Source organism: Balaenoptera musculus, chromosome 12, assembly GCF_009873245.2.
Source record: "Balaenoptera musculus isolate JJ_BM4_2016_0621 chromosome 12, mBalMus1.pri.v3, whole genome shotgun sequence".
In the NCBI taxonomy this organism is placed as follows: Eukaryota; Metazoa; Chordata; class Mammalia; order Artiodactyla; family Balaenopteridae; genus Balaenoptera; species Balaenoptera musculus.
Genome location: NC_045796.1, coordinates 18,538,491 through 18,794,511, shown reverse-complemented (window position 1 = coordinate 18,794,511; position 256,021 = coordinate 18,538,491). Strand labels below are relative to the sequence as shown.

The following is a 256,021-nucleotide window of genomic DNA, read 5'->3' as shown; positions in this document are numbered from 1 at the left end:
AATTGTAAGGAAACATCAAAGAAACCCAAACTGAAGGATATTCTGCAAAGTTATTGGCTTTACTTTTCAAAAACATTAAGATCATGAAAGAAAAAGTAAGGCTGAGGAACTGTTTTGGATTAAAGGAAATGAAAGAAACATGACAATTAACACAACGTGTGATCCTGGATTGTATCCTGGACAAGAAAAAAAGCTATATATTATTCAAACAAGTTGTGAAATTTGAACAAAAACTATGAATTAGATATAACATTGTACGAATGTTACATTTCCTGACTTTGATAGAGGTACTTTGGTTATGTAAGAGACAGTCCTTAGGAAACACATATTAAAGTATTTGTGCATTAAAAGAAGATAGAGAGAGAGGGAAAGAACAAATGCTAAAGTAAATGGGGCAAAATGTTCAGAATTGTTGAATCTGGGTAGAGGATATAATACAGTTCTTTGTAATAGTTTTTGTAACTTTTATGTAAGTAAGGAATTATCTCAAAATTAGAAGCTAAAAAGATAAACTTCTGAATCTGACCCAAATAATTAGCAATAGGTCGTTTCCCGAATCTGGTAAATACTTCCAATGCAATCTAGGAGGTTCAATCTGCTATGTACAAAGAAAAAAATGGAAAAGTGTATAAAGTCTTTGGTTTACATTACCCCTGTTTTTCAATATGCCTTATTAAAACATAACTTGTACCCGGGAAATCATATCGTCATCCAGCAATCATCAGGTAGTCAGCTTTCAACAATGGAATTTCAAAAACTAAGAAAAATATAAAACTAGATCTAAAAGACTATGTTTTAGGATACTAAGTGTGATCTCAGATAATCTAAAAATATGCCATAGGTGTCACATTTGGGCATTTTCATCTTTAGGATGTATCTGCCAGAGCTAACACTGAATGCTAAAAAGAGAATTCTCAGCAGAGTGCTCTAGCCTCAGAGTTATAATTCAACTTCACTAGTCACTAGATGAATTTTAAAAGATACCACTTATATATTTAGTATATTTATATTCCTAACAAGAACCCTATAAATAAAATACTATTATCCCAATTTTACAAATAAACTAAAGCAAAGAGATGTTGAGTAATTTTCCGAAGTTCACACAGCCTGTAAGAACTTGAGCTGGGACTCGAACCCCATAGTGCCACCAAAGATAGTGCCTTTTCTCCTTTCTCGTCTCTACTGCTACGTGACTGACATAAAGACTCTAACACACATATTCTAAGAGAGACTTTGCTCAGGTGTGGTAAGTAGAAGAAATTCTATATAGAGTCAGTGTAGCTATCCTCTCACCGAGGAGTGTCCAAAAATGTTATTCATACTGGCAAAAATACATATGAAACAACCTAAATGTCCAATAAAAGAAATTGGTCAAATGAATCGAGGTAGATAACATTTTCAGAGAATGCTAATGATCATAAGAAAACAAATGCCATAAAATGATCATTAAAAAAGAGAAGAATACAAAATTATTTAGACAGTATGATTCATGTATATATACCTATAGAATAGATTTAGTTTATATATATGTGTGTATATACACATACATAGGAAAAAGGCTAGAAGGAAAGAAATGTTTATCACTGAGTATTGCAGGTTACTTAGGTTTACATTTGTGTACCTTATCTTTATTTTCAAAGCTTTTGAATAGTAGTCTCCATCATTTTTATAATTTAAAAAAGCCAATAAACAGCACTAAAAAGATTCAATGTAGCTTTTGAAAAGATAAGAAGAAAAATAATAGACAAGTAAACCTAAGAAAGCTGGGAGACTGGGTCTACATTCATCAAACAGGTCAGGAAGTGACATGAGAGAGTCCCAACCAGTTGTAGGTTCTGTGAGGAAGAGATCTGGTGAGTCACTGACCAAAAGAGCTAGTAAACAGTATGGGAGAATTGTCAGTCTCACAAATACCCTCACATAGGTTTCCAATGATGACACTGGTGCCATATTCTAAGTAAGGGATAGCAAAAAAAGTCAAGAAAAGTGTAGTGTATCTAGTGTTTATAAAAACATTCGAGAAAAAAATCAAAAGTAATAAGTCTTTGAATTCAAAAATTAAAAAGAAATGAAAATAGAGCACTGAAACTATTCTGTACAATACTATAATGATGGATATGTGGCATTTTGCATTTGTCAAAACCCATAGAATGTACAACATCAAGAGTTAACCTTTAATGTAAATTATGGACTCCGGGGCATAATGATGTGTCAATATAAGTTCATCAATTGTGACAAATGTACCACTCTCATGTTGATAATGGAAGAAGCTGTGTATGTGTGGAGACAGAGAATATACGGCAACTCTCTGCACTTTCCACTTAATTGTACTGTGAACCTAAAGCTAGTCTAAAAAATAAAGTTTCTTAAGTAAAAACTAAAATGAAAAAGAAATAAAAATGGAATTTTGTTATAAAATCTAACACAATTCTCTAATCATTCCAACTTTAAGCTATGAAATCACTGAAGGAGATTTAATTGGATTGATTTAATTTAGATTGATTTAATCCAGTTGGATTTAATTGAATTAAAATTTAATATGTGCCTCTATATTTTGTGCCTACATTCCCTAAGAAGTAGAATTATTTTTTAGGTGAGTGTGCATATGTGTGAGCATGTATGTGGATTCATAGATGATAGAACTAGCTACTAGAGAGAAAAACAATTAAAGGCAAATTCTTGCCCTTTAAGAGAGTGGGTAGTCTAGCGGAGAGGCAGACATGCAGTCAGCGCCACCTCTGCTGACATACATGCCGTGTACTGCATGTACTCCAGGGGGTCATCCACATAGCTGACGAGGAAATGACTGTTATAACTTGGAATTGCTTGGCGGTCCTATAAAAAGTTACAGGACAAAAAGAAGGGTGGGCCATGGGGGCCTACATGACTAGGCACCCAGTTTCTTGGGGGCAGTGATGGAGGCTTCATAGGCCAGGTGACGTAGAACTTGAGACTAATAGGATGAAAAGATGGACTGCACGTTCCAAGCATGAGCAAAAGCAGAACTGGGGAAGAGAAGATAGTGTTCCATGCTTCTGAAAAGTAAAATGCAAGATGAGTAGTGACAAAAGATATACTGGAGAATTAGGCAGGGACCAGAGGGTGAGGACACAGAAACTGAAAATTTTATACTGAAGGCAGGGATTGAAGAGACATGAGGAGATTTGAACAAGGACATGACAAGATTAGATTTTCATTCTAGAAAAATAATCTTTGGGCAGCAAGGAGGTGTTCCATACTAAAGACAGGAAGCCAGTGAACTCAATACTGCAATAATCTAAGGGAAAATAATGAGGATCTAAACTGGGGTGAGTGGTGCAATGGGGAGGAGAGGAGGAAAGAGACCAAGAGCTACTGAGAAGGTAGAATCCTAGTGTCTTCATACATGCAAATGACACAAATGAAACTGAGTATACACACAGTGAGTATTTAAAAACATCCAGTTAAGAAAAAACAAATAAACCACTAGCTATCTTGCTATATTAGTACCAAAAAACACGTTTTTTATTATTAATAATATCACTGAATGAAGCTCTCTGGTAGGCATTCCGTAAAAATCATTTAAACACTGTCCATCATCCAAGAGATTCTAGAGAACAAAACTTCAAATATAAAAATGGCACACAGAAACTCAGCTTTAAAGTGATTGAACATGAACAAATACATGAATATCAAAGTGTGTAGTTTGAGGAATGGGGAGCTCAGAGATCTGTACTTGGAGGCACAATAAAATATAGAGAAACAGCCACCTCCCTTTCAAACTACTAGGACATTGAGGACACAAAACTTTAGCTGTGTGTAGAATGATGAGTTTGGACTTCTGGGAATAGGAAAAGTTTCCACATAAAAGAAACAGCCTAGAATGGTTTGTAGGAAGGGGTGGGATAATCTGATAAAAGGAGAACTGTGTCAGTCTTCTTGGGGAGAGCTAATCTGTTGGATCTCTGAGGTAGAGAGTAGGGAATCATGGTTGCAACTTTCAACGGGGAGTCGTTTTGATTAATATTACTGATATAATGCCCGCACTTACCACTTAATAATAGTAATTGCTAAATTGAACTATGTAAGTTATGAGTACATATAAAATTCACCCCATATTGTGGCTTATTAGATAGAAGTAAACTTCGAATTACATCATAGTTTTCTTATGCATTCTTTCCAGGGTTAATTTGAGTGTCGTTACTTCTATTGCTATAGGTTTCCAGTTTTCAAGTATAATGACAATGTGCTTAAAAGTGCATATTTTAGCAATTAAAAATACATTTCTATTTTAGGTGAGAGAAATAAGCTGCATGACAAGAGGAACACTTGAACAACAAGGAAATCATTGTCATCCAAATATCCTTAGGGATTAAAAAATAAAAAGAAACTGAAAAGAATTCAGAACATGTTCAGTACTACAATATTTCTGCCACAAAATATTGGTATGATAAGCATGTTTATAATTGCAACCAAACAACCTTCACCACTGGTAACTATAGGGGTAGAACAGCTTTTGCAAACTATAGCTTGTAAACAGAAATTTACCAGGCTAGAATTCTTTTATTCCTTATAAACATTAATGATAATATTTATTTTAAAAAAACACCCAAATAAAGGCAGTGATTTATCTTTTTAAATTTACAAGTCAGAAAGACAACACACGGGGCTTCCCTGGTGGCTCAGTGGTTAAGAATCCGCCTGCCAATGCAGGGCACGTGGGTTCGAGCCCTGGTCCGGGAAGATCCCACATGCCGCGGAGCAACTAAGCCTGTGCACCACAACTACTGAGCCCGCGTGCTGCAACTACTGAACCCCGCGCGCCTAGAGCCCGTGCTCCGCAACAAGAGAAGCCACTGCAATGAGAAGCCCGTGCACCGCAACGAAGAGTAGCCCCTGCTCACTGCAACTAGAGAAAGCCCGCGTGTAGCAACGAAGACCCAATGCACCAAAAAATAAATAAATAAGTAAATTTATTAAAAAAAAAAAAAAAAGACAACACGCAATTGTCATTTCGAATTGAATACATTTTTAAATCTTCATCAATCTGATCTGAGAGGGATTCACTTCTCACTCCACTGTATGCTAAATAATGATAACAATAATAGCAATAACAAAACAATTTCTACTGAGCATGTACTATGTGTAAGGCATTGTTCTAAATGTGTTCCATGTGCTGAGTAATCTAAACCCCAAAATCCCTGTGAGGAAGTACCTTATATGATGGGAAAAGTTAGCACTATCTACAGTTTTAGGCCCTGAAACATTTTCATAAAGATTAGTTAATGTTTTCTGAGTATTAACAGGGAACAGGACACAGTATAAAAATTTCAACTCCTGAATTAAGATACTCAAAAAGAAATTTAAGGACGTACTATAGGAAAGTCATAGTAATTGGACTTTAAAGAAGATTTTTAATGAGGAGAAGAAAATTTGGCAGATGACGAATGTGGAAATTTTAGAGCTGAGTCAGATTTGGCCTAGAAGAATTCACAAGAAAAAGGATATTGAAAGGAATGGAGAAAATGTGGTAGAGGATAGGGACTCATCTTTAAAATAAAGCCAAAGCATAATCCTGGTTCTGTTGTTGTGTTTTTTTGTTTTGGGGGGTTATTTGTCATTTTATAACTTGAGCTATTCACAAAGGCAGTGTGGGTAGAAAAAAGGGTTCATAGACAGAGGGTCCAAAAAACTGAGTTTTCACCTTTACTCTGTCATTTATTACATTTATGGCTGTGTGACATTTTACAAGTAATTCTTCTCTGAGCTTTATTTCCTCACTCCTAAAATAGGGGCAATGATAGGTAAGTATTGTTGTGAATATTAAATAGATAATATCCTTTTAAAAGTGTAAAATGCTATACAAATGAAGGATATCATCTGCATTCATTTCAGGTTCAGTCACTGAACATTATTCTTCCTTTTCTTGATGTTTTTTCTTGTTGGCATAACAAAGTATCTTGGCATCAGCTTAGAATTCAACTATGCTAAGCTTTTGAAATTCTTAAGTAGAAAGGCAGTTCAATGACAGAAAGGGAAAGTGTTTCTGAGCCTGGAGCAGGACTAAATTCCTGAGCCCGCACTTCAACAACCCCTATTCTCAGGTTCACAAGCCCCAAGTTAATAGAATTGTTCAGCCAACCCAGTCCATTGCTCATCAGGGAATCTATCCTTTGTGGACAGCTCCGGGCACGGGATAAGCCTGATCTTGGAATCAGACACAACGGAACAGTAGATAGTACAAATGACCAACCGAACAAGTCTATATTGTGGTAAGAGACAGTCTATTTTCTGATCACAGTATATATATCTTGGAGAAGTTTAGGTTAACGGAAGGTTACTGCATATATCGTAGGTCTAACCCTCTTCCTCACCACCCTGTCCTGATGAACTCAGCTGGAACAGTGTCGGGAGGTTTGGTGTTGCACAACAGTGAGTAGGGGAAGCAGAGGCGGCCAGTCTGTGCCTCAGAGTTACAGTGGTGGTGGCTGGAATCAGTGGAAAAATATCATACTTTGTGCCCAAGGGAGTGCCATTATCCCAGAGCCAGAGGTAATGGCAGAAAATCATGTAATGTATCCATTGGGGCAGAACAAAAGCCTGAGCCAAGATCTGGAGTAAAACAGGACAGAGGAACTGAGCCAATGAGGCGGGAAACCAGCCTAACAGAATTTTGATTTGCTGTGCTGACATTCAGTGTAGATTCACTAAAGGAAGGTACAATTCAAGAGTGTATAACTAGAGTGAGTATAATAGATACATGTATATTTATTATTTTTGTTGTTTTCATTTGGTTTTTGTTTTTTTTCTAACATTTTGAATAAGTACCTCCATACATAAAACATTTCAAGACATAATTAATGATGGATTATTGATTACGGGGACACCAGCATCAGGCACCATCACAGCAACATCACTCTGACCACCAGCTGTGATGCTGAACCTTAGGATTGTTACAGTCTTTTGAGTTTTCTAGTTGTTTGGATTGTGAGCAATCAAGAGTCTATGCAACATTTTCCAAATTACTGATTTAGAAAATTCATTAATCACAAAAAGTAAATAAAAATCAGTGCCAACAAAGGAAAATCACAAAGGCAGAGATAGTAAAATATTAGGAGGAATGGCATTTATTCCAGTACTTGGGTAGAAAATCAACTAAAAACTTGGACAAGTGAATTGAAGTGAAATACAATGAAAACCTGGGAAAAAGATAACTGACTCCTGGAGAATGGTTAATTAAACCTGGGAGGAAAGACAAAGTCAAGGTGAATTAACAGAATATTTGCTATAGATGCTGCTTAAAGCTTTGATTTCGAATCTTGAAATTTTCACTGATGAGGTATAATATACCCCTAAATTCTAATCATCTCCACAGGTTATAAATGAATATAAAAACTTGATGAAATGTTTTAAAACAACACATAAAGTGATAGTTTTTAAAAATGGAACAGGAGACAGAAATTGAAATGTGGAGAAAAAAAAATAATGCTCATTTGTCACAAATTCTGAAATTTATACCTACTATTCCTTTCCTTAGGTAAAGGTCAAGGGGGATAGTAAAGACCTAGAGAGGTGGATGGCTTAAATTCTTCAGGGAAGCATAGGTTCAGATGTGTTATGTGGAGGAGCTGGGGTCTCATATAAAAGCTACTGCACTGTGCAATGTCATCTAACATTGATAATGTATGTCAGAGGGTCTTGGTCTCTTAACAAAAAGGAGTGTGGGATGTTATGTGATCTTATGTTGCTGACAGCAGCCCTTGCCTTACCTTGAATCCATGACTTTAGATAATCTGGATGTCAACATGTTTTCCCCTAAAGGGAGAAAAAAAAAAACTGTGTGACACTTTTCAGAGTATGTAGGAGAAAACCAAGGTGAATGTGGGTAACTAACTCTTGGGACTTTTATGATAATATTTTAAAATAAAACTGATGACTTCTTTCTAGAGTTTATAAAAACGTATGTCAAAATAATAATAATAGTAATAATAATAATAATACAAGGATGTTGAATATAATGAAATATGGTAGGATAAGAAAAATGAGGTATTAATCAACATGATTTTTCTCTCACTCATTGTCTGCCCCTCTAACCACCGTCCTGCTTTTAGGCTCAGAGAGGTGGGTTCCTGTTTGGTCCATTGGGAGGTTGTGAAAAATTTGCTGGCAATCAAACAAGACATCTTAATTTTTAAACTTAAATTTTAAAAAGAAAGATTTAAGAGGCAGACAAAAGTGATGAGGGGAAGAAAAAGGAATTCTGTCTGTCCTTTCTGCCCTCCCCATACAGACATGAGAAGGGTAGGAAGGAAGGGTTGAAGAGTTAGGTGTAAGCCTGGGGAACCCTACTCCTCCCATATCCTCAGATGGAGTGCAGAGTTGGGGAAGGGCACCACACAAACATAACCATCTTCTCAAGTATCTTCTTTCTCCCTTCACTCCCTTTAAGTTTGATGATCCACAAGTGGAGAACCTGTGCCTTCTTGAATCTGAGCAGAACCCTGCAGGGCCCCTCCAAGTACAAAGGTCCCTCCGTGTCCCCTACCTCTTGTTTGTAGAAAAGCTGAGGTCTCCCAGGCTTCCCCTGAGTCACAAAAGAGCAGGCTCAAGCAGTTAATGATTAGGACAATACAGTCACAGAATCTTAAATTCCTGTCTGATGCACATTCCTGAGTTGTCTTACAGATACTATAACTGCCACCAGAGGGAAAAAGCTAACTGCATGATGACCAGACTATAGCTATGACAGAAGCTGCTCCCTCCTGAGCAGTACTGAATCTATGGCTAGCACAATTCCAAGAACTGGCTTCAAGAGAATGGGATTAACACTGTTGTTCATAATAATCTGTATCTTTGTGGGCATCAAAATAACCGTGGCTTGTTCTGCCCATATACGTAAGCGGGCAACGAAAACTGTCAGCAGATTGACATGTATACACTGATGTGTATAAAATTGATGACTAATAAGAACCTGCAGTATAAAAAAAAAAAAAAAACTGTCAGCAAAGAGATGCTGCAGACCCACGTCGACATCTTCCACTCTAAGAATATGGTGTCCTATGTCAGCATGAAGAAGTTACAGAAGATGGACCTTCACCCCTAATCCCATAGAAATGGAATCATGTCTGACAGTGGGGATTTATAAACAGCTCTTTGCAGGAAGCAGCTCTTTGCAGGAAGCAGCTCTTTGCAGGAGGCCCTTTGCCTTGTCACTTTAGTAAAGCTATATCTTAACTAATTTTTTAAAAAATTAATTAATTTATTTATTGATATTTTAACTGCTTTGGGTCTTCGTTGCTGCACGCAGCCTTTCTCTAGTTGAGGCGAGCGGGGGCTACTCTTCGTTGTGGCTTCTCAGTGCGGTGGCTTCTCTTGTTGCAGAGCATGGGCTCTAGGCACGCGGGCTTCAGTAGTTGTGGCTCACGGGCTCTAGAGCGCAGGCTCAGTAGTTGTGGTGCACGGGCTTAGGTGCTCCACTCATGTGGGATCTTCCTGGACCAGGGATCAAACCCATGTCCCCTGCATTGGCAGGCAGGTTCTTAACCACTGCGCCACCAGGGAAGTCCCTATCTTACCTAACTTTTACATGAGATGCCCCCAGGCTTAACTAACCTCTGGCCCAAGCACACCTTTCAAATATTTTGCCCACACAATGCCTCGCATAACCTGTTGATCCTTTTCTTAGATTAAAGAAGTAGAAATGAAGAATAAGTGATTAACAGATCTTTTCCCCAGCTTCCCCTTCAGTAATCTGGAGAGCAGACTGTGTGAACAAGATAGAATCTAAAGAAAGATCACAAGAAGTCAACAAGTTTGCACACAATGGGAGATGGTGAGAATCTGACCCCCTACCTTAATGATTTACTAAGATTATTTCCCTTTTCCCTTTAAAAACTTTCATGGCTGAGCAGAATCTTCAGAGTTGGTTCTGGGACATGAGTCTGCCTTCTCCCCAGGTTGCTGGCCTCCTGAATAAAGCAATCTTTTCCTTTTCCAACCAACACTTGCTTCTCGAGTATTGGCTTTCGAACGGCAAGCAGCTGAACCTGAGTTCAATAACATTCTGTTCTAGATGAGGTCCAGGGAAACTGCAAGCTCCCCAGAAAAGAAAGCACCCACCCCCATCTGGTTGGTGAAGCCAGTAAAGTACAAAGATAGCAGGACAGTAGGCATGAGAAGGCTGAAGAAAGGTCCCCTGGTTTGAGTCTCACAACTGGACAAAGGGAGGTCATATTAGATGGATATGGCATGGGCACTCCCCCCTAGAAATCTGTTGAGTCCATGGCTACATCTCAGCAGACTGTCATCTGCAGGGAGTAGAGTTGGCCTCCTAGGACCATCTCTTTGCCCTTTGAAGGACTGTGATTTATTTCCTGTGCTGAAGACCTGGCAAGTCAAACCAAGGCTGAGAAGTTGACACTTCTCTTTCTCCACCAGGGCAGCATTGAGAGAGGGGGACAAAAAAGCAAACACCTTGGAATGACTGAGTTTACAAGCTTATGGTTGAAAAAGCCCTTAGTTTACCTGATGTGACAAGACTAATTTTCTACATCAGGTTCAAAAAAATGGAGGGTGGGCTTCAAGTCAGGAAATAATTTTAGCATTTGAAGATGAAGAAAGTTTCACTTTCTTGTACACTGTGAACTTTGTGCCTGCTGCTATAATAATCATGTTTTAAATAAGCTCTTTTGGGGATCTCTGTCCCTTTCCCAAATATCCTCCTGGATAATTATTTGGCTGCCACCAAAGCAGCAATCTGAGTTGTATGGCAGCCAAGAAAATCTCAGATCCTACGAGTGCTAATTGGACATGACAATTCGTGCTCAGAGGCATCAGGCAAAATGGGCTTCACTCTGCCAGGATTGTTTTGGCTTCCATTTCTCAGTTAGCCTCAATCTCTCATTCAAAGTTTTCTGACCCCTGAAGCTACTTTCCCAGCGAATAGCACCCAATTCTCCACCCAGGTATAAGAAATGCTCATTCCACTGGATCTGGAGAGGCCAAGGCTTTCTATGGGAGAACATGAGGGTTTGCAGCTGGGTAGAGTTTTGTGCTTCTCTGAAACTTGATCACTTTAGAATTAATAAGAGCAAGTATGAGAATTAATTCACAAGGAACAAGAAGTCATAAACATTAGACGATAATATTCTGGCATATGATCTTTCTATTTAAAAAATCCTATAAATATAAATCACAGCTTGTAAATCAAATTACTGAGAAACAAATGGGTCAGTGGTATAACTCTAGATTTAATTGATTAAAATTTGAAAACTTTTAGTTCTTAAATTACAAAATGGAGGCCCAAATAATCACCTCTGCCAGATCTCTGTAGTAGATGTTTAGGTAAAGAAGGAATGTTTGGGAAAAAAGGAAATTAGAATGAATCTTCAAACAACTCTTGAAGATTTCAATTTTTTTCCTCTATATACAAAGTTTGAAACAGAGAAAATGACCTAAAGAGGACACTACTTTGGTCATTTAGAACTCTGAATAAGTCAAAGTTCTTTGATTTGAAGCATACTTATATTTTTCCTAAAAGAGATTAGTATGTAATGTACTAACAAACAAAACTTACATTCCTATTACCTTTTTTTTGTTTGTTTTGGCTTGTTGGTATTTACTGTTTGATTTGATCTCTATAGCATGTCTTATCTTTTCCCCATTTCACAAAGGGACATTTATAACCTGAGGGGTTAAGTGACATGCTAAAGGGTTATTTGGCTTATACTAGAAACCAGAAGGAACTCCTGCCTTCTGGCCCAGAGCCCATTGATTCATTCTATCTCAGTCAACTGTTCTATGCCCCAGGGGCACAGCAGAGATGAAAATAAAGTCCCTTACAAATAAATGGATAGTGTGTCAGGTAATGGGCTTTGCTCTGCCAGGATTGTTTTGGCTTCCATTTTTGGGTTAGCCCCACTCCCTCATTCCAAATTCTATGACCCCTAAAGCTACCTTTCAGGTGAATAGCACCCCAATTCTCCACTCAGGTGTAAGAAACACTCATTCCATTATATCTGGAGACGCCAAGGCTTTCTGTGGGAGAAGATGAGGGCTTACAGCTAGATAGAGTTTTGTGCTACTCTAAAACATGATCACTTTAGAATTAATAAGAGAAAATATTAGAATTAATTCACAAGGAACTAGAAGTCCCTTACAAAAAGGTGGAAAAATAAAACAGGTTAAGGGGGTCTGGAGTGCAGGTGGGAAGTATCGGTGTGTGTGTGTGTGTGTGTGTGTGTGTGTGTGTGTGTGTGTTTGGGAGGGAGGGAGGGGGTAAAATGTGGAAACGGATCACACAAATATCTGGGGAAAGAGAAATATTGGCCAGAGGTCAGAGGTTGGCTAAATTCAGCCCACCACCTGTCTATGTAAATAAAGTTTTATTGAAACACAGCCATGCTCCAATGTTAATTGTCTATGGCAGCTTTTGTGCTATATTGGCAGTGTTGAGTCATTGTGACTTAAGCTGTATGTGACCCATAGAACTGAAAATATTTACTCTCTGGCCCATTAAAGAAAACATTTGCTGACTCCTGGTTTATGCAAAAGGAACAACAAACGCAAAGCCCTAAGGCACAAGTGCGCCTGCTGTGTTCAAGGAATAGCAAGACAGCAAGTGTGGCTAAGGTGAGTGAACCAGTGGAGCATGAGAGGAGATAAGGACGAAGAGAGTGGGGACAGGACCCTGCAGGGCCTTTACAGGCCACTGTATAGAACTTTGACCTTTACTCAGAGTGAGATAGGAAACCACTGGAGGAGGCTGAGTACAGAACAGACATAATCAGACATATTTTAAATTGATCACTCTTTTTAGAATAGATGAGAGGGGGTTAGTTTGGGATATACTGTAATAATCCAGATGAAAAATTATTCAGGCCTGGGCTAAAACATGAAGGTGGAAGTTGTGAGAATTTGTCAAATTCTTAATATACGAATATCTTGTACAGACAGTGCCGATGCGATTTCCTGGTAAACCTGAAATAGAGATATGTGTGGTGTGTGGTGTGTGGGTGTGTGTGTGTGTGTGTGTGTGTGTGGCGGGGGAGGCTTGGGAAGTGGGTGGTCCCAGTTCACTTTTGTGGGCCTGCACATCTGGGAGGATAGTGACCATGAACAGACGAAAGGAAGATTGTTGGGGGTGTAAGGTATAGCTTGTGGTTGGAAGTGAAGAATTCAGCTTGGACAGTAAAATTGTAGATGCCTTTTGGATATCCAAGTGTAGATATCAAAGAGGCATATATGAATCACAACCAGAGTTCAGGGGAAAGGTTTGAAACAGGCATACAAATTTGGGAGTCATCAACGTTTAGATAACATTGAAGTCACAAGAACAGAATAAGATCACCTAGAGAGTTAGCTACAGATGTCACAGAGAATGACTTGAATAGCTACCATTTAATTTCAATGTATGTGACAGGTTTTGAGCTAGGAACTTTATACTTTTTGTCTCTCATCTTACAACCCTCTACTTGGGTTGTATTTTACACATGAGGAGATGAACACTTAAGTGACTAGTCTGACACTACCTAGTTAGTGACAGAATCCAGGTATGCCTGCCTCAGTGGTAGAGCCCTCTCTGCTCTGCCAGGACATAAGGAATAGAAATACAAGAGTGAGCATCAGCTCTGCGTATCTGAATAGTTAAAGAAGCAGTAGAGCTTCCCAAGTAGGTTACCCATTAACACGACATTATCACCAGATGGGTACCTCTGCTCTAAGTTTCAACTGTAGTGAGACGCTTCTTTAAGGAAACCACTAGGCTGGTGAACCGTGATAATGCTATCATGGAACTTCCTTCTCAATTTCCTGAACTTAACAAACTCTCTCATCATGAATAAGCAGAACATTTCTCATTTAAGAGCAGATTAAGAAGTGGACACTGCAGAGGAATTTATGCATCGATGTCATGCACTGTATTGTAGGCAAACTACAGGTTACTAAGGTTAGATGCTGTTACAGGACGCTGGACAAATCTTTGATTAAGTCAGAGGAAACAAACCTCATGACTGAAAACTGACTATGAATCATTTGAAACAGCACAGAGACAGAGAAGATTACTAGCAATAGATGTGAGCCAAGATGTTACTAAAATCCTTATAGTGTTGCTTTCATCCTCACAAAGTAAACGTTTCTTGGTTGCCTGATAATCTCAAACTTGATCTTGTTTCCACTGGCCTCTCAAAAGTGCAGTCACTCAAACTGCTAACAAAAATGTGGAGCAAAGAAAAGCCTCTTATCCTCCTTCCCTGTCTTCCTACAGGCCTGGGTTGAAAGTAGTCATCACTTATTTTATGCCTACAAAAATCAAAAGAGGCTCACCTCTCCATGTTGAAGGGTGAATAGGAACTAACCTGTGTGCATAAGTGAGAACTTCCACTTACCCAGTAAAGGGGCCACACCTTGGGGTTACACCCTAGTTATAGTTATGAGGAAACCAAGGAAGGGAAGTTGTGTTTGGGGCCTGCTGAACAAGATTAAGTCTTGGTGGAAATATTTAGGTCATGGTGGTCTGGATGAAACGTAGTAGGAGTAGTTGGAGGTTTTGGATGAATAATAGAGAATTGAGTGATTCCAGTGTCTTTCCTCCTCCACCTTCATGTTTCCCAACCCCAGGTGCTGCTTCCATGGTAGCCCATCCTCTGCAGCAAGGTACCATGACAATGAGTACACACCCAAAGGGAGAGCGTTATTAGTATGGAGACTTTGAAATGATATAGGGTAATAATCCTCAGGAGAATCAAAAGATGCATTTGGCATTGATGCTTGTCGCTCCTTTTAGGGATTTTGCTTATCACTGTATTGCCATCTTACTGAGTGCCACAAGCAAGTTGTGTCGTGTCTGTATTTCCCAGAACACCCAGCAAAGTAGCTGTCACCCAGTGGGCACAGAGCAAATGTTTGCGGAATGGAATACTAATCATCACCCTGCTGGCAGATACACATAAGCACCAGGATTCAGATTCCTGATCCCCTGTTTTTGAAACTGTACTAGTATAGCACACTTCTGTTTCACTCTTACTTTATAGACTTTAGACATTTTGTGTCCCCAACATCATGATTATTATCTCTCTGGATGTATTTATGGCCCAGGATAGAACTAAACCACTCAAGTGTACCTAGTCACATTTCTTGTCTCTTCCCTGTGAAGAGTATTCTTTGTTTGTGCTTCTGGGCTATTCACTCTCTTTTTTTTTTTCCTGATTAACTGAGAATATTAGCTGAGTGTCAGAGAGAAGAGAATAGAGGCTGCTACACAAGAAAGTATATAGAGAAGAAAATGTCAAGAGGTGTGAGGAGGGAGAATTCAGAGATAGTGAGTAAGTTATCCAGCAAAGGCTGGGCTTTCTAAGGAGAGAGGGATCTGGGGTATTGGAAAAACTGCCATGAGGTGGGGAAGAGTTGGGGGGGGCGGTTATAAATAGGTGAAGAGAATTCTGGGGCAGTCGTCCTAAGTATTTCATCATCCTTCAAATGTTATCTTAAGAAATCATTCAAGAAAGATTTAAATTGTTCCCCAAGGCTTTGGGAGCTAGGGGTGTGTGTGTGTGTGTGTGTGTGTGTGTGTGTGTGTGTGTGTGAGAGAGAGAGAGAGAGAGAGAGAGTTATTGTGCTGAGAATTAAAAGGCTCAGTTTTATTTGGGGTACAGTTAATATCTTGTGTACTGACTTTAGTAGCAGTTTGGTTTACTCACATGTTAGTAGGTTATTTAACAGAGATTTTTCATTAAAAATTGCATGCCTGAAGGAACTTAGTTTGTGTCATTGGTCATAGAACCAGGAACAGGACAGTGGCCACTGGAGGTAGAATTGTGACTACAGGTGTGTGAAAATAGAATAACAGGGTAATATAAAAGAGCAGATGACCAGGAGGCCAGAGGTTACCTAAAAGTTGAACTTGTTTGACCCAGAGTTGAGGGAAGCAGTTACTACAACTACAGATTTGTAGACACATGGTTGTTGGACTAAGTGTGTGGTGTTTATTAAAAACACAGTCAAGGAGTCCATTCTGAGTTTAAAGCTAGATACCTGGTCCTATTTTGAGGAACTCCATCTCTTGTACTGAGAGTATGCTTACCCACCTTCTATATACATCCTCCCACACTTAGTAAGTATCCCTTGCATATTTTCATTGTTGGTATTATTCTCTTGGCTCTTGATGGGTCCTTGGAGAGAGGCTTGCTCCCACTCTCCTTATGTTAAGGTTTCTGCTTTGATTCCTTTTGATTTCTCAGGTCTTTAGGATTAACCAGAGAGAAAGGAGAGTTGGCATCTAAGAGTTCTACAGCCAGATGGCTGAGACATGTGACACAGCTGTGTCTAGCCTCAGCGCCAGAGACGGAAGGCCCTGTCCTATCAGCCAACCACAACTGACACCATCTCACTGGGCTGCCATGTCAAGTGATTCTCTCTGAGGGAAAGAGGGTTCAGTTTTCTGTTAGCATGCTTGCACTTGATTATTGACCTGTGTGCTGAGCAGTGTTTAATTTTTTTTTTTTAAAGTGTGGCCTGGCAATTCCCTCGGAATCACACTTGGTGTGCTTGACCTGCCCTAAGGAATACTTTTCAGAAGTATTATCATATACAATTTATTCTCTTTTGTGTGTGTATGGTGGGCGGGGCACATTTGGAGACAGGGGACAGGTGGGGTGGAGAAGAAGGGAGCACTGGGGTTGGGGGTAGAACAAAATATTAACTTTAACTGCTTTTCAAAGCTTATTCAGTTTCCACAGTATATTAAATGTATATTATACTGTGTATATTCAATATTATACACAGTATAATTAAATTTGTACTTCATTAATTGCATAAAGTACAAACTTTGTCATTAGCTCTTCAGTCCACAAATCAAATATAAGAAGTTATTTACAACAAGATTTAAATCCTAAAATAAGATACTGAAATTAAAAACTCTGGGAGCGTTATTCCTCACCTCAAATATGGTCCCCGTTGTAGGAATATTGTTCCCACTGTAGAAAGAGAATTTGAAATATTTGAGAATTTACTGAGGGAATCCTGATTGCCCAGTTTCTAAGTTTTAAGAATCTGACAGTATTTTTCACTTATATTACTGAATGCCTCATATTTTATGCTTAAATGCTCACTTGGTTCAATTTGTTTTGTTTTGCACTTCTGGAATTTTCTCTTCCCTTTAATTTACTGACTTTTGTCTAGGCATTTTTGTATTTAGTGTAATGATACTCTTACAAATAATATTAAATAGTGATACAGGTAATCTATGGAATAATGAAGGCTCATTAATATCTGCCTAATCAATCTTTCTAAAAGGCTAGAGCTTGACAAAGAAGATCACAACGTAGTGGATCCTGTTTGTTCCCAGACAAGGCTTGTTTATTTAGCTGATGATATTTGTCGAGTTCACTCAGGTACGAATGGTAACTGGAGATTATCCAGGAGTCATAAATGTGGAAATTACATTGTAACGCCACTCTTCTAAATGCTCAGGCCAAAAATGGGGGCATCATCCTTGCCTCTTCTCTTTCTCTGATACCCACCGTCCTGTCAGCAAATCCTCTTGGCTCTACCATTAAAATATAATCCAGAGTCTGACCCTTTCTCACCACATACCATTCCACTCTAAGCCACCATTTCCTTGCTGGATGACTGCAGTAGCCTCTTAACTGTAGGGAGAATTGTGAGTATAAGGTAAAAATGACAGTGAAAGAAGGCTACAATATCTCTACATTCCTTTACATTTTGGGCAGGTCGTGGCTAAGTTTCTGGCAGAATATTTGATTTCAAGAACAAGAAACCTATTCAAACTCATTTACACAAAGAAGGAAAGAAAGTGTTGCCAGATTTCACAAGGAATAAAGACTGGGAACTGGAAAGTCAGGAATGGAGACTTTTCTCTCTACCTCACTAGACTCCCTTCTCTGTGTGTAGTTTGTGTGTCTGCTCTGTTCTCCTGGGTTCCATAGACATCTGCGCACTCTCAGCTTTAATCCCAGCCCTGCATGACTTTCTAGTTGAAACTAATTAGCATCTTTATGACTCAATGCCAGATTCCCAGAAGAAGATGATCTCCTGGGTTGGCTTATTTCAGGTGTTTGCCTTTGATCCAATCAGTTTAGACCAAGACATATGGTCACCAGATCAAAACACAGTTGCCCAGTTCCAGCATTTCAGCAGGGCCTAGGGGACCCATTCAGAAAACGGGTCATGAACTAGGCAAACTAACTAATTAACATCTCTACTGCAATTTACGGATAATTTAAATTCAATATTCTGCTAAATGCTGTAGTGAATCAATTATTGTCATGCATACATCCTTTGGGACTCAATAAATGAAAATTAAGTTGATATAAATGAATGCTAGCAGGTGAGGTACAGTTGGTCTACCTTCCAGAAAGTTTTTGCCAATAACATAATTTCTTTTTAAAATATTTATTTTTAGTTGCTACTTTATTCCCTCAGTCAGCATCCAGCTGCCCCTGTGAGACCAATAACAGAGCCTTTGTTAGCCTGGTAGCCTTTAAACAAAATAATGAAGACTGGCAGATTGTTATGGGAATGTTATGAATTCTTAGTCTTTGGCCTTTCATACCAAGTAATTTAGTGAGCTGCCTTTTTGTGTGTCAAATTTTTTTTGCATTTTAATTTTCATTGTATTAACTGACTATTGTTTAGAGCTGTCCTGACTCAGCTAAATGTAATACAGCTATTTATAACTTGTCAGTGGTATATATTATTATGCCATCATCTCCTGGTCCATTCTTTAAAATGCTCAGGCCAAAAATGGGGGCATCATCCTTGCCTCTTCTCTTTCTCTGATACCCACCGTCCTGTCAGCAAATCCTCTTGGCTCTACCATTAAAATATAATCCAGAGTCTGACCCTTTCTCACCACATACCATTCCACTCTAAGCCACCATTTCCTTGCTGGATGACTGCAGTAGCCTCTTAACTGTAGGGAGAATTGTGAGTATAAGGTAAAAATGACAGTGAAAGAAGGCTACAATATCAGGTAAGAAAGCAGGTAAGAAAGAATTCCATTTGAGAGAATGTCACTTACCCAAAGGCAGAAATCTATTAAATTGTTTGGAATCAGCACACTGATTCACTCATGAAAACAAAATAAAAATAAATAAATAAAATTTTGTTGAGAGATTACTATGGGTAAATACTATGGGTATGCTATGTGCTAAATTTAAAAGGAATAATACAAATTATTGAATTTTTAGTCATTTTATTTTAGACTTTAAATTCCTCATTAATTTTAATTCTAAATTAAAATCCTAATTTAAAAATCAATTGATCAATTGAAACTGACTTACAAGAAATATCATGAGTTTGAGGATCCATTATTTTATCTTTGCCATCATAAAGGTAGATATTTGGGAGCAACTGTTTTTTTTTTTACCTAACAGAATTCTGGATATGTCTCTGAGCTAGGAGAAGATAGACGGCAAGTTCACAAAGCTAACCTACAGTAGCAGATACGCTCCATATTCATCCTGAAGTCTACGTTTCCTCTATGAACCAAAGTTTTGGGAATACCACGATGAGTTCATAATCTGATGAGAGGGATGAGGTAGGAAAATCAAAACAAAATCCCACAAGTCAAAAAGGCGGGACTGGCTTAAATTGGTGATCTGAAGTTCCTTTCACCCCAAGGACCCTGATAGTAGTTTTTCCATTCTACTATGTGTAACTAATGTAATGCAAACTTTAAATTTTTCCCCTAGTTTATCCTCCAAAACCCTAGGAAGCAGGTAGTATTAATCTTATTTTTCACATGAGGAATCTGACCCTTAGGAACAGTAAGGAATTTGCCCGAGGTTGCCCACATTACCACAGTCTGGATTGAAATCCATGTCTGGCAGACAACAAAGCCTAGGATTTTTCCACTCTACCACAAGGCCTTTCAGCAAGAAACTGTCCCTTCTCCAAAGGGTTTCATAATCCAATGATGACAAATCATCCAACAGATTTATTTTCAAACTAGATGAAAAGGTGGATCATAAACTTCTGCGGGGAAGTGACCTCTCTGTTTTGCAATGTACCCCTATGGAGGCATTTGTATTTTTAAAAAGCTCCCCAGGTAATTCTGATCACCTCCCAGCTGCCTCTTCTCCCTCCTCTTCACCTGGTCGACCCCTCCTCACCTGGACTGAACTATGGTGAATTCACCATCGCCGGGCCTTTTCCGGACAATTAATTTACCCTCTTCTTTCCTCTTGCGTGATGCCATCAATAAGCTCATCATATCGTTTCACAATTACTGATTCACATGAGGTTCGCCCCCTTTTGACTAGGGAGCTTGTTCAAAGTAAGAGTTGCATTCTGCGTCTTCAGTACGCAGCACAATATCTCACACTCAACAAAATGTGTTTCAGAGGACTAAACTGGTAAACAACAATCTCAGAGCCACTTGGAAATAGCCTGAGAAAAATCTTCAAATCTGGTTTATCGCTCGTTACACCTAGTGAATTAACTGAGTAATTCAGTAAATATTAAAACACAAAACAATTTTGTAGGTCCCAAGCGTAAGCCACCGTCCTTCGATGCGGAAGCTCCACACAGAACTACGTTTGCCGAAATCCCTGAGGCCCAGTCGTGGTTGTTTTGCTGATGGTTCTTGAAAGCCTGTCACATCAACCAATACTGTGACGAGAATTTCCCTGCGCAGGGCAGTAGGCGGCCAATCACAAAGTAGAGGGCGGGCACTTCTGATTTGGCTTCAGAAAACCCCCAGTAGCTCAGAACCGTCAGGGGTAAGGAGTTAGTAGCCTAGGAGAGTGTCCTTCCTCTCCACCCGCTCCCCACGAATTAGAGTTAGTCTTTATGCGCTTCCATACTTCTTTACGTTTTCCTTAGTTTCTACATCCTTCCTAATCAAGTACCTCTGCTTCCCATCCACCTTTCCTTGTTGAACTCACTCTCGGGAAAGGGTACCCGCATCATTAATCTCTCCTCCTTTTCAAACTTGAGCCAGACATTTGTCTCTAAGCATCCAAGTGGGATTGTGACAGTGAAGCAGTGGAAAGGTTTGAGCGAAAACTTCATTCTTCCCTCCTTTCCCCTTGCAAGAGTGGAGAAGCTACTGGGGATTACTTAGTGGATAATCAGCATTACCGGGCGGATTGAAGGTCTGAGTGTCCGCGCTGTGTTTACTTCCACCCTCGCTCCCGCTCCCATCTCCACCCACGGTAGCGTGCGGACTGAATCCAAGGCTGGCGTGTCACTGGTCGGGGCTAACACCCAGCCCTGGAGCCGTTTCCCTTTGGCATCCTCTTCCCATTCTAGCAGCTACCTGCCATTGGCCATGCTTTCATCCTACCAACAGTAACAGCTACAGGAAAGAATTCATTTTTCCCCTTCTAGGTTCATCTCCTTTCCTGGTACCTTTCTAAGTCTGTCATCCCCTTGCCACAGACATAACAGTTGTCTAGACGCTGTTTTTCAAAATCCAAATCCAAATCAATCCAAAACAAAGCCCATCAGTAAAGCAACAACAATATTGCAGCCAGCAGCCGGGAGTGTGTGCCTCATTAAAGGGTGAGAATATAAACCCCCGCTTTAATGACCGATTTTGAAATAAAGGATTCCTGCTGCTTGTTAGTCATCAACATTTTTACTCTCCCAGCTGCAGGAAAAGCAGCTGCATCCTCTGGCAAGGCGATTGAGATGGGAGAAATTTAGCCACGGTCTGGGATTTTCGCAGAGGATAATTTAAGCCCCAGCTCCACTCCGGTGGCGGAGGAGGGGGTGGGTACGAGCGGTGCGCATGCTCAGCAGCCCAGCTCCGCCGAGGCCCAGCTGCCGCCACCGCCAGCGCCGCGGCCGGGGCTGTAACCGCGGCTGCCGCTGCTCCTCTGAGCGGGCGTTGGTGCCGTGTGCCGAGGCGCCCTGTCAGGCGAGAGGGAGCGGCCGGGCGGGAGCGCGGGCGGCGGCGGAGCCTGAGGAGGGCAGCAGGGGCTCTGAAGGAGCGAGGGCGGGCTGAGCCAGCCTCGGAGAAGCGAGGCGGAGAGCGCGGGGACCCACCCCGGGCGCCCTGCGTGCGACGGCCGGCGGGCAGCGGCGCTGAGCGGCAGGGAGGCCGAGCGGCGGCGGCGGCGGACGGAGAGCCGGCGACCCCCGGGAGGAGGAGAAGCAGGAGCGGGAGGAAGCGCCGAGGAACTGCGGGGCCCGAGTGGGCGGCGGGGCCGCGGGCCATGGACTCGGCGGCGGCGAGGGCGAGCCGGGGCGGCGGCGCGGCGCAGAGTCAGCCCGCCGCCAGGTGAGGCTGGGCGGAGCGGGCTCGGGGCGCCGCCGCCACTGCTGTGCCGCCGGGCCGCGGAGCGAGTCGGCGGCGGCGGCGGCGGCTGAAGCGGCGCCACAGCAGCCGCGGCGAGCAGCGGCGGCCTCGGAGGAAGAGGGGTCGCCGCCCGGGGTTCTGGCGGCCGCGGCTCTCGTCGCAGTATATCCTGTTCGGATTATCTTTTGCTTCTCCCCAGCTACCTCCTTCCCCTCACACTCACACTCTGTCCCACTCCTCCGCGTCCTCGGTCGAAGCTGCCCTCGGCCCGGGCTGGTTCCCCCCCGCCTGGGGACGCCCCTTACCTCCCCTCCCGGGCTGCGGGGGACCCCGCCGAGACCATGAGGAAATTCAACATCAGGAAGGTGCTGGACGGCCTGACCGCCGGCTCGTCTTCGGCCTCGCAGCAGCAGCAGCTGCAGCAGCAGCACCCGCCTGGGAACCGGGAGCCCGAGATCCAGGAAACGCTCCAGTCCGAGCACTTTCAGCTGTGCAAGGTGAACGGAGCGCGCAGCCCGGCGCAAATTGGGGTCGTTTAAAGGGGCAACTCAGGCTTTACACCCGAGTCGAGGGATAGAGCGCCAATAATAATCATACGTCGAATAATGGTCTCGCTCCTCTAGCAGACTTTGCTTGGTGGGCTATTTTGGAGATTGACATCATCTTACTCCTTTTCGTTGATTTTCACGTGCAGCAATCATTTCAAGGTTGCTTCTAATATATTATACTGACCTTTAATTCGTATGCTTAATCTTATGGCTTTTATATTCAAGCATTTTAATACATAATTCACTGACTTCCAAGTTTCCTTTGGGAACAGTGTCTAATGAATATTGTTTATCAAAAAGCCAAACGTGTTCAACTAGATATTTGCTCATCACTTTTCCCTTAAAATGTGGTAGGAGGCTTAAAATATGAAATCATAGGGTCTTTCTATCATTGTGTTTGGTGAAAAAGTTAGAGCTGTGATTTTTGCCTATTAATGGCACGACAGTTGCCATAGCGGTCTGTAATTCAGAAAGAATGATGCAGCGAATTAATTCACCAGCTGCTCAATGAGAAATACAAACTTGTGTTGGTATTAATACCAGGCATTCATAAGTCAGAGTTTCTTAAAAGTGTGTACATACTTTTTTGCCTCAGTGTCCCAAAATTATTAAGGATTTAATAGCAAAATGCAAAATATATATGCTGTGTTTATTTTCATTCTGTTATAGTTGCAAAACGATGAGATAGATGTTTGCTAATTGCTTTACTGAATCCTTAATTAAAGTAATTATGACAGCATTTCCTTAGAAGTACTTGTATTTAGCATCCAAATAAAGTAATGATGAAGTTATCACACTTGAAAAAAAGCATGAATTGCATTTTTAAATGAATATACAGAATTTTTGACCACTGCAAACTTCAGTAATTTGTTCTCAGACATAATAGAATATTAAATTTTTTTTCTAAAGACTACCACTATGATGGAAAAGCAGAAATTAAGATGTAACACTGGGATAGTTTTTTTGTTTGTTTGTTTGTTTTTGGTTTCAGATTCTATGTGCATAGGTTTTTGTTTGATGTAGACTTCATAGTTTTTTTTTTTAATAGCAGTGCCTGTATATGTGTTTTGCATCAATTATGATTGCTTCTAGGTCTAATGCCTCTATTGACTTTTCTGTTTTAAAACTTTGCTTTCTGCCTTGGTTGCTGTGATGTCACTTGCCCATCCCTAGACTGTTCGCCATGGATTTCCCTATCAACCCTCAGCCCTGGCCTTTGATCCCGTACAGAAGATCCTGGCAGTGGGAACTCAGACTGGTGCTTTAAGGCTGTATCCTTTCATTTAATTTAATTTTATTTTTTAACTTTTACTGTATTCTCCCCAGTCCTTCTGTATTGCTGATTAGTTGCTTTTCCTGTTTAATGCCGAAGAAATGGTATGATCAGGTATTATGTGAAATCGTGTGGTTGTGTCTTTCCCCGTGATTATAGTTGCATGCAGGTTGTATGTTGCTCAGCTCAATTTATAGTAGCTAAACACATATCCACATAGAGTTCTAAAGTTTTGCTATAATAATTACTGTCTTTGCAGGGAAGTAGAAGTTTCTAAGAGGAAATATATCTGCTTATACTAGTGGTCTATTGAACGGACTATGTTGAGGGTGAGGTTTAAAGACAATAGCACAAGGCACATTTTATTTGCTTTTTTAAAAATATTGTGCATGGTAGATGTTGAAATTATGACTGTTTATTATTCTAATGAATTAGAGGTTGAATTTGAATTTGTTTCTGACTTGTCCATCTAGAAAAATCATTAGAAAACAAATACAAGTTTTATATAAATAGTTATGAAGTATTGCTATTTCTAGAAGTTTTAGAGCATTTTCTTAGTATAATGCAGATGGAGAAGTGTACTGTCTTGATATGTTTTCCCTTTCATGGTCTACGTTTGTTATGTATATGTAAATACTGTTAGGTTAGCTGTACTCTTAAGTATTAGTATAGAGAATTATTTTTTTTGGTTATGCATGAACTATAATTGTTTTGTCATAGCATTTTTTTCCAAATACCTACTCATTCTTCAAGATAATTTTTTCAGTCTGAACAATGGAGAATACTTCACAATTCCTCTCAAACTATTTAACTTGAAATAAAATTGTGTTTACTTTTACTATGATATTTACCCATATTAACCTAAATGCACTTATTTTTAAACTTAAACATAAGATTTTAAAAAGAAAATGCTTTGTTCATCCATCATTAGGATATCTGCTTCCTACATATTATTGAAGTAACATGTTGGTAATAAATAGAAAAAAAACACTAGATGATAAGAAACACGGAGGAGCAGGAAACTTTACTCCCCACGTGTTAGATTTATCTGGCTCCTGAGAAGGAGGAGGGGAGCCTGCATTTGAGTTAAACATGTGTCTTACCCTTTTTTATAATCTTTTAAAATCTTCATTTCAAAGTAGTGCTATATGTGGTATCAGGATATTTTATTTGTGATCAGTGTGCTATGTTCAAAATGCTTATAAAAGTTTTCACTGAATTGTGTTACTAAGTGAAGTCTGTCATTCATAGTAAATACCAATAGTGCACTCATACCTGTAAAAATGGTAAAATCTGACCAGGCTAGATCTGAATCTGTGAATTTCTAAGACAGTATATCTAAATAGTTCTTACCCAAATATCTAGATAGTTGACACTAAAATATTTTGTACTTCAATTGTATAGATATTTTTATTCCGGTATCCAGTGATCAATACCTTCTAGTTTAGGGCTCCTGTTTTAGTCTTGTGAAGATGGGAATAAAATTAATTTCAGTAATGTGGGTACTAAGTGTTCAGCAAAACCCCGTGTAGTGACGTAGTGTGGTATTGGATCCAGATGGACTGTTTAGAATGAAAAACAAATTTTTTTGTTCGCAGCAAAAGAGTATCACCTCTGGACTAAAAGGGAAAAAAAAAAAAAGTTGAATTAAATCAGTTATTTTTGATTATTTTGGTTTTCTTTTAAGTGGGTTCAATTTTTACTGTTTTCCCAGTTGAGACCCAGTGTGGTCTCAGTTTTCTTACGGTACATAACTTTTTTCTTTTAACAGCCAGTCTGCTCCTTTTATAGCTTAATATAATCATGAGTACTGCAAGCAATGCTGATTTTATAAAATCAAATATTTTTCTTAAACAAGACTTTTTACCCCTACTGCATTTGAGGAATTAGCAAATTACACAAAGGGAGAAGTTAAAATGTTAAGGCCTAATGCTAACTGTCAAATGAAAGCAAGGATCAAGTGTATAAAATCATCACTTATATGTCTTTTGCTTTTATACATTTTTTATAGTTAAATACTGTATGAAAAGTGAATCTGTAATTTACAGTTACACTCTAAATTTTTTTTAGAACCTCTCTTACTGTATTTACAGTGAAGTTAGGAAAGCAGTTTACCGAATATATTTTTACTTTACCTTTTTTACGAGATTTATATGAACATTCCAGAGTGATAAATTGTTTTGCCTACCAGTAATACCACTAGTCATTCCTTCTGTTAGGTTTAAGTGGGAGATAAGCTTATGAGCTTTCTTATGGCTTTGATTTGTAGAAAATCTAAAGTAAAATAGAAATCTTTTTTTATTTTAAAGTAAAATAAATATCTTTTTATTTATCTAAAATAAAAAGACTAAGATCTGTTTATTTTTATATAATTTCCACATATGTGGCTTAAAATTTGTTAATTTTTCTGTTCTTTTTTTTTTTTTTAAAGTACTGTTCAAACTACTCTTTTTTTTTTTTTTTTTTTTTATTTATTTATGGCTGTGCTGGTCTTCATTTCTGTGTGAGGGCTTTCTCTAGTTGTGGCAACGGGCCTCTCGCTATGGCGGCCTCTCTTGTTGCAGAGCACAGGCTCCAGACGCGCAGGCTCAGTAATTGTGGCTCACGGGCCCAGTTGCTCCGTGGCATGTGGGATCTTCCCAGGCCAGGGCTCGAACGCGTGTCCCCTGCATTAGCAGGCAGATTCTCAACCACTGCGCCACCAGGGAAGCCCCTGTTCTTTGTTTTGAAAGCTAGACAACTGTAGTTTATTTCAAAGCTCCATATTGGTTTAATGTGCAGACTTATTGTAAGTCTCTTCTCTTGCCCTAGTTCTTTTATATTTTTCACTGTTGCATTTGGCTTCTTATAGTCCATCTCTTCATTTTCTGCTCATATTAGACTCTTGTAGTCTGTAATACATTTGTTCTAAAAGATGTCTTCAGAGCAGAAACAGACTTGTAAATAAAGTCTTCTTTCATGTAACTGTGGAGCAGAGTAGGAGGTTTTCAAAAGTGGGACTGGGTTATTAGAATGTGAATTGCATGCCTAATTTAACTAATAGAATGTCTTCCTAAATGTTGGAGGACTATACTAAGTTATCTATTTTGAGGTTAGAAAAAAAATGATGAAGAATTTACATCTGATATCTAATGTTTGTAGACAAGAATTGTGAAAATCTGAATCCTTAAACAGTATCTAACAAATGATGAAGGAAGATAAATTTAATGTATTTGCTGCATTTAACGTATAGCAAATGGCTGATGTCATTATAAACATGCTTTATGTTCAACCTTTTTGGCTTCTGGAGTGAATATGAGGTTGGAATGAACTTACTGATGGGAAGCAGGAAAGCATAATTTTATATGCCAAGTTGTACAGTAATGATTTAATTATCTTAATTCTCCTCCTTTTGACATGTAGGAATAGGTACAGTTTGGTTCTTCTGAGTAATCTAAGCATCAGAACTATTGAGATAAAGTAATCATCTATCCCCATATAGAATAAGTAAAAGGGAGAAAAAAGGTTCTAACTGAAGAATGAAGACATTTCTAGTAATTCTGCTGTTGTCCTTATCTGGACTCCTGGTTTACTAGTATAATTTCGAATTGCTTCATAGTCTGTTGTAACTGTGGGCTACCCTGATCTTATTTTTAAGGTATTTTTGTCTAAACACAGCAAGGTTGTTTTATGTATGAGTGATTCAAGGACTATGCCAAAAAATGGACTTTCAAATTTACTTAATTTTTGTAAAAAATTGAGTTTTTAAGTATCAAAATTATCAAAGGATCTCATTTATTGTCTTCGTGACTTGTGGAAAATATAGTAGGCAGTCTCTGCTTTGATAAGGCATGGGCTTGTCTTATTATTTTTTTTTTTTTTGATGGTGAACTTTGACATTTATTTAATCCATTGCTTTAGAATGAGAGTCTAGTTCTTGGTGAAATTAATCCAGACTTTCAAACACTTCTGTTTGTTTGTTTGTTTATTTTTATTTATGGCTGTGTTGGGTCTTCGTTTCTGTGCGAGGGCTTTCTCTAGTTGCGGCAAGCGGGGCCACTCTTCATCGCGATGCGCGGGCCTCTCACTGTCACGGCCTCTCTTGTTGCGGAGCACAGGCTCCAGACGCGCAGGCTCAGTAGTTGTGGCTCACGGGCCTAGTTGCTCCGCGGCATGTGGGATCTTCCCAGACCAGGGCTCGAACCCGTGTGCCCTGAATTGGCAGGCAGATTCTCAACCGCTGCGCCACCAGGGAAGCCCCATGGGCTTGTCTTTTAAATTGCAGTGTAATTTTGCTGAATGCAGGCTTACAAAATGATTTCTGTACATTGGAGTTCATTTAACAAGCACTTGTTAAGTGTTAACATTCAATTATGAATTGTGGCCTTATTTCTTGTTCGTGTCTTGCCACTAAAGAATTATGTGTCCTTGAGTTAGTTTTTTCTTACTTTTAAAATGAAGGTGCTGTATTAGATGATTTCTTCGAGAAACAACTTTGTGATTCTAAGTAGCTATATGTTATTCTAGGTGAGTATGCAAAAGAAATGAAAATATGATTCTTATGTTCAAGGACTAGAACTAGATAAACATAATTGAAATAAGAGTTATTTAGTGTCTACTGACATAACACAAAGTCAAATTACAGGGAAGTTGATTGCGTTTAATGACACTTCTGCACATTAGTAGATGAGGCTTGAGAGTGGCAGGGAAGGAGGAGTCGGAAAATTATTCTAGGCTACCTGTGGGCAAAAGTAGAGAAAAGGGATCATGGTAGTTTAGAGGAATACTAGAGACTGCTTGGAATTGTGATCCTAATTGAGTTGGAGGGAGAAATAAGGAACCAGTAGGTGGAAAAACCTCGAGTGTTAGCCTGAGTTATCTGGGTGTTATTCAGTAAGGAATCATTGTAGCTATATAAGGAGATATGCTCTCAGGAAGACCTTGTGATTTTTAGGATGATTAATAGTGCAGTGGTGTCATGGATGAAAAGAATAGAACCAAGGGAACCTTAATATGTAACTAAATCCATATGGGTAGTAAAGTGGATCCAAAGCAGGGGTAGTAGAATGGGAACTGGAGAAGGACTTGATGACTTCTTTGTATCAAATCTTAGAGGGAGGAACTAAAGGTAATGATAAAGTTTTCGAATACAGCACTGAGGCAATTACAAGAAAGAAATGGAAAACTTGGTAAAGAGGGTGGCAGAGTAATGTGGAGTTTGGAATTATGTAATCTTTTACTTTTATCCTATTGCCATTTCGAGAAGGTAGCCTAGACTGATTCTAGCTTGAGAATTTGATACGCTTTTACATTTGATTTCCTTTGATTTGGTCCTCGGTGATTTCCTGGATTTTGTTATTGAATCGAAATAATTTAAAGTCACTGTTAGCTGTTTGGCTTTGTCTATTTATCCTTGGTCAGTGTCTCTCAGTAGTGCTAGTATTTGGGGCTGGATAATTCTGTGGGTTTGTCCAGCACATTGCAGGCTATTTAATATCCCTGGCTTCCACTTATTAAATGCCAGGGTTACCTCTGCTGTTAGTGTGGTAACCCACATGCCCTCACACACTTCCAGGTGCTCCTGGTTGAGAACCACTACACTTTGTCCTAGTTCTTCACCAGTTAAGTAGGAATAATAACCCAACTAGCTCGTGAAGTGAGCGTCAGGATTAAATGCAATAATGTGTATGTTTTTAGGACCATGCAAGGACTGTTTTGGTGACTATTCAATATGATATTATTATAAATATGAGAGTTTTTCTATGGTTTTAATGTTCAGTTCTTTCATTCATTTATTTCAGCAAATACTTGCTGAGAAGCAGCTAGCTGCCAGGTTCTGTGTAGGAAGGCCTTAATTTCATTATTTTTGTAGCTGATGTAGTCAGTCTTCAAAGGAAAAGGTCTTAAAGTACTGTTTTTGTCTTCTTTAAAAATGGTTGTGTTCTTTTCAACCACAAGTTTCCAGGATTGCTATTTAGATGTGATAAGATAATACGTGAAAGTTTGTTTCACATAGTAGGTGATAAATGATTGTGAAAGTTTGTTTCACATAGTAGGTGATAAATGATTGTTTAATGGCTTTGTACTATAAGATAGGTAGAATTGCAATGTTTGACTTGCTGCTTATTAATTTTATTTTATTGTAATTAACAAAACTGGAAAAAAGATTTGGAAATAGATTTTTGTTCAAAGTAGTTAAAAGTGAAACAGTTCAGCTAGAATTCAGCCAAATTTTTGTTACTCTTCTACCCCGCCATCCTTTTTGTTCATAGAAGAATTCTAGTCATTTGAAATTCTAGCCGTAGAGGAGAAACAAGGACTTCGAAGTACTTTTACTTCTCAACTCTTAGCTCCTCACTGAAGAGGACTTTGTATAAAAGGAAGAATGAGTACTGTGTCAGCTATAGGTTGTGATTCTCAGTGTGGATTACTGCAGCAAGGAGAATAGGCGCATTTACTTTAGAAACTACCAGAAAAGGTGTCTGCCTGGAAGCAGTTATTTTGCAATGAATTTCCTGTGGAGGGAAACAAGGTATGATAGAATCTGAATGGGATTGAAAAGGGATATGTTAATTACTGGGGAATCAAGTCTGTGCTTGGTAAACCTTTTTCCTTTAAGTAAGTTTGGTTTTTATTTCTGCTAGGTATTCTCTTTGTTTTCCATTTGTTTTTTAGTATAACTTGCTTTTAAAAATATAACTTGACTTTGCCATCCTGACAGAAAAAGGTAAAGGAATGTTGGAAGAATTACCTTATTAAAAGCTTGTGTTCTAGTCTTCAGACTAATTTTGGATAAGCCAACTAAAGTCTCTAGGCATTAGTTTCCTTTTCTGTAAAATGAGGAAATTGGGATCTGTGATTTCTAAGAGTCCTTCCAGCTCTAGGATCTTGAATTTTTTTCTGTGGAGGATTTGGGAATGCTCTGGACCATCTCTGTCTAGAGTTGTCTTCTGATTGGTTGTTCTGAGTATCTGTTAAAGAGGGTGAAGTGTTGGACTCAATCCCATTGTGGGTCCCTTTACTTTGTACCCATTGCCTGCATTCGTAATAAGTCAGCAGATGCACAGTTGTAAACTTTTGTTTACAAAAGGGAGCAGGAAAAAGCATGTGAGATACACTTTTTTCCTTGATGAAACAGCAGCTCACATTGAATACTAGGATGGTGGGTTGTTGCTTTTCCTTTGTTTAATCGGTATGGCCTTGTTAATGACATAGGAAACTTGGGCCATTTTTAAATATTATTAACAAAGTTTACTTTCCTTTATTGGGTGTTAATGGTCAGGATGTAAATTAAAATGAGATTGCTTAAAAATAATACTGGGTTCCTAATCATATGATTTTATTAATTTTTATGTAAGAAATTTAATAGAGACTAATTTCATTGACTTGCTAGCATGTAATTTGAGTAATTGTATAGTAAGTTGGAAAAGTAATAACTAGCAATGTACATGTAAATAAGTGGACTATAGGGGTGATTATCACTAAATAAAAGATAAGCTTTGGGTGTCTCTTTTTGACTTTAACTTCATGCATTGGAAGTGACACCTTATTTACAAGAAGGAAATTTATAATCAGAGTGTCAGCATTGTGACTGATAATGCTTAAATGAGAATATCCTGTCCTGATTTGGTGCATTATCATCATCGGAAGGTGTATTCAGTATCTTGGGATTGCAGATTAATGAAATGTCTTTGGTTTGAACTAAACAGATGTCTGTTCAAGAATATAGCAGAATGACAAAGAGAAAAGGATGTTTTACTATATACTACCTTTTATATTTGAATGCCTTTTATTAAACATAATATAGTACTATAAAACTTCCTAGGAAGCAAAACAAAGTGACTGTTGACTTGATTTTTGTAAAATAAACTAAGAGTTCATAAACTATAATCATAAAAGACTACCAAAAGGTATTTGATACATCTCCCTTCCCTTAGTCACATGTGATGTAAATCATTCTAAGGAGAAAATATCAATAGTACCTTTGGATTTAATTACTCAAACTTCTTCCTATGAAGATGTTCAGGCTTCTACATAATAGGTCTTGTACTTTAATTTAAACCTATTTCTAATATTTATTTGCAACACCAAAGAAGAGAGACAAGTTAGTTGTCTTCCGTATATTATTACAAATTTTAACATTTTTGAAAAATTTAAGTAACAGTCATCTACTTGCAGATTTAGCAATCCCAGTTGCTTTAATCTCTCATTCTTTTGTATTTCATTTTAAAGAAATTTTGGATACTAGCTCTGTTTTATGTGTAACTTTTGTTTTTATTTTTGGGCTTGGGTGGAAGGAGGGGAAGGGGAAAGAATCGTTGACAGTTTATTCCTTACTACTCAGTGTTCCACAATGGGCCATGTGTTTAGTGATTCCTTAAGTCTAGAACAGCGGTCCCCAACCTTTTTGGCACCAGGGACCGGTTTCATGGAAGACAGTTTTTCCACGGATGGGGGAGGGGGGATGGTTCGGGCGGTAATGCGAGTGATGGGGAGCAGTGGGGAGCTGCAGATGAAGCTTCGCTGGCTCGCCTGCCGCTCACCTCCTGCCGTGCGGCCTGGTTCCTAACAGGACCCCTAATGTGTTGGGGGCCCCTGGTCTAGAATGCATTTTTCCCTGTTAAAGTAATCCTTTAAAGCCCAGTGCCTTTCTCTTTGTGATGTGTTTTTGGTTTTAATTCCATCCCTTTTTCCACCCATGTAGCAATCTTTTTCTTAATTCAGCGTTTAAAATCTAAATTTCTACATTACCATCCTTTATACATAATATCACATAGTCATTAAATGGCTAAAATTAGTCCTTTTGGAAATTATAGCTATAATATTGAGGTATTTTTATTTTAAAATAAACTGTCAGAAATGTTACAGCATATGAGAAGATGCAGTAGAATCCAAAGCAGTGCAAATCAGAATCAAGCAGTATCCTCTGCCTTATAAAGAGGCCAGAAATTGGACAGTGGTCAATATACAATTATAAAATCAAAACAGAAAGAACATACAGATTCTTAAATGATTAGCTTAATATCTTCTCTACTAAAGATCATATAAAAGATGAGTGTGTGTGTGCATACAAATGAAGTAATGAAGGTCTAAATCTGTAATTCAGGAATCTGCAAACTTTCTGTAAAGTGCTAGATAGTAAATATTTTGGCTGTCTCTGACCCAGCTACTCAACGCTGCCAATGTAGCACAAAAGCAGACATAGACAATATGTGAAGGAAGGAGTGTAGATATTTCAATATAACTTTATTTATAAAATCAGGCAGTGGACTGGATTCAGCCCACAAGCTGAAGTTTGCCATCCCTGCTTTAGTTTATTAGGCTTCCTTGCTTTTAAATTGGAGAGGAATGCTCAGGAAGGAATTACTACTGACATTTTTATAGTTAAGTTTCATAAATTACACTTGCATATCAGTTTAATCTTTTAGTCATAAATAGAAAACTATTTTAAAGAATCAGTGATATATGGTACTACTATATACCAAGTTAAATTATTTTCATAAGTATTTTTTGATCCTATGAAAGATGCATTATTTTTCTGGTGAATTATAATTAGTATGATAAGATGACTTATCAGGCATTGTTTGGGGACAGTTCAGTGTTCAGTTCTATTATTGAAGTATTCAGCTTGTTTGAGCCATTTACTTCCTAATTTTAATTTAAAATATATTGGCATTTGTAGCTTTTTCCTAATATTTTCATTAATATTATATAGAGCTATATAGAAACATTTAGATACTTTTAAAAATAAAAATGAATGTAAACACTTTATTAAAATATTGTGATTTCTTAGATGTCTGCAAATTTTGATTAAAAATAAATCATTTACACTGTGGGAGAAAATAACCTGAAAAAATGTATTAACAACAATAACAAAAAAAACTCATAAAGCTCTTAGAAGCAAATTTAGGTGCATGGTTACCTTCTTTAGGAGTCAGATATGTTGCATGTCCCTTCTTGGAATGAACATACATGGGACAAATTGAAAACATTATATCCGCCATGAATAATTTTTATAGTTGCTCACTGTTTACATCGTTTTTCATTAGCAGTAAATATTAATTTTATTCAGTAAATAAGACTAATTTCTACTTAGTTTCATTTCTCCAACTGGTGTTAATCCTTTTGGAAGTTGTTATATAAGACAAATGAAATGATGACGTGCTGAGCATATTTCTTTATATTTACTGGTGCTATGATTTAAAAATGAGCATTGATCTAGAGTAACATTCCCTTAAACTGGGAGTGAATACAAAGGTTTTTAACTAAAAACAATAGCTAATACTTTTGGTTTTAGTACAGTCTTCGTTTGGAAATTAGGGTTTGCTAAACACATGATGTTAATTGCAAAATAATTTAGACTTAGAAATTATATGGTAATTATTGTTAAATAATGTTTTGTTTTATGGTTTTTGGTTGTGTTTCCGTTTCAATAAGGGCTGTCTGGAACTTCTGAAGCTTTTCCTGGTGAGGTTGTCTGTAGAAGAGTGATTAATCCTACCCTTTCTTGAAAGTACATAATCTTTTCTTGTAATAGCAGCACCTCTGCTTTTTCACAGCAGTACTCTGCCAAAAGTGACTATAAATCTAGTGGCATCAACTATTGCAGTACTTTCTGCCAAATTGCTTTCCTTTTGTGTATTTTTTCCTTTTTGTCTTTTGAAAGGGAGGAAAAGTATTGAAACAGATTTTCCATCTATTCTGTCTTTGTACTGTATTTTTCCTAATGTGTTTTATTCTTCTTTTAAAATTCACTTGGCCATACTTAAGAACTTAGCCATTAAGCATCTGAGAATGGATGCTGGGATAAAAGATTGTTATATGATATGTGAGAATGTATGTTCCTTTCTGTTTCTTTAACCCAGGCCATGATTATTTATGACTATATTTCATAGATGACTGAGCAAATGGTTCATTTGAAAGTATATTTATGTATCAAAAGCCATTCTGAAGAATTGCCTGTGATAATAAATATAATTCATTTTGACCCCTTTAGAGACAGTCCTAACTCCAAAGCAGTAAATAATAAGGATGAATATTTTTGAACCACTCTATTCAAAAATAATAAAAAATTCTTATTCAAAACAATAGTGGAAGATGTAACTAGAGGCCTATTTCAACCCAGTTAATGCTATAATTATATTTTAGTCTAGATGCTGCAATTACTTTGTTTTGATGTTTCACTCACATGAAAAGAAAGCAGTTGACTGACAGTTTTTCAAATACCATTTGACATTTACTGTAAAATATTACAATTGTGTTGGATTAAGGAAGTTTTAAATGTTGACCTATGCATCTTTCATGGTTAATTTTAGCATTTCGTTAAATTTTTACTGTAGAAATAGTGCATGTTGTAGTTTTGCTTAAATAGCAGACTAGCAGGATGTTAGAATTGTGAGTGAGCAGTAACAATTATGTCCACTCTTATAATCATCAGAATGTGGCTAGCTTCATTTCTTAACATATTAATTTTTTGGCAGACTTTACTTTTTAGAGCAGTTTTGGCCTCACAGCAAAATTGAGCAGTAAGTACAGAGATTTCCCATATAACCCTGTTCCCACTTGGCACAGACTCCCCCATTATTAGCATCCCCCACTAGAGTGGTACATTTGTTACAGTTGATGAACCTATATTAACACATCATCACCCAAAGTCCATAGTTTATGTTAGGGTTCATTCTTGGTGTTGTACGTACTGTGGGTTTTGACAAATGTATAATGACATGTATCCACCATTATATTATCATATAGAACAGTTTCACTGCCCTAAAAATTTTCTGTGCTCTACCTTTTCATCCCTCCCTTTCCCCTACCTCTTGGTAACCAGTGATCCTTTGACTGTCTCCATAATTTTGCCCTTTTCAGAATGTTACATATTTGGAATCATATAGTAAGTAGCCTTTTCGGATTGTCTTCCACTTAGTAATATGCATTTAAGTTTCCTATGTTTTTTCATAGTTGATAGCTCATTTCTTTTTAGTGCTATATAATAGTCCATTGTCTGATGTACCACAGTTTGTTTATCCATTCACCTACTGAAGGACATCTTTAGTTGCTTCCAAGTTTGGGCAATTTTGAAAAAGTGGCTCTACATATCCACGCACAGGTTTGTGTGGATATAAATTTTCATTTCCTTTGGGTGAATACCAAGGAGTGTGACTACTAGATTGTATGAGTATGTTTAGTTTTGTAAGAAACTGCCAGACTGTCTTCCAAAGACAGCTGTACCATGTTGTATTCCCACCAACAATGAACAAGAGCGCTTTTGCTCCACACCATCGTCATCATTTGGTGTTGTCAGTTCTGGATTTTGGCTCTTCAATAGGTTTGTAGTGGTATCTCCTTATTCCAATATGCATTTCCCCAATGACATATGTGGGGCATCTTTTCATATGCTTATTTGCCATCTGTATATCTTCTTTGGTGAGGTGTCTGTTAAGGTCTTTGGCTCATGTTTAATTGGGTTGTTTGTTTTCTTGTTGTTGAATTTTAAGAGTTCTCTGTGTATTTTGGATAATGGTACTTTATCAGATGTGTCTTTTGCAAATATGTTCTTCAGGTCTGTGGTTTATCTTGTCATTCTCTTGATACTGCATTTCACAGAGCAGAAGATTTTAATCAAGTCCAGTTTACCATTTTTTTCTTTCATGGATGGTGCCTTTGGTGTTGTATCTAAAAAGTCATTGCCATACACAAGGTCATCTAGGTTTTCTCCTATGTTATAGGAATTTTATAGTTTGGAGTTTTACATTTAGGTCTGCCATCCATTTTGAGTTAATTTTTGTGAAGGATGTAAGGTCTGTGTCTAGATTCATTTTTGGTGGTAAGGGGAGGGGAAGCGTTATTAGGTCGTAGTCTTTTAGTGAGCCTGTGCTTCTGGACTGTGAACTACACAGGTGCTCCTCAATTCCCCTCTCCTCCCACTTCCCTCAGAGGAGTTAGGATGGCTAGAGTGGGTTGAAGTTGGATATTTCCCTTCCTTCAGGTCAGTTAGGCTCTGATAAGCCCCCAGCAGTTTAGGCTCTCGTTAGTTTCTCCAGAGGGCAGACCTTGTTATGAACAGAAGGCTCCAGTGTATTTAAAAATGGTTGCTTTTCCCTTTCCCCCTCCTGGAAGTACGAGGGGATTTTTCTCAGATAGTCACTGTGAGAACCTGGTAGAGCCCATGGAGGTAAAACTCACTAATGTATGGGGATCCCTCCCATGACTGGGTCCTCCTGGAGTTTCTAACAGACTTGTCTACTTTAGGCCTCCAGCAGTTCATCAAGTACAGTTTAGGTTTTCCTGCCCCAGCACTGATTTCTGCAGAGGTGTCTGCTGGTTGGTTTGTTTCAGTAAGTTGTGATTTTCTGTATTGGCCTATCTGTGTCTGCAATTTTAGGGGCAGCCATTTGCCCTGTGACCTCACTTGTCTTATGAACCTAAGAAGAGTTGTTGATTTTTAGTTTGAACAGCTTTTTATTTATTGTTAGGACAGAATGACAACTTCCAAATTTCTTATGTGCTGGACGAGAAATAGGAAGTCTGTATTAATTTTTATAGGTGAAAAACACATGATCTTCAAAAAGAGGTTTTTAAATTGATGTTTGTCAAGCAGATGAAACTATACAGTTAGGGGGACTGTACTATGAAAGTGAAAATAATTGCTATTTGACAAAGGCTTTGTATTGCAAATACATTCATAGGTCATAAAATACAAAATGAGATGTTCTTCACTATCTTAAACTTTGGTAAAGACTTAAGTTCTTGTTTTGAGCATATTCCTATCAAGTTGATTAGAACTAGTTCAGATGGAAGTAGCAAATTTTTAGAAGTTTGGAAAGTAAGACCTGTGATGAGATATTAAGGGGATTCATGATAATTTTTCAGACTTTCTTTCTTCAAACAGAATAATTTAATTATTCATATATATATACAATATGTGTGTATGTATATCAATATATGAATTTTGTGGAAGATAATGCTTAGTTATACTTTTGCCCACAAGGTTTTGCAATTGTTCTGAACCATGGCTATATACATTAGAATGAATTGTGGAGCTGAAAAAAAACCCAAAACAATGCCCAAACATGTGTTTGGATTTCTTCTCTAGATATTCTGATTCAGTCAGTCTGGCATGGGGTTTGACATCTGTAATTTTTTTTTTATCTTAAATGTCCATGGATGCTTATAATGTAGAGCCAGAATTGAGAAGTACTGGTTAAATGTTTGGTAGGCAGGGTAGTAGTATTCTTAGTGAGGCAAATGGTAGATAAGAATCATGTTCAGTACAGTGTGTGTGGAAAGGATGTCATTTTAAAGCAATCATAACATCTTGAGACTTGTGGTATCACCAACCATAAGGAAATAAGCTGACACTTTGCTCTGTCATTGCCTTTGGAGACAGGGCTATGAAGCTGTACAAAATATTTATGAAGATGGAAAGGAACTGGAATTCCAGGTTTGAATTATTCCTCTTTCTAGCAGTGTATCACTGGACATGAGAACCAGCAATAAAAAAAAAGACCGTGGAGTCTAATTATGAGGTTGAAAAGTCTAGTCTCAAACTTGCAGGTGATCCTCACACTGATGAGACGGAGGAGGCAGGTGAAGCAGTTCACGGAAGAGAACTCTGCAGCACGCGTAGGTTGTCTTAGTTATCGCAGATCAGTATATGTATTTCCATTTTTTCTCTGGTTATCTGCTACTTTTAGAAATTTTATTTTTTTGAATAGGTTGTATTATCTTGACCAGGATAAATGTATGATGTACTGCCCCTTTTATTTGTTGCCCCCCATTTATTCCTCAAAACAGTATAGAATAACAAAGAAATGAAAGCTTTCACGTGCTAATTGATTTGTTGTTTATGTTCAGGGTAAATGGTAGAGTTGGTCTGATGCTAAAGTTCACCCTCTTTTCGTTTTAAGGATGCTTTCATCAATATTCTTTGACCACACTATGGTGGTATTTAGATTTTAACTTCATTATTGAAAAATAATCACATTATGGTTCAAGACTCAGGCCATTAAAAATAAAAATCATCCACTGACCTTTTATTCACAGAAAAGTAAGCCAATTCACAGTAGACACCTTGAAGGCTTACTAGAATACTTAAAGAGTTATGAATTACCCTGTTTGCTAAAAGTCTAAGAATGTACTGAAAGAAGTGGTAACAGAAGTTAGTGGAAATCTTCAGGCTTTCTGATGGATTAAAATTATGCTCTTGGGTTTAGTATTTTTACTGTGGCAGGAAGGAACAATTTACCCTTAAGAGTCTTTCTTGGTTTGTTAGCAGAATATCTGCTCAAAGAAAGTTATTTCACAGAATATTACATAATTAAACATGGGATAATTTATTAGTCACTTATGAGTTCATGAAAAATACAGCTTTCCATATTCTTATTTTTAAACTTTGCAGGATATAAGTGTATCTTCAGAAACTGCACAGGATATCAAAGTTCTCCAGTTCTTTTCCATTTTATAGGTACTCCAATCTTCTCTTTCTAGGTTGGAAAATTGAAAATGTCACTTCTGTAGATGTTGGAATAATGCCAATACTTTCTTTGCCTTTTTCCTTGGTGACAGGAATTGATGAACAGATTCTCTGAGAAGGTACATAATCTTAAAAATCTTAACAGTTTCCTAAGTATATACCACTCTTGATATTACCACATTCTTCATAAAAGTAGAGGTTGTCAAATATGTGTATAATCAGTGGTAGTGACAGCAGTGAAACTTGCCTAGGAGTTGTACTTTCAGAACTTATCACTGGCTGGGGTCCCATTGCCTGCTTCTTTTACTATTTTTTATTCTACTAGTCACAGGTGATGCCTGTTGAAGGCAACAAGGACGTACCAACAGTATTCAATATGATTATATAAAAAGGAAGGAGGAAAACAAAAGAACAGCATGGACATAGAATACTGTAAGACAGGCTAAAGCCCAAATGAACTGACGATCGTGAAAGTAATTGGAAAGTGTTTTTTCTTTTCAAGCTAAATTCTTGTCTACAAAATGAACACCATTTGGGAGTATCTGTGCACCTATCTGCTCTCTTGCTTTTATATTTCTATTGCTAGAGTTTAAAACTTTTGAGGATAGGGACTATGATTCATATCCCCAAAGCATATTGAAGTTCTCAATTAAGAGAAATGAGTGGGTTAAGCAGACATGGTTAAAGAATATTCTGTTGCTTGCTCTCTTTACCTTTTAAGAGCTACAAGATGGGAAATGTGGAGACAAAGTAGAGTCTTTAGTATAAGAGGCTCTGCTTTGTTTCTTCTTTAATTTGCGTTATTATTGCTATCCAAATGGTAATTTTTTTCCTGATAGGCTATAGGGTCTTAAGTGTTTGTGCGATAATATTTTACAGTGGTATATTTAGGTATGGATCTTATTTCATTTATCATTCTGGGTACTTCCATCTGAAGACACTTTTTTTTTTTTTTTTAGAAGCTAAGTATAATACATTTTTGTCCTGTTACTTCTTTGATAACATTTTTTTTTCTCTTACTCGATGTTACCTTTCCTAAAAGTCTTTTATAGTACATTTTTTTTCTTATATTTTCCAAGTTTTTTTTTATCTTTTGGCTGTACATTTTTTTTTTTAGCAGGTTCTTAAAACAAAGTTATAGCAGACATATATGTTCAGCTTACTATCTTGAACCAAAGCATCTTTTCCCTACTTTTTAATACATTGTTTTTTATATTGGAATTTCCTGAAAATTTTTTATCTGTATATTTTAAGGATTAATGTGTATTTTACACTATTAGATGGAACATAAAAGATCATGATTTATAAAGGAAAAGACATATTTTTCTTGGGATTTTACTTACGTGTTTCTAAAACCATACTATTTCTTTATATGATTGAAGTTTTCATTTATTTAAGAGAACACTGCATTTTCATTGTTTCTTATCTGTTGAATAATTCCTGTGTTCAAATCTTGAATGAAATTAAAATGTTTAAAAATTGGGTGCAGGACAGAAAGAAAGAAGATTAATTGCAAAAATGTTTAACTCTAGTCTTATTTTGCCCTCTTACTATGCTGCATTTCATTTAGATTGCTAAATAGTTATATTCATTTGTTGCTTATAAAAGATATTTTTAAATCTCAGATAAAAGGGATTTTTAAATTATATTTAAGAATATAATGTTTTAACTTGTTTCATTAGTAACTACAATCATTTTTGCTTTAAATTCAGTCTTTTATTTTTGGCTATTTGTTTTCATTCATTCAAGCTGATTCTTTTTTAAGATACGTTTTATTGAAATATTTGAATATACCATAAACTTCACCCTTTTAAAGTGTACAGTTCAGTGCTTTTCATTATATCAGAGTTATGCAATCATCAGCACTTTTTAATTTCAGAACATTTTCATTACCACAGTAAGAAACCTTATACCTATTAGCAATCCGTCCCCATCACCCTCTCTACCCAATCCTTCACAACCACATATCTACTTTCTTTTTCTATAGATTTTATTTAGGACATTTCATATAAATGCATTCATATAATGTGTAGTCTTTTATGATTGGCTTCTTTTACTTAGCGTGATATTTTCAAGGTTTATCCATATTGTAGTGTGTATTATCTCTTTTCATGGCTGAATATTCCACTGTATAAGTCTACTACGTACTGTTTATCCAGTGATCAGTTGATGGACATTTGGATTTTCCTCTTTTTTGGCTATTATGAGTAATGCTGCTGTGGACATTTGTGTAGAAGTTTTGTGTATGTATGTTTTCGTTTCTCTTGTTTTTATCCATAGCAGTGGAATTGCTGAGTCATATGTTAACTCTGTGTATATAATAGAGGAATTACCACTCTATTTTCCAAAGTGGCTGCACCATTTTACATTCCTCCCAGCAATAATTGAGGGTTCTAATTTCTCCACATCCTCACCAAACCTTGTTGTTGTCTTTATTACAGCCATACAAGAGGGTGTGAAGTGATAGTTCATTATGGTTTTGATTTGCATTTCCCTAATGACTAATGATGTTGAGCATCTTTTCATAAATATTTTGGCTATTTGCATATCTTTTGAGAAATGTCTATTCATTTTTCTTTCCCCATTTTTAAATTGGGTGGTCTTTTTGTTCAGTTGTTAAAGCTCTTTATATATTCTGGATATTAAATCCTTACAAGATATGATTCACAAATATTTTCTCCCATTCCGTGGATTGTCTTTTCACTTTCTTGATGGTGTCCTTTGAGGCACAAATGCTTTTAATTTTGATGAAGTCCAATTTATCTTTTTTTTTTCTTTGTGGCTTGTGCTTTTGTTCTTATATCTAAGAAACCATGACTTTATCTGAGGTCACAATGATTAACTCGTATGTTTTCCTCTAAGAATCTTATAGTTTTAGCTCTTACAGTTAGATCTCTGTTCCATTTTGAGCTAGCATTTGTATATAGTGTGAGATAGGGATCCAAATTCATTCTTTTTCATGTGGATATCCATTTGTCCCAGTACCATTTGTTGAAAAGACTATTCTTTCTCCATTAAAGTGTCTTGACATCCTTGTCAAAGTCAATTGATCATAAATATTTGTTTCTGGACTCTTAGATCATTCCACTGATCTATATATCTACCCTTATGCTAATACCACACTGTCTTGATTACTATAACATTGTAGTAAGTTTTGAAATTGGAATTGTGAGTCTTCCAACTTTGTTCTTTGTCAAGATTATTTTGCTGCTCTGGGTTCCTTGCATTTCCATGTGAATTTTAGGATCAGCTTGTCAGTTTCTGCAAACAGCTGGGATTCTGATATTGTGTTAATTTTGTAGGTCAGTTTGAATATTGCCATCTTCACAATTATTATGTCTTCTGTTTCATGAGTATGAGATGTCTTTCCATTTACTTAGATCTTGTTTCAACAATGTTTTGTAGTTTTCAGTGCACAAGTCTTGCACTTCTTTGGATAAATTTATTCCGAAGTATTTTATTCTTTGTGACATTCTTATAAATGGAATTATTTTCTTAATTCCACTTCAGATTGTTTATTGCCAGTGTGTAGAAGTACAGTTGATTTTTGTATATTGATCTTATGTTGTGCAACCTTGCTGATCTCACTTATTCATTCTAATAGTTTTTTTTTGAAATTTTTAGTTTATTCTAAATTTTAAGATTTTGAATTTTCCATCTACGAGATCGTGTAGTGATAGTTTTACTTTATTTCTTCCTTTCCAACATGGATGCTTTGTATTTCTTTTTCTTGCCTGTTTTCCCTGGCTAGAACGTCCTGTATAAGGTTGAGTAGAAATGGTAGAAGTGGACATCCTGTCTTTTTCCTGAGCTTAGCACAAAAGCATCCAGTCTTTCAGCATTAGTATAATGATGTTAACTGTGGGTTTTCCATATATGGCCTTTGTCAAGTTGAGGAAGTTCCTTTCTCCTTGAGTGCTTTATCATGAAAGGGCATTGGATTTTGTCAAAGGCTTTTTCTATTGGTATGATCATGTGGTTTTTATCCTTTACTCTGCTAATACAGTGTTTTGATTCTGTTTTTTGAAGACAGGGTTGTTTACTCATTTTAGTATCTTATTTAACTTTACTAGGAACTGTTCCTCTCACATGGCTATAGTCTCTAAAATGTTCGTTGGCTCATCATTTTACACATGATGATATTTGTAAGGAGACTATTCTGATTCTAGTTGAAATTTTGAGATACAGAACTCCAGCTTTTTGCTTATTCTGCTTGTCCATAGTGCTTCATTATTAAAATAGGTGTTTATTACCATGAACAAACATGAAAAATGAACCTAGAAAAAATTTTTTGATTGGTTTATTGTTTATGCCTAATTGGTTTTATGGTGTTTACTTTCTACTAAAAGTTACATTTGGTCTAGTTTTATTGTTTTAGACAAGTCTGACTTTAGTGATACTGATTTTAAGTATTTCCTCATTGTTAATTCTCCAGTTTTAAAATGACTTAAAATAAGTCAGGAAGTGACATTTACATGTGAAAATTGGCTGTTTGAGCAGTGAGGTTTGATTTGTGTGTGTGTCTGCCTATCTGTGTATGTTCTGGTGTTAGACTGTTTGGGTTCAAACCCCAGCATCCTTACTGACTAGCTGTATGGCTTTGGCTAATCTATTTAACCTCGTTGTACATAGTTTCCTAATTTATAAAAACAGAGCTTATAATAGAGGGTACTCCTTGTGAGGTAATACATGTACAGTGCTTGACACATTAAGTTCAACAAATCTTAACTAGTACGATGATGATGATATACTTAAAAGCCTCCAAATTCCTCTTTTCTCTCTCCCTTTCCAACCAAATATATACATATATATAATAAGCATTTAGACAATTGGATGAATGCTTATTTTGATTTTTAATTTGTGGTACAGTATTATAAAATAAAAGATTTTACTGGATCTAGTCTTTGTTTCTGCTTATCTGTCATTACATATGTCTTCCTGATTATTCTTCATTAACTGGTAGGTTCATTATGTTATTTTTTTCCTTAAATATTTCTTTTTCCCCTATTGCTTGGCATTACTAAGTATTAACAGTTTTATTAAGAAATGCAAGACATTTGGTCCTGTCTAAAACACTCATAAGACATTTGGTCCATGCCAAAAGTTTCTTTAAATTTAGTCCTATCCAAAATGTCCATGAGCATATTTGGTCTATGCAAAATGGTTTTGGACAGGACCCAATATCAAGAACCTTTTGGTGTGGACCAAATGTCTTACAGTTGTTTTAGACAGGACTGAATGTCTGCTCACCCTGAGGATCATGTCTGAACTCAAAGATCATGTCTGTAGTCAATGACTCTGCTCCCAACCAAACAGCCTTGCCTTCTGCAGCTCCTCTTCAGGAGTTCTGATGGTGCTTATCTGGACAAAAACCATGAGTGTAGCTGTGCAGGAAGTATCTGGCCTGTGTCATGGGTCAGATAAATTGCTGGCTTACTCCGGAAACAAAGATGACTGGTAGGGTTAGGTAGATATCAAAGCTCTTGATAGGTGAGCAGTAGAAAAATTGAGACTAAAGGTATCTAAGATAGGAAGATTGCAACATTTTTAAAAGAATACATTGGAGTTCAGAATTAGAAAGTAAGATAAATTGACACCAAGAAATACTCAGTGTAGCCTATAATTTGGATTTGCCTTACAGTGGATTCATGTGTATATAAAAGGGCAGATGTCAGGTTAATAAGTGAATATTTCTACATATAAAAAATATCTTTGCAGATTGTTTATATGTAATCTTTCCTTTTGGTTTTTCTTCATTTTAATTTCAGATGCTTTGTTTTCTCGTGTAGTTTTGAACATAGCCACAACAAATGTGAATTTTCCAAGAAGACCTTTGTTATAGTGAGTGACCATTTTTTAATAAAACTGTTAATACTTAGTAATGCCAAATATTAGGAGAACTGTATATGCAATAATCATTATAGGTAGGAAAGGATATGAATATTTGCATCTATGACATGGTCTTTTGTGATCTAATATATTGAGTTGACATTCTTACATTACCATTTGTTCATTGTACGATAACTTTAATTCTTGTTAAAGTAGTGAATACATTGTGTTAAATAATGATAATAGCCACCATCTGGTTAGTCTACAGTTTTAATTCTCACCACCATTCTGCAAGCTAGACTAGATAGCATTTTAAATTTATTTTTATTTATTTATGGCTGTGTTGGGTCTTCGCTTCTGTACGAGGACTTTCTCCAGTTGCGGTGCGCGGGCCTCTCACCATCGCGGCCTCTCCTGTTGCAGAGCACAGGCTCCAGACGCGCAGGCTCAGTAGTTGTGGCTCACGGGCCTAGTTGCTCCGCGGCACGTGGGATCCTCCCAGACCAGGGCTCGAACCCGTGTCCCCTGCATTGGCAGGCAGATTCTCAACCACTGCGCCACCAGGGAAGCCCTAGATAGCATTTTATAGAGAAATTTGAGAAGTGTAGTAATTCTTCGCAGATCCCAGCAACTAATTATGGAGCTGGCATTGTCTTGAAAGTAGGTGTCTTAATTCTCGCTGTGCCTCAGATGTTCCTGTGGCACCTAAACGATAACAATGGACACAACAACAACAACAAAATACCCACTCAAGCTTCTTCTCCGGCAATTTGGGTTTAGTAAATCTGCAGTAGAGCCAGAATTCTGATACCACCGGAATTGAGAACTACTTGCTCTGAAACTTCTGTTCTTTCCACACTAATATCTCTTGATTATATATAAGCAATATCCATTACCTAAAATTTAATTTTAAACTTTCTGTTATTATGAAGTAATTTGTTATAAAATTTTTCCCCATAGGGCTTTTTTAGTGTTAGGACCCTTCAGGGTCGGCTGCAGCAAAGTACTACCCTTTCCAAAGGAAAAGGGAAATAAGTCAGTAGTCACCTTGGAAAAAAAAAAAAAAGCACTTCTCTGAGCCTCAGAATTATCATCTGTGAAATATGGCTAACAAACTTTTCTTTATTTATTTTTGTCCGTGTGCAACGCGGCTTGTGAGATCTCAGTTCCCCGACCAGGGATTGAATCCAGGCCCCAGCAGAGAAAGCCCAGAATCCTAACCCCTAGGCCACCAGGGAACTCCTGGGATAACAAACTTCTAAAGTTACTGTGAGTATTTAAGACACGGTGGCTAAAACTTAGTAGATACTCAGTAAGTGGTTCTTATTTTTAAGAAAATATATTTATCATCTTAGCTAGAAGTAAAATGACTATAAATACTAATGTCATAAAAAGCACAGTTTTGTCTAGAATAGCGTCACACACAGAGTAAGAGTAAAACCTTTCTTGATCTCCATGTAACTGACTTCCTGGATTTACAGACACTTTTTCTTTTTAATCTGTTTAGTTTTTCATATTTTATTTACTTATTTGGTTGCACCGGGTCTTAGTTGAGGCAGGCGGGCTCCTTAGTTGCAGCATGCATATGGGATCTAGTTCCCTGACCAGGGATCGAACCCAGGCTCCCTGCATTGGGAGCTCAGAGTCTTAACCACTGTGTCACCAGGGAGGTCCCTACAGACACTTTTCATTCTCTGTGAATAAATATTGATAGATGCTCACAGCATACTGAAGTTTTAAGACCAGTAGGCTATTTTCCAGGAGGCCCAAATTAGTAAAGGTGTTTGCATATTCTTTACTTACCATGAATCTGTTTTGTGTATTCACAAATCTGTTTGTGCCTTTTATATTTGATATTATAATCAAGTAATTCACTTTAATAATATATAACAATAATGATGAAATGTGAATGCAAATAGTGTTTTTAAAAATATAAAAATCCAAAATAGATACTTTGGAAAGACTTCATGAAGGTTAATCAGTTAAAATTTCCTTTCTGATGCTATATGGATGAGAAAGCAGTAGGTGACTGGAAAAGAAATAATAAGACTCTGTGCGAATGTTGCACTTAGTTTGCATTTCCAGTATCTTTAAAATGCCATTTAAAAAATTAAACTGCAAATCTTATACCCGGGTAGTTACAGCTATGTTTTATTTGAGAAAAACAATTCTGAACCCTAAGTAATAGATCCACACTTAAAGAAAATAATCTTTGGTGACTATCACAAGATTAGCAGAATTGTATATGTTTTATGAAAAAATAGGTAAGTAGAATTTTTAATCCTCTACAGTAGCTTATATTTTTAATTAACTTAGTTAATCCTGATCTGGTCAGATAAGAGAAATTTTACTCCATTTATATAAGGTGGGAATATAGAATATGCTAATTGGTGCCAGAAAGAATTTTAACTGGAAAGATTAGAATTACTTAGAAATTAGTAATTTCTTAGGCTTACTTAGAAATTAGTAATTTCTTAGACTTACTTAGAAATTAGAAATACTGGCTAAAAGGTGAAGGTCTCTGCTGTCATCTGACAAAAGAAATGGATGAACAGAAATGTAGACCTATCTTTGGCCTATCAGAGTGTGACGTGGCACTACCAAGTGCCAATAGTAGCAATTTCAAATTTAGTTTCATGTACTTGCATTTGGGCAATTGATGTAGCAAAAATCCTACTACTGATATTAATAATAGTAATAAAAACTTTGAAGTATTTAAAGAGTAGGGTACTATAGGCTAAACATGTTCAATTAGTCTACTAGTTTATAAAATAATAGAAGAGTTAATTGCTAGTAATAAAATAAAAGCCATTGAAAATAAATATCACCTAGAAAGACTTCTAGAAATCAGAGGGAAAAATACATATATAGAAAATAGGAATTTAACCTTTTGGTACAATTATTTTTAATTAAGAAGAACCATAGGGCATGTACTAATAGAATATAGAAATAGTCTATTCATTTGAATGTGACTTTGTATAAAAAGGGCTATAATTTTATTAAATCCCATCAAATTTTATTTTTAGATTTAACTTTTTATTTTCAATTAATATTAACTAATGAAAATATTAGTGTAGCAGTGTGTTAAAATGGCTAACTTATCTCAAGTTTATGAAGGTAAAAAGCGTATAACAATACCTGGCATGTAGTAAGTTCTGTAAGTGTTTGGGGTTTTTTGTTTTTGTTTTTTTACTCAGCATAACTTACCAATTAAGAGTATAGACTCTGGAGCTAGAATGCTTATTCAAATTCAATTTCTGCTATACTTTCTAGTTGTATGACTTGGGACAAGTTAATTTCTCTGTGCTTCAGTTTCTTATCTGTTTATATGGGGAAAATTACATATTCTTCATGGTTGTGAGGATTAAATGAATTAATATATATGACAAGTTTACTATAATGCTTAACACAGAAAATGCTGTGCGTTTCCTGTTATATGCAGATTAATGGATATTTACATATTAATCTGTGTTCAAGCGTATTGTAAGAGATAGATACATTCATTGGTGATATAACCTGCCACAATTACAAACATAGTTATGTAGTTCTTCATTATATTTTTAGCTTACACTATTTAAAAATGACAGTACAGGAATGAAAGATGCCAGTAAGAAGATTGTACCTAAAAGCAATATTCTAAAATGACATTTGTTTACTTTTCAGGTTTGTTTCTTGACTTCAGCAAAATTGGAAGTACTACAGATCAACTCCCCTTTCTCTTCTTTACTTTAAGGGAAAGAAAAAGACTTGGGCCAGAGTAAAATATGTAGCTTGGTTCTGTATATTGCTGTTTTTAATTGTTTTTTTCTAGAAGGGACAGTTGTCTTATTTCTGTTAGACCTGAAATCTCTGAAAATTCTGATTATCAACAGGAACTAGCTGATTAGATTGCTGTGTAATCACCTAACTCTAAATCTCAACCTTAGTAAATAGCCTGTATTAGGTCATTGAAATATTTGAGTCTATTATATAACTTATCAATTGCTATAAAAAAGCTCACACATAACCATAAACTCCTTAATGAAATTAATGACAGCTTTGGTCGCCCAGGAGTAGAATGTTATTGCCAACATGACAGTGGAGCTGCAGTAATCCAGCTCCAGTTCCTGATTAATGAGGTTAGTGAATTGCTTTAATCTCACCTGCTTATGTATGAAATAGGGCCATATCCCATCTTTCAGAATTCTTGCATGCAATTATATTTAAATATTTGAGCAAAAATGAATTTCTTGTAGGTCAGAGCTAATAGTAATTCACTTTAAGGCATCATCACAGACAGTTACATAAATAATGTAAGATGTTTCTCAAAACAGTGCTGAAAATAGAATGGCATAAGGTAGATCTTTTTGGTACAGTGTGCTGCATTTAAATTTTATTTCAAGAATATTGAAAGTTATGTAACATATAAAAGTCTACATTAAAGTTTTTTCAAAGATTGACCTTATTGTAAATAACAAATTGTATTTCTCCAGTGGGTTGTTTTGAAATACATCCAGGAAACCAAAATCCATTAGAAACTGGTTATTGTCCAAAGTTCTTGTTGTGTCACTTATTGGTTGAAGTAATTGATGCCTTTCTTTCTGGTAGAGTGTAAAGTTTGGAAGGAGCTAGAGATACATCATTTTATTAGCAAAGTAAACAATGTGTTTGCAGGTTTTAAAAAAGTATGAGCAGCTCTGACAGTAGATGTTTACTGCAAGTAGTGACAGGCAGGAGAAGCTAGAAGGAAAAAAGCTAGAAGGAAAAGCTAGAAGCTAGAAAAGCTAGAAGAAAAATTACTCTAGAAAAGATTCTGCTATACTTAGATGTGAGGATAGTTTGTGGTCATTCTTTTTGCCCCTAAGTCCTTGAGTTTCATGGAATAAATTTCTAGATGTATATGAGAGAAAAAAAAATACTCGATACTTTCAGATTTTGATAAATCTTTTCTTCATATCAGAGGATTTAAGAGAGGCAGTATTGATGTAAAGCGTTAAAGAGGGTAATATAAAAATTTTAGTAAAACTATGATCCAAATGATATGCAATCGTGTAGGTTTTTCAGGGTCAGAGGAAGTGTTTAAAAACTTCAGTATTCTGTGTAGGGCTGAATAATAGGCATTGTAAAATGTTAAACTACACACATAAAAATATCACAGTGTAGAAAGTTGTTGAATCCATATGTGAGATTATTTTTCCTTTTTTAAAAAAAAAAATTTTATTATGAAATAATTAGACTGGCAGTTAGCTTAAGAATAGAGAGGTCCTATGTACCCTTCCCTCATTTCCCCCAATAGTAACATTTTATGTAACAATAGTAAAATATTAAACCAGGAGAAAGACATCAATACAATACTCTTAACTAGACTACAGACCTTATTTACATTTCACCACCAGTTTCTACATGCACTCATTCTGTGTGTGTGTGTGTATCGTTTCATGCACTTTTATTCCCTACATACATTTCGTGTAATGACCAGCAGGAACAAGATTACAGATCAGTCCCATCACCATGAAGGAATGCCCTCAGGCTACCCCTTTATAATTAATTGCACCCCCTCCTGCTCTCAGTCCCTAATCCCTGGCAACCACTATCCTATTCTCCATCTTTATACTTGTGTTGAGATTTTTTTTTTTAAGCAGTATGAGCCAATGTAAATAACACATGGCAAACAGATTACTTATACGCCTAAATTTTAGAAATCTTAACTAGTTGATGCTCTCATTATTCATAACACAAGCTGCTTTTCTATAGAATTTATAAAGTTCTTTGATATGACTGTTATTTTACATGCTTAAATGTTACATTCTTAAGTACTTAAAAATGACAGTTTTAAAAAATGCTTAGCAGAATATGAATATTTACATGGTGATGGCTATGGGAATCTGACAATTGGGAGTAGCTATTTGCTTTCAGTTTTGGAAAACCACATGTAGGTAAGTGAGCCACCATAGGCGGTCAGCTGTGATTGCCATTTTGGCTCCACATCTTCTCTTCTTCCTTGAAATACAAAGATGGGGCAAACATCTTGAGAAAGAAGATGACCTGGTCTGAAACTGGTGGAAGTAAGAATGAAAAGTACAAATCTTTTATACCCTGAATCCTTTTAGTTTCTCTGCTTCAAAGTGATAGAGATAAGAGGATGCTTTCTAGTGAAAGGAAGAGTATGTGGGCTTCCTGTATTTCTGTTTTCCAATAGTCATGTTGTAGCAATAGGAGTTACACAGTAGAGTAGCCCTCATAGAATTTCAAATTGGAAAGGACTTGGAGAGATCATTTAATGTAAATCTTGTCTTCAGAGCTATTTTAGTTCTCTTAGATAAATGAGAAACTCTCCTATTTTAAAAGTGGGAAATTTTAAGATTTCTCATAATAACGTAAAGGACTGGAATTGCAAATCTTTTTTGAAATTAAAGTTCTTCGTGTTGCATCTTTTGTCTTATTCTCTCAGTGTAGATGAGGAGTATCTTCCTCTTTTGAGGAAAAACATTCATATGTCTTAATAAATCAGCCTTAGCCTATAGATTCTTAATCCTATTCACACATCAGAATCACCTCTGGAGATTTTTAAAAATACACCTGCAATGGTCCTTGATCTGAAATTTCTGATTTGTCAGGTCTGGGGTGAGACTGAGCCCCTTGCATGATTCTCACATACTGCCAAAAGTTTTCTTCTCCAGACTTAATAGTATTTAATAGTATCAGCTGTTTTAACTTTCTAAATTAGTCAGATTTTTCAGCCCTTTGGCCATTGAAATTATACAGTGCTGAATGCTATTTTTGTTTTCCATATCATTCTAGTAGTAGAATTATGATACAAGCAGAGTACATTCATAAGGATTTGTCTTAAGCCAAATAAAATGGGAAGGTTACTTCATATCATATAGTCAAGGAAGGATGAACTATAGGGACCAAGTAACTTATAGTCTGACTTCTAATTTTACATAGCTAGTTATCAACTATAACTATATCCAACTAGATCCTAGTACACTTTTAGTTTATAAGGTATTAAATTATACTTTAAATTGTTGAAGTTGAAACAATTTTTATACATACGTATACACATAATACACTCTTTTACATCTGCTGTTTAGAATTTGGGTGAGGCAAATGTTTCTCAGAACTAAATCTATTGGCAGAGAGTTTTGAAGTTTGGGAAGATTTTTTTGGTAGCTCTTTAGTAGCATTAATGTTTGTAAATGTATTCTATATAAAATATATTACACTTTATTTTTAAGGGAGCTCTTGTGAGTGCCTTGGCTGATGACACCTTACATTTATGGAATTTACGTCAAAAGAGACCTGCAATACTACATTCACTTAAATTTTGCAGAGAAAGGTAAGAATTTTCTCAGTTATTTTATATATATATATGTTATTTGCTATTCTTTTTTGAAATTTTCCTTTGAATTTTATTCTTTAATTTCATTTTTTTGTGATGGATTTTATGCACAATCTAAAAACTAATTCAAAAACTTCAAAGCATATACAATAAAAAGCAAGTTTCCTTCCTTTCCAGACCCATCTTCCTCTCCAGAGGTACCCACATAAATTTCTTTTGTGTCCTTCTAGAAATACTTACAGTCTGTATACATAAGCAAAAATCTCTCCGTATAGCTATTTTATTTGCATAAAAGAGAAGGCATTACATATTCTTTCTGTAACTTGTGTTCACTTAGCAATATATCTGATAGGTCGTTTCATATTGGTATATTTAAATCTTCTTTAGTCATTTTCATAACTGCATGATATTTCATTGTCTCGAAGTGCCGTATTTTATTCAGTCAGTCTTCATCAATTGACTGGACATTTGATATATCCAGGACTGGATTTGATATAAATGGACACATATCATTTTCAGTCTGCTGTTCATTATGCTCTGTGATGTTACATATATTTCTTTGTCCACTTACGCAAGTATATCTGTAAGATAAATTTGTAGACGTGGAACGACTTGGTCAAAGAAATCTCTCACATGACCTGAGTTTTGTGCTTTGATTGGAAAGGCCATTTTCACTCCAATTTTATTAAACGTTCTCCCATATTTTTTTATAGTGCTCTTATAGCTGCATTTTTATGCTTAAACTTTGATTCATGTGGAACTTATTTTGGCATGAACTATGAGTAAGGAATATAGTCCCCCCTCCCCCATTGCTTATGAGATATATTTTTGGTGTGTGTTTGTGTGTTAAGGTTAAGAAATCTGGGTCTAGCTAGTATCTAAATGCAGTGGAGTTAGTGTCAGGCCATGCTGTGGGAAGGCAGGCATTAGACTGCCCAATCCATGTCCAAGGATGAGGCCATGTCCCTGTTTTGATAAATATCAATCCATTCAGGTTGTATAAACTGATCAGTCTGTTTGTGAGCCTGGGCTTCTGCCCACAGTGGCTTTCCAAAGTAGGCAAGCTGAAGAGGCTGCTGGGAATATAGCAATCCAGACTTTTCTAGCCAATACCAGGGCATGTCTACATTGTATGCCAGGCCAGAGCTGACAGGGGGTCAGTAGCAAAGTTTGCTATTGGGCTACATCTTGTCTGGCAAGATAAATCATCTAAGTGGCTTGGAATCATGGTTCTACTTCTAGGAGAAGTAGAAGGAGGGGTTAATGGAAGGAGGGAGGGATGAGGTAGGGGAGGAAAAGCAAGCAAAAAGTCAAGGTTCATTCTTTTCTGCCTGATGGGAGTAGGGCTATCTCAACTTGCTGGGCAGAGTTTCTTTGTCTGTTTGCCAGTGGGATCTCAAGGGGAGCCCTCCATCAGCCTCGAATGCCATAGGGCTGGTGGAAATAGTGGTGGGCATCTTAGTCCCAGTACATATCTTCTTGCCGTCAGTCTCATACTGGAAATAGAAGTGTAGATCTAGCAGAGTTGTTGTCAACCTGGTGCATTTTTACCCGCCAGAGGGCATTTGACAATGTCTGGAGACATTTTTTTATACAGTTGGGAGTTGGGGGTGGGCGAGCAGTGCTAATGGCATCTAGTAGATAAAACCAGGGCTACTGTCAAATATATTACAAATCGCAAGACAGCCTCCCATCCCATAACAAAGAATTATCTGGTCCAAAATATCAATAGTGTCAAAGTTAAGAAAACCTGTGCTCTAGCACATCAAAGTGGTGTCATTTGATCGGTGTAGTGCTGTAGAAGTTCTCTTAAACCACCATCCACTGAAGAGTTTCTTCCAGGATGTAGAATTCTAGTAGAAGAATATTTCTGATAACTCATTCTCCAGTGGCATGCCCATATTCCTCATTGAGACACAGGAATGTGGCAATATGTGGTCCAAGTTCACAAACATACACTGCAGGTTATCATGGTAATCTTCAGGAAGGATCAAACCTCAAGGAGTTCCAGAGTGGCCAGAGTCCCATGATTGTCTGGTACATAGTAAGTCTCCTCTATAGTACCCCTAAGGATGGTCTCCAAGAAATTCTGATTAATGTGGATAAGGAACAGTAAGCTAGTCTCTAAGGTACCTGTAGGCACATATCTTGACAAACAGAAGGCACCTTTGTGTGAAATACAAAAAAGTAGCCCTTCTTGGTGGATGCAGCTTCAGAGTCCATCACTCCCCTCCTTGGTTGGGTGCTGTTATGCAGGGCACAGCCTGTACAATTGTATGAGGTGACCCTAAAAGTTACAGATGAAATGAACTGATGGAGTTCCCAGTTTTGAGTTCTGTAATACTCTTTACCCACCTCACCAGCAGAAGCTAGTTGATTCTGTTCAAAGTTGAGCTTCTCCTCGGCCTTTATTAGGACAACAAGAAACAAGAAACTGTAGCATGAGTAACTTGGTCCTTGAATATCTTCTTTGGATGAAATCCTCTAGGATGGCTGCAAACTTGTATGGCAGCTTTTGTACTTGCATGCTAAGAAATGGGCCTGATGCCTCATGCGTGAACCTTGTTATATTCTCTCAAGACTAAAGTTCAGATTTCCTCAAATGGCAAGAAGGAGAGAGGTGGCATTTGGGAGGAGCCTACTTTTCCTCAGCACCTGGTTACAAGTTGGGAGGGGAAGGCATAGTAGAGGCTTTCCGCCAGCTCTAGCAACCTGCCTATGGTGGCAAGGCTTATTCTGCCCCTCACCCTGAACTCTCTGTCATTCATGACTTTTCGTAATGCCCTGTAACCAATACTCTGATGGAAGCCTTCTGTTGGAGCAGCTGCCCCAGGCAGGGGAGGGATAGAAGCCTGTCACTTCCTGCCCATCCTTCCATCTCTCTCATTTGTAGAAATCCATTCTTTTCTTTACACAACTGCCTTGCATTCAGTTTTTATATCTGTATCAGTATAGTCTGGTGTTATGCTATGGTAACAAAATACTGAAAATCTGAAAGACTTAAAAGAGCAACAGTTTATTTTTACTTATGCTATATATTCTTTGTGGATTTGCTGGAACCCTCTTCCTTTTCATTATCAGTTTTATTTCAGAATCCTGGCTGAGGAACAGCCAGTCTTTACAATATTACCAGTCACTGTAGTGGAGAGAAAAAGAATATGGTGAAGCATGTTTCGGCTCTTAAAGCTTCTGCCTGAAAGTGATACTATCTCTTCCACTCTCATTTCTTGGCCCAGAGCAAGTCACATGGCCATCCCTAGTTTTACTCATCTAACCAAGAAGAAAAAGAGCTAGAATATTTATGAATACTTGTAATAACTACCACACGGCTTATTTTTATTGTTGACATTGAAGTACAGTAAGCAATAGCCTAGTTAGTTTTCCCCTCATTCCACAATGGATTTGGGCTAACTTAATAGTTAAGTTACTCTATTTCATTTTTATGCTATTTGCATTTTTATTTCTGAAACTAGGAAAGGGAGGAGAAATATGAAAATTTTATAAACCAGTTTTATTACATTCTGAACAACTGTTAAATAATTCAAAGTTTTAATTTTAATATTGTCTTATTTTAATAACTAGTTAAATTCTCTTATTTTAGTAGAAATTCACATAAATAGAAATTGTAATGATTTAAACTGTATTTTTTCATAATGTAGATTTTTTCTGGTTTTAAAAAAATTGTGCTATAATATACATAACATAAAGTTTACCCTCTTAACCATTTTTAAGTGCACAGTTCAGTAGTGTTCACACTGTTATGCAACCATGTAATGTGGATATTTTGACAGAATTTCACTTTTATGGTTTTTAAGAAAAAAATATAGAAATTGGAGTCTCAAGTCTTGGTTTAACTACATGAATTTAGACGTTAACTTCACTGCTTTGTGTGTTGGTTTTGGTAGAAACTGTGCATTTGACAAGTAAAATTCTATCTGGCAGTTGCCTTATCAGAATATGTTCCATTTAGCTTCTATGTTTTTTTTTTTTCCCTTTAAAGGAAGTTTAATTGGAGGAAGTTGTGGGTTTATAAGCAGCTACAACTGTCAGCTAGTATTTCTTCATCACCTTGAATTAGCATGACCAATATTCTTATCCATGTTAAATTTTTGCATAACAGTTTTTAAATAAGAATAAACTATATATCTGGGCTTTCCTGTTTAGGACTTACTATTCCCTAAGTGAAATTTCAGAGGATAGAATCTTTTCTCCATAAATATATTAGACACCTGAATTGCTGAGTCTGTATATTGAAACCAATACATTTCTTTTAAAGGTATGTTTTCTTTTATTCTAACACTCTGATTTCCAGTTTATTTACTCTGATTTAAGCTTTTTCATTTGATGATAGATACATCTATTGTTTTAGGGAATAAAATAAGCATGCATGCATTCTAAACTAATGGTTAGGAAAATACAGTATTATATGGATTAATAATCCATTAATAATCAAAATTTCATCTTAACAATTATCAATGGAGCATCAATGTCCAAAGTCCTCTAAAGAGGGAAAAAAAAAAACTGAAAAAAGGAGTAATCCATTCAGATAACAACACAGCAGTTGGGAGAGCTGGTGCCTATAAGGTACTTCAGGAACTGACTGCTGCTGTAGCATCAGATTTTCTTAGTAGCATAAATAAAGTAATGTAGAAACAAAAACTAATTTGTCCCATTATATTCTTATTATGATACTACCTAAATACTGTGTTTTGCATATTTATGAGGCTTACAATTTGCTTAGTCTGCACAAGAACAGGGCATAGCTGTAAAAGAGAATTTAGCTAGATATCGACCCTCAAAAAGTCTACACAGTATGGAGATTCCTTAAAAAACTAAAAATAGAACTACCATATGACCCAGCAATCCCACTACTGGGCATATACCCTGAGAAAACCATAATTCAAAAAGAGTCATGCACCACAATATTCATTGCAGCTCTATTTACAATAGTCAGGACATGGAAGCAACCTAAGTGTCCATCATCGGATGAATGGATAAAGAAGATGTGGCACATATATACAATGGAATATTACTCAGCCATAAAAAGAAACGAAATTGAGTTATTTGTAGTGAGGTGGATGGACCCTAGAGTCTGTCATACAGAGTGAAGTAAGTCAGAAAGAGAAAAACAAATACAGTATGCTAACACATATATATGGAATCTAAGGAAAAAAAAAAAGGTCATGAAGAACCTAGGGGCAAGACGGGAATAAAGACACAAACCTACTAGTGAATGGACTTGAGGATATAGGGAGGGGGAAGGGTAAGATGTGACAAAGTGAGAGAGTGGCATGGACATATATACACTACCAAACGTAAAATAGATAGCTAGTGGGAAGCAACCGCATAGCACAGGGAGATCAGCTCGGTGCTCTGTGACCACCTAGAGGGGTGGGATAGGGAGTGTGGGAGGGAGGGAGATGCAAGAGGGAAAAGATATGGGAACATATGTATATGTATAACTGATTCACTTTGTTATAAAGCAGAAACTAACACACCATTGTAAAGCAATTATACTCCAATAAAGATGTTAAAAAAAAAAGTCTACACAGGTCTTCCAAAGATTTTAAATTAACGTATTTAACAAGAAAAAAATCATAATCTTGGAACAGATTCTACACCTGGAATTACAGTTTTTGTGGTAATGGCAAAATATTTTTCTTTGAAAGCAGGTTAATGAAAAGTATACAAGCATTAGAAATGAGAACGATTTGGTGAGAGGAAATTCAGGACTGGAACAAAGGAATGGAATGATATCCAGGCTTGTTAGGAAGGCAGGCAGAGGGGTCTACTACTCCAGACTAATTCTAATCCACAAGAAGAGTTGCTTGTTGATATGGAAATGATGAGTCACCTTGGGAATTTTAAGTGTAGAGAACCACATACTGAGACAAAATTTAAAAAGGAAACAAACATTCTCAGGGTTCAGAAAAAAAAAATGTTTTGATTTGATGACCTTGAGACTGTGAAAGTCAGGAAATGTTGGATAACTTCCTAGAGTAAATTAATAACTAAGAAATCCTGACAAGGGAATTAGAGACAGTCAAAGAGACTGGCCTAGTTGCACAAGGGCTTTATAATGTACTCAGGTATAAAAAGATATGGAAGGAGGAGATACCAGTAACAAGTACCTAAAGATGTAGAAATCACTTTGGAATTGGGCAGTGAGTAGAGGAAACATGATAGAGAAGCCTAAATTGTTTTGACAGGCTGTTTGCAGGACTCTGGACTTGGCGACTGCTGCCAGAGAGCTCAGAAGGAAGAGAGGAACATGATTTTGGAAATTGGAGGAAGTTCCTTGTTATATAGTGGCAAGGAAGCTTAAAAGAAGTGTCTCTCACACAATGTATAAGTGTTAACTTGTATATTTAGCTGAGGAGATTTCCAAGGAAAGGCTTGGAGGTGTGATCTGACTTTTTCTTGCTGCTTTATAGTAAAATGCAAGAGGAGAGAAATAAATTGATGGAAGAATCGTTAAATGAACCAGGACTTGATGATTTGGGAAATTCTTACCCTGATCTATATGGCAAAAGGGAGATTGCTTCTGAAAGTGTGGCATAGGGAAAAACATGAGGGTGTGGCTGAACAACTTTTCACTAAAAATCTTCTATAGACCAAAAGGTCAAAGTATTTAATCACATAAAGGGCTCTTTTAAGAGATTGAGAATGCCCTACAGATCTTCTCAACCAAATAGCCTGTAGGAAGTTTGAGTATCATCCCTCAGGCCTGTCAGCAGCAGGCTAGATAGAGAAGGTGTTATCTCCAAAAGATTTGTGGGTGTGACTTTTGCTAATGCAGAAGACCCAGTGAAATGTGTTCAAGACCCACGAGTTTCTTGAGAAAGTTGTACAGCAGAAACATTGCCAGCTGGGACTTAAAGAAACAGAGTACAATGTGAAAGGAGGCTGCATCCGGAATCAGGCCCATATAAGTACTCAGCTGTAAACAGTTGCTGTCTTTCATGAAAAAGGATGATTAGGAGGGCAGAAATGAGAGCCACAGAGGCTTATTCCAGGCCTTGAAGCTAATTAAGACAAATCCAACATTTGCCCACCTGGATTTCAAAACTGTTATGGAGTCCTTTTTACCTTCCACTTTTTTTCATTTTGAACAGGAATTACTACAATTGTTATCCTACGCCTGTCCAACCATTGAATGCTTGGAGTGTTGGGGGCAGATAATCTCTCTTCAGATAATCTCTCTTCAGTTTCATAGGTCCACGGATGGAGTGGAATTTTGCCCAAGATCTATCTATACTGAATGGTAACACTCAGGACCCTCATCTGCAACAAATTTAGATGATGAGATTTGGAATTTTTGAGCTGATATTTTCAGATTTGGGACTTGAATTAATGTTGTGATTGGTTGAGACTTTGGGAATATTGAGATGGGTGAATGGAGGGATTGAATCTTTGGAGGGTAAAGGGAAGACTATTAGAGGCAGAATCCTAAGATGGTCCCCAAGATTCCTACCCCCTGGTAACCACACATCTTCTCCTAAGTATTCAGTTCTAATCAAGGTACTGCTGTGGAGGGATTTTGCAGATGTAATTGAGATCCCAAATCAGTTGACCTTCACAGAGGGAATGTATCTAATTGGTTTTAGACTTGGATTATCTGACTTAAAATGGCAGCAAGTACATGGAATTGCCCTGCTTGGTTTGGCTTATCTGGAATTCAGTTTGGTTTAAGTGTCTCCCAAAGTATCAATATATGGGTAACTTGGGTAAGATATGGGCACTCTAATGAACATCTAACTAATATTAGGAAGAAGTGGACTGAAGAGTGCATGGTAGGTAGATAAACAACCAATGCCCACTGTACTTTTCACTGCCTTCAAAGTGAAGTTGAAACTTAAATATTTAGCATTCCCTAAAAGATCTTGCAAGATCTGTGACTCTTCTTTTTAATCACCATAATTTTATTTCACTATATTTCTCCCTTTTTTTAATTTTAAACATCTTTATTGAAGTATAATTGCTTTACAATGGTGTGTTAGTTTCTGCTTTATAACAAAGTAAATCAGTTATACATATACATATGTTCCCATATCTCTTCCCTCTTGCATCTCCCACCCTCCCCATCCCGCCCCTCTAGATGGTCACAGAGCACCGAGCTGATCTCCCTGTGCTATGCGGCTGCTTCCCACTAGCTATCTGTTTTACATTTGGTAGTGTATATATGTCCATGACACTCTCTCACCCTGTCACATCTCACCCCTCCCCCTCCCCATATCCTCAAGTCCGTTCTCTAGTAGGTCTGTGTCTTTATTCCCGTCTTGCCACTAGGTTCTTCATGGTCTTTTCTTTTTTTTTTTTTTCCTTAGATTCCATATATATGTGTTAGCATACTGTATTTGTTTATCTCTTTCTGACTTACTTCACTCTGTATGACAGACTCTAGGTCCATCCACCTCACTACAAATAACTCAATTTCGTTTCTTTTTATGGCTGAGTAATATTCCATTGTATATATGTGCCACATCTTCTTTATCCATTCATCCGATGATGGACACTTAGGTTGCTTCCATGTCCTGGCTATTGTAAATAGAGCTGCAATGAACATTTTGGTACATGACTCTTTTTGAACTATGGTTTTCTCAGGGTATATGCCCAGTAGTGTATTTCTCCCTCTCTTTATGATTATAATCCAGCCCTGACTTTTCAGTTTTTTAATGAACTATCCTCTCTCCTGCTTATTTGTATGAGCTGATCTCCCTGCTCAAAAGACACTTAGGATTCTCTTTCCATGGCTAGCTAATGCCTGTTCATCTTTAAAGTCTTGTCATTTCCTTTATAGGTTTTTCTGTAAGTTCCCGAGACTAGGTTTTGTATTACCCCATAGTATGGTGTTCTTTCCCTAAAATAGCACATACCATTCTTACTCTTATTGCCTTGGTTTCTTGATTATCTTCTCGATTAGTAAATAAATTGAAAGTATTTTCCTTATTTTATTCTTGGCAGCAGTCTCAATGCCTGACATCTAGTAAATGCTCAAAAAAAATGTTTGATTGGTACCACATTGCCATTGCAGAAACAGAGGGGAATCTCTTTTTTCTAGAAGGCATGATCCTCCACAGACTGTGTTAATTACCTGGGAGATGGGTTCTAAGAGGGAGAGTCTTCAAACAGAAAAAACAACAAGAGTGTTTGCTCCAAGCTAACTTTATATATAATCTTTATTCCTCTCACTAATCCAGAACTGGCTAGGTTGTTTGATTACCCTTGGAGTGCTATTTGGTCTTTGGCTCATAGCAGAGCTTTTAAATTTTTTCTTTTTTTGTAAAAAGAGTGAGATGGGAGAATAGAGCTTTGGGCAGTGTATTTCTTTTTCCGAAACCAGCATGCCTGTGAGGTACAGCAGACTTGCATCTGTCATAATTTGGCAGGGTTTTCAAAATGAAAGTGAAAATTTTATTTTTCATTTTCCTGCCTTACCGTATTAGCAAGAATTTCCAGAACAGTGTTCAATGATATTGTTGATAGCAAGTATCTTTTCCTTTGTAATAATTTTAATAATACTGCTTCTAGGGTTTTACTGTTAAGCATAATATAGGATGTAGATTTAAGATAGAATTTTTCCCCCTACGAGTTGGTGGTCAATTATGGAAGTTAAATTTTAATTGAATGCTTTTATAACATCTTTTTAGATTATCATGTGATTTTTCACTTCCCTTTTCCATATTGATTTAATCTATGACATTAATAGATTTCCTAACACTAAGCATTCTTGTATGCCTGTGAAATTTTTTGAATAAAGTTGAAAATTATTTTACATTGTTAAATATGATTGTCAGTATATTCTTCAGGGTTTTTACTTCTGTTCGTGAGATTGACAATAACAGGAAAAAGTTATATTCCAATTTTGGTATCAGGGCATCCTTCCCTCATATTAAAGAATTGAGTAACCTTTCTGTCTGTCTTTCTTTCCTCCCTCCCTTCCTTCCTGTTCTAGGTCAGAGAAATTAATAGAGGGATTATCTATTTTCTGAATATTTTCAGAGTATGCTTAAACTTTTTAGGGCTAGAAATTTTTTTGTACATACTTTAAATATGTTCAGTTTCATTTATGGTTATTGATCCTTTTTGTTTTCCTCTTTCTTGAATAAATTTCATGATTCAGAGTATGATGAATTTCATGAAGATGAGAAGGCTTGTATCCCACTGTATTCTTGTGTACTTAAATTTACTTTTGTATTTTCTATATTCCCTTTCTCACTTTGTGTTAACATATTTCTAACATGATTTATCAGAAGTTGTTCTATTTCACTGTCTTCCAAATGAAGTAGTTTGTGGATTTATTAAGTTTATTCTTACCTCTTATTGATATCTAATTTGTTGATTTTTATCTATCCTTCTCTTTAGTCTAACTTAAAGTTAAAATTTATTTATTGTAATTTGCTTAAAAATAAAAATACTTTAGGGCAATGGGATGAATATGATAGAGACAGTGATAAGATAAAGGCAGAGGATGGAGATTTCAGCCCAAGAATTGTAGGGATCTTTTGGGTGGAGAAGACAGGAGAAAACAGAACAATGGGGAGAGAAGTAGTGATCAGAGGCATAAGTGAAGAAAGTTTTGTGGAGCTAAAATATCTTTAGGTTGAAAGGTCTAACTTCGGACATAACCAATAGAACTAGAAATACCTTTTTGAGCTATATTCTAACATTGTCAGCTATGGAAGAACTCAAAAAATATAACATTTATCTGACAATAAGCCCCCCGCAATACTCATTCTTTCAGACTTTGTTAGGAAGCTGTAAAGTTAGATGTGTCTTAGAAGTGTAAGAGTAACTGCTAAGATAGAAAATATATAATATTAAAACCATTAGAGAAGGAAATGAAGAAAATAAATAAGGGTCAGGAAAAGAGATAAAATGATAGAAAGAAAAAGGATGTTTAAATAAGGTTAAAAACTTAGTTCAACTATATCAATAATGAAAATCATTGTAAATATACTAAAATCATCTACTGAGATTTTGAGATTGGATTAAAAAACAACAAAATACATCTATTAAACTGTTTATAAAAGATAAACATAAAGCATAATTATACAAAGTTTGAAAGTAAATGGAAGGAAAAGGGAAAAAAAGCACAGATCATGCAACAAAGGTTACAGTGTTCCTAGAAATAACACTAGCAAAAATGTAAACGATCTGTGTGGAGAAAATACTAAAACTTTATTGAAGGAATAAAAGAAGATTTAAACAAATGGAGAGCTTCAAAGGAAGGAATACTCAAGTTTTAAAATGTCACTCCTCTCCAAATCTATAAATTCAGTAGTATTTTAATCTAAATTTTAACACCATTGTTCATTGGACTTAAGCTGATCTAAAATTCATTTGGAAATAAGCTGATCTAAAATTCATTTGGAAGAAAGAAAGGCTCAGAGCAACCAGGACAGTTTTGAAAAAGAAAGATGATGGGGCTTATTTTATTAAATATCAAAAATTATTATAAAGGTATAGAAATTAAAATGGTACAGTAATTAAAGAGAAAGAGAAATGAATGAAAACACAGTAAATGGACTCCAGAAACATGTATATGCAGAGAGAGAGATCACACACACTTGATATATGACAGAGGTGGCATTACAAACAAAAAAGGATGCAATAAACAAAAGATGCTGTGACAACTCTTATCTAAATAGGGAAAAGTGGTCCCTACCTCATAAGTAAAATAAATTGCAAGCCAGTTAAAAACTTAAATGGGAAATGAACACAGAAAAATTAAAACTTGAAAGAAAGTGACACAGGGAATATCTGTAAGACCTGAGCAAGGTGCACTTAACTAGCATACAAAAAAACCCACATGCTAAAAAGGAAAGGATTAAAAGTTCTGTACAACAAACACACTTACCATAAAGTTTTAAAAGACAAACCCCATCCACCAGGTGCTGATGCATAAGAACACAAGATTCAGAATAATTTGTACAGTACTCTTTTTAAAAACAATGACTCCCTCCCCACCCCAAATTCATGTTGTCTTATGTGTATTTAATGAACACGGAGAAAAAATATGGAAGAATATGTTGTTCCAGGCTGTTAATATGACTTATGGAAAGAGTCAATTTTAAAGGAGACAAACATAATAAAAACTAATAAAAAAATGACTGAGATAGTAAGTTTGTGTAAATATACAAATAGGGTAATATTTATGTGTGTGTGTATATATATATACACAGAGAGAGAGAAACTTCTTTAATAATCAAGCAATAGACTGGAAGATATATAGAGTATACCTATCCAAACAGTAAAGAGCAATCTAATATAGAAATGGAAAAAAAGTACAGTTAACAGTTGCTGATGAGTACCAGATTGCTTTTGTTTATCATAGCATGTGTTGTATAAAAATACTCTCGTCTTCATTCCTCAAGATAACATCATTAAAAACAGAACTTTAAGAAACCCCCCACACAACAAGGAACAGTTTGTTTGTTTGTTTTCCAGATGTTATTTATTATTTCTGTAGTTGACATATACTGTTTTCCTATTTGATATTTACTGTTTTACTTACTGATACTCAGTTTTTTTGATAGCCATTGATGATGTTGCAGTAAGGTCTCATTTCACAAGGAAGGTTAATACCATGATTTATTTGGCATATTTCCAAAAGTTCTTAAATGTTTTGTAAAAATTGGGATGTAATTGATAAAGCATATAGTAAATCAATACAAATGTAAAATGACCTTCGAAAATCTCTGAAGCTTATTTTTTGAAATATTTATTACATTGTACTGCTGTGTTATAGATGTGATGAAGATTTTTCTAAAGTAGCTGTGACAGTTTATCAGAAAAGATATGTGGGACTACAAATAAAAAGGAAATCCTTTGAACAGATTTATAAATTGCTGTCAGCTGACTGCTGTTTTAATATATTTCCATGTTCATTAATGCAAACTTAAATTTTCATCTAATAACAGTATAAGGTACAGTTAATTTAAGAAAAGTATCTAGTATTTGCTTTTTTATTTTCTTTTGCATTAATTCACTTGATAAACATTGATTAAGATTCTGGTTCATGCAAATACTGTCATCAATTCCGGAAAGACATGGAAGTTATAATTGTCTCAGGGAGATGAAATGACTAATTACAATGCAATGGAAAACGTGATATAATATAAATGTAGTGAAATTTTCTTAAGAAATTTTAAAGATTAACCAGAAAAAGGACATGTCACCATGTTTGGGGAATTTTAGATAAAGCATTACAAAGGAGCCCATATGAACAGATTTATAGAGTTAGCCAATTTCCTACACTGACGAAGGGGAAAGGGAATTTCCATTATGTTCAGATGTACTAAGTCATAAAGCAGTCTCACTCTTGTTAGACATTGTTAGGTGTCTAACAATGATAGGATAATTTTGGAAGCAAGGACAAGGTCTACTTCTTGAAAAGCGTTTTATGCAATTATAAGAAAGGTATTCTTAACCTTTTTCCAACTTTAAATCATTAAATGAATAACATTGTCTGAACAAGATACATTGTAAGTGGGTATTTTTTTGGTTACTATAAACTATCATAGATAAGTAGCAGATAAGGTACATTTCTTTGCTGTATTAGTCAGGGTTCAATGCAGGAACAGAAAGCACTGTAGATATTTTTAGCATAAAGGGATTTAATTCAAGGATATAGCTGTTTATAAAATGTTTGGAAGTGTGCTAGAACTACTGAGTTTTAGAACTTAATATTCCTGCCATACAACTGCGTCTCACCATGTGCATCTAAGGAGTAGATCTGGGAATGCTGTATCTGGTCCCCACTCCTATCTCTTAGTGACTCTTACCTCTCAGGTTTTCATGAACATTCTTGTCAGCAGAAACATCAGCAGGAAGATGGTCTCTGCCTCACTTCTGCTTATAAATCTTAAGCACATTCAGTTAATCTCATCTAGAATTCCAGTTGTAAGAGTGTCTGGTAAATGTAGGTTTTAGCTTTCTAGCATCTGCAGTACAAGAAGGCATGTAGGAGGATGTGGGAGAGGCTGCTGAATATCAGTTGACCAAATCCAGCACACTTTACATCTATAACCCCCTCTCTCAGACATTTATACCACAGTGTGTCACTAAATATTGCTTCAGAAGCATTATGGTAGAAGGTAGGAAGCCATTAGAGTTTCAAGTAAGATAATGGTGTGTGTGACCTCTCTTGGCTCTGAAAGATAACTCTTAGGGCAGCTTGGAATTGATTTAACAATCAGTGATAATGGTTTAAATTAGGGCCAGGCCATGAGGATAGAGAAAGGAATAAGTCAAAAATATCTGATTGGACATGGAGAATGGACTTGAGGACAAGGGGAGGGGGGAAGGGTAAGCTGGGACGAAGTGAGAGAGTAGCACTGACATATATACACTACCAAATGTAAAACAGCTAGTGGGAAGCAGCCACATAGCACAGGGAGATCAGCTCGATGCTTTGTGACCACCTAGAGGGGTGGGATAGGGAGGGTGGGAGGGAGGGAGACGCAAGAGGGATGGGATATGGAGATATATGTATACATATAGCTGATTCACTTTTTTGTACAGCAGAAACTAACACAACATTGTAAAGCAATTATACTCCAATAAAGATGTTTAAAAAATAAAAAGAATATCTGATTGTTAATTAACGTAATAAATCCTCACAAATTTTTATAGTTCATTTGTCCATTTAACAAATATTTATTGAGTACTTATTAGGTGCAAGATAGTGTGATTTTGCTGAGACTATAAAAGTGATGACATATTTCCTGTCATGTCAGGCTGATCAAATGGTGGTATAGGCATGTAGAAGAGCTTATTGGTTCATATTTCTTTCTGTGGATTAAACTGTAAAGTTGTAATCATCTGTGTATTATGCCCTTGCTTATGGGTGATTAATTTCAACATAGGAGGCTGTGCATGTTCTTTTGCTAAAGAAAATTGGTAATAGTAAATCTTCCTAATATGGAGCTTGTTGACTACATAGTATTTGAAAAACTGCTGCTAAGGATAGTGAATAGGATATACGTATCACTCCCTAAAACTTAGCATGTTATACTATTTTTTTAAGTCCTTCAAGCAAGTATAAAAATTATTGTGTTCCTAGTAACGCTTTGAGTAGGATAAGTATATCTGTGTCTAAGTCCAGTATAGGGATTCAGAATGCAGCTCCATTTAGTGACACACTGAGGGAATGCAACTTTATCATCTGTGTATTTCTGATATATTGGTTTCAATCACCTCCTTTTTTTGGCTTAACTTGTCTATTTTAAAGTACCTTGTCAGTCCAATTTAATATGCCATTCTTTCCTTTGTTTTTTTTTTTTTTTAATTATTTATTTATTTATGGCTGTGTTGGGTCTTCGTTTTCTGTGCGAGGGCTTTCTCTAATTGCGGCAAGTGGGGGCCACTCTTCATCGCGGTGCGTGGGCCTCTCCCGTTACCGAGCCCAGGCTCCAGACGCGCAGGCTCAGCAACTGTGGCTCACGGGCCCAGTCGCTCCGCGGCATGTGGGATCCCCCCAGACCAGGGCCCGAACCCGTGTCCCCTGCATTGGCAGGCAGACTCCCAACCACTGCGCCACCAGGGAAGCCCTAATATGCCATTTTTATAATATATAACCTTATTAGTGTTCACTGAGTTTTAATGTTTTCCATGTGATCTCAACTATATGTATTATAAATTATTTTGGGTATAACCTTTTGCCTTAATAATGTCAGCACATAAGCTTAAATTAACTTGGTCTCCTGGTATCAGTAAAAACTGAAGTCACTGTCATTTATTATGATCTTTATCACATTAAAATAAAAATTAATCTTTATAATAAAAGTGCGTGAAAAACAATAGTCATGAATTTGGTTTTTTGTTTGTTTTTGTTTTTTAAAAATTTATTTATTTATATATTTATTTTTGGCTGCATTGGGTCTTCGTTGCTGCACACAGGCTTTCTCTAGTTGTGGTGAGCAGGGGCTACTCTTCATTGCGGTGTGTGGGCTTCTTACTGCGGTAGCTTCTCTTGTTGCGGAGCACGGGCTCTAGGCACACGGGCTTCAGTAGTTGCGGCTCACGGGCTTAGTCGCTCCGCGGCATGTGGGATCTCCCCAGACCAGGGATCGAAGCCGTGTCCCCTGCATTGGCAGGCGGATTCTTAACCACTGCGCCACCAGGGAAGTCCATGAATTTGTTTTTAATCTAAGGTAATGTTTTAGCTTCATGATACATGCACTTGCATTCCTAAAAAGTTTTCCTGCGGTCTTTTTAACCTAATTCTAGAACTATAAGAATTTGTTTTCCTGTATATTTTTATAGCTTGTCTTCATTTTCAACTAAAAATTTTGGTTGAGTGGATTATATTATGTAATAGATCAAGTATCTATTGCTGCATATCAAAACATCCCAAAATTTAAGAGACTAAAATAGCAGTTATTTTGTTTGCTTACAAGTCTGTGGATCAGCAACTTGAGTTGGGCTCAGCAGGAATGGTCTTCCCCTGTAGTCGCCTATGTACCGTGCTCATCTGGTTGCTCAGGTGGCTTGGATGATCTAGCTTGCCTTACTCACATGTCTGGTGGTTGTTGCCGTGTATGGGCTGGGCCAGTGTCTCCAAAATGTTATTCTGGGCTTCATCACATGGCATCTGGGTTCCAAAAGCGTAAGGAAGAGAGAATCCCCAATGTGCAAGTGAGTGCTTTTCAGATTTCTGGTTGTGGCACAACAGCTAATGTTCCATTGCCCAATGCAAGTCACATGGTCAGTCTTAGCCTAAGTGGAGGGGAGGACTATACAAGGGAGAGGATACAGGGAGGGAGATGAGATGTTTTGGGGCCATCACTGTAGTATTTTGCCATATGTGATATTTGGTTCACTGTTGAAACTTTCTATTTATTTTCAGTATTTTTCACATCTTTTGATCTGAACTCCTTATGAAATGGCTATTCAGTGCCATTTGTTTCATGACTACTTTTACTGAAAAATATTAGATTTCTATCATGGATCACTTTCTTAGATTCATTAAATAACAACAAATCTCTCTCTCTGTATATGTATATGTGTACATATCAGACATGTACATAATATATGTATATAGTTTTTAATATGTGTATATAGTTTTAAGTATGCTAATATATGTTATTCCTTTTAAATAATCAATTAATATAATAGTTTCATCAATTTAATTATTACATAAAAGCTTACTTAGTTATATATTCTTTTAATTTTCAACAGAGGAGGCTAAGATTCTTATTTTGTAAACAAGGAAATAAGGTCATGTTTATCTAACAAATTGAAAGGACACTCTTAATTATAATAAGTAAAGTCTAGTTTGTGTTAACCACCAGTTTTATGTTTTGGTAACTGACTGATTAAATTGCCCCAAATTTAGAATCTTGCAGTTCTTGGTAGGGCATGTTGATTGACTTGCTTTCTTTAGTAATATGTTTTGGGGGACCACATTTTTTATTGGACTTTCCCTAAATCACTGGCATGGTATTATTTTATTTGATTGCAACATGGAATTTTATTTTTCTCACTATTCCTAATCCAACCTGTTCATTACCCATTAAAATTTGCTAGTTAATAAATTGTCAAGTTAATTGTGATAAAAAACTATTTGACTTTCCCCCTTCTCAGTTGACTCAAATAATGATGGTAATAATGGAACAGAGTAATTTTTAAATTTGGTGGCGCATTGTACAAATATACTCCTATGATTCGTATTTTTTTTTTGAAGTGTACAAGACTCATTCTAGGGACAGTATTAAAGTCTTCGTGTCAGATCTGTAAGTAAACAGTTTAAGTTCCTCCTTAAAATGTTAAATATCAAATAGGATAAAGATTAAAACATAAAGTTGCTTAAAATTTCCCAGCAATGTAAGTTGGTTTTATAGTTGACTGGGGGAAAAAATCTTACTATGGCAGCTTATATTGAAAAAGTGAGCCTAGGGAAAAGTTCTGGATTTTTTTCTGAACAGTAAAGAATTTATTCTTCATTTCTTTAAATATTTGAGAAACAGCTGCAGTATGGTATTGCTGTGCTAGGAACAGAAAATATTGTATGATATATCCAAAACGTCTGCCCTTAAGGAGATAAGTTCAAACTTTGTAAACACATTATTTAAATAATTTTGTTAGTATTAAAGTCAAAGATGGATCATGTAATTGTATTAAGCCAGTAACTACTGTTTTTTGAAGAATAATGGGAAATTGCAAAATAGCAGAACAGATCAGGAAGTTGGATATTTCTGATTTTTTTAAATCAAACTGTCATTATTTTGACTTATTTATTTTGAAATTATTTTTGAATTTTCAGAATATTTGAGCTATATTCATGTTTTAGTTTAAGGCACATTTCAAATGAAATATTTGGGTTTTGTTTGTTTGTTTGTTTTAATATTTATTTATTTATTTGGTTGCTCTGGGTCTTAGTTGTGTCAGGCAGGCTCCTTAGTTGCGGCTTGCCAGCTCCTTAGTTGTGGCATTCGAACTCTTAGTTGCGGCATGTGTATGGGATCTAGTTCCCTGACCAGGGATCGAACCCGTGTCCCTTGCATTGGAAGGCGGATTCTTAACCACTGGCCCACCAGGGAAGTACCAGAAATAGTTGTTTTTATGATATTTATTGCATTGTTCATTTTGTATCTGGCATGCTATTATTGTACCTTATTTTCTTCATGTCATTAAAATTTCCCTTATAACTTCTAATTGGTAGAGTATCACTTAGTTTTTTATAATAATTAGCTAACATTTATTGAGCACTTACCTGTGTCAGGCCCCATTTTAAGCATCTACCATGCTTGTCTTATTTGATCCTCAGGTGAACAGTGAGGTAGATGTGCTTTACCACTTAGAAACTGAGGCTCTGAGAGACTGAATGGTTTACTGAAGGCCACATGCTAGTGAGTGACAGAGCTCAAATTAAATCCAGGCAGTTTAACTCCAGAGCTTGTGCCTATGTATTAATCAGAGTCACAATCTTATTTTTCATAATTCCTAAAGCCACAAATCTCTGAAAACAAAAAATTTTTAAATAGCTTAATTTAGGTATAATTGACATATAATAAACTGCACATATTTAAAGTAATAAGCCATTTGATAAGTTTTGACACATATATACACTCATGAAACTGTCACCACAATCAAGATAATGAACCTACCCATCACCCCAAAATGTTTCCTTGTGGTAATCCCTCCCCTCTTCTGTTACTGGCCTCTACCCTCACAATCCAGGCAACCATTGATTTGCTTTCTGTTACAATAGCTTAGTTTGCATTTTCTATTGCATATAAATTGTATGTGAAACGATAAAATATGTCTTTTTTGTCTGGCTTTTGCTCATCTTAAGGATTTTGAGATTCATTGGTGTTGCATGTATGCATGTTGTATGTTGTATGCATGTTCTTGTTTACTACTGAATAATATTCTAAGTATATAACACAACTTTTTCATCCATTTACCTGGTGAAGGACATTTGGGTTATTTCCAGTTTGGGTCTGTTGCAAAGCTGCTGTGAACATTTGTGTACAGGTCTTGTGTAGACATATGCTTTCCTTCTTTTGGGTAAATACCTAGGAATGGGATGGGTGGATCATATGGTAGGTGTAACTTTTTAAGAAACCTCCAGTGACTATAGGTAATAACACTGTGTTATGTATTTGAACTTTGCTAAGAGAGTAGATCTTAAATGTCCTCTTCACAGGAAGAAAAAAATTCTTACTATACCTGTGGCTATGGATGTTGACTTGACTTATTGTGGTGATCATTATGTAATACATACATATATTGAATTATGTTGTACGACTGAAACTAAAGTTATAGGACAATTATATCTCAAGTAAAAGAAACTGCCAAAAATTATACCTCAGAAATAATCAGTGTGTTTACAAGGTGCTACCACCATATCAGGTAATATATAAATACTTATTATGTACCTTTGTAAAATGTGGAAAATTCTGAATTCTGAAACCTATGTGGCCCTAAAGTTTTCATAAAGGTACTGTGGACTTACTGCCTTGTGAAGTAATAAGGTACTATAAGATGTTTTTTTGATTCAGTAGTCATTTCTTTGCTTTGTTAAATTTACATAAATCCTTTGGAAAGATGACATGCTATCATATAAAACACTCAACAAAAAATATAGATGATGAACCTTAAGTAATTATCTAAATGAACACAAGCTCTAGGAAATAGTGTGATCATGAGTTGCATGTATTTATTTGAAGTGTTTTCATCTTGAAAATTCTCTGTAATGAAATTATGTTAATGGGAATAGCAAATGTTCTGTATGCTGTATCTTGCCTAATGACTACTGTCAGCTTGAGAGTTCAGTGATTATCATCACTGTGTATTACTGAAAGGGCTATTCCATTAAAATTTTAAATAGTATATTTTGAGAGACACAACAGGTAGTCTGAAAAAAATGAGCATTATATGGTTTCATAACATACTATCTTTATTTATTTGTTTTTACTAAAAATAAGTTCTACAAAAAGGACAAGGTATTTTCCATTCTTAACCTTGTTATCAACTGAGCTTATATAGAAAATGTTAGAAATTGTTGGAATGATTATAAAGTTTAATACATGCATGTAAATTATTATAATGTGTCAATGAAGGACTTTTATATCATCAGGACTTAGAAGGACAGTTTTGAGTATATTCCAATATCATTGTCTAAGCCTAAGTACAGAGGATCTTAGCCCTTCCAAAGGCTTACAAGTTAGTGAGGAAGGTAGACTCTCTTACAAGGCAAGCCTGATAGAGATACAAAAGTGTTGGGATATCAATTTGAATGAAGGTGGTATTTTAACTGAATCTTGAACAGAAGAATATGAGCAGGAGGAGCATTTTGCGTAGAAGGAATAGTAAGCACAGGTACCGAGATGGGTTAGTGTGTTTAATAACTTCTGAGAAATACAGTAGTATCGAGGGGTGATGTGTTGGACTCACTTTGTGGCTTTAAATGTTAAATTTGTCATATGTCTGAAGTAACACAGTGGATGACATAGCCAGATTTGAAACACATACTAATGTCAAAACTCATCTTCTTTCTATCAGGTTATGCTGTCTATTTACTGTAAGGACTTATATTTGACAGTAAAGTTGAATTAGCATAATTGTATATTAACTACAGTGAGTTGATAAATCTGATGGTTGTTATCTTTTTTGCTTTTGCTGAATTGTATATGTCATTATTAACCCTCTAATACAGTTAATAAAGTTTACCAAATATTTTTCTGATTTCCTTTTTGGATATATTTTCTCTTGCAGGGTTACGTTTTGCCATCTGCCTTTCCAGAGTAAGTGGCTCTATGTGGGCACTGAACGAGGTAATATACATATTGTCAATGTGGAGTCCTTCACACTCTCAGGCTACGTCATTATGTGGAACAAAGCTATTGAACTGTGAGTTTGAGCAAATATTCCATATCTGAAACTATCAGTACCATATATGATAATATTATGTAATAGCTAATTAGTAAATATAGAATTAAATTTTTAATATTAAATACAGATTTATTAGCCTTTTGCAAGTATTGCCCCATTGGCAGTTTGAAAATTTAAATGCTTTACATATATCTATATAGATACATATATGTATTATATATAAATATGTTCACATATGTATAAGCTATAGCACAAGTTTAATAAAACCATTATTCTTATTAGGTGAAAAGCATTCCAGATTTTTTTCTGTTCATTTATCATCTAATTATTTTTCTTTCAAATGCTTGGTCATGCCCCACTAAATTGATTTCATGACCCACTAACGAGTTGCCACCAATGTTTAGAAAACTCTGATCTAAACCACTACTTGCTATGTTTTAGTAATCACCAAATATAATGTAAATGTTTATAGTGTAACATTGCAGAATTAATTTGACAGTTAATTTTCCTTAGTTTTGATATGGTAATGATTGCTTTTATTTAACAGTAATGACAACAAAAACTGGGTTGTGCTATGGGGCCCTAAGGATCTTTAGTGCTAACTTTTCACTGTCTTAGAATCTTATCTCTTTCTCTAATTTTTTTCTTATATTATTTAGACATAAAAATCAGAATTTAAGGATATTGGCAAGGTTCATTTTCAACATTTCTTCTTGTTTTTAAACAAATAGTTCCGTATTGTTGCATTCCACAGAATTTGACATAAGGATGAATTTGTGGCGTATCTCCTAAGTAATGTGTTGTTGCAGCTGTAATGGTGTATTAAGTTTGGTTTTCCTTCCTTTATCGGAACATTTTTATTTCTCAGTCCATTGGTACAAGGTTTTCTAGGTCTGTTCTTTGAGTTGATCACAGCATATAGCGGGGAGGCCTGGTGCAGTTGTCTTTGTGGTTTCACAAGTGGCTCTCAATGAAGTGGACTGGTCTCTCAACTCTTAGAGTTTATGAATGGGTTATTTCTGCTTATTTCTACTCTGTAGGCATCAGTTCAGCTACATTCTTATCTGTATGACTTCTTTTTTCTCTGAGCAAATATTGGTGGCATTATTTTGTTGATTTTTTTAAAAGCCATAATGGAATTTTTCTTATTTTTGGTATGAACTGTGGAACTAGATGAGATGCCCCAACTGGAGGCTAGAATTGAGTAAAATAAAGATAGCAATATTTTAGATGCTGCTTTATTTTAAAATATTAACTTTGAGAATTCTACCATGAGAATAAATTTTCTGTGCTAAAATACAAAATTGAAGATTCTTTCCTATACAGAAAGTGTACATAATTTTAAATTTTGCTGACTTATATCAATGTGAGAGTCACTATTTTTCCTGATTCCTCTTTTGATCCATATTGAGAACTGTACATCTGTTACTGATCACTTGCTGAAATGTTTTCAACCTTTGTAAATATATCTTTGTTTTCCATTCATTATTCTTATTGTAATGAATATGTAATTGTATTGCAATTTTTAACTGAGAAAAAACATCTTAACTTTTTTTCTTTTAGGTCATCTAAATCTCACCCAGGACCTATCGTCCATATAAGTGATAATCCAATGGATGAAGGAAAGGTAGTTTTTTAAAATATATATGTTTATTACTTAAATGCATGAATTTTGTATTTTTTAAATATGCATACTATTCCAGAACTACACTTACTCTGCAAAGTTGAGACTGATAACAAAGGTTGTATGTCATATATACTTAATTGCTTATTTATGCATTATGAAGAACAAGTGAAAATTAAAATATTTACATTTTAAAGAAGAACTCTAAAACAAGTAAAATTTAATAAGTACAGTTAAAGGTTGTTAACTTGTTTTTGGCTTATTTAGAATAATTCCCCTTATTTTCTGATAATCCTGACAAAAACCATTTTCTTTTGGTTTTGAATTCTTTTTTACACTAGTTAAACAATTTTTATAGCACTTATCACATAACACCTTATGTTAGAGTTGTCTCTGTATCTCTCTCCCCTAAATTTTTCTCCATAAATAGCTCAGATCAATAGAGATTTTTTTTTTAATAATATTTAATTTTTTTATACTTGAAACCAGTTTCATGCAGTCATTACCTAGCTATTGTTAATTTACGTTCATTAGTACACTGAAAAATAATAAAATTTCCTTTTCCATGAATCTGTTACTTCCTAATTCAAACCAATCTCTCAGTAGTTCTATTTAATGATATTTTTTCTACTTATAAAATTTCATGAAAATTAGTCTGCATCAATACTAGAAAGTTAATCACTATCAGAAATCAGTGAAATGAAAGTTCTGGATTTTGTGAAGTTTATTCAGGTTTTTCCTTTTCTCAGTTAGTGAGAGTGGTGGAGCCTATATGTTGTGTTAACACTGTTCTGTTAACACTGGGAAAACAAAAGAATAGCGGTACTGTTTAGAGCCAGCTTATATCATACAATTGTATGGTTTGAGAGAAACTACATGAAGCAAGTTACAGTAACCTATATCTTCACTTTACTTACTTATTTTTGGTATAAGATAATTGTCTAAAAGCCAGTCTTTGGGTGGGAGAGCTGGTGGAAGAATTGAAAACTTCCCTTTCTTCTACGTTGTATCAGTCAGTAAATCATTTCAGTCCTTCCATTGCAGTGTCTTTTCTATTCAGTCTCTTTACGACCACTGCAGTTCAAGGCATTCCAACCCATTCTTTTTTTTTTTTTCCAACCCATTCTTGAGTCATTTCCAGATCAATCTTCCTAGAGTGCCATTTTAATCTTATTGCTCTCCTGTTCAAAAGCTTTCAGTGGTTCTGCAGTATCTAACAAACAAAACAATGTTTCCTTAAAACATAGCCCTAGGTTTCATTATCTTTGAGAACATCTTTAGCTGAATGCTATGCTGAAGCAAATAGTTACTGTTGCCCAAATGTGAGCTGCTCTTTACTACCTCCATGCCTTACTTATATAAGTCCCTCTGTTTGGAATTCTTTCCCACTGTTCTTTCTCTGCTGAATTCCTACTCACATCTTGAGACTCAGATTAAACACATATCTTTCATGATACCTTTCCTGATAATCCTAACATAAAATGCTTTCTCTCACTTCCAAATTTATTAGCACCTTAGTTGTGCAATTTTCTATTTATAAGTACCACATCCTTCAGTTAGTTCTTCTATTTTTTAATATTTAGGAGATTGTAGGGATTAAAGTTTAACTTGTTGGCACAGATTTCTAACATTCTTAGGAAGATACAGCTGGCTAGAGGGGTTAAAGTTTACTTTAACCCTCTTATGTTATTAAGATCTGGATGGGTAAAATTATTTTTTTAAAGTTACATAGCTACTAAGTGGCAGATCTAAGGCTAGAGCTTAAGTTACCTGTGTCCTGAGCAATCCAGTATTGTTTATACTATATAGCAATTCTTAAATTTTATATTTTTCCATCTCTTTGCTTATTCCTTAAGTTCCTCTCTTACTGCCCCCATCAGAAAATGCCATATACATGTCCAAGATATTTAGAAGGAATAGAAAAAGGTAAAGGAAACAAATACCAGTTTTGTTTTTTTTTTCCAGAAAGAGTATGTATTTCAGATTGCCGAAGAAAGAAGAGTTTATGTTAGGAAAATTAAGTGTACTTCCTACCAAGGTGGGAAAATCTATTTTGTTAGTTTCAATGACTGGGTCTTCCAAATGTCCCCGTAGTCTGAAATCCACTAAGTTGCGATTTAGTTAAAGTTACTGGGTCTGCCCCCAAATTTGTTCATATCTCCAGATTACTTGAACAATTATTGGCTAGCTACCAATCATTCATGTTTTTTGTTTTTTTTTAAAATTTGTTTATTTATTTGGTTGCGCTGGGTCAGCAGGCGGGCTCCTTAGTTGTGGCATGCAAACTCTTAGTTGCGGCATGTGTGTGGGATCTAGTTCCCTGACCAGGGATCGAACCCAGGCCCCCTGCACTGGGAGCGTGGAGTCTTAACCACTGGGCCACCAGGGAAGTCCCTTTTCATGTATTTATTAAACAAATATTTATTTAATAGCTACTATGCATTAGGCAGTATATTAGATATTAGAGACATATAGATGAAAATGCATTTACTAGTGTAGGAGAAGAAGCATCTCCATCTGTCCAGAGGAACTGAGTAGGCTTACCCAAGGAAACAACACTAAATGCTTAAAAGTGAATAAAAGTGAATTAAAAAGGGAGAAGGTTTCAAGCAGGGGGAATACTGAGATTTGGAAAATGCCAGTGCAGGAGGTGGTAAACAGTAGACGGTTTGTGAGGCAAGAACATGCATTTCATTCCGGAACTTATTCATTCACAAAAAATGTATTAAGTACCTACAACATATCAGGCTCTCTGTCTTATGTTAGAGGTATAGTAGTAAACAAGGTAAAACCAGTTCTTGCTTAAATAGAACAGTGTTACAGTTTGCAAGAGAATTCAGATAAGGAAAAAGACATTATTTTATTGTCTAGTGACCCTTCAGGTTAAAAAATGTATAGGTTGCTGTTGGAGCACATAGGAAGGACATTGACTTACATTTGGTAGGTCAAGGAAGACTTTCAGGAAGAAGTGATAGCTAAAATGACATGAAGGATTAGTAGGATTAGTCAAGCAAAAAGGATGACATTCGAATGGAGTGGCCCAGTTAGGATGACAGCATGGGCAAAGGCGTAAAGGTAGGAGAGAGCATGACCTGAAAGATATACTGGAATGTATTGGGTAAGAGGGATGTGGAAAAGGCTGAAGCTGGGGAGGTGAGCAGAGGCCAGACCATGATGTATCTTGTAGGTCAGATTATTCAGTTTGGACTTGATCTAAAAATAATGGTAAGGCATTAAAAAGTTTTAAACAAAAAGCTTACATTACATGATCAGATTTGCATTTTAGAACTATCACCCTAGCTACAATATGGAATGGGTTAAAAAAAGGGCCAAGACTGGAGAGTCAGAGAGACCAGAGACTAGAGAAGGGATTTTTGTATCTTGAACCAAGAGAGAGGTATTGGAGGTGGAGGAAAGTAAATTAGAGAGATATTTAGAGTGTACTTTTTAAATTACTTGATGATTTTACCTGGTAAGGGAGAGACTAGAGTTAAGGATGACTCCAAGGTTTTTGCCTGAGCGACTTAATGAATATTAAAAAAAAAAGAATGCTGAGAGAGACACTGCAATAGGGAATACCAGAAAAGGAGGGTAGGGAAGAAAATAATGAATTCGCTTTTGGACACATTTATTTTGAGGTTCTTGTGGAATAAATATGTGAACATGTGGCCACTGGAATTATAAGTCTGAATCTCATGAGAGAGGTCTAGGCTAGATATAATTTGGAACTAATCAATATAGAGATGTAAAGAGTAAATGTATAAGTAAACGAGATGTATAGAGTAAGATGTATAGAGTAAATGAGATTGCCTGATAATGTGTTAAATTAGAAAAGTCTGTAAACTTTAAAGCACATGAAAATGTTAATTTTTATTAGTAACTTATATTAATTAATGAAAGTATACCCTCTGGACTTCAAAATGGTACTGTTTTCATTTTCAATAATCAGTTGTATGATATATGTTGAATCCCTAATGATCAAAGGCATATAAATATGCAATGCAGTATTCCCATATGTCATCCATGTGATTAGTAATTAGCAGTGCAGATGTTTAATTACATTTTAATTTCATACCTGAAGCATATGAATGATAATAATTATCTTTATCATCAGCAAATAAATGTTTCATATGATTTATGTCATTCCTAGGTAATGTGGCATTTTCTTTTATTACAGCTTTTGATTGGCTTTGAATCTGGAACAGTAGTGTTATGGGACCTCAAATCAAAGAAAGCAGACTACAGATACACCTACGATGAGGTAGTAACATTATTTTTGCTAATCAAAAGCTGTTGTCATTTCTCTAGCTCTGAACGGCTTCTCTAAGAACTTAATTAGTGATTTTTTTAGGCAAACTTTTTAATTGCAATAACGCACAGTTTTTGTATATATATGAAATAATATATTAAAATAGGTCAAAAGATAGAAAAAAAAATCTCTGCAACTCCTGTCATTTGGCCATCCAGTTCCCTTACCTCACATCCCAATGTTAGTTTCTCATGTATTCTTCCAGAGATATTTTCTGCATTTACAAACAAATTAATAAAAGTATGCTATTTTTAAATTTTATACAAGTGATAGTATACTGTAAATATTTATAGTTTGCTTGCTTTAGGATCCATATAAAGACTGTGATTGATTGATTTTTTTTTAAAAAAAAAGATGTCTTTTTTTGCCCTCAGATTTCCTATAAATTGGATGGTTTACTGAAGCATGATCATATTTAGTTTAATTTTTTGCATTTTTAGCAAGACCATTTCATAGATGATGCTGATGTTCTTCTACCAGGTTGAATATTAGTGTCTGTTTGTGATATTAGCAGCCAGTGATGTTCAAGGCCTAGATCTATTAGTGCGTAGTTGTTGCAAAATAGGGAAGTTCTAATTTTATAATTCCTTCTCTATCTGTTATCTGGGACACTTCAGTAAAGAGAAACTTCTTGTCTACTCTTTTGGTTATATAGTAGGACAGTTCAGATAGGAAAGGCAGGATAAATGCTTGATTCTTTCTTTTTATTTCAGTATTTACTCTAAAGGGGTTGTTCTCTAGTAATCTTAATGATGGGTAATTTGTTCTTGTTTTCTGTTTCACTATGTACTCAAAGATTTAAACATATTTCATATGCTTTAGTACACTGAAGTTATTATCCTTATTGATTTTCAAATTGTCCTTTCTTTGGTCAGTGAATCTCTTCCAGTTGTTTCCCGAGTCCTCTGGTGATAATACTCTTGGATAGCTTCCTTGCCATCTGTTATAACAAAGTATACCTATTAATCTTGTATATTTCTGTCCCAAATTTAGAATATCTTTTTCCATGAAACTGGCTTCTTTCAGTGTGAAATGGTATCTGGTGACCATAATTTGGGTACCAGGAGTGTTCACAATTTCCAATTTAGTGAATAGATCTAGGAAATGTGTAAGTGGTTTTGTTTGTTTGTTTTTGAGAAATATGTCATGTGTTTATATTGAAGCTTTCAGTTACTCAAGCAGACTACCCTGAGCAACTGTAGCAATACTTGGAATACTTCGTAAATGTCTTCGTATTATCTTTGTAAGCTTGACTAAAAGAATTTCCTTTGCTTTCATAGCTGTATACTTTTTGTATTTAAAGCTTTTTAGTTAGTAAGTATTCTGTGGTTCACCAATCAAGATCTTGAAGTTATTTTAAAAGCATATTTTTAATAAAGAGTTCTTGTCATTTCTCTGGAAGCTTTGGCCTGTAGAGCTGTTTCCTATGTCAAAATGAAAGCACATTTTAAAAATTGACTTTTTTTTGTTTTGCTTTTGTCATTTAAATAGTTATCTTGGCTTTAGCCACTATGGAGTCACAGGGAATTTACCATCTCACCTTAAATACACTGGAAAAATACATGAAAGAACAGTTTTTAGAAATTAGCAGGTAGTGTAGAACAGGGATTCCTTAGAGAGGGGAAACAAGGTGAGCCCTTCAATTGCCTTAGCTTATGGCCTGGAGAGATCTTCCAGGTCTCAGCCCATGAAAGGGAAAGGGGGGAACCTAGGTTAATAAGCCCAGCAGTCTCCCTGAGTTGAGGAGACAGAGTTGGGAAATTGGGGAAGGTATCCATAGCTTATAAGACAAGGTAACAGAGAGTAGAGAACTGCCTAGAGATAGTTTTAAAAGTTCGCAAGGAGCCCTTCACCCTGCGTCTTCAGCTGAATACTGATTACTGCATGGGTGTGAGGCTTGGAAAAGATCCACTGGAAAGGAGTAGGTAGAACAATTCTCATAGCACACAGAGGACTGAGAGTAGTTCACATTCCCAGCAGAATGGAGAAAGCTTGTAGTGGACAGGGTATCAGGAAGAGTACTCAGAAAGGTACTGCCTCAGTAGTGGGGCCAAACTAGCCCTGCATTACAGGCTGGCTCAGCTAGCCTAACAGAGCTTAAAAGCAAGCCTTAAAAAGTCTAAGCTGTTTCCAAGCAGTATTTTTAACTGCATCCCAGAAAAAAAGGCTCAAAAATCTTTAAAAGTGTATAACAACCCATCATAAATTTCACAATGATTAGCATCCAGATAAAAATCTATGAGGCATGCAAAGAAGCAGGAAATATAATGCAAAAGGAGAATAAAATGCAGTCAATAGAAACAGACTCAGAAATGATACTGATGGTGTAATTAGTAGACCAGGATACTAAAACAAATATTAAACAGACTCCATATGCTCTAAAAGGTAAATGAAAGCACGAAAATGTTGAGGAAAGACATGCAAGACTTCAGAAACACAAGTGTAATTTCTAGAGATGAAAAATGTCTAAGATGAAAATTTTCTCTGGATGGGTTTACCAGAAGATTTGATATTGCAGAAGAAAAGCTTGATTAACTTGAAGACACATAGCAGTAGAAATTACTCAATATGAAAGATGAGCAAAGAATGAGCAGAACATCAGTGAACTGTGGTACAACTTCAAGAAGACTAATATATGTGTAGTAGGAGTCTCAGAAGGGAGCATGTGGACAGAAAACATATTTGAAGAACTAATGACCCAAAGTTTCCCAAATTTGATGACGACTTTAAACCCTATAAACTTCTAGAATATACAGATATCTTAGAAGTTCAATGAACTCAAAGCAGAAGAAACATGAAGAAAACTACACAAAAGCACGTCATATTTCAGTTGCTTAAAAGTAGAACCTAGTGATACAGAAAATCTTAAAAGCAACCAGAGGGTGGGGAGGTGGAGGACAATTAAATACATTAAATACCGAAGAGCAGAGATTAAAATGATAGCAGATGGTTTCCTTAGAAACAACGCAAGCCAGAACACAGTTGAATAATACCTTTACAGTTCTGAAAGAAAAAAATTGTCAACCTAGAATTATATCCAGCAAAAATATCTTTTCAAAAACAAAGGTAAAATAAACACTTTTACACACATAAAAACTCAAAGAATTCATCATTTGCAGATTTTCACTACAAGACATGTTAAAAGAAGTCCTTCATGCAGAAGGTAAATGATATCAGATGGAAATTTGGATCTACTCAAAGGAATGAAGGATACCACAATGGCAGATATGTAGGTAGATATAAAAGCCTTTTTTTTTAAGGGATAATTAATGATTCAAACCAAACGTAATAAAAATGCATTGTAGGGTTTATGACATACATAGAACTAAAATACAGATAATAACAACACAAAGGTCAGGAGACCGAATATTGTTGGTTAATAAGGAATAATCGGGTTATTTTACTGTACCTAAAGTGATGTAATATTACTTGAAAGTGGATTCTGATAAGGTAAAGACATATATTGCAAATTCTAAAGGGAACATCAAAGCAACAACAACAATAACCCAAATAAGTAAGCCAAAAAGGAAATAAAATGAATTAAAAATTTTTTTCAATCCAAAGGAAGGCAGAAGTAAAGGAAAAAGGAAGCAAAGAATAGATGGGAGAAACAGGAAAAAAAAATAGCAAGATGATAGATTTAAATGCAACTGTATCAACAATCATATTAAATGTAAATGGCTTGAATACCCCAGTTAAAAGGCAGAGATAGTCAAATTGGATTAAAAAGCAAGATCCATCTATATGCTGTCTGTAAGAAACCCACTTTAAATATAAAGACACAGATGTTTTAGGAAACAGTAATGTTAGCACTAATGAAAAGACAGCTGAAATGGCTGTATCAGCATTCGCAAAGTAGGTATCAGAGCACTCCACTTAACTACAAAATACACATTCTTTTCAAATACACACAGAACATTCATCAAGACAGACCATATTTTGCACCATAAAATCAGTTTTTTTAAATTTTTAAAGATTGAAATCATAAAAAATGTTCTCTCACTCTAATGGAATTAAATTAGAAATCAATAATAAAAAGGTAGGTGAAAAATCTATGAATATTTGAAAGTAAGCAGTATAACTTTTAAATGACGCATGGGTCAAAGAAGAAATAAAAGGGAAATGAGGAAGTATTTTGAACTGAAAAAAATATAAAAATATGACACTGAGTCTATGAAATGCTGCTAAAGCATTCACTATAGCATTAAATGCTTGTATTAGGAAGCAAGAAAAGTCTCAAATCAATGGCCTCAGCTTCCTCCACAAGAAACAAGAAGAGCACGTTAAATCCAGAGTAAGCTGAAGAATTGAAATAATAAAGAACAAAAATTAATGAAATAAATAACAGGAAAAAATTAAATCTGTATTTTATGAAGATCAGTAAAATTGATAAACAGCCAGAGGTATAAGAAAAAAGAGAAAAAGACACAAATTACCCATACCAGGTAAGAGAAAGGGGATATCACTTTAATTTCTACAAGAATACAAAGAGAGCATTAAGGATATATGTACAGCTTAAATTCAGCAACTTAGAAGAAATGGACAAATTCCTTCAGCGACAGCAAATTCCTTGAAAGTACCAAAGCTCACTCTAGAAGAAATAGTTAACCTGAGTGACTCTATATTTACTACAGAAATTGAATTTTTAATGTATATATTTCCCTCAAAGAAAATTCCAGGCTTAGAAGGCTCACTGGTGAATTTTAGCAAATAATGCCCATTATACCCAAATACTTCCCAAAAATATAAGAGGAGGACACACTTCCCAACTCATCCTGTGAAAACAGCATTATCTTCATACTAACCAGACAAAGAAATTACAAGAAAACTACAGACTAATGAACAGAGATGCAAAATCATAAAACTTAGTAAATATTAATACACAGTTGATCCTTGAACAGTGCTGGTTAGGGGCACCAACCTGCCACCAGGTTGAAACTCCACATATACCTTAGAGTCAGCCCTCCATATACTCCATTCCTCCATATCCATGGTTCCACAAGCGTGGATTCAACCAACCACATATTTTGCAGCATTGTAATATTTACTATTAAAAGCCTGCATGTAAGTGGACCTGCACGATTCAAACCCGTGTTGTTCAACGGTCAACTACACAGTATACATATATTTACACTATACTTACTATACTTACATAGTATATACATTACTGTAGCATAAAGTTTACTATATATAAATTTATTATTGATATTTATATGTTTACATATATATATACTTGGGTAGCACATATGTAGTATTACAGGTAATGGTATTAGACTATTAGGAAAAAAGAAGTCTTTTATCAAGTTGTATTTGTACTTTAAACATTGCAGAAATAATGGAAAAAGTTGTGCATGTTTGTTGCATTTAAAAGTTCACATTTGGTTATTTCTTTTTGTAGGGTATTTTCTGTTACTTGTTTCTCTCTGTTATCCAAAAAATTATGAGCTATTGGTCTTTGTAATTAGCTAGTATTTATTTTTGGAATGCTTAATAATTTAATATCTTAAAAATAAAAAGTACTTTTAAACAAGGATGTATATTGTTTTCTTTAGCAAAGTAGAAATATTAGTTCTCTCTATGTAATATATACTTATGTATATGTTACACATTTTTATATATGATAAGATTAGAATGTTTTTATTTATAAGTTCCAGATAACACTAAACCTCTCTTGTATTTCTTTTATCACTTTTAAAAAAATATATTTAAATAGCTTTGTGTATAGCTTCTTAACACTACTTATAGTTTACAGAAATAATTTCATCTATTAAGGCGACTAAGAAATTGCTTATTTTAATTTTTTTTAACAAATAAATAAATTTATTTATTTATTTATGGCTGTCTTGGGTCTTCATTGCTATGTGCGGGCTTTCTCTAGTTGCAGTGAGCAGGGGCTATTCTTTGTTGCAGTGCGCGGGCTTCTCATTGCAGTGGCTTCTCTTGTTGCGGAGCACAGGCTCTAGGTGTGCAGGCTTCAGTAGTTGTGGCATGCAGGCTCAGTAGTTGTGGCTCACAGGCTCTAGAGCGCAGGCTCAGTAGTTGTGGTGCATGGGCTTAGTTGCTCCGCAGCGTGTGGGATCTTCCCGGACCAGGGATTGAACTCATGTCCCCTGCATTGACAGGTGGATTCTTAACCACTGCACCATCAGGGAAGTCCCAGAAATTGCTTATTCTAACATTGAGTTTATGGAATGTCATGTGTATATTTTGGAATAAGTTTATTACTGTTTTAAGATTTTATATAGAATTTTGTTAGAGATACTTTGACCCTAAAACATTGTATTAAATATTGGCATTTAAAAATACAACTGAGGGACTTCCCTGGTGGCATGGTGGTTAAGAATCTGCCTGCCAATGCAGGGGACACGGGTTCGAGCCCTGGTCTGGGAAGATCCCACATGCCACGGAGCAACTAAGCCCGTGTGCCACAACTACTGAGCCTGAGCTCTAGAGCCTGTGAGCCACAATTACTGAGCCCCACGTGCCACAGCTACTGAAGCCCTTGTGCCTATAGCCCATGCTCCACAACAAAGAGAAGCCATCACAATGAGAAGCCCATGCACCACAATGAAGAGTAGCCCCCTGTTGCCGCAACTAGAGAGAAAGCCCATGTGCAGCAACAATGACCCAACCCAGCCAAAAATAAAAATAAATAAATAAATAAAAATACAGCTGATTGTCTATCATCATTTAAATTTTAAAATGTGATCCATAAACATTAAATTATTTTATTTAACTTAAATTTATAAGCATATGAGGAACCCAAATAAATGGACATTGAATGATGATACTAAATGATGACTTTGTATGTAAGGGAAACTCTTAACTTCCAGTTACATGGTTTTTGTGCTGCACTCGGCAGTTCAAGACATTCTAGTAGGATAGCTTCTAGAGTCTGTTGACCATTAAGAACAAGAATTGTATCAACTTGAATAGAAAAGAAGTAATTTAAAGAGAACGTAGGAGAGTGATTTTTAAAATTTTTTACAGACAAAATTTAAATAATATCAGAACAAAAAATTGAAAGGTAACAAACTTTGGTCATATAAAAATATTTTTCATGAACATTGGGGTGCATGTATCTTTTCGAATTAATGTTTTTGTTTTTTTCCGATATATACCCAGGAGTGGAATTGCTGGATCATATGGTAACTCTGTTTTTAGGTTTTTGAGAAACCTCCATACTGTTTTTCACAGTGGCTGCACCAATTTACATTCCCACCGACAGTGTATGAAGGTTCCCTTTTCTCCACATCCTCGCCAACATTTGTTATTTGTGTTCTGTTGATGATAGCCATTCTGACCGGTGTGAGGTGATATCTCATTGTAGTTTTGATTTGCGTTTCCTTGATGATTAACGACGTTGAGCATCTTTTCATGTGCCTGTTGGCCATCTCCATTTCCTCTATGGAAGAATGTCTATTCAGTTCTGCCCATTTTTTAATTGGGTTGTTTGTTTCTTTGATGTTGAGTTGTATGAGCTGTTTAAATATGTGGGATATTAATCCCTTACCAGTCATATCATTTGCAGATATTTTTCTCACATTCAGTAGGTTGTCTTTTCATTTTGTCGATGGTTTCCTTTGCTGTGGAAAAACCTTAAGTTGAATTAGGTCCCATTTGTGTATTTTTGCTTTTATTTCCTTTACTTTAGGAGACGGATCCAAACAAAATATTGCTGCAGTTCATGTCGAAGAGTATTATGATTATGTTTTCCTCGAGGAGTTTTATAGTATCCAGTCTTTCATTTAGATCTTTAATCCATTTTGAATTTATTTTTGTATATGGTGTTAGAGAATGTTCTAATTTCATTCTTTTATTGGGTTGGCCAAACCATACATGTAGCTGTCCAGTTTTCCCAGCATCACTTACTGAAGAGACTGTCTTTTCTCCATTGTACATTCTTGCCTCCTTTTTCATAGATTAATCGACCATAAGTGCATGGATTTATTTCTAGGCTCTCTATCCAGTTTCATTGAGCTATGTGTCTGTTTTGTGCCAGTACCATACTGTTTTGATGACTGTAGCTTTGTAGGATAGTCTGAAGTCAGGGAGTCTGATTCCTCCAGCTCTGTTCTTCTTTCTCAAGATCATTTTGGCTGTTCAAGGTCTTCTGTGTTTCCATATAAATTTTAAAATTATTTGTTCTAGTTCTATGAAAAATGCCATTGGTATTTTGATAGGGATTGCATTGAATCTGTAGATTGCCTTGTGTAGTATGGTCATTTTAACAATATTGATTCCTCCAGTTCAAGAACACAGTATATCTTTTTATTTGTTTGTGTCATCTTCAATTTCTTTCATCAGCATCTTATAGTTTTCATAATACAGATGTTTTGCCTCCTTAGGTAGGTTTATTCCTAGGTATTTTATTCTTTTTGATATAATGGTAAATGGGATTGTTTCCTTAAAAGATACATGCACCCCAATGTTCATAGCAATTGCCAAGATATGGAAGCAACCAAAGTGCCCATCAACAAATAAATGGATAAAGAAAATATGGTGTATATATACAATGGAATACTACTCAGCCATAAAAAAGAATGGAATTTTGTCATTTGCAGCAACATGGATAGACTTTGAGGACATTATGCTAAGTGAAATGAGTCAGACAGAGAAAGACAAATACTGTATGATATCACTTATATGTGGCATCTAAAAGATACAGCAAACTAGTGAATATAACAAATAAGAAGCAGACTCACAGATAATAGAGAACAAACTACTGGTTACCAGTGGGGAGGTGGGGGAGGGGCAATCTAGGGATCAGGGAGTGGGAGGCATAAACTGTTGGGTGTAAGATAGGCTGAAGGATGTATTGCATAACGTTGTACAACACAGGGAATATAGCCAATATTTTGTAATAACTGTGAATGGAAAGTAACCTTTAAAAATTTTATAAAAATTTTAAATTTTTTAAATAAATAAATAAATTTTAAATAAATTTAAAAGTTTAAAACTTAAAAAATATTTTTCAGATAGTTTTTAAGTGGCTCAGACATATAAAATAAATTTCAGATTTTAAAAGTCACCTTAATAATTACTGTGAGAAATGGGTAACCCGTCTTAAAGCTCACTCTGAGATATTTTTAATTGACCTTAATTCCAAATGTACATTTTTGTCTAAAAATTCTAAAATTTTAGTTAATTTCTAAAATTTGTTCTCATCTGTCAATGCAACTAGTTTTTCCAATGGAATATTGATTATAATTGCTTGGTAATTTATGTTTAGTTTTTGTTTATTCTAAGAAACTGTAAGAATACATTTTGTTTTCCTGAACTTGTCAGTAATACATATATCACTATCATATTATCCTTATGCTCACTTAAGGAGTAAATAAAGTAAAAAACATTAAAATAGTGTCAGAACCAAATTAAATCTCATAATGACAGGAGGACTAAGTTATGGAAATTTAACATTATTGACGTTAGGTTGGGAAATAAGAAAAAGTTTAAAATGAAAAATTAATTATGAATAACTTGGTGTTTAAATAAAATTTTGATTTTAAAAATGGAATTCTTTACCCCTCTTCTATAGGCTATCCACTCTGTTGCTTGGCATCATGAAGGAAAACAATTTATTTGCAGTCATTCAGATGGCACTTTGACTATATGGAATGTGAGATCCCCTGCTAAGCCTGTACAGACGATAACTCCACATGGTAAGAATGTATCCCTTTTAAATACTACCTAAATTGTGATGGACAGTAAACTGTTTTGAGTTTGCATTTGGATTTGTTTGTTTGTTTTTGATGATACGGATGGGTTTTCTTTCATTTTGAATTTTAAATATTTATACATATAGAAATAATTTGTAACAACCAGGTAAATAAAATCTCAAATAACTATATTTGCGGTTGAAATTGCAAATATGAGCTTTGAGAAAATGAAGTTACGTAATCTTCTGAGTATTCTTTTCTCCAGTAGTCCAAAAAGTAGATAATTTTGTGAGTGATATAGGACTTACTTTAAACTGTTGTCATCTTAAAGTTATCAGTTGCAAGTTGCTAATGTATATATAATATGTACTGAAACACTTGGAACTCTAAGAAGGTGATTTTATACATTAAAGTATTGTTTTCAGAGTCCCCAAAATGACCCCAAGTTTGATTCGCTAGGAAGACTCATAGGACTCAGCAAAAGGATGCAAAGCCAAATCAGCACAGGGAAAAGGCACATGGGGTGAAGTCTGGAGGAAGCCAGGTTCAAGCTTCCAACAGTCTTCTCCCAGTGGAGTCACGCAGGACGTGCTTAATTCCTCTAGCAATGAGTTATTACCACATGTGTGACACGTTATCTACCAGCGAAGCTCACCTGAGCCCAGAAGTCCATAGTTTGTATTGATGTCAGTCCGCAGGTACCCTCTGCTTTAGCATGTATCAAAATTTTAGATGCTCAGAAGGAAAGCAGAGATTGGTCATAAACCATATTGTTTGTATAGTTAATATAGCATAGTGTGCCACCCTTATCAGTCTTGGAATGGTGGAAGCTGTCTTGAAAGGCAAGTTACCAGTTGCCAACCAAGAGAGCTAATCTTGCAAGCTGACCTTTCTAGGGATAGCGGTCTCAAGCCTGCTTTGTTAACTTTTTTCTGTACAAGTAATATATACAGAACCTCCATGAAGGTTTTATTAGGGTGCTTATGAACACATTATGAAGACCTTGTTTGAATTTTGGATGAGGCCTAGGAATTTGTATTTCTTTATTAATCTGCATTCTCCCAATTCTACCCTAAGAGATTCTTAACCAGCAAATTTAGGGAAATAAAAGGAACTGTTTTTTAAATTGGTAGCATACTAAAAGAGTACTTTTGTAGTTATTGCTAATGTTTCATCGTTTGCTTTAAAATATGAATGCCCACTTTTTTTAAAAAAATTGGTACATTCTGAATTATTACAATGTAGAAAATAAACAATCAAATTAAAAACTTATCTTTCTGTAGCAATATGCATTTTTAGACTTGTTTGTTTTCCGGTAAAAATAACAATTCTTTTAGCCACATATTGTAATATATTTTACCACTGCTTTTTGGTAGCAGTCATCTTCTGGAAAAGCACTTATTTTAAATTTGCTACAGGTCTATTTATGTGTGCCTCCAGGATAGCCCTTTTGATAGTAGGTTCCAGTTTTCCCTAATGTATGTTTGTTCTTCCTTCTGTTAGTGCCTAAGTCCCTAATCTTTGTGGTACTCCTGAGTATTCCCATACATTTTAGCATCTCCCAACCCCACTGGAACCTAGGAATTCAGAAAACCAAAACAGTAGATGAGTAGTTTCAAGACCTTTAATTTCAAATCCAGAAGGAAATAAAAATAATATTGAAGATGGTAGAAATATGTAATATTGGTTTTAAAGTTTTAAGTTTATCTAAGTTTTTATCTTTTTTTGTAAGTCTAGTACAAAGAGGTTTTTTTCTTTCAGACCATTTGAGAGTAAGTTTTCAACATATTGCCCAATCATCCCGAAATATTTCAGTATTTGTTTCTTACAAAGACATTCTCTTATATCACCAAGTTTTGCCATTTATCAAAAGGGTCTATATGCAGGATAGATTTAGTTGTCATGTTTCTTTAGTCTCATTCAAACTGGAACTGTTCTTGAGCCTTTTCTTGACTTTCCTAACTGATAAATTTTGAACATTACAAGTCAGTTATTTTATAGAATGTGTCTCCATTTGGTTTTGTCTGATGTTTTTTCATGTTTAGATTCATGTTGTACATTTTCAGCAGGAATATCCCAAAAGGATTGATGTGTTCTTTTTGCAGCCTCAGGTGGAGCTTATGTTTGATTTGTCCTAGTGATGTCTCATACTCTGATCCCTTGATTAAGCTTCTGTCTACTAGGTCTCTCCATTATAACGTTATTTTTTCCTTTTGAAATTAATAAGTGTTTTTGATTTGTTCTTGTAATCAGTAAGTGTTTTGATTTGAAGGAAATATTTGAGACTCTGTAAACATACCGTTCCTCATCAAATTTTTACCCTCTGGTTTTAGTATCTGTTGTTGTTTCTTGGATGGATTACTTATTGGTTACCAAATGGTGATTTTCTATTTAATCTTGATACTTTTTTTATACTAAAAACTTAAGACCTTGAGAGCAGACTTTTAGAAGTAGCATAAATAGATTTCTACAGGGTTTGTAATATCTTAGCAAAAAATGGTAACTAGTTAAAATTACTTTTTTCAAACAAGACAAAGAATATTTGATATAATAAGTTTTTTTCAAAATTAGAATCCAAACAAAATGTAAAAGTACATTTTTTGCTGTGGCAGATGTTAGGAAGTTGGATGGCATTTGTTGGCACAGTATAGCAGCCTAAAAATGTAGATCATCAGAAGTACTGTTTCTTTATAAAATATGAATTATTTTCAGCAACAGTCATGTGGTAGATACCTGCCAAAGTTAAATTTATGCTGATAGTTGAGTTCAGTGGCAAAACTAAGTGCATTTTTATACATTAAAGCACAAAAATGTGTTTTTCATACAGTAACAAGGTATCACATATTCCATATATACATATACCATATTTGTGGTGTGCAATTTTTGGTATACTAAATATCTGCTTTGATGGATTGAAATTTAGGGCTTTTTTTCATTACTATCTTGTGTTGTGGTCTCTTGCTCTTACTTTCTAACAGTTACGGTAAATCTTGGGTTTTTTTCATATCTAAACCATGTAAGGTAGTGGTTAAGTATATCTTATTCTTAAAAAAAATTAATAAGCGTTACCTTGATAATTTTTTTTTTAATTTTTATTTATTTATTTATTTATGGCTGTGTTGGGTCTTCGTTTCTGTGCGAGGGCTTTCTCCAGTTGCGGCAAGTGGGGGCCACTCTTCATCGCGGTGCGCGGGCCTCTCAGTGTCGCGGCCTCTCTTGTTGCGGAGCACAGGCTCCAGACGCGCAGGCTCAGTAGTTGTGGCTCATGGGCCTAGTTGCTCCGCGGTATGTGGGATCTTCCCAGACCAGGGCGCGAACCCTGCATTGGCAGGCGGATTCTCAACCACTGCGCCACCAGGGAAGCCCTACCTTGATAATTGATTGGAACTGACTGTACTTTTATTTATTCATTCAACAAATATTGGTTCTACTATGTGATAGGCACCATTCTACACCTTGGAACAAATAAGCAAAATGTAAGTGAAAGTACCTGGAAACTGACATGCTATATACATATGTGATTATAGTAAATATAAACTTGGATATCTTATTTACTTGGTAGGATAGGACCAAAAGATTTTTAGATTAGTGTTCCCCAAAATGTATTTCACGATGCTAATTTTTCCTGTGTTAATGAGTTATTTGGTGAAAAGGTATGTTATGATCAAAGAAGTTTTAGAAATGCTGAATTAAAATTGAACATTTTCTTCACTACAAGACTTCTTAATCTTTAACGTACACTATGAATTTCTAAGAGGGAAGGTACGTATACACATGTATACATACATTTATACGATTGACCCTTGAAAAGCACAGGGTGTTGAGGTGCTCACCGCTGCCTAGCAGAAAATCTTCATATGACCTAAAGTCAGCCCTTGGTGTCTGTGGTTCTACATCTGTAGTAGTCTAGTATTTACTACTGAAAAAAATTTGCACATAAGTGGGCCCATGCAGCTCAAACACATGTTGTTCAAGGATCAACTGTATATTTATTATTTATGTTGGTTTATATGTTAATTTATTTTATGTAGCTTTTCCCAAACTTATTTGACTTTAGCATCTTTTGTTCACAGAACATCTTGTGGTTGTCTAGGGTTCTGTGGAATACACTTTGAGAAATGACGGCCTGGTGCTTGAATTATAATTTAATTATAAGACAGTTCCCCAGATTTGGTAGCTATGTTCAGTTTACCCTCTGGTGGCATCATTCATTGCTAAAGCTGTTTGATAGTGGACTCTTATTCTGTGGGGCATAGCAGTTATCTAGATAATGATGATAAAATGGCCAAGAAAGGAGAATAATTTGAATTCATTTAAGGTAATTTTCTGATATAAAGTTGTATAATTTTATGCATATCAAGATGGTTGATAGTCATATTTTTTCAGAAAGTCTCTATTTGGGTGTCTGAAATTACTCAACAGATGATTTTTGACCAAAACAAACAAAAAGTGATATCTCCCTTTAATCTAGTTTTTATGAATATCAAAGAACATTTCCCTGGCAGTCAGACAATCTGGAATGTAATTCTAGCTCTGCTGTCTGTGAAATACTTTGTAGAGATAATTACTGTTTTCTGGGACTTCGTTTAATCGTATGTAAAGTGAAAGGATTGAACAAGGTGATTTTTAAGGTGTAAAGTTTTATGATTGTGTGGAAATTAAGCAGGATTTGTACCATCTATTGACACTGCAAAGTCATTTCATCTTGGTGGGCTGTAAATTCTGTATGTCTGTATGGTAAGCCTAGTGGGTAAGCTCTACTTCCCTCTCTCTCTCTTTTGGCTTGTTTCTCTCCTATGGCAGATAGGCTTTCATTTTTTAGGAGGGAAGAACTTTGGTAGTCCTGGCATGGCTCAGGTACTTACCCTGAAGCAGTCATCATGGTTAAGTGATTTGCTGACCCAGGGCCCCAGAGGATCTCCCATGTAACCCTGGGTATGTGCGTGTGATGTGTTGCAGAGTGAGATTTTTCTGCTTTTGTCATGTTCACCAAAGTCAGATTATTCTCAGAGGAAATGGAGATGGTAGATAGTCAAAATCAATAGGTATCCATTATAGGAAATGACATTTTAAGATTTAGTTCGTGGAGCTTATTCATCAGTACAATCAATCCATTTATCAAAGAATAACCCAGGATTAGAGAACTTCTGTTCTGTTAAGCGTTGCTGAAGGAAAGATAAATTCAAAGTTCACATAAGTAAAGGTAACTTAATGTAATATTTTAAGGATGTGACATATTAAAAATTTCTATTAATCTACTTTTAAGATTTACCTGAAGCATAAAACATTCAATAAGTAACAAATCCATACAGCAGTTCTTTAATGTAGTCCATTACAGAGTTTTCCCTAGTTCTTATATTTGGGTGTTATAAGATAGCGAAGAGCAGAGCAAGGTTATTTTAGTCAGAAGGTGCAAAGACATAATCAAAAGCAGGGTATTCTTGGAAAACTGCTAATAGTTTAATATGACCAATGTTTAAAATTCCTTTGGGCGAGTAGCAGGAAACTAAGACAGAACTGCATACAGAGGCAAAAATATACATTGTAGTATGCTAAAGAGTTTGGACTTCATGATGGAGACCTAGGAAATGATGTTATAGTGAGAAATATAAAATTTATATTTGGAAATACTGCTTTGATGGTTTTGCATCAGATGATCTGGGAGCAGAAGAGGGAGGTCAATTAGGAAGCTGTTGTCAACAGTAAATAATGAAGATGTCAATTGTGACTGCTAATGAGAAGAAATGGACATACATAATAAAATTCTGGAATTAGAATCAATAGGACTTTGTTGATTGTGGCTGGGTAATTTTGGGGGATGGGAAGCAGGGCATAGTAAGAGACAAGAAGAAATCACATGTTACATGGAGGTTTATGTGATTTATTAAGTTGAGTTTTATATTTAACCAGATCTTTTCAATGATTTATCAAAGTAGTTCACAGGTAGTTGAAAGAGTAAGCACAAACTTTTCTACTGAGGTGGCATAGCAGTTAAGAAGTAAAATGACACTTAGTGGTGAAATCCAGTGATGCTCTAAATGTTTAGTTATATGTGCTTTATAAAATCTTAGCTAGTGCCTTATTACTTGATTTGATTTAGAAAATGGTTAGTCTAGGATTACAGATGAATAAACCTTTCAGGAACATAAGCAATAATCAGTGGCATAATTTTAAAAACCTGAGTTGAAAAAAAGATCAGAGTATGCAAATCAGAAGGACTCACTAATTTCCAAGCAAGATTCATGAAAAATCACTATAAAAACTAACATTTTTAATTTATAGAGATAATGAAACTACTCTCTTAGCATCCTTGCATGGGGTGGACAAAAAGTTTATTTATAAAGAAGTAAAAATCAGACCGGCTTTAAACTTTAAGTTTAAATGCTGGACACAGTAGAGCAATACCAAAAGACTATTGAGCAAGACAAAAGTTAAGAATTTTGTACCTGGCCAGGTTTTATGTATCTGGTCTTCTTCAGAGCAAACATTTAAATTCCTGACTGAAAGGTCATACATCTCTGAACAGATTGAAATAGAGGTTGAAATTCTTACTTTGTTCCTTGTACAGCATGAGGGACTAGCTTTCAGATTTAAGCCTCCTTTTTTCCATACCTTTCTGATTTCCCCAATTCTCTCTCCCACCTCAAGAAACCAGTCTTCTCCCCTGGCAGTCCTTTCCTGTCCCTTGATCTGGTGTTCTACTTAACTCTATCACTAGTGACTTGTTGGTTCTTGTAAGTTAGGATGTCAGAGGTTCAAGATTCCGTTGCGTCATCATTTTCTGCATAAAGAGGTGAAGAGATGTTTCCCTGGGATCTAAAGGCAGAATTAGATGTTCTAATACCAGTTGAATGGTGTGTATTTATAAAAATTTAATGTAATAAAAGTGCCATTTCATATCAGTGGGGGAAGCTCTGATGGTTCAGTAATAAGGCTGGCAGGTGCATACCTGTATCACAACTCGTCACATTGTACACTTTAAATACTTGCACTTTATTGTCTGGCAATTATAGCTCAATAGAGCTACACAAATAGTGCCGAAATTATTAAAGAAAAAATACCTTCCCTATATCAAAATATACTTCAGAAAATAAATGTAGTAAATGAAACTATAAAGCAATTACAAGAAAAAGCAAAAAAAAAAAATTGTAATGATATTTGTGTGGGGAAGAACTTCCTAACCATGAAACCAAAGAGGCGGTGACAAAAAAGAATGATAGTTTTTTTTCATACACATACACATATGATGATACGGGATCGTAGCGTACCAGCCTCTTCTCCCTAAACGTTCCCCGGCATTAGCAGCCCAGTCCCCTTTCCTGCCCCACCAGGTAAGCTATGTCAAAAGCCTTACAGGTGTTCTTCCAAAATATATGCATTTCTAAAATCATATGTATTTACACACACATATACAAACATATGAGATTTTTTGGTCATTGTTTTACAAAAATAGAATTATATTAGTCTCTTTTGCATCTCACTTTTCTTTTTTTTTTTTTTTTAATAAATGTATTTATTTATTTATTTATGGCTGTGTTGGGTCTTCGTTGCTGTGTGCGGGCTTTCTCTAGTTGCGGTGAGCGGGGGCTACTCTTCGTTGCGGTGCACGGGCTTCTCATTGTCGGGGCTTCTCTTGTTGAGGAGCACAGGCTCTAGGCACACAGGCTTCAGTAGTTGTGGCACGTGGGCTCAGTAGTTGTGGCTTGCAGGCTCTAGAGCTCAGGCTCAGTAGTTGTGGCACACGGGCTTAGTTGCTCCACGGCATGTGGGATCTTTCCGGACCAGGGCTCGAACCCATGTCCCTTGCATTGGTAGGCAGATTCTTAACCACTGCGCCAACAGGGAAGCCCCCTCACTTTTCTTAATCCACTGTACTTGAGGAAAATCTCTCCATGTCATCTGGCATAGCCCTAATTCCTTCATTTTAATGGTAGTGTGTCAGCCAATTGTTTGTCTCACAGTTTTTCACAGTTTATTCAGCCATGCCAAATTGATGGGCATTAACTTTATTTTCAGTTTCTGATCACTGCAGATTGTGCTGCCTTTACCTTTCTGTACGTATTCGATAGGAATTGGTCCTTTTGTTTCTGTGGAATAAATGCTTATGAGTAGAATTACTACTCCTCGAAATTTACTAGTTTTACATATTTCTATTTTTCATAAATGTTCTCAAACTGCTTTTCAAAAAGACTGTATCCTTCGCATTTTTACCAGCCACGTATAAGTACCTCTCTTCCATTGTTCCTGCCAGCAGTGGTATTATAGCTCATTTTACTTTCTTTTTTTTTAACTTCCTGTTTGCCCAGAGTCTTAGAGTTGGCCAGAGATGAATGACTGGGGCCTTTTCCTTTCCTAGTTCTTTCCTGGGCATGCACACTGCCTTGCACATGTATACAGCCTTTTAGATCCCTAGAGTATATGTCCAGTTCTTCAGGATTTTTTAAAAACTCCTGCCCAGGATCTTATTTGCCTCAACTAAAACCACAGCCTTAGGCAGCTGTGATATCGCCAGCAGATTGCTATTTTTTCTGTGATGCCCTGGAGGCAGGGCTTTTTGTCTCCCGGAGCTGATGTCTGCTCTGTCAAGTGAAATCCCCACAACGCCTTGGGAGTAGAGTTTTTCAGGGAGCTGCAGACTGGGACAAAGTACTGACTGCCCTCTAGGGGATCTGGTTTTAATGCAACTGCAGATAAACTTCGGTCCTCTCTGTTGGCTGATGATGCTATTGCCTTTTCATGGTACTGGGCCACGGAGCCAGGGAACAAAGGGAATAGGAATAGCCCTTGTCAAAACATCCCAGTCCCCCTTGTCTTACCAAGGTTTGGTCATTTCCGTTGAGTAGATAATGTTAACGCTCATTTTGTGGCTTCAGTTAATTTGCAGAGTTCTGAAGTGATTAATTGTCTTGCTAGTGTTTCAATTTTAGTAAGTGAGCGAGTTCAAGGAGGTCACACTTTGTCCTTCTGGAAGTCAATCTCCTTTTTTAGTTTTGTTAGCTGTTCATAGGCATTGAGCCCACCATGTGAACTTTAAGGTCATTTTGTCCACATCTAAGAAAAGCTGTTGGAATTCTAATTACATTAAATTTGTAAGTTAATTTTGGAAGAATTGCCATTTTAGGATTTTAAGTTTTCTTAAATAGAAACATGATTAAGACTGATAGACTTATTTAATCAATCACAAGTGACACTAGGGAGAGTATTTGCAACATATGGGCACAATGTTAATGACCTTTGAATATTACATTTATTTTTAAATATAAAGAAGATAACATACAAGCACGGGTAAAAGATATAAGTTATTTTTGAAAGAAGAAATACAGATGATCATAAAGCCTAAGAATTTTCCATTAGGGATTAAATCAATACAAATTAAAATGAGATACCCTTTCCACTTACCAAATCAGAAAAAAAAATGAGCATTGTTCAGGAAGTGTGTGGCAAAATACTCTCCTACACTTTCTTCTTCCTTTCTGGAATACAGTTCTACCTAAGTATCTCTTTTCTAGAAATTAATCCTAAAGAAAAATTATTAATTTATTCACTGATTAAATCGTTATTGAGTGTCCACTCTGTGCCAAACTATGTTTGTCACCATGGATGTATCAACAGAAAACACACACTTAAAAACCTTTGCTTTCATGGAATTTACATTCTTGTTGGTGAGGCAAACAACAGACAAAAGAAAATACAAACTACATTAGAATGAGCTAGTTACTATGGGGGAAAAAGCTGGGAGAGAGGGTAAGAAGTGTTGGGATAGCGGTGTGTGTTTGGGATCTTCACAAATAGTATAATAATGGTGAGACTGATTAATCCCTAAGAAATGGGAATAATGTGTTTTATTTTCTTTAATTTTTCTGAGTTGTTAATACAATGAACATGTAAAAATAGATAACAGAAATGAACCTTTTTAAAAATAATCAAAATTCTTTGACAGTATGAGTTTCTGACACATTTTATAGAGGTTGGTTTATTTTAGCAGTCTTCTGGACATTGCAATGGATGGATTTTACTTTAAGAGAATAAATGTAAATGAATTTATTAGCATAGGGATTTAATTTTGCAGCCTGTCACTCTGGGTGAAGATATGATTTAGATTTATTTTTCTCAAATAAGCTATTTTAAAACTTGAATTCATTGAGCAAGTTGAGACCCTATTTTGCTTATCTTCAATTAAGAACATTGGAAAGACTGAATTTCTCTTACTAGAATTTTATCACATAAATGTTGTTGACAAGTTATTTTATTTACTTTTTGGCACTGAATTTCAAACCATAAATTGATCATTTAAAATATCTTATTTTGTGTTAAATACTTCTTTCAAGACCACTTTAAAATGTTTCATGGTGGATTTCATTATATTTCATTTTATAAACTATCAATGTATAAGAGTTTAGAGTAACTTAGAATTTTAGAATTTAATGCAGGAAAATATATTTTAGGAAAACAGTTAAAGGATGGGAAGAAGCCAGAACCATGCAAGCCTATCCTCAAGGTGGAATTCAAAACGACCAGACCTGGGTAAGATTTTACTTCATTGACAGTATTCATTGTATATAATTACTGAAGTAGCACTGATGGCTCTCTTATCATTTATTTTTGAAAGCCTACTTTAGAATGGTCTAACCCAGTCATAAATTTTATGCTTTCTTTATTTAACAAGATAACTAAAATGGATAATTTTAAGATAAAATATTTCATTGTGTTCTCTCTGTCTTTAGTAGTTTCACAATATATCTTGGAAAGTTTGAATTATTTTTCTTGTCCAACTTTATATGTTCTGTTAGCTTAGTCTTCAGTAGCAGTAGTGTTTATTCACTAGTGAAAATTGTGGAATAAGCAGTGAAGAAAAAAGATTTAAAATTTAACCTATTTATACAATATATGTTCATTATGAAAGTTATAAGTATTCTTCAAAAATTAAATCTTATTTTAAGAATATTTGACAATTCCAATAATAAGTACAGCTTAATATCAAAAGAAGATCATCAGTTATATTTGAAGAGACTGATTTACACTGTGAATTAGGTATAAGATTTATATGGTTTTTACAATTTACATATCTTACATATTTTTTTTGTATATATCAAATGTTATATTTAAAAATATAATAAAGGAAAAAATTTTTTAAGGTTTCTTTGAAAATTCCACATCTCTTTAACCTCTGAAGGAGCCCCTTTATTTATGTTCTAGTTTCCTAGGAAAGGTGTATGGTTTTATTTACTAGAGCTATGTTGTAAGAGAGTGAATTTATGTAGTATATATAGTGCAGTGGTTCTCAAATTACGGTCCCTGGGCCAGCAGCCTTAGACGAGAACTTGTTAGAAATGCAAGTTCTCAGAACTCACCCCAGACCCACTGAATCAGAAACTCTGTCTGTGGGTGAAGCCCAGCAATCTGTTTTTACTAGACCTGCAGGAGATTCTGATGCACACTAAAGTTTAGTACCGCTGGCACATTTTTTTATATACCAGCTTATATCCACTGGTTATTATAACTGGCTTACTTCCCTTTTCAATCTGTTCTTTTCTCAGTCTAATTCAACTCAGCCTTTTTCTCATTCAAAAAAAAGGTAGTAGGCTGAAGAATCTTAAGATTGCTGTTATTTTTCCTTGATCCTCTTTAGCCTTCCTCTGGGACCCAGAAGATATACTGTGTTCAGACAAAAGGTTGAGTGAACTCCAAGAGGAATAGCATCTGTTTAATTGACCGTGGCATCCCTCACTGTGTGACCTTTGGCACAGAGTTATTTGACTTCTTTGTGCTTTAGTTTCCTCATTTATGACATAGATGTGATAATAGGTCAAAAGGTTGTTGTAGTGAATTAAGTGAGATAATCATGTATTCAAAACATTTCACACAGTGCCTGGTACATAATGAACTTTCTATAAACAGTTGCCCTTATTTTTATTGGGAAACCTCCAACTACCAATTGCCTTTTATTTGCTGTAGTTGTTCTATGGCAAAGGTATGTGAATAGGAAAGCATAACAGCGAAACGGGGTGGGGTGGAGAACCAGAAGAAAAAACGCTATGTTTATAATACAACATAAAATGAATTGTCTAAACATTTAAACTAACAGTGCTAACTGTCTTCTGAATTATCTAATCATTTTAACAACTAATGGTTGGCAACAAAGGCAAAAATACAAGGAAGACTTTTTTTTTTCCTCTCTGTGTTCTACCTATTCCCGTTTTCACTCCTATATAGTGGTAATATTTATAAGTTCCAGGTTTCTTCAGTATGGCAGTGATATTTTTCCTTTCATAGGATCAGAAATGAAAAAAGTCTGGCTCTTTTGTATGCATTTGTAGGTACTGTTAAATAGATCAATAGGATAACCCTCTGGTAACAGTCTTCTCCAGCTTTCTAATTTCTTTTTTCACCTGGGATAAGATTTTCAGTAAATTAAATGAGCTCTTTTTTTTCTCCCTCCATGACTCGTTTCCTTGAGATATCTCCCCAGAATTCTAGCACATAGCCAACATTGGGAACTAATGGAACACCCCTCCCATCGAGAGCAGAATCACCCTCCATTAAGCAAGCTAGGCAGCTCTCAACCTTTCCTGTTCCTAGCAAGTGTCTCGGGCAGGTGCCAGCAGAATGTGTTCTATCAGTTCATGTTGGCAAATTACCAGATTTTATTAGAAGGGCCATCCTTCCCTGCTCAGAATCTTCCACATTTTCTTCTCTTACCTAGAAATAATTCAAGGCCAAAGAATTCCCTCTCATCCTTTATAGTTCAGCATAGATGTCACTACTTTTAAGGATGTCTTGGCCATGTGGACGAGATTGTGTCCCCTAGTAATATACTCTCAAAGCATGCTGTATTTTTCCTTTCTAAAACTTATACTTGTCATTAATAGTGAAATTATTTGTTTAATGCATGCCTTTCCCATTAAATATTCAGACTGATGAAAGCATGAGGCATACCTGTCTCACTTCTAATTGTCCTAGCACAGTGTTATTGAATGTAAGGAAGAAGAAGATAGGCTGGTGTATAGAAAAGCACAGCCATGAAGACTTAGCTGTTTTCTATTAATGATAAACTAGCTGTTACTGTTAATGTTAAAGGTAAACTGACAAAAAATGGAATCAAGATGTTGTGTAACTTTTATTTTCTAATAAAGTATATATCACACCAGGGTAGACAAGATTTTTCCCTTACATAGGGAACAGTGACAACTTAGTTAATATTACATTTTAATAGCACTTTTCTTAAAGATATGCAGCTATTCTTTACATGGCCAGTTCTTAATAAAGAGTCAAAAATTAAATGGTAAGTCAATTCTGTTGAAGCTGTTTTTTGTAAAATCTAACATGACTCAAGTGTGAAGTCCTGCAGCCAGTGACGCTTGAGCAACGTGATTAGAGCGTGAGCTCTTGAGCCGGACCACCTGCGTCTGCATCAGCCTCAGCTGTCCACTCAGGTGCTACCTTCGGCAGATCAACTCAGCTTTCTGTGCTTGTCCCTTCTCTGTAAGGTGGGAATGAGAGTAGTACCTACCTCAGAGTTGCTATGAAGATACAACAATTTATATAAAGCACCATTTGAAAGAACCACCAGGTTGAGGGGAAGCCTCTCTGTTAGGGAACCTAAAGGTGAATATGATCACAGCTAAGTATGGCAGTTTAGTTACATTTGGAGAAGCACAGCTAAGAGATTAATTTACTCCCTTTCTTCATAACACATGCTATGACAAGCCTTTTGTGTACAGGACCAGAATGGGTCTCTTGCAAGTTATTCAGCTCTGCTACTACAGCCCCAAAGCAGCTGTAGACAACTCTTAATTGAATGAATGCAGCTGTGTTACAATAAAACTTTATTTACGGACTTGGAAATTTGAATTTCATATAATTTTCAGGTATCATTATTCTTTTGGGTGATTTTTTCAACTATTTAAAAACGTAAAATCCATTCTTAGTTTGCAGGCCATACAAAAACAGGCAGTGGGCCATAGTTTGATGACCCTTGATAGTCACACACATACATACGCATGATGTAGTTAAGTTAATCTTTAAGGAAAAGTTGTTGGGCTTTTGTGTTTGTTTATCCACTTACTCTACCCCACTCCCACCCCTGGTGCCAGAATTTGTTTTCAAGTAGTTGAGTAGATATGGTGATTTCTTTAATTTTATATGTGGGCTAAAAGCTGTAGGTAGATTACCTGTGTAATATAAAAAACCAGATTACAGTAAAAACTCAGGGTACATTCATGATATTCATGAAAATATCTAAAGATCTATTTCAATAATCCTCACAAACTTGCTACCATTGAGTTTCCCCCACTGCTACCGGTGTCGTGTTTCTGATGAGAGAATCCTAACTCTCAGAAGCCCCAAAACTCCCCTGTGCACAAAGTTATTTCTCCAGAACACGGGCTCACTTTCTATGATTTTTATCCTTCTTGACTGTAGATTGTTCTTAAATAACTGTATCTGTTAACACTTGTGCTGGGCCTGCTATGTGTGTGCTGCCAAAGTGCTTTATGCGTATTTATTTAATCTTAGCAACAACCCCATGAGGCAGGTATTATCTCATAGATGAGGAAACTGAAGAAGAAAGGTTGAGTAACTTGCCCAAACTCATACAGCTCATAAGCAGAAGAGCCCAGATTTAATTAAGTCTGTACTCTTACCTGTACTCTACTACTGCCCGCTCTCTGTTCACATTAACCACCAATCCCCAAGATTACACTCATACCTGCAGATCTCCCAGCAACAATTGCTCTGCTAAGCTGCTTGCTGAAACTGCAGATGAAGAAACTCACCTTCAATTCATTTACAGATATGTTGATCATTGACGACAATGTTTTGGGATCACAGGTTTGGTAATAGTCTTTACATCAATAAGTATGTTTGTATTTTCTCATTCATGGAGCCTCTGCTTTTCTCTGAACTCTTGCCACCAAAGTATTGTTCAGCAGATGTTCCGTCTGCTTATCCATCTCTCTCATCCATCTCAATTCTTGCTAAGCCATAGCAGCAAGAAGAGAAACCACATTCAGAATCACAAGTGGTTTCCTTTTGTCTTAGCAGTTCTTATATTCTTAGTTGAGACAAAAGTAGCATCTTATATCTTGAACTCAAGACCCTTACTTAGATGGCTTGGCTTTCAAGCACCAAGAAGAAAAGAATTAGTAGCTAAAGTGAACATCCATTACTTGCCAGGTATTCTGCTATGCAATTGGAATGCATTATCTTTCATAATTCTCATAACAGCACTGTGACTTGGGTACTTTTATTGTCTCCTTTTAGGATTATAGATAATGAGTCATGGAGAGCTTAAGTAACTCGCCTCATGAAGTAACAGAGCTGGAATTTGAGCCCAGGTTGACTCCAGAGCTGGAGCTCTTAATCAGTGTACTAGGCAGTATCACAAACAGCCTGGGTTAGGATGGGATTATCCTAATGATTCACAAGTCACTCAGTTCACCAAGAACTGTATTCTCTTTTATATTTGCTAGTTTATCAGGTCATCTTTTTAAATTTAATATTAAATCATACTCAGTACAAGTAATCACACTAATGTGAGATGAGAGATCTGTCTGTGTCTCTAACAGGCTGGATAACTTAATGCAAGTAACCCTAGCTACTCAGGACTAGAGAGTTTCACAGATTGCTTCCAGGATGCATATTTAATTCTAATTTGATGATTCCTACGTTTGATTTTATGGTATCCCTTTGTGGTCATGGCACTTGGTCTTATACTCACTGTTTAGGAAAAATCCACGAGCAGATTTACATTTAATTGTACCTAATGAGAAAAGACCTCTTTGAGTCTCTTAAAATTTCACATGCATCATCAGATAACCTTCCCTGTTTTCATGTTACTTTTACCATGTTGGTCAGCAAGTTTCAACCTCAAATTGGCTAATTCTCATTGTATCACTATCTTCAGAGACATTCTTATGACCCACCCCAGATTTATCTGTATTATATTCATTGTCTCAAAAGTTGAACATTTTCTCCCAGTCTTACTCTTCAAACCTTGTACCTAACTGGGATAAATTATTGTTCACTTTGTTGATTTTAAGATAACATTTGACGTGCAGTGCCTTAACGAACACTATTATGGTATAATCCTGTGTAGCTAGAAAAGTGAGACTACTAGATTGATAACTCTGTCTTCTGACATCAGAATACTTCATTTAGTAGCTACATAAGTATATGCTCAAGATTGGGTTTTTTGTCCGTGGCTTCTATCAATTTAAAGTACTAAGATTCCTCTATTTTTAAGCTTCTCTCTATATTAGTTTTTTTTTTGAATTTTATTTTATTTATTTTTTTATACAGCAGGTTCTTATTAGTTATCCATTTTATACATATTAGTGTATATATATAGACAATTCATTACTGCTGAAATATAATTGATATCTCATATTTAATTAAGTCTACTGATGTACAAATCCATTTTTATATCATTAGCAAGTTTTACTTGTTAATTTTGTTTGAAAGTAAACGTGTATCAAGCCCTTGAAATATATTTAACCAGTAGTGGTTACTAGAATGGAGGTGATGTTTCCTGAGTATAAGACAAAGAAGCACATACAGAATGGTTCTCTGACAGCTCAGAACCCTTTAGCACCAAGGCTCCCAGCACTGGTATTTTATCCTGGAAGACACTAAAATAAAGATGTAGAAAGGAAGGCTAGTAGACTCTGAACAGGGGGAGAAAAAAGGAAACCTAGGATATCAGGTTCTTGAAGTGTTTGTAGGAGAGCGTAAGGAAGCATTGTTTACTTCTGTAGAAAGATGGATTAGAATGATAACAGAAGAAAAATTAGGAGATATATATTGTAGGAAGGATTAATTTGTAAGGGTACTTTATTAGCATCATTTCAAACATGAGCCAGGATATAGGGACATTAAATTTAAGAAAGAAAAAGAAATGGGTGGATTCACAATAGAAAATACTCACTTAGAACATGTATTTAGTGAATTCACCAGTATATATGAGTAGCAGTTATATGTCATCAAGAGTAAGATGCAGATTTTAATTTTTACTTTAAATTAGGGAAGACCTCCATATGAGTATTGGCAGAAAAGAAAGAGCCTTTGAAATAGGAGACACTGAAAATGAAATAATTTTTTTATTTTTTTTTACGTTATTATTTTTTTAACATCTTTATTGGAGTATAATTGCTTTACAATGGTGTGTTAGTTTCTGCTTTATAACAAAGTGAATCAGTTATACATATACATATATCCCCATATCTCTTCCCTCTTGCATCTCCCTCCCACCCTCCCTATCCCACCCCTCTAGGTGGACACAGAGCACCGAGCTGATCTCCCTGTGCGATGCAGCTGCTTCCCACTAGCTATCTGTTTTACGTTTGGTAGTGTATATATGTCCATGCCACTCTGTCACTTCCTCCTAGCTTACCCTTCCCCTTCCCCGTGTCCTCAAGTCCATTCTCTATGTCTGCGTCTTTATTCCTGCCCTGCCCCTAGGTTCTTCAGAACCATTTTTCTTTTTTTTTTAGATTCCATATATATGTGTTGCCATACTGTATTTGTTTTTCTCTTTCTGACTTACTTCACTCTGTGTGACAGACTCTCGGTCCATCCACCTCACCACAAATAACTCAATTTCGTTTCTTTTTATGGCCAAGTAATATTCCATTGTGTATATGTGCCGCATCTTCTTTATCCATTCATCTGTCGATGTGCACTTAGGTTGCTTCCATGTCCTGGCTATTGTAAATAGAGCTGCAGTGAACATTGTGGTACATGACTGAAAATGAAATAATTTTAGAAGAAAGTTTTAGAGTGGATTTCTCATGTTGAACCCAAAGTGTACAGATAGAGAAGATAACTTTCTTAAATATTGAAAGCATTGTCATATGATTATATGATCCATTCTTCTGGAAAAATTTTTTGGCCACAGAACCAATAATCTTAGGATTAAGATTAGGTTTTAGGTCCTGAAATGGAACATTGAAGTAGATGACAAGAATAAAACGTGTGGTAGAGGGGAGTGTGCTGGCTAAAGGATGCAGTGAAGCCGGGGAAATTAAATGATGGAAAACAAGAATTCTTGGCCGCTGCTGCAGTGACCAGAACATATTAAGTGCTCAGTAAAATGCTTGTCAAATGGATGAATCATAATAATATCCTGACTTGATTTGTATAGTTTTTCTTGAGTGGCCTAGGAAGCAGAAAAATTTTCAGCGTAAGCTACATTTTAACAGTACTTTAATACAAAGTGTAATGACCAATACGGAAATGACATTAAAAATTGGCAAACTATTTTCATGGTATTTCACATGAAAAATGCACTTTTTAAAAAGTTTGATTAGTTGCAAATACTGTTGTAATTCCACTATTCTAAAATAATTTTTTTCATTTGTTCATTTCCCCTAAGTCTTTTTTCAAATACATATCCATTTTCACTTAATTATATTCTTAGAGCATATTCAGTTTGGTATTTTTTTTCCTACTTAGTAGGTCTAAAGTATTATAGTTTTTATCAATTTTTTAAATTAGTTTCAAGGGTTGTGTAGTTTACTCAGTCATACCTCCCTTTTTCTGAACACTTAGTTTTTTAATATTATAATCAGGTTTATAATATAATTAATACAGTAGTGAGCATATTTCTCCTGATATTACAGAGGATTCAACAGAAGATTTTTACTATTTTACAATTACAGTAAGTTTCCAGTGGTGAAATTTTGAAGATAAAATATTTTTATAAATCTTGACAAATTGCCACATTGCTTTTTGAAAGTATACTTTAAAGAACTGAGTATAAAATATAGTAGTTTCATCCGTCTCATCAATGTGGGATGACTTTTTTTGTTTTATTAATTCACTACCTTAAAAATCAGCATTTATGCTTTAGATTTATCTTAAATTCTCTCACCATAATTTGAACTCCTAAATGACTGCTGTTAATGGAAAGGCAGCCTGCTGTCATAATTGGGGTTGAAGTTAAATTTGTTTTTATCTGCAGGCAAAGCAGCAATGATTCATAGAAACTTTCTAATTTAATTTTTTGTAAGCAATTGTCCAGCTAAGCTTTTATGTTTTGACGGGGACCAGAAATTATTCATATGCTTTTCTATAGTTTTGAATATGTATTATTTATTAAAATGTACAGCTTTATTTCAAACCTAATTGTTTTCAAAATTGTTCTTATTTGTTATGGCTATTCAGATATCCCCTTCTTATACTGCCTCTAATTGATTCATTCTACTTTACCTACTACTGAAGCTCATTCTGAGCTTTCCTTCAGTTTCTTCTTTTAGAGCCATGCCTCCTCCATCTCTAACTTGGTTCTCTGGTGCATCCTTAAAGCTTTATGGATTGTTCGAGCTAATGTAAGGGTATATTTTCCATCATTATACATCCTAATCTACATTTTGTCCCATCCCTAAAATGCTTACACTTGAGATCTGTACATAGACTAAATATCTTAGTGATAGTTCACTGATTATTCTAGTACTTTTACTTAGATGTTTATAATATATATTGATATCAGCTTATATAATTTAGATTATATTTTTCTAGAGGACGAGAATCAAATCCATGTAAGGCTTTTTCTGCAATAAATGACATTTAAATGTTCTTTTATAAACAAGCTTTGAAATCATACTTGTAACTCTGTGAACCCTCATATATGGTCCATTTAATCAAAAATTAATTCCATATGGCAAAGATTACATTAAAAAGTTTAGATTTCTTTTTGAGAAAAAAGAAAGCCTAATTGTTACATAGTTAAATTCTCCTATGTGTATTGATTCTAGAAAGAACCAGAGTAATACACTAATATGAATTGCTGCTATATCCTTATAAATCTTATGCATCCTAACCAATCTGTATATAAAAACTGTAACAGATTGAAATACCAAAGCATAAGTTTTGTAGAATTTGTAAGGTTAGGATAAGTCTACTAAACTCTGTATCTTTATCTCATTAATTTACCATGTTGATGCTTACTGTTTGTTTTGCCTTCTAGTTTAACTTCACACTACACTTGATGCTCTGTCCTGCAAAGCACAGGTAGAGAAAAGTTATGTTGCCATAGACATGGCAACTTCATCATACTAGCTTTTGTTATGATCATCAGCCTTTTGGGCTACAAGAGAGTACTGTAATTCTTCTAAAGTTATTAAGGTTCATGAAATATTCAGTTCATAGGAGCACTTAAGCAAATTTCTGCATCCGAGGTAGGGAAGGTGTTCTGAGATCTTTTTTCCCTTTCATAATTAATCATTATGGTCCATTTAATCACAAATTAATTGCATATGTCAAAGACTACCTTAAAAAGTTTAGATTCATGAATTCTTCTTCTGCCCTTATCTCCAAATCTGTGGCTTGTAAGCCAGTCATTTAAGTGAGGATTTCACATGTTAGAGGACTGATGCTAAATAACTCTTAAAAATTCTTAAATAATTAAGGGAGACATTAAAATTTGTCTAGTATAAAGAGAAATCATAGGACTTTGATAAATATCACTATACTGATGGTCAAAAGTTGATAATTTAGAAAAGAACGCTACTTTATTTCTTTGCGTTGTACAAATAGAACCCCCTTTAACAAACTCAAGCCCACTATTAATACCTTTATTAATTATAATACCCTTTTATATAATTATATAATCTCAATAATTACAATAACCAATTAATTGTTATAACCTTTATTAAAATGAAAACCTGTCATAGCATATTTTCTTTTGTGTGGGCTTAATTTTTAGGTGTATACAAACAGTCCACAAACTAATCTAAGGATCCTTTACACTTTTAATTATGGAAAATCCCAAAGAAATTTATTTATATGGGTTTTATCTATTGATATTTACCATATTAGAAATAAAGGTTAGAATTTTTAAAATATGTATTACTTTACTTGAAAATAATAAAAACCCTTTGCATGTTAACATAAAAATATATTTTAAAATAACTTTAAAATTCTAAAAAAAATGAGTGGAATTGTTTTATTTTGGAAAATACTGATTCAGTGAATCATTCATATCTTCTAGTGTTGATACATTTTATTATGTAATATATTTTTTAATTGTTAATATTACCACTGATCTCATCAGGAAAGTCTTTAAGTATTGGGAAGCTGTGAAGCTCAGCATGACAGATAAAAGTTTTCCAAACTCTTGATATTTTTACCTGAAAGGCTAGATTTTATCATTGTAACCAAATAATCTCAATTGTTTTTCTTAAAATAACAGACTCATTTGATTCATTTTTGAGAAAACGACTATCAGTTACCCAAACCTAACTAATGACAGTTTGTCAGTCATCCTTTAAGCAAAAATAATAGCAATTCAGTTCATAACTCAAACAGTAGTACAAGCGCTTTTCTAGAAATAACTGTCCAATTCAGTATACAGAAGCAGTGCTTTATGTATACCTCCCATTTTCTCAGCACAGTATTAAAAAGACATTTCTTTACATGCTACTAATAGAACCCCTTTTAATAAACTTAAGCCCAAAGGTCAATATGAAAAATTTTAAATTAGTCATTTTACTGCTTCATCAAGGACATTTTAAAGTGAGAGGAAAACACCTCTTTAACGTGTGGCAATAAAAAATACAAATAACTAGTGCTGTTTGGTGCCACTGCTTTGATTCATGCTGAGGTGCCAGGAGTTTTATTCACCTACTGTTACTTTTGTGCCATCAGTGCAAATATCAACATAGTAAAAAGGTGAGTGATGTCTTTATATCACAATGAAAATGGTTTTGTTTTACCCTTAGTGATTTTTTGGAAAAGGTCCTGGGAACCCCCAGCAGTCACAGACCACACTCTGAGCATCACTGTTGTGTGATATGTGGGTGTTTAGAGGAGTTATCTGAAAGGAAATATTTTGAGGTTCCGTATTTTTGATACCTTAAAGGATATGTATGAAGTCCGATTACTCATAACAATCTAACATAACAAAAATAATAAAACATTTAACATAAAATTATATTAGAATCTTATATTTTATGCAAATACTGTAATATACAAATCCACTTTACCAAAGCTGTATTATCATTGTTAAATTGGGCAGTAAATGAACAGGAACTTGTTTAAATATGTTATGTTTCTTTATTCTTACCCCAAACTCATATCTTTTTTTTTTTTTTTTAATTAATTTATTTATTTATTTTTGGCTGTGCTGGGTCTTCGTTTCTGTGCGAGGGCTTTCTCTAGTTGCGGCAAGCGGGGGCCGCTCTTCATCGCGGTGCGCGGGCCTCTCACTATCGCGGCCTCTCTTGTTGCGGAGCACAGGCTCCAGACGCGCAGGCTCAGTAGTTGTGGCTCATGGGCCCATCCGCTCTGTGGCATGTGGGATCCTCCCAGACCAGGGCTCGAACCTGCGTCCTCTGCATTAGCAGGCAGACTCTCAACCACTGTGCCACCAGGGAAGCCCCCCAAACTCATATCTTTTTATCTGAATTAGCAAAAGGGTCTTAGGGTTAGTCACTAGTGAAACATGGTCTGGAGGTGGCTCCCCTAGTTCCAGAGGGTCCTCTTAAAATTGGCAAAGGTACAGATCTGAACTAGAAAGATACTGGAGTATCACCATCATCATACTAGTAAAATACTTCATTATCATAGTGATTTATTCTTATGGTACCCAGGTGTTTCTCTGTTCACTCAAATAGTACTGTGATGAAAAGTTCTCATAACTAAGCAGTAAACTTGTTCTTGGAATCAGTCTGTCTACCCAGCCACGCCCAGCCAAAGAGTTCCATGCTTTCTGATTGAAGTCTATAGCGTGTGAGGGGTGTGGGGCCTTGTAGTGAGATCCTTAATGACACTAAGTCAAGGCTAAGTCAAGTAGTACCAATCACTAGGAGGCTCAACTTTCTGTGCTCCACTACTCAAAGTGTGATGCATGAATGGTTCCATTCTGCTAACTGGTCTGAGTGCCGAGGTAAAATACCATACTGTGTCCTGAAGGAGCTCACAATACAAACGGAAAGTAGATAAACAATGACAATTCGGTGTGGAAATGTTGAGAAGAGGGTGCTTAGGAACACAGGAAGGGTACCCAACTCAGGGGGAGAGGATGAGTCAGGAAAGGTTTTTTGTAGAAGATAATGATTGGACTGAGTTTTAAAGGAGGAACCAAAAAAATGAGGGGGAAGTACATCTCAGGCAATGAACAACTAAATGCGATTGTAATAATATAAGCTGCAGGTTATTAGGGTCAGAACTACAGAAATTGTGAAGATGAAATAGAGGAGACAGGTTCTTGAGATCCTAACGGTGTAACAGGATATGTTTGCACGATTTGGGGGTCATGGCATCTATTACCACGTATTGCTTTACTCCCTGTGTTGCAACCGTGCTGACCTTTTAGTTCCTCAGATATTCCAAGCTCATTCTTGACTTGAGGGCTTTGCAGTGGTTATTCCTGCAGCCTGGAATGTATATCCTTCTCCCCCAACCCCAAGATCTTTGAATGGCTGGCTCCTCTTCATTCTGGTTCCGGTTCATCTGTCGTTACTGTAGGGGCCTTTCCTGACTGCTCTATTTTACAGTAACCCCTCTAGCCCCTCCCTTATGTTCAGCACATCACTCAACCTTGCTTTATTTTCTTCACAATACTTGTCACAATGTGTTTACTGTCTGTCTAGACTAGGCATGAGAGCACCATTTTATTCTCAGGCGTACAGGTGCTCAAAAACTATTTGAGTGAATAAATGGGTAGTATTATGGAACTGAGTTGAGCAAGTTCGTTATACAAATGGCTTTTTGGGTAGAAAAAATACAGAACGTTTCACCTGGAAACACAGCTTCAGCCAAAGCTGTTATCAGGGCCAGCCTTGGGAGGTTGATCAGAATCAGGAAGCAGACACGCGTTCCTAAGGTGTCTATAGCCCCTTGCAAATCACCATCAAGGTTATAAAACGTTCAGACTAACACCTTCCTCACCTAGGTGCCTGCACAAGTTACAGTCTTGGATAACACCCAGCATCATCGTTCAAGAAATTCTTCTTAAATTCCTCTTAAAGTAATGGAATAAAACTTAATTCACACATTACCTAGAAATAATCTAGATCCCTAGAACTTTTAGTATAATTCCAAATGCCAACGAAACCTTTGAATTTTTACAATTTTCACCATCTAGGATTAAAATATTTAATTTTATCATTGTATTTAAGACTGGTTTTTTCCTTGTAAACTATTTCATTAATATTTACGCCTCAAGATTTGGGGCATTACAATGAAAAAAATATATAGCCTGTGGGATTCCTACGTCAGGTGATTCCTGCCTGGCAAACTGCACATAAAATAAGATTTTTTAAAAACAGCACATAAAATAAGAAAAAAATATATATATATATGCATTTATTGCTGAATTATGGAAACCTTTATTATTATGAAAAAGAATATTACCTTGGTATTCTTTTTAAACTATCCATTTATTTTTATCCATGTTTTTTTCACTGTATTTTTTTTTTCTCCTAAATTTAGAAAAGAAGTACAGGCCATTTACAAGGCCGCTGAACAAACACATAGTTGCCTTTTGAGGACAAACCTACCTAAATGCCATGGTGTTATTCAATACGTTAACAGTTTGTCCAATAAGCTGATCACCTACCTGGCAATACCTACTTGGTATCTCCATGGAAATTTTATTCTGTAATGTAACTCAGCATCTTCCTGTTCATGGTTCTTACATTCATAATACTTGTCTTTTTTTTTTTAAGTTGGCTATATGTAAAAACAAACTTGTCAGACTATTCTTGAAATACTGCATATAAAATACCTGGCCCAGGCCTCTCACTCTATAGGAGTATAAGTTGTTAGACTCTTCACCCTTCTTCTTAGTATTTTATATTCAGTTGTATGTTGTATTTCAAAATACAGATGAGAAGAGATATATTCTGTTTATTCACTATATGTGATGAAAAGTAGAAGAAAATTAAATATACTTTCCTGACCACAGTCAATAATCACAGTAAGCCAAGAGATTAGAGCAATGAATGTATGGGTATATAGTTCTATTCAGGGCAAAGTTTTAATCTCTGGTTACTGTCACTTAGCTGAAAAACTAAGATTACCCAAAACAGTTTAGCGCTGAAAAATCTAAACGTTAGTAAGCTAGACAATGGTTAACATAACATACATTTCTGTTAATTCATTCATTCACCAATGAGGCACTGTTTTGGATACAGCAGTGAACAAAGTGGACAAAAACCCTTGCCCTCATGGAGGTTACATTTTCATGAGGAAAACAATAAGCAAAGTAAATTAGCTCAATGGGTGATAATGATTATTTGATGATAATGACAATAATACTAGGTAATTCTTACTAATGGTAGTCTGTGTGCCAGGCACTGGCCCCAGTGTTTTGCAAATATTAATTAATTCAATAATTGTCTGAAAATAGATATTTATCACTCTGTCTCCATGTTATAGATGCAGAAGCTAGGCATAGAGAGATTAAGCACCTTATCCAAGGTCATACAGAAAGTAAAGCCAGAGCTGAGATTTAAACAGACAGTTTAGTTCCAGAAGTAGCACTTTTAACCATTACATATTATTACATACTGCTTGTACTAAGTGTGAGAGGAGGGAGATAGCTACACTGGACTTAGAGTAAGCATTATGAAACTACCTAAAAAATTGTAAATGAAGAGATTTAAGAAAATCATACATGGAACACTTTAAATCATCTGTATAATGCACCATAAACAACTTCCCCACCAACAAATGGGAAGGTACATGTGGCAGATCAAGAGCTAATTTCCTTAGAATGCAAAGAACTCTTACAAACCAATTAGAAAAGAGTTACTAATCCAATAAAACATGGACAAAACACATGAACAGGCAGGTCAAAGATAAAGAAATACACACAGACCAAAACATAGGAAAGGATATTTAGGTTTCTTTCTTTTTTGCATATTTAAATATATTTAAAAGTAGATCTAGATAAATCATTAAATTTAATAATGACTAATAGGGAGACAAGAGTTATAGGGCTAATTAGAAGTGGCAAAAAGGCAGCTGATAGATGTGCATGGAAGTTGTAGTTTGAGAGCATACCAGCCAAGGTTCTAGGAGAGAATTAAGCCCTACAGAAAATGATTTGAGCGACCATTTTCTCAGTTTTCTCAAGGGTGATTTGTAGCTAGTACATTGTTGATGCATCAGTGAGAAGTTAATTCATTACATACAATGGATGCCTTAGGGTATTAGCATTCTCTCTTAGAATTTCTGTTGAGAAGGTCTCGTTATTAGGATTGGAAATAATGACAGTACATTTAAGAGACTTATCAGGAGAAACCCAGAGAGAATATTTTGAAAATTGTATGAAGAGGATAAAGGGAAAAAACTTAAGGACCAAAGGGGAGGTATGAGAGTCAAATGTGGTCAGTGTTCATTCTTACTGTAGGTTAATTTTCAGGAACTCACCTGGGTCTTACCTAATGCAATTTAAAAAGCTACATGTGAGTATTCAATTAAATGATGCGTAAAAATGTTAAAATTTAAGATTTTATTATTTCACTAAAAAAAATTTATTATACAGCAAGAAAATAGACTCCACTATGCTATTTGTAATCCTAACTATGTATTTTATTTCTAGGGAACCTTTTATTATTTTATCAGGAGGTTTGTCATACGATACTGTAGGAAGAAGACCTTGCTTAACAGTTATGCATGGGAAAAGTACTGCAGTGCTAGAAATGGACTATTCAATTGTTGATTTCCTGACGCTGTGTGAAACCCCATACCCAAATGGTAAGCTTTGTGTCTTTAAAGTTCATTCTCTGTAGATATGTTATTCAGAACAAAGACCTATATGTTATCTAAGTAGTTTCCTTATCCTATTGTGCTAATTCTTCCATGGGAGAGATGCTGCCTTCATAACTTTGTAAATTTTATTTGAGAAGTAAATTTTGTTTTTAAACTGTATCTGTTTAATATTACATTTTAGTAGTAAGTGCCTTTGAAGAATAAACAAAACTGTCCACATTAAGAAACATTTTAAAATCCTCTAAATTACTAGTGTATTAGTTACGGTTCTCCAAAAAAACAGAACCAATAGGAGATTTTAGAGAGAAAAAGAGAGCAAGAATATGAATTTATTTTAAAGGAATTGTGAAAACTTACTGCAGACTGAAAATTCAGGAAAGAGTTTGATTTGCAGTCTTGAGTCTGAATTCTGAAGGCTGGAAACTCAAGCAGGTTTCTGAGTTGCCATCTTGAGGCAAATTGCATTTTTCAGAACACCTCCTGTCTTTGCTCTTCAGGCCTTCAACTGATTGGATGAGACCCACCCACATTATCTAGGATAATCTGCTTTACTCAGAATCTACTAATTTAAATGTTAGTCACATCTAAAAAATACCTTCACAGCAACATCTAGACTGGTGTTTGACCAGACAGCTGGGCACCATAGTAAAGACAAGTTAACATGTGAAATTAACCATTACAACTGGCATGTTATTATTTCAAGAGGAATTTAGCTGGGTCTTTTTTTACTTTATTTGAAGCTAATTGAGATATAAATATGTAATGCATTTTATGGTTAACATGCACATAGAAAATACCCAAGAAAGAGATTATAATATTATGGTAGTACTCTAGTGGGTTCCTGTGAGATCCAGTATGAGTTGTTCTTATGGGTATTCAGATTTAAATTTGGGGTTTGTTGTTCATGTCCTGCCTTGGACTTTGCAATACCATGGAAAGTACTGTGAGCTTCTTTTCTAATTCATCTTTACCGAATAAATAATTTTTTTATGGGGTATTATATAGATTTGTCTCATTTAAAACATACTGGCCTTGGGCTTCCCTGGTGGCGCAGTGGTTGAGAATCTGCCTGCCAATGCAGGGGACACGGGTTCGTGCCCCGGTCCGGGAAGATCCCACATGCCACGGAGCGACTAGGCCCGTGAGCCACAACTGCTGAGCCTGCGCGTCCGAAGCCTGTGCTCCGCAACAAGAGAGGCCGCGATAGTGAGAGGCCCGCGCACCGCGATGAAGAGTGGCCCCCGCTTGCCGCAACTGGAGAAAGCCCTCGCACAGAAACGAAGACCCAACACAACCATAAATAAATAAATAAATAAAATTAAAAAAAATAAATAAATAAAACATACTGGCCTTGCATTGTATGAAGTATAATATCAGAATGTTAAATGCTTGAGAGAATGGAACAAAATAAAATAAAAACTAAGCAAGAAATGTTTGTTATCTCATTTGCTGTCCTCTCGCATATATAAAACTATTGTTCATGCATTGTTTTCCTATTCCAGATTTTCAAGAACCATATGCTGTGGTTGTTCTACTAGAAAAGGATTTAGTACTTATAGACCTTGCACAAAATGGGTAAGAAATAAAATTTGGTGAGCAATTACTTTAGTGTGTGGTGAAAAAAAGAGTCTCTTTAGCATAGGATTGGCTGTTTCATTTCTTTGAAAATGCTACATTTATATCCATAACCTGGACCTCTGTTTAGAACAACAGATAAACGTTTCTCACTACCTGCCAAATTTCTCTGTTACGTTACTCATAGAAATTTCTTGTTTAAGTCAAAATTTGTTGAATTTCTGAAATTTCATATGATTCAACTCAATACTTGGATACTCTGGGGGCACACAAAATCAGATATGTCCAAAATTCATCCCCATCACAGCTTTCCTCCAGATAAACTCTTGTAGTCTCTCCACCCGTATTCAGTTTCTGTTGCCGTGTGTCATAAACATTGTCAGGTAATTTTACATGCAACCCCAATCATGTTACTCTTTTCTTTAAACCACTATAGTTCTCTATTGGTTTTTTGTGTAAAAACAGTTTCTCAGCCTGCTTCTCTACACCGAAGGAATTAAGGGTACATTTCCAACCTGGTGCCTGTTCGCTAGAAAAACTGAATGGTGTGTTAAACAAACACCACACTTCTATGTCTTTTCTTACGTAGCTCCCAACAGCTGAAACATTCCACTTGCTTCACTGCCATCAAAAATCCACATAACTTTCAAAGGCAGCCTCTTCAAGCTTTTCTTATTCTCTCTTAACCAGATATATCATATCTGATCTATAAATTCTCACCATAGCTCCTTAGCAACTTTTTGTGGTATTTCCCATATTCTGCTTGTTCGTAGATGATAGTATGTTTACTTATAAATTTTTTTGAATGGAAGAACATTGTATTACTTATTTGTATTTCCTGAGAGATAATCATTAAATATGGTTTTAAATGAGTTTACCCATTCAATATTTCAGTGTTTTTCAACTGGGGGCAATTTTGCCCCCCAAGAGATATTTGGCAATGTCTGTGTAGACATCTTCTGTTGAGGGGAGGGGAGCTACTGGCATCTAGTGGTAGAGGACAGGGATCCTGCTAAACATCCACAATGCACGGGACAGTCCCCATAATAAATTATCTGATCCAAAATGGGAATAGCACTGAGATAGGGAAACCCTAAAGTGTAAGTGAACAGTATTATTTACCTTACTTTAAGGCATTCCTAAATTCACATCAACTTAGTGTATGCTACCTGTAATAATGAATTTATTTTTCTTCTTGAAAATAACAAGACCATGTGGAACAAAGGATAACTTATTATTAAATAAGTTTAAATATTTTTTTAAGTTTTCATTGTTGTATTAATCATAGGTAATAATTCATTAAGTTAATATTTTTCTTTTCCTGTTGTTAAAGATATCCTATATTTGAAAATCCCTACCCTTTGAGTATACATGAATCCCCTGTTACATGTTGCGAATATTTTGCTGATTGTCCTGTGGACCTTATTCCTGCACTTTATTCTGTTGGAGCTAGACAGAAACGTCAAGGTTACAGCAAAAAGGTACTGAACATGAGTTTTAGTAATTACTGTTACATTCCAGTATTTTATATTTATCACCTTGGAGTGGTTGATAATGATACCTTTTCGAGAGAAATTAAAATCCTTTTTGAACATGAAATATGTTGTTTATTCTTGTCATAGATGTATTATGAAGATATATAGTATCCTTGGAAATTGCTTTATGCAATAATCTTTTCTTATAGGAATGGCCCATTAATGGAGGCAATTGGGGCTTGGGTGCTCAAAGCTACTCAGAAATAATTATTACAGGGTAAGTAAAAGTCCCTTTTCACCTAATGAATCAATAATAACTAAATATGATTAAGACTACATGAAAATTAATTGGGCAGGTAGTGCTTACAGTAACATAATAAGAAATAAGTTATTGTATAGAACCTGCCAGTTTACCCTAAATTTTACCTTTTTCCTCATTTTGGTGACTATCTTTTTTTTTTTTTTTTTTTGGTGAATATCTTTTTAAGTAACAATATATTTAACTTCAAAGAGAGAAATAATGTAATTTTTTTTTCTTCAACACATTCTTAACTCACTTGCTTTTCACAGGCACGCTGATGGGTCAGTTAAGTTCTGGGATGCTTCTGCGAGTAAGTATTCTGAATCGTGTTTGTTACATGCTCTACAATCATTGCTTTTATATAGCCTGTTTTGTAATGATTGCATAACCAACATTTAATTTGAAATTTAGAGACTATAAATTTAATACCTGCTTTATCAAGTATATGAGTTTAGAATTTATAATAGATAAAGGCATTTTAAGGATGTTAATTAGTAAGTCAAGAATAATTTTCAGCAGATATACCCAAGTCCTTTCTTCAGTATTTCTTCAAACCTTCTCTTCCTAACTCAGAGATAGGAAAAGCGGGAATATGTTTCAAATCAACAGAAATCTGAAAAATTTTAATGCCTGATTCTAAACTTACGTCACAAAAGTTTGTGTTGTCTTTGAGAAATATATATGGTCGCTACATTAGCAAAAAAGGAAAGAATGCTTTGAATGAATAATGTTTGCAATTAGAATCCAGTTAACTCAGGGTATATTATGTTTCATCATGTAGAAGTGTTAGATAATATTGGTACCTTTCAGAGAGAAAATATGTAGAAAATAAATCTGCAAAGCAAAATATGTGCCTTATTATTTTTATTATATTTATGCAATTTTTTTAACAAAATCTTTTTGTTACTCATTTTTTTTTCAGATAATTTAAATTCATCATAATGGTGATTTTTTTTTTTCTTTTTAATGAATACAATGAGTACACCTTTTTTGGTCAGTGAGTACAGTGAATGCATTATGTAAAAGAATAGTAGAGAAATGTAGACCTAGGAATAAAACTGTGGTTCAAAAAATATAGTTTATTTTCCTTACGTGGTATGACTGATTAAATATTACCTGATATTTGTTCTTTTTATATTAAGATATCATATTTTATCTTTTTTTTTTTTTTTAGTAAATCTACAAGTATTATATAAATTAAAGACGTCTAAAGTATTTGAAAAGTCAAGAAATAAAGATGACAAGCCAAACACAGACATTGTAGATGAAGATCCGTATGCCATTCAGATCATCTCCTGGTGTCCAGAAAGTCGAATGTTGTGCATAGCTGGAGTTTCAGCTCATGTCATTATTTATAGATTCAGCAAACAAGAAGTGATTACAGAAGTCATTCCGGTAGTAGTCTCTTAATTAGTTTCAGTGTCAGATGTCTGACATCTTAAAGTTTTAGAATTATTTAGGAGGTTCTTTGTAGTCAGTTTTAAAACACCTCAGTATTTACATTGCCATCTATCTTCTGTGACAAAAAGTCATATTTCTTTGTATATCTTCTTACTGAACATTTAAATCTTTAAATATATTCTGTTTCATTTAAGGAAAGCTAATGTAAGTATGAGCATACTCTTAATTTAGTATTAACAGGAGTGCCATAAATTCTAAAATCATAATGCATGTGTGCGTGTACTTGCACACATACACGCGATCATTTTTAGAAAGCTGAGTCAGGAACATTTTTTATCTTTGCGAAATCCTTACCTTTAGAAATCTCACTAAATTTTTCCTTTAATAATGTTCTTTCCACTGTAGTGTACGTGTGTATATGTATAAACTGTAATAAAATGAACAGTAATTATTAGGAGAGGGTAAACTTTTTACTTTTACAACAGATGCTTGAAGTTCGATTGTTATATGAGATAAGTGATGTGGAATCTCCAGAGGGTGAACAGGCACCACCTTTGCCGACACCAGTTGGGAGTGCCAATCCTCAGCCCGTTCCTCCTCAGTCTCATCCTTCTACCAGTAGCACTTCATCTGATGGGCTTCGTGATAACGTCCCTTGTTTGAAGTAAGTTATCTAAAAATACGGGTGTTTTGGAAGTTATCTTTTAATTTAGATAAATTGTAAGCATTCGTAAAGTGAAGTAACATCTTCCTGTGATGGAGTAAAATGACATAACCACATCTCTTTTTGTGTTTCACCGTGGTTAATTCAACTCTTTTTTTCTGTGGCACCAAGAGGAATATGATTGCATTCCATGATTTTATCCTTAAAGTACTAAGATTTGATCTCTAAACATACTGGTAGGTGAGCATGGATCTTTCCTCTATATAAAGCTTCATCTTCTAAATCCGTCATTGTTTTTTAGTCTGGATTTATATGTGGATCAAATGTATATTTAGGCTGCTTTCTTCCACTCTGAAAATTCTGTTTTTTCAGTCTTTAGAGATTCAGTTGTTGGGTAATCATTTTCTTGTCTTTTTCTGAATCTTCTCTAGCATCACAGTATCGTTATTTAAATGCCTTCATTGTGGAAATCCAGATTTGAATACATTTTGCTTTTTTACAGGAATAAATTGGACAAAGTTTATTTTTCCTTTTTTTCTGTCCAATTTATATTACTGAGTGTTTAAATTTTGTTAAGCATACGTGCCTTAAATATGGCACAGAAAGAAAAGAGGAAAGAGTTAAAATCATTGAAGGAGTTCATGAAGACTTATTAAAAGTATTACATTTACAGAGAAGTCGGTTAGGGCAGTGACGGAAAACTGGTCGTGGAAAACGTCAGAGATTCAGTACAAGAGTGGGGGACAGAAGCCAGGCTGTAGTAGGTTCAAGCTGGGGCCGGTGGCGAGAAAGACAGTTTGCATTTGTTAACAGAACTGGGCTTTATACTGTTTTGGCTTTAGATCTGCTAGAATCTTTTATTGGTGAATGGTTCAGCAGTTCCTGTGGAGAATGTCTGTGTAATCAAAACTGCGTTCACCCCAGAGATAAGGCAGATTGGTTTATATGACAATCACTTGTGATATAAATCTATAGAAAAGTAGAGTTTGGTTTTTTTTAATCTCCTTTATATGTTTTCATGAATTTGAGGTTGTGTGTTCTATGCCAGTGGTTCTCAAACGGGGATGATTTTGCTCCTCAGAGTGTGTTTGGCAATGTCTGGAGATACTATTTGTCACAACGGGAAGAAGGGGTGCTACTGGCATCTAGTGTGTAGAGGCCAGGGATGATGCAAAACATCCTACGGTGCGCAAGACAGTGCCCGCGACAAAGAATGACCCGGTTCAGAATGTCAGTAACGCCAAGGATGAGAGACTGATCTGACCTAACGAGTATAAGCATTGAGGTTAAGCACCTATCAGTACATTCTCAGAAAGGTCTCAAGTTTCTCCTCCCTCTCTCCCCCCTCCCCCTCCCCCTCCCCCTTCCCCTTCCCCTTCCTTTCTCTCTCAGGTATATATACACACACCTCCTTTCTGCTACAGTCTGGCATATGTTTAGATAGAATGAGGCTTGGTAGTAAAAGAATTCTACATCTTTCCCTTTTGTTACTTACTCTGTACTACTTTACTTTAAACTTAAATTTGTAAAATTTTTGTTAATGCCATTTCTTCTGATTTTAATGTGTATTTCTCCTGCTTTTTGTCAATTTAATTTTTATAAGCATATAAAGTACAATTTGTCTTTGAGGTTTATTTTGGTAACGTATTTCTGGTAACAAGTTTGAGATTTTTGTCTAAAATCCACACATTCACTAGTGACTTTTTAAAATCATAGGCAATTTGAGTTATATTTCTTTTTTTTAACCATTTTAATAGTTTTCAGGTTAATGCAGTTATTTATTAACTTCACATTGTTTTAGTCCACAATCTCAAAAGCCAATTTTTAAAAGTCAGAAATATAGCTAAATTGATGTGAAAATAACTAATACTTAGATTTTGTTTGTTTGTTTTTATACAAAATGTTTTTGTACATAATTGGGTTGGGGAGTTTTTTGGGTTTTTTTTTCTATTGAAGTCTAGTTGATTTACAATGTGTTAATTTCTTATGTACGGCAAAATGATTCAGTTATACATACATATATATATATTCTTTTTTTAATATGTTTTTCCATTATGGTTTATCATAGGATATTGAATATAGTTCCCTGTACTATACAGTAGGACCCTGTTGTTTATCCATTCTATATAGAAGAGCTTACATCTGCTAACCCCTGCCTCCCACTCCATCCCTCCCTGTACGTAATTGTTTTTCTGAAGAAACATTTTAAAAGCAGCTATTCAATTTACTTCTTTTACCAATAAAAGTTTGGTTTTATTTAAGTATTTTAGTTGTGCTTTTGCAGGGTATTAGTCCAAACCTACAAATTATTTTGAAACTGCAAAGCCTCCAAACGTTATTTTGACATTTAAAATACATTTGTACAAATTACAGAGCTTTTTATAAAAGTTCAACCCTTTATCTTTAAAAAGTAAACAAATTAATTTGTATATATTAAAAACATTAAAATGGTAACTTGCATATAACCGTTGTAGACATTAAACGTAACGCCCACCCAACCCCCATTTTGTATTTTTAAAATCTAACATATTTCATCATTTCTTGATTCAGTTTCTAATTTTTTACCAATTGGGGATTTTTCAGCAAGTTTGACTTATTTTTGCTTAAGAACTTTTTTGTTCCTTCATACTAAGTAAAATAAGAATTCCATGACTTCTGTGTGTCTTCATCACTTACATCTTAAATGTGCCTGTATATGCACTTCTAAAATTATCCCCGAAGGCCTGTTCCTGCTCTTGAGAATCTAATCTAATGTGCACATTAAATATGCCAGAGGGAGGGTAGACACTTCCTTGAACCTTATCTAATTTATACAGGGAGAAAATAGCACACTCAGACTCTACAGGCTGTGCTTATATCAACAGAGGCTGTCTCTGGTGGAGGTGAAACGCTACTCAGTCCTTATTTTTGTCTTTCAAGATGGATGGCTGTAGCCAAGCAGTGGGTGTTTCCCTGAGGGAAATCAGAACTTCTGCATCAGCCAGTGTACTGTTCTGAGTGTATTAACGTGAAGAATTTGCACAGGCAGATGTGACCGCAACTCAGTTTGTTTTAAGGGTACCCTCGGTGATTCACGTTTACTCTGAAATTTGGACAACATCCTGACCCTTTTCTTACCTAGAGTGAGTCTAGCAAGTAGGACAGCAAAAAGTATGGTGTCATGGTGTTCTTCACTAGAAGCACCAAGTAAATGATCCAAAAGGTTCTCTGAGTTTAGTGTCAGGAGATTGAACATCGAATAGACTTCCTGCTGTCCTTCCCTTATACACTCACTCCAGAGCAGAAGCCCCAAGAATTGTTGGAGTAACCAGGCTTTATATATGTTTTGCAAGAACAATTACTGGAGAGAGTCTGTGCAATCAAAAATGTTCTCACTTTAAAGTAAAAGTAGATTTTTTTTTAATAGTAGAAGTAGTCACACACAAATAAATTGCTCACATTTTTAAAAAATTTTATCTTCCAAAATCACTTGAAGTTTGCAAGTATGACAGGGTATTATATCTAAGTAACTTTATTCCTTAGAAAGTCTCACATTTATAAACCGCCCCCCTTCACTCCCTCTAACATGCTTATAACAAGTTTAACCAGTATAAGTTTTTTATGAACTCACTCAGTATAAGTGAGTATAACTGTTCGCTGAATACTTCACTTGAAGATCCTACCATCACCTCAAAGTTAACCACATCTTCCTCTAAAACTAGCTCTTCATCTTGACATCTTTTTTCTTTCTTTTTTTTTCTTTTTTGGAACTTAGAATCACTGTCTTCTTTTTCTCCCCTCCTCTATCTCTAATCAGCCTCCAGCTCATTCATTCATTCAGTAAATATTGAGTACTGTCTCTGCCGGAGTATTAAAAGTAACTGCAAGATGTCTACCTTAATGGAATTTACAAGCCCTTTTGAGACTTACTTCATGTGTTTGAAATCTACCTTATTATTTCACATCACAAGAATCACAGGAACTTCCACATGGGTCTCATTGTACTTCGTCTTGCATACCTCTACGGTTAATCTTTCCAAAATATTTCTTATAAATCTTCACTGGCTTTTAATTCTTTAATAATGAAAATATATTACTTTTGTATAATCTGACCATTGACAGAACTCTTTCATAGGCACTCACAGTGCTGTCAAAATGTGATTAGGTAATATTATTCCCACTTCTAGACAGGAAGACGACTAGTAAGTGGCAGAACCAAGACTCAAACTCTAGCTTTTTTGAGAGCCCTGAGTTCTTTCTACCAACATCAAACCTTTGCAGCTGGACCTTAAAAGACCCTGTAAAGTCTGGCCCTGGCCTGTCTTGCTATAGTGATTTTTTTTTACTGTTACTACGCACACCTTCCACTGTGGCCAAACTTAGACACTTGTTAATTTTTGACTATGGGTTTTCCTACTTCTTTATCTTGTTGGTATATTTTTTGCAAAAGCAATTTTTTTAACACTATGCAGCGGTTATTAGGGGAAGAGTCTGTGCAATCAAAACTACTACCAACTCAAAGTCAAAAAAGATTTTTTTTTTAATAGTAAAAGTGGTTATACAAACAAAAATAAATTGCTCACATTTTTTATACTTTTTCCTTAACTCCTTATGTTTTGGGCCAGTTTTCATTTAGTTATACCATACCTTTTTCAAGTTTTAAGCCTACTTTTCTAACTTGGATTTTTTTCTCTAACTTGATTTTTTTCCTCTTAATACCTAAGTGGCTGCTTCTCTTCATTCTTCTCCCCATCCTTCCCTGTTCTTCTTTCATCCCTCTCTACCCACTTCTCCCCTTCTCCCCTCCCTCCCCAGTTTATATGTGGAACTTACATATAATTTCTTATTTTTGTGATTTATCTAGGTGTTTCATCTCCAACTAGACTAAATGATTCTAGAGGACAGGATTCTGATTTTTACATTTTTTATATTTTACAATTTTATATATAAAGTTATTTTTTATATAGTTATTCATGCATGACTTTATAATTACATAGGCTAATAAGATAATTGAAGATGGGTTAACAGGTAACATGTTTTCCTTTCTTACAGAGTTAAAAATTCTCCACTTAAACAGTCTCCAGGTTATCAGACAGAATTAGTTATTCAGTTGGTATGGGTGAGTGGAGAACCACCACAACAAATAACCAGTCTGGCAGTTAATTCTTCCTATGGATTGTAAGTATAATTTCTGTGTTTCTCGGTCTCTTCATTGTATTCCATGCATTTTTATATTTTTAAAAAGAGAACGGATGATCTTTATTATAGTATCACTTAAAAAGATGTTGTGTAACTTTAATTTCAGACCAAACTCATTGTTTATTTGGAACATAGTGTTGTTTTGAATAATTTACTCTGGATATGCTTATACTGCTTCCTGATTTCAAGTTAAATACCTTACGGACCAGTGAGTCTATCCTCTCCTGGATGTACTCTGAGACATAATTTCCTTGTAATGTTTGGTATAATGAAGGTCTAACAACATCAACCCAGAAGACTATGTTCTAAATTGATTCTATAAATGTTGAACCATAGCTGTATAATTTGTTCTTTCTCCTTCCATAGTTAACTTGTGTAAATTGTAAAGGCATAGTAATAGTTAAGAAAAGTAGTCATCTATACTACAGCTGTATTTTTATTTATCAATTCATGCCTTCAAGTATATAGTGTTAGTAGTACATAGTTTTTATTATAATAGGATAGATTGATTTATTTTTTTAATAAATAAATAAATTTATTTATTTATTTATTTATTTTTGGCTGTGTTGGGTCTTTTTTTTTTTTTAACATCTTTATTGGAGTATAAATGCTTTACAATGATGTGTAGTTTCTGCTGTATAACAAAGTGAATCAGCTGTACATATACATATATCCCCATTTCTCCTCCCTTTCGCGTCTCCCTTCCACCCTCCCTATCCCACCCCTCTAGGTGGTCACAAAGCACCGAGCTGATCTCCCTGTGCTATGCGACTGCTTCCCACTAGCTATCTCTTTTACATTTGGTAGTGTATATATATCCATGTCACTCTCTCACTTCGTCCCAGCTTACCCTTCCCCCTCCCTGTGTCCTCAAGTTCATTCTCTACGTCTGCGTCTTTATTCCTGTCCTGCTCCTAGGTTCTTCAGAACCATTCTTTTTCTTTTTTTTTTTAGATTCCATATATACGTGTTAGCATACGGTATTCATTTTTGTCTTGCTGACTTACTTCACTCTGTATGACAGACTCTAGGTCCATCCACCTCACTCCAAATAACTCAATTTTGTTTCTTTTTATGGCTGAGTAATATTCCATTGTATATATGTGCCACATCTTCTTTATCCATTCATCTGTCGATGGACACTTAGGTTGCTTCCATGTCCTGGCTGTTGTAAATAGTAAAAATTAACTATTATTTAATAGTTAAAATTAATTGTGGTATAAGAGAAACCACATGCTAACTGTTCAGTCCAGAGCTATTTATTATGTGTAGGTCACTGTCTCCTTCCTTGATTCTAGCCCTAGGGACTCGTTCATCTTTCTTCTTCCTCCTTATAACTACTACCACCTACTCTGTCTCTTGCAGCTGTGCACCCAACTAAGACTGGCTGTAGTCTGAGATAGTGTTCTCTAATGTCTTTTATTTGGGCCCCACAATGTATGAACACAAACGTTCCCCTTTTTAATATTTTACTGCCCACAGCCATAAGAGAAACAAACAGGGAATAAGAAAAGGAACCAATAGAAAGTTTCAAAGAAAGTTGCAAATCAGTTGATCACATGCCCCATTGGGCTCACAGTTGTGTTTTGTTTAGCCTTTTTTGTGTATTTTTAAAATTTGAACTAGTTGCCAACACTATTTAATGTGAAAATCCATATTTAGAGCTTTAATTGAAAAATTTGATTATCTGGCCCATGTCTCCATTCCTGGTCAGCAGTAGTCAGCAGGAACTGAGTTGAAGCTTCCCCTCTTTAGATGGGTTGTCCACTCTCCAGTTCACCACAGTCCTTAGTTGGCCTGTTTTACTTACTTATATAGCCCCTCTATGTATTTTAGCTTTCAATTCCTGGCTTAAGGGATCTTAAAAGAATAAAATTCCTTTATTCATAGTTGGTTTGTACTTCCCGACTCACAATTGAAAAGGTATTTGGAAGAGTCCAAAGGGAGGCCTCCAAGATTTATGCTTTCTACTTTTTATTTTTTTTGTTGTTGTTGTTAATTTTTATTTATTTATTTATTTATTTTATGGCTGTGGTGGGTCTTCGTTTCTGTGCGAGGGCTTTCTCTAGTTGCGGCAAGTGGGGGCCACTCTTCATCACGGTGCGCGGGCCTCTTATTATCGCGGCCTCTCTTGTTGCGGAGCACAGGCTCCAGACACACAGGCTCAGTAAGTGTGGCTCACGGGCCTAGTTGCTCCGCGGCATGTGGGATCTTCCCAGACCAGGGTTCGAACCCGTGTCCCCTGTATTGGCAGGCGGTTCTCAACCACTGCGCCACCAGGGAAGCCCTCTACTAATAGTGTTTTGTTTCAAAAGGAATTTTCTTAAAGACCCATCATGATTTTTTAGCCCTGTAGACTGCAATACATTTCCTTGTAGCTGTTTATCTGTGCTAAAATATTTGCTCTTTCGCTATTCCTAGGGTAGTTTTTGGCAATTGTAGTGGCATTGCAATGGTTGACTACCTCCAGAAAGCAGTACTCCTCAACCTGGGCACTATTGAATTATGCGGCTCCAGTGATCCTTATCGGAGAGAACCCCGATCTCCTCGTAAATCTCGACAGCCTTCAGGAGGTAAGAAGAAAAAAGTCCTGAGCTTTAGGTTTTCCATAAATGCTGAGTTACTTCTGTGAATATAAATACTTCCATTAGGTAGATAGCTTGTCTGATTTCATCTGTTTGTATAAACTGTATCAGCCTTCTTTTTTGTTTTGTGTTGTTATTAGCTTATGCTTTTGTTTTTAATATTCTAGGATTTTATTTAACATTGGGAAAGAACCACAGTTTCAGACTTCTTTAGCTAAATTATAATGACAGGAAAATTCATCCCATTATTATAGAACAAAAGTTAATTTCACAGTTCTGTCCCTTTTATTGTTTAGTATTGTGAGACCAACAGTTTATTGTTTTGACTATTTAATTCAAAGGAATCATTTCCCATGTGAAAAAAAATGTAGATGCAAAAGTGAATTTGAACTCTATGAAATACAGCATTCTCTGATAGCTTTGATTCAGTGCAAGCCCAGATCCATTAAGAATTCTCTCCATACCATTCTTTTGTGTTTGCTAGGTAATTAGTCTTATTTTAAATGTTTTAATACTAATTCCTCATGGAACACATGTATAGTTAGCTGTTTATAATAGTACTCCTCACCTTTTTTTTTCCAAACCTCATGGCACAGACAGAAAATGGCATTGGATCTCTGGCATATAGGGATATATTAATGAGGCCTCTAGCAGTAACTGGCCTCTGGGCTCCAGACTCCCCAGGACCTGCCCAGCTGGACCAGGGATTGAGGGGAACTCCATTTGGGGCAGACTTAACCTAACCCATTTGCAGAATGCCATTGGGAAACTCTGATCTATACTTCCTAACTCAATCTCTCTGAATTAAAATTCTTTCTGAGATTCATCTCTCAGTTGCTTTCAGGACATTATTAGCTGATACTAAATACTTCTCATAATTCATGAGAGAAGAAAAGAAAAAGGTGATGGGATATAGACCTTACTATCATTTTGGTGATAGTTGAATATTTTTTTGTTTTTGTTTGTGTGATCATTTTGTCATGTGTTATCTTCAGCAGAAATCGTTGTCCCAACCATACCATTCTAGTATCTTTGTCTCCTTTTTTTTTTTCCTTCTGCTTTTCGTTGCTTCACTAAGGTATGCTGATTGTGACTTCTTGCATGTGCGGCGTTTCTAGCTTATATTCTGAATCTGTGAAAAAACTCCGTTCTTCTTTTTTATGTAAGTTATTTATTCCGTGTCGGTAAAGTCATGACTGTATTTTGTCTGTAAAATTGTTTTTTCTCATTTATTTTTAAAAGAGCCTATTGAAGCATCCTATATCGAAAATAATATACTCACTATTTAAATTCATCTCATAATATGTATATGAAAACAGCTATTGAAATGTTTGTGTCGCAATCCAGTTTCTTTATAAAGCAAAGGAACTAACATTTAGAGTCAGAAAGTTAAACATTGTCTTGATAGAGGAGTAGTAAAAGTTTTATTACTCCTGAAATTAATTAATTTCTTTTCTTGTTAGTACCTCATCATAGTTTACATAAAATTACTGGAAATTAAATACCTAAATTCATCCAAGGATAGAGACCAGTTCTACCGTGTGATTTTTAATTTTTTTTCTTGAATTCCATTGCATGCTACTTTATCCTGTAGTAAACCTTACAATATTATTCATATTATTATTTGCTTCATTTTGTATTGAAGAGTTACATGTTTAGGCACAAGAGAACTACTTGAGTTTTCATCAGTTTAAGATATTTACTTATTGTTGTTATGCTCACTTGAACAATATTTAGGATTATGTTTTAAATAAAAATTAAAAGAACATTTTAAAGCATACTTTAACATTTTAAGAATATTTGTGCCTTCTAAAATACATTATTTATATTTCAAATAAAATCTAATGTAGAATAATTGGTACTAAAATTCTTTAATTGCATTGATACGAAAATGATATTTTTGCTAAAGTGTATATTTTATAATATGTTCTTGAAGTGTAGACCAAGTACCATGAAATTGTCCTTCTATCTTTTGTAATAGATCAGTATGAATGGAGAGATTTTTTTTTTTTTGCTACTAATAGGTGCTAACATATTTTCGTAAAGAATAAGATGGCACTCAAATTATTTTATAAGGTAAAACGTTACTGTTTAAGTTTAAATGTTTTATAGCTGTATAAAATATCTATAGTATTTTCATAATAAAAATTATGAAACTGTCACAGGGACAGGTAGCGATGAAGTATTTCAACTACCTATATATATATCTGCTGATAGTCTTAATTCCGTTAAAAGTGAAACGTGATAATATACCTCTTGTTTTGCTAGCCACTTTTTTCACTCAGTGAAGGACACAATAAGGAAATTTCTATTCTGAATATAATATCTAATTAATGATGTGAAAGTAATAGACACATGAGAAAAAGTGCTTACTTAGGCTTGGAAATAGATAAATATAGAATTTAATAAAGAAGGAAATTAGATGCACAAAGCTGTATCTAGACTTTAGGGAAGATATTTTCAAAAGTTATAGAGAGAAGGCTCTAAAAATGAAGTTTTGGGCTCTACAATTGCAGTTACTGTCAAGTCATCAATATTTTCGATAAGACAGTAAAAGAAATAGCCCAGTAGTACTAGTTGAAATTTCTGTCTTTGTGTTTCTTATAAGAAATGAAAGAGACTATATAAGAAATAAGGGATACAGTCAAGGATGGATAAAAATGTTGCATAGATCAATAAGTACTGTGTGGAATTAAGGCTGAATTCCCCAAAATGAGAAATATAGCAAAATGTTTGGTTACAGTGAAAACATAGTTAAGGAAGGATTAGGACACCACTTTAAGGATGATTTGCAATGATAGTTGAAAAATAGAGTATGGAACTAAATCACTTTGTTTCTCAACTCTCCATTAAGAATGATTTTTCTCTCTGGAAATTATGAAAAATAATAAAGAGAAATTAAAGTTTAAGCCACATTATGCAAATAAGGCAAACCAAGCAATAATGAAAAGATATCAAGAGAATTTGTAAAGAAAATTTGTAAATGGTACCCCCAATTGATGAAGGTCAAATATTTTACAAATCAGTAAATTTGATTTACAAGTCAGTCAGAATTCTAGAATGATTTGCTAAGTAGTTGATGCCTTACGTGCATATTGAAAATAGAGATAATAATAGAAGTCAGCAGGAATTCACTAAAAGTAAGTTGTTCCAAAATCAGCATTACTTTTTTAATCTGGTAGCTACATTGATAGTTCATGGCAGCCTGTTGACATAATATTTCCTGAAGTTAACTGGGTATTTGATAAAGAATTCCATGATACTTTTGTGAACCAGACAGGTGGAAGTGACCTAAATACCTAGTTCAATTTGATGGTTGCAAGATTAAATCAGGAGTCAGCAAACGACAGTCTGCGGGCCAAATCTGGCCCATGGCCCACTGCCTGTTTTTGAAATACAGTTTTATTAGAGCAGCACCATGCTAATTCGCTTAGGTGTTATCTATGGCTGCTTTTGTGCTTCAATATTAGAGCTGAGTAGTTGTGACAAATTGGCCCCAAAACCCAATCTGGACCTTCACAGAAAACATTTGCCAACTCCTGGATTAAAGCATGGTACCTAGTGGGTCGGTTTGTGGCCTGATACTAATTTGATGTAGTGTGCCTCAGTTAGTGGATATGTAATACTGAATAACATATGATTATACTTTGTTGAACATTTTAAATAGTTAATTAAACTTCCTGTTTAAACAATTGAAAGAGAAGGTGTGCTTATTTTTGCTGTTTAAAGGATAACTAATACATTTGATGGCAGAATAAAAACCCCAAAGGTAATTATAGGTAGAAATCATAAGCTTAAACCAGGGAAATGAAGTTTATCAGCAATAAATGTTAAGTCCTGTGTTTAGATTATAAAGATAATTACATGTATACAGAACAAAAAACTGGCTCAGGCAGTTCATGTGAACATGCTTGGAGGTTTCGTTGTTAGTTTAGGCAGATTTGTGTTAAATCTCAGCCCTCTTTTTATGTGTGTTACATTAGAGAAGATGCTACTCTGAGGCTCAGAGTCCTCAGAATGGGGGTGATCACCTCATAAAGTTAGTGTAGTTATTAAGTGAAAGGGCATATGTAATGTGCCTCATCTTGTGACTGGAATAGTGTTGGCGTTCAAGTGGTTGTTCTGTTACCACAACTTAAGGTATGCCAATAATACGACATAACTGTTGAATATACTAGTGTGAGAGATACAGAAGATTTTAAGTTATCCATTTATATTGTATTTCTTCCTCTTTTTAAAGCAGGCTATAGAGAAAACAATTTTGGGCTCAAATGTACTCAAGAACTTCTGGCCAGTAAAATATCTATTACAATGACAGTGAAATTGACTGTCTCTAGATGTAATTAGGTGTTTGTCACTGAATAAGATACCTGAAACACTCAGTGCCTCAGTTTCTTCTTCTGTAAAATGAGGATAATACTGTCTACCTCACTGGCTTCAGTGAGAGTTAAATGTGTCAAGAACTTTGTAATTGTCATTTATTACCAGCTAGCTAATTGGGTTGGGATACATTTAGGCAAAACCTAGATAACTGTATTGCTAGGAATATTGCTTGAAGGGAATCTGGCAGCAACAGAGAAAATGGATTAGGTTATATGCTATGAAATCCTTTCACATATATTCATTCAGTTATTCAACAAATATTTATTGCGCACCTACCATGTGCTATGCACTGTTACAGGTAATAAAACAGACAAAAATCTCTGTCCTCATAGAACTCACATTATACTGGAAAAGACAGAAATTTTAAAAGATAGGTAATGTACAGTAAGTTGCATAATAGTGCCAAAGGGAAAAATAATTAAATGAGGGGCATTTGAAATATCAGTGACAAGGGTGTTACATTCTAAATAAAATATCTTGAGCAAAGATTTAAAGGAGACAGCTGTTTTCCATGAGGATGTCTGTAGAGAGAATATTTCAAGCAGAGAAGAGCAAGTACAGTGGCTCAGAAGCAGTGTAACTGGTGAGTTCAGGGTTACAGTGAACGGTAAGTGTGGCTGAAGTAGGGAGAGTAAGGGAGATGGGGAAGTACGTAGAAGGAGAGGAAATAAAGTCAGAGAGGATACACCATAGTCACATAATATATACCACAGTCATATACCACAGGATCATATACATCAACCAGTCATGTGGAGCTGGACTTCGGCTTTTACCCTGAGTCAGATGGAAGGCACGGAAGGGGTTTTTAGCTCATTCAATAATTTAATATCTAAATTAAATTATCACTATCACACTCTTCAATTTAGCTTCTTAAATGTTTCTTCCTAGGCTATTTTAAGAATGGGAATTACATCTCATACTACATTTTTATAGAGTTTAGTAGCAGTTGACAACATACCAAAGGCTTTAAGTTTCAAATTTTATTTAGTACCAGGATCATTGTAATACTGGACTATATAATCACTACTATTTATTTATTTACTTAATTGAGGTATGATTGACATGTAATGTTATATTAGTCTCAGGTAGACAATAGGATGATTTGGTATTTGTATACAGTGCAGAATGATTACCACAGTAAGTCTAGTTAACATCCGTCACCTTACGTAGTTTAAAAAATTTTTTTTCTTGTGATAAGAACTTTTAAGGTCTACTCTCTTAGCAACTTTCAAATATGCAATACAGTGTTATTAACTGTGGTCATCATGGTATTCATTACATCTGCATAGCTTATTTATTTTATAACTGGATGTTTCTACCTTTTGACCCGCTTCACCCATTTCTCCTCCCATCCCCCGCCACCTCTGGCAACCATCCATATTTTTAGATTCCACATGTAAGTGAGATTATATGGTATTTGTCTTTCTCTGCCTGACTTACTTCACTTAGCATAATGCCCTCAAGGTCCATCCACATTGTCACAAATGGCAAAATTTCATTCATTTTTATGGCTGAATAATATTCCATTGTATATGTATAACTCATTTTTTCATCTGTGCATCCACCAGTGGACACTTAGATTGTTTCTATATATCACTACTGTTTAAAGACCTGCTATCTTAGTGTTTTATCAAGAAAAAGTTTATTTATATATACAGATATTTTGTCAGAGATTAATAAATGCATACCTATAATTACATCTGTCATCTTAGAACTGTAAAGACTAGTTTTATTATTTTTTTCCAAAATCTTTAGTGTGATGAAAGTGAAAAAGAAAAAAAAAAACTACTTGTTGTCATTCAAAAGCTTCCTATCCAGTGAAGACAAATAATATATAGTTCAAAATAGAAAACACTCCTCATAAACCCAATTCAGTACTCAGTGTTCTCTAAATGTTACTATAAGAGCTTTCTTAGGGACTGTAGAGGTTGTGACGTCATGAATTTTACCAGACGAATTGAAAAGCAGATACTGGTCATACGTGCACATATGTCGATATCATACCTGACAGCTTCTGAGGCCTAGACATGCAGCCTCTTGTCTGTTGCCCAGCTATCCCAAGCTCCTGGTGTGTGTTTATTTGTAATTTTTAAATACTTTGGAAGAATTCTTTTCATTTCAATCTCCAAGCAAATTAATTTCCATATTGTTTACTTTGCATTTTGCCATGCCTTATAGTTTTTGTCTATAGCGTAAAATACCTTGCTAGGGTTTCTCCTAAGAATTGAGGCCATCCTATAAGATAGATTAGTTTTATATGATTCATATATATCTGTGAAAAGAAAGTATTTCTTTAGAGCTCTTTTAAAAATGTGATAGTATAGTTTTTAAGAGTTATAGCCCTAGAAGATAAGTAATGTGCAGTACAGGCATACCTCGGAGATATTGCAGGTTCAGTTCCAGACCACCACATTAAAGCAAATATGGCAATAAAGCGAGTCACATGTATTTTTTGGTTTTCCAGTGCGTATAAAAGTTTTGTTTACACTATACTGTAGTCTGTTAAGTGTGCAGTAGCATTATGTCTAAAAAAACACAATGTACAGGCCTTGATTTTTTTTTTTTTTTTTTTCAGGCCTTGATTTTAAAATACTTCATTGCTAAAAAATCTAACAAACCATTATCTGAGCTTTTAGCAGGTCATAACCTTTCTGCTGGTGGAGGGTCTTGCCTCAGTGTCGAAGGCTGCTGACTGGTCAGGGCAGTGGCTGCCGAAGGCTGGGGTGGGTATGGTAACTTCTTAAAATAAGACAACAGTGGCGTGTGCTGCATCGATTGGCTCTTCCTTTCACGATTTTACTCACAGTCAAACCCTCTCAAACCCTGCCGATACTTTATCAACTAAGTTTATGTAATATTCTAAATCCTTTGTTCTCATTTCAACAGTCTTCCCAGCATCTTCACCAGGGGTAGATTTCATCTCAAGAAACCAGTTTCTTTGTTCATCCATAAGAAGCAACTCCTCATCTGTTTAAAGTTTTATCATGAGATTGTAGCAATTCGGTCCCATCTTCGGACTCCCTTTCTAATTCTAGTTCTCGTGCTGTTTCCACCACATCTGCAGTTACCTCCACTAAAGTCTTGAACTTCTCAAAGTCAAACATGAGGGTTGGAATCAACTTCTTCCAAACTCCTGTTAATGTTGGTATTTCGACCTCTTCCCATGAATCACATTTGTTCTTAATGGTATCTAGAATGGTGAATCCTTTCCATATGGTTTTCAATTGACTTTGCTCAGATCCATCAGAGGAATCACTATCTATGGCAGCTATAGCCTTACAAAATGACAGAAATATATTATATGTAAAATATATATATATAAAATATATAATATTATTTAAGAAATATAATAAGATGTGAAAGTTGAAATTACTCCTTGATCCATGAGCTGCAGAACGGATGTTGTGTTGGCAGCCATGAAAGCAACATTAATCTCATAGTACATTTCCATCAGAGCTTTTGGGTAACCAGGTACATTGTCAATAAACAGTAATATTTTGAAAGGAATCTTTTTTTCTGAACAGTAGATCTCAACAGTGGGCTTAAAAGATTTAATAAACCATGTTATAAACAGAAGTATTGTGATCCAGGCTTTGTTGTTCCATGTATAGAGCACAGGCAGAGTAGATTTAACATAATTCTTAAGGTTCCTAGGATTCTTCAGAATGGTAAATGAGCATTGGCTTCAATTTCAAGTCACCAGCTGCATAACCCCTAACAAGAGAGCGATCCTGTCCTTTGAAGCTTTGAAGCCAGGCATTAACTTCTCCTCTCTAGCTATGCACGTCCTAGATGGCATCTTCCAACAGAAGGCTGTTTCATCTACATTGAGAATCTATTGTCTGGTATAGCCGCCCTCATTAATTATCTTACTAGATCTTCTGGATAACTTGCTGCAGCTTCTACATCAGCCCTTGCTGCTTCACTCTGCCCTTTTATGTTATGGAGAGGGCTTCTTTCCTTAAACGTCATGAACCAACCTCTGCCAGCTTCAAACTTTTCTGCAGCTTCCCCACCTCTCTCAATCTTCATAGAATTGAAGAGAGTTAGGGCCTTCCTCTGGATTAGGTTTTGGATTAAGGGAATGTGGTGGCTGATTTGATCTTCTATCCAAACCACTGAAACTTTCTCCATATCAACATTAAGGCTGTTTCACTTTATCATTCATGTGTTCACTGGAGTAGCACTTCTAACTTCCTTCAAGAACTTTTCCTTTGCAGTCACAATTTGGCTAACTATTTGGCTCAAGAGGCCTAGCTTTGAGCCTGTCTGGGCTTTTGACATGCCTTCCTCACCAAGCTTAATTATTTCTCATTTTGGATTTAAAGAGAAAGGAGAGTGACTGACTGACTCTTCCTTTCACTTGAACACTTAGAGGTCACTGTAGGGTTATTAACTGATCTACTTTCAATATTGTGTCTCAGAGAATAGGGAGGCCTGAGGAGACGGAGAGGAATGGGGGAAGGGCGGGTCAGTGGAGCAGTCAGAACACACACATTTATCAACTGAGTTTGCTATCTTACATGAGCGTGGTTCATGGTGCCCCAAAACAATTAAAATAGTAACATCAAAGATCACTGATCACAGATCACCATAACAAATGCAATATTTCAGACTTTTTTATTATTATTATGAGAATTACTGAGATGTGACATAGAGACACGAAGTGAGCAAATGCTGTTGAAAACAATGGTGCTTGTAGGCTTTCTCAATGGAGGGTTGCCACAGCCTTCAATTTGTAAAAAAAAATACAATACAAGCAAAGTGAAAAGTGCAGTAAAACAAGGTATGCTTGTATTTTAAATATTGCAAACTTAGAAGCACACAATATTTTCTTAATTATTATTCAGTGATATTTAAGGGAGGTACTTGAGATATACTTAGGGGAAACCACTTTGAGGTTTGAGTTGAGAGTCCTTATGATGTAAAAATCACCAAATTTATTACCAAGTATTTATTCTCCGTCAAGTGAAATCCAATAAAAGGTATGTCATATGCCCTCAAATTGCCAACTTTAAACAAAATCCTGTGTTATATCTAATGTCCCTGAAAAATAGCAAATTATCTCTTTTGGAATTGTTTCTTATTTAACTGATGACTGCTGTGTTAGTTTGAGGTGTTTTAATATCAGAATACTCCTATATTCTTATCTCAAAACTAATGAGCATAGTATCAATGCCAGCATAGTCTGCTAACCTGCTGGGTTTTTTTTAAATGGACTGTCATTAAATACATACTGTAAATAGGAGGTAAAACTGCCCTTATATAAACTTGTGGTGTGATTTGGTTTTGGTTTTGTTTTTTAGCAGGTCTGTGCGATATTAGTGAAGGGACTGTAGTCCCAGAAGATCGCTGCAAATCTCCAACTTCTGGTAATTTGGTTTTTATTTTATTACTAATTATAATTCTACAAAAAATACAGCCTGTCAAATTTTTATAGGTAAGCGTTTAAAACACACCTACAAGGAACTTTTGTGTCACATATTTATTCTTAAAATCATAACTGTATTCTTTGCATTCTCATTAAGTGAAAAGGAATGCATTTAGATAAAAATCTACAGCTGTTACCTGTTAAGAGTCATGTAACTGTTTACTTAGCTTTCTAATATTTACACTTTTTTGGGAAAATGTATTTTACTTCTTAACATTGGATCGAAGGTTTCGTCATCTACAGTTTTGTCTTTGCTCTCAGCATGCTGGAGTCATCTGGTAGAATAGTGCTCTAATCCATGAATAATGTTCACCTAAATGTTATGAAAGATTTTTAATACTTATTATCTAATGGTGACTGTGGACAGTGAGAATAATTGTAGACTAGTTACATTTGTTTTTGTTTTTGATCAAAGTAATACGAGATATAATTTTATATCTGTAATAAAGCATTTGTCCTTTCTTATCCGTATATTAGTCTCATGTAACCTATGTATATATTAATATTTCAGAGTAACATTACTTTTTGAGTCTCTTTACAATTAGGAGGATCCTGAATTTACTATTTTTTTTAGTGGATTGAAACTTTGCTAAAATTTAATAAGGTTAACTTCATAATTTTAACTGACGTATTTATTAAATCATTCTGGCTGGGAATTTTCATCAGCTTTCTACTGGAAAGATTGTTCTTAACATAAAGTAACACTGTTCTTAGACAGATTTTGATCCTTGCGTAGGTAGTTCTACATCAGAAATAATTTTAAGAATGGGAAAAATTGAGAGGTGCATTTTACTTTACTCCCTCATATTTCAGTTTACCATTCTGTTAGATCTAGGACCAATAGAACTTTTGTGAGGTTTTCTTTTTAAAATTGCATTTTCCTGATATTGCTCAAGTTAATCATTTCTTTTCTTAAAATATATGCACCTTCTGGTTTTCTTAATATTCAAATTTCATATTTAAGTACACTCATTACACTAATAAAACATATGGAATACAGGAATCACTCATATCATTAGCACCTAATATTAAGGCTGAACGTTGGTAGAATAACATTGAACAAATAATATGGAGCAATACGTACTTCCCATCTCACAGGACTAGAGTTATTTCTGAATATGATTTAGAATTATAATATCTCTTAATTATTACTGTTCTTCCTCCAACCATATACAGTACTATTCTGATCTTCTCACCTTCCCTAAAGGCCATATGAATGCACTTGTCAGTATGTTAAGACTATAAGCCACATTTGATAACTTGGACATGTGATATATTGTCTTTCAGTATATTAAATGACTATCAAATGTGTTTTAACAAGATTCAGCCCAAGTAAATTAATACTCCTTTTCACCCTAAGTCAGACTTTCAATAGGTGTATATTTCTAGCAATTTGGAGTAACCCAACAAGAGGTAATTGTAGATAAATATGTAAGTACATTTCAGCATAATTATTCAATAGATAAATATAAAAAAAATGCATACTGGTAAAAACCCTCCAGGTTCTCTCTTGTACCAGAGAAACTCAAACATCATTCAACATTTTCAAATATACTGTGCTCTTTGGTTCACATGAAAAGAAAATATAGTTTTAACGTGCAGAAATTTGTATGACACCAGGCATATTTTTAGGTGAGGTTGAAATGCAAAGTAAAAATTGAGACCTCAGAAATCATTGATAAATCACAAATTCTCATCTTTAGATATAAACTCTTAGTTTATTTAGTTTAGTCTTTGATTACGCTCTGAAAGAACGAAGAGTTATCTGAAGAGTTATATTCATTCATGCAGATCAGAAAAGACTACTTTTAAAAAAAACAAACCACACTTTGGTAGACAGTAGTTGTACCTAATACATGTTTCATATACCAGGAGATGGATGTCAGTCATGCATAAGTACTAAGAACTACCATAGAAACTAAAACAAAGCTCTGGAAATAGTTACTAGAAAACAACGTTTGTGTTTATGAGAGAAGAAATGTATAAAAAGTGGGTTGGGAGTTCAACTGAATTCCTAATAAATACTAAGAAGAGGACCTCTATTATAAAAATGAAAAGTAACCATATGCCCTTTATCAAAACCAATATGTTCATTTGAAATAATACATATAAGTGAAGAGAAACTTTTCTGAAAGGCTTTTAAAGCCCATAACCAAGATTTGTGATCTGAACAGTTTAGCCAACTAATATCAAAGCTCTATTCAAAAATCATCCTGAGAAAATCCAAGTTATGAATATAGTTTTCCCTTTCCATTTATCTTTAAATAAACCAACAATCTCTCTGAAATAGAAAATTAATTCTGCCATCCTGAAGTAACATACAAAATTATTTCTGCCATCTTCATTTGATCTTTATTTCAAAGAACTCAGATTGCTTCACTGAGCACTTCTCTAATGTTGGGATATATTTTAGTGCTGCATCCAAAATTTGTGTGTGTGTGTGTGTTTGTGTGTGTGTGTGTGTGTGTGTGTGTGTGTGTGTATGTATGTATATGTATATATACATTTCAAATTAAAGAAAACCCAAGGCTACATACCATGAGATGGTGCCCTCAGGAGTTTCTATGTACCCTAAAAAAACCCAAAAGCTGTATGTATTTTCTGTGTTAATTTAATCTAATTTTAAAAATATATTCAAGTAGGAAATGCTAAAAACATTTTTGGAACTTTTTCATGAGCTGTCACAGAAGTTATGACAACTGGTAGTAGGCATTTTCAGTTCGGGGAAAAATATATCTGCTTCTTTTATTCACATTTACGGCTTATGTTGCCTATTTTTATGTTAGAAATACAGGACATTTTTATAATTTTATATTTGTGTTCAGATATGCTATCTTGCTATTAGTCTGATATGAAATATATCAAATAAAACAAGTGTTAATAAATTTTTGTACATCCATGTGGTTATGTAGTATCAGAGATGAATATTTTAAAGTATATGTAACATCTTCTCATAACCATTATCTTCTTTAAATCTGAATTATATTATATGAAAAAGGAGTGTACCCTATTTCTATTCCTGAAAATGTTGCTGAGCTCAGTGTTACTTATGTGATATTTTTTGATATAGGATTTATGAGGATCTATAAATGCTATTTAGCAAAAATAACATAGTTTTAAAAGAGTAATTTTTATAAGACTGTCTTAGAAGTAATTGGATCCTGCCAATGTTGACAGGCTTTACTTGGTCTGAGAAGAGACTTCAAGGATGTTTTCCACCTGGCCACAGAAAGAAAGTACGATTTTGTGGGGGAAGGTCAAATTTTGACCTTATTTATTAAGGCTCAGTACTTTCACCGGGATAAAAAAGAAATCAGGGTAGAAAAACCATTTTATTTACTTCCAGTTATGTTCTAGATAGTCATTTCTAGCAGAAAAGCTTTATTCGTTCAGCAAATGTTTACTTAGAGATTCCTACATGCAAAGCACTCCACTGAGTCCAAAAGAGATGCAAATATCAATCAGATAGGGTCCCAGCTTCTCAATTCAGTTCAGTGGGAAAGGTCAGGTGTGTGTAAACTTAAAATATAGGGCGTTAAGTGATTAACATCATAAGAGAAGTAACAGGTGAACTTTTACAGGAATTCAAAGAAGGGGAGGTGATTTATAGCTGGAGAGATGGTGAAAATTTTAATGGGTGAGATATCATTTGAAATGTGTTATAAAGATAGGTAGTTTGACTCTAATAATAAAGTCAACTAGAATACTACTTAGGATTCCCTTTATAATAAAAGGTTTGTGTTAGAGATTAAAGAAATACAATGAAAATTAAGAACATCTTTTTAAGGAAAAAGGACTAAAAGCTTAATTATAAAATTATTAGAGAAACGTATTGAAAGTCACAGTTGAAATAAAATATTTCTTACCTCATTAAATTTAAGTAAATATTTGAACATATCTAAAATTATAAGTATCATCCTCAGTATTTTAAAGACCTCTATGGTACTAGTAGAATTTATATATGATTTTAAAGTTTGTATCTAGAAAGCTAACTCTAAAATAAACTTTACCAGTATAGTACTTATACAGGATTCTAAGTGCTACTAGATAAACCTTATTCAGTTAACTAATATCAAGAATTTTTACATTTTCTTTCAGAAACAGATAACTCCTTATATTTTTCTTTATCTGTTCTCTAACTTATAATGTATACCAAGATTTTGCCAAATGGTTGTAACTTATGGAAAAATTATTATACATTAGGGTTAATATTTATATATACTAGAGATTGGTCGACCATGAAAGATAATGCACTACTGATTGCTGTTCTTACTGTAATATTATAAGAATTATTATTAACTATATACATGATATTTTCTTCTGGCCAGTAGTATGGGAACTTGTTTTAGGGGTTACCAGATTACTTTGTTTGTACTTTTCCCTGTGACAACTCAGTGTTTGTGACTGACTATGTGCCTGTTCCTTCCATTGTCTTCATTTGTGTAGGTTCTTCATCACCACACAATTCAGATGATGAACAAAAAGTGAATAATTTTATAGAAAAGGGTATAGTATCTTTATTTTACAGTATTTTCTTTTAATTACATTTAATTCATGTAGTTTACTTTGAATAGATTTTGACATTTTGTATCAAAATATTATTTTCAGTGAAGATCAAAAGCAGAAAGTTTTCCAAGATGGTAGCCAGTGATATAGGTAGGAAATAGACATTTCTATTTTGTTTCTAATCCTTGCTATATGCAATGCTAACTCAATACCAGAAAATTATCTAATGCATTGCATTTTGTATATATTAATTTGTTATTCCTATGCTAAACAATCATCTCCTGGGCTGTGTTTCTTCTAAACTCATTGGGGCAATAATTATTAAAAATCAGTTAAACTGGGGTTGCAGTTCTTCCTCTGACTTAACAGTGTGAATTGTTCTATTAATTTTTATTTTTGCTTTATCTTAAAATAAAGCAGGGTTCAATTTATGCCATACGTAGTACAGTTTTATACTTCAAAGTTTTGAAATTATTTTCTTTATAGTTTTACTTGTATTTTTTCCTACCTGTCTTCTATCCTCACATTATCCAGACTCCAGATTTCAAGGAAGTGGTTCTTTAAAATATTGACGTTTAGTCCGTAATCTGTACTACCCTTGGGTTAAATGGGGATTTTCTACGACTCCTTCCCCCCAAGTAAAAATGAGTGATACTTTGAAATTAATTACTCAGTCCAAGATTTTCAAAGTTTCAAACTGGGGGATAAAATATATAATTAAACTTTAGGGACATAATCAAACTAGGGTTTTTTAGTCATAAAAATTTGAATTTTGTCTGAAGATTTTTACAAGCCTGAGAAACACCATTTTACTAAAAGAGAATACATTTAATCTTTGATGTAAATCCAAAAATTTTATTACACTGTTAACATATTACTTATTTCCCCCAAAACTCCCACCATATATTCATTGAATTGTATTAAATTAGATGAATTTCTAGGCAGCTGGAATAGATTTACGTCTTTTCAACTGATAAAGTTTAATATGTGGTAAATTTCTAAAATTCTTAGAAGTAGCATCCATATTGTTTGCATGTTGTAAATTGAACCCTGCTTAGTCATATTAACACTGGCTGACTTTTAGCACCTCTGGTCATTTTTTGAATAACGCGGTTTATTCTTGGGCAAAGGGCTCTTCATTTATGGAGTATCAATTATTTATCTCTATGTATTTGTGGTACTTTAGTGAATCATTTGGTAACATTTAAATCACTTTCATTATCTACGAGCACTACTGCATAATTCTTTTTCAACCAATTTCCTTTTTAGGATATACTATCTTAATAGTACTTTAGAGGTTCTTTTACTGTCATGTAATGTAAAAAGTTAGAAGGGACTTTTCTACATATAATTTATCAAAGAACTTGTAGAATTTAATTACCTAGGAATTTTACCTTGCATGAAAGTTACTTTGTACATAACTAAATTTCTCAAATAATTTATCTGTTTGATTTTCGATCCTGGGGTTATGTTTGCTTTGTTAAATGTTTTGACTCACTTTCCTTTTTTTTCTGTGTTATGAATAGAATATGTAACGTGGAATATCTGAGTGTGATTATTTGAAAGGCTTTAATAAATTTCTTAGGATTGAGAACATTATTGGAAGGATAGTTCTTTGGTAACATAAAAAAGAAAGCAAGAATGTTATCAGCAAGTTTTTTTGTCATGCCACTTTCTATAGTTATATTTTTTGGGAAGCATATTAACTTTATTCAACTTTTCAAACTTATGTTAGCTATACAGTTATAAATAATTATTTTTCGTCTCCAGAAACCACTGTTATATCTCCTATTTTTATATATAATGTTAATTGTTTTCAGTTGGAATCTTTCAATATTTTTTTTGAAGTATAATTGACTTACAATATTATAATAGGTTCAGGTGTACAACAAAGTGATTCAGTATTTTTATACATTATCTACCATACAAAGTTATAGTATTTGTGACTGTATTCCCTGTGCTATACATTACATCCCTGTGACTGACTTACTTTATAACTGGTAGTTTTTTAATTCCAACATATATCTCAAGGTATATAGAAGGCAAGCTTACTTCTCAATTTTTTCTTCATTCAGATGGAGACTATGCCATTTTAGATTGTAAAGTTTTTTCAGTTTAAACAAAAAAAACACAGTTTATCTCCCTACATTAGTGTCTAGTTTTGTAATAAGACTTAGCATAAAATATGCTACTGAAAAACACATAAAACGTCAATGAAACATTGGGAAAAAAATTCATAAAATCTCCTAAAGACCTCTCCTTTTTTCTATCAATACTTAAAGCTTAATAGTATCAAATGTGCTAGGACTCCTTGAGCGTTCTGACCTCACTATGTTCCCTATCATCCAATCCCATACTTGCTCTAAAGGATCCTGAACCTCATAAAATTATCACCTTGTTCTTCCTCAGTCTACAGACATTTATTGCTTCAGCTTAGGCAGTTATGCTGTGGCCTAATAAAGGAAAGCATAAGAATTAAGCCTCGAACCTCCAAGACTGGCACTGGTGAAAGAACGACCTTATGTGGAAGGCTGACAGAATGTATTGGCTCTGAAGTTTTGTCCCTAAGTTTTACTTACACTTTGAAAGTAACTGCTGCTTGTGTCATATTGGAGAGGATGGGGCCAGGGGGTGTACAGGATGTCATTCTCATGTTAACAATCTGACTCAACCGTGGAAAATCAACTGTTTTTTGCTGCCTGACAGTACAGCTGAAATAGCTGAGACGGTAACAATCTTTTTAAAATATACTTAACAATTACAATTTTCCTAGCACGCTGTAGCAACCATTTATAAATATTTTTTTCTTACTTAATCCACTCAGTAACCTCAATTAGCTACTTACTGTTATTTCCCTGTTTCACAGATGAGGACACTAAGAGTTAAAGAGTATGTAGCGTATCTGTTGGCTACACAGCTAGCAAATGTCGGAGCCATGATTTATACTGAGCTTGTCCAACTCCACTGTTTGTCCTCTTAACACTATCCTGTATTACCTCTTAAGAAGATTTACTGAAGGCTGTAAGGATTCAAAAACAAATCTGTTGTGTGATTTGAAACTAGATAATCTGGCTCTGACCCTGTTCTATCTACATGGTAACCTGGAAAAAAGGTGGCTCATGTTAAATTCTGTCCAAGCACTAGGTCATGGGGGCCATCATGGTACCCATCACGCAAATATAATATACAGTGCCTGGAAGTCTACCTTCCTCAAAGAGCAGACTCAAGTGAAAGTAACTAGAGTGGACAGTAGGGTTCCCGAACCCATCTACCCAAAGCCTGGCTTCATTGTTTGTTTCCTGACCGACAGCTAACTCAGGTAAATGATACTGACAATGACTTCATTGTTCGTGCATAAGAATAGCAGCCTAAAAAGACATAACTTTAGTCTTGTGAATTTAACAGTAAAAATATAGCATAGTATAATGCAACTGCAGCATCCCTATGCATGTAATACACATATAGTGATTTGTTTTGCTTGTTCATACCTTATGAATAATTTTTGTTAGTAAAATCTTAATGGCCAACATTTCCAAAATCAATAACTTTCCTGTAGTTAGTTAGCAATTTCTGTAAATCATTTAGAAAATAAGATTGCTTATCAATTTTTTATTTGTTCATTATTTATATTTTATAAAATTTCAGAAATATATAAAGCTTTTTATTATTCTAAGTTTATATAAAAATAGTCCTAAAATATGTATCTTTGTTAAAGTATTAAACAAATTTTTCATGATATACTTATGAATAAAATATGGTCCAGATGTTAGCTAGATTGTTAGATCTTGAAATTACACGATTAAATTTCTCTAAAGATCATTCTATTTCATTATGAGTCTATTTCAGTCTGAAAGTAGATTTCTAGCTGGATTCTGTAGTCTACAACCCTGCCCATGCCCCATCTTATTACTAATTTTCATATAGAAGGAATGATTATCAAGTTGATTACATGAAACTGTGAAGGGGAAATAATACTGGAGATGAAAGAATAAAGATTTGAAAGTATGGTGACTTAATTAGTGCTGTGCCAAAACGAACAGAATATTAGCTCTATTTTTTCTTAATTGGGGTGTAGTTGCTTTACAGTGCTGTGCTAGCTTCTGCTGCACAGTGAAGTGAATCAGCCATACGTATACATGTATCCCTTCTTTTTTGGATTTCCTTCCCATTTAGGTCATCAGAGAGCATTAAGTAGAGTTCCCTGTGCTATACAGCAGGTTCTCATTAGTTATCTGTTTTATACATAGTGGTGTATATATGTCAATCCCAATCTCCCGATTCATCCCACCCCAGTAGCTCTATTTAATGAACACCTCCTAAGTTCTAGACATTTTACTAGATACTTGTCATATGGTATTTATTAATATAGGAAAGGTAATACCTCCAGGGCCCTTTTTATGTCTCAAATTCTGAACTAGCAGTTACTTAGGGAATAATTGATTTTCTTTCTTAGCAAAAACTGAAGTAATTTTTGAAGTCTACTTAAATGAAGATAATGTCCAAGTGCTGTTTTCATGAGTTCTCCTATACATGAGTGCCAATGATTCCTTTTTTATATTGAAGTGTTCTAACAGACTTAAATCTGTTCTGAACCATTATATTCTAAATCACTAACTTATTAAATCCTACAGTTTTAAAGCAGCTCAAGCCCCTTTATTTTTCAAGGAAAGAATTTGAGCCTATCCAAAGTAATATCCCATGATCATGACTTAGTCAAGATCAGAATCCCGGTCTGTTGACTCTACACTGTAGCATGTCCCTGCTCTCATAGTGTATGGTCTCTTCTTGTGCTATCTTCCCAATTCTTTTGTATTTACAATTCGAAAAATAAGTTCTCAGAGGTTTATTTGGAGTTCGCCATACGAATTTGAAAAGGTATGTATGAAATCAAGTAGAATTTTAAGTTTTAAAATTATTCTAATTCATTATAAAACAAATTAGTAGTGATATTTCTAGTTTATATTCCCCAATATTCAACCCAAAATGTGGCTGCTACATCTATAGAAGTTCATCTTTACATTTAATCCACAATATGGCTACTGAAAGAACAGAAGCTCATCTGGAAAGAGAAGATGAGTCAAGTGTGCAGTAACACCGTTTTTACAGGTAACTTTAATACTTTCCACTTTGAAAAAAGCGTATTACTTACTCTTAATTGTCAAGAATGAAATTTCACAGACAGGTACTTTAAAACCATTATACAAGTAGGAATTCCTCTAAATGAATTCTTTTTTCTTTTTCAGGATGACTAAAATCTGAAGAGTATGGCATATTGTGTACTCAAACTCTAATTCTATTTCTTAGTGTATTTTCTGTCAAATTTCATAATAAAATCTGCTCAGCAAAGTCTGTTTGTGTTTTATTACCAGTACTTACTGTATATGCGTCTCTCTATAGAATCATCTTTTTCTTACATTAGAAGGATATGCAATGATCTTTCTAGAAATTACTTGCTGTTTGCTTCCTAACATAAAGAAAATTAGTCCAAATTAAAGTTATGTTACTGAAATAGTTTTTTGTCAACTATCGTTTGAACAGTACTATTGATGTGGCAATTTATTTTCTGTCATTACTTATTGTATTTATTTGCTAGAGTTGCCATAGGAAAATACTGCAAACTGGGTCGGTTAAACAATAGAAATTTACTTTCTCTAGAATAGTTCTAGAGGCTAGAAGTCCAAGATCAAGGCATTGACAGGTTCTTTTTTTTCCTTCTGAGGCCTCTCTCCTTGGTTTACAGATGGTTGCCTTCTTTCTGTGTCCTCACGTAGTCTGTTCTTCTAGGCACGTGCACCCCTAGTGTGTCTGTGTATCCAGATTTCTTCTTCTTATATGTGCCAATCAGATTGGATGAGCACCCACACTTAGAGGCCTCATTTCAACTTAATCGCCTCTTTAAAGGTCCTATCTCCAAATAGGTCGTATTCTGAGTTAGTAAGGGTTAGGGCTTCAACATATGAATTCGGGGGGAATAATTCAGCACACAGCACTTATTATGTTAAGTTTATGTAATACCTTCTATAGGAAATGCTTTGAGATGTTTTTAATTATGGTGATATCCTAGACGTTAAGTTTTATGAGTTTGTGGAAAGTACGTAGAGACAGGAAAAATAATGAAGACAAAAGCTCTAAGAGTTCAAGAACTAAGAGCACTTGTAATAGCCAGATCTTTAGCAGACAGGTATTAGTATCTCTTTAAAGTTTCTCCTTCATCTTAGGTAATGGATAAGTGTTTTGTATTTCCAAAAGTTGTCCTTTTGATTAATAAGCCTATATTTAATTTGTCCTCTTTTTCTCTCTATTTCATTTCGTGAAGAAATTCAGCTTCTTTCTAAAAATTCCAATAACAGTTTTTATTTATATTTTCATTCATTGCCATGTTTATTGAACATACACATTAAGTGCTAGACACATGCATAGATGCAGTAATTTGCAAAATAAATTCTGTTCCCAAATTCATAGAATTTATATTCTAGGATGGGAGGTAGAAACTGACATTATTAGTTCAAATGACTATTAAAATAGTGTGTGATAGGAGAGTTTCTACTTCTTGGTCCCACTTTCCCCCTTGGATTGCTTGCTCTATCCTACAAGCTGATTTTTAGTCTTTTTTTTTTTTTTTAATTCTGATTGCTTTTATTTAATATGCATACATTTCGACATTATCCATGAAAAGTGTTGCATTGGATCTCTGCAGGTGAGAAAAGTGATATTGTCACTTTATTCTAACTATTGAACTGCTCTCAATGTAAACAAAGATCCATCTGCTTTTTTGGCATCTTCTTCATACTGTCATAATAAGAAGTCATTTTACCTTTTATTGTTGGTACATTGTTTAATATAAAATTCATAGTTCTGTTTTCCTTTAAAAAACCTTCCTTAGAAAAATAAGATGTGGGACACAGTGGGTAGAAAAGCTAAAGGAAAATTTCAAAGCATCTGTGTAATTTCAGAGAAGCAGTAAGAATCTCTATAATTGAGAAACTTTTCTTTGCAAAGAACTAAAAAGCATCAACCGTGACGAAACTGGCAACTCTGGTATAATGGCCCAAGCAGTCCCCTTGCCTTAAGATTTGCTTCTCTTGAACATCATGCATCTTTCCTTGGTGTTGAAACTACCATTGCAGACATGATTGTTGTGATTAAGTGTAACTTCATTATTCTTTACAATCAAACGCAGCTCTTTACTGCTTATTCAGCCAGCCAGCTTGATATTCTCATTCAGGTTTATAAGAAGAGAGAGCAAAGACTCAGGTTAACAGCCTGCTGAGACATATCTCTGACTCCAGTTTTCTTCAGACGGAAGAAACTTCTTTACTGTCATTCCCATTGTTTCTGCTGTGGACAAAGGCATAGAAAAAGAGAGCTATTTTATAGTTTCTAGTGACAGAGGATTTCAAAGCAAGGAAGATACTGGGTACCAGGGCAAGAGTTGAAGAATACACAGATAAAGAAGAGAAAAACAGGCAATTTGCCTTCCAAGAACTCATTCAGATCATATGTTTTCAGTTTGAAAACCTCAGTGGAAGCTGAGTAACTTCAAAGCATGAGCAGAAGTTTCTTTTTCAGTGTGATGAAATCAGGTGACAAGATAATTGTGTTGGCAAGTGCTTCTGAGACTCCTGAGAAGTAAAAATATGAGCTTCAGAAAATGCTGGATGAAGTCTGCAACTGCTTCCTCACAAAATTACAACCAGAGTACAGTTTATAAGCCAGGAGGACTAACTAGAGGTTCTCCAGAAGTGGATCCACCTCTCCTGGACCTGCCACCAAGGAGGTTGATTAAACACACCTGAAAACAAGGATATTCCTCTGAAGTAGTCACAAAAACTGAAAGATAGAAACATTTAGCCTAAATTTCAACTTTAGACCTTGGGTTTGGAACTTAGCCTCTACAGAAGACAACAGTAAAACTAGTCAAAATACATGAGGCTCTTATTTCCAGGCATTGAGCAATCCAGGACTGTCATCCTCACGAGAAAGAAAAACCATGCGGTGAAACACAGTTCTCTGCCAGAGAATACTTTTCCTGTTTCAGTGCAGAGTGATTAGAACCCAAGTGGAATTGCAGTCTCATTAAGCCAAGGAGGAAGAAATTGGAGTTCTGGGCTTCTAAAGTGACTGGAATTTGTGAGGGAGGGCACTAGAGAAGAAGGAACTGCTTCAAGGGGGATTCCTAGAAGTCCCTGTGGAGATTCAATGCAAGTCCTTGCCTTAGGGCTGGGCCGCATATGAGCTGGTCAAGACTTGAGTAGGCCTACTTAACAACCACCTGCTGTGAGGCTGAGAGCTGGCCAGTGATATCAGAGGTCATGCGATGCTGGGAGTAGACCTAGTGAGACCTTGCTGAGCACCTCATTCATTCTGTTTATATCCCAGCAAGGCCACTCTTGAAGAGTAAGGATCAGTTCTTAGCATAAGAGCCATACCCTAGAACAAAGTTCTAACTGAAATAGACCCACCCCAGCAAAGAATAAAACCAAGCTTGATATCCACCAGTAATTTAACTGCATGGCAGAACAAAACTCAACACCAGTTAAGGTTGATGGTATAATCCAGGCTCCCTTCAACATATTATCTACTAGTCAGTCAAAACATATGTCCACATTCAATCAAAAGTTCCTAGACATGTGAAATAAAAATTCAAAATCATGAGAAAATATGACCCATAATCAAGAATTTAAAAAATCAGTAGAAAGACTATAAGATGACCTAGATGTTGAAATTAGCAGCCAAGAGTTTTAAAGCAGCTGCTATAATATTATGTGTTCAGGTACTGAAATGGGAAAATGGTCATAGTGAGTGAACAGATGGAGAATATCAGCAGAGAAAATTAAAACTTTAACAAAGTGAAATACTAGTACTGAAAAGTTCAGTATCTGAAACTATATGATCAATTCATCAGATGGGTTTAGTATCACTAGATGGAGACTACAGAAGAAAGGTCTATGGAACCTGAAGGCATAGATATAAATTACACAGGAAATGCCAAGGAATGAAATCTTTTCCCCCCTCCACCGCTTCCCCATAAAAATATAAATTACTCAGGTTATTTCGCTTCTTATGTTTAGATATAGAACTTAGTTTTTGAAATGAACTTAAAAAGAGATTGAGCTTATAGTTGTGCATGCCATTCTATATTTATATCCTAAAAGTTTTTTTTCCATTTTCTTGTTTTAGTTAATTGGAATATTACCATAGAATTAGAATAAAGAAATATTGGGCTGTTTACAAGTATATTAGTAGCTCATCTGTGTAACATTTTACAGTTTATGAAAAAGTCATTTTGTTTATTATTAATAAATAATAACTAACGTTTATCAAATCCACACTGTGTAAGGTATTATGCCTAATGTTTTGCTTATGTCATCTTATATAATCTTCACAACTGTGAAATTGTCATTATTATCTATTCCCATTTTACAGATGAGGAAATTTAAGGTTTAGAGAGGCAAAGTGATTGGCCTAAGGTCACACACCTAGAAGTCGGTTGAATTAGATATAAACTCATATTTGGTCTGATTCCAAATCCAGTCCTAACCACCGTACTTTACACTTCCACATTTTACAAACTAGATGTTGAAGCTTATTCAAGAAATGTTTGCTGTGGACTTATTGTATCTACATACTGGGTTTGATGAATTAGTCTTGTTCCCTATCCTGAAGTTGCTTTTAGTCTAGGGACCTTGATGCTCTCTGTGGTCCACATAACAGCAGCAGCAGCATCTCCTGGGAGCCTGTTAGAAGTGCAAGAATCTGATTTCACAAGATACCCAGGTGACTGGTGTGCACATTCAAGATTTATAAGCACTTGATTGAGTTTCAGAATAACTTAATCAAATCAGAGTAGCAGGGTCTAGAGAGGCATGCACATCATCTGATTCTGAAAGAGTATCTTTAGACTGTACCTGACTGATTTTTCTCCTTCGGATATTGTATAGATATTATTTATCAGTCTACATGCATTGTACCTTTGATATTTGGTGAAAACCTCTGAATTCTTTCAAAAGTTTAATATTGCATTTTTAAAAACATTTTGGGAGGGGTATAGTATCTTCTAGGTTTAAGAGAATTGGATATTAAATACAAGAGCAGCCATTTATATGAGATCAACCAACCAGAGATTTCATTTGGCTATTTTAGTTTTCTATTACTTTTTATCTTTTAGCTGGGATTGATTAAGTCTGTGTGAAAATGGGATAAGACTGATTCATATATTTGACCCATTGTCGTTATTTTTTAAAGGATGCTAATTAGATTAATGAAGCTTAGAAATAAATACTTGATTTCCCCCTATCCCTTCCCAGTTTGCCTAATGCCTCTTTCCTAACACTGGATTTGTCATTTTTTTAGATGTGGAAGTTATGTACTATGACTGGATTTCTCTTTGTTTACATGGCGCCCTTATGGACTAGCAGGGTCTGTTCTTTAAATATCTCCTAACAGTCCAAAATTTAACCCAATATACACATTCATGTATTAACAAACAAATGCTTTTTCAAAATTTCACATAGGAAGCACTATTCTGTTACGCATGCACTGCCACTAACATGATAGATGTTGTTAAACACCTCCTAACTTTAAATCACTTCCTAGATTTAGACAATAACTGATTTTCAGGATGGAAAGTGAATTTCAGTAGGTTTTTACATAGGCTTTTGTATTATTCTAATCCAAAATAGAAATATCTGTAGTTTATATTTTTGTAAATACCCTAATTTTAGACTGAGCATGACTTTTTTTGTTTTTTACTAAAATGTAAATTGAGTTGTTGACATATATGAAGAAATGGATGAGCCAAATATTTTTGTGATGTAATCAAATACTTCAATTTGATTGTAGATATAGGATGTCCTATATTCAAGAGATTAACTTAAAAAAGAATGAGCCTAATACCTGTGAAGACGAGGAGCTGGAAAGATTTTATTGTATCACATACCCAAATTCAGTCTTATGCCTCTATTGTCCTTATCTGCAACACCTTCTTTCTGAGAAATGACTTTGCTTCCTTAGAAAAGCCTAGCCCTTTCCTGTGAGCCTAAGAAATAATTAACAGTTAGAATTTAAAAGGCTTCCTTGAAGTGAGAGCTTCAAGCACTCAAAGATGTTACAGTCAAGTAAGTACAAACGTTTTAAAAAGTTGAAAATAAGATTTACTTTCCACCCATAACATTATTAATCATATCTTAATTATCTTAGCATCTAGACTTAGTAAGAAAAATATTCACTCCTATCTTGAAGAGCAGTTGGTATGAATAAGCATGAATCAGATATTCTTCAGAACTTTAAAAATGCATTTTATTTTTCAGCAAAAATGTCAAGGAAGTTAAGCTTGCCTACTGACCTAAAGCCTGACTTAGGTAAGTAAAATAAATAAATGAAAATACATAGTAGTTAAACTCTCTTTAATGGGAAGACAAGGAAATCAGGAGATTTAAAATGACCATAGACTAGATTTTCATTGAAAATCAAGTTTAAAATGACTAAGTGTTTAAGGATTAATAGCCTTCAGGATGCTATCTGTAAATTGTAAAGGATAATTATAATATAAATTTAAGCAAATCAAAATAATATATTTCCTCAGCCCTGTCATACTTTATATCTAAACAAAATTTAGTGTTAAGATTAAAATATGTGTGATTTTAGATTAATTTCTATTAACCGTCTGAAAACTTATTTTGAACTTTATTATTTATAAACTTATTTTATGAGAATTTAATATTTTCAAAATAAATGACTAGTTTTCTGTATTACAGTGAATCTCATATCAAGAATCATTATTACTTTTTGATGATAATAAGGTGGGAAATATATCTTTTCTGTATCACTTTCTATGCAACCTATCCATTAGGAAAGCAGAGTGAATATATTCACACATTCCTTCTGCTTTATATCCAGCTCCAAAACAGCTCCCTGGTATCCCAGGATAGGGACAAATGACATTTCAATAAAGACAAAAATAAGATTCCATATAGTAAATATAAAGCAGGATTTCCATTTTAATTTTAGAATTTCTATTGCCTTTAAGTGGATAAGAAGTATGACTGCATACGGATGATTTCACCCATGTTTGTCTTAGAAACAACTAGATTTTCTCCTTTGTATTTGCTCACCCACCTCATCTTCTCACTGTTAATTCTCTAGATTCCTTGACTATCTTCTTATGCATAATACAGACTTAGGTATTGGTCCATTTCACCTTACTGATTTTTAGCATTTCCAAATCATAGTTTTATCTCAGTTATACTGATAGCATGTTACTATGAGTGAGTAGGCATAATATCTTCCACTGTCATCAGTGAAAGGTTCCATTCCTGAACATAGGAAAAACAGTTTAGTAGAACCCTGTAATACCCCTGGTGTTAAGGGAACCAGAAATAAATTCTAGAATGTTGAATAACATATGTTTTGAGAAGAGCATAGTTCCCTTCACTATAAAAATGAAAGATGCCATTTGAACCCACATGTATCTGAGGCTACCCCTAGGCATTTTTTTTCCCCAACAAGAGGATCCAGAGTTTTCATCAGACTCTCAAAGATGCCCATGATTTCAGTAACACTGACTACTACTACTTAAAATGGTTTTGTGTCTTTTAGTACCTAAAAATCTGATGAGAAAACACATGTAGAAGTACTTTTTAAATTAGTAAAAATAGGATGTCAATTACTTTTTAAAAGAATATTCACACTTATGAATTATTTAAGTAATTTAATCAAAATGTGTGCTGTGTGCTTTTATAGATCATCTTTATTCAGTTTATCTTTTACTTGTGTGCCCGTGTATCTCAATGCCCTAAGCTAATTATAACTTTGATTAATATATATGTTGAAACAATACCCATGTTGCCCAATAATTTCCCCTTAAGTCATTGTGCTACTGAACTATTTTTTTGGTAGAGATTCTTAGCTGGTAATTCTTTTACATTGGCCAGAGAGTCAACGGGGAAAAACAACTATTATCCATAGGCTCAAACTGCCAAATGTTGCTAAAGTAGCTGAGCTGTTGGACTTTCCTGCAGCTGTGGAAGCTTCTGTGAATAGAATTCACTTTTGTTTATAGGGGAATTATGCAACATTGTACTTTCACCATAGCTTCACCCTAGATTCCATGGCCCACAACTCAGGAATCATGGGCGATATTGTTAGACTGCTGATGTCACTTTTCAAGTGTCAAGAACAGGAGGCAAAATATCAAACTGTTATGTATCTTTATGTGAGTAAGTATTTTGTCCTAATTTTTACCCTGACCAAATTTACCTCTTGGCATTATGTTTTGATTGGGGGATATAAAATTTTGTTGCATAAGGCTCTGTGTGTCGGGAGAGTGTGATATACACAGGTGGAGTGTTCTAGGCATACAGAGAATAACAGGAAAGCAATGATTTTATGACTTGGTTGTATCACTAGAGCTGGATGGAGGCATTAATGACAATGTTTTTCTGAGTTTAGATCGGCCAGAAAGACCACATGTTCCAGTTCTGTTTTTTTTTAAATCTAAAGACTGAACTTTAATGCTCAGTAATAACTAAAACACTCCACTCGTATGATATTGGTGATATGACTAATCCCATGTTTATCTGGAGTTGCCTAACAGATGTTTTAGACTTGAACATGGGCACAAATCCAAACTCTTCCATTAACTAGCTTTCTCAGTCATTTAACCTGTCTGAGCCTCTACTTTATTATTTGTTAAATTGTGATAATAATACTTTTCAGGGTTATTATATAGATTCAATAAAATGATAAATGTAAAGTTTATGATGGTATGAAGCACATGGTAGGCCCTACTTAGTGGTAGCTACTTCATTTCTGCTCTTATTACTAAAATGAAAATGAAAATTTCTATTCCATTTGTTAAGCTTGCCCAATTTCTAAAATTTAAGCCACAAAGACCCACAACATCTAACTTAAGAGCAGTCAGTGGTAGTTACAATGCATGAACTGCTGAAGATTCTAACTTGTTTCAAACAGTTCTACACAGGTAAAATAAGCAACCTAATTCTCTAAGTTCAGAGTTGATTTTGATTCAGTTCATTTTCCCATATTGATCTAGCCATAGGAGTTTCTCTGGTAATCTAATTTTTATAGAGAAGTCATATAATAAAAACACAGTTGTAGTTTATGAATTTTATATAGTTAAATTACTCTATTAAATTAAAATAATGTTTACTTGGCCTGTGAATTAACATTTGAAGTATAGATTGTTGTGAATCACCTATTGTAATTTTAATAGGTAACAGTAAAGGTTTTCATACAGCTTAATTTATATTGAAATTTATAATATTAAATTTTCTTGTATCACTGATTTTCATTTTTATCACTAGGTCACAACTGATAATATAGATGAATATGTCTGTTCATCTTTTTGTGTGTATGTCTTATCAAAGTAACAAATATTTTTATCATTGGAAAATAAATTTTAAATTTCTGGTTTTTTACTAAAATAACTTTGGGAACATAAAGAGTTAACATTTGGAATCAATATCATATTACAAACTCATCCAGTAATGAGCTATTGCTTATAGAAAGTTGTTTTATTTACATTAAGTAGTTCTTCTCTACTGTGTCATAATCTGTAACAGGAAGCACAATCTCAGGCAAAAGAAAAGCATTTTTAGAAACTATAGTTAGAAATAACCCATGCTGTTGTCATAACTAGTGGCTTTATTGTTTTCAGAGGCTAACTATAATCAAAATTATGTTGTATATAATTATTGTTTGGGAGAATTTTTTTTTAACCTATGAATCTAAATTTGATTACAAGAAGCTTTTGGGGGGTGTAAGTAGGATTCAGTTATACCTTTTTTATTCAGTAAAATACAACTTAGAAGACTTGAGCGTGTTTTTCATTTTTCACAACATTATGAAGTCATTTCTTTCACAATAACATTGGAAACATGTGATTTGAGGAATGACTTATTAGATGTGAACAGCAGAAGCTACTGGAAATTTTAATATATCCCAGTGGTGTAGCAGAAACACATTGCTTTAGATACTTCGAACTGTAGGTCTGTCTTCAGCAAGTATATGTTGAATACCTTCATATGCAAGGCACTATGCCAAATTCTGCAGGGCATCAAAAGGAGAGAGCCCTTGTTCTCAAGAAATTTACAGTCACATTAGAACAAGGCCTAAGACAAGTCAGAAATAACTACAGAACAAATGTACTATTCATGCCAGGGGGGAGATAAAAAGCTATCAAGATTCAAAAGAGAAAAACTGTGTATGGTTTTAGGAATCAGGATAAACTTCATGAGGATGACAGTACTTGAGATGGAGAATAAACACCATCTAGATAGGTAGAGAAAAGGCAAGGGCACGAATCAGAAAGAAAATCACAAGCAAAAAAGTAGGTAAGCTCCAGGTATGTTTGGAGAACATTGAATGGCTCGGTTTATTTCCCACAGTGAACTGAAGCAGGGCAGCACTCTGGCAGATAGGGCTGGGAGGGTAGGTTTAAGATATTTCGTGGAGTCTTAAAAACCTGAGTAAGAGTATAAGAGGAACCGTTGCAGATTTTTAAGATAGAGGTGATAGAATTAAAACTGTACCTTGTAAAATTTAATTGAGTTGTGATAGAACAGTGACAGAGTGAAGGTGGGGAGATCTCTTGGGAATTGTAGTCTAGATGAATGGTGATAAAGTCCTGAACATAGGGTAATGGAAATTGATTAGTACTGGAAAGAAGGAAACAAACATTAGAATAGCGTAGGACTTGGCATCCCATCAGAGACATGTAAGTAAAGTGAAAGGGAAGAACCGAAATTGGGACTCATCTCAAGTATTGTTTCCCTAGGAGAACAGGGGTATCATTAATATAAATAGTGCCATTAGAATAATTTAGAGCCTTGGGGAAATGACGTATTTTGATTTTGCATAGTGAGACATAATAGGAAAAAATTTTTATAAGCCTTTGGAAATGCATTCCAAGAGAAAAGAGGCCAGGGCTTGAAACAGGCTTGAGATTGGCCGCAGAGAAGGTAGCTGAAGACAAGAGAGGGTTTATTAGTATAATTTACAAGTATCCCTGTCATTACAGACAGAGCCGGGTAAAGGGAATATACCTGGCATCAAGTTAAGTATGAGCCAGATACCAGTTTTACAGTTTAATGAAAAATGCCTTAGATGAACGTTGGTTACAGTTAAAATCTCATTTAAAAAAAAAATAAAGCTAAATTTTTATGGATTAAGGCTTTCATATGGAAAGATTTGAAGGAAAAAAGTCCATCATACAATAAATTTGAAGGTAGAATCAGAGTACTTATAAAAGCATTTTTTTTAATGTAGAAAATTGAAAATACCCACTTTCCTGGTTCTACCTAATCATGAATTATATTACCAAAGGAAGAAACAGCACCATGAGAAAGGGTAGTAAGGGCTAAGACTGGAAAAGCAGCCAGGATACCAACAGAGAACTGCACCAAAACCACAGAGATCATACATCCAAACACTCACTGGGATGACCCCAGCTCAGTTCTGAGAAGTGCGGATTTGTCCCTCTGTGTTTCAAATACAAGCAAAGGAAAAAATTGTTAGCATAAAAGTAAATTGTTTTCTTTTCAATTAAAAGAAAATTAAAATTAAATATGCTGTAGATTTTATCTTTTTGCAGATTAACTATTTGGCAAAACTTATACCAAGCAAAAAACATGATATTTTATAACTTGAACAATCTCACAACATTTTAAATTGTTTCAGACATAAAAGATAATTCCTTCAGCCGATCACGGAGTTCAAGTGTAACCAGCATTGATAAAGAATCCCGAGAAGCAATCTCTGCTCTTCATTTCTGTGAAACTTTTACTCGAAAGGCAGATTCAGCCCCCTCCCCATGTTTGTGGGTTGGTACTACATTGGGAACAGTGCTTGTCATTGCACTGAACCTTCCCCCAGGAGGAGAGCAAAGACTTCTTCAGCCAGTAATTGTGTCTCCAAGTGGTATGTATGCTCTGGTGCTATACTTCTATTGAAGGTTTACTTTAGTATAATTTAATAGAAGCCTTTGCTTTTCATTTTTGAATCAATCTAAGTCTAAATGGGGATAGTTATAGTCTTGTTTTTAATTGAAGGAATACATGGAATAAGATTCCAGAATATCATTTACTTACATAGCCATTCAGGTTTTATATTTTTTTAATCCTAGGATCATGTCTAAAATGATTACTACATAAGAAAATGAAAAAAAAAAAAAAACAGTGTTGTTCTACTGCATTCTAGGATACCTCAGAATAGTATGTTCTATAAGCAAAAGGATGGTACATATTTAGGGAAAAAACAGAAAAGTATATTTTTAAACATTATATACTTGGCTATTTTTAATCTCTAAGTGTGAAGTCTTAAAATACATTAATTTTCTTCTTTGAAGAATTAGAAAAGGTGATTTAATAAAAAAATTTTAAGAAGAAAAAATTTACAGTCTTCCTATATTGAAAATGAGATTGAATTTTATCACATGTATGTGGAATCTGATAGGTCTTGAAATAATTGAGAATTCTGGTTTCCGTTACTAATCTATGCTGATCTAGATAGAAAAAAACAAAAACAAAAACATGGTTTTGCTCACTAGTGTATTTCTTGTTTATATAGTACCTTTTAACAATACTTAGAATTTAGAATTAAAGTGTAATTATCATTTCTAGTTCTACCATTTCTGAACTACCTTTACATTAAAGGAACAGTTTGATTTATTCATTCAGCTCAATAATTTACTATATACTACATACCTAGTTGTTAGAAAAAGTTACATAATGGTGATTTTCTTGACCAATCTCATTTCTTATTAGTAAACAAGTATATGTATTGGAAAAAAAACTAGAAAGATGAAAATCAAAATGTTGATAGTAATTATCACTGAATAGTAGGATTCTGGGTAATTTTTATTCTTTTTACTGATTTGTAGCTTCTAAATTTTCTACAACAGACAGTTTGTGATAAGAAAATGTTTCCAATAAATAAAAATGAGAGAGAGGGATTAAATATAAATAATCTACTGTTAACTATATTAAAAAATATTTAAGAGTTTTCCAACTTGCTATAAAGTCAAATTAGCTGTAAATCTACTTTGATATAAAATAATTTTCATGTGTAAGAAAGAACCTTTGGGTTTCTTTTCAATGTTGGAATCTTTGAGGTTTGTTTTTAATAGGATGTCTATTTTAAAATATAACAATGACATTTATATCATATTATCTGTATTGGAACTATGATGAGAAGAGAGGTGTTTTCCAAGCAGATGGGTTTCCATGCCTAAGAGCCTGAAATGGTCTATTTTGTCCCCAACTGTTTTTTCTTTTTGTTTTTTTTTCCTTCAAGAGGAGAACTCAACAATTACCACTACTCTGCTGGAAAACGTACTATAATCCTGCCAACTATAGGACAAGCATATATTTAAATATTGGTACATTTTTAGAAAATCCACGTACTGGGATTACTATATCTCATATATGTTCATATGGACTATAAACCATTCTCAAATTAGCAAACCATTTAAAATAATTAAATTATCTACTTGCCAAACCTGGACAATAGACTAACGCCAGAAGTAGCAAATAAATTGCAGGATGCCCAGTTAAATTTGGACTTTAGATAACATATTTTTTAATATAAATATGTCCCATCTTTCCCTTTGGAAAAATAATGCAGAATTTGGGACACACTTATACTAAAATAAGTATTGATTGTATATCTGAAATTCAGATTTAAGTGGGCATCCTTTATTTTATCTGGCCACTCTGCAATAGACAAAATATATAAATATGAAGAGGAAAGGAAAATTTTGTCTTCTAAGAAAAATTTTGACAGAACACTGGGATCTCTTCCTCTTAGAAACAAAAGAATATAATATATGGATAATTTTTTGCAAACTATAAAATATAAGTATAAAGTAATAAAATATGAAAAAAATCCTCTAAAATAAGAACTGAAATGCTAAATCGGTTCTATACCCCCCCTTCTATTGCTTTCCAAATCCTTAATATTAATAGTATCATTCAGCTTACTTAGAAATGAGCATAAATCATATTTACCTATTCAAGGATATGGAGGAAAGGGAGTCCCATTAATTAAAGTAAATCAAGAAATATAACTACTAATTTAAGACTGTAAGTTGACCAAAGCAATGTCTTGAGTGTATTTGACATTTACTGGTAAATAGTTTTTTTGAAGTAATGTTTAGAAATATGTGGAAACTATTTTTCTCATTGACCCTGTAGATCAGTTCTGTCCATTAAAAATGCAGTGTGAGCCACATATAGTATTCTAAATTTTCTAGTAGCCATATTAAAAAAGTAAAAAAAAAAAAGTGAAATTAATTTTAGTAACATATTTCATTTAGCCCAGTCTATCCAAAATACTATCATTTTAGCATGTAATCAGTATTTTTATATTATTGTGGAATTTTCTTGTACTAAGCCTTCAAATCCAGCATGTATTTCACTCTTACAACATGCCACAATTTGGACCAGCCACACTTCAAGTGGCTAGTGGCTGCCATATTGGACCATGCAGCTCTAGATGCCATCTGCTTACTCTCATACTCAATGGTAGTGCACTTGCCAGGTATGAGACCTAGTTCCAGACATCCTAGCGTTTATCTGTTTGGTAGCAATTATAGTAGCACTTATTTATTTGGTAGCACTTATTGATATCTTTTTCCAGATTCAAATATCATGCTTGAAGTTTGAATCCTATCAGTGAGCCAGTGTACAATTTCGGTTCAGTATACATTCTACATATTTTTGAGTGTCTAGTATGTGTCAGAGTTGGAATAAACATATTTACTGTGGGATTAAAATATGTTTTATTTACTAAAATTACAATTTTAGGTACTATATTGAGGTTAAAAGGGGCAGTCCTGAGAATGGCATTCCTGGATTCCACAGGCTGCTTAATGCCACCCGCATATGAATCCTGGAAAGAACACAATGTTCCTGAAGAGAAGGATGAAAAGGAGAAATTGAAAAAACGAAGACCTGTCTCTGTATCTCCCTCCTCTTCTCAGGAAATTAGTGAAAACCAGTATGCAGTGATATGTTCTGAAAAGCAAGCAAAAGTAATCTCACTGCCAACTCAGAACTGTGCTTATAAGCAAAACATTACAGAGACCTCATTTGTTCTTCGTGGAGATATTGTATCATTGAGTAACAGTATCTGCCTTGCCTGCTTCTGTGCCAATGGACACATTATGACTTTTAGGTAAGAGTTAGATTTTTTTTTTTTAAACACAAATATAACATTTCCTCCCTCAACACATAATGTTGCAAAATTATATTCAGTTTGAAAGAAAGGCTTTTATTTGTTTACAGTCTTATACACTGAGAATTTATTTTCATTCAGTTCATAGTGAACAAGTACGTGAGGAAAACAAATCAGTTTTATCTCCCACTCAGTTACACTAAATCGTAAGGTTTATAAGTTCCCTGCTATTTTTACCTCCTATAGTATTTGTTCAAGACTAAAATCTACCTGTCTTATTAACAAGTTTTTAATTTTTTTCTCAAGTTTGCCAAGTTTAAGACCTCTATTGGATGTGTATTACTTGCCCCTTACCAATATGCGGATAGCCAGAACGTTCTGCTTCACCAACAATGGACAAGCATTATATCTTGTTTCACCTACAGAAATCCAGAGACTCACTTACAGTCAAGAGACCTGTGAAAATCTTCAGGTAAATAACAAAAATATTACTATAATTTCTTCAGAGGTGAAATATTTTCTAAGGTCCCTTATATTGTCCATCCCTTATACTCACAGGAGTGTACAAATGAGCCTACATGAGAAAGCTCAAAGCCTTTCTTGAGAGTTTGAGAGCACATGTTTTGAGACTGGTGATAAAGTGTCTTCATCAGACTCTTGTTATAAAAGGGACTCCATCTCCTCGATCCATATTTTTTCTCTCCAGTGATGTCAAAGAAATACAAAATACTACATACATTTTATACCCACTCTCCACATAGAATAAATATCTATTATACAGAAACAAAAAAATCCTTTTTAAAGATGTACGTTAATGTGAAAATAATTGTATCTCTTTTAGAGCAAATGTGTCATTCCTTCTCATACTCTGTAGTCATGAGGATGTATACACATTATAAGAAAAAATAAGATTTGATAGTTTTCCTCTGAATATTTTTGTTGATCTATTTGTGAGAGATTACAAATTCTTTAAATACAAAACTATATCTTTTTTAAATATTGAGTGCTTTATTTGCTTGCATATATATTAGAAATAATTGGTTTAGCTTCAACTTTTAAAATAAAAGTGCTCTTAAAATAGTGGAGCTAAAATATTAATCAATATTTGATATTTAGAGGAAACAGTTATTTAAGGGAACTTCATAGTGAAAGTTTTTGCGATTAATTAGCCCTATTTTCCTGGTTTATAAATTTGAATTTGTGGCTTATTTTTAGAAAATGAGCTTTAGAGTCAAGAAGACTGAATTTAAGTCCTAGCCGTGCTAGTTATACAATTATGTGACCTTAGACAAGTTTCTGTGTCTGAGCTTCATTATCTTTAAAATGAGGATAGAAATAATATCTAATGTCATAGGGTCTGATGTAAATTAAAGAAGACAATACACGTAAAGTGCTTATTATTAGCACAGTGCTTAGTACTGAATATATGTTCAGTGTCAGATGTTTGTGTTATTTCAGTAAGGTAGACTATACTAGAAACATACTCTTAAATGATACCATTATAAATCTTGAGAGTAAAACAAAATTACATATCTGATATTATTAAATTCCCATTCACATTTGGGTAGATGTGTTTTTTTAAAGATTCCTAAGTTTCTGAATCAAAATTATGCTTTTTATAGGAAAGGTAAAATTTTCCTGTAGTGTTTTCTTTCATTAGTAAAATGTTACTATATTAAGAAATAATATGGACAATTGAATATATTCTTAATTCATTTCAATCTGAAATGTGGTCTTAATTCAACTACTCAAAATTCTAAACTTCATCACTTTTCTGGAATCAATTTATTCTATCCTTGGATCCAGTGTTTTATTATTTTAGTAAAAATCAATAGCAGCTACAGCAACTTTACCTATTTATGTTTAAATGAACTGGTCACTTAATAGTACACTCAATTTATCTTGATAACTATCTGCTATATGCCTTCATGATATGGTAAGTGAGAAATGAACTCTGTTCAAGGAGCTTGTGATAGAATGTTTTCTTTGGGCAATATTGGCATTTTATTTACCTCTGTATTTTCAGTGCCTAAAAATAATGCCTTGGTAAAAACCTGTTGACTAATGAATACCATGAACTCTGTGGTTTCCAGAGTACTCTATTACATTGTGCATTTATTTAACTTTAACCCAAAAAAAATTAGGAAGATGTTTATAAACATTAACGGAATTTTAACCAAGATGGAATAATAGGAACCAGATTAACCCTCCTGCCTGAAACAACAAAGCATACACAAACATGAAATAATAGCTTTCAAGATCCTAGACATCAGGCAGTGAAATGAAAGAAATCCCTGAGAGACAGGAAACAAAAGAGGTGCCCCAGCATTCATGCCTTGATAGAGTTTCCAGAACATTGCAGAGAGAGCTGTGCAGAGAGAGAACACTAGAGATCTACAAAGGGTGCAAGAGTACTCATTAGAGTTCTGTTCAGCATATACGTATGGATAAACTCTCTGGCCAGAGAAAGAACCATCTGAAAGGAATAGAGGATTAGAGGGAAAGATGCCTTTTCCCAACATCCAGATGGGAAAAACTTATAATTCATTTATGAGTGTTTTACTTTCCTAAGGCTGCTATAACAAATCGCCACAAACTTGGTGTCCAAAACGACATAAATTTATTCTCTTACACTTCTGAAAATTAGAGGTCTGAAATAAGTTTCACTAAGCCAAAATCAAGGTGTTGGCCAGATCATGCTCCTTACAGAGGCTCTAGAGGAGAATCTGTTCTTTGCCTCTTCCATCCTTTTGTAGCTGCCAGCATCCCTTGGCTAGGGGCCACATTAGTCCACTCTCTGCCTCCGAGGTCACATTGCCACCTCCTCTTCTGTGTGTCCAATCTCCCGCTGCCTCTCTTTTAAAAAGACACTTGTAATTGGATTTAGGACTCATCCAGATGATTCAAGATAATTTGCTCATGGCAAAATACTTCATTACATCTACACAGACCCTTTTTTCCTTACAAGGTAACATTTATAGTTTCCAGGGATTAGGACCTGATACCTTTAGATGACCATTTTTCAGCAGACTTCAATGGGAAATTGGGTAAAGTACTCAGGAAGGTCTTGGCTCATTAGTGAGGAATATTTAGCCTTAAACTGAGCACTGCTCCAGAGTTGCCTAACAAATCATGAAAGCAAGACCCAAAAGGGTCAAAATGTTTCCTAGTATCCCAGAATGAAGCTCAAGATGACCCACAGTAAATTAAAAATATTCAACACCCAACAAAATAAAAATCATAATGTCTGGCATCCCATCAGATGACCAAGCATGCAAAAAGACAGGACAGCATGACCCATAATGAGAAGACTAATCAGTCAATAGAAACCAAGCCATAACTGACATAGACACTAAAATTAGCACAGAAAGACATTAAAGCAATTATAACTGTATTTCATGTGTTTAAAAAGTTAAGTAGGAATATAGAAGATATAGAGGCCAAAGTTGAACTTCTAGAGATGAAAATCTACAGTGTTAGAGTTGAAAAATATACTGGATGGGGCTTCCCTGGTGGCGCAGTGGTTGAGAATCTGCCTGCCGATGCAGGGGACATGGGTTCGAGCCCTGGTCTGGGAAGATCCCACATGCCGCGGAGCAACCAGGCCCGTGAGCCACAGCTACTGAGCCTGCGCATCTGGAGCCTGTGCTCCGCAACAAGAGAGGCCGCGACAGTGAGAGGCCCGCGCACCGCGATGAAGAGTGGCCCCCGCTTGCCACAACTAGAGAAAGCCCTCGCACAGAAACGAAGACCCAACACAGCCAAAAATAAAAAATAAATTTTTTTTTTTAAATATATATATACTGGATGGAATTAACAACAGATTAGACATTACAGAAGAAAAGATTAGGTAACTTGAAAGCACCGCAATAGAAAAAAACAATTGAGCATTTATACTTGGAAAATTTATAGCACTGAAACACCTATATTATAAAACACTATATTAGAAAAGAAGTTCTCATCAAACCAGTGACTTCAGCTTCTACCTTAAGAAACAGAAAAAGAAGAGCAAGTTAAACCCAAAGTAAACAGAAGAAAGAAAAGAATAAATATCCAAGTGGAAATCAATGAAATAGAAAACAGGGAAACAATAGAAAAACATCAATGAAACCAAAAGCTTGAGCTCTAAAACCGGTAAAATTGGTCTCAAGCCAGGCTGATTATGAAGAGAGAAGTGACTTACCAATATCAAGAATGAGAGAAGTGACTACTATAGATTCTACAAATGTTAAAATGGATAATAAGGAAATATTATGAACAACTTTAGGCCAATAAATTCAAAAACCTGGATGAAATGGGCAAATTCCTTGTGAGACACATATTACCAAAGCTCACTCAAGAAAAAATAAATAACCTGAAGAGTACTATAGGGAAATTGAAGTTAGAAACCTTGGACAAAGAAAATTCCAGGCCCAGGTGGCTTCACTGGTGAATTCTATCAACATTTCAGGATGAAATAGTACCAGTTCTATACAAAACTCTTCCAAAAATTAAAGTGGGGAAATGCTTTCCAACTTGTTAATGGTAGGTTCATAGAATATGGTACCAAAACTAGACAAAGATTTTAAAGTAAAGAAAATTGCTTATAGACCAGTATACGTCACAAATATAGATGTTAAAATTCTAAAGGAAATTTTAGCAAATTGAATCCAATGGTATAGCAGAAGGACAATTCTGGTCATGATAATTCATCATGACCAAGTAGGATTTATCCCGGGAACATGGAGTGGACTTCACATTTGTAAATCGGTCAATGGAATTCACCATATTAGTAGACTAAAAAAATAGGAAGCAGTTGACAAAATCCAACATCCATTCCTGATTTAAAAATAGTCAAACGAGGAATAAGTGGGAACTTAAAGGGCATCTAGGAAAAATCTACACCTAACATAATACTCATTGTTGAGATACTGAATTCTTTTTTCCTTAAAATTGGAAGCTAGAAAGGGATGTTTACTCTCAACACTTCTATTCAGTGTTGTATTTAAGGTTCTAGCCAGTGCATTCAGGCAAGAAAAAGAAAGAAAAATCATCTCGATCGGAAGGGGAAAAATAGACCTGTTGTTATTCACAGGTGACATGATCATCTATATAGGAAATCTAATGAAATCCACTTCTAAAAACTACTAGAATTTGACAAGTATGCAGGGTATGAGATCAATATGGGGAAAAATTTATTTCTTTACTAGCAGTGGACATTTGGAAATTAAAATTTTTAAAACACCACTTATAATAGGAATGAAAAATATGAAATACTTCGGGATAAATCTGACAAAAAATATGAATGACCTCTACATTGAAATTCACAAAATATTGAAAGAAACTATTAATAACCTGAATAAATTGAAATATGTTCTTGGGTCACAAAACGCAATATTAGGATATTGATTCTCCCAAAATTGACCTATAGATTCAAGGCAATCCAAAACAAAATCCAAGTGGGATTTTTTTTTTTTTTTTTGTAGGAATTGACAAGTTTACTCGAAAATTCATGGAAATGTATGGTAGTAGTCAGAATAGCAGAAAAACTCAAAAAAGAATAAAGTTGAAAGGCTAACACTACCTGATCTTAAGAACTATCATAAAGCTACAGTGATCAAAAGAGCATGATATTGGCATCAAATTAGATAAATAACTCAATGGAACAGAGTAGAGAGTCTAGAAATGAACCCACACATACCTGGACAACTGATTATTTTTGTTTCTTGAAGTATAGTTGATGTATAATATTATGTAAGTTATAAGTGTACAATGTAGTGATTCACAATTTTTAAAGGTTATATTCCACTTATAGTTATTATAAAATATTAGCTATATTCTGTGTATTGTACAGTATATCCTTTTAGCTTATTTTATACGTTATAGTTTGTACCTCTTAATCCCCTATCCCTATGTTGCCCCTGTCCCCTTCCGTCTCCCCAGTGGTAACCACTGGTTTGTTCTCTATATCTGTGAGTCTGCTTTTTTGTTATATTCACTAGTATGTTGTATTTTTTAGATTCCACATATAAATGATACCATACAGTATTTGTTTTTGCCTGACTTATTTCACTTAGCATAATGCCCTCCAGGTCCATCCATGTTGCTGCAAATGGCAAAATTCCATTCTTTTTTATGGCTGAGTAGTATTCCTGTGTGTGTGTGTGTGTGTGTGTTACATCTTCTTTATCCATTCATCTGTTGATGGACACTGAGGTTGCTTCCATGTCTTGGCTATTGTAAATAATGCTGCTGTGAACATTGGGATGCATGTATCTTTTCAAATTAGTGTTTTTTGTTTTTCTCAGATATGTAACCAGGAGTGGAATTACTGGGTCATATGATAGGTCTATTTTTAGTGTTTTGAGAAACCTCCATACTGTTTTCCACCATGGCTGTACGAATTTACATTCCCACCAACATTCCCAGTGTACAGGGGCTCCTTTTTCTCCACATGGACAACTGATTTTGACAAAGACACAAAGACAATGCAATGGAGAAAGAATTGCCTTTTCAACAAATTATGCCAGAAAATTGGATGTTAAAATGCAAAAAAAAAAAAAAAAATGAGCTTTGATCCATGCCTCACACTATATACAAAAATTGATGGATCAAAATGGATCATAGACCTACATGTAAATCCTAAAACTATAACACTTCTAGAGGGAACCTAAGAGAAGATCTTTGTTAACTTGAGTTGGGCAAAGATTTCTTAGCTATCACACCATAAAAGAACAAATTGATAATTTCAACATCAACAAAATTTAAAACTTCTGCTCTTCAAAAGACACTTAAGAAATAAAAAGATAACCCACAGACTGGAAGAAAATCTTGGCAATGTGTCTGATAAAGGATCTGTATCCAGAATATGTAAAGGACTCTTAAAGCTCAGTAGAAAGAAGACAGACAACTCAGTAAAAACATGGGCAAAATATTTGGACAAATGCTTCACCATGAAGAGATGCTTAACATCATTAGTCATTAGAGAACTGCAAAGTAAAACCACAATGAGATATTGTTAAACACTTACTAGAAAGACTAAAATTAAAAAGAATACCATGATAAGTTTTGACAAAGATGTAGAGAATTTAGAACTCTAATACACTTCTGACAGGAATGAAAGAACAAAAACAGTACAACCGCTTTGGAAAACAGCTTAGCAGTTTTGTAAAAAGTCAAACATCTATGAACCAAAGACATAGTCTTTCTACTCCTAGTTTTTTAACTCAAGAGAGAAGTAAATTTATATTCATAGCTGTTTTATTTGTACTAGCCAGAAACTGGAAGTTACCCAAGTGTCCATCAACAGATGAATGCATGATCAAATTATAGTATATCCATACAGTAGAATACAACTCAGCAATAAAAAGGAATGAAATGTTGGTAACATTCAATATCATGGATGAATCTCAAAACAGTTATGCTGAGTGAAATAAGCCAAGCAAAGAAGTGTATATATTGTATGATTCTATTTACATAAAACTATAGAAAATACAAATTAATCTATGGTGAGAGAAAGCAGATTGGCAGTCACTTAGAGATAGGAGGTCAAGAAGTGGGGTGAGAGAAGATTTTACAGAGAGACACAAGGAAATGCAACTGATGGATATTCACTTTCTTGATGGTGGTCATGATTTTACGGGCATATGCGTATGTCAAAACTTGCCAATTTTTACATTTTAAGTATATGCAGTTTATTATGTCAATTACCTCAATTAAAACTATTTTTAAAAATTAATGGATTTCAGGACTTTTTATTAGCATTAAAGTGCAGTTAGTCAAAAGTATATGTTTATGGATCGAAATACTTAAATTTCTTTCTACAGCATTATTCTAACCATATCTTGAGTGAAAACACAGGAAAATTTACAAGTTGTCTTTCAAATTGATGACTTGATTTATCTGTGAAACTTAAATAAAACTTACCATAATCATAAAGAGGTCGAACATACCGATTAATTCAGTTTAAACAATTAAGTTAATAACTGTTCTAAGCACCTCAAGATTGTAACTTATAAACAAAACTCCAGGTATTCACTGTAAAAAATTGATGACAGTTGAACTGTTTAGGTTCTCTTGAATATATTATGCAGCAATACTGAAATTTATTACTGTGCTTATCTTGGAAGATATTTATGTAGTCTCAGTATTCTTATAACAGAGTTTTCTTAATCAAAGTTATTAAAATCAGTGATTATTTGATGTAATAAAAAGAGTTTAGTTATTTTAAATAATACTGCTGTGAATATTGGTGTTTTCATTTTCTTCAGATATATACTGAAGAAAGTGGAATTTTGGATCATAAGGTAGTTCTATTTTTAGTTTTTTGAAGAACTTCCATACTGTTTTCCATAGTGGCTGCACCAATTCACATTCCCACCAAGAGTGTACTGTGGTTTCCTCTCCTCCACATCCTTACCATCATTCGTTATTTGTAGACTTTTTGATGATAGCCATTCTGACAGCAACCAAGATATGGAAGCAACCTAAGTGTCCCATCAGCAGGTGAATGGATAAAGAAGATGTGATAGATAGATGCATACATACATACATACATACACACATACATACACACACACACACACACACACACACACACACATACAATGGAGTACTACTTAACCATAAAAAAGAATGAAATTTTGCCAGTTGCAACAACACATACGGACCTGGAGGGTATTGTGCTAAGTGAAATAAGTCAGACAGAGAAAAACATACTGTACATTATCACTTATGTGTGGAATCTAAAAAATAAAACAAACAAATGAATATAACAAAACAGAAACAGACTCACAGATAGAGAAAACAAACTAGTGGTTACCGGTGGGGAGAGGGAAGAAGGGAGGGACAATATAGGGGTAAGGGATTAAGAGGTACAAACAACTATGTATAAAATAAATAAGCTCTAAGGATATATTGTGCAATACATAGAATATAGCCAATATTTTGTAATAACTTTAAATGGAGTATAATCTATACAAATATTTAATCACTCTGTTGTATATCTGAAACTAATATAATATTATAAATCAACTATACTTCAATTTAAGAAAAAAGAGTAGTGATAAAGCACTTACATTGACTCATTCATGAAATTAGTCCTATATTTTACCACTTAAGCTTATAAACACAAATGGCAAATGAAATCCAATTGTCTAACATCAAACAAGTATATTTGTTTCTGTATATTCATATTTTAGAGTAGTTTAAAAGTTGCAGACATTGTTTCAAACATACAGTTTCCTATTACTAGATGTAGAGAAATATCACAGATAGTACAAATCTATTTCGATTTCACCAACATTTATTAGTCATTAAAGTTGTGTTCTAAAGAGTAAATTTATCATAATTAAAATCCTTATTTAAATACAAGTGAAAAAATACCTATCGATACTATTTTATATTGTTGAAATATATACGTTTTTAACATCAATACATCTCCCCAAATCCTAATACTAACTGCAGACAGTGCAGACTCTAAGAAATACCTAATTTTAAACTTCCTTCAAAGATATCTATTCACAATGTTAATCTAATGATAAATGACTTGCGTATTTTCTAATTTGTTTCATCTCTGTGTGAAAGGAGATTTTTCTATTTAGTGTATACATCATTGAGTGTCTAATCTTGGCATTGTATGTTATCTTCAGTTTATTAAAGATAATCTTCATTATCTTTAATCCTGGTAACATTCCCTAGAGGTAAGTATTTTTATCACTTCTTTATAAAGTTGAGGAAACCAGTTCCCTGTGAGACTGATTTGCCTAAGATTCCTCTGCTAGTAAAAGTCAGAGGTGAGAATCAAACCCAGGTCCACGTGGTTCCAAACTTCATACTCATTCCAGTACACTGTAGTGATTTTTGATTTATAAGTGTAATCTTTGGATTTTTAAATTTCTTAACTTTTACATTTGTAAGATTGCAAGCTCATTAAACACCAAATAAATTAAGAGCTGTAAATGATAATTCTAAAGTGAGGTAAATTTCAAAAAACATTTTTATGCTGTAACTCTCTGTATATATATATATATATATATATGTGTGTGTGTGTGTGTATGTCATATTACTCTTGATTCAGCATAAAAGACACTCAAGTGGTAGCTATTTGCCATTTGTTTTATCAATTTAATAGATACAGTTTAAATTAGAATCTGTGAAGTACAGTATAAAAAGATTGGAAATATGCCTAAAATTCACCTTCTTTATATAGGCTAATATAAATTTGAATTAAATAATAGGTATTAGTATATTCTATGGTGGGTTTTAGCAAGTTTGATTTATTGACTTCAGGAAGTTTTTCATTCTAGTTTTACTCCACTTTATAGAAATCCAGAAGAAGAGAATAAAAATGTAAAGCCTTCAATCCACTTCAACATTATAAATGAAACTCTGTGTTGTATAGTGTTAATATTATCTCCTTTCATTTATAATCTGGTTGGAGAGACAACATTAATATGGATATATCTGGGAATTCCCTGGTGGTCCAACGGTTAAGACTCCGCGCTTTCACTGCCATGGGCCCGGGTTCAACCCTGGTTGGGGAACTAAGATCCCACAAGCTGCGTGGCGCGGCCAAAAATATATATATGTGTACAGATATATCTAAATGTAAAATCTTTGGACATCCTTTATTAACTTTCTTAGCCCAGCCCTAAGGAAGAAACTCTAAAAAATACATACTTTAGCTCCAACTGTAATAATGTAACATCAGAATACAAGAGAACTACCTGGAACCAGTGGTGTACTTGTCCTTTGTATCATAGCTGCTTCTCTTTAATGGGCAGAAATGCAATCCCAGAGCCTCACTATACTTTTATTTTGCTTCTAAAGCTTCCCAAAACTGCCTTGCAAATAATATTGCTACCATCCTTTTTTTTATAGAAACTCCTCTTCCCTCTTTATGTCTCATCTACAAAGTCAGTAAGATGTCAGCAATTTTTCTTGTCTCCTGACTTACTTTTACCATTTCTGTGCTCTGAAGAATATTGACAAAAATTTCAGAAAAATCTGACAATATAAAAAGAAGCCTTTCCATCTCCCTGCCAGATTTCTGAAATTCCAGGTTTATGTTGGCATAATTCTCTTCCCAGCATATGTTTATGAAAAAAGAAGTATGTATGTCTTTCTAAACTACTAATTTTCTGACTCAGCTATTTTGGATAATTCCAAGACTGTGTATCATCATTACACTGGACTTTTCAACTTACTAATAGATTTTCTTCTTTCTAATGTAAGAAGACCTAGTTATTAATCCAGTTACCAATTCTTGATAAGAGTTATATGAACACTTTGTCATTAAGATTGGAATCTCCTTACAATTTAAGCAGGAATATCATCTTTGCTTAAAATGTGAAAAAAGTAATCTAGCCAAAGTAGCAAGCAGCAAGTTATTCTTAGTCAAGTTAGTCTTAATAACTTACTGTTTGACCAAGTCAGAATGTTCTAGATCTGATCATTTGAAGTGTACTCATTGTTTGTGAACCTCAACAGGTAATGTTATAAGTTTGAGTTAAAGAGTTTACAGTGATGGTTTTGTGAATTATAGTTTAGTGTCCCTGAAACTTTAACAATTACAATTTGTTTTGATTTTAAAGGAAATGTTGGGTGAACTCTTCACTCCTGTAGAAACACCTGAAGCACCAAACAGGGGATTCTTTAAAGGCTTGTTTGGAGGTGGTGCACAATCTCTTGATAGAGAAGAACTATGTAAGTTGATTTATTTAATTTGGATAATATGTCTATAAAACAGAAACATTCAAGCCATATAAATTTTTCTTACATGTATAAATTATGTTCACCTTTTTCCTCTCTGTCACAACAATTGATAGACCCAATGTTTTAGCAAAATACATAAAATTATATTCTGCCATATTCTAACTCAAGTCAGGGGAATAGTTTACTCTGGAAACCAAAATCGGAATGGCTTCAGGTGGCTAAAAAGGAATATTCACAGCTTTAAATGAATAATTTAAAAAATATTTTTTGACTTTCATTAAATATGATCTTCATTATTTTAATTCTGTAATTGACTTTAGTTGATGACCTTAAGTTTGAAAAGTTTTTACGTAAACATTTATTTTATCTTACAAAACTTCCAGAACTAGTCTCATTGCACTTAGAAGGTTATTTAAAATATAAAATCTGGTTCATCTACTACCTTCCATAGAATTGGCACAAATCAGAAATTGGTCCTTGAATGAACTAATGAATCAATGAATGTCTGACCTTTCTTTCAAATTGGAGCTCTTAGCTATCCTTGAATTTTTATTTTCTTTTATTCTTTCTTTTTTGCTAGAATATTTTAGAATTTTCCTTTTCTGTTTGGTTGACTAGAAAGACTGTAAGATTAAATACCAGCAAGTAAGTGTGTAGTGCAAGTTCATTTTAAAAACTTACCCAAATGATTGTTCAGTCATCTGGGTAATGAGGATTGGTCAGTTTTAATTCATTTAAAAAATGAAGACTGTTCTTCAAGTCACGGGGGACGGATATTTTTTTTTTTTTAATTTAATTAATTTATTTTATTTATGGCTGTGTTGGGTCTTCGTTTCTGTGCGAGGGCTTTCTCTAGTTGTGGCAAGCGGGGGCCACTCTTCATCGCGGTGCACGGGCCTCTCACTATCGCGGCCTCTCTTGTTGCAGGGCACAGGCTCCAGACGCGCAGGCTCAGTAATTGTGGCTCACGGGCTCAGTTGCTCCGCGGCATGTGGGATCTTCCCAGACCAGGGTTCGAACCCGTGTCCCCTGCATTGGCAGGCAGATTCTCAACCACTGCTCCACCAGGGAAGCCCGGGACGGATATTTTAGAATAACATTCTTACTGAGGTTAACTGACAAAGTTATACAAAATTCAAACATATATACATTTTTTACTTCTCAAAAACATGGAAGAGCTAACAGTATAGTGAAGACAGTATCCGTGGGGAAAGGTGGTGAGCGTGGCAACCTGAGGCCACTTTTACCCTGGAGTACTTTGCTAATCTAAAGCAGCAAGCTGAGATTCTAAACTGTGTTAGGACTAGCAAGGTAGGCTCCCCGAATTGGCTAAGATGGGAACCCTGATAAATAACTCTTTCTCTTTGCAAGGACCCCAAAGGGCCACAGCTTAAGAGTAAAGGTGAACTGGAAGTAAATCAGCACATACACACACACAGACACACAGACTTTGAGCTCAGCTTGAGATGATCTGAGTGGCCCAGAAAACTTTCAACTTTAATTAAGATTTTTGCAAACTGCTAAAGTCCCCAGCAACTGGCAGATTCAAATGAAAATGTTCTCTAAAGAAAGATAACATTTTCAGAGTCCCCAAATCATTTTTAGAAATAATTTTTCAAATATATAGTCAGGTAATCCGGAATACTAGGAATCAACACCATGATCAATAAAACAGAAAAAGCCAAAGCAGAATCACAGGTACTTCAAATATTGGAATCATCAGACACAGACTATAAAATAATTATTCATATTATGTTCAAGAGGATAAGTATCAATACTGTACCTGAACATTTTATCAGGTAACTGAAAACTATAAAATCAATACAACAAATGTGTAAAAGACTAAAATGAAATTCTAGAAATGAAAGATTCAAAAACCAAGATTAAAAGCTTAGTGGATGAATTTAACCACAAACTAGACACAACTGAAGAAAGAATTACATAACTTAAACGTAGGTCAAAATAAAACGTCCAGAATGTAGCACAGAGAAACAAAAAAATGTAGGAGACATAGGAGAAGATAAAGGAAATAGAAGTTGCAGTGAGAGGGACTAACATATGTTAGACCTTCTCAAGAAGGAGATAGGAAAGAATGTGATGAAGAATCAATATGTAAAGAGATACGGCTGGGTATTTTTCAGAATTGATAGAAGACAGCAATTCACACATTTAAGAAGCCAATTAATTCCAAGAAAGATATTTTTTAAAAATCCACAACTAGATAGGTCACATGAAAATAATGTGTATCAAAAACAAAGAGAAAAACTTTCAAGTGGCTAGAGAAAAATGATAGGTACCTTTTAACAAGCTATGGACTGAGTTCTCAACAGCCAAGGTAATAGGATGATCTTCTATCATCCTATTATCAGAAGATAGTACTTAATCTAGAACTCTATACTGAAAAGAAAATATTCTTCAAGAACAAGAGAATTTTAGACAAGTGAACAAATAAATAAGCCTCACTATCACACTAAAGGGAATGCTAAAGGATGTACTTCAAATAGAGGGAAAATAATCTTGATGGAATGTCAGAAATATAGGAAACAATGCTTTGGAAAGAAAGTAATAAATACATGCATAATTATAATTACTGAAACCTTTATAAACTGTAAAGCAAAGTCTTGTGGTATGTGTATACACACATAAATAAACAATGTGATCCAAAATATTGCATAAAATCAAGGGAATTAGAAAGGATAAATGGATTTGAGGTGATCTGAGATCCATGCATTTTTTGAGAGACTTGTAAAAAGTATCTATTAGCATTAATAAGTTAAGGATTCTTGTTGTCATTTCTAGGGTGACCTCTGTAACGTAGAAAAGTAGTACATAACTTGATGAATAGCAGGAAAATCATAGTCCTTCCACAAGGAGGGAAGAAAGAACACAAAACAGGTGAGATAACTAGAAAGCACATGAAAGATGGTAGATTTACTTAAATATAAATAACCGTAGTAAATGTAGGTAGAATAAATATTCTAGTTAAAAGATAAAGACTATCAGACTAAATTTTAAAAGAAGGAAAAGTATATTGCTTACAGAAGACACATTTAAAATATAAGAGATAAATACTACCAAATGTAAAATAGATAGCTAGTGGGAAGCAGCCGCATAGCACAGGGAGATCAGCACATAGCACAGGGAGATCAGCGCATGGCACAGGGAGATCAGCGCATGGCACAGGGAGATCAGCGCATGGCACAGGGAGATCAGCTCAGTGCTTTGTGACCACCTAGAGGGGTGGGATAGGGAGGGTGGGAGGGAGACGCAAGAGGGAGGAGATATGAGGATATATGTATATGTATAGCTGATTCACTTTGTTATAAAGCAGAAACTAACACACCATTGTAAAGCAATTATACTCCAATAAAGATGTTAAAAAAATTTTTTTTAATAAAAAATAAAAGAGCACAGAAAGATTGAAATTTTAAAAGGTAGAAAAGCACAAACGCAAATGAATCATCTGCCTGGTACGACTGTGTTAATATCAGAAAGAGTAAACATTAAGGCATTATTAAGTATACCTAATATTTTGACTTCAGTATATATAAAAAACAAATATGGACATAACTGCTAGAAGAGACAATTTCTCAATCATAGTGGGGACTTCTAAAATATATCCATTGATTGAGATATAACAGCAGACAAAAATAGGTTGCAAGGGTACAGAAGATATTAACAACACAATGAAGGAACTTAAACCTAAAGAACATTACAGAATATACATTTTCAAACACATACAGAATGTTCATAAAATGTATTCTGTTGATATTTGTAGGGAAATTATAGATGAATACTGAAGTATTTTGGAGTAAAATATCAATTTCTATAATAAATTTTTAAGTATTCCATTCAAAAATTATATATATACAGACACAGTCAAATGGCAAAAAAAAAATGTTATCTATTACGAAAATTAGATCATGGATATATGGATGTTTATTATACAATTCTTTTTACTTTCCTATATGTTTGAAACTTACATTACAAAAAGTTAGGGTTTTTTTTTTAAGTTTGTTATGTTAGATGATTTTTTTAAAAAATCAACAGATTTCAATGGATTAGAATTAAGAGTGTGTGATCTAATCACAATGCAGATGATATGTCAAGACCAAGTTTGCATTGTTCCAGGAATTCAAAGCTGATTTATTATTTTTAAAAAAGTTAATTGGTAGTTCACCACATTAACAGATTAAAGAGAAAAATCATACCACCACCACAATAAATGCAAAAAAGATGTGTTAAAATTCAGTATCCATTCATGATAAAAATTCCTAGAAAGTAATTTGATAAATTATAGCTACAAATGATGCAACATTTAACTACCAAAACTCTATAGCAAATATCACACTTAGTACAGGAACATTAAAAGATATTTTAAATTTTTCGTTTGAGATACGGTATGAGATATAATTCTGTTACCACATATAGTCAACAATGTATTAAAGTCCCTAGAGAGTGTGGAAAGGGAACTAAAAAGAAATAAAAGGTACAAGAATAGGATAAGGAGAACAAAATAATCACTTGTGAATGTTTGATATGATGACATATTTAGAAAGCCTAAAAAATCTGTAGCTAAATCATTAGAAATAATGGTTTAGTAAACTGACTAGTTATAATCAGCATATAAAAATAAAATTTATCATATAATATTAACAGTAAAAAATGAAATTTTAAAAATTGCTCTTTGTATTAGTTTTCCATTGCTGCTATAACAAATTACCACAAACTTAGTGACTTGAAACAACAGAAATTCTATTATCTTACAGTTTTATAGGTTAGAAATCAACATGGGTCTCACTGGTGTGTTACCAGGACTGTGTTCCTTGTTGGAGGCTTTAGGAGAGAATGGTTTCCTTGCCTTTTTCAGCTTCTAGAGGCCATCCACATTCCATAGCTGGTGATCCCTTCGTTAATCTTCAAAGCTAGCAACTGTTTTGCATCTCTCTGTTTTTCTGAAGCCATATTTCTCTGCCCACAGCTGGGGAAAGCTCTTTGCTTTTAAGAACACATGTGATTACATTGGGTTTACCTGTATAATTAGTCTACCTTTAGGGTCTTTAACTTAATCACATCTGCAGAGTCCCTTTTCCCATGACGGTAACATATTCACAGGTTCCAGGAATTAGAGTGCCGTCATCTTTGGGGGTTTGGGGGGGCCATTATTCTACCTACCACAAGAGTATGAAAAAAAATCGAATACCTAGAAATAAATCTTAACAGAAGATGTTCAGGGACCTCCATGGGGAAGATAGAAAATTATCGAACTTCGTTGAGAGAAGTTAATGACCCAAATAAATGAAGAGATATACCATGTTCATGCAGTAAAAGATGCAATAAGAACATCCCTTCTCCCAAAACTGGTACATGCATGTACACAAACATTTAATGAAGTCCTTATCAACCCGCCCCCCAAATTTTGTAACTGTTTCTAAATTTTATATAGGAATTCAAAGGGTCTCACTACTTCTATTAACATTATACTAGAGGCTTTAACCAGGACAATTAGGCAAGAAAAGGAAGTACAGGCATGCAGGTTTGGAATGGAAGAAGTAAAACTACCTCTCTTCACAGATGACATAACCCTGCATATAGACGATCTTAAGGAAACCACACACACACACAAAAAAAAACATTCTAGGGAGTTCCCTGGCGGTCCAGTGGTTAGGGCTTGGCGCTTTCACTGCCATGGCCCCAGATTCAATCCCTGGTCAGGGAACTAAGATCCCACAAACTGCACTGCGTGACCAAAAATTTTTTAAATTAAAAAGTTTTTTAAAACACATTCTAGCCAATAAACAAGTTCAGCAAGATTTTAGGATACAAGATCCATATAAAGAATTGATTGCATTTCTGTACACTAGCAATGAACAAACCAAAAATTAAATTAAGCCAACAATTTCATTTATAATAGCATCAAAAAGAAAAAAATACTAAAACATATACTAAACATATGGAAAACATATACTAAAAACTTCAAACATCATTTAAAGAAATTAAGACATAAATAAATGGATTAATATCTTACGTTCATGGATTGGAATATTTAACATTGCTAAGATGGCAGTACTCCCCAGGTTGATCTATACATTCAACACAGTCCCTGTCAAAGTCCAAGCTGGTTTTTTGAAGAAAGAAACAAGTTGTTCCTAAGATTCATATGGAAATGGAAAGGATCCAAAATAGCCACACACACAATTTTTTCTGAAAAGAAGAAAGAAGATACAGGACTCACACATTTTGATTTCCAAAGTTGCTACAAAGCTGTAATCATCAAGAGAGTGTGGTACTGGCATTAGGGTAGATACATAGACTAATGGAATAGAATTGAGAGTCCAGAAGTAAGCCCATACATGTATGGTCAATTGATTTTCTACAAGGATACCAAGAAACTTCAATGGTGAAAGAGTGGTCTTTTTGACAGATGGTGTTGGGACAATGGATATCCCCACGCAAAAGAATGGATTGGACCCCGACCTCACACCATACACAAAAATTAACTCAGAGTGGAACAGAGACCTCAATGTAAGAGCTAAAACTATAAAACTCTTAGAAGAAAACCTAAGTATAAATCTTTGTGACCTTAGATTAGGCAGTGGTTTCTCAGATATGACACCTAAATCATAAGCAACCAAAGAAAAAAATAGATAAATTGGATTTCATCAGAATTAAAAGTCAAAAAAGATAGTCTGGTATCTGATAAGAGTCTAATGTCGAGTATTAAAAAATTCTTACAACTCAACAATAAAAAACCGAATAGCCCAATTTTTAAATGGGCAAAGGGTTTGAATAGACTTTTCTCCAAAGAAAATATACAAATGGCCAATAAACACACAAAAAGATGCTCAATATCTTTGTCATTAGAGAAATGCAAATCAAAACCACAATGAAATACCACTTCACGTTTACTAGGATGGTTGTAATCAAAAAGATGTACAGTAACGAATCTTCTCAAGGATATGGAGAAATCGAAACCCTCACAAGTTGCTGGTGGAAATAAAATAAAGAAAATAATAATGTAACCTCTTTGGAAAACTCTGGCAGTTCCTCAAGAAGTTAAACATAAAGTTATATGACCCAACAATTCCACTACTAAGTATATACCCAAGAGAATTGAAAACACATGTTCACACAAAAACTTGTACAAGTGTTCATAGCAGCATTATTCATAGTAGCCAAAAAAAGAAGACAACTCAAATGTCCATCAACTGATGAACAGATAAACAAAATGTCATATATCCATATCCATACAATGGAATATTATTCAGTTATTAAAAAGGATGAAGTACTGATACATGCTACAATATGGTTGAATCTTGACATTAAGTGAAAGAAGCCAGACACAAATCCACAGAGTGTGTGAATCATTTGTATGAAGTGTTCAGAACAGGAAAATTTATGGAGACAGAGAGTGGATTATTGGTTGCCAAGGACTGAGAAGTGGAGGAAATGGAAACTGACAGCTAATAATCATGGGTTTGTTTGGGTGTTTTGTTTTGTGTTTGAGTAATGAAAATGCTCGAGAATTAGTGATGGTAGTTGCACAACCTTCTGAATAAACTAAAATTTACTGAATTGTTCAGGGCCAAATTTTATGGTGTGAGTTACATTTCTAAAGAAAATGTATGCTGAAGAAAGAGGGAATCTGACATCAGTCTTTAACGTATTTTAAGACTTTTGCAGTTATCTAGGTGTTAGGTGATGAGGGTCTAGGTTATAAAGGGAAAGGAAGCAATGAATTCCTGAGATCTTTTGAAAGAAGAAGTTGATCTGTTTGGTAAGTGACAAGATAAATGGATAGAAGGAAAGGGATGTGGTTATCTACAACTTTTGGAGACTGAAAAGAAATACTGAATAAATTCTACATTTTTCTTCTAAGCCTAAGCATAGTACTTCAAGTAAGAGAAAGTATGGTGTAAATAAACTAAAATAAATATGTATATTTAAATCTATGTCTTTGAATTTAAATATTTTTAAGTTAATTTATCTTTAATTTTTTGGACACTTAAGAGTGATTTTTTTACTGTTATTAAAGTGGTATCAGTATACCCATTATTCATTTCAACAAATAATTACCAGTCACTTTTTTGCTCAAGTTCTATTATATGAACTAGTATAGAATAGAATATTTATTAATGTATGTTGTGTTTTTGTATGTTTGAAAAGTATCTACAAATTATTAAAACAATCATAATAAAAAAGTAATTATATAGTAAAATAAATAAATACTTCAATTATATTGTCAATCACGTGTGTTCTAATGCTATCAGGTAGTAGGATTTTATTAGTAAAAAATTTTCATTTTCTGGGTTACTCTTTGATTTATCAAATCATTCAGTTGGAGAATCATCCTCGGGAAAGGCTTCAAGAAGTCTTGCTCAGCATATCCCTGGCCCTGGTGGCATCGAAGGCGTGAAAGGAGCAGCATCTGGAGTTGTTGGTGAATTAGCACGAGCCAGGTTGGCACTAGATGAAAGAGGGCAGAAACTTAGTGACCTGGAAGAAAGAACTGCAGCTATGTTATCCAGTGCAGATTCATTTTCTAAACATGCTCATGAGGTATGTCTGTCAAATATTTAAGCCAAAAAGCCTAGGTAAAGCAAGTATGAAAATTACTGTATTTTTATAGCTGTCGTATTTCTACATATGAATTTTCATGTATCCTCAGTATGGTTGCAAATTCCTAATTTTTGCCGCCAGAGGGAACCATTACAAGAATATGTCTCAGTAGCCTTTGGTCTCTTACTGAAGTTTATAAATTTTGAAGGTACCTACTCACCTTCAGGCTTTTTGTAAACAAAGCCAGTGGCTTTGCAAACGGTTTCTTAGGGGATACAATAAGAACAACAAAGCTAATTTTCCTAAATGCCTCAGATTCTACTACTAACTTCTCCTAGAGAAGGAAATAATTTGCCTCTTGATTCTTTAGGTAGATCTAAATAACTGAAATTGGCCAATGTTTTTATTCAGTGAAACAATACTAAATCTGTCTGTAGACCAGTTCACACAGAGGAGTAATGTGCATTTTTGCAACGAATTCATCTTGATGAACTAGGAAGTTGTGGTGGAGCTTAAAAACAGCTGCTGTAAAGTAGCGGATCCCTAACTGGCCTTCTTACAAATACACTTTGTTAGCCAGAATAGTACCCCTGAAAAACTGAATTTAAAAGCCGTCAGGTGGAATACACGTTCTTCATTTTGACGCACCGTTCTGCCACTCCTTGATGCTTTTTACTGGGCTACTTCACACATTTAGTTCCTAGCCTAGCCCTCAAAGGCATTTTGAGTGTCTTACCTGAAGAAGCCATGTTAAGGTTATGTTTATATTTGAGTACCCACTCTGTCAGTAATAGCTCTTCTTTACACTTTTCAGTCAAAAGTCATCTCTTCCTTGCTCAATAATGTTGACACCTAGAATGTCTGAGAGGTAACTTGACTTGGGAGAGATTTGTCCAGGCTTTCAGAGAGATTCAGAGATCTTTTGTGCGTCCTTGTACTAGGCCAACACACCTCAGATACAGGCTAGTGCCTTCAATCTAGGTCAGGCCTTTTGTTGGCATAACCCTGCCCATGACTGTGATCTCTAAGGCATATAACAGTTCACTTAACCTCAGATATATCTACAGTCAAAATATTTAGCAAAGAGCTCAATCCCTAGCTGTTCGCTCTTCCCTTCTACCAAACGTTCCTGAGCCATATTTGAGAGTCTAAGGAAGACAGTACGTTGAGGTGGTTAAGATCATGGGTTTTTTAATTAGACTACATGGGTTCAAATCCCAGTTTCACCATTGTGTTACCGCGGTTAACCCCTATAAGCCTCAGTTTCTTCATTTGTAGAATAGGGAGGCTAATAATGCCTAACAGACAAGAGTTGTTGTGAGGACCAAGTGAAATCATGTAGAGAAGGTATGTTATACAGTGCCTGGCCCAGAGTTAAGTGCTCAGTAAACTGTAGATGGCAGCAGTAGTAATTTCAGCCTTTCATTCTCCAGGTTCTTTAAACATTATTTTTAATTCACTTTAGAGAACTGAAAGTTACCCTATTTTTTAAGTTATTAGCTTAGGTCACCAAAGAATGCACTGAGCCAGAATTTACTTATGTCTTTAGGAAATGTGAGGACCTTCTAGGCTAGTTCTTCATAGATGCATTCCTTTTTCCTTGAAACGGAACAGTTCCTGCTTCCTGCTTTCCATATAAATACTAAATATAAAAATGAGAGAATGTTTCAGAATGATATCATGTTTTGGAAAAGTATAGCAACCAGTTTTAAGTGTTGTTATTCTGGCATTTTTAAAACGTGTTTTTCGTGTTTTCTCCCCTTTAGATGATGTTGAAATACAAAGATAAGAAGTGGTACCAGTTCTGACAACCAGAAATCCAACTAAGTCCAACTTCAGCCAGAAGGAAAAAGAATTTTCCTTTTTTATTTTATTGATTTCACTTTAGGAAAGTTAACATTAAAGAGATGTTCATCACTGGATACTGTTCTTTCCTAGCACAATCATGCACTGTTTGACCTCAGTCATGCGGCTTTAACTGAGGAGTGTTCACACACACTCAACGTGGAGTATGTGCTGTGGGCCAGCTACGAGTTGATGGTTTGGGAGCTAGGATGGTCACATGTTACAAATGAAGAAACAGAGGGATGTTGAGGAGACGTGGCAGGGACTTTTCCTGGGTCAGTCCTGTATTAAACTTTCACATGCCAAAAGTTTCTGTGCTGTCGTTATCTGCCATCATTGTTTGACCTCTTTGAGGGAGAGGCAATAAGTCAGAAGTCCTGAAGCTGAAACAGTTATATTTGTGTCACTTACTGAATTATAAACGGCTGTCTTGGACTTTCCCTCCCTTCAACTGACTGGTCATCAGTATCATTAGTGAAAAAGACACAAACTGTTTATTACCATATCTTTAGACAGATAAGCTGAATGGTGGGCTTTAAATAATAAAAACATACACATAGTTGACTTGTGTATGGGCTACTCTTGGATTCTTGTTATTGTATACTTGTGTTTAGTCCATATTTTGTCAAAAGCAAAACAAGGCGATACATCACTTTTCATTGAAAAGAAAAGTGTAGAGCATGACTGAACTGCTCATGATTCTGGGAGTTTCCATGTAATGGCTATGCAGTGTGGAAAGTGAGAAAAACCTCCATTGTGGTGAGGAGAATACTTCAAGGTCCCTTGTCCTTGTTCTCATTAATTCAGCTAAATGTGGATTTGACCAAAATAGTTACTGGTTAAATTTGTAGAAATGTTGAAATTGGCTAAGTTTTTAATTTTGCTTGAATTTTTATAAAATGTTTAACCCAATGTACCTTTGCATTATTTAATTAAAATTGCTTAAAAAAATGTTTGATTATTTCAGTAAAATGTTCAGCTCCCGTTTTAATATGCCCTTTACTTGCTAACAGTTCCAGTACACTCAGGTGATGAGCCAATTAAATCTTAGTGCACATGCTGTCGCATGGAAAAAATCACAAGCATCCTTTGTCAATAATTATCTATGTAAGAGTCTAGTCTGATGACGTACAAAGTATTTTCTGTAGAAATATACTGTAAAACTGTTCATGTCCTTTCAAGGTTTTAAAAAGCCAAAAGGAAAGGAAAATATGTGCATTTTGGTAACTAAATTATTCCTGTATTGGAGTATAAAGCAGATGAGACCATCGGTGGACAATAAATGATTGGTCCCTAGAATAGCACATAGGCAGAAAAGAGATGATGGGGTAGATCTGAAGTAGGTAAGCTCATTCTGCAGGCTCATCTGAGATTATTACTGATTGTTCTTAAAGCAACAAAGGACGAATAATATAGAAGCATTATACTTAGTATTAATGAAATTTAAATATTTTCTTCTATAAAAAATAGTTTAAAACAGTTTTCTTTTGTCATTAAGAGATAATCAGAGCACAAATTGATAGCAAACATGATGGTTGTTTTTCTATTCCATATGATCATTAAAGGTATATTGTAGAACACCTTAATTTCACAGTCTGTTATGCATTTTTCCTCTTTACTCTTTTCATTAATAAAGCTCTTATGTTTACATTTTATAACGTGCACTATGGAATATGAAAGTTTACATTAAAATTTACTTTAAATATCATTAGGAAGGGATTAAATATATGTGGTAGAGATAACTGATCAAGCCAAAAGAAATATTTTAAAAATAGTCATTCTCAAAAGTTTTTGACTTTGTAGAAAGTACCTATGAGTAACATTTCTGTTAGTTAATGTCAGCTATATGATGAACATGTAGCAGTTTACAAATTGTTTAATTTGTATCATATATTATCTAATAAACCCATTGTTCCATGATATGTCACAGGAAGTATTAAGCCGTTTTTTAAAGGTACAGTTTTGTGAATGTCATCAATAAAATCAGTAGTTAACAGATTTGAAGTTGAGAAGCACTAAGTAAAGTAATATACTGGTTGATTCCCCATTCATATGTAAGGGCATATTAGCTCCAATTATTTAATTTGCTGTGTTATTTTGTGTTAATTGTATATCAACTTAATTTTTATATCACTGTCATTTTTCCTGTTGTATATAAAATGAACCAATCTTGTAATTATTTTCAAATAGAGAAGTTAGATACATTTACCTGAGATGGATTTTATAAGAAAATCTTAAATTAATATTTCAAGTTATTTTATTTCATTTTTAAATTAATCTACAAATTATGCACAGCAAACTAGAAACTCACTTAGGATTAGAAAGCTTGAAGTATTTTTGAAAATAGGAAATAAGCTTCTCAGAGTTATACTTGATTCAGTCTGTAGATAAGAGACAGTCTGCAGTAATAAACTAACCCAGGGAATTTATTGTAATTTGAGAGGTAACATCTCTATTTTTTTTCTAACGCAAAAAGTTACAGTCACCAGCAAGCCAAGATTTCAGGAAAACAAACCAAAAATTAAAAAAAATAGTCAAAATAGAAAATATTAGAAAAATGAAAGATTTTTGTGTGCTTCCTCCATTTCTTCAAACATTATTCTTTGTTGCCTGTGTCCTTGACTCTCAAATCACTGAAGTGTTCACTGATTAGCAGTTTGTCAGTAGGAAGTGGTTTCCCTATATGTACCACATACCTGGTTCATTTCACTCTTCAAACTAAAATCCATATGTAGTTGCTTAGAACGTTATTTGAAACCTTATATTCTGACAACTTCTGTATATTACATCATTTGAAGTTTTCAATTATCTTAATTCCCTTGGTTTGCATTTCAGTTGTACAAAGTGTTTCCAAAAATGGTTATAGATATAACTGAGCTATTACTAACTTCTTAATTTGATTTTTTTATGGATGGGAAAAAGTGCTGCTAATTGTCTATGTTATTATGTGTACTATATTACAATTTAATTAAGTACAGTACTTTAAAGAAAGAAGCATTTTCTTTTGCTTAGAACTTTTTAATTGTAGGTTTCTCTGAAGTTATTTCATGTAGATATGTGTTTTAAACAAGTCTGAAAGTGTTACATACTTTTAGGTTACAAGGGGTGATGAGAAAACAGCTGAGGAAAGGAAAAATATGTGAAAGACACCATGGACTTCAAAGTTTTACCCTGAGTTCTGTATTCCATATATGTTTTGCTTAAGGCATTTTCTCATGTGACATTAGAAAAGCTATATCCAAAGGTAAATTTTTTGTGGCAAAGATTTATTTTACATTTTAACTTTTGGGATTTTGTTTATTTGTTTTTGCAAAATAAAGAGCACTGAACTTTAAACTTGAATTTTTTCTGCAGTTTTTTAGGTAATGAAAACTTTTTATTATCATTTAATTCACATTTCTCCGTTCAAATCAAGTGATAACATATGTATAAAACATACCAAAATTGTGAATATGCTGCTAGCTGCACCTTAAACAAATGATCTTAGTTTTAAAACCTTCAATAAGGTTTTATATAGTTTTCAAGGATAAAAAAATAGTAAAATCATTTGCTGCTTGTTTCAGCGTTCTAGGTCTTAAATTATTGCAACACTTTCAGATTTGTTTTAAGATCATACAGTAACATGTTATATTTATACATACTGCTAGAGAATATACTTTTAGTTTTAAAATGGAATTTTTATAAATGTACTCTTTAATTTTAAAAATGGTGAACTTGTTAAGTTTAAGTCAAAGTACTTAAAAAGTATGTATATTATCCATACAAAAAGTTATGTTTTACGCTTATAATAAGAAATATTGGTATCTCATATCGAGATACAATTAATTTTAAAGAATCATACATCATTCAAAAGTCTTCACACATGACAGGAAAGATATCATTACTATGGTTTAAAAGAAGCCCTCTATTGAGCATTTTCAAATATTAATTTTATTTTGGGGAAAATGCCCACAACAATAATTACAAGATCTTTCTCAATAGCTGCAGCTTGCTGTTGGATGCCTACCTTAATTATTGTTTTAAATATATATATATATTTAAAATAGTTTTCCAGATATTTTCTTCTACCTTTTTTAAAAATAAATTTCCAAAAATGAAAACAGAGTTTATGTATTTTTGTCAATGACGGTTTTTATTTTGTAGTTTATAGAATTTGTTCCTTATCAGTTTGATACTTGATCAAATATTCCTAGACTTTTTAATCTGTATTTACTTTGAAAAAGAGCACTTCTCTATCTTAAGTGTCCTCCGTTTTTTTCTTTTCCCTCTTAGGGTGTTTGTTCTCTTGAATTGAAATTTATGCCCCAAAATTATTTTTTTTTCATTTGAAAATGAATGTGAAGATACTGTTTACAGCTTTTGTTAATTATACTTTTCATCACTCTGATCAATTTCTTGGAAAGTGCTATGGGGATGATTTTTCCTGTGACTCTTAATGATCTTACTGTTACCACAGAAGTTTTAAAGCTTCTGTGGACAGAAAATAGTTGTAACAACCCCAACAAAAATCAAAGGGGAAACTTTCGCTTACCTTTCTCAGCTGAATTAAATGGTTTTAATAACTTCCCAATTATCAGGGTTATAACATTGCTTTCTTCAGTTCCTAACACAGTCTTAAATTATTAGGCACAATTCCTTTACAAATTGAGTACAGTAGTCCAGGGCTACGTGTAATTAAATTGCTCTTTTCATTGCACTCTTTGCATCAGAAAAATCATGACTGTGTTCTGCCAATATTTCGCAACGAGGCTTATAGTTTAAATTAAAATTTTATACTGTATGAGTTGTAAATAAATCAGTATTCATTTATTGTAGGTTGTTTGGCTCAGGCATTTTAAATGGATATAGGCTAATGACAATGGAATCCTATTTATTTGGGAGTTTGGGTTTTTTTTTTATACTTTTGCAATGTGTTTTGCGTTGTTTAAATTTTCTTCAACTGAAGACAATGTAAGGAGGTGGAAACAGATTTAACATATCAATAGAGAGCAATGCAAAGAGGGTAAATCATGTTTTAAATTTAAAAAAATTTTTTTTGTAAATAAATGGTACTGTGATACTTTAGGTGTGACCTCTGCTTAACGTGGTAGTTAGAACCAGAAAAACATTTTGCTTTCTAGTTATACTATTGGTTCATTGTAAATGCAACACCAAAAACAATATTAAAAAGAGCAAGATTAAGTTTTTCTAACATTGTCCACTTCAGGGGCAAGCATGGTTGGTATAGAGCTCGAGCTTGTGTACACATTAAACTGTACATGCAGGTAGTTTTCAGTTGCTGCACTTTTTTTTTAATCTTGCTCAGTCCAGTAACTATCTCAAAGGTGATTGCTGGAATATGCATTTTAAATATGATTAAAAAACCCATCTCTGTGTACTGTTTCATTTAAAACAAAAAACAAAAAAGCACTATTGCAAACACTAAAAAGGTGTTAAACTTTGTAGTTATTTTGCATTCCTGTACTTTACAACTGTCATCACAGCAAAAGGTTTAAATTAGGTAATGAAATATTTTTGTAAATAAATACCGTTAAGCTGGTATTTTAAAATAATGTATTATAAATTAATGTTTCTGGAAAATGTTCATATATATGTATATGAATGTCTCTTTATGCTGAAGGGCTCTGATTGGGCAAAATAAAATATTCTAATCTCTCCTGAAACTAAATAAGCCCTTTTTTCTGGAATATTTGTTTTAAATTTTTTCTCTGAATTGTGGAATTAATCCAGTAGTTTAACCTCAGCAAATAATAGATAAAATAGATTTCTACATCTGCAAAGGGAAAGTCAAGTTAGGTAATTCAAGTAGAACAAACTATACTTTTCTTAACGTTCTGGACTTTTTGGTAAAAGTTACCTGCCCCTACATTGAGTGGGAAGTACAGTAAAGGGTGAGGGTCCAGACACTAGGCACCAGGTGTAGATGAAGACATCTTGGCCTTGAGTGTGTACGGAAATCCTCAGCATCTTGTTAAAATGCTGATTTGGATTCCAGGTGTCTCAGGTGAGGCCTGATTTTGCGTCTCCAATAGGCTCCCAAGTAAGTACAGATGCCACTAGCCTATGGAACATACTTGGAGTAGCAAGGTTGTAGATAATTTCCGTAAATGGCCTTTTGCTAGTTGATATTATCAGTATCAGTGTCCAACTACTTGTACCAAAAATGAACATCACATTAATGGATATAGAATAATGTAGCTCAAAGAGGACCGAACGTCCTTATTAATCATTGTTCCCATTGCATTTCAGAATAAAGAATATGGTAATTCTCATTAAATTGAGGTTTATTTGATTTTGAAATCTGTATCGTCTTACTGCCCACATGGTGGCAGTCATGTGTCACCTTATTGTCAGCCTTTAACAAGAGGCGTTTACAGTATGGTGTAACGAGGGAAAACAGACTTTGCAAAGGTTAATTTTTATGATTGATACTTTTCATCCAGAAAATTATTAAAATCTTAAATACGGAATAGACAAAATATCTTAAGTTATTTGTTGTAAAGTGATGTAGATCTTTTGGTAGTGGTCTGCTATATTATCAAAAGAAATAGTATTTTTCCAGAAAATACAGGCATAAAGTGATACAGTTTTAAAAAGTAGAGAGACTGTCTTCATGTATCTCTGTTCATGGCTTTTTAAAGAACCTTAATTTAGGGTGTGTCCTGTTTAAATGGTACAGTGCTGTCCACTGTTTTAGATAGAAATATATTTGTCATTGTAACTCTTCATAGGTGTTTATAAGACGATTCTGATTTTCTTCCATTACTTTAAAAGATAATGTGATTGCTCTGTCATAAAACTTTTTTTAGTTTTTGTACAAATGTGATCTTTTAAAGAAGAAAAGATTTCTCAAAGTCATTTTACTTTTTCAAATTTTAATTTACATCAATAGTATGTATTCACTCAAAACTTATGGAAATATTCTGACCTTTAGTTTTGGTCACATCCAATTGTACACTATTTTAAAAAAACAAAACCCCATAGTTTTTCATAACTGCTTCTAAAAACAACAACATTAAGCTACACATTTAATTAATAAAAACAGTTTCAGGTAATACAGAATATGTTGTTACTAGCAAAGTCTAGAAGACTGAGAGCTTCATTTAAATATCAAACTCAAGTCCTTAATTTACTAATCTGTTGCAAATTTCTGTCATCCATGGAAGACCTAAGGTACAGCTCTCAACAGGTATCCTGATGCAAGGTTAACCAACAGTGTTACTATTTCACAGTGAGTGTGTGTGTGTGTGTGTGTGTGTGTGTGTGTGTCTGCTCCTATAATTTCTTAATGTTTCTCAGGGTCCCCCCCTAAATACTGGGTGAATTTGTAAATAATTTTTATAAGCAATAATGCCATCCCGACCCCTTGTGACCTCCAGACCTGCAAAATCTCAGCAGATAAAGTAAAAACAGTTTAGCGCACAGAAGACCTGTGCTGAGGCAGAGATTTTTAAAACGTAAATGCTGGAGGGGTGTGAGGTGACAGAATGTGCACGCAGCCCTCAGTGCCGGCCCACCCGCTTCCCTAGGGTGGTTAACCAGATGATGACTTTGCTTTCCAGATCAAAGATTCCAAGAAACCATTAGCATCACGTGGGTGTAAAAGCCAGAAAACTACATTTCAGAAAATGTAACCTCCATGTCCCTTTAACAATCATGTGACTACAGGTACCATTAGTCTAAGCAGTGGTTCTCAAGCTTGAGAATCAGAATCTCCTGGAAACCTTGGTAAAACACAGATTGCTGAGCCACACCCCCAGAATTTCATATTCAGTAAGTCTGGAGTAATAAGAATTTGTATTTTCAACAAGTTCCCGGGTGATGCTGATACTACTGATGTATAGACCATACTTTGAGAACCCTGATCTAGAGCAGCGCCCTAGAGCCAGTTTCCCATTTATATCACAGATACTTTGGATGTTTCCTTTACTATCCTTTAATGAAATTCATAGATAATATATTTTCCTATATATATAATTTTTAAAAATTGACCTAATAACCTAATACACTAGACATATGAAATGTGATTTATAATTTAAAAATTGTTTTTTAATATGTAAATCTTAAGATTATACACTAGAAGAACTACAAAAAAAAAAAAGGCCCCACAAATTTCCAAAACACTCCCCAGTAGGGTGGTCCCTTTTTCTGGCCTCCCTCCCCTTCTAGAACTCACTCCCACCCTCTACCATGGGAACCACTGGCCCAGAGAATTCCTGAGGGGCTGTCAAAAATATGTTCATAAAAGCTCTGCCATGGTGTAGATAAGAAAGTATAGAAGTCTAGGCTACCTACATGCTAGTTTGGATTTTTAGTGTATTTGCACTAATTCCTCTCATAAGTTCACTTTCTCTTTTACATTTAATCCATGCTTTTGAACAAGTTGGAGTGGATGAGTGAGCCCGGGCTTACCTTTGTAAATTTGTGCCCGAACCTCACAAATCTTAATACCTGGTGTGGTTCTCCTAACAAAAACTCCTCTTGATAAGATAGAGCAGTGAATCCATTTATAAGATTTTATTACATAACTTTTCTAATGGTTAGTCTATTGGAAACTTTATTTACTCCTCCTGATATCACCAAAACTCAATGAGTGATTATTGGTTAAATGTTAGGCAAGTGGATTTGCCTCTCATTTCATGCTGAGTTTAGCAAAAGTGGGCATTATATGTAGCTCTTTTCAAATGCCTAGCATGTTGGCCTGAGTATGAAGGCCAGTTTTCCATCCCTAAGTTTGGTACTAGTTATGCCAGTGAACTTTCCAAGTTACTCAGCCTCTATTTGCCTGTTTCCTCATGTATAAAACTAGGCTCTAAATATTGGCCTTACCTACCTCACAGAGTACTTGTTGGGATATAATAAAATAACCTCTGAAAATGGTTATTTTCATTGTGAAAACACAAGGCTTTATGACCTTAGAAATAGTAGTCCCTTAGAAGCTCTGTGAATCAGAAATATATTTGAACAGGAAAGAACAAGTAGCAAATCTAGTACCAGGATCAGCAAATCAGGTAATATTAAAACTGCTATAATCAGGATAAAAACAAATTGATGCATTGTCTTTAATAAAGTGATTAATGGAGAATCAATGAATTAAAACATGTTTGAATTTAATAAGCACCTTTAGTTCAACTGAATTTCATCTTTGTGGTGTGGGACCCCAGGGAGCCAATCCAGGATGCGTTTATCACCAACTATCATCAAGATATAAGATCTGATTAAAATTAATATGTAGTTGCCTTTCAAAATAGAACAACCAGAATCCCAGTGCCTGGCAATTTTTTTGTAATAAATACATTCAAATTTATAAACGTAATTTTTTTTCTCCCTGGTATAGAGAATAAATACATTGGGGGGGTTTAGTCATAGCAGAGTTAACATATATTTTCACAGAGCATTTATAAAATACCTCTTTAAATAAAAATAAAAATTGTCTGAAATTAGGATGTTGCTTTCCTGTCCTTTTACAGAGCAGATTACCTTTCAAAGACTTTGTTTCCATTTAGCTGGTAAGAGAGAGACTGGATCAGGCCAAGGTCCAAGTCCTCGTTTGCTGTTTACCAACAATGTGACCGCACCTTACTTAACCTCTTTTAAACACTTACTTCCCTCAGATATTAAATAAGAATGAAAGCAGTACCAATTTATAAGATTGTCATAATATATAATGTAACAGCAGAGGGACCTCGCTGTTAGGGCACCCTCTGCTCTGCAGCCTTAGAGACATAGTGTACAGATGAGCATGGGCTCTGGAGGGAGACTATTTTAAATCCCTCCTGCATGATATGCATGGCTTTCAGCAAGTTATGAAACTTACCCATGCCTCAGTTTCCTTGTCTGTACGACAGTAGCGATTTTTAAGTTAATACAAGTAAAGTGCTCAGGGCAGTATCTGATGCATACAGTATTTCATTAAACTAAGATGCCACTGAGAGTAAGATACACCACTGTTTGCACCACTAACAAAAATGCTGATAAGTATATTTGAATAACCTGTCCTCATTTCCAAGATATAAACTATGTGAAAATGTGTCTAAGAATTGATGAAATATGGTAGTCAGCACTCAAATGCTTACCCTTTTTCAGAGAACTAGGAAATGAGACCCCCTCTGCTTACTCGTAATCACATGCAATTCCAGACTAACCCACGTGGAGGTGCAGGAAAGAACTTCTAAAAATTCCTCTCTTCGCTGTGTTCCTCGGCACAGTTCTTGTTCACATGAACCTACTGAAGCTAGAACTCCCACGGCTGCATCTCAGGGGAGGTGGTGTTCCAGGAAACACAACATAACAGATGAAAAATAATTTTAGAAGAATCCCACGCTTGATTCAAGTCTCTCAGAAGATGCTAAAAGGAACCCAACTCATAACCCCAAAACTCTTCTCATAGCCTTTTGCCTTTCAAATTTTTCATAGCTGCTTACTCTCCGAAGACTTCCTTCATATGTTTCATCCCGCTTTCCCCTTAGACTCTAGCTCCCAGATGTGCCTGAGGAAGAATGGTCTGAGCTCTCCCTTCCCCTCCTGGGTCTCAGGTAAGATGCTCTCCTGTGTCCCTCTGCTTGCTGGACACTGGGGGAGCTCTCCCAGGCCCTTTGCTGAGCCGTGCCTTCCCAGCATCTCAGCTGCCATGCCAGCATGGTGTGCGGCGCTCCTCCAATTCCAAAGGGAAGCGGGGTCTCAGTTCGCCCTACTCTTACACCCTCAAACTTTTCAGCCAATTCCATCTTTCCTCCACCCTCCTTGGAGCTAATCCCTAAAGGGTGTCAGGATCAGAGCCCCATCTTCTTTTCCCAGCCCAGCGTCTAAGATCGACACCTAGTCTGGACAGACAGGAGAAAATCATTCTGTCTGCTTCCTGTTTAGGCCAGAACATCAGCTCTTGACATTGAAACCCAAGCTGTCATTTACTCAAAAATCCTTTTTTTTTTTTTTTTTGCCTGAAAGCTGCTGTCTATACCATGAGCTCCAAATTTCCATTTTGACATTCAAATTATTGACTTTTTTTTAAAATTAGACAAATATTTTTTGGACACCAGAATGTGTCAGATTCTGCTCTAAATATTGGCAATGGAAAAGTGAACAAGATGAAGACCCTGCCCTGGAGTTTACATCCAGAGACACTGCCATTTTTCTTTCTGTCTGTTTCTTCAGTACTAACACTAACCTGAGGACACAGAGGGTAAAATGCCTTTGCCACCTGAGTGAGAGAAAACAGGAATTTTGTATGTGGGGTGAGGAAATATATCATTTAAAACATCACCACATTATCCCACTATAAATATTTATTAAACACCTATCCTTCTCCCTACCTCAATACCCACATCTAATTCATCACCAGTGCATCCTTTCTAACCTCACAAATGATTCCCAAATGTATCCTCTTTCTTTCTTTCCTGCTCAGTGACTGCCTCTGCTTCAGCATCTTATTGATTCTACTCCTAACTGGTCTTCCTTTTTCAGCCTCCTTTTTCTCCAGTATATTCTATCCCAGCTCCAATCAAGCTGTTCTTTTTTTAAATTTTTCAAAGACTCCTCTGATGACTGACGGTGAAGTTCAAAGCTTTAATTTGGCAGCAAGTCTCCTGAACAGTCTCCCTTCTATGTTCCATGATTCTGGTACCATATACCGTTCCAAACTCATTCCCTGCCATTTCCTCCTGCCCTTACAGCACGTGCTGTCAATTCTCCAGGCTCTCGTTCATGCTTGAAATACCCTTCATTTCTTTCATGGCCTGGAAAAATCCCACTCATCCTTTATGGCTAAACCGCAATGTCATTTTCCCTTGGAAGCTTTCCATGCCCCCAGGAATGATTAATTGCTCTCTCCTCTCTGCTGCAGTAACCATTTCCTCATACCACTAGTTGGGTTCTTATCACACTGTGGTCCAGCTACTTGTTCATGCATCCATCTCCTCTCTAGATTATGGGCTCCTTGAGAAAAGACTGTCTTATCCATCTTTGTAACTCCTCCAGTATCTGTCATGATACCTGTCAAGTAGGAGGTGTTAAGTTAATTAATATTTGTTGCTAAATTGACAAAACTCAAGAGCTTTGTCACATATAACATAGTTACACATATGCATAAGCTTTCATATATACCTACATGCACATATACTTGTATATATTTTATATTTCATCTAAACTTTAATATCTCTATTTCTGCCATAAATGTTCAGTAGCTGCTATTTCTTTTGAAGTTCTCCATAAATATAAAATAGAAAACTGTCCTTTATTTTAAATGGACTAATATTCCATTTGAAGGCTTTTATAGTTCTGACAGTTCTGAAAACTTGACTGGTCCCTGAAAGCTTAAGATTAATTCCATAACACTTTGTATTCTGTACTGTGTATTATATTTAGTACTCTGTTTATGTTAAATAAGATTGCCTACATGGTCAATAAGACACAAGTCAACTATATAAGTCAGAGGCAGGAATCTAGGCAATGCCAAATCAAGTGATACAATGGTTTGAAGTAAGTAGATTCTTAGTCTATATCATGATCACTATATAACCACTCAGAGAAGAACATTTAAATTCAGCTTTTCAGATGAGAAACTAGAATACTATAATCCCCAGGAGATTATTCTAGTCTTATTTCTGTCGTGTTTTTTTTTCATTAGTCTGTGAAATCATTTCACATGGAAAGACTTGAGATCCTCATTTGAAACTTATAGTCTAAAGAAAGGTAGAAACTGTAATAGGGTAAACAAATAAGAAGTTGTTATCTTGTGCTGGGTTAAAGTAAAGACCTAACTAGCTGTATCTTATCTTTAACAAACCATAACTTCCCAAGTGACGAAACTCAGCTGTATTTGTTGGGTTAGGGTGAGGGTAGGAGTCATAATATACGGTAACTTAAGCTGACTAGAATTTTCCATAATCCTAGATGTTAAAAATCTAGGTAGTAACACTATTCCTAAGAAAGTCCTGCTTTGTCTCCATAAGTAAGGTTGACTTGTTATTTATGATTATAATTGATATTAAACTAAAATTTTTAAACCATAGTTTAGATGTCGTTTCAGCTGATGCAAGGGAGGAAAAAAAATCACTGCAGTCTTGTAGGATTCCACACCAGGTATTAGGATTTGTGAGTTTCAGGCACAATTTTACAAAGCTCTGGCTCTCTCATCCACTCTGACTACCTCAAAAGCATGGGTTAAATGTAAAAGAGAAAATGAACTTACAAGATGAATTAATACAAATACACGAAAAATCCAAACTAGCTTTTAAACAGTCTAGACTTCTTTTCTACACTTTTTTTGTATACGTCATGACAGAGCATTTATGAACACACTTTGACAGCCCTTTAGGATGTGAACAGATAAGAAGGAGCTTTGGGTTTTAGGCAAGTCGTAAATGGTGTGACCTTCAGTATCCTCATTTTTGGAATAGAGATAACAATGCCTCCTTATGGGGCTGTTGAGAGAAAAAAGCAAATAATACGTGTAAAAGCGCTTTATAAGTAGAAGTATATCCCTATACAAATGAGTTACCCTGAGCAATGTGGTCTCAACGTCCTTGTCTATAAAATTTAAAAGTTGAATTAATATATAGCTCTAACTGATCTCTTAGTTACAGCATTTTTAATACTCTCATTTGATAGAAAACCCTGAAAAACTCTCCACTTAGTTTGTGCCACTTAAATAGAACCAAGACTGATTGCATGTTAACAAGCGATGTCTCTTTTTCTCATTTCCTTAGCTAATTGGCACGTGTGGTTAACTCCTGTATTGAAACAGAAGTTACGCAAAAACTAGGTGAGAATGCATTCAATACGCAGGAAAGTGACTTGAGTGTATCTTAAACCATATTCAAAATATTTACCACTGGTGGGGTAGGGTCATCATCCTACCTGAACAGGCACCAGCCCAGTCAGGTCAGAAACCACTCATAAACATCACTAACAGCCACGCCAATGCGCGGGCGTCAGCACCACGCCCAACTTCGTCAAGATGGGCTACGAATGCAGTCACATGTTCTCCAGTGTTCAAATGACAGTAGTCCTAAGTTGTCCATTTGCCCCGATTACACGGAACCCAATCTTTTCTAGAGCTTATCTTGCCAAATATAGGGTTTCCTAAAGTTGCCTATTTGTCCAAGGATCAATCCTGCCTTTCCAGCTGCTCCGCAAAGCCGTGTTCCTGGGGCTCAGGTGCGCCCCTAGAGGCGAGCTCGCCAAGTGCAAGTCCAGCCCCCCTGGCCCTTTTAGCAGCCTTCAGAGCCTGCCGTTGTGTGCTCTTGCTGCCAGCACACAACAGGAAGAGAAAAATTCTGCTACTGCTGCTACCCTGGCTCAGTTGGGCAGGTTCCTGCCAACTGACCCAGGCTGTGGCGGCTATCCGGGGAATGACAAGATCACTTCTCCCCATACGGACTCATCACACTTCTTTAAACCTCCTGGGCTCCAAGTGCAATTGTCCTCAGTGATCCTTTCAGATCATACACACTTGCTACGTTCCCGGAGGCCTGATCAAAGCGTGCGAGTGGATGGGTCCAGGGAGACTCCAGCATCAAACTCACACATGCTTGGGGACGCCACTGTCCTCTTCAGTTGCGGGGCGTCAATGCTTTCTTGGACGCTTTTTTTGTTTCGAAAGATGATTATCATCTCACTTCTCACTGCTTGAGGAAAGAAAAATAGGGAAGCTTAATGATACCACTTACTTCAAGTCTATTTCTAGGGAAGCTCCTCCCACTGCAGGGAACGGCTCATTCTCAAAGTTGATGAACAAAGATGGAGTCAAGTCTCTCTCTGTCTCTCTGTCTCTCTCTGTCCCTTCACTTCCCCATCCCCTTATTTTCTGGCCCTTAGATTAACTAATTCCCAGAGGACTGAAAGGGAATAGCTCTTCCTTCAGAGAAAAACTGTACTCCTATCACCAGGGTGTACTCGTGCACCGATAGCCCCAAATAGTCCCCACTTATCCCCAGTGATGTAATCACATACATAAGAGTAAATTACTATAGAACTGAATACACACAGACTTTCAAAAACAAAAGAGAATAAATGAAATGTTAATTAAGAATGACCATAAAAACTGTGGACACTTTTGTTTTATTCTTTTCAGTATGCTAAATGGAATTTAGAATGCCCTTCCAAAATCCATCCACAACAACTTTATTTTTCCCTTGAGAATTTTTTTTTATTTTATTGGAGTATAGTTGATTTACAATGTTTTGTTAGTTTCAGGTGTACAGCAAAGTGATTCTGTTATACGTATACAGATATTCATTCTTTTTTAGATTCTTTTCTCATATAGGTTATCACAGAATATTGAGTACAGTTCCCTGTGCTATGCAGTAGGTCCTTGTTGGTTATCTATCTTATACATAGTAGTGTGTGTGTGTTCATCCCAAGCTCCTGATTTATCCCTCTCCGCCACCACATTTCCCCTTTGGTAACCATAAGTTTGTTCTTGATATCTGTTAAGTCTGTTTCTGAACAACCATTTTTTTAAGTGTGGAAATTCAAACAAGTGTCAGCTTTGAATATCACTGGATGGATGGTAAGAACTTGTGAACGGCCTGAGGAGAAGACAATCGTGGTGAATGAGACAAAGTGGTGTGTAGAAACACTAAAGGAGAGGAGGCACAAGAGGCAGTGAGTGGACCCCGGTGGTTAAGTTAGAAGGTTTACCCAAGGGGTGTGGAAGCTAGACCCTGACATGCAGCCAGTGGCCGGGGAGACATGGCTTTGGTGAAGAGTTCAGGGCATTTCTGCACAATAACATCCCGAACTCTCTCCTACCCTTCGTGCCTGCCCTGCTTCTCTTTCTGTTTTCATTTTTACTTATCCCACTATTGCCTTGAATCCCTTTTCTTTTACCATTTCAAGTATGCTGAATTGGGTTTAGGTTTTATTCCATTTAGCTATTTTTTCCTACTTAAAAACTCATAAAAATTTCAGTCTAGAAACTGAAGGTGTCCAAAAGAAATATGCTACATAAATCTGAAGAAAAAATTAAAGGAAATGTCTACATGGTTGTAAAACATGTGGTATACTAACGCTCAGTGCATTTCCAAAAGAGCTGAGTTTAAACTGAGTCCTCACTCTGGATATTTCATATATACTGTGCAGCTTACATTCATTAAAGTAAGTGAGTATGTATTTACTCACTTATTCGTTCAACAAATACTTGAACATATAATATATACCAAGCAACACATTCAACCATCGACATATGAAGATGGTTAATTAGACAGAGTTCCTGATCTCAAAGACAAAGACTTGGAAGTAGCTGGTAAGATGCTCCAGCAAATATCATGAACACTCTTTGAATGAGGAGAAAGTCTGAAAAAATTCAACAAAAATTATGAGATATAAAGAACAAAAACTGACAAAGGACTAAAAAGTATAATACAAAAAAACCTCATTGAATGGAATGAACTGAAGAATTGTAATAACAAAGGAAAGAATCAGGGAAGTTGAACATAGGTCAAGAGAAATAATCCAATGAGAACAATAGAGAGAAAAGAGATTGAAAGGAAAGATCAGAGCCTTGGTGACCAGAGATCACAGTCAGTGTAATCAGTGCTTTGATAACAGTAAGATCAAACTCTGAGGAGAGGTACTGACTCGGCCTTAGAAGGGAGGGTAGTGCTTCCCCAAAGGGAGAGGGGAATGAAGAGAATCCAAAGGATGAAAGATCTGGGCTGAGCAGAAACTGAAGTGTCATAACGTCATTCCAAACATTTAGGGTCAATTTGGGAAATGCAAGCAGTTCTGAGTGACCAGGATATACGGAAGGAGGGCAGTGCCAGAAGTTGAGCCTGTGGAGGACAGATGGTGACTTTGGACTTAGCCTGAGAGGAATGTGAAGACACTGGGGAGTTTTAAGCTGGAAAGTAAAGAGGTTAGATAAGTGGGTTAGAAAGATGGCCACAGCCCCTGGCATGGACACAGTCATTCACTGGATTCAATACAGGAGGAAATAAACTCCATGCTGGCTTCGGTATGAAAGTCCAGCCTGTTTAGGAACAAAAATGCTCCGTGGCTTTCACTGAGTGGGTAGAAGAGTAGAAAGAGAGTGCCTCCCCCTCTAACAACTAGAAGAAGCCAGATAATCTACTGGCCAAAATCTTAACTTGTCTTCAACCCATCAGAGACCTAAACCACAAGGCCGCCACGTGACAACGGAGCCAGGCCCCGTCACCACCAGGATCCCATTCCCCCGCCCCGTCCCACCTTGGCGGTCCCTTCCCCTGTATCCCCAAAACTCACAATCCTTAGCAGACGTCCCTGCTTTCCAACGGGTTCCTGTCCTCCACATTGCTGCCCTCACTGTGCCCTCATGACTCTTCTCACTGTCACCCTCTAAGTAGAAGCTACTTTTCCCCCCTCATATTCCAAGTTCCTAAGGGCCTAGAAGTGGGGCAGGGATCGGGCTTGCTCTCCTTACTTCCTTGAAAATAAGAAACAATTAGATGAGAACTCCCTCCTTGTCCTACCACGAAATGTACCAGCCTTCCTGCATCTCACTCATACCGAGTCCCCTCTGTCCCAATAGGAGCATTCAGGCTCTAATGGGACCGCCCTCCCCACTTGTACACTGGATTCTATCTCTTCCACCTGCTCAAGGATTTGCCTCCAATCTTCCTCTCTCTCTTCTGCATCAATTTCTCGCTCTCTTCTGAATCATGATCATCAGCACATAAACATACTCCAGTATCTCCCATATTTAAAGCAGACACTCCCTTGACCCCCAAGTCACACCTCTCCAGTTACATCACCATTTCACAGCAAAGTGATCGAAGTTATCTGAAATCACAGCCTTCAAAGTTCATTTCCCTTTAACTCTCCCTAGTCAAGCTTCTCTCACTTTCGTTCTCCTAAACCTGCTCTTGTCAGGTTCAGCCGTGACTTCCATGTCATCAAACCTCACAGGGATTCTGCTCTAAGCAGTATTTGATGTACTTTCTTCTCTTGGATTCTAAAGCACTGGCCTCTCCTCGTTGTCTTTCTTCTACAGGGGATGCTTTCCCGCCTTTTCCTTTGTAAGTTTCTTCTCTACCAAACGGTAGGATGCTTTCTCTGTTCCGTTTGGTCTCCTGGCTTTGAATATCATGACTCTGAAATTTAGATCTTCAGCCAAGATCTTTCTGTGAACATTGCAAAATTAACATATTCAGAACAGAACTTTTATGTTTTGGAACTAGACAGAAGTGGTTGCACAGCCTTGTGGATGTACTAAATGTCACTAAATTGTTGACTTTAGAATAGTTAATTTTGTTTCGTAAATTTGACCTCAAAAAAAAAAAAAAAACCCAGAACTTTCGATTTTCTTCTCCACCAAAACTTAGTCTTCCCCTAGTATTCCCCATCTCAATAAACAGCACAGTTACCTTCCTCAATTTCCCACTTTCCCTTACATCCAAATCACGAGCAAGTGCCGTCACACCTACCTCCAAAGTTTCTCTCCAGCCTGTCTATGTCTGTCCATCTCCACTCTGGCCACCTTCGCCCAAGCCGCTACCATCCATCCCTACAACTCTGATTGGTCTCCCTGCCTCTCTACAGTTCGTGCTCCATACAGCAATCAATGTGATATTTTTTAAATGTAAATCAAACTATATTACTCCATGATTCAAGCATCTAATGGATTCCCATAACACTTAAAATAAAAGCCAAACTCCTTCCTAAGGCTTACAAGACTCTCCATGGTCTGACCCCCTCCTACTGCTTCTCTGCTCTAAACTCTAACCACTTTGTTCTTCACTTACTATGCTTGAGTCACATTGGTCTTCTTTCTTTTCCTTGAAAATGCCAGGTTTATTTCTACTTCATTTGTTAATTTGTTCATCTTTGCTTCATTTGTTAACTTGTTTGTCTTTTTTTCTCCTCTTAGAAGGTAAATAAGTGTCTTAGTCCGTTCATGCTGTTATAACAAAATATCACAGACGGGGTGGCTTATCAACAACAGAAGTTTATTTCTCACCATTCTGGAGGCTGGAAGTCCAAGATCAAGCCGCCAGCATGGTCACATTCTCATAAAGACCCTCTTCTGGGTTGCAGATTGCCTACTTCTCACTGTGTCCTCACATGGCAGATGCAGCTAGGGAGCATTGTGGGGTCTCTTTCATAAAAACACTAATCCCATCATGGGGCTCCACCCTCACGACTAATCACCTCCCAAAGGCCACACCTCCAAACATCATCACCTTGAGCATTAGGATTTCAGCATATGAATTTGGGGGAACACAGACATTCAAACTATAGCAGTAAACTCCAGAAGCAGGGAACTTACTGGTCTTGTTTAGTCCCATATTGCAAGTAACTAAAAAGTCCCACATAGTAGGTGCTAAATAAATGTGTTAAATAAATGAAAAAAGGTTTTCTCCTCTAGCTTTGTTTTTCACAATATCTTTACAGTCTCACAGCACTATAAGATGCCAAAGCTATATGCCCTATTTCAGATTAAAAACATAATTTCCAAAGCGATTTGAGTTAAATACAAAATAATAAACAGAGAAACAGAAATAAGTATATTGAAAGAAAATTTTAAACATGTGTACAATTGTGGGGTGATTGATATTTTCCAAAGCAACAAAGGAAATCAAGGCCATTAAAGAATAGACAGACGTATTTATGTCTACACACACACAAAATTATTATACAGCAAAAGACAAAACAAAGACAAATTTTTAAAAATGCATAGAGAGAATAATTTTCAATACATATGACAAGATTAAAAGTGACATTTCTATTACACAAAGAGGCTCCTATTAATTAAGAAAATGATGAACAACCCCAAACAAGCAAATATATGAATAGGCATCTCATAGAAGAGGTGAATCAGGTGGCCAATAACCATATAAGAAGATGTTCATCTTCACCTATGCTCATGAAAATATAAAAGAGGCAATGAGTTGCCAGTTTTTAATCTGTCAAATTGACACGACTTTTAAAGAACAGCTAGATCCAGGCCAGGAAAGATTCAAGAACAAGTACTCAGTTCATTTCCTATGAGATTTGTGGCTGATTTGTACCTTCTCTCCTTGTGTCTGGGCTGGTCTTCAGTGACTTGCTTGACAAATAGAATACAGAAGAAGTGACTGAAAGGAATTGCAAATGCTGGGTTATAAAAAGACCTGCAGCTTCCACCTGAACCCTGAGGCTGCCATGTTGGCAAGACCTCTATTTTGGAGATGACATGAAGAGGCCCTGAGAATACGTGGAGAGAGAGAGATGTCTGGCCAGCCCCCAGCTGTGTAGCCCCAGCTATGCACGTCATCCCAGCTGTGGGTCCAGACACATGAGGAGCAAAAACCAAATCAACCCGTCTGAATGACACTCAGTTTGCAGACTCATGAGTAAAGTAATTGATTGGTGGTGTTCTTAGCCACTAAGATTTGAAGTGGTTTGTGATACAGCAATGGACAACCAAAACAGGAATGAATTGCTACTACCATTCAGTAAAGTATGCATATATATATGCATACCATATTTCATTAAATCTAAGATTGTAAGACATCTTGCAATTTCAGCGATGTTAAAATTTGAAAAAGACAAAAGGTGCATCTCAGATCCGATATGATACAGTGTGTGTGGGTGGTGTACATGGACTGAATGAAAGCAGAAAGAGACGTGCCAGTTTGTGAACACAGCTTGGAGGCCTTGTGTTTGGCGCAAAGGATGAGAAAAGGAGTAGGGAGACAAAGAAGAAAAAAAGGCTTAACTTTAAAAAGAAAAGCACACATGAAAATATTCCGTTTCTATAAAATATGTGTGTTTACCAAGACACTAGACTGAAAAAGTGGTTTATGTCTAAGATTAACTTGTGGGAATGCCCACGAAAAATGTCAAATTTAAAAAAGCAAATTATAGAGTGATAAACATGGTATGCTTCTATCTTGGCAAAAACACACAAAACACTCACATACGACCACATCTTTGTGAGCATGGAGAAAGTTGTGGATACTCCAGAGTGGGCATGATTATTCTTTACGTTGTTCCATTGTGACAAGCATTATCACTTTGTGATTTTAAAAACTAAATAAAATTAAAATGGAAAAAAACTGAGAGGGCAAAAATGACATCATGTTGCCATATAGCTAAAAATAAATTTAGTACTTTTATCTTTCAAGGGTCCTTGTCAAAACTATCATTATCATTTCTGATCCATAATAAAGGATCTGCTGATTCCTCGGTGACACATTACAAAATTTAGCCAAGCAGTCCACGTGGTTTACGTTTCTTAGTCCATTGTTAACACGCTTGTCACCGTAATTACTTAGTTCAAATTTTTTTAAACTACCGTTAATCATTCAAAAATTAAATTATTCATATCCTAGCACTGAAAAAAATGAATGCCATATTACGATTAAGAAGAGATAAAGTAGAACTAAAGTGGTCCCCAAGCACACCTTAATTTGGGTGGGGTTTTTTTTCCCACCGCTGGGAGGTAACTAAAAGACTGCTAGAACTAGCGTCAAGAGAACCCCAGTGGTACAGCTTTCAGGCTCTGGGTGCCTATGAAGAAATCACCTCTCCGAAGCTCAGTTTGCTCATTTTTAAAAGAAGGGTGAAAATCCAAGCCACACCTATTTCAAGGACTATGAGCAAAACTAAATGAGAAAACGTGGTTGAAAACATCTAGGTTGCCTCTGCCACATAAGAGTACTTGCTGGATTCCAAGCGTCTTATTAAAGATGCAGTGGAGGGCTTCCCTGGTGGCGCAGTGGTTGAGAGTCTGCCTGCCAATGCAGGGGACACGGGTTCGAGCCCTGGTCTGGGAAGATCCCGCATGCCGCGGAGCAACTGGGCCCGTGAGCCACAATTACTGAGCCTGCACGTCTGGAGCCTGTGCTCCGCAACAAGAGAGGCCGCGACAGTGAGAGGTCCGCGCACGGCGATGAAGAGTGGCCCCCACTTGCCGCAACTAGAGAAAGCCCTCACACAGAAACGAAGACCCAACACAGCCATAAAAAAAAAATCAATCAATCAATTAATTAATTAATTATTTTAAAAAAGATGCAGTGGAAAGAGAAAAGGAGTGAGAATCAGAAACAAAATGTTTTTTTTCTCAGTCACCGTAGCTGGGCACTAATGGCCATCCCAGATCGCCACTCATGGACTTAATTTTTTCAGCTGTCCAATAAGCTGATGACAAGGTCTGATGACCTTTTCTAGTGTTTCATTTCTAACATTTAAAGAAAAAATCCAAGAGTCAAATTTATAAACTTAGAAAATTTTTATAAATTTGTATTTCTTTTTGGGAAGAGAAGAATTCTTAAATTCTTTACCCAGCCTCCTAAAGCTAAATATTATCTTAAATGAATGTACTTCAGGTACATTTAGGCACCGAAACCATTTCTTTAGTACTCAACGATAATGAAAAGGATTTCACAAGGTCCAGATAACGAATGAAGACAAATGTTTCTATAATCCTCTTTCCATAAAAGTACACAATCTTCATTTATCTTCAGGGATGACATCTGTTCCTTTAAAAATATTTCCTTTATTAGTTGCACTTCAGTGTCTGTGCCTCTTCACGATTCTTACATCTATTATAAACTGTCGACCCCTCAAATCTCTCAGCTGAGACTCAGATCTGCTGACTCCCTGCATTCCTCCAGCTGATTGATGGGCTTCTTTCTAATGGAGCTGCCAAAAGAGCAAAATGCACAAATTGTACTTTGCCCCTATTATGACTCTGGTCCAACAGAATTCTTGTCAACTACCGTACTTCACTTCTGCTCCTGCTCCCTGAAATGCATGATTTATTTTATAATTAATAGGGTGTTTCTAAATGAATATAAAGTATAATTGATTCAAGCTAACTTTTGAGGTTTTTTGTCTTGTTTTTAACTCATTCAACATCTTTCTTGACAGTTTTCTAGGTATCATTCATCTGCCAAAAAGAGCCAATGTCTCAGACTAGATACCTCTGAGATGGTTAATTTTATGTGTCAACTTGACTGGGCCGTAGGATGCCCAGATATTTGGTCAAACATTATGCTGGGTGTATCAGTGAGGGGGATTCTACATGAGATTAACATCTGAATTGGCAGACTGAGTAAAGCAGATTGCCTACCCCTAAGTGTGTGGGATCTTCCAGCCCACTGACAGCCAGAATAAAACCAAAAGACTGAGGCTAAGCGAGAATGTCAGACCCTGACTGAGCCGGGCGTGTTTGCAGCTGAGGGTGAGTGCAGCTGAAGCTCACACTGGGACTGAAACCACACATTTAGTACTGAATAGCGAGTACTTTTAAGGAAAGGAAAATTCCTTGAAGTCCAGGATTATTCCTTAGAGTGTAAACTTTTTGCTTACTTACATTTGGCCCCAATGCCTAGAATAGTGTTAAAATACACAGTCATCTCCTAACACATCCCTAAGCCATCCCCCCCCCCCCCCCAGTAACCTCCCCAGCACCTTCCTTGACTGCCCCTCCTGCTCGCCTCGCACTTCGCACTCCTCCACTCCTTTTCCTCTTCCAAGGCCAGCTCAAATGCTTGTCCGGTATGAACCCGTCCTCCCGGCCCATCCACCCACAATAAATTCCCTCCATCCACCCACAATAAATTCCCTCCGCTTCTGGGTAGTAAGTTTTTCTTTTTTACATCAGCAATTGCCAGAGGGGAGTTTAGGGGCCGCTTCTGGCACCTGGAGCCCACCCACCCCGATCCCCCTACCCAACCCCGCTCGGACCCCGTCCCGAGAAGGCGCTTCTGCGGGAGCAGGCGGCGCCTGCGCAGTGGCCGCTCTGCCCCTGCCTCGGCGCCCCGCGGAGGCTGTTCCCGGCGGGTCACGGGCGGCGGGGGCATCCCTGCCCACCCCCAGCACCCCCTCCCCCGGGGCTGATCCCCTAGCCCGGGAGTCTCTCCTCTCTCACTTTACCGTTGCCTTGGGAAACCTCTCGGGCTCCCCTTGACACGTTGCCAGTCCCCAAAGGCAGAGAGCCTTCACTCTGGATCAGACAGACGTTTTGCCATCCACGTGCCCTTCAGACCCTTCTTTGGTCCCACGACTACTGAGACTTTAATTTCTGTTCCATCGGGATTTCCAAAACCCCAAACCAAGGGTCAGACCGAGGTTTGGTACCTCGGTCTGTGTCCCTCGCCACCGACTTCAAAAGCACTTTTATAACTTTAATTTTTATTTCGTAATTAAAGGAATTTAAAATAACCAACACGGGTCAATCCAATGTGTGTGTATACATACGGCGTACACGTAGACGGAAATGTAAATGTATACCAGTAGCCAAGAGTTTAGTGTGTTGATTATTCCTATTAACAGTAGACAGAATATGGTTCTTCTTTTTTTTTTTTTTTTTGAGTTGAATTGGATTTGCTTAACTTCTGACTTCTGAACTTACTTCCCATCATCCTTCTTGACACAACTATTACCCATTTTGTTCCTGGGCTAGTCATTGTATCCAGTCATTAGACTGAAGTTGTGTATTCTTCTGTTTTCTTTCCTGCTTTATTATCAAGCTTTGGTGTCTCTTCAGATTTTAGATCTCTCTTTGTTTTGTAATTATCTCCAAATCAGTTTCATTATTTGCAGAATGACTCAAAACCTAAAAAGCCCTCTGTGTTCAGCACTCTGAACTTGTTCCCTAAAACTTACCAAAGAAGATGTACAACAGAAACATCCAGGAAGTTCTTTGTTTTTCTTTACCCTCATTCCACTTGACTGTGTCAGAGATAGGATGAAGAACGACAGCAGATCTCACTCATAAAACAAGCTGAAAATTCAGAGACTGCGACTTCTGGCTCTGGCTTCGACATTCACATATTTATAACCGCAGGGAAATTATTTAAGCTTTTTCTCTGGTGTATGACACACTTGTCAAATCATGTAGGATTTATGATAAATGTCATGTGTGATATATGATAGATGCTGAAAACTAAACATGGGCTTATCTGTTGGGCAGGATGGAACAATTAGCAAATTCATTTATTACAACAGTAGTTTCCAAATTCTAAAGATGAACAGAATCACCTTTTTGACCTCTAAAAAATGCATATATTTGAGGTCCATCCCAAACTGGCTGCATCTATTTTTTAAGGAGGTCTCCTGATGTCGAGGCAGGCAGGAAGATCCCCTACAGTCGCAGGACAGGCTTGAGAACCACTCCTGCAGTGAACACTTACCATCCATCTTTCAGAGAAATTAGTTCAAACTATTTTCATCCTGCCTAATTTATCAGTAACTAATGAAAGATGACCATGTTTGAATAATTGCAGACATGCCAAATTCGGAACTCATGCTGCTCACGGCAAGACCCAGGCTGTCCGTATGCTCATGTACACTTTTCTGGAACTAGACATGGAAATTTTACTTTAACCAATGAATGATTAGTCTTTATTTAAAATGAAACTATAAATAAGTGGAAAGAGGAGGACGGGGTCAGTGCTTTCCATTGTATAAGTTTCTATTGTATATTTCAAAGCCTCAAAAAAATTGGATGAAGTGAAATTTAGGCAAATTATTACACCACCTAAAAGGAGAACCTTTAAAGAAGAATCTCAGATGTGGAAGTGTGCCTTTGGGTATTAGGGCACAAAGAGACTGTTCAGTAAATTCACCACTTCTTAAATAGCTTTGTGCCAGAAAAAAAAAAAAAAAAAGTCACTCCCCCCCCAAGCAAAAATTTTCCCCCCAAAGATGTGTTCTTAAATTTTTTTCTCCAAAAAATTATCCCTCCCCCAATTCTGCTTTTTTGTATACTCTTTTTTTCTGCCATTTCAAAATAATACTGAGTTAGTGGCTTAAAGGGCACCAGGATTTTAATCTCTTCTGATACAACAGAATCTCGGACTGTAAAGCATATTTACAATAGGCAAGGTTAGCTGGGTCAAATCTCTCAATCCTTCTAATCCCCCTTCCCAAATCAACAGTTTATCTTGCAGAAACTGTGCGCCTCTAATAATTACGTCAGTTAAAACTGGGACTTCAATCTATCTCTTGGTTTATGGACAAAACAGTTTCTTACAGTCAAAGGAATCTTAATGCAGAGTTTCTTTGGGTTCTGATTTACAGGTTACTTCCTAAACATCCCTAGAAGTCACCCCTTCATCTCCTTTCCCAAAGTACCTTCTTTGCTTCAGAGACCCCACCTGGTATATGACAACAGCTTTCTAATATCTCACTTTTATCTCTAGGCCATCCTGTATATAACAGCTAAAGTGATCTACTATCATCTTCTATGCAAATCTAGCTGGACTAATCCCTCCTTAAAAACAAACTCCCCAATCTCCACAGCAAAGATTTTCAATAGGTTTTATGTCCCAACACACCTAAGGAAAATCATGTTTCCTTGCTATTACACTGGCACATTTTCACAATGATAATAACAAGAATGCTGTGCCCCAAGTCCCCAGCTAAACCCAGACAGAGCAAGTAGGATATGAAAAGCTCCACCTCATCTCAAGAGCTCTGAACAGGATCCCTGTAATTCCACCTAGTACTAATTATCCTCTACTCTTCCTTGTAGCCCCTCAACAAGTGTAAATACACTTTTGGCATTGACAAGAAATTCCCTGGTAAGAGGCAGGTCCTTCCGCATCTCTGTTCCTCAGTTCTTGAAGGGCATTCTGCTCCGTGGAACACCCCGTGGGGCTCCGTGGTCAACAGCGTCGAGCACAGTCTGCGTGCCATCCCTGGACCAGTGCTCAGTCCACAGCTCTCCTTTCCCGTCTCCCGTGGGACTGATTTAGCCCCAGAGTTCTAACAGATTTCAGAATCCAGGGACGGGGACGGGGCTTGCTGCTATCCGGGGCTTTGTAGGAACAGTGACTTGGCTTTGAAGCTGGGAACCTCGCCCATAGACACTTCTTCAAGGTCGACAGAATAATTCAGGACGGGGTCAGAAGATTTATTTTGGGATCCAGAAAGAGTGTTGGTGGAGCTAGCTGAGGGGAGACCTGGAAGAAGAACTTAGAGACTTTATCTGGAAATTCTTCCGTTTGCACCAACTTGCCATTAAGATAATGGATTTAAAAATAACATAAAATAGTAAAATGGAAAATGATAGTAAGACAAATACAGCAAAGAATAAAGAAGATAGCATAGTGTATACATAACATAAACTAGTTTATATATGTCTATATGTAAGAGATAATATCAACCAATATCCTTAAGCTGATTTAAGTAGCTTAAAGTTACCAATAACTGCTCTGAGGAATAGATGCTACCAAGTTGGGAGGACATTTTCAGGGGAGAGTTTGTTTAGTCTGGAAAGTGTGTCCTTCTTGTTTTTTTGTTTTTCTGTTGTTGGTTTCTTATTTAGGGTCCCTACGAAGTATCTGCATTTGAGTAGCACAGGCAGCTAGGTCTGGCTCCTTCTTTACTGGAACTAAGACAAAGGACTTTGTTCGCACTGGCCTCTCCTTTCCAGCTCACCCAGACACAAGTTCTGGAAATGAGGACCAAATGCTTTTGAAAAGAATGGAAGGCAGGACAGCAGCAGGCAATGCAGAGCCCTTTTAAGTTATCGAATTAAATGAGAGTAATTGAATCCAAACGTGAGCCTAACACTGTGAGCTGTGGGGCCCATTGAAGGTTGATGCCAATCATCCTTATTCTTTGAATCTATAAACTGACGTTACCAAGCAAGGGCTAGCTGCCCGATGTGCATAGAAGCCAATACCATGGCACCATGGCACCAGCTTTTGAGAAAAGAAAGAGCTTTATTAGGCAAGGAGACAAGAGGCAAGGCTCAAATCTGTCTCCCTGATCCAGTGGTTGCAGCAAAATTTCAGGGGTTAGGGGAATTTCAAACCTGGAAGCTGATTGGCTAATCTCGAATCAGTCCAAATAAACTACTCTTGCTGCCGAAAGCTAGATTTTCCTTACTGAAGGACTTCTCGCTTCAGAAGGGGCTCCAGTGGCAATATTCCTATCCTTTAAGCTCTGCAGACTGAAGATTTTTGGTGCTGGGGTCATCCTGGAGATGTGGGCTCCCATCTTACACCTGTGCAATGCTCTCTCTGTAAAATAACTCAAGGTGTGATTAATCAACAACCTATTTAAGGAGGCAAAGCCAATTTAAGCTGGTCAATGTTTTATGTGCAGTTTCACTGAGAGCCCTTCCTTCCGTATTGAAGCAAAAGGCACAGAACACAGAACCTTAAATAGATACGTGCTATAATCCTGATGGCTGCGTACCATTTTACTGTTAAAAACAGGAGACAGGCCCAAGATGGAGTCAGGTGTGCTAAGCCCCACGTCACTGAACCAAGACTTAATTTCAATTTCAACTCTCCGAGAAATGAAATCTTAAACCAGTCAATCAGGAGTCCCCTGATCAGCAGTAGGTAATCTGCTGGATAGACCCCTGCCATCCTCCAAAGGAAAGTAACCTTGAAATAATCAATCTGCTTTTTTGCCTCATATAACTTCCTTGTTCCCTCTCCCTTCTGCTTGTAAAAGTCTTTCATTTTGTACGGCTTGGCTGTACAAAATGGAGCTCCTTGGAGCTCCTTTCTATCTGCTGTATCGGATGCTGCTGGATTCATAAATCATTGAATAAAGGCAATAAGATCTTTAAAATTTACTCAGCTGAATTTTGTTTTTTAACATTACATATTCTCTTCTAGTATTAAAGCACCTAAATTATTTTGCAATAATGCTATCACTCACTGTTATCAGGTTACAATCTCACAAACAGAAAAGCAAGACAAGGGCATTTTTGCTTCCATCACCAAAACTGTGCCAATCATTTAAACACAGTAAACTTGGGGACTCTTTAGTTGATAGATAAATTGTATTATAGTATCAGCCTGCTCGTGGAGCCCATGACAACACACCCCAATGACATATCTCCTGCCAGAACCAAATTTAACATCTTAATAAGTCAAAAAATGACCCTGTCCATTGAGACTTTCTTCCTTAAAACCTTAGAAATCATAGCTACATTTTGGAAATAAATCCTTTCCCACAGCTCTCATGCTGAAAGCATTTACCAATGAAACAGCAGAACCAAAAAGGGTATATTGATGGGATCTTGATTCCCCATTACATTTAGAATGTAAGCGTGGATTGACTTTTCGTAAAACTTTTTTAAAGGACTGGTGGTTGTTAATGGAAAAAATTTCATGACACTTGTTAAAGATGGTAAGGAAGACTTTATTCAAGAAGGGACCTGTGCAACGGGGGTTTTGCAGTAGGAGAGAGAGACAGGACTTAACTTCAAGAACAAGGCCACTTGGGGATTTATGGCTAAGGAAGAGGGTGGTGTCAGTGGATGAAAAATTACTAAGAGGAAACATCAAGAATAAGGGATTCTTGTTAGACCGAATCAACAGGATTCTTGCTGAAGGCTGGCCAGGGTGATAAGATATGGAAGGTAGGGGATAACAAATTTGATCAGATGTCCAGGGTGGAGAATTCTCACTAAACTAGCCCAGCAGGATTCTTGCTAAAAACTGAACTAAGCAGACCAAGGACAGAGCCTGAGGTCAGGGCCTAGTTGAGAAGAGAGCTCAGAGAAGCCTGACTCAAGTTTGGTCAAGGAGAGGGTCTTTGTCATGGTTTACTAGTTACTGGTATATAGCACAGTTCCTGGTATGGGGCTGCTCTCAGTGAGAACATACACACACCCAGCTAGTCTCATAAAAGGGGGGGGGGGGCCCAGGGCAGCCTGAGGGAGCAGGGTGAACACTGGTCCACGTTGTGGCTGCCGCTGGGAGCCAGAGGAGGGACTGCTGGGCCTTCCTAGACCAGACAAGGAAAACTCACCTTCTCGGGTCCTACAGGCTCCTGGGAGCACTCCTATATCACCACTGGCACTGGCGTGTGCTACATAGTCCTGAATGGTAAGAAATGAAGCCTTACTTTCCTTCCATCCCACCAGGCCTAGCGAGGGTGAGAGGCAGCCTTCAGTGTCACTTTGGTTTTGCAAATGCCTGTGAGTCAAACTTTTCATTGTAAATGCCCATTATTTATGATTTTTTTTAAAAAAAGGTTTGTGCTTACTTCCACTTTTGGACCTAGAAAATTAATCTTTAATCAGACTAAAAATAAAGGTGCAAGTTCTGACGCTACAGTGGTTTACTAACGGCGATTATAAGGAGGCCACATTTTCACATGAAATTAAATGAACTGGGACCAAAAGGTTAAAAAAACAGGAATCATCTGGAATCTGACAACACTCCTCAGGGTCTAAGTGCCCTGGGTGGCTTGTCTTTGTATAACAACTTTCTTTTTATTCCTTTGCTTGTCTCGAACTAATTATTTTAGAATACCTCTTTTATTCTGCCCTTTGCAATTTCATGTAACGTTGGTAGAACCCAGTCCCTTGGTATGTAAAATGAGATGTGTATAGGTGGTCTGTGGAGGGTGAGAGCTGGCCTGGCATGTGGAGCATAAGAGGACCAGAGTCTGGAGGAAAAGATTAGGTAAATACCTGGAGGGTTTTTTTTCCCCCTTAGATCTTTCTGGTTAAAATCACAAGAGAAGGAGGTGGGAGGATTTGCAGGGAACTTGGACTCAAACATTTTCCTTCTATGTAAATGTTCTGTTCCTCATCAAACTTTTACCTCCCATTTTTCACATTCACTGATGCCTTTCACCCAAATCCATTTTTACTCTGGTGGGAGTCAAATGGTGAGCTTCACACTTCTCCACAACATTCACTGGAACATGTAAAGTTCTAAGAGAAAGAAAAGGGTGATCCAAGAATATTATGCAGAGTCAACTTGTCATTAAAGCAAAAAGACAGCAGATGTTCCTAAATATGAAACAGATCTGGAAATATGGTATCTATAGTGAAAACAAAAACAAAGCAAAACAAACAAAAATATAACAAACAGAAACAAAAACCTACCTAATAATGAAATCTAGCCAAATAAGAAATAAAGTTAACAAGAACAAAACAAAACTGTGGACAGAAGTAAAAAGGAAAAGAACTAGGGTAAACTATAAATACCCTTACACATAGAACTAAGATTAAGCAATTAGGAATTATCATTATTCTGCAGAAAGTAAATGCTACAAACTCTTGTTGGGAGACAATTCTCCATGGATCGTTCATGTTTCTTACAAGCAGTGGAACTGACTGTCTTTGTCTTGGACTATCTTTTCAAAGATGTTTGTACAGCAAATAGCCTTGGAAGATAGACATAGTGAATCCCTATGCAGCAGAGGGCAGCCATGCTTACTGCTCATTAGAAAAAATTAGGGATTCCTAAGTTCATGGTTCCTCTCCTGTAATGCAACTCATTGCATGTACAGGTATCTATCTGGGCCCATCTGAATTGCCTTCATGGGACTTGAGGGCAAGAGGAATTGATGCAAATATGCTGACTCATGCTGCTTGTTTCATGAGTAATAAAGTCCTTTGTTTCTGACCCAGGAGTCTTGTGTCTTCTCTCAGCAATGGCAGCCTAACGTGTTAGTTTGCAAGTAGTAAAACCTTCGAACATTTAGAGATTTTGACATCTGTCAAAATGAAAATAATACAGTGAGTAATGAAAACTGGAATGGTGGGGAAGAGAGATAGATGGAAGTATGAGTGTGAATCTCATTTTTCTTGGCAGAGTGACAATGAATACTATCTAAAATTGAAATATGTAGTTTAGAAAGGGAATAACTGTATTTTATTGATATTTTCATAATCTTGTTTCTTACCTTTTTAGAAAGAAATATATTTTATTTTTACTGTTAGGTTTTTTCCTTTCAGTTTTGTTGAGATGTAATTGACATACAGCCCTGTATAAGTTTAGGGTGTACAGCATAATGATTTGACTCACATGCATCATAAAGTGATTCTCACAGTAAGTTTAGTGAACATTCATCGTCTCATACAGATACAAAATTAAAGAAATAGAAAAAAAATTTTTCCTTGTGTTGAGAACTCTTAGGATTTATGCTCTTAACAACTCTCATATGTAACAAACAGCAGTGTTAATTATATTTATCATGTTATACATTACATCCTTAGTGCTTATCTATCTTATAACTGGAGTTTGGATCTATTGACTGCCTTCATCCAATTCCCCCTCCCCTCACACACACCCCCCCCCTCGCCTCTGGTAACCACAAATCTGATCTCTTTTTCTATGATTTTGATGGTTTGTTTGTTTTTGAAGTATAATTGACCTACAACACTATGTTAGTTCCTGTTACACAACATAGTGATTTGATATTTCTATACATTTCAAAATGATCACCACAATAAGTCCATGTCATTTCCCTACTGATAAGTATTAGGAAAACAGCAAGTCAAAGTAAGTATGGAGAGACCACCTGCTGAGTTTGTTTTTTGGTTTTTTTTGAGAGACTGATCCAGAAGACTCGTCTTCCAAAGCCATGCAGCTCATGATAATATACAAACCTGGTTCTGTAAACAGAGTGAGTAGCAGAGCCAGGGCCACACTGTGGTCATCAGTTTTACTGGCTTCTGAGAAAATATAAGCTTCCAACGGAAGATTTTCCCAATTTAGAAGGCCATGGGAATCATGCCTTCTTCCTCAGACTTTGAATAGCCTCTTTCCAAGCTCATCTCTGTAGAGGCTACATAAAGATGTCCACAAGAGAAATGGCAGCTGCGGCACGTTCTACGGGAGCGTGCAGCCAGGAAATAAGGTCAGTTTTAGGAGGAGTCTCTTAATAGAATTAGCATTAAACCAGTAAACTATTCATTTCATTTAAGATTGTGGGTTCAAAGGTGAGGAAACAAGAAAAGACCACTAGCGATCAGGGAACATTTGTCCCATCCACCTATGGACTCTGTGGACCTGGAGAAAGCCAGATGGACGGTGAGAAATCTGCACACACACCTCCCCTTTTCAACAAATGACTTGTATATCCCTTCCAGGTGTCGATCCATATCCGTATCCACACTTGGACTGACGTCATAAAGCATCTGAAGCAATAGTCTCCAAAATGGGGCATCTACTCCCTGGGAAATGTGCATGACAGAACAAGGAGGGGCAAGAAGAAAATATTAGATAAGTCATTTGTATTTGCTTTTATCATTTCCATTTTTGTGATATTTGTAAACTTAAAAATAAAACTATACTTTCACATAGTGTTGGGTGCTCAAAAGCTCTTTACTTGATAAAGATGAGTGATAACAAAGATTAGAGCTATGGACTCTAAGGACATTCAAGTTAATAATATGCATTTGCAGTTTCAAAAACCTGACCACATTCAACTCATTTATGAAATTGGACTCCCCCACTCTGGGGGTCCCTGGGCTGTCTGTGCCCTCCACACAAACCCCTAGGAGCCCCTTCTCCCACTGAGATGCATCCAGTGCACAGCAGATGAGGCCCCAAGGATCAGAAACTGCTCTGAAGCTCTGACACAGCTTCATGGTTTCAGGATCATTAAGAAATCATTAGAAAGGAGGGATTGCTGGTTTAAATTAGAATGACATTGACAGGCTTATAATTAATAGAAATGAAAATTGGTAATTAAAATTATATCTTATTTCCCCCTGGTGTGATCTCTATTTGCTACTTGGTTTAGTAAAAATAAAACCTTTTGATAGAATTTGTCAACCCCAAACAAATGTTAAGAAAGTAGAAAAACATTTTAAAAGCTTCACTTTCTAAGGATGACAAACTACCTCACTCAGAGCTCATGTTTAAATTAGATTGTGTCTTGATTTAAAAAAATATGTTTTTTAACTTTTTTGTTGTCAATTGTTATGGGCTGAATTGTGTCCACTCAAAATCCATATGTTGACATCCTAATACCTCAGAATGTGACTTTTTTTGGAGATGGGTCTTTAAAGAGGTAACTGAGGTTAAATACTGTCATTGGGGTGAACCCTAATCCAGTCTGAGTTGCATCCTTACAAGAAGAGGAGGTTAGGGCATAGATAAGTACCGAGAGAAGACCATGGGAAAACACAGAGGAAGATGACCATCTACAAGCCAAGGAGAGATGTCTGGCATAGATCCTTCCTTCATGGCCCTCAGAGGAAAGCAACCCTGCTGACACCTTGATCTCAGACTTCTAGACTCCAGAAATGTGAGAAAATAAATTTCTGTTGTTTAAGCCACCTAGTCAATTTAGGAATACCCAGTAAATTTTAGGGACACTAATTTCACCTCTTACTGAATTAACTTTCAGAACTATCAGAATTCAATGGTCCATAGATTAATTCTGTCTGTAAAAAGTTCGTCTCTACTATCAGCAGTTAACATATGACTTAAGATAGACTATTGAACATGTTAATAAATATGGAACATCTTGTTTGTTGAAAATTTTTATTCATCAAATTATCATCTGTGGTTCCAATAGTGTACATCTTATCATAAATTTCATCTTCCTCTTAAAAATGATTCAGAATAATCTCTTTTTGCTCCAGTGAAAAACGTTCAAATATGAAAGGAAATTGCACACTATATATGCTGTATACTCCAAAATAAAGCATTCTTCAAGAGGTCTGAGGGCTTTCACATATACATTCAGCGCTTTAGATGTAAATTCACTGACGAAATGAACTTTAAATAGTTCCTCATGAGTACAAATATAACTTTTGAAATATGAAGTTATTAATTGCCCTCCACCACCTCTTGGAATCAGAGAAGCTTTCCAAAAGTAGGTACAGATCACAGTGAATTGTTGATGACGTTCACCATGAATGCACTGAGGATGGTATCTTTAGAAGGGGGAAACACACAGTACATGTGTTTGAACCACACTAGTTGTCTCCTGTTATGTGCTGCATACTGATGGCTGAGCCTACACAGATGTTTCATTGTGACTCATGCTGTCACAACCAAAAGAAAAACAAGCACAAGAGCACTTGTTACAGACTTCAGGAATGACAAGCCCATTGTGCATAAATCATATTCTAAAACCATCAAGGGTCAACTTGATGCCTTGATGAAGACTGAAATTAATTGGGTCACATAATTAGACATCCAGGCCTGGTATATACCACAGAGGTTGAATTAACCCGGTAGTTCCAGCTCCAAGATGCCATGATTTCCTTGCTTTCTTCAGCTCCATGTATTGACTTCATTCCGGAGCTGGGAGCCAGATGACAGCAGTGTCTCCCGGGCTCACATCTATTCACAAGCACACCCAGGGGCTTCAATAGGTTCTCTCCAGAAGAGTGAGGAAGAACTTTCCTAGTCCTAGAAAATACTTCATCACATCTCATTGGGTCATGCCCATCCCTGACCTAAACACAGTGATGGGGAACGGACCATCCTTAGACTAATTAGTTCCATCCCAAAGGATGGAGTCAGTCTTCCCTGAGGAAACTGAATGTATGAGATGTAGTGAAAAGTCCAAGACAATTGAGGCCCTGTTAAGAAGGAAGAAATAGGGAATTCCCTGTGGTCCTGTGGTTAGGACTCGGAGCTTTCACTGCTGGGGCCAGGGTTCAATCCCTGGTCAGGGAATTAAGGTCCCGCAAGCTGCGCAGTGCAGCCAAAAAAAAGAAAAAAAAGAAATAGAGGAGTGTTGTTGGATTGGCAAATACTCTACACTACATGAGATCCCTTCTTTATAGAGGCAGCCCAGATTGGTAGTTAAGAGCTCCACCTTTGGAGCTGTACTGACTGGGTTATATCTCAACTCCTCTACTTACTAGCTCTATGACCTTTGGCAAGTCACTTAAACTGTGTATAGCTCAGTTTCTCATTTGTAAAACAAAAAGTAACAATAATGATGCTTCTTATAGGAGTATTGGAGGACTACATTAGTTAATATACATGAAGTACTTAGAATAGAACTCAGCGCATAATAAGCAATTGGTCTCCAAGATACGAAGTTCAAAATAAAGTTCAAATGTAATTATGTTCTTTTAAAAAACCAAACACATGAAAACACTTATGTCATCCAGGGATCACCAAAAGAGTTACTATTCAACTAATATTCTTGAAGAAATACTTAAATCCAAGTAAACTCATTTTCCCATCCAGTCATCTTATGAGTTGTGATTAGAAAAGGACAATCACATGAACAGAGCTGTAAAGACACCATTATAAAAATGATACAATTACCAGGAACCCTATAATGACAGTCTCCCAAACAGAAGTATTGGGAAAAAGACAATAGTGTTACTCAGTTATGCCTTCTTGGGGACTGTCCCTGATTGCCTCTAGCTGCAATTCCTGCCAAACTAGGTAGTAAGAAGGGTAGGAGTTGTCAGAAAGATACCAACTGTCTCCACTCCATCTAACAACAGTATCCTTAAATTGGGCAGTGGCAATTTTTTTAAAAGCAAGGGAACACTTTGTTTCTAATATAAGACCCTACATAAAATGCCCAACACATGAAACAAATATGAATGAGTTTTTTCTGGTAAAATGAGGAGTGGGGGATTGCAGAGTACTTCTAACCATGTAACCCTGCACAGGGCCAGAGAAGTGGATCTAAAACATATAGATTAAACACAAACAAACAAAAAACCCCCACAGCATCTTAATCCAGATGCACAAATTATTTTAACTAAGGTTTGGAATTGTGTCTTGTGTGTGGTATGCGGGTATAATTTTGCTACGTTAGCCTACTACTTTCCTGCTGTGTGCTTGAAATGTGAATGCTACTAAAAGTTGAGTGAGGGTTCTTATGAAGGCCTAAACTGTTTTCAAGTTGCTTTGGGGGATGGTGAAGTCTGATGTCACAGGAGCTAGAGACTTCCTTGAAAGAGTCATAAAGGGTCAGGGACCAGGAGTGAAAGGACCACAGTTGGGATAGGGAAAAATTCAGTGATTGCATTTACCACACCAGGCAGAGTAAACTCACAATTCCAATCTGACCTATCATTAAAGTGACCCATAATTTATTGCAAAATTGAGCACGCTTCTGAGACTGAAAGGAGTTCAATTGCTAATTGCTCCAGGAAACAGGTGTAACTTGTGGATACCCTATCCATCACCACCCCCTGCCCAAGCACACCCTCATATGTACCCACATCTCTTCATGACTCTCTTGATCTTTTCACTTGATCTGAACACCTTTGCATCCTCTTATGTCAATACTGAAATTGGACTCTGTACCACTAGAATGCTTTTTTTTCTGTAGTTAATACTATGGTCAATTATCAAGAGTTGTCTGAATGAATCATGGACCAAAAGCCTTTCTCTCAATAATAAAAATGCTGGTCAAGCAATATATTCAATGATAGCTGTAAAAAGCTTCATAAAATGAAGACATTCTGAGGTCAAATAGAATTTGTGTTCTCCAGAATAAGCACTTGGAAATCTCTGCACTCAGATTCCGGCTTTCAGAGAAGGGAGACTAAGATGTTGGACCATCTATTAAACTCATTAAATTATACCCAAGCCTCTTTGGCTCAGCGGACCCTGAATGCATGGCTTTGCTTGATTGCTTTACAGAAACTCTTGACACTTATTTAGTTATATAATAAGTGTGATTTGGGGTGGGGGGATGCCTTTGATATTGCTTCCATGAGAAATTTTCTATTCTTTTCCCCAAGCAACAACAAAAGTCCATTTCTTGAGAATTTTTATTTTATTTACTCTATTGTTCACTGCCTAAAATCTCAGGTTTACATGGTGGTGCAAAACCCCCATAGTTTCCAAAACTTTGGGTTTCAAGTTGCAGTGTTCTTTTTGCCATACTTATGAGAAAATATAATCTAATTATTTTAGCTGGGGTAAATTGCAAATTACTTCGTAAAATTAAGGATTCCCTAACTTGGATAAGACAAATTTTATAATGGATTTTTGCATGTGTTATTTCAATTTTTACAACAAGCTCATAATACGGGTCACTTTTATGTCATTTTAGGGCTGAGAAAAATGAAGCTCCAATGGACTGAGCAGCTTGCCCCAGATTACATCGTCTGCAAATGTCAGAGCTAGACTCGCACCCAATGGATTTGTATCCACTTCACTCTCACAACACCACCATGGCCTCCTAACACTCAAGATAAATGACAACACCTGAATTCTGAATGAGCGGATCCACTTAGACTCATACAATGGAAGTCCCCCCTAATCTCTGGATTAGGCTCAAACTACAAACTATTATCCTCTCCCTAATTCTTCTGTCTCTTCTTTCCTTTGAATTATATCACTTTCTCTGGCATTTTCTTGACTACTCCACAGCAGTATAAAGGAGTCTCATCTGGATGTCATCAATTTGGGAAATTTCAGCCTACGATGCATATCTTCTAGCTTGGGGAAGCCCTCATAGACAATTAAACAAGTTCAAAAAAAAAATCTATTTAGAGAGAAAACTCCTTTCACTGTGTAACCCTTTCCTCTGCAACACTTTTTCTAAAGGAACTTAGCACATTCAAAGTTCCTTGCATAAAAGTTTCTTTTGATTGTCTGTTTTTCTCCAAAACAAAGGGCACAGTGCAATGATGTAGTGGCTCTTCAGCAATACATTAATTCAGTCAGTCTGTGGTATTATTAATCTTGATAGTTTAGTGTATTTCAAACAGATCATCTGCAACAGAATAACCTGGAAAGTTTGCTTAAAGTGCAATTCTTGGGCTCAATTCAAGATTAACAAATCAAAATATCTGGCAGAGGAGCTGTGGAATCTGCATTTTAAACATAGACCCAGGGAGTTCCCTGGTGGCATAGTGGTTAGGATTCTGGGCTTTCACTGCCATGGCCCAGGTTCAGTCTCTGGTTGGGGAAGTGAGATCCCGCAAGCCGTGCTGCATGGCCAAAAAACCCCCAAAAAGCAACAACAAAAAATAGACCTGAGTGATTCTCAGGTCAGAGTCTGAGAACTGCTGTCTAAGGAGCCAAGGCCATGCAGGTGCAAGGTGTAGCCGCCACAGACTTCTCCCAGAGCTTGGAAATCATGGCACCGAGACTCAGACCTTCTGAGGAAGGTGGCTGGGCTGCTGGACCATGCATTAAACTCATTACAGCTGGTGAGCCTCAATGGGATTATAGTTCAAATCCAATGGGCAGATGAGGAAACTGAAGCCCACAGAGGATAAGTAATTAAGGAAAAGTGTTTTCCAATATTATTCACGGCGCCAAACAAAACAACGATTCAAGCGCCTGCTGTTTTTAAATCTCTGTGGGTCCTCGGCACCCCTCCCAGGCAGTCTCCCGCCACATCTCATGTTACATATACTTGTATCTTACAAGTGTTGAGTTTAGATGCAGATGATTAGTTGACATAATTTTGTATTCTATAGATATTTCGTCAAACATTTGTTAAAATTTATTAATTTGATTCAGCAGTTCTCCTTCAAGATATGAAATCTCTCTTTTTAAAATCACAAACATTTCATGGTACCATGAAAAGGATATAGGCCCCAGGCACTGTGCTTATGGTGTCCAGTGGATTAAAGAGCCCCGGCATCCTGTATGACCTTGCAGACCAGCCCTTTACTACAGTGTAACTGACGGGCAGGCCGCGTCTTACAGACCAGTTCTCGAATTTTCAGTTTCAGAAACGGCTTAATCAGTTCACGTAGAAGTGATCAGGCAAATGATACTGACAAGAGATGGAGCGGCAAACCAGAAACATGATGGGATAATTTACAATGAAAAACACAATAATCAATCATTTCCAATGTTCCTGTCATCACTGTGGCATATAATCATCTCTGGAGGGAAAATGACTTAAGTAACTTAAGTATGGACGTCAGACTATGAGTCATTCCTATACATCTGGGACTGAAGCAGATTTGTCTCTCTGGTTACCTCTCTCTCCTAAGGAGCATCTGGCTGTATTGGTCGTCTAGGGTAACGCTTGCCAACATTTTACTTGGTAATCCTGGGTTGTACAATGAGTGTACGGTTAGTTGTATACAAACCTAAAAAACTCTTTTTAGTGGGTGCACAAAGTGGGTGCACAACTTTGCATTTCTCTCAGTGGTGTATGACAGTTTCAGTTATTCCAAATCCTTGTCAGCCCTTGGTATTGTCAGTTTTTTAAAAAAATTGTAGCCATTCTGGTAGGTGTATGACAGAATCTCATTTTTATTTTAATTTGCATGTCACTAATGAGATTATCTTTTCATGTGCTTATCTGCCATTTGTATCTCTCCTATTGTGAACTCAAATCTTTTGCTCGTATTTGCCCAGTATTTTGTGGTGTTCAACAAGCATATTTTGTAGTTTTGCTATATCTGTTCCTAAATTTTTCTTTTTTGAGTTTTGGAGCTATTGTAGATGGTACTTTAAAAAAAGTTTTCAGTACATTTCTACTATATAGAAAGATGATTCAGTTATGTGTGTGTTGACCTGGTATCTTATCCTGTGACTTTCCATATGAGTACTAGAAATGTTTTTGTACATTCCTTGAGATTTTTATTGTAGACAATCATGCCTTGTGCAAATAGGGACAGTTTTATTTCTTACTTTTCAATCGGTATGCTACCTTCCTATATCTATCTGTCTGTCTATCTATCTATCTATCTATATCTAATCTGTCTTGCCTTACTGTACCAGCTAAGACTTCCAGTACTATGGTCAATAGGAATGGTAAGAGTGGCCATCCCTGCCTTGCTCTTGATTACTTTATTTTTTCAGTTTTAAAATTTCAACTTGGTCCTTCTTTATATCTTTTATTTCCTTGCTGAGGTTATTTTTCCATTTGTTTCCAGAATATTCACAATAGCTGGTTGGGATATTTGTATAGTAGCTGCTTTCAAGTCTTCCTCAGATCCTTCCAACATCTGTGTCATGTTAGCATTGGCATCTGTTGATTTTCCTTCCCTGTGAAAGTTGAAATTGTCTTGCTTCTTCACATATTGAGAAATTTTAGGTTAATTGTCTTGCTTCTTCACATATTGAGAAATTTTAGGTTATGTCCTGGATATTTTTAATATTATGTTACAAGACTCTATGTCTCATTTAAATCCTGTGGAGAATGTTGACATTTTTGTGTCAGTAGGCAGTTGACCTGGTTACGTTCAGGCTGCAGGGTCCATCCAACCTGCTTTCTGTGGATGGGTTCTAATGTCAGCTCTATTTTCAAAGTCCTTACAGTTCTATTCACATTATCCCATTTGTATGCCGCCTGATTGTTATTTGGAGACATGAACGTGATTGAATGAAGTGAAGGAAAAGAAATGGGTATTTCTGTACTCCTTCTGCTCCTTGAGGCAGAAGTAGAAGTTTTCTTCTGAAGATGTTCCATCTGGTCCTCAGTTCCCAATTCTGGCTTTCATGCTGCATTGCCTTCAGGCTGGAAGATACCAGAGGAAAAATGGTGAATTAACTGGTTTTTTGGTGGTATCTAGAATTCTGGTCTTCTTCTCCAGTTTGCATAGTACTATTTAGTTTTCAGAGTCCTCAAATAGATTTTCCATGCATTTTCCCAGTTTTTATAGTTGCATTTAGCAGAGGAGAGAGAGTGGCATGTACTTACTCTATTTTGCCTGGAACTGGAATTCTCTTTGCCTTTCTACATCCATTGACTTTTTTTAACAGCTTTATTGATATATGAGTTGCATACCATAAAATTCACCAATTTAAAGTGTACAATTCAATGATTTTTTTGTACATTCGCAGAGTTGTGTAACCACCACCACAATCAATTTTAGGATATTTTCATCATCCCCCAAAGAAATCCCATATGCATTAGCAGTTATTTCCCATGTCCTCAATCTTTCCAGGCCTAGTCCTAGGCAATCTACATTCTGCTTCTATAAATTTTCCTATTCTGAATATTTCATATAAATGTAATAATTCAATATAGTCTTTTGTTATTGGCTTCTTTCATTTTCATAATATTTTCAAGAGTCATCCATGTTGTAGCATATATTGGTACATCATTTTTTTTATTGCTGGGTAATTTTCTATTGTAGGGATATAAGCCCTTTTATTTATGCATTCATCGCTTCATGGATATTTTGGTTGTTTCTACTTATTCGTTATTACATATAATGCTGCTATGAGCATTCCTGTACAACTTTTCAGGTAAACATATATTTTAATTTCTCTTGGGTATATACCTATATATAGGTATAACTATATATGTATATAGAGTGGAACTGCTGGATCATATGGTAATCCTATGTTAATATTTTGAAAAACTCCCAAACTCATTTCCAAAGCAAGTGCATTATTTTACAATCTCATTAGCGTTATGTAAGTGTGCCAGTTTCTGCACGTCCTCACCAACACTTGTTAGCATCTACCTTTTAAAAAAATTGTAGCCATAATTTTGGGTATAAAGTTGTATATCATTGTTGTTTTTATTCTCATTTCCCTGATGGCCAGTGGTTTCTTTTGTTGAGGATATTTTCATGTCATCATACACCTTAAGAAATTTCTCTTCAAATCTTTTGCTCATTGTCACTTGTCATTTTATTATTGTGAGCATTCTTTATATATTCTATATACAAATCCTTTATCAGATAAGTGATTAGCAAATTTTTTTCCCATTCTATAGGTTGTATTTTCATTTTTGTGGTGTCCTTTGAAGCACAAAAAAATTTTAGTTTTGATGAACTTACCTATTTTTTCTCCAGTTGCTTGTACTTTTAATGTCATATCGAAGAAAACATTATCTAACCTAAGGTTGTGAAGCACTTACATCTATGTTTCATTCTAAGACTATAAAATTTTAGCTCTTACATTGAGGTCTTTGAACCATTTTGAGTTAATTTTTGTATATGTTATAAAGTAGGAGTCCAATTTTATTCATTTGCATATGATATCCAGTTGTTGCAGCACTATTTGTTGAAAAGATTATTTTCCCCCCCATTGAATGGTCTTGGCATCCTTGCCAAAGATCAGTTGACTGTAAATGTGAGGATTTATTTCTGTACCCTCAATTCTATTCCATTGACCTATTCTATCCTTCTGTGTCTACCCTTATGCTAGTACCACCCTGTCTTTATTACTGTAACTTTGTAATAAGTTTTGAAATCAGGAAATGAGAGTTCTCCAATGTTGTTCTTTTTCAATACTTTTTGGTCTATTTTAGGTCCCTTGAATTTACACACAAATTTTAGGATCATCTTGTTAATTTCTGCAAAAAAAGCCAGCTGTAATATTGTTTGCATTGAATCCACAGATCAATTTAGGGCATATTGCCACTTTAACAGCATTAAGTCTTCTGAACAAAGAACTTGGGATGTCTTTCCACTTATTTAGGTCTTCTTTAATTTCGTTAAGCAATGTTTTATAGTTTTCAGAGTTTTATAGTTTTGCATTTCTTTTGTTAAATTTATTCCTAAGTATTTTTTTATGCTATTGTAAATGGGACTTTTCTTCTTGCTTTCATTTTTGCATGGTTCCATTGAATTTCAACTTCAAGCACTATATTTTTAATTCTTGAAAGTCCTGTTTATATATATTTTTTTCATATTGATCTAATCATTCATGCTTTAATATCTTTTTTTTTAACATAATAAAAGATCAGATCTGGAACCATCAGATACAGAACTTATTCTGTATCTGATTATTTCAATATCTGAAGTCACTTCAAGTATGTTTTTCTCACTTGTTTTCTTCTCTGTCTCTCTTGTGGAGATTTCTTTCCTCCTTTGATTAGTTCCTTGGAACTTTAATTGCAGGAATGATGTAAGGCTTGGTTTGAAAGCATTCAGAGAGCATGTGGTTTGCTTCTGCTATATCCTTGGGGACACTGACAACCCTTGATCACTTGGAAATAAATTTTACCACACAGGAAGTATGTATTCTTATACCACACCTACCTGAATATTAGGAATCTTCTGGGGAAACCTGTGTTTCCTCTGACACTCAGAGTCAAATTTGAGATAAGTGTGCTAGCTCTCTCCCTTCAAATGGTGATGGTTTTCTATTTTACCCTATTACTGAGGTTAACGTCCTTTATAAGTTCTAGCTTTATGTGACCAAAAAGTATTGAAAAAGACTTGTCCAAATCCCCACTCTGCTCAAAGCTCCAGATTTTGTATGTGGCTCTTTAAATCCCAAGTTCTTGGCCCCCAGGGATTGGCAAATACCATGGACAAACACCCGATTCCAGCACTTACATGCCACTCTAAATTCACACTTTCTTATCATTTTTGCCCTTCTTAATATTTGTACTTTTCTGCCAGCTCAACCATGCATTATAAAATACTTGAAACAAAATTATACAGCAATTTTCCTTCCTTCTGAACATTTAGTCTGCAGTATTGCCTGCAATGGAATTTAATTAATGTCTTTTTAATTTCACTCCAGTGAAGGTAGGGAATTTGATTCCGGTTCTAGTTGCGTGACCTTTGGTTAGTCTTTCATTCTCTCTGTGCCTCCATCTATGAAAAATGAAGAGGTTGGGCTAAATTATCTTTACGGACCCTTTCAGCTGTAAATGTCCATGACTCTTAGATGCAATAATTCCTACTTGTACAGGAGCTTCAATAGTTATTAATCACATTCAAGGAGTTATTTTACATCAGGAGGGGTGAGATTGTTCTACTCAAAAGTATAGCTTTTCTCTGACCTGAGTGGCTCATTCCTTTTCTCTCCGATAGTGGGAGTTCTTCTTATACTGGGGCCTGCACACCTGATTGATTACTATTGTAATTCCACTTTAAAATATTAGAAGAGTAAAACAAAATACACCAAAGTAAAAAATTGGTTTTTTTCTTCCCTTGGATTTTAATAGTACCCAGAAGAGGTAAAATAACAATGTTTTATCCTTGAAAGTAAGACATTCCATAACTACTGTTCATGCTGTTAAAATTTTTTTAAGATATGGTTTGGATTTCTTTAAAAGCGTTGGCCCTAGAAATTCTCCTAAAATTTCAGAAAACATTCAGAGATAACTATATATTTAGCAGCTTCAACATTTTCAAAGCCCTTCAGAAAAACAAACCATAAATCGGCAGCAGGCATGGAAAAGGAAAACTCTTCTTGAAGCAAACTGTTTACCACTAAAAAACCATGAATCATAGAGAACAATATAAACCAAAAGTGTGTTTTCCTTCTGCCATTTGAAGTTCCAGGAGCACCTCTGTGGCCTTGAGGAGATGAAATGCACGGAGACAGTATAAAATACATTATTCAGTTGCTTGCTACATAATGTGATTTAAATTGTTTTTCCATTATCCTCGGCTCGTGGGCACTTAAGTTGAGGCAGATTTATGAGTATTTCATAATTAACAAGTGTCCTTCTCCGGCAAAGAAAGCAGCCTAATTTGGGGGGAGGGTGGAGTCTTTCTGTCCCCACTGAGCTTCTCCGTCAACACCTTTGCTTCCCTCCAGCCTGTGACTCCGTTAACTTTAAAAGCAAATTAGAATCTAGTCTCTTTAACTGTACTTACTTCATTCAAATCAAAAGGCACTTAATTAGTTTGCTTCTAGGATATATTAGTGCAATAACAGCATCTAGTATAAACAGTATAACAGGATTGTCTAAGACGATGTGGGTTCAGAAACAGACTTTGAACCTGAATTATGGTCAATGCCTAAAGGACATTCCGGGCAAAGTCTATGAGTCTAACCTACATTCGTAAGACTGTCACCCATTTATAAAGCCTTAAAAGACCCATTTGGCCATGTTTGGCGTGGTAATGGTTCATTCCCGTGACAAAAGTAAAAGTTTGAAAGTTCTCTTCTCCAAGGTAGTTTTGGCAGAGTCTGTTTATTTTCAACAAATATGAGGAGCTCCTGAAGGAAGTGATTTATCTACTTTTCCTACCCTGCTTCCAATTTGCCCACGCCTGGTACTCCAGGCCCCGAGGTCCCCTCGTTGTGCTGGCAGGGACACACCTGCAAAATGTGAGAATGAGATGGAGAGGACTTCTGATTGTCGTGATGTTGCTGTGCTCTGTTCCCACACCTCGTGGTCACTTGGGAGGAAGCCCATGGGCATTTCTTTTTTTTTTTTTTTTTTTTTTTTTGTGAAGCCATAGGTCTTTTTTTTTTTTTTTTTTTTTTAAATTTATTTCTTTTTATTTTTGGGTGTGTTGGGTCTTCGTTTCTGTGCTAGGGCTTTCTCCAGTTGTGGCAAGTGGGGGCCACTCTTCATCGCGGTGCGCGGGCCTCTCACTGTCGCGGCCTCTCTTGTTGCGGAGCACAGGCTCCAGACGCGCAGGCTCAGTAGTTGTGGCTCACGGGCCTAGTTGCTCCGCGGCATGTGGGATCTTCCCAGACCAGGGCTCGAACCCGTGTCCCCTGCATTGGCAGGCGGACTCTCAACCACTGCGCCACCAGGGAAGCCCCCCATGGGCATTTCTTAAATTCCGTCTCTCTTTGCCCAGCTTTAGAAAGCATGATATACATCCTGCTGTGTGTTTCACGGGATGGTTTAGTGATACAGAAACCAAGAAAAGAAAGTATTTCCAGAGAAGGGAGTGGGTAACTACATTGAATGCTGCTGAGAGAACAGAGAAGAGCCCTTTGGATTTGACAACATGGATGAAGTCACTGGTGACCTTTCAAGAGAGTAGAGGGGAAAAACATTTGACCAGTAGGAGCTAAGGAGAGATGGAAAGTGGAGGCCACGTGTAAAGATAACTCTGGTAATTCTTCTGTAAAGAATAACAGGAACGAGTGATATATCCAGAGAGGATCACGGGGGTCAAGGAAGTGCTCCTAAGAAGGGAAATATCAGAGAAGTTTGTGTGCAGGTGAGAATAATCCAGTGGACATTAACAATGTATTTCCTTTTCTGGGAACTTAACCTAAGAATATAATCAGAAATGTGAACAAAGAGGAATGTATAAAAATGTTCATTTTATGTCTATTTAAATTAGTGAAAAAAATTGTATAAGTATATATAAAAGTGGGAAAGAAATGTGACAAAATGTCAACAGCAGTTATCCATGGTTGATGAAATTATGAATAGGTACTATTTTCTCCTTCATCGCCTATTTTCTAAATTTTCAATGTGAGTACATATTTCTCTTAAAATAAGTTTAAGAAAAACATTTTCTTTTTAAACATGTGAATGTGTCAAAAGCCCCATTAGATATGTGCAGATATTATTCCTCATGATAACATCTCCTAAACACAGTCTGATTAAGGAAAAGGAAATTCTTATTTGTGGATAAAAGCACAGAATAGCTAGAAATAAGAATTGGAATTCTTGGAAATAAGAATTCCAAATGTTTTTATATTCTCCATTTTAAGATGAGAATATTTATTTCCAAACCTAACATATAATTTTAAAGATGGAAAAATAAAACTTGCAGGTAATATTTATTTTTACAAAAAGGGAACTGCTTACCTTCTACTAGACCTGCAAGCATTCCATATGAATACACAATTCAATCAAATGGATTTATGTGCATTTACAAAAATTGCATTAAGTGTATAAATTGTGATCAAATAAAATGCCTCTTGGTAAGTTGTGTGTAAACCAAATGTTTAAGAAATACTTCTGTTAATATCTTAAGTGTAATAATTCTACCATTGGCAGGTTGTCCAGCTTAAAACTCATAATTAGAATCTAGTCAAGCAGATGACGAAACAGATGCCTAGAATACCAATGTGTAATTTATCCTTGTATAAAATTAATTTATGATACACTCTGCTTTGAAAATTTTGAAATAAGCCCATATATATTTCAAAAAGTCATTTCTATTGTAAGTGGTTTCACAAACAACACAATTTTATATTTAATTTAATTTTCATTATTATCTTCTGGAACAAATGTTTTTTTCCCTGAAACATTAAAGAAGAAAGATGTTATATTAAGTATATAATTTACAACAAGAGCAGGATCTCCTACTTTATTTGTTATAAGGTATTACTTATTTTCTTGTATTTTAAAAAATTCACAAGACATTGAATTCATTAGTGAAATATTTTTCCCGTCTTCAAAGCACTGACTTTATTTTTGAAATTCTGGTTATGTCCAAATTTATAACATGTATCCTTTATTTTTATGAGCATCAATTTCGAGTATGATAGCTAAAAACCAAACAAATATCTTTATAATGTAAAAACAAAATCTGAAACATTTCAAAAGACTGCTATAAAGAAATAACACAATAGACTGTGACCTTATTAATACTGCTTGACTACAAACCACCCGGAAGCTCTCACTGAACTTTAAGCTCCTTCATATATCTTTAATAATAATCACAATCATTTTTTGAATGTTACGAGGTTCACTGTGGCTCCACAGAAATGCTGATGGTACATGGAGAGGCCATTGATCTCCACAGTTACTACATTTCTTTCTTTCTGTGAGGTCTCTAGTTTTTAACTTTATTTTGACATTTCTTTCGATTTTGACACTGTCCATTGGTTTGCTCTGTGCATCTCAACCTCTTTCTTCAATTATGGAAGACCTACCCTTCGCAACGTTTTATGCCATTGCTTTTACACAGATGCCTTTGGAAAGTTTTTAAAAATCAGATTATTTCAGGTGCTTTGATAATTTTTGATCAAGGATCGATTGTATGTTAATGAAATGCAGTGAAAAGAACCTAAAATTTGGAACTGTGAGACGTGGGGTTAATAATCCTTTGTCTATAGCTTAATAGTTATGTGACTAGAAATAACCCACAGCCTTTCTGAGCTCTGGTTTCCACATCTTAAAGCGATAAAAATAGTTATTTCAAGGCTCATAGTGAATGAGGTGCACAAAAGATAAAGTGCTTTGTACAGTGAAATACTAACGCTATTGTTATTTTAAGACTGTAATCGTTCTGACTTTGTCTTCCTTTACTCCTAGTTGTCTCCAAGGCTTTCCACATCTATAATTGAATCTGCTATTTTCTCTTTGTTAAAATTAAAGTTTATGCTAAAACCTAAATGCAGCCATGCTCTGGAGCCCACAAATTAGCACCTTATTCTTTCCCAGTTTATCTATAGGGCACAGGCACGGTTCTAGGCAGAGGAGCGTGCAATGCGGCATGCTTAACTTTAAACAATGGAATGACGGAGATAAATTAGAAAACTGTTAGGAAGAGCTAGTAAGAACGAGACCAATTTTCATTTTATTTCAAAGTTCTTTGAGGCTGCTCTAATCATTCTGCTACAAATCTGTAAACACAATAGGCAATGAATGTTTCCAAATAAAATAATCCAAAGGAATAGGCCAAGAGAGTCAGATAACTTAGAGGCTTTAAAAGTCCTAACAGCTAAGTGTCTTGGCATTCTACTATTGTATATGTTTCCAAATGATTGGAGTAATATACATTACTCCATTATGGGCATATAATGAAAGTATTCTCTTTACCAAGAAATTGCAGAAATTATGCAAGCTCTTTAACATAAGCTTGCTAGGTCTGGAAGTGCCTTATGGATTTTTCCACCATGTATGTCTTTACTGATCTTTCTAAGAACATCTACCACTGCCCATCATTTCTGCATTCATTCCAAAAATATTCATTAAACACCTATCATATGCCAAGCAGTGTTCCAGGCAATATGAGCACACAAAACAGCCACTACCCTACCCCTAATCTCTGCTGTCATTGAACCTACAGTAAATATTATGTTAGATAATAATAAGTTCCAGGGAGAAAAATAAAATCAGGGTGGAGAGTAAACTGTGCATGAGAGGGAGAATTTTTGTTTGTTTATTTGCTTGTTTGTTTGGTACTTTAATTAGGGTGGCCAGAAAAAGTACACTTGAGAAAAGATGAAGGAGGTAGTGAGGGAGCAGGCAGGAGATCAAGTGGGGAAGAGTCTTCCAGATGGAGGGAGCAGCAAGTGTTAAAGTTCTGAGGTCAAGTGTGTGCGCCTGGCACATTTGAGCATCGGCAAGGAGATGAGTGTCCTGGAGTGGAGTAAGTAAGTGGGAAGGTTGCTGGAGCCGTACATGTATCCTGTAGGGCTTTACAGAACATCGTAAGGTCATTGGTTTCTCTTCTGAGAGAAAAGATGAACAAACATGGAGGGCACCAAGCAGAGGAGTGACATGGCCTGACTTAATCTGAACAGGATCACTCTGGCTGCTGTGTGGGAATAGACGGGAGGAGAGCAGGGGCTGAAGCAAGGAGAACAGTTAGAAGGCTATTGCAAGAAGTGATGAAAAGCCTGGACCAAGCTAGCGATTCTGAGATTACCTGAAAGTGTCATCACAATCATCCAAGATGGTGGACAGAGAGGACAGTAGACATTCAATTCAGAAACGCCTATATTTATAATAATAATAATAATGAGAAGAAGAAGAGGAATTCGCGGAGAAAACCAGACATAGTCTCAGCGTTCCAAGAGGTCTGAGTCTCTGCTAGACTTCTAAAGCAGGAAGAAGGACCAAGAAGTTATTATATCCTCATGAGGCAGCAAGGCAAAAATATCTGCTCTCATCACTTATGTTCAGTATTGTACTAGATGCCCTACCCAGAGTAATAACACTAGAAAAAGAAACAAAAGACATACCATTTGGAAAAGAAAAATAAAACTTATTTTATTCTCAGATAACATGACCATTTATGTAAAAAATCCAAGGGAACCTACCACACACACACACACACACACACACACACACACAGATTACTAGAACTAATATGTGAGTTTAGCAAGGTTACAGGATACAAGATCAATATAAAAAATAGTCATATTTCTTTATAATATTAATGAATGATTAGAAACTGAAATTTTAGAAAACATCTACAATAACAATGCAAATATGAAATATTTAGATAAAATTTTACAAAAATTTGCAAAAGACCTGTACTTTGAGAACTACAAAGACAGTGATGATGAAGATTGAATGATGTGATGAATGACAGTGATGATGAAAAATAGAAATAAATGGAGAGATACACCCTGCTCATAAATTTAGACTCAATATTTGTAGAATGTCGAATTTTCCCAAGTTAATCTATACATTCAAGGAAATACAGCTGGCTTTAGGAGGAGGAGGAATAGAAACTGATAAACTCATTCTAACATTTCAACAGAACTACAAGGACCTAGAATAACCATAACAACTTTGAAAAAGAAGAACGAAATCGGGGGATTTATACTACCTGATTTCAAGACTTGCTGTAAAGCAACAGTAAAGGCAGTTTGGTATTGGCATAGATATAGACATATAAGTCAATGGAATAGAATAGATAGTTCAGAAATAGATTCACACATAATTGACCAATTGGTTTTCTTTTTCTTTTTAATATAAACATATCTTTATTTGCCCTCAATATTATTTTTATTGAGTTATAACTGACGTACAACATTATATCAGTTTCAGATGTACAACATGATGATTCAATATTTGTACATATTATGAAATGATCACTACAATAAATCTAGTTAACATCCATCAGCATACATAGTTGCAGAACATTTTCTTGTGTTGAGAACATTTAAGACGTACCCTCTTAGCAACTTGTAAATATGCAATACAGTATTATCAACTATACTTGTCATGCTATACATTATATCCCCAAGATTTATTTACTTATTTTATAACTGGAAGTTTGTACCTTTTGACCCCCTTTGCCCACTCCCCTGCCTCTCATCTCTGACAACCACTAATCTGTTCTCTGTATGTATGAGCTTGTTGGTTTTTGTATTTGTTCTTAGTTTTCACATAAAAGTAAGATCATATGGTATTTGTCTTACTCTGTCTGACTTACTTTGCATAATGCCCTCTAGGTGCCCAACTGATTTTCAACAAAGATGCCATGGAGAAAGGATAATCTTTTCAATAAATGGTATTGGCAAAGCTGATTATTTATATGTAAAAATGATGAACTTTGACCTTTACTTCAGACCACATACAAAAATTAACTTGAAATGGATCATAGATCCAAGTGACAACTACAAAACTTCTAGAAGAAAACGGAGGAGAAAACCTTAATCTTACATTTTGCAAAAATTTCTTAAAGAAAACACAGAAAGTATGAACCCTGAAAGAACAAATTGATAAACTGGACATAATTTAAGGATTTTGTCCTTCAAAAAACAATGTGAAGAAAATGAAAAGGCAAGCCACATCCTGAGAGAAATTATTTGCAAAACATATATCTGATAAAAAAAAAATCTATGCAGATTTCATGAAGAACCCTTGCTACTCAATATTAAAACAACTTTGATAACATAAAACAGGCAAAAAGTTGACACTTCACCAAAGATAAAATTACCAGATATAAGTACAAGAAAAAATGGTCAATGTCATTAGTTGTTAGAGAAATGCAAATTAAAGCCACAGTGCGATACCACTGCATATAAAATTGAATCTCTAAAATGAAAGGAACTGACAATGACAATCGTCGTAGAACATGAGTAGCAAATCAGGCTCTCCTCCATTACCAGTGGGATGTAAAGGTATATGGTCACTTTAGAAGGCAGTTCCTTATAGTCACTATATGACCCAGCAATTCCCTTCCAGGTATTTATCCAAAAGAAATGACAGCATAGCATCAATCCACACAGAGATTTGTGCTCAAATGTTCATGGCAGCAATATTCATGAAAACCAAGAACTGGAAAGAACCCAAAACGTCCATCAATCATTAAATGGACAAATGACAGTACATTCTTAATGATAAATTACTACTCAATAATAAAGAGGCACTAATTACAGGTTCACACCACATGGTTGAATCTCAACACATTTTGCTAAGTGAAAGAAGTCACACACAGAAGACCACATATTTTGAATTCCATTCATAAGAAATTTTACAAAAGGCAGAATCCATGATACAAAGCACATCAGTGGTTGCCTGGAGCTGGGATAGGAGTAGGGATTGACTGCAAAGGGGAAAGAGGAACTTCTGGGGGTGAGAGAAATCTTAATTGGGTTCTGTATCTTAATTGTTGTGCTGGTTCAGGGTGGTCTGTGTATGACAAAATTCACAGAACCATACAATTCGAATGAGTGAATGTCACTGGATGTAAATTGTACCTAATTAAAGCTAATTTAAAATTTTAAACAGAAAGGAAATCCCACAAATGTATAAAAGAAGGTGGCAAAAGTTGGACTAAACGATATTACTTATCACAATAAATCATCCTATCTTTCCCCCCTACTATGGCAATACTAAAAGCAGAATCTTAGCTTGGGTGAAGAAATTTAAACTGATTAATGTTTCCTCTATTCATTAAACAATTATTTGTTACAAGGTTTATTGAAAATTAATTGCTGACCAAGAAGGCAAGCCAGGACTTTGAGTTTGGGGCTCTCTTGATCAAAGAGGGGATATGGCAAAGGAAATGGTGGGAAGAGGTAGGATGGGAAACATATTTGTTTGGTGGCAGATTCTCGCAGTGGTAAAGACTCGCCACCCTCTGGAATGCCAGGAAGTGGTGGTGAACCCCATTTGGAGATTTTGTATTTAGCTGGGGCCTGAGCACACCCGGGCTGAGCTTGGCATTACAGATGTCACCTTCAGATGGCTCCCAGGAGCCTGGACGAGGACACGCAGCCAGGGTGGACTGAAGGCTGTAGCTTTTCTCCAGTTTCTTGGCGTGCAGAAGCCTCAGTGTTCTTGAACCTGGACTTGGGAGATGAGAGCATCGCAAAAAATGTTTTATCCTTCCTGCTACCTCTGGCTCATGGGGGTGGCCAGATTTGATTTGATTTTGAGAAACAAAGGAATGGATATTTCACGCTCTTGGAAATTGTGGAGCAATTCCTACCTGTTGTACATTTACAGATACCTACTGCATCCCTTGGATGCTGGATAAAGACTAAAAATGGATAATAATAAATAGCCCCCCACCTCCATCCTCAAGAAACTCAAAGCTGATGGGGAATACAGCTGCATAAATAGATAATGTACAGCACGGTGATAGAGACTTCTGTGGGGTACTGTGGGAACACAAAATAACAGGGGTTCCCTTCTGTGGCTACACTTTTTTTTTTTGGAATTTTATTTTATTTATTTTTTTATACAGCAGGTTCTTATTAGTTATCTCTTTTATACATATTAGTGTATATATGTCAATCCCAATCTCCCAATTCATCCCCCCGACTTTCCCCCCTTGGTGTCCTTACGTTTGTTCTCTACATCTGTGTCTCTATTTCTGCCCTGCAAACTGGTTCATCTGTACCATTTTTCTAGGTTCCACATATATGCGTTAATATACGATATTTGTTTTTCTCTTTCTGACTTACTTCACTCTGTATGACAGTCTCTAGATCCATCCACATCTCTACAAATGACCCAATTTCGTTCCTTTTTATGGCTCAGTAATATTCCATTGTATATATGTGCCACATCTTCTTTATCCATTCATCTGTTGATGGGCATTTAGGTTGCTTCCATGACCTGGCTATTGTAAACAGTGCTGCAATGAACATTGGGGTGCATGTGTCTTTTTGAATTATGGTTTTCTCTGGGTATATATGCCCAGTAGTGGGTGTGGCTACACTTTAAAAAAAATTACGTTTTGCTTTTAAAATTTGTATTTATTATTATTATTATCATTTTTGGCCCTGCGGCATGTGGGATCTCAGTTCCCCGACCAGAGATTGAACCCGTGCCCCCTGCAATGGGAGCTTGGCGTCTTAACACTGGACCTCCAGGGACGTCCCTGTGGCTAGTCTTTAAAAGCAGGAGGGACCCCGGCCTAAATTTTGGTTCAGATGTCAAGACTGATAATGCCACATACACCTTGAGAGGATATGAAAAAGTTTATTACTTACATAATTGAGCTCTCTGGGGAGGGGAGGGGAGGGGAGGCTCCTCTAGCAGATCGGAAATGGCTTGAGAGAGGAAGGAAAGGAAACTAACTCCGGGTTTTTATTGTGGCTGAGGGTCGGAGCCTCGGGCAGAATTCTTGGGAGCGGACGAGGTTTGTGTGGTCTGAATCTCTCTCTGGACCCAAAGGAAGGCGCACCAGCTCTTTCTTATCAACTTGCCCGGATGTGGCACACAAAGGAGAGCAGGGCGAGGCTTAAAAGCTGTCGCAGTCAAACATCAAAACTGGAGTCTGACTCTTTATTGTAGTCCCTCACCCAGTTTTAAAGGAACAGGGTCCTCTAAAGGTTAGGAAGCTTTCCTGGAGAAGGTAATGCCAGAGATAATATGAATATTAGGAAAGGAGCATTTACTGACTCACTATTTTTCTTTTGTGTCTGCTTGTAAATATATTAAAGTTGCAAACAAATGGAAAAATACAGTAAAGTATAAAACAGAAATAAAAATTCACTCATAAACTCATCATCCTAAAATAACCACAGTGACCATTTTTGTGCATTTCCTTCCCGTATGGATTAGTTTGATTATTAGAAAAAAAATTATAAAAAATTAATAACATATTTTTTCTGGTGTGTTTTCAGTGCATTTACCTTTTTCCTCAATGAAGTTGCGGTATAATTGTTACTCTCAAACTTCTTTATAGGAAAGTTAACACTTCTATTTAATTTTGCTTATGATCTCTGGTGGTGCTTTTAGCATATTCTGTTTTTTTAAACATGGCAGAAACTGAACCTACTGTATTTTTTTAAACGTTGGCAAATCTATGTTTCTTTGTTACAGAAGTGTTATCTTTACCACATGTATTTCCATTTTGTGGTCGAGAAACTGCTGGAATTCAAACTTGACCTTTTCTCTTCTATGCCTGTAGGATAGCTAAGAATCACCACAGGACCAAACGGTTCTACACCACTCCACGAAAAATACATGTGTATTTGGAAATCCACAGTCTCTTAACACTTTCGTCTTTCAGATGCTTAAGGAACTTGTCAAATTCAAAGGCAAAACAACATGTTTAAAAGATTTCAAGGAGGTTTGGTGATGATGCTTCCGAAGACAGGTAGGTAGGCTCTACTAACCCCGGCAGCTCTCACCTTTTCAAATTCCTTACTGTTCTACCTCAAAGTATTTTTCATTGCCACAACTTAGGGACAAATAAGAAAAAGAATTCTCTGTCATGTCTTGCTTGTCACCTGTTCTTTCTTGGTCACATTTATTTTGCCGTGTTCTCTTTAGTGAATATCAACCCACATAGTCAGTTCCATTACAAAATGAGTGAAGTTAGCTCTATCACAAGGCAAAGGCGGTCATGGCCTTGGGCTCTGCAAAAAAACCCTCAAATGTGCAAGGACCTTCAACAACCTTGGTCCTCAAGGTGGTCCCCAGCAAATCCCCTTATGGCTTGTCAAAAGAAGGCTGACTTTGAATCATGGAAATACATGAACATTTTTCCACTTCATTTACATCAGAGACATTTGTGTGAAGTATACAATATAAACGTACACAGGTGACGAGTGTTTTTAAAGGGGGCAATGCATTTTGGACTCTTTGTGGAATCATCGAGTAGAATGTTTTCTGATATTTATGCAGAACACAACGACTAAAGCATTTACTATTGGGCCTTTGCAGCAAAAGTCTGTTGATACTTGCCCCAGTCATACATGTTCACACAGAAAGAACTGTTGATTTATGCCAAAATTTGTTAAAAATTAGTAGTTAGTGTGGCATTATAAGTAAATAGATTAATTAAAAAGTAAATTATTGGTAGTCACTGACTCATAAAATAATGAGATTATACCCATTGCAAAATTGTCTAGAAATGGAGAATATTATTCCTGGGCAGAACACTGGAATCAGACGGTACAAAAAACAAAGAAGGTGACTTTGGAAGAAAGCATGTGGCCTGTTGTTTAACTTATTCTTCAGGCCTCATTAGTTCCTGCACTTGAACTGTATTGTGAGAAAAATAAGCATAAGACCTACTTCAACTTCATCAACAGATATTAAGTGAACTTGGCTTGGTGCGAAATATACAAAGCTATAAAAGTCTAATTTTTCTCTCAAGAAGCTAATAGTAACACTATTATTATTAATAATAATTATACTAACAACAGCAGTGATAATAATAATAATAGTCACCAACATTTGTGGCACTCTTACTGTGTGCCAAAAACCATTCTAAGCACTTTATCTGACTTATCTAAATTAGTCCTCCCAGCAGCCCTATGAAGTAGGTACTGCAAGATCATCTCAGTTTAAAGAGGAAATCCCATGTCTTCAAGAGATTCGATAACTTGTCCAAGGCCACGCAGCTACAAAGAATCAGGGTCAGGACACTAAACCAGGCAGTGTAGCTAAAAGCTCAGATACATTTCCATTCTGTACCCCACTTCCCCAGATTCCAGTCCTGCATAGTAGGTGCTCTGGCGAAGGGTCCATAATAAAACCCTGTGGGACACAGGGAACTCTACTCAATGTACTGTGGTGTCCTAAATGGGAGGAAAATCCAAAAGGGAGGGGATATATGTATATGTATGGCTGATTCATTTTGCTGTGCAGTAGAAGCTAACACGACATTGTAAAGCAACTATACTCCAATAAAAATCAATAAAAACAAACAAACAAACACACAAACCAAAAACAAAACCCTGTGGGAGACTGGGGTTACTGGAGAGGCCTCCCCAGAGAGCTGAGTCCAGAATGATAAGGAGATTTTGTGGTAGTGTGGGAAGATACATCGCAACCTTCCCAAGTAATTTTTAACTGCAGATACTAAAGCTCTTTGGGCCACAGGCTTATCTCTACTTAGTCTCTGCACAAGCCCTGTTCAATTTGGAGGGTAAATAGGAGGATAGCAACCTCCCTCTTTCCACCCCTCTGTCCTAAGCCCACGTTAAAACACCGAGCTGAAGTTTCCTCTCCTTCCCTTCAATTCCCCTGTGTTTCCAGAAGTATTCTGAAAAAGAGAGCTGCATCCTTAGATCCTTGTTTTGTCTCTCCATTATGTGCTCTGCACCCACCATGTTTTTAACCTTTCCACCCTCCCAGTGACGAATAACAGTTTGCCTCCAAGGCCCTGGCATCACAAATAACATTGCAATGAACATCTTTATAGACCTTTGTGAGAACTGGGGTGGAATACGTATGCTGAGGTGGAATTGCTAAATCTTTGAGCCAGTCTGTACCCTGCCTCCCAGGAATGCATGATATCTTCTGTATACCAATATATAAACCTAATACCGATATACAGTGTAGATATTATACCTGGCATTTTCCAGCTTATGCTTCACTTTGCCATCAACATATCCAGTCTAAAACTACAAGTCAGATAGCTCATCACTACCTGTACCTTCAGGTCCAGCTGTTCAGCTTGGAGGCGGGTGGGCACCTGTAGCTCTTCATTCTTACAGCCAGCTGAGGACTTATTTCTGTGTTTAGGCCTCCGTGCTTCCCATCGTGCGCAGGGACTCCGGGCAGTGAGTGAGTATCTTTTACGTCCAGAGGGCCTTTCACAGCCCCTGGCACAGGGGTACTGAGTACAGTGTTGTTGACTCAAACAGAGAACAGAGCATGAAGAACCAGTTTGGGAGGAAAGATGATTCTATTGGGGGCAGATGGAATTACATGATCAGTTTGATTGGTAGTGAGACATTCATGTACATTTGTCCTTCAGGAAATCTAGAACTTTGGATTTAAAACACAACAGAGAGTGTGGGAGCCAAGCTGCAGCTGTAGCTGTTGAGTCATGACCAGTGCTTCAGGGAACTGCGCGTAGAGAAGTATATTGAGAGGACAAGGAATACCGGTTTATTTAGCAATCGGTGAAAGATGGTCGTCTGCCAAACTGGGGCCAGAGGACGAGGCTCAGTAAGACAAGTTTAGCAGCCGGAAGAAATCGGTGCAGTGTTAGCAAGGTCACGGGAAGTGTAGATGACAGGAAGGACCGGCGTCCCATACTGCAAGGCACTAGGTTTAAAATGAGACTAAGCAGGGGCTGCTGGATCTGAAAATTCATATTTTACTGGAGTCTTTAAAGCCCATTATTTTGTACTGATATTAAGAAGCATAAGACATTTTTTCTTCTAATCTACAGAGCATAGTTTGAACTTCCTCTTGTCTTAACTTGATTATAGGATACTTGAAAAATCTATATGAAAGGGAAATTTAGAATGGGATATTATTACAGAAAAAGTGGAATTTTACTAAAAGAAGTCATGTTAAAATATTTTGCTTATAGATTACTCTGTACTGTATGGGACGCTTTTTAAAAAACCATTAGCTGATTCCTGTGGCTCGTAATACCACATAAGAATTCCCTTGAAAGTGTTGGAGCTCTGTGTATTTTTTAAAAAGGCACAACCCTGCGTCTTTCTACCACACACTAACATTGACACCATTTGCTTCAAAGAAACCTGCCCTTACCTAGAAATTCCATAAGGAACTAGAAGATACATAGACATAAGTCCCTGTAAAGTTACATAATTTATCATTTTGTTCTTACTTATCATCTAGTATTTTCTTCATGGAATTTTCATTTTAATGGACAACCTAAGTTTTTTTGTCAAAGAAATTTAAACACTTTTTTTCCATTAATCTCACAGAACTTCTTGGAGAACATAGTTCTAAAGATCTTCTATTTGGATGTCTTCAGAAAAAGTCTACTTTATAGCTTTTATATTTTATAAATCTTTCATGGTGAGTTTTGTAAATTATTCCCACCTTCCTTCTACCAATCCAAAGCATAATCTTTCAGAATTTTCTGGAAAAAAAAAATTTGCCTTAAGTCATTTTCCATTATTTCTAGGTATAGAATTAAATTAATGCAATAAAATTTAAAGAAGAAACTCTTCCTTTCATGTAGCTTTTATGCTCATTTCTTTTATTTCCTTTGTACCTGAAATTTATGTCTTTTTGTGCTCACAGTGACTTGTAAATCGTCTTTTCCCATCTACACCACTGAACTCAGGCCCTGGAAAAAGATTTTTGAGTCTTGATTTCCTTTCCTGCAGCATTTTCAGGGCGGTAGGTTATGCTAAGGTAATTTAAATTAGAATGTGAATTGGGTAATCTGGAATTCTATCAACTATAGTCATTCTTTCCTCTCCTCTCTAATGTCAAGTTTAGTACTTCTTTCACTAGCACAGTAACTGACGCTCATCATTATAATCCCAAGGTACCACGCTGTCCTCTGAATCAAGAAGGTTTCCGGTATAGTTTCAGTAGGTGTACTCAACCTTTAAAAATGTATAATCTTATGTAACAAAGTTTTTTGTTAGTCAGATTATTTGATTAACTGGCTCAATTCTTTCTTTGCTTTACGCAGGATAACAGAAAGACTGTCAGACTTCTAAGTTTGTTTGTTGGATTGTTTCAGGTTTCCATTTCCTATGTGTAAATCCTCTCTTGCCTGGTATTCTGGGTTTCTTTTTTTCTAAGTCAAGGTTTGGTTAAAGTGAATCCTCTGCCAGCTCTGCACATGCACTGGAGCAGCTCGATGCTGCTGAAGCATAACATACAATCCTGCTGACTGGTCTCATTCAATTTATGACCATAAGCTGCAAATACGACTCCAGGGTTACCGGCATCCCTGCTATATGTCTCTAGTCGATTCAGTCTCCCACTCCCCAGGAGGACTGTTTCTACACCATCTCATATCTCCGTTGCCTTCCTCCTCTTTCTCATCAGATGACCTTGCCTTCGGTCATCAATCAGAACAGAACTTCCACATCCTCCCATCCCCAAATCTGCTCATCTACCTGTGTCTGTCCCCACAGACTTGCTCTCCCACCTGTTAGAAACGAAACGAACCAGCTGGGCTCCTACCGAGGCCAGAGCCTCCACGCATGCCCCCATTCCATCCCCTCCCAGCCGCCCAGGGGCTCTGTTCCTGCATCACTTGTTCCCCCCTCTTCCTGGATCCTTCCCTTCTGCAGCCCCACATACAGAAACTTCTCTTGTTACTAAAAAAGACCCTTCCTTTACCGCATACCATGCCCTAGCCCTCACCCCATTTTCCTGATCCCTTATGTTTACACTCCCTGTATTGTCACCTCCACTTTCCCCCCTCAGTCTCTCTTGAGCCCACCCCTGGGATGAGACTGCTCTGGGCAAGGCCAGAAACTGACCTCCCTGCTCTAGATCCAAAGTCAGTCTGGATCCCTCGGCAGCAATGGACGCAGTTGCCCGTTGCCTTCTTGAAGTGGCTTTATTCACAGGTCCCATCCCCACCTCACTGCCTGGTCCTTCTGCTTCTCTCCTGTGGTTCCTCAGAGTCCTTTCCAGATTCTCCATGTCGGGGTGCCCTAAATTTTCATCACTTGCCTTCTTTCATCTAATCTCACTTCATCCTGTGACTTTAAATACCAACTACATGCTGAAATGGCCAAGTTTATACTTCTGCCCTACTGTTCTTCCCTAGCTGCAGATGCCCCTTGACAACTCCACTTAGGTAACAGGCATCTGAAACTTGATAAGTCTGAATGAGGACTCTTGCTTCCTCTGTATCCCCACTCCCAAAATCACTCCTGTCTCTCCATTATAATAGAATATGGCGAATCCGTCCCTCAGTTGCTCACGCCAAACATTTAGGAGTCAACCTTGGTTTCTCTCTTTTTCACAGTCCACACCCAGCAAGCTCTACTAGTGTAATGGCACTCTTTGGGGATACTGCAGGGTTGAGTTCCAGACCACCACAATAAAGCGAATATCGAAATAAAGGGAGTCACACGAATTTTTTGGTTTCCCAGCGTATATAACAGTTATGTTTACACCGCACTGTAGTCTGTTAAGTGTGCAATAGCATTATGTCTTTAAAAACAATGTACATATCTTAATTAAAAGATAATGCTGTTGGAGAAATGGTACTGATAGACTTACTCAGAGCAGGGTTGCCACAGACCTTCAATTTGTAAAAAACGCAGTGTCTGTGAAACTCAATAAACAAGACGAAGCACAATAAAAAGAGGTATGCCTGTATCAGACATTCTGAATGCTTCTCACCACGTTTGCCAGTATAGGTGCCAAGTCCAAGGCCTCGCTAGACCTACTAAAGTAGCTTTCTAAGTGGTCTCACTGCTTCTACGCTTGGTCCCTGTGGTGTCTCCTCCATGAAGCAGCCAGAATAGTCCTGTTAAATTACGAATTAGCTCATGTTCCCCTGTCAGGAATCTGAAGAGATGGTTTTCTATCACGCTTGGAACAAGCTCCAACACCCTCAAGGTGATTCGGCCCTGCCCCCCTCTCTGATTCTGATTGTTCCAACTCTCCCTCACTCTTACTTTTCTCCACAACACAGGCCTTCTTACTTCTCCCCAAATGCACCACGCTTGGTGCTGCCTCAGTACCTTTGCATTTGCTGTTCCCTCTACCCAGAACATTCCTTCCCCCAGGTATTTCATGACATTTATTCTTCCTTTCAGACTTTATTTTTCTTAATATTTTTATCTTCATCTGAAATGATACAGTTTTTTATTTAAGCCCTATGAGGAGAGAAACTGTCTCTCTTGGGCACTGCTGTATCTCTACTCTTAGAACAGTGCTTGAAACATGACAGGCACTCAATAAATATTAAATGACAAAGAACTAATCAATGACATACGGTATCTTCCAATTTTTTGGTTCTGGTTCCACCCTACTAATGCAATAGCCATTGACCATATTCTTTATATAGATATTTTTTCACAGTTCTAGTTCTAGCCATCTGCAGCTCCGACCTCTACATAATCTCTCTGATCTCTGTCATTGGCAATCTCACCTCCTGTTCTAATTACGGTAGGCCACCTTGTGCCCATCTACAGGGTTGCAAGCCATCCCACAGAACAATGTGGAGTTTGCAGCGCCTATATGTTTAACTTGTTATTACGAAAATTTGAAAACATGTTAAATAGTAAAGAAAATAACATAATGAACCCTATTTTATATCACCCAGCTTCAATAATTAACTCGTGGTTAGGCTTGTTTCGTGTATTACTACCTCTTACTTCTCCAAATTACTCTGAAGCAAATCCCAGGCATTATATCACTTCACCTGCAAAAATTGCATCTCTATAGAATTGCTACATTAAAAAGAAAAAAAAGAAAGAAAACACACATAACTACAATACTAGTATCACACCCCTCCCCCAAATGATCAATTTCTTAATATCAACAAATATTTAGTCAGTATTTACATTTTTCTCATTTTCTTATAACAGTATTTAACAGTCTGTTCAAATCAGGTTCCAGGAAAAGTCCATATTTTAAAATTGTTTGATCTGCATTTTGTTTCTCTTGTCAAAGTCTCTGTCTTCCAATTCCTCTCCACACCCACACCCCGACTTTGCCATTTTTGTTCAAGAAAAATGGTGCTTTTTTTTGTAATCTCCTTCAGTCTGGATTTTGCTGATTGCATCTCCCACATGTTCATCTGTTGTATTCCCTATAAATTGGTAGTTGCTCATAGAACTTTGTTCAGAGTCAGGTTCAATATAACTTTTAGCAAGACTTCTTCATAGGTAGTGTCTACTTCCAATGGAAGTAATAGTAATGTCTGGATGTCTCTCTTTTAGTGATGCTGTCAGCCATTGACATACTACTAAGATCAGCAGTTATCAAACTTTTTGCCTTATGAGTACATTACACTCTTAAAAATTATTGAGGATCTTGCAGAGCTTTTGCTTTTGTGGATTTTATCTACTGGTATTTACCATATTAAAAATTAAAACTGAGAAAACTTTAAAATACTTATTTGTTTAAAATAACAATAATAAAGCATTATATGTTAACATAAATAGTGTATTTTATGGGAGAAACTATATTTTCCAAAATAAAAAATTCACAAGAAGAAGAACATTGTTTTACATTTTTACAAATCTCTTTACCATCTGGTTTAATGGAATAGAAGAGCGCTGGATTATTCTTTCTGCTTCTGTATTCAATCTGTCGCAATATGTTGCTTTAATTGAAGTGCATAAAAAATCCATCTTCACAAAGATGTGTTGTTAGAAGTGGAAGAATTATTTTAATACCCTTTTCAGATAACTGTAGATATTCTTCTTGGACACTATACAGAACCTTGATGAATGGTAGTTTTCTAAAGGTTAGTTGCAGTGTGAAATCTAAACCCATGTCAGTGGACTTTTCCTATTCAATTAAGAATAGGCTTATCTTCCTCTTTGAATGGATCTCTCACCAGGCATGATTTTGTGACAATATCTGGAAAATATACTGATATATGTAGAACTTCCAAATGTGGACATATTTCATTATTCAATATCAAAAAACCACATATATTAATAACCATTGGTTATTTTTTAAAAATCTGTAAGTGTTGGGAAGCTGTCAAGCTCATGGTGGCAAACTCAAGTTTTCCCAAATTCAGATTTTTTTTGGAAAATTTGAATTTTACCACTGGCAACAGATACTGTCAGTTGTTTACTTGACATGTCAGTGTCACTTCATTCATTTTCAGGAAAATAGCTGCCAAATACCCAAATCTGAATAACCATAATTTTTCTGTCAATCATTCCTTGAAGTGAAAATTATGTTCCATGGAAAAAGCAGTTAGTTCAGCTGGCAACTCAATCACACAAGTGGTTTTTAAGGAGATGACCACCAGAGGTCAGTAGTCAGCATAAGGGCTCTATGTGTATTTCTCCTTTATTTTTACATGGAAAAAAATTTTTTTTTTTTTTTTTGTAATCGAGGGTCAAGATTTAATGCAATTAATTACTTTTACTGCTTCATTAGGAAATTCTGAGGTGAAATTGGCTTGTTTTTGTCTTGCAGTGTGTGTTGGTAGAAATACAACGGCTGATAGTAAGGCAGTTTGTGCCACCGCCTTGACAGGTATTGAGGCCCCAGCAGTTTTGCCCACTATTACTTTTGTACCATTATTGTAAAAGTTAACACAGGGGAAAAGGCCAATAATGTCTTCATAGTGCCATGAAGATAATATTGAACTTGTGGTCTCCCTAAAAGCTTCTTAGGGATTCCTATTTTGAAGTCTAATTGTAGATATATTACTTTAATAGGAGTTGCATTAGTGACATTTTAATTTTCATAGCTGGGATGCTTCTATGAAAAAATTTCTCCTCATCAATGATTTTGTTTCCTGAGTTACAAATCATATAGGAAAAGCAGGAAAAGTGCTTGATTCATTCTCTTTAGGTAACAGTCTTTAAAATAATGAAGTGGTTCTCTAATATTCTCTAAAGGTTACCAATTAGGGTCTTATTAAAATATCATAGGAACTTATGAGTTTAAACATATTTGATCAGTTTTCATTCATTACACTTATGATCCTAATTGATAATGCTCAAATTATTCCATCTTTGTCTGGTGGGAACTTGTTCAGGTTGGTGCCTGAGCCCTTTGGCATGCCTAGCAGTCTTTGATAGATACCTTGTCTTCTGCTATGACAACATTTCCCAGACTAATCTTGTTCATTTCCTTCCCCAAACCTGGAACTGGGCATTTTTTTAAGGAAGTAGTTCCCTTTAGTGGGAAATAGTATTTGAGATCAGAATTTGGGTTCTAGAGGTCTCATTACTATTGGGTCAATCATTTTTTCTAAACCTTTTTGTAGACAAAGCTAAGAAAAGCTCTTTTTTTTAAGATAAAACATATTATGAGTTCATATTGACATCTCAAATTAAAATTTAGGACTACGGAGTTTTATTTTTAACTCATTGATCTTACAACTCTAGCTCCTTTTCAATCGTGCCTTTCAAAAATCTTGGATCTCAACACCACCAACAATTATTATTTGATTTATACCACATTATACATGTAACAATGTCTTCATAATAATCCAAATACTATTAACAGCAGTCCCATTAGTAAACAAATAGTTTACTATTTGTTGTTGTTGTTCTTTTTTCCTTAGGGTGATCCCATTGGGTTTGTATGGTCAAATTGCCCTTTTAAGTCCCTTAGATAGCTCCTCTCTGTGAGGTTATGCCACTACAGGGCAAATAGGTTTCTTTGTTTTGTTTTATTTCTAATTTGGGGAGGTTGATTTTAAAATTTAATTTAATTTTATGATTATTTAAAACATTTTCATTGTTCCACAGCCAAACCTACAAAACAAAATATGTTTAAAAAAAAAAAAAGTCTAGGTCCTAGCCCCATCCCTTCCACCCTATGCCATCTATCTCTTTTTGAATAATCATTTCTCAAATTGTAGGACATATATTCACACCTCCTCCTCCTTAAATTAAGTATAGAATACTAAATGTAAGTATTGAATACTTTCCTCCATCTTGCTTTTTTTTTCTTCAAATAGTGGTATAGCCTGGAGCTCACTCCATGCTCATGTACAGAGGGAGTCCTCATTCCTTTTAACAGTTGCCAAGTACTTCACTGGGTCGTTTAACCATGACTTATTCCATCAGTCCCTTATTGATGGACATTTGGGCTGATGCCAATATTTAGCTATTACAAAAAGAACTGTGATAAACAGTCTTTTATACATACTTAAACAAGTTTTAAAAAAAAATTTGCTAGTATATCTTTGGGATAGATTCACAGAAGTGGGAAAGCGAAATTGAAGGATAAATGAACGTGAAATTTGCTGGATATCACCAAATCCCCCTCCATAGGTGTTATGCTGATTATTTGTTCATTTTTTCTCATCTCTCTACCCACCATTTCATCCTCCACTTTGAGATGCAGGTGCTGGGACTCAGCCCTCCACCTTTCTGCTTTACCAGCTGGCTCCCTGCTAAGTTCTGGCAAAAGTGTGCTAGAGGTAGGCTGCAAAGCAGGAAAAAGAATGAGGGACTTGCTGCTTTCTGCTTTGTACCCTCTTCCTGTCAGAGTCACCCCTGCAATGGTTTTTCATCCAGTAGGGACAGGTTACGGTTTCCAGTTTTCTACACTCTCAGAACCCTCCCTAAGATTTCAGCCCCAGCTAGTAAGCAGCCTTCCTTAGAAACCTCAGCTCTGCAGGGGGACCTCCTTGGAGCTCCTGAGGTACCTCTACCAGCCAGATGGTGCTCCTTCCTCAGAACTCTGACCCCAGCACCATGGGGTCCTTCCTCCTAACCAATCAGGCAGCACACCTTTCTCAGAATTCTGGGTCCCAGCTCAGCAGGGCTCCTCCTTGAAGTTTTTATATTCTAATAATTCCAACCTCTTTCCTTTGTTCCCTCAATTTTTAAGGATAAATAGCTACTTCCTGAAGTTACTACATCTGGTATAATGCAGGGTTTACTTTTTGTCTTTTAGGTTCAATACTTGGTTAAATTCTCTTTCAATTAAATAGATACTGTGAGTTTTATTTTTCTGAGTCTGAGCAACACAGAGGTTGTACCATTTTGCCTTTTTATTCTCAATTCTGAGAATGTTTGTTTCTCTACGGTCTTGCCAACTGAGTTTGTTGCTAAACTTTTGTTTTATGCTAATCTGATAGATAAGTGGTGGTCTCTCAGTACATTTTGAAAGTGCATTTCTTTTATCTTGAGGAAGGTAGAGAATGGTTTCAGATGAGTATCCATTTGCATTTTTACTGGGAACTCTGACCAGTTTTCCTTTAGGTCTATTGCCTTTTTCCTTTTCTATTTTGAGATGTTTTTTTTGGTATTAGCTTTTCCAATCCTTGATTGTCATATAAGTTCTAAATATTTTCCCAGAGGGTGTCATTTGCCTTTTTACTTTGCTAATGGCAGTTTAAATTTTAATTTTATTTGCTTGCCATGCAAAGGCTTTTTATATTTATGTAAGCAAAGGCATCAATCTTTTTTCCCATTGCTTCTAGAAATGGATTCAAAATTAAGAAAGTCTTCCCTACTCCCAAGTTACAGAGGAATATACCCATGTTTTCTTTTAGTATGTATATTGTTTCACCTTTATCTTTAAATTGCTGATCCATCTGGAATTTATCCTGATGTACACTATAAGGAATGTATCATTTATATTTTTTCTGGGCAGGTCCCTGAAGACCCCTCTCTCCTTGTTCATGAAACCAGCAAGTCCTCGGAAGTCAGGATACATTGGCGCACAGCATGCTGCCAAGACCATGGCCGTGGTCCAAGCTGTGAGGGTCTGGGCTCACTCAGACAAGACAGCTGAACAACCCCAAGAGTCTGAAATTTGGTTTTGGTGAAACTGATAAGCTGAAAAGTTTTAAAGATGTATTCAAAACATCTACTATTCCCTGGTTTGTCAAACACACTTCTAGGAATAGGGCTTTGCTGGTTTAAGAATCTGGTGCTGCACTCAGATAGGATGTTAACACACCCATAAATGAGGTCTGAGTTTGCATATGTATATCCAAAGTGACCTCAAAGGTCACAGACAGTTTCAACACTGCGGTGCAGTCCACCTGCCTCTATCTAAAGCTGGAAAAGGAACAAGGCCTAAGGTTTCCATAGGAGCCCCAATTACCTGCAGGTTTCCTATAAGTTAAGGGTTCAAGAGTTTTAGAGTGTATATTCCAATAGCAAATTTGAACCAAATAAGGAGGAAGAAAGATTTGAAAACAAACACATAAAATTACTTTGTCTCAAAAGAGACCATCTACAACCTCTCACTCATGGGGAGCCAAATAGATCTCAGGAAGTAGCCTCACCAAATCATTTGTCCTAACACCTGAATGGACATAAACTGTTAGATGGGAACAGCTAGTATTTGTTCAGTTTTGACACCTGGTCATAAATGGAGTGATTTCATTTTTGTGATTAGGTAGATAACTTACACTTGTCTGAAATAGTTTTTATCAATATCATTTCACTTGTATGAGATTATGTAACCTTTCAGGTGGTAAGTTAACTTTGTTGATTTAGATTTAAAAAAAAAAAACAGGTACTCCTAAGAGCTGCCTATCATTTAACAAAATACTTCACCTACCACCTTTATTTTAGGAAACACTGAACTAATCAATCCTTTCCTCCTCTTCTTGAGTGAATTTTAAAATACAGCATGTTTTGGGCTTACCAGAGATAAGAGCATAGATTTTTTTTTTTAAATGAATCTCATTTTATTTTCTATCACTATTAGTCTCTTGTTTGGCTTTTTCTGTTAGTGATCTCCAGGTCTCTGACTTTTTGAACAATTTTTTTTTACCCTTTGTTCCTTCCTTAAAGAAAGAAAGGCCTGTTATAATAGAAATGAATAATCTAATGGAATCCTGCTGCTACTCCCTACTGCTTCGTGTCTCTCCTTCTTTCATATACATGTTGTCACACACAAGTATAATGTATACAGCTCAGACATATTAACAGGTGCCCCCGCCCAGCCTGCCCCTAATTAAGTTGCCAACCCAACGCCTGGCTCCCAGCCACCAGAGAACACATTGCCTATTACATCATTCAAGTCCATTATTCTCCTTTCTCCCTATGGCATACGCTCCTCCTAGATGCTTTTTAGCTCATAGTTTAAACAGAGGCAAGACGTATTCTGCATTTTAAGATTAATATTATATATCCTTGACTTCTACAAGCCTAGACACACTGGGGACTGATGCTTAATAGATGTTAATGGAAATTAATTTTTACACATCCTATGTGCAAACAACTTATTCCGAAAAAAATGGTATGAAACCTTAAGTGGCACCAAGAAAAATTCAAAACAAATTGTTTTTCACTCTATATCCTTAGATCAGGTTACAGAGTCTGAGCAAAGTAGAAAAGCTGTCTTTTGAGATTTAGAATTTAAAACTTGAATATAATTATCATTAATTTATTACACTGAGTATCAACAGGCATTTTGCTATAGTTATTACCGTTACAGAACAGTTCTAAAAGAATGTCTACAAAGAAACGTTGTCTACAACCTATTTCCCATTCATTTTCATCAGGCAAGGAGTCCTCTCTGCAAAAAAAAATTCTGGCTCCAAACATATTAAATAATAATCAGCATCATAAATGTTTTGAACATTTTTATAAAAAGAAAAAGATTCTAATAAAGCAATACCACTTCAAAATACTTGTAAAATTATAGGTACTCGACAATGTGTGTTGAGTAAATTAATTTGGTGTTCTAAGGCTGTGCCTAGAAGCATAATAGCCACTTGTTTTTTTTAAATACATTTTTGTCTGGATGTAAAATAGTTTAATTACAAATTTGGCTAGTGTAAAGATTCATGGAATTTGAATAATTAATTAAAGATAGAAGAAAATATCACCTTTGTAATCTTCTTAATTCATGAACTCACATGCAAAAAACTATGGGTTTATTCTCTACATATTTAGAATGCTGAAATCTCTCCAGCCAATTAATGAAGGAAAACTCATCTCTTTTTACTTCAGTGCCTGGCACTGAAATGCCTACTTAATAAACGTTTGATGAGTAAATGAATGTTTTTGACAGTAGCCAGGCGCTTACAGCAAAAATGAGGTAATGCAGTGCATTGTGAAGAACATAGGAGGAAACAGATCTGGGTTCCTGTCCTAGATCTGTCACAAACTAGCGGTGTGACCTTAGGTAAGTAATTTGACCTTCCTGAGCTTCAACTTCCTTCATGTAACTATGGATGTTTGAGATGACCTTGCATGGCCTTCTAGCTCCAAAACACCACAGTTCTAAATCTTAAAACTGCCTGTTGTACTTTG

General features: G+C 35.8%; 1 protein-coding gene across 4 annotated transcripts; it reads left to right on the top strand.

The window, feature by feature from the left end:
• The first annotated feature begins 21,791 nt into the window (after nucleotides 1–21,791).
• Nucleotides 21,792–189,437, top strand: STXBP5 (syntaxin binding protein 5). 4 transcript variants are annotated; one of them, XM_036871184.1, is made up of 28 exons: nucleotides 21,792–22,737; nucleotides 23,962–24,059; nucleotides 49,378–49,459; nucleotides 52,559–52,659; nucleotides 73,888–74,022; nucleotides 75,568–75,631; nucleotides 79,806–79,889; nucleotides 89,476–89,599; nucleotides 100,042–100,120; nucleotides 116,142–116,296; nucleotides 117,814–117,886; nucleotides 119,220–119,367; nucleotides 119,571–119,638; nucleotides 119,932–119,972; nucleotides 120,837–121,057; nucleotides 121,549–121,727; nucleotides 126,759–126,884; nucleotides 129,327–129,478; nucleotides 139,183–139,245; nucleotides 143,751–143,810; nucleotides 143,913–143,960; nucleotides 155,120–155,170; nucleotides 160,509–160,748; nucleotides 163,634–164,003; nucleotides 164,310–164,475; nucleotides 175,577–175,688; nucleotides 184,036–184,256; nucleotides 186,023–189,437. In XM_036871184.1, the coding sequence occupies exons 1-28, from the start codon at nucleotides 22,582–22,584 to the stop codon at nucleotides 186,062–186,064; spliced, it is 3,459 nt and encodes a 1,152-aa protein (XP_036727079.1). In that variant the 5' UTR covers nucleotides 21,792–22,581; the 3' UTR covers nucleotides 186,065–189,437. The 4 variants fall into 4 exon arrangements, with proteins under 4 accessions (XP_036727079.1, XP_036727078.1, XP_036727080.1 ...); XM_036871183.1 differs by having other exon boundaries at nucleotides 139,180–139,245; XM_036871185.1 differs by lacking the exon at nucleotides 143,913–143,960 and having other exon boundaries at nucleotides 139,180–139,245.
• The last annotated feature ends 66,584 nt before the right edge of the window (nucleotides 189,438–256,021 follow it).

Excerpts from the sequence above, each read along its gene's own strand:
- STXBP5 (XM_036871183.1), top strand. The coding sequence starts at position 22,582 with ATGAGGAAATTCAACATCAGGAAGGTGCTGGACGGCCTGACCGCCGGC. Across the intron at positions 164,004-164,309 it reads GGACACATTATGACTTTTAG|TTTGCCAAGTTTAAGACCTC; the intron begins GTAAGAGTTAGA and ends TTTTTTCTCAAG. Across the intron at positions 184,257-186,022 it reads TTTCTAAACATGCTCATGAG|ATGATGTTGAAATACAAAGA; the intron begins GTATGTCTGTCA and ends TCTCCCCTTTAG.